The sequence below is a fragment of the Crocodylus siamensis genome, chromosome 6 (assembly GCF_052110815.1).
Source record: "Crocodylus siamensis isolate JL-2025a chromosome 6, ASM5211081v1, whole genome shotgun sequence".
In the NCBI taxonomy this organism is placed as follows: Eukaryota; Metazoa; Chordata; order Crocodylia; family Crocodylidae; genus Crocodylus; species Crocodylus siamensis.
Window position 1 is genome coordinate 43,471,002 of NC_143400.1, and position 219,806 is coordinate 43,690,807.

At 56.8% G+C, this 219,806-nt stretch overlaps 24 protein-coding genes and 1 pseudogene across 58 annotated transcripts; 11 read left to right on the forward strand and 14 right to left on the reverse strand.

Moving 5' to 3' along the window:
• Nucleotides 1-307: 307 nt before the first annotated feature.
• On the forward strand, nucleotides 308-7,829 carry LOC149862411 (mitochondrial inner membrane protein OXA1L-like). Of its 8 annotated transcripts, none has more exons than XM_090052177.1 (10): nucleotides 458-589; nucleotides 957-1,064; nucleotides 1,167-1,247; nucleotides 3,238-3,295; nucleotides 3,396-3,539; nucleotides 3,632-3,717; nucleotides 3,833-3,997; nucleotides 4,318-4,419; nucleotides 4,869-5,055; nucleotides 7,576-7,829. In XM_090052177.1, exons 1-10 carry the CDS (start codon nucleotides 461-463, stop codon nucleotides 7,812-7,814), a joined length of 1,299 nt encoding a protein of 432 aa, XP_089908303.1. In that variant the 5' UTR covers nucleotides 458-460; the 3' UTR covers nucleotides 7,815-7,829. The 8 variants fall into 8 exon arrangements, with proteins under 8 accessions (XP_089908305.1, XP_089908303.1, XP_089908304.1 ...); XM_090052178.1 differs by having other exon boundaries at nucleotides 3,238-3,253; XM_090052180.1 differs by lacking the exon at nucleotides 3,238-3,295 and having other exon boundaries at nucleotides 826-1,064; nucleotides 1,167-1,362.
• Nucleotides 7,830-11,344: 3,515 nt separating this feature from the next.
• LOC149862412 (mitochondrial inner membrane protein OXA1L-like) lies at nucleotides 11,345-17,271 on the forward strand. The gene is made up of 10 exons (XM_090052183.1): nucleotides 11,345-11,497; nucleotides 12,773-12,880; nucleotides 13,044-13,245; nucleotides 13,958-14,101; nucleotides 14,194-14,279; nucleotides 14,390-14,554; nucleotides 14,883-14,987; nucleotides 16,154-16,316; nucleotides 16,409-16,489; nucleotides 17,030-17,271. The coding sequence occupies exons 1-10, from the start codon at nucleotides 11,366-11,368 to the stop codon at nucleotides 17,140-17,142; spliced, it is 1,299 nt and encodes a 432-aa protein (XP_089908309.1). The 5' UTR covers nucleotides 11,345-11,365; the 3' UTR covers nucleotides 17,143-17,271.
• A 2,170-nt stretch (nucleotides 17,272-19,441) lies between these two features.
• Nucleotides 19,442-24,498, forward strand: LOC149862413 (mitochondrial inner membrane protein OXA1L-like). 4 transcript variants are annotated; one of them, XM_090054875.1, is made up of 11 exons: nucleotides 19,463-19,682; nucleotides 20,026-20,133; nucleotides 20,237-20,429; nucleotides 20,966-21,012; nucleotides 21,314-21,413; nucleotides 21,903-21,988; nucleotides 22,165-22,329; nucleotides 22,855-22,959; nucleotides 23,398-23,560; nucleotides 23,653-23,743; nucleotides 24,256-24,498. In XM_090054875.1, the coding sequence occupies exons 1-11, from the start codon at nucleotides 19,551-19,553 to the stop codon at nucleotides 24,311-24,313; spliced, it is 1,248 nt and encodes a 415-aa protein (XP_089911001.1). In that variant the 5' UTR covers nucleotides 19,463-19,550; the 3' UTR covers nucleotides 24,314-24,498. The 4 variants fall into 4 exon arrangements, with proteins under 4 accessions (XP_089911003.1, XP_089911001.1, XP_089911004.1 ...); XM_090054877.1 differs by lacking the exon at nucleotides 22,855-22,959 and having other exon boundaries at nucleotides 19,442-19,682; XM_090054876.1 differs by lacking the exon at nucleotides 20,966-21,012 and having other exon boundaries at nucleotides 19,475-19,682; nucleotides 21,270-21,413.
• A 427-nt stretch (nucleotides 24,499-24,925) lies between these two features.
• On the reverse strand, nucleotides 24,926-30,621 carry SLC7A7 (solute carrier family 7 member 7). 2 transcript variants are annotated; one of them, XM_090051212.1, is made up of 10 exons: nucleotides 30,596-30,621; nucleotides 28,952-29,524; nucleotides 28,219-28,344; nucleotides 27,903-28,047; nucleotides 27,597-27,720; nucleotides 27,211-27,314; nucleotides 27,022-27,118; nucleotides 26,330-26,479; nucleotides 25,642-25,825; nucleotides 24,926-25,178 (listed from the first exon to the last, which is right to left on the reverse strand). In XM_090051212.1, the coding sequence occupies exons 2-10, from the start codon at nucleotides 29,517-29,519 to the stop codon at nucleotides 25,093-25,095; spliced, it is 1,584 nt and encodes a 527-aa protein (XP_089907338.1). In that variant the 5' UTR covers nucleotides 29,520-29,524; nucleotides 30,596-30,621; the 3' UTR covers nucleotides 24,926-25,092. The 2 variants fall into 2 exon arrangements, with proteins under 2 accessions (XP_089907338.1, XP_089907339.1); XM_090051213.1 differs by having other exon boundaries at nucleotides 28,952-29,521; nucleotides 30,596-30,616.
• A 1,166-nt stretch (nucleotides 30,622-31,787) lies between these two features.
• On the forward strand, nucleotides 31,788-33,269 carry MRPL52 (mitochondrial ribosomal protein L52). Its single transcript, XM_090053919.1, has 5 exons — nucleotides 31,788-32,064; nucleotides 32,244-32,319; nucleotides 32,452-32,519; nucleotides 32,728-32,792; nucleotides 33,108-33,269. The coding sequence occupies exons 1-5, from the start codon at nucleotides 31,788-31,790 to the stop codon at nucleotides 33,261-33,263; spliced, it is 642 nt and encodes a 213-aa protein (XP_089910045.1). The 3' UTR covers nucleotides 33,264-33,269.
• A 3,335-nt stretch (nucleotides 33,270-36,604) lies between these two features.
• Nucleotides 36,605-48,714, reverse strand: MMP14 (matrix metallopeptidase 14). Its single transcript, XM_090054307.1, has 10 exons — nucleotides 48,493-48,714; nucleotides 45,241-45,389; nucleotides 44,230-44,352; nucleotides 43,785-44,092; nucleotides 42,745-42,906; nucleotides 42,210-42,370; nucleotides 41,926-42,064; nucleotides 41,650-41,800; nucleotides 41,425-41,540; nucleotides 36,605-39,781 (listed from the first exon to the last, which is right to left on the reverse strand). The coding sequence occupies exons 1-10, from the start codon at nucleotides 48,574-48,576 to the stop codon at nucleotides 39,462-39,464; spliced, it is 1,713 nt and encodes a 570-aa protein (XP_089910433.1). The 5' UTR covers nucleotides 48,577-48,714; the 3' UTR covers nucleotides 36,605-39,461.
• Nucleotides 48,715-55,549: 6,835 nt separating this feature from the next.
• LRP10 (LDL receptor related protein 10) lies at nucleotides 55,550-61,348 on the forward strand. The gene is made up of 5 exons (XM_090054306.1): nucleotides 55,550-55,871; nucleotides 56,560-56,744; nucleotides 57,607-58,395; nucleotides 58,836-58,965; nucleotides 59,054-61,348. The coding sequence occupies exons 1-5, from the start codon at nucleotides 55,638-55,640 to the stop codon at nucleotides 59,561-59,563; spliced, it is 1,848 nt and encodes a 615-aa protein (XP_089910432.1). The 5' UTR covers nucleotides 55,550-55,637; the 3' UTR covers nucleotides 59,564-61,348.
• A 154-nt stretch (nucleotides 61,349-61,502) lies between these two features.
• On the forward strand, nucleotides 61,503-72,357 carry REM2 (RRAD and GEM like GTPase 2). The gene is made up of 5 exons (XM_090054313.1): nucleotides 61,503-67,102; nucleotides 67,732-67,972; nucleotides 68,569-68,642; nucleotides 69,437-69,644; nucleotides 70,092-72,357. Exons 2-5 carry the CDS (start codon nucleotides 67,735-67,737, stop codon nucleotides 70,349-70,351), a joined length of 780 nt encoding a protein of 259 aa, XP_089910439.1. The 5' UTR covers nucleotides 61,503-67,102; nucleotides 67,732-67,734; the 3' UTR covers nucleotides 70,352-72,357.
• Nucleotides 72,358-72,775: 418 nt separating this feature from the next.
• Nucleotides 72,776-80,382, reverse strand: RBM23 (RNA binding motif protein 23). Of its 4 annotated transcripts, none has more exons than XM_090054311.1 (16): nucleotides 80,230-80,382; nucleotides 78,336-78,459; nucleotides 78,172-78,252; nucleotides 77,751-77,798; nucleotides 77,583-77,635; nucleotides 77,428-77,478; nucleotides 77,007-77,168; nucleotides 76,660-76,713; nucleotides 76,438-76,555; nucleotides 75,847-75,999; nucleotides 75,371-75,508; nucleotides 75,082-75,147; nucleotides 74,094-74,289; nucleotides 73,811-73,909; nucleotides 73,333-73,417; nucleotides 72,776-73,134 (listed from the first exon to the last, which is right to left on the reverse strand). In XM_090054311.1, exons 2-16 carry the CDS (start codon nucleotides 78,369-78,371, stop codon nucleotides 73,131-73,133), a joined length of 1,344 nt encoding a protein of 447 aa, XP_089910437.1. In that variant the 5' UTR covers nucleotides 78,372-78,459; nucleotides 80,230-80,382; the 3' UTR covers nucleotides 72,776-73,130. The 4 variants fall into 4 exon arrangements, with proteins under 4 accessions (XP_089910437.1, XP_089910434.1, XP_089910438.1 ...); XM_090054308.1 differs by having other exon boundaries at nucleotides 77,583-77,638; XM_090054312.1 differs by lacking the exon at nucleotides 72,776-73,134 and having other exon boundaries at nucleotides 73,329-73,417.
• A 1,198-nt stretch (nucleotides 80,383-81,580) lies between these two features.
• PRMT5 (protein arginine methyltransferase 5) lies at nucleotides 81,581-89,854 on the reverse strand. 4 transcript variants are annotated; one of them, XM_090053400.1, is made up of 17 exons: nucleotides 89,694-89,854; nucleotides 88,912-89,030; nucleotides 88,086-88,171; nucleotides 87,654-87,788; nucleotides 87,436-87,548; nucleotides 87,248-87,297; nucleotides 86,829-86,992; nucleotides 86,050-86,211; nucleotides 85,630-85,707; nucleotides 85,355-85,413; nucleotides 84,873-84,995; nucleotides 83,568-83,743; nucleotides 83,125-83,234; nucleotides 82,882-82,975; nucleotides 82,449-82,565; nucleotides 82,270-82,334; nucleotides 81,581-81,829 (listed from the first exon to the last, which is right to left on the reverse strand). In XM_090053400.1, exons 1-17 carry the CDS (start codon nucleotides 89,825-89,827, stop codon nucleotides 81,677-81,679), a joined length of 1,938 nt encoding a protein of 645 aa, XP_089909526.1. In that variant the 5' UTR covers nucleotides 89,828-89,854; the 3' UTR covers nucleotides 81,581-81,676. The 4 variants fall into 4 exon arrangements, with proteins under 4 accessions (XP_089909526.1, XP_089909524.1, XP_089909528.1 ...); XM_090053398.1 differs by having other exon boundaries at nucleotides 88,086-88,186; XM_090053402.1 differs by having other exon boundaries at nucleotides 88,086-88,186; nucleotides 89,614-89,851.
• A 1,818-nt stretch (nucleotides 89,855-91,672) lies between these two features.
• On the reverse strand, nucleotides 91,673-95,616 carry HAUS4 (HAUS augmin like complex subunit 4). Of its 5 annotated transcripts, none has more exons than XM_090051843.1 (10): nucleotides 95,470-95,608; nucleotides 94,673-94,743; nucleotides 94,449-94,594; nucleotides 94,248-94,364; nucleotides 93,793-93,933; nucleotides 93,614-93,710; nucleotides 92,901-93,046; nucleotides 92,682-92,812; nucleotides 91,965-92,033; nucleotides 91,673-91,883 (listed from the first exon to the last, which is right to left on the reverse strand). In XM_090051843.1, exons 2-10 carry the CDS (start codon nucleotides 94,728-94,730, stop codon nucleotides 91,697-91,699), a joined length of 1,092 nt encoding a protein of 363 aa, XP_089907969.1. In that variant the 5' UTR covers nucleotides 94,731-94,743; nucleotides 95,470-95,608; the 3' UTR covers nucleotides 91,673-91,696. The 5 variants fall into 5 exon arrangements, with proteins under 5 accessions (XP_089907969.1, XP_089907970.1, XP_089907971.1 ...); XM_090051844.1 differs by having other exon boundaries at nucleotides 95,458-95,476; XM_090051845.1 differs by lacking the exon at nucleotides 94,673-94,743 and having other exon boundaries at nucleotides 94,449-94,609; nucleotides 95,470-95,616.
• Nucleotides 95,617-96,551: 935 nt separating this feature from the next.
• On the reverse strand, nucleotides 96,552-102,334 carry C6H14orf93 (chromosome 6 C14orf93 homolog). 4 transcript variants are annotated; one of them, XM_090054419.1, is made up of 7 exons: nucleotides 102,088-102,334; nucleotides 99,077-99,724; nucleotides 98,568-98,831; nucleotides 98,423-98,484; nucleotides 98,059-98,162; nucleotides 97,785-97,897; nucleotides 96,552-97,676 (listed from the first exon to the last, which is right to left on the reverse strand). In XM_090054419.1, the coding sequence occupies exons 2-7, from the start codon at nucleotides 99,578-99,580 to the stop codon at nucleotides 97,269-97,271; spliced, it is 1,455 nt and encodes a 484-aa protein (XP_089910545.1). In that variant the 5' UTR covers nucleotides 99,581-99,724; nucleotides 102,088-102,334; the 3' UTR covers nucleotides 96,552-97,268. The 4 variants fall into 4 exon arrangements, with proteins under 4 accessions (XP_089910545.1, XP_089910546.1, XP_089910547.1 ...); XM_090054420.1 differs by lacking the exon at nucleotides 102,088-102,334 and adding an exon at nucleotides 100,297-101,935 and having other exon boundaries at nucleotides 99,077-99,772; XM_090054421.1 differs by lacking the exon at nucleotides 102,088-102,334 and adding an exon at nucleotides 101,863-101,900 and having other exon boundaries at nucleotides 99,077-99,772.
• A 978-nt stretch (nucleotides 102,335-103,312) lies between these two features.
• Nucleotides 103,313-105,788, reverse strand: PSMB5 (proteasome 20S subunit beta 5). Its single transcript, XM_090054448.1, has 3 exons — nucleotides 105,551-105,788; nucleotides 104,600-104,906; nucleotides 103,313-103,891 (listed from the first exon to the last, which is right to left on the reverse strand). Exons 1-3 carry the CDS (start codon nucleotides 105,752-105,754, stop codon nucleotides 103,593-103,595), a joined length of 810 nt encoding a protein of 269 aa, XP_089910574.1. The 5' UTR covers nucleotides 105,755-105,788; the 3' UTR covers nucleotides 103,313-103,592.
• Nucleotides 105,789-107,569: 1,781 nt separating this feature from the next.
• LOC149862424 (proteasome subunit beta type-5 pseudogene) lies at nucleotides 107,570-109,595 on the forward strand (annotated as a pseudogene).
• A 262-nt stretch (nucleotides 109,596-109,857) lies between these two features.
• CDH24 (cadherin 24) lies at nucleotides 109,858-118,005 on the reverse strand. Of its 2 annotated transcripts, none has more exons than XM_090055369.1 (12): nucleotides 117,847-118,005; nucleotides 116,384-116,652; nucleotides 115,889-116,183; nucleotides 115,658-115,768; nucleotides 114,862-115,029; nucleotides 114,511-114,698; nucleotides 113,967-114,220; nucleotides 113,675-113,811; nucleotides 112,438-112,559; nucleotides 112,228-112,333; nucleotides 111,905-112,147; nucleotides 109,858-111,471 (listed from the first exon to the last, which is right to left on the reverse strand). In XM_090055369.1, the coding sequence occupies exons 2-12, from the start codon at nucleotides 116,558-116,560 to the stop codon at nucleotides 110,975-110,977; spliced, it is 2,298 nt and encodes a 765-aa protein (XP_089911495.1). In that variant the 5' UTR covers nucleotides 116,561-116,652; nucleotides 117,847-118,005; the 3' UTR covers nucleotides 109,858-110,974. The 2 variants fall into 2 exon arrangements, with proteins under 2 accessions (XP_089911495.1, XP_089911494.1); XM_090055368.1 differs by having other exon boundaries at nucleotides 115,658-115,777; nucleotides 117,847-118,002.
• A 6,019-nt stretch (nucleotides 118,006-124,024) lies between these two features.
• On the reverse strand, nucleotides 124,025-145,921 carry ACIN1 (apoptotic chromatin condensation inducer 1). 5 transcript variants are annotated; one of them, XM_090055365.1, is made up of 18 exons: nucleotides 145,644-145,921; nucleotides 143,632-143,697; nucleotides 143,406-143,517; nucleotides 141,328-141,416; nucleotides 140,122-141,174; nucleotides 138,319-138,483; nucleotides 138,101-138,201; nucleotides 136,726-136,846; nucleotides 133,375-133,420; nucleotides 132,840-132,976; nucleotides 132,263-132,415; nucleotides 131,955-132,099; nucleotides 131,702-131,847; nucleotides 126,110-126,217; nucleotides 125,911-126,018; nucleotides 125,434-125,773; nucleotides 125,163-125,263; nucleotides 124,025-124,680 (listed from the first exon to the last, which is right to left on the reverse strand). In XM_090055365.1, the coding sequence occupies exons 1-18, from the start codon at nucleotides 145,779-145,781 to the stop codon at nucleotides 124,375-124,377; spliced, it is 3,435 nt and encodes a 1,144-aa protein (XP_089911491.1). In that variant the 5' UTR covers nucleotides 145,782-145,921; the 3' UTR covers nucleotides 124,025-124,374. The 5 variants fall into 5 exon arrangements, with proteins under 5 accessions (XP_089911491.1, XP_089911490.1, XP_089911489.1 ...); XM_090055364.1 differs by having other exon boundaries at nucleotides 125,422-125,773; nucleotides 136,726-136,843; nucleotides 145,644-145,920; XM_090055363.1 differs by having other exon boundaries at nucleotides 125,422-125,773; nucleotides 145,644-145,920.
• A 2,858-nt stretch (nucleotides 145,922-148,779) lies between these two features.
• CEBPE (CCAAT enhancer binding protein epsilon) lies at nucleotides 148,780-152,049 on the reverse strand. The gene is made up of 3 exons (XM_090053920.1): nucleotides 152,023-152,049; nucleotides 151,191-151,547; nucleotides 148,780-150,522 (listed from the first exon to the last, which is right to left on the reverse strand). The coding sequence occupies exons 1-3, from the start codon at nucleotides 152,047-152,049 to the stop codon at nucleotides 150,217-150,219; spliced, it is 690 nt and encodes a 229-aa protein (XP_089910046.1). The 3' UTR covers nucleotides 148,780-150,216.
• A 301-nt stretch (nucleotides 152,050-152,350) lies between these two features.
• On the reverse strand, nucleotides 152,351-165,317 carry SLC7A8 (solute carrier family 7 member 8). The gene is made up of 11 exons (XM_090055370.1): nucleotides 164,244-165,317; nucleotides 162,395-162,599; nucleotides 161,839-161,990; nucleotides 157,338-157,463; nucleotides 156,821-156,974; nucleotides 156,367-156,490; nucleotides 156,184-156,287; nucleotides 155,278-155,374; nucleotides 154,911-155,060; nucleotides 153,275-153,452; nucleotides 152,351-153,186 (listed from the first exon to the last, which is right to left on the reverse strand). Exons 1-11 carry the CDS (start codon nucleotides 164,368-164,370, stop codon nucleotides 153,056-153,058), a joined length of 1,548 nt encoding a protein of 515 aa, XP_089911496.1. The 5' UTR covers nucleotides 164,371-165,317; the 3' UTR covers nucleotides 152,351-153,055.
• Nucleotides 165,318-166,718: 1,401 nt separating this feature from the next.
• Nucleotides 166,719-177,253, forward strand: RNF212B (ring finger protein 212B). Its single transcript, XM_090055380.1, has 13 exons — nucleotides 166,719-168,866; nucleotides 169,990-170,042; nucleotides 171,167-171,241; nucleotides 173,409-173,524; nucleotides 174,047-174,107; nucleotides 174,244-174,272; nucleotides 174,382-174,428; nucleotides 175,155-175,197; nucleotides 175,270-175,327; nucleotides 175,426-175,459; nucleotides 175,771-175,810; nucleotides 175,889-176,013; nucleotides 176,163-177,253. Exons 1-13 carry the CDS (start codon nucleotides 168,767-168,769, stop codon nucleotides 176,234-176,236), a joined length of 855 nt encoding a protein of 284 aa, XP_089911506.1. The 5' UTR covers nucleotides 166,719-168,766; the 3' UTR covers nucleotides 176,237-177,253.
• Nucleotides 177,254-177,472: 219 nt separating this feature from the next.
• On the reverse strand, nucleotides 177,473-183,511 carry HOMEZ (homeobox and leucine zipper encoding). Of its 5 annotated transcripts, none has more exons than XM_090055373.1 (4): nucleotides 183,274-183,510; nucleotides 181,923-182,099; nucleotides 180,276-180,338; nucleotides 177,474-180,168 (listed from the first exon to the last, which is right to left on the reverse strand). In XM_090055373.1, exon 4 carries the CDS (start codon nucleotides 180,115-180,117, stop codon nucleotides 178,594-178,596), a length of 1,524 nt encoding a protein of 507 aa, XP_089911499.1. In that variant the 5' UTR covers nucleotides 180,118-180,168; nucleotides 180,276-180,338; nucleotides 181,923-182,099; nucleotides 183,274-183,510; the 3' UTR covers nucleotides 177,474-178,593. The 5 variants fall into 5 exon arrangements, with proteins under 5 accessions (XP_089911502.1, XP_089911499.1, XP_089911498.1 ...); XM_090055372.1 differs by having other exon boundaries at nucleotides 181,923-182,117; XM_090055374.1 differs by lacking the exon at nucleotides 183,274-183,510 and adding an exon at nucleotides 182,677-182,981.
• A 168-nt stretch (nucleotides 183,512-183,679) lies between these two features.
• On the reverse strand, nucleotides 183,680-189,555 carry PPP1R3E (protein phosphatase 1 regulatory subunit 3E). Its single transcript, XM_090055381.1, has 2 exons — nucleotides 185,617-189,555; nucleotides 183,680-185,192 (listed from the first exon to the last, which is right to left on the reverse strand). Exons 1-2 carry the CDS (start codon nucleotides 186,058-186,060, stop codon nucleotides 184,719-184,721), a joined length of 918 nt encoding a protein of 305 aa, XP_089911507.1. The 5' UTR covers nucleotides 186,061-189,555; the 3' UTR covers nucleotides 183,680-184,718.
• Nucleotides 189,556-189,779: 224 nt separating this feature from the next.
• PABPN1 (poly(A) binding protein nuclear 1) lies at nucleotides 189,780-195,467 on the forward strand. Its single transcript, XM_090055379.1, has 7 exons — nucleotides 189,780-189,938; nucleotides 190,268-190,382; nucleotides 190,967-191,034; nucleotides 191,122-191,228; nucleotides 191,383-191,470; nucleotides 193,930-194,078; nucleotides 194,575-195,467. The coding sequence occupies exons 1-7, from the start codon at nucleotides 189,834-189,836 to the stop codon at nucleotides 194,612-194,614; spliced, it is 672 nt and encodes a 223-aa protein (XP_089911505.1). The 5' UTR covers nucleotides 189,780-189,833; the 3' UTR covers nucleotides 194,615-195,467.
• On the reverse strand, nucleotides 194,648-207,459 carry EFS (embryonal Fyn-associated substrate). 2 transcript variants are annotated; one of them, XM_090055378.1, is made up of 7 exons: nucleotides 207,268-207,459; nucleotides 204,826-205,009; nucleotides 203,909-204,202; nucleotides 203,671-203,769; nucleotides 203,061-203,558; nucleotides 202,083-202,184; nucleotides 194,648-201,923 (listed from the first exon to the last, which is right to left on the reverse strand). In XM_090055378.1, the coding sequence occupies exons 2-7, from the start codon at nucleotides 204,829-204,831 to the stop codon at nucleotides 201,501-201,503; spliced, it is 1,422 nt and encodes a 473-aa protein (XP_089911504.1). In that variant the 5' UTR covers nucleotides 204,832-205,009; nucleotides 207,268-207,459; the 3' UTR covers nucleotides 194,648-201,500. The 2 variants fall into 2 exon arrangements, with proteins under 2 accessions (XP_089911504.1, XP_089911503.1); XM_090055377.1 differs by having other exon boundaries at nucleotides 202,083-202,187.
• Nucleotides 207,460-208,714: 1,255 nt separating this feature from the next.
• On the forward strand, nucleotides 208,715-210,979 carry IL25 (interleukin 25). The gene is made up of 4 exons (XM_090053652.1): nucleotides 208,715-209,043; nucleotides 209,129-209,204; nucleotides 210,035-210,279; nucleotides 210,530-210,979. Exons 2-4 carry the CDS (start codon nucleotides 209,196-209,198, stop codon nucleotides 210,759-210,761), a joined length of 486 nt encoding a protein of 161 aa, XP_089909778.1. The 5' UTR covers nucleotides 208,715-209,043; nucleotides 209,129-209,195; the 3' UTR covers nucleotides 210,762-210,979.
• A 778-nt stretch (nucleotides 210,980-211,757) lies between these two features.
• On the forward strand, nucleotides 211,758-216,001 carry CMTM5 (CKLF like MARVEL transmembrane domain containing 5). Its single transcript, XM_090053115.1, has 5 exons — nucleotides 211,758-211,871; nucleotides 213,999-214,151; nucleotides 214,483-214,578; nucleotides 215,008-215,092; nucleotides 215,525-216,001. Exons 1-5 carry the CDS (start codon nucleotides 211,758-211,760, stop codon nucleotides 215,548-215,550), a joined length of 474 nt encoding a protein of 157 aa, XP_089909241.1. The 3' UTR covers nucleotides 215,551-216,001.
• Nucleotides 216,002-219,806: the final 3,805 nt, after the last annotated feature.

Consider the following 219,806-nt stretch of genomic DNA (forward strand, 5'->3'; position numbering starts at 1 on the left):
GGTTGCCTCCCTGCTGGCCCAGTACGACCGAGCCGTATGGGATTCTAAAGGGCACCGGGGCCTGGTAAGCTGCAGGAGAGAATGGGAGCTGCTGGTCACACCCGGACCAGTCGCTCGAACAAACGCCTAACTCCCATCCGCGCGCCTCTGCTGCCACCGCGTGGCCCTTTGTAGCCATCTCAGCGCACCCCGCCGCCCGACACAAACATGGCCGCCGTGGCTACATTTCGCCCACTTCTATAGTCGGCTAACAGATGCGCATGCGCTGGCGATAGCGGTTCCGGTTCCAAACCTCACCAAGCGCGGTAGTATGATGAAACTAGCCCTCATCCTGTATGGCAGTTATGCTTCCTCTCAAAGGGGCGTTGCCCTCACGCAATATGGCGTCGAGCCATACTTAAGGTAATGGTCCCAATATGGCGTCTGCGGCTTCGAACGAGCGTCACTGTGGTGACCGCGCATGCCCGCCCGTGCGCCGGATTCCGGAGGCCTGGAGGGGCCCGCTGCAGCGATGGCGGCGGCGGGACGGAGCTGCCGACAACTGGGACTCGCGGGGCTCGGCCCGCTGCTCCGCGCCCTCCAGCGGCAGGTGCGGGTGACGTCACGTGGAGTCACGACCCTGGGCAGTCGGGAGGAACACACCGGTCACGTGGCTTCGTGTGTCCGTGACACTCAGCGGAGTCAGGGGTCGCCGGGAGGCGCTGCGCGGTCGCCCCCTGCGGAGAATGACCTCAGCGCAGGTCAAAGGTCGTGATGTCTCGGGGGGAGGGGGGTGTTCCTCGGTCACGTCATTAAAGCTCCGGGTGACGTCACATGTTCTTTAAGGTTGGGGGATCCAAGCCAGGGACTGCGACCCCAGTGAGGCACCAGGGTTGGTCACGCATGGACCCCCCGGAGAGGCCAGGGGTTAAAGGTCAGTGCCCATGACCTGCCGCTGACCCCTCCTGGCCCCCCAGACTCACAATGGCACTGTCCCCCCGACATGGCTCCATGGACGGACCCAGCGAGGGAACCCCCTGGCCCCGGGCTGCTGGACCCAGAGCACAGCCGCAGCTAGTGCACCGGTGAGCAGGTTGGGGAGGGGGCACCGGGGGTAGGGGCTGCGTGCTGGGAGTGAGGGGCACTGGGGTGGGGACAGGACTGAGGGCTCTCTCTGTTTCTACCAGGTGCTGCCTGCTGCCTCCCCACCTCTCCCCATGTCCTCCATCCCTGGGACAGAGCTGGCTGGGCCGGGGCCGGAGCTGGAGGTGAGCCTGTCCCAGCTAGGCCTAGCCAACTACACGCCCGTGGGGCTGATCCAGACCATGCTGGAGTGCCTGCACGTGCACCTGGGGCTGCCCTGGTGGGGTGCCATCGTGGCTGGTGAGAGCCATGCTGGAATACGGGGTGGGGGAGGGCTGGGCAGCAGCACTGTGAGCAGTGGGGCCTGTGGGCTCCCCCCAAGGGATCTCAGTCCTCAGCCCCATGGCCTTGTGGGTAATTCTCCATCCTTGCCAAGTGCAGGGCATTGTGGGTAATCCCCCCATCCCTACCGCTACCAGCCCAGTGCACTGTGGATAACAGCCTTGCTATAGTTCAGGCTTGTCCAACATATGGCCCGCGGGCTGCCATGCGGCCCACCGAGGCATCTTCTGAGGCCCACAGTGTTGCGACAGGAAATGAAATGAAATTAAACAGTTTACTTTTGTTCCCAGCCCTTGTCCCTCCCCCAGCCCCTCAGCAGCTTCCTAATGGCTGTTGAAGGGCTGGGGAAGGGACAAGGTTCCCACACTCACCACATCAGCTTGACATTGCCGACGCGGTGCGTGTGGGAAGAGTAGCCATGTGCCTCTTGGGACAGGATGAACCCGGCCAGAGCAGCAGGTGTGTTCCTCCCGACTGCCCAGGGTCGTGACTCCACGTGACCTGTGGCGGTCAGTCCCACACGGCTCTGCCGCCGCCACCTCTGCTGTCTGATGCCAACTCAGGCAGGTCTTTCCCATACAGAGCAGCATACAGCTGAAGTCAGCTTCCTACATGCTGCTGGGGACAGGAGGAGGCCAGCCAGGTTGGCACCAGCCAGCAGAAGTGTGGGGAGCTGACTTCAGCTGCATGCCGCTTTTCCTGGCCGGTGCTGACCCAGCTGGGTCTGTCCCATCTGGAGCAGCATGCGGCTGAAGCCGGCTTCCCACAAGCTGCTGGGGATGGGAGGAGCTCGGCCAGGTCAGCACCAGCCGGCAGAAGCAGTGGCAGAGCCGTGTGCTGCTTGGGATGGGACAGGACGGGACGGGACAAGCCCTGCCAGAGCGGCAGGGACTCAGCTGCATTTTCACCCTGCCTGCACTAGTCAGTCCTGAGGGACACATGGCTCCACCACCGCTTCTGCTGGGGGGGCCTCAGCAGGCAGGGTGAGGCAGTGGGAGCTGGTGTCTGCCAGACCCCGTGCTCCGGGCTCGCAGCACTGAGGCCACCGGGGCTGCATGCATGGGTGGCCAGGCGCCACAGTGAGCGGGGCCATGCGGGCAGGCAGGAGAGGGGCTGCAGTACAGCGGCCTCCTCACTCCAGCCCCTCTCAGGCAGCGCCAGCTCATGGGGCTGTGCTGCTCAGGGAATGAGGATGTGGAGCTATTTATTTCTCCCCTTCAGTCTCTGGGGCAGTAGCTGGCTGGATGCAGAATGGGTCCCTCGTGGCCCTGCCCACCAGCAGCTACCATGAACCCCGCAGTAACAGGCAGGTGCAGTAGGGCTACACAGGCAGGGTCTCTCTGGCCCAGGATAGAGGGTGTTTGAATATGGCTTGCCGGCCCACTGGGTGATAAAAAGTTCATGATCTGGCTCCACATTCAAAAAGGTTGGACATCCCTGATATGGTTCTTCTCTTCAGTCTAAGAAGCAGGTGTCTCCTCCAACCCCTGCCCAATGCAGTGCATCATGAGTAACAGCGGGTTCCTCTCAGTCCATTCTGAAAAATTATTTGGTTCCCCCACACACCCCCATGATGCATTGTGGGTAACTCACTCCCAGGCTCAGGCGGGGCAGGGGTTCTTCCCCAGCACAGTGCACAGGGGGTGATCCATGGCTTTACCTGCCACTTTGGTGCATTCTGGGGAATGATTTATTTTTTTCCCCCGGTGCATTGTGGGAAACATTACTCTGGCTCAGGGTGCTGGGGGCTGTTTTTCCTTCAGCATGGGGTATTATGAGTAAGGAGCTGCCTCCCCCATGCATCATGGGTAAGGGGCTGTCTTCCTTCCCCAGCTCTGGTGTTTTGCAGGTAAGGGGTTGTATCTGCCTTCTTCCCTCTGGTGCATTGTGGGTAAGGGGCTGTGTCTCCCCCCCCACCTCTTCCCTTATGCATGCTGGGGCTGGGGCTGGCCCTGCTCAGGTGCACAATGGGTAACATGCTCGCCCTGCAGGCACGGTGGTGGCACGCTGCCTGATCTTTCCACTCTGTGTGAGGGGGCAGCGGGAGGCAGTGAAGATCAGCAACCACTCGCCCCAGATCAGCCGGTTTGCAGAGCTCATCGGTGAAGCCAAGCGCTCTGGCGACCAGTTGCAGAGTGAGTGGAGTTGGGGCCAGGGATGGGGGCAGAGTGATGTCCCCCGAGTCCTGTCTCCTCTCTAATACCCCCTTTCCTCTGCCCCTCCCTAGTCAACCAGGCTTACTCCGACCTGATGATGTACCGGAAGGCCAATGACATCGACCCCCTGCGTAGCTTCTTGGTGCCCCTCATCCAGGTGAGCCCCACCCTCCCTGCAGGCCCCACCCTAGCCGTGCCGGTGCCCCTCACTCCTGGCCTGCGGCCCCTCTACCACTGCCCAGCTCTCACCCCCGTTTGTGTTCCTCCCCCAGGCCCCCATCTTCATCTCCTTCTTTATTGCCCTGCGGCAAATGGCTGACTTCCCAGTTCCCAGTATGCAAAGCGGTGGCCTGGCCTGGTTCCCTGACCTGACATTTGCAGACCCCTTCTACATCCTGCCTCTTGCTGTCACCGGCTCCATGATGCTTGTCCTGGAGGTGAGAGGCAGAACATGGCCAGCTGCCCTGGGGACATGGGGACTTGTGCCCTCCCCCCCTATATGCCTGCAGGGAGAGAGGAACAACATGACAGGGCCTACAGTAACCAGGAGGCTGCAGTGATCTCAGCTTGGGGCGGGGAGGAAGGACCCCTTTAGTAAGCAAGCTGGTGATTGGCCAAGGGTGGTGCTTGTGGTAGGGCTTGCTATAAACAAGAGGATGGTGAGGGGAGAAGGAGAGCAGGGATCCTATATGGGATTGGGGGAGTGAGGGGTGGGGCCTTGGTCCATCACTGGCTGTGCTTCTTCTACCCGCTGTAGCTGGGCACAGAGTCCAGGGTGGACATCTCCAGTCTCAAGATGAAGACAGTCTTCCGGCTGATTCCCCTGGCAATCCTGCCGTTCACCATCAGCTTCCCCACGGTTAGAGCCCTCACACGGGGAAGGGGGGCCCCTTACACAGGGAGAACTCATGGGAATGGGGGTATCTTGCATGGGAACACAGCCCTCGCACAGGGACAGGGGCTTCTTATGTGGGAAGAGTTCTTACCTGGGGGTGAAGGCCTTTCACATGGGAACAGAGCGCCTGCACAGGGGTGGGGAGCTTCTCACACAAGGAGGGGCCTTGCACAGACAGCTCTCACATGGGAATGGGAGTCTTTTGCACAGAAGCAGGGACCAGCACAGGGTCAAGAGGCATCTAACACGGGGAGAGGGGACCTCTCGCAGAGAAAGGGACCTTGCACAGGGATGGTCCTCTTGCACAGGCATGATGGGGTTCTAGCATGGGGAGAGCTGTTGCATGGGAATGGCAGCTTCTTGCGCAGACCGATTGCTGACTGTCTCTCTCTCTGTGCCTCTGCCCCACCTAGGCCGTGTTAATCTATTGGCTGACATCAAATGTGTTCACACTGGTGCAGGTGGGGCTGCTGCGCATCCCAGCCGTGTGCACCCAGCTTGGCATTCCTAAGCAAGTGAAGCACAAGCCCAAACTGGTGCCCAAGAATGAGGGCTTGTACAAGAGCCCCAAGACCGGTGAGCATCGCTGCAGGGCTGGGGGTAGGTGTAGGAGGTCCACGGTATGCACGGGGTTCATCCCCCTCTTTCCTTACCCTTCCACCTCCACCCCCCAGTGGAAGAACACAGAGGTCTTTTCAGCCACCAGAATTCTCCTTCCCAGTCCCAGCTGCCAGCCACCCTGAGGCTGAGCCTGTGGTGAAGCAGCTGCCACCATCTTGCTTCCTGGAAGCCTTGCCCTTTGTTTCTGTGGAAAAGCGTCAGAATAGAATCATAGAAAATGAGGGTTGGGAGGGACCTCAGGAGGTTACATCTAGTCCAACCCCCTGCTCAAACAAAACCAGCCCCAACTAGATCATCCCAGCTAAGGCTTTGTCTAGCCAGGTTTTGAAAACCCCAAGGATGGAGCTTTTACTACTTCTCTGAGTAGTCTGTTCCAGTATTTTACTGTTCTCCTAGTACGACAGTTCTTCCTAATATCTAACCTAAACTTCCCTTGCTGCAACTTGAGACCACTGTTCCTTGTTTTATCATCTGCCACCACTGAGAACAGTCCAGCTCCATCCTCTTTGCAACCACTCTGCAGGGAGTTGAAGGGTACTATCAAATCCCCTCTCAGCCTCTTCTCATACGTTATGTCCCCCAGCCCCTGAACCATTCTTGTTGCCCTCTGCTGGACTCTCTCCCATTTGTTCAGGTCCTTTCTGTAGTGGGGAGCCCAAAACTGGACACAGGACACCAGATGTGGCCTCACCAGTGCTGAATAGAGGGGAATAATCACTTCTCTTGACCTGCTGGCAACACTTCTACCAATGCAGCCCAGTATTCCATTAGCCTGCTTGGCAACAAGGACACTGCTGGCTCATATTCAGCTTATTGTCCACTCTAACCCCCAGGTCTTTTTCTGCAAAGCTGTTGCGCAGCCAGTCAGCCCCAAGCCTGTAACAGTGCCCGGGATTGTTCCGTCTGAAGTGCTGGACTTTGCACTTGTCCTTGTTGAACCTTGTGAGATTCCTTTTGGCCCAACCCTCCAATTTGTCTAGGTCACTCTGAATCCTAGCCCTACCCTCCAAGTTGCCTACTACTCCCCGCAGCTTAGCATCATCTGCAGACTTGCTGAGGGTACACTCTATGCCATCTTCCAGGTCATTGATGAAAATAGTGAACAAAACTGACCTCTGGGACACTCCACTTGATGCTGGCTGCCAACCAGACATCAAGCCATTGATTACTACTCTCTGAGCCCAGTGCTCCAGCCAGTTTTCTGTCCATCTTAGCCCATTCATCCAGCCTGTACTTCCTTAACTTGCATGCAAGAATGATGAGAAAGATTATCAAAAGCCTTGCTAAAATCTAAGTAAACCACACCCACTGGTCTTCCCATATCCACAGAGCCAGTCATCTCGCCATAGAAAGCAATCAGGTTGGTCAGACATGACTTGCCCCTGGTGAATCCATGCTGACTGTTCCTAATCACCTTCTCCAAGTGCTTAAGGATCATGATTTCCCAGGGACTGAGGTGAGGCTGAGTGGTCTGTAGTTCCCTGGATCCTCCTTCTTCCCTTTCTTACTTATGGGCACTTTTCTAATCATCCAGGATCATAGGATTGCTATGAGTTTCCAAAGACGATGACCAATGGCTCTGCAATCACATCAGCAAACTCCCTCAACACCCTTGGTTGTATCCCATCCAGCCCCATGGACTTGTACACATCCATCTTTTCTAAATAATTCCTAACCTGTTCTTTCAGTGCTGAGGGCTGCTTACCTCCTCCTCAAACTCTGCTGCCAGGTACAATAGCGTGGGAGCTGACCTTGCCTGTGAAGACTGAGGCAAAAAAGGCATTGAGTACTTCAGCTCTTTCTGCATCCTCTGTCACAAGGTTGCCTCCCCCGTTCAGTAAAGGGCCCACACTTTCCCTGATCCTCCTCTTGCTGCTGACATACTTGTAGAAACCCTTCTCGTTACCCTTCACGTCATTTGCTAGCTGAAATGCTAGTTGTGCTTTGGCCTCCCTGACTTCATCCCTGAATACCCAAGCAATGCTCTTATATTCTTCCCTAGTTATTTGTCCAGGTTTCCACTTCTTATAAGCTTCCTTTTTGTGATTTAGTTTACTAAAGAGTCCCCTGCTAAGTCAAGCTGATCTTCTCCCATACTTGCTAGTCTTCCTGCACATCAGGATGGTTTGCTCCTGCACTGTACGGTTTGTTCTTTGCTACGTTGAGCAAGGAAACTGCCCATTTCCTCGAGGTGGGAGAGGGACAGGGGTGCAGTGGCTATTTTCAGTGAGGGCATCATGCCTGTTTGGTCTGGGGGAAGCTATTTTGAATAAGGGCATTACCTGGTTGCCCAGGAAAGTGTGGCCATTTTGACTAAGGGCATTGCCCAGCTCCACGCCAGCAATGGCCACTGATGACAACATGCAGGCACAGGGCCCCCTTCACACTTCTACTTTGGGGGTCTTCATCCTCCCACGAAGGAGAGGTAATTTCCTGAGGGCCGCCAAAGGGATGCATTATCTCCTCTCTCTCATGCCTTTCATCTCTTGTCCCCACCAGGACCCCAGCACCAGACATTTACGCATAATCCTTTGAAGCCCCAAGACAGCCAGCCTGGCAGTAACACCCCTCACCAAATGCCCAAGGAGCCACTGGCAGGACCCATTGGGCTGAACACGCTCCCCAGCGCCAGCAAAGAGGATGAGGATCCCCCACGTGGGACACCAGAGCTGCCCCCATGCACACCCAGCACCAGGCTCAGGGGGGCAGGGGAGGTCAGGGCTGGGCCATGGCAATAAAGGACCCACAATGCCCCTGCTGTTGCCACCAGCCTCTGCTTGACCATGGGGGAGCAATTTGGGCTGTGGGGTCTGGGGGGTGGTTGTGGGAGCCCAGAGGCCCAGGTTTGCAAGAAGCAGGGTGGAGAGCTGGTTGGCAGGAGGTAAGAGCCTGGACACCTGGGTTCTTGGCCAGCTCTGGTGGGTTCAAAAGCAGAAAGCCACTCAGCAGCTGCTCACATCTGGGTATAAGTGGTCCGCATCTTTAAAAAAGAGAGGAGGGAGGACCCAGGCAACTATAGGCCCGTCAGTCTTACCTCAATCCTAGGGAAACTTCGAGAAGATCATCATGGAGCACAACTGTGATGGGCTGGTCTAATGGACAATGCTCAAGGGCAACCAACGCGGTTTCATTAGGGGCAAGTCATGTCAGACCAACCTGATGGCCTTTTATGATCAGGTCACAAAATCATTGGATGCAGGTATTGCTGTAGATGTACTCTTTCTGGACTTCAGCAAGGCCTTTGACACCATCTCCCACCCCATCCTCATTAAAAAATTGAGCGACTGTGGCATTGATGCCTACACAGTCAGATGGATTGCAGTCAGTCAGGTGGTGGTAGATGGATCATATTTGACCTGGGGAGAAGTGGGCAGCAGAGTCCCCCAGGGCTCTGTCCTTGGGCCCACACTGTTCAATATCAGCGATTTGGACGACGGGGTGAAAAGCAACCTGCTTATATTCACTGATGATACCAAAATTTGGGGTGAGGTGAGCACGCTAGTAGGAAGGGAAAGACTGCAGCAAGACCTGGATAGGTTACAGGGGTAGGCTAACAAAAACAGGATGCATTTCAGTACTGACAAGTGCAGGGTGCTGCACTTGGGCAGTAGTAACCAGCAGCACACTTATAAGCTAGGAAACTCACTTCTTGAGAGCACAGAGGCAGAAAGGGATCTTTATTGAGTCGTTATTGGAGTCATTATTGAGTCCAAGATGAACATGGGCTGACAATGTGGGGTCACGTTTGGCAGGGCTAACCGGAACTTGTGCATCCACAGGCGCATCTCAAGTAGGGCTAAGAAGGTGATCCTCCCCCTCTGCGCGACACTGGTCAGGCCACAGCTGGAGTATTGCGTCCAGTTCTGTGCGCCCCATTTCAGGAGAGATGTGGACAACATTGAGAGGGTCCAGAGGAGTGATCCAGGAACAACAGGGCAGACCCTACAATAAGAGACTGCAGGACCTGAACCTGTTCAAGCCTTCACAAGACAAGGCTGAAGGGGACCTGGTGACTGTCTATAAACTCACTAGTGGGGATGAGAAGGGTTTGGGAGAGGCCTTGTTTCCCCTAGCGCCCCCTGGCATAAAAAGGAATAACGGCCATAAATTGTTAGAGAGTCGGTTTAGATTAGACGTCTGTAAGAACTACTTCACTGTCAGGGCAGCTAGGATCTGGAACCAACTGCCACGGGAAGTGGTGCTGGCTCCTACCCTGGGGATCTTTAAGAGGAGGCTTGATGCCTACCTGGCTGGAATCATTTGATCCGTTTTTTTCTCCTGCCCAGGCGGGGGGTCAGACTTGAAGATCTACAAGGTCTCTTCTGACCCGACTTCTATGATTCTATGAGTCAGAGTGTCGCACCCTGATGACCGGTGCACCCTTGACCTGTGAGCCTGGGTCAGCACGACCGGCTTGGCGCAAGGGGGGATTTATGACCGGACAGGTGGGTGTTAACAGCGAGCAGGAGTCAGATGATTTAAAGCATACTGGTTACACAGAAAGTTTATTTTACTTACACTACTGATGTGATGCAGCGTAGGCAGAGTTGATTTATTCAGTTACAGCATGCAGATATCATGTTACCCAGCATTTACAGGGTGGGTAAGAGAGTTGCTTGTTACAGATTCGGAGTGATTCACATAAGCCGTTGCAGTCTGCAGATTACCGAGAGCTCTTGATAAGAAAGATAACGGGGAGATAATCGAGCCGGCAAGGACAGGGTTACGCCGAGATAAGGATCGAAGGTGGGAAGATGTTTGTAAGAGGCCACTTTACAAACTGTGTCTCCTGGGTGTGTGTGTGGAGAGTTCTCCGCTTTGGGCAAAAGTTCTTTCAAAGTTATACTTGGCCAGGTGACCAATTACTACACGCCAGGCATGAATAATTAACAAGTTGGCACTTGTGCTTTCTTTGCTCAAGTTTCATGCTGGCAGCCCATCCTTCAAGAGGGGGGGGGCCTTTCTTTTAGTTTAGGTGGTACTGAGCCTGTTTAGTCACAAGAGGGTAAGTATGACGCATTATTCTGATCTTACAGTTTCATTAAAGTCAGCTAATCTCGTTACTATAGGTACTTTATCTTTCATGCTGGGCTGTCAAGGTTAGTTTCTCTCTCGTATGGGAAGCTCAAGTGATTTGAAATGAGGCATAGACAGGGGTGTGTATATGCAGCACTGTTAATACAGAGGGATAGACTACAATTGCAAAGTTTGTTGTGTTAGCCTCTGACCTGTTTGCCTCTGACCTTTTGCCATCGGCATCTGAAATCAAAAGTTTTGATCTTTGACAGAGGAGGGGACACCAGGGTTGGCAAGTGGGGGAGATAGAAGCTGCCTTCTCAGGTGACCCCAAAACAGACATGTCATCCCCCCAGGCAGTGGAATGACCTGAATGACCCCAGTTGAGGGTTGTGGGGTGGTGTCACGTGTCCTGGGCAGCCCCAGTACCAGAGCCAGAGGCTGGAGTGCCATGTTCATTAGTGGTCTGGGAGCCAGGAGGGGAGTGAGGGCATGGTAATGCCAGGGAGAAGCACCGCCCGCCCTCCCGGTCCATCACTTGGTCTTGGACCCATCGTCCTTGACTGCCATCGCAATCACATGGGCATGACAGCTGCTGGAGCAGCAGAACACAGGTGGCGAGGATGGAGCACCACAGGAGAAGGAGCTGCAGCCAGTTCCAGCCCCAGAGCCTCAAGTACAGGGCAGGTGTCCCCTGGCCTAGAGGCACCTGTCCTGCCCCACTCTGTGCCAGGACAGGGTGCGGGTTCCTATCGCCCGTAGGCGAAGTTCAGGGCTGTCGGCAGGTCTAGCGGGCAGTGATGGGAGCCCGGCCCCATGGACCTGCAGCCCAGCACCTCCCTGGACACCTGGGTTCCCCCGCCGGGCTCTGCAGGTCACACCTGGACGGGTCGCTCGGACCCACGCCTGGGTCCCGTCCCCGCGCCTCTGCAGCCACCTCGTGGCCCTTTGAAGCCATGTCGGGATATCCGCTGGCCGACACAAACATTGCCGCCGTGGTTACGTTTCTCCCGCCTTCCCAATGACTTCCGCCCGTTTGAGCAAGCGGGCTTCTTGCCCTCACTTAACATGCCCACACCCCTGAAGCGCCGGCGGGGACGTTCCCAAACCTCGCCGGGCGCGGGCTTATGACGAACTTTGCCTTCATGCTGCCCGCCCCTTCAGAAGCGCGCTGCCTTTACTCAATATGGCGTCTGGCCAACATTAAGGTCATTATGCCAGTACTCAATATGGTGCCTGCAACTTCGAACGAGCCTCGTGGTAGTGACTGCGCATGTCCGCCCGTGCGCCGGCTTCCCGGGGCCTGGCGGGGCCAGCGACAGTGATGGCGGCGGCGGCGGGACGGGGCTGGCGGCAACTGGGGTCCGCGGGGCTCGGCCCGCTGCACCGCGCCCTCCAACGGCAGGTGCGGGTGACGTGTCGTGAGTCACGACGACTGGGCAGTCGGGGGGGGCGGGGGAGACGGACATCGGTCACGTGGCTTGGGGTGTCCGTAACACTCAAAAAGGTCAGAGGTCACCCGGGGGGCAGCGCGATCGCCCCCTGAAGAGAGTGACCTCAGCGCAGGTCAAAGGTTGTGCTGTCCCAGTGACATCATCAAAGGTACAGGTGACGTCACATGTAGTTCAAGGTTAGAGGGATCCAGGGTTACTATACTTCCAGGTCCAAAAACGAGGACACCTGGCCAGGAAGAGTGGGGTGATATGATGATGGGGGGGTAGTGACATGCCCCTGTCCAGCCCCTCTTGCCCCAAACAGCTGAGCCACCCCCACCCCCCCCGCCCAGCCTCATGGTACCCCTCACTCCCAACCCATTGACCCCAGCCCCGCAAGCGCGCCTCACGGCTAAACCGCAGCATCCTGCCCTCAGCTCTGCTGCTGCTCCTCTCTCCCGACCCGCAGCCCCTGCCCCCCAGCCCTGCCAGAGGGGCCACAGCTGTCCCTATCCTAACAGGGCCAGAGCACAGTGGCTCAATTCATGCAGGCAGCAGCAGAGCATGTGCGGCTCCAGCGCGGGCTGGAGGGAAGAGAAGGAGAGGCTAGTGAGGCACCTCCCCCCTCCCCGGGGCCAGACACATGGTTCCCTTTCCCATTCTTCCCCCCTCTCACCACACATCAGCATCTCCTGGCCACTCAGCCCCTGCGAGCATGGGCACCAGCCCCTGTCCTGCCGCCCAGTCACAGAGTTCCTCAAAGGGCCCTCCCTATCCCCTTTTCTTTCTGGAGGGGCAGGCAACCCCCTTGCCCTGCTGCAGGCCCAGCCCCCGCCCCTCCTGCCCTGACCAAATGTGCGGGTTTTTGCTTTGCTCTGGGGGTGGGAGCTGGAGGAGGTCGATCGGAGAGAGCAGAGAACATACATGGGTCTACATCACCTCTGCAGCTGCAGATAGGTCCATGTGCGCTCCCTGCTAGCACCCTCCTTTGCTCCCACCCATGGAGCAAAGTAAAATCCCAGATATTTGGTCAGATTTAAAAAACCTGTTCAGATGGTGATCAGTGGGCCCGAAAAGAGGACATGTCCAGAAAAACCTGGACGTATGGTAACCCTAGGGGGATCAGAGCCAGGGACTGCAACCCCAGTGCAGTTCCTAGGGTCAAGGGTCATGCCTGCACCCTCCAGAGATGCCAGGGGTCAAAGGTCAGTGCCTGAGACCTGCTGTTGACTCCTCCTGCCCCCCAGATTTACAGTGGCACCATCCCTCCGATGTGGTTCCATGGACAGACTCAGCAAGGGACCCCCCTGGCCCTGGGCTCCCGGGCCCAGAGCACGGCCGCGGCCAGTACCCCGGTGAGCAGTTTGGGAGTGAGGGGCACTGGGAGGGCAAGGGCTGCGGATCGGAAATGAGGGACACAGGTGCTTGGGGACGGGAGAGATGCGGGTCGGAAATAAGGGGCACCGCTAGGGCTGGGGGTTGTGGGTCAGGAGTGAAGCCTCTTCCTGTTCTTCCCAGGTGCTGTCCGCAGCCTCCCTGCTACCCCCCGTGACCCCCATCCCTGAGACAGAGCTGGCCATACCCGAGCTGGGGCAGGAGCTGGAGCTGAGCCTGTCTGAGCTGGGCCTGGGCTCCTACACGCCTGTGGGTCTGATCCAGACCATGCTGGAGTCACTGCACGTGCACCTGGGGCTGCCCTGGTGGGGTGCCATCGTAGCTGGTGAGGGGCATGCTGGGATACCAGGGGGGCTGAGCCAAGGCTGAGCCAAGCCCTCTGCAGCAGCACTGTGGGTAATGGGGCCTCTGGGCTTCTCCCAAAGGACCGCAGTCCTCTGCCTCGTGAGTAATTCCCCATCCTCACCAAGTGCAGGGCATTGTGGGTAATCCCCCCTCGCCCACCATTGCCAGCCCAGTGCACTGTGGGTAAGAGCCTTGCTATAGTGCCTCTCTTCAGACCAAGAGCCAGTGTCTCTCTCAATCCCTGCCCAGTGCAGTGCATCATGGGTAACAGAGGGTTCCCCTCAATGCATTTTGGGAAATGATTTGCTTCTTACCTCCCCCCCTCCACGCACCCATGATGCGTTGTGGGTAACTCGCTCCCAGGCTCGGACAAGGCAGAGGCTGTTCCCCAGCACAGCGCACCATGGCTTTCCCTGCTACTCTAGCGTATTTTGGGGGATGATTTATTTTTTTCCCCAGTGCATTATGGGAAACATTACTCTGGCCCAGTGTGCTGGGAGCTGTTTTTCCTTCAGCACAGGGTATTATGGGTAAGGAGTTGCCTCCCCCCAGTGCATCATGGGTAAGGGGCTGTCTTCCCCTGCTCTGGTGTGTTCGGAGTGAGGGGTTGTATCCACCTTCCCTCTGATGTATTGTCGTTAGGGGGCTGTGTTTCCCCCTTGTGCATTGTGGATAACAGGCTCCCCCCACAGGCACGGTAGTGGCTCGCTGTCTGGTCTTTCCATTTATTGTGAAGGGGCAGCGGGAGGCAGCAAAGCTCAACAACCACATGCCCCAGATCACACGGCTCACGAACATCATGAACGAGGCCAAGTGTTCCGGCAACCAGTTTCACTGTGAGTGGCGATGGGAGTGGGGCCATGGTGGGGGCAGTCACTGCCCCTGAGCTCCACCCCCTCTCTAATGCCCCCTTTTCTCTGCCCCCCAGTCAGCAAGGCCTACTCGGACCTGATAACATACCAGAAAGTCAATAACATTAATCCCATACGTAGCTTCCTGGTGCCTCTCGTTCAGGTGAGCCCTGTCCTCTCCACAGGCTCTGCCCCCACTGATGCCCCTCACTCCCAATCCACAGCCCCTCCACCACTGCCCAGCTCTCACACCCACCCCCATTTCTCCCCCAGACCCCTGTCTTCATCTCCTTCTTCATCGCCCTGCGGAAAATGACTGAACTCCCAGTTCCCAGCATGCAGAGTGGTGGCCTCGCCTGGTTTCCAGACCTGACCATAGCGGACCCCTTATACATCCTGCCTCTTGCTGTCACCGGCTCCGTGATGCTCGTGCTGCAGGTTAGGGGAAGAGTGTGGGTAGCTGCCCTGGGAACATGGGGCTTGTGCCCTCACCCCATGCGGCTGCAGGGAGACAGGAGTAATATGATAGGGCCCTACAATAACCAAGGGGCTGCGGTGGTCTCAGCTTGGGGACGACCCCTGCAGTAAGCAAGCACGTGATTGGCCAAGGAAGGTGTTTCTGGTAGGGACAGCTATAAACAAGGAGATGGTGAGGTTGAGAAGGAGAGCAGGGATTCGGTATGGGCCTGGGGGAGTGAGGGACGGGGCTTACATAAGGGGTGGGACCTTGATGCCTCATTGGCCATGCCCCTTCCACCCACCCTAGCTTGGCGCAGAGACCGGGGTGGACAACCCCAACCTCAAGATGATGAAGACAGTCTTCTGGGTGATTCCCCTACTGATCCTGCCACTCACCATCAAGTTCCCCACGGTGAGAGCCCTCACATGGGGATGGGGGGGCCCTCGTACAGGGAGTACTCACAGGCGTGGGAGCCTCTTGCACGGGGACAGACCCCTCACATGGAGACAAGGGCTTCTCACATGGGAAGGGCCCTTATTAGAGGTGCACTAATACAATGGTCCATATCAGATCAGCACCGATAAAAGGAAAATTAATGTGATAAGCAATCGGCTTTTTTGATAATGTTACCAATAAATGCCATGTATGTGAGCACAGCTGCAGCATATACGCAGCCAGGAATGCAACCAGGCAGCCTGGAGAGCAGTGTCTGGCCAGTAAGTCTGTTTGGGGGGGGTGGACTTGGGGGAGGGGGAGCACCACAGCACTGGGAGGGGTGACTACAGAGGCAGCTATGGGGAATTTTGGGGTACCCATAGCCTGCCTCATAGTCCCACCACCCAATGATGATGTCATCCACCCCTAGCACATCCCCAGCCCAGCCAGCCTGCCTGGAAAAGGCCAACACAGCCCCTGGCCCCAAGCCTGCAGCAAGCAGCCTGCCCTCACCCTGCGCACAAGTCTGGGGTGAACATGCCCCCCCCGGTACCCCCCAGATGAGATGCCCACAGGGTTGCATTCACTGCCCAAGCTTGGCAGCATCTGCCTGTGCCCCTGCCCCACTAACTCCGTCACCATGAGGACCTTGATCTGCACCCCGCCCCCACCTTTCTCCCCACAGACTTACTAGCTGGATGCTGCTCTCCACGCTGCCGGGTTACATATGGACGATTGGCTCAGCATGGGCCAATATGGCTCGTTAATAATTGGCCGTCGAAGAAAATCTTTATTAGTGCACCCCAGCACTTACATGGGGAGAGCTCTTAACTGGGGCTGGGGGCCTTTCACATGGGAATGAGGCCTTTGCATGGGGATGGGAGGCCTCTTGCACCAAGAGGGGCCTCACACAGGGAGCTCTTACACGGGAATGGGAGTCTTTTGCAAAAAAAGGGGTCTCACACGGAGCAGAGGGCCTCTCACATAGAGAGGGACCTTGTACAGGGATGGGCCTCCTGCATGGGGATGTGGGGCCTCTGGTATGGGGAGACCTATTGTATGGGGATGGTCTACAGGGATAGGGGCTTCTTGCACAGGCCAGTCACTAACTCTTTCTTTCTCTGGGCCTCTGTCCCACATAGGCTGTGTTCACCTACTGGCTGACATCGAACATGTTCTCGCTGGTGCAGGTGGGGCTGCTGCGCATCCCAGCCATGCGCACCTGGCTCCGCATTCCTGAGAGAGTGAAGCACAAACCTGAACAGCTGCCCAAGAACGAGGGCTTCTTCAAGAACCTCAAGACCGGTGAGCATTGCCCCAGAGCTAGGGGTGGAGGTAGGGAGTTCACAGTATGCATGGGTTTCACCCCCCTCTTTTCCCACCCTCCCCCTCCCCAGGGTGGAAGAATGCAGACCTGGCACAGAAGATGGAGGAGCGGGAGCGACGCATGAAAAACCACCTGGTGTTAGCAGCCAATGGTGCGTGAGGCCATTGCAGAAGGGGACGGGGCCTTTTGCCTACCAGTTGTCCTTCCCAGTTCTGGCTGCCAGCCACCTTGAGCTGGTGAAGCAGCTGCCACTATCTTCCTTCCTGGCAGCCTTGCCCTTTGTTTCTATGGAGAGGTGTAATGTTGAGCAAGGACGGGCATGAGGGCAGCTACCACTTCTGGGTGGGGTCCAGCCTGTTTCCTCAGGGGGCAGTGGCCATTTTGGGTGAAAGCACCTTGTCCATATCCTTGGGTAGCCACTATTTTGGGTGAGGGCACTGTGCCTGGTTGGGATGGTGGAAGCTGTTTTTACTAAGGACATTACCAGGTTGTAAGGCAGAGGAGGGAGGGGGTGGCCATTTTGACTAAGGGCACTGTATTCAGCTCTTTCCAGGCAATGGCCACTACTGACAGCATGTGGGCACAGGACCCCCTTCACACATTTGTGCTTGAAGATCTTTACTTCCTGAGGGCTGCCAAGGGGACACATTTTCTCCTGTCTCTCATGCCTTTCACCCCCTCTCTGCACCAGGACCCCTGCGCCAGACATTTAGCCATAATCCTTTGAAGCCCCAAGAAGGCCAGACTGGCAGTAACACCCCCACCAAGCGCCCAAAGAGACCCTGGGAGGACCTGTTGGGCTGAACACACTCCCCAGTGCCAGCAAAGAGGATGAGGATCCCCCACGTGGGACACCAGAGCTGCCCCCAGGACTGGGCTCGGAGGGGAATGGGGGGCAGGGCTGGTGCATGGCAATAAAGGACCCACAATGCCGCTGCTGGTACCACCAAGCTCTGCTTGACCATGGGGGAGTGATTTGGGCTGAGGGGGCCAGGTGTGGTTGCAGGAGCCCAGATACCTGGGTTTGCAAGGAGCAGGGTGAGCTGGATGGCAGGGGGTAGGAGCCCAGACATCTCAGCCAACTCCAGTGGGTTCAAAAGAGCACAAGGGGCACAGGCATCCCAGACACCTAGGTTCCCTCCCTCACTTGCAGCCACCCCACAGCAGCTCCAGCCTGGGTATGTGTCAGAGGAGGGGGCACTACAGGTGGCAAGTGGGGGAGATGGGAGCTGTCTTCTCAGGTGCCCCCAAAACAGACATACTCCCCCCCCCACATACACACACACCCTGGACAGTGGAAAAAGCTGAATGACCCCAGCTGGGGTGGTTTGGGGGGGACCTTTGTGGTACTGGGGAGTTTGGGGGGTCCCCAGTAGGGCTGTCCAAAATGGCACCATTCTATTTCAACTTGCATTTTGATGGAACAGTTTTGTGTTTTGAATTTTGTTTCAGTTCAAAACTGCTGTTTCTGTTTCATTTTGTCAAAACAATTTTGCTGTTTCAATGCGGTTTTGATGTTTCACCCATAGGCTATAATGGGGAAGCTCAAAATGGCCTATAACTTTATCATTTTTGGCCTAATTTGGATGAAACTTGCAGGAATAGTAGCCCCTTCTGAAGTCATGAAGCCTGCCAAGTTTCAAGGAGATAGGTGCATGGCTTTGGGGAAAACTGAACCTCAAACTGCTGACAATCAAAACTCATGACATAGGTGATACGCCTGTGCAAATAGGCAGCTATTTGATTCAGCTTCGGATCCGGCCACTTCTGATGCCAGGGATCTGATCCGGAGCTCCAGGTCAGTTTCCCACTTTGATTTGGCTGAAGTAGCCCTGAAGCTTTGGAGTCGCTTCAGAGATCTGGCTATAGGGTATAACGGGGAATCAATGAAATATCTATAACTTTGTTGTTTTTGTCTGATTTGGATGAAACTTGCAGAGCTGGTAGCCTCTGCTGAGAGCATGAAGCCTGCCAGGTTTCAAGAAGATTGGTGCAGGGATTTCGGAACTGTACCCCAAATTCTTGAAAGCAAAATTCATGTCCCAAGTAGGACAACAGACCAAGTACAGCACCAGTGGGGACCCAGTGAAGGCATCTGCGAAGTGCCCCGTATGTCCTGTGTGGGGTGGGAACAGGACAGCAGGGGGCTGCAGTTCAGGAGTGACAGGCACCAGCAAAACGGGGGCAGGGGCTGCAAAGGCTGCAGGTCAGGTGGGAAAGCTTTCACCCTGGCCAAGGCACACCAGCCAGGTACCCACTCAGTGCTGGCAGCACCAGGACATGGCGTAGGTGAGGATGTCCTGGACATGGATTCCCTACTGCACGTAGGCACAGTTCACAAAGGTCAGCAGGCCTAGTGGGCCCAGCACCTGATGGGAACACCTGAGTTCTCGCCTCTTCTAGGGGGCACTGGGAGTTGCTCTTCTGTCCTGGCTCTGGGAGGGTAGTGGGGTCTGGCAGGTTAATTCTGGGGGCTGAGAGCCAGGACTCCACGGTTCTCTCCCAGCCGGGTAGGGGGCGGGCGCTTGTGGGTTGGAGCCTGGGATGTCCTGGTTAACTTCCTTCTGGCCCCGGCCAAGCTCGCTGTGCCCCTGTCCCTGTTTCAATGTTTGTGCCAAGCACCCAGTGCCAGGGCTAGTATTGAAGTCCTTTCTTCAGCCGACCTGGCCGGGAAATGCCAACCCATGAAAAGGCCGGGGGCTTGGAGCCGCCTGTGGCTGAGAGCCCGTCGCCTCGGGTCCTTCCCAGCTCTGGGTGGGACCTAAGACCAGGGCGGAGCTACAGCACAGCTCCTGGGTCCCATCCCCGAGCCTCTGCCGCCACCTCGTGGCTTTTTGTAGCCATCTCAGGGCACCCCGGTGCCCGACTCAAACATGGCCGCCGTGGCTACACCTCGCCCGCTTCCCAGGTGGTGGCTGGCAGCTGCGCATGTGCTGCCCTCGTTCCCAATAACACCGACCCATGGAGGAAGCGGGTTTCTTGCCCTCACTCAACATGGTTCCCCCTTGAAGTGCTGGTGGTGACGTCCCCAAACCTAGCCGGCAGCGGATGTCTGGCGAACCTTGACCTCATCTTGTCGGGCGGTTGCCCTGCCTTTCGAAGCTGTGGTGCCCTCACTCAATATGGCGTCAGGCGTTACAGATAAAGGTCATGGGGCCAGTACCCAATATGGCGGCGGCCAGTTCGCTCGAGCGTCGCCCTGGTGACCACGCATGCCCGCCAGTGCGCCGGGTTCCCGAGGCCCGGAGGGGCCCGCGGCAGCGATGGCGGCGGCGCTGGGACGGGGCTGGCGGCAGCTGAGACCCGCGGGGCTCGGCCCCCTGCTCCGCGCCCTCCAACGGCAGGTGAGGGTGGTGTCATGTGGGGTCACGACCTCTGGGCAGTCGGGGGGAAACACACCGGGGTCGTGCTTTGGGGTGTCCGTGACACCCAGCGGAGTCTGAGGTTGCCAGGGGATGCAGCCCAGTCGCCCCCTGCGGAGAGTGACCTCAGCGCAGGTCAAAGGTCACGCTGTCTTGGTGACGTTATTAAAACCTCAGCTGACGTCACATGTTCTTTAAGGTTGGGGGGTTGGAGCCAGAGACTGCGACCCCAGTGACACACAAGGGTCAAGGTTCAAACTTGCACTCCCCAGAGATGCCAGGGGTCAGTGCCTGCAACCTGCCACTGACCTCTCCTGCCCCCCAGACTCACAGTGTTGCCATCCCCCCGGTGCAACGCCATGGACAGACCTGGCGAGGGACCCACCTACCCCCAGGCTGCCGGGCCCAGAGCACAGCTGCAGCCAGTGCACCGGTGAGCGGGTTGGGAGGAAGGGGCACTGGGGGCAGGGGCTGCGGGTCAGGAGTGAGGGGCACTGGGGTGGGGCAGGACTGAAGGCTCTCCCTGTTCCTGCCAGATGCTGCCCACTGCCTCCCCGCTGCTCCCCAACCCTGGGGCAGAGCTGGCTGTGCCTGGGCCAGGGCCGGAGCTGGAGCTGAGCCTGTCTGAGCTGGGCCTGGGCAACTACACGCCTGTGGGTCTGATCCAGACCATGCTGGAGTCACTGCACATGCACCTGGGGCTGCCCTGGTGGGGCGCCATCGTGGCTGGTGAGGGGCATGCTGGGATACTGGGGGGGGCTGGGCCTTCAGCAGCATTGTGGGCAATGCAGCCCACGGGCTCCCCACAAGGGACCTCAGTCCTCAGCCCCACAGCCTTGTGGGTAATTCCCCATCCTTGCCAAGTGCAGGGCATTGTGGGTAATCCCCCCTTCCCTACCACTGCCAGCCCACTGCACTGTGGGTAACAGCCTAGGTTTACTCCTTCTTCAGATCAACAGGTGTTTTCTCCCACCCCTACCTTAGTGCAGTGATTGTGGGTAACAGAGGGTCCCTCTCAATGCATTCTGGGATATGGTTTGCTTTCTCACACACACATAGATATGTACCCCCATGATGCATTATGGGTAACTCACTCCCAGGCTCAGGCAGAGCAGGGGTTCTTCCCCAGCACAGCACACAGGGGGCGACCCATGGCTTTACCTGCCAGTCTGGTCCATTCTTGGGGGGATGATTTTTTTTTTCCCCAGTGCATTCTGGGAAACACCCCCCTGGGTAAGGGTGCTAGGAGCTGTTTTTTCCTTCAGTGCAGTGTATTATGGGTAAGGAGCTGCTTCCTCCCAGTATATCATGGGTAAGGAGCTATCTTCCTTCCCCTGCTCTGGTGTTTTGGGGGTGAATGGTTATACCCGTCCTCTTCCCTCTGGTGCATTGTGGGTAACGGGCTGTTTCCCTCCCAGTGAATTGTGAGTAAGGGGCTGTGTTTCCATCCCAGTGCACTGTGGGTAAAGGGCTGTCTCCCTCCCCTCACCCATTTCCCTGCCCTGCCCCCACTGCATCATGGGTCAGGGGCTGCCCCAGTGCCGGGTGGGTAACAGGCTCCCCCCACAGCCACAGTGGTGGCACGCTTCCTGGTCTTTCCGCTCATCCTGAAGGGGCAGCGGGAAGAGACGAGGCTTAACAACCAGTTGCCTGAAATCACACGGTTCGCAACCCTTTTGAGCGAGGCCAGGCGCTCCGGCAACCATTTGCAGTGTAAGTGGGAGTGGGGGTCAGTCCTGGGCTGAGGCAGAGTCCTGTGGAAGGGGGTGGAGTCAGGGCTGGGGCCAGTGAGTGAAGTGGGGAGGGTTGGGGCAGAGGCTCTAGAGAGAGCAGATGGCAGGTACTGTGAGCAGAGCCATTGTATTGCAGCAGGGGTTGAAGGCAGAGTCAGCGGGATGCAGGAAGGAAGGGCACTGTCAGGGCAGGGAGGGAGCAGGGTTGGGTGGAGCCTCTGTGTGAGAGGCGGAGTCACAGCAGGGGGAGCACAGTCATAGGGGTTGCCAGGGGCAAGAATGAGGTAGAGGAGGTGCCATACAGCAGATGGGAGAGGCCCGGTGGGATAAAGGAGCTGAGTTAAGGGGTGTTAGAAGGCTCCATGGGTGGGGCCTGAGGGGAGAGGGGGCGGGGCTTGGTGAGTGGGATGACAGCCCCACCTATTCCAGTGCTTCCTTTTCTCTGTCCCCTCCCCCCTACCACCCCCAGTTGTCAAGGTCAACTCAGACCTCATGAGGTACCAGCAGGCCAATTATATCAACCCCCTGGCTATCTTTCTGGGGCCATTTGTTCAGGTGAGCCCCGCCCACCCCACAAGCTCCAACCCCCCTGCTTCCATCCCAAAACCACAGGCCCCTGGGTCCCCACCCCCGTGTCCCTGCTGATGCCCCTAACTCCCAACCCACAGCCCCTTCGTCACCACTCAGCACAGCACTCCTGTCTTCATCCCACTTCCCCATATCTCCCCCAGGCTCCTGTCTTCATCTCCTTCTTCATTGCTCTGCGGGAAATGACCATCCTCCCAGTTCCCAGCATGCGAAGCGGTGGTCTGGCTTGGTTCCCAGACCTGACTGTGGCGGACCCCTTCTACATCTTGCCTCTCGCAGTCGCTGGCTCCTCACTGCTCATAGTGCAGGTGAGAGACAGTGTCGCAGCTGCCTTAGGGACATGGGGCTTGTGCCCCCTCCCCCTCCCTATGTGGCTGCAGGGAGAGAGGAACAGTATGGCAGGGTCTGCAATAACCACGGGGCTGCAGTGGTCTCAGCTTTGGTGGGGTGTGGTTACTGGCACTAAGCAAGCTGGTGATAGGCCAAGGGTGGTGTTTCAGGTAGGACTTGCTATAAACAAGGGGTTGGTGAGGGAAGAAGGAGAGTGAGGATCACATGCGGCAGGGGTAGGCAAAATGTGGGCCATGGGCCGAATGCAACCCGCCAGGCCATTCTGTCCGGTCTGCAGGACCCCTAAAAAATTTAGAAAATTAATATTTATCTGCCTCCTGGCTGCCTGTCATGTGGCCCTCCATGGCTAGCCAAAACTTAGTAAGCAGCCCTCCACCCAAAATAATTGCCCGCCCCTGCCATATGGGCTTATAGTAGTGGGGCTTATGTAAGGGGCACAACCTCGGTGTTTCACTGGCACGCACCACTTCCACCCACCATAGCTCGGCGCAGAGTCCAGAGTTGACATCCCACACCTGAAGATTATTAAGACAGTTTCCTGGGTGATTCCTTTGGTAATCCTGCCGCTCACCATCACCTTCCCCACGGTGAGAACCCTTGCACGGGGATGGGGGGCCTCTCACACAGGGAAAGCTCTCACAGGTACAAGGGCCTCTTGTACAGGGACAGAGCCCACACACAGAGATGGGGGCTTCTCACATGGAGAGAGCTCATACCGGGGGGTGAGGGCCTTTCACATGGGAACAGGGCCCTTGCATGGGGGCAGGGGGAGTCTCGCACAGGGAGGGGCCTAGTACTGACAGCTCTCACATGGGAACAGGAGTCTTTTACACACAAGGAGGGATCTCATAGAGAGAGGCAGAGTCCTCACATAGAGAAGGACCTTGCACAGGGATGGGCCTCATACAGGAAGAGTGGGTTCTAGCATAGGGAGAGCTGTTGCCCAGAGACGGTTCTTGCACTGGGATGGTGGGCTTCTTGCCCAGGCCAGCTACTGATTCTGTCTGCACCTCTGCCATGTTCAGGCAATGTTCACCTATTGGCTGACATCCAACTTGCTCACGCTGGTGCAAATGGGGCTGCTGCGCATCCCAGCTGTGCGCACCCAGCTCCGTATCCCCGAGCGAGTGAAACACAAACGTGAACTGTTTCCCAATAACAAAGGCTTCTACCAGACTCTCACGGATGGTAAGCATCACCCCTGGGCTGGGAGTGGGCATGGGGGGGCTGTGATGTGCATGGAGTTCACCCCCTTCTGTCCCTGCCCTCCTCCTCCCCAGACTGGAAGAACCTATGGATACGTTGGCGCATGGAGGAGCTGTGCTTGAAGCAGATGGCAGAAGAGGAGCTACCTGGTGCTGGCAGCCAAGGGTGGGTGGTGCCTTTGCACAAGGGAGCCAGGCCTTTCTGGCCATCACCATTCTCTTTTGCAGTCCTGACTGCCAGCCAGCCTTAGGCTGAGCCCTTAGTGAAGCAGTAGCCACCATCTTGCTCCCTGGCATCCTTTGTTTCTATGGAGAGGCACAATGTTGAGCAAGGAAAATCACAAGGACAGCCACCGCTCTGGGTGGGGTCCTGTCTGTTTCCTTGGGAGTGGCAGTGGCCAGTTTGCATGAGGGCACCGTACCTGGTTGGGGTGGGAGAAGCTATTTTGACTAGTGGCATTACCAGGTTGCCCAGGATAGTGTGGCCATTTTGACTAAGGGCACTGTGCCCAACTCCTTGTGGGCAGTGGCAACAAATGACAGTATGTGGGCACAGAGCCCCCTTCACATTTGTCCTTCAAAGTCTTGGCCCTCCCATGAGGGAGTGGCAACTCCCTGAGGGCAGCCAAAGGGACGCATTTTCTCTTCTCTCATGCCTCTCACCCCCTCCCCCACCAGGACCCCTGCACCAGACATTCACCCACAATCCCTTGAAGCCCCAAAAAAGCCAGGCTGACAGTAACACCCCCACCAAGCACCATGGAGACTGTGGCAGGACCTGTGGGGCTGAACACACTCCCTAGTGCCAGCAAAGAGGATGAGGATGCTCTACGTGGGACACCAGAGCTGCCCCCATCCACCCCCACCTCTGGGCTTGGCGGGGCAGGACAGGGCCATGGCAATAAAGGACCTGCAATGCCCCGTCTGCTGCCACCAGCTCTGCTTGAACATGGGGGAGCAATTCAGGGTGTGGGGCCCAGGGGTGGTTGGGGGAGCCCAGATGCCTGGGCTCATGAGTAGGGTGGGGAGCTGGATGGCAGGAGGTGGGAGCCCAGACACCTGGGTTCTCAGCCAGCTCCAGCTCCAGCTCTGGTAGGTTCAGAAAAGTGAAGGGGCACAAGATTGCTTTCCTGGCTAGCAGCTGCCCCAGCATGAACATGGGTCAGCGGAGGGGACACTGAGGGTGGCAAATGGGGGAGATGGGAGCTGCCTTCTCAGGTGACCTCAAACCTGAGACTACCTGGAGCACAAGGGGGAGGGGTAGTGGAAAGACCTGAATGAGCCCAGCTGGGGAGTAGGGGGAGGCCTTCCCGTGTAGGAGGGGGATGCGGGTCTCCAGGACATGGAGCCAGGGGCCGAAGTGCCAAGTTTATTGCCAGTCTGGGAGCCAGCAGGGGAGTGAGAACAGGAAATAAGTTAAAGGCGGGTAAGGGGGGGTCCACATCCAGGGATGGGGGAAGGCAATGCAGGGGAGGGGCAAACCCTCCCCCAGAGCCTCCCCCAGGTCCTGCTCCATCACTTGGTCTTGGGCCCATCATCCTCGACATCCATCTCCGTCACAACGGCATGACACAGCAGCTGGGTGTAGTGGGACACAGAAGCTGTGGGGACAAAGGCGTGATGATCAGAAGTGAGGGGCACTGGTCAGACTTGAAGGGGCAGGGGACTGTGGGGCAAGGGGCAAGGGGCAGGAGTGAGGGGACCCCTCTCTTCCCTTTTTCCCATCTCACCCACAAAGGGAACCCAGGCAGCCTGGTCCCAAGCCCTGACCATAACCTCTGGTGACAGCTGCATGTGGGAGCTGGTGTCTGTGTTTGTTCTCAGGCAGGAAGTGGGGGTGGGGATCAGCTGACACCCAGGCGCTGAGATGACAAAAACCCACTGACTCGGCTCTGGGAACCAGCAGAGTCAGGCACCCTGGAGCTGGAGGCATGTGCACTGCCCTGGGCTGCTGGGGGACAGGGGACTGGCTCAGGAGTGAGAGGCACCAGCAGGGCCATGGTGGGCAAGGGGCTGTGTGTCAGGAGTGAGGGACACCCAGAGGGGTGGGGAAGGAGGACTTACCTGTGGCCCTCTGCAGCCAGCGTGGCCGGCGCTGGTGGGCTGGGCTGATCAGCAGGATATAGAAGGGCAGCCCTGAGAGAGCAATGCCGATGCCGATGAAGGCGTTGGCCGTGTCAGTGCACAGCGGGATGGCCACGAGGAAGATGGTGCAGAGGCAGAAGAACACTGGGAAGGCCAGGCTCAGCTGCAGGGCAGGGGAGAGCCAGCGTGAGCCCCATGGTATTGTGGGATACAAAGCCTGGGGGTCAGGCCTGGCCCCAAGACATCATGGGACACAGAGATGGGCCTGGCCCTGAGATATGGTGGCATACCAAGAACAAGTGTGGCTCCAGGGCATCATGGGAGACGGAGCTAGAACTAGGCCCAGTCCTAGAGCTTCACGGGAGACAGGAGACAGGCTTAGCCCCAGGGCATTGTGGGACACTGAGCAGGAGCAGGGCCATAGGGCATTATGGAACAGCCCTCCTGGACTCGCAACAGTGGGATACTGAAGCAGCAGGGATTATGGGATGCAAATGACCATGAGGCCCAGAGCATTGTGGGCCAGACTGACCCTCCCGCGACCCATCTACTCCCATTAGGCCTCCACAAGCCACTTAACGCAACCTCTGCCCCAAAGAACTATGGGCAACTCCCCCTTCCCCACCCTGACCACCCCAGTGAATTGTGGGCAGGGGATGAGGCCCACCTTAAGGGGTCGGGACCTGCGGGGCTCCTTCCAGCGAAGGTAGAGCTGCCCGGCAATGGACAGGCCCACAAAAAACCAGTAGCTGAAGCTGTAGTAGTTGATGAGCTGGAAGACGTCATCCACGCACAGGTAGACCAGCGCCATGGCCCCCTGCACCCAGGAGACAGGGCTTGGGATGCCTGTGTGACACCCCCTGGGGGCAGGGAATGGGCTGGCCTGCCAGAATCCACCCCCCATGAGATAGACTGAACCTATGGGAGCCCCTTCCCCACCCCCACAAGTGGCAGAGAAATGATCTGGCCCATGGAAACACCACCTGACACACAGATAAATGGATCATCCCCACCCCTCTCCCAAGACAGAATGGTCTCTCCCATGGCATAAGCAATGGCACTAACCATGACTCACCACCACCCCCGTGTCACAGGGCATGGTCTGTTCCATGGCCCCTCCCATCTCCTGCCCAGCCTGTGGTCCAGTCCATGGCACCAACCCCCACCACAGTCCTGTGGTCCAGCCTAAGGCACCAACCCTGCTCTTCACGGCCCCCATGGTGCACCCTCTGGTAGCAGCCCCCCATAGCCTCATTGCCTGTCCTGTGGCACCAACCACCCCCACCACAGTCCCATGGTCTGCCCTGTGGCACCAACCCCCACCCCGCAATAGCCCTGTGGTCCAGCCCATGTACTCACGTTGAAAAGCAGGGCAGGCACAGGCGTGAACCGCTCCACATGGATCATGCAGAGAAGGTCAGGGAGGTGCCCTTCACGGGAGCCCACAAAGAACAGCCTGGGACATGGGGCCACAGTGAGGGGCACAGGAAGGGGGCTGTGAGTTGGGAGTGAGGAGCACCACAGGGCTTGGGAGGGGGTCCCCGTTACCTGGAAGCAGCCAGTATGGAGGCATTGAGCCCCCCGAAGCAGGAAAGGGCAACGGCCACAGGGATCGTCCAGTTCATGACCCCGAAGACACGGTCGGCAAAGGTCTGTGGGGAGAGGAGGGGCAGGCAGTGAACCCGGATGCCTGGGTTCCCTCCCCAAATCCAAGTGAGGTCTGAGGAGTCCGGGTGAGAGTGTCCCGGACACCTGGGTCCCATCCCTGCTGTGGGAGGGGACCAGCATCTGACAGCAGGGTCAAAGCGGGGACAAGGGCGGGGAACAGGACACCAGACACCTAGGTTCTCCCCCAGAGGTAAGTGGCGTCTGAGGGGTCCGGATGGGGATGTCCTGGATGCCTGGGTTCTCCCCTGGAAGGGGTGGGGCCTCACCACTGCCACAGCATCGCTGGCCAGGATCTCGGGGGCGGTAAGCACAGCATAGTAGGCCACGTTGGTGAGGATGTAGATGGCCGTGACGATGGGCATGGAGATACTGATGGCCAGAGGCAGGTTCCTGGGGGGAAAGCAAGAATTTGGGATGATGGGGGGGGGGTGTTAGAGCCTCTGGAGACAAAGAAGTCCCAGCCTCAGTCCCACCCTCTGCTTGCTCCATCCTCCAACCCCAGCACTGGCCTCATGCAGACCCTTAACTCTGCCCCCTCTTCCCTCAGGGTCCTGACCCGCAGCCCCACCCACCTCTGGGGGTTCTTGATCTCCTCGGTGACGAAGTTGAGGGTGTCCCAGCCCGAGTAGGAGAACAAGGCTGAGTACAGCGCCAGCGCCAGGTCACCCGGGGCCAGTGAGGACCCCGCAAAGGCATCTACGAAGTGCCCAGTGTGTCCTGGGGGGTAGGAATTGGCATCAGGGGGCTGCAGGTCGGGAGTTAGGAACACCAGCGGGGCTGGTGGGGGGGTGTCAGGGCCTGCAGGTTGGGAGTGAAGGACACCAGCAGGGCAGATGGTAGGGGCTGCGGGTCAGGAGTGAGGGGCGCAAGGGGGAGGGGAGCTCTTACCCTGGCCAAGGTGCACCAGTCCAGCACCACTCACTGCCAGCAGTGCCAGGACCTTGGCGTAGGTGAAGATGTCCTGGACGCGGGTTCCCCACCGCACATAGGCGCAGTTCACGAAGGTCAGCAGGCCTAGCAGGCAGTGACACAGGGGTGAGCCCAGCCCCAGGGACCTGTAACAGCACAGCATGGTACCCCCGCCCAGGGCACAGCAACTGGTCTGGGCGGCTGGGTTCTCTCCCAGGTCTGGGGAGGGAGTGGGGTGGGACAGGGTAAGGGGTGACTGGGCAGGGGTAAGGAGGCCAGACACCAGGGTCCTACCACAGAACTGAGTGTGTCCCAGTGGTTTAGGAGCCCAGACACCTGGGTTCTAGCCCAGCTCTGGGAAGGCTGAGGGGACTGGTGATTCGCATGGGATTCTTCCCACTCCCAGGTGCCTCAGCTCCTGTCACCTTGATCTTTCCCCAGGTGTCACACCCACAACCAGGGCTGGGCCCTGGCAACTGACCAAGCCAGCAGGGTGGGGGAGGCCAGGGCAGGTTCTCAAAACTGAGCTTCCCCCCTGGGGATCCCTGCTTCCTGCCCCCGCCCCCCCCCCCCCCGACTCTGGCCCGGGGGATCAGCTGAGGGCACAGGAAGATGGTCAACAAAGCTGTAAATGTCTTTATCAGACCCAAAAACAGACAACGCCCCAATCCGGTGCCCCTTACTCCCAACCCACAGCCCCCAGGGCCCTCACAGATGCAGGTGGCGGCCAGGAGGCGCCCAGCGGCTGCTGGGGCACGGCAGGAGGGGAAGAGCGGCTGCAGCAGGTTGTCGGCCAGGGTGACGGCGATGACGGCCTGGCTGGTGGGCTCCACAATGAGGAGGGATGACCAGAGGCGGATGAAGGCAGCCAGGCTTCCAAAGGCCTCCAGGATGTAGGCATAGGAGGCACCTGACTTGGTGATGGTGGTGCCCAGCTCGGCATAGCACAGGGCACCAGCCACCGAGAAAACACCACCCATGCCCCACACAACCAGTGCCAACCCGAAGGAGCCTGCGTAGCGCAGCACCCCTTTGGGTGCCACGAAGATGCCCGACCCAATCATGTTGCCCACGATGAGGCAGACCCCATTCAGCAGCGACAGCTCCGGCCGCAGTTTCACTGGCCCCGTGGCCTCCAACTCCATGACCTCTGACCCTGATGGTGACCCTGCTGTTTCCGACACCAGCGTCGACCCTGCAACTTCTGACCCCAGTAGTGGTGGTGGTGGAGACTCCTGCGTTCCCTCCGGCGGCTGTGCATACCGCGGGGAGGGTGCCATGGCTGCTGCAGGGAGAGGGTGCAAGGAGGGGGTTAGGGGAACCTGGATGTCTGGATTCTTTACTCGCCAAATACAGGAGAAGCCATTGAGTCACAGCCGGTGGGAAATGGGAGCCCAGACACCTGGGTTCTTGACTAGCCAGAAGAGGGGGAAGCTTTGGGTTCAGAGTGGGTAGGAAATGCAAACCTGGACACCTGGGTTCTTAATCTGGAAGACTTGGGGGGGGAGGAAGATGGGAGTGAAGACATCTAGGTTCATGACCAAGAAGGAAGAAGTGGGGATGAGAGCCCAAACACCTGGGTTCTCGACCAGCTAGCAGAGGGGGAATCTTTGGGTTGGGGCAGGTGGGGAACGGGAACCCGGACACCTGGGTTCTTGATTAGACAAAGCAAAGGGAGTCACTTCATTGGGATGGATGGAGAAGGGAACCCAGATGCCTTGGTTCTTGACCAGGAAAGAGGAGGGGGATTGGAGTCAGGGCACCTGGGTTCTCGACCAGCAAAAAGAGGTGGCACTTATAAAGCTTGTTGGGAATGGGCGCCTGGATGCCTAGGTTTTCAACCTGGGAGGATCTGAGGGGGTTCACACTGGACAGGGATGGAGCTCAGATTCTTGGGTTCTCCACCAAGAAACCTGGGGTCTGAGCCAACAAGAAGGAGGTGAGGAGATCAGATAAGTGAGGACTGGTGGGGATGGGAAGCCGGATGCCTGGGTTTAGTCTTCTCTCTGTGAAGGGAGTGAAATCTTGTGATTGGAGCGGGCACGTGGCTGGGAGCCCAGACTCCTGGGTTCTCAAGCAGCAAGGAGTGGGGAACCGGGTGTGTGAGAGCTGGCAGGGACAGGAGCCTGGATGCCTGGGTTCTCAGCCAGGAAAGACAGAAGAATCTGGGTGTTCTGCACTATAAAGGGATGGACGCCTGGACTCCTGGGTTCTCCACCAGCAAGGAGGGGGAATGTGGGTCAGAGCCCTGATGCCTGGGGTTCTACATGGGTTCAAAAGTCTGTGTGTTCAGGGGTGGGAGGTGGTACAGGGGTCCCGGGCGCTTGGGTTCCCTCTCTAGCACGCAGCCACTCACCACTGCCCTGGCCTGAGTCTGTGTCCCTGCCGGAATAGAGAAAGAGGAAGAACACGCTGTGGCAGAGACTTTAGCTTAAGGAAGGGGGGTTGGGGCAGGAGGTATCAGGGGTTGGGCTGGGTCCAAGGTCCCGGACGGGGAGCGCTGAGCTCAGCAGTAACGGAGATAAAGGGCCCGGAGCTTCCCCCGTTGCAGTGCCCCCACCCTGACCTCACCTCTTCCTGCAGGGCCTGAGCTGTGGGAGAAACCAGGCATCTGGGATCCTCCCTGGACCTCACTCCCTTTCCTGCCTGGACAAGAACCCAGGTGTCCCACCGGGCTCCACCGTGGCCTGACTCTGATCATCAGCTTCCACGCCCAGAGCTCAGGGAGGCATCCCGAACCCCACACCCCTCCCTGAGCTAGGAGAGAAACTGGGCATGATTCCTTCCCTTCCTCCCACGCCCTGGCTCTAACCACTAGCCAATATTCCCTTTCCAGAGCTGAGAGGGAACCCAAGTGTCCGGGTCCCCCTGATTATTGGCTTTGTTAATAATTAGCTGATTGTTATAATCAAGGACTAAGCTGTTAATAGTGTGACCTATGCCCCGCCCCACTCTGAAGGGAGAGGGATGGGACACGGAAAGGACCCTGGCTGAGACCGGTAACAGCTCAGCTCATCTTTGGGAGACAGGGAGATGAAACAGCGCATGCGCTAATTGGATCCATTTGGCTTCCGTACAGCCAGGGCCAAAATGGCGGCCCCCATGCTTTAGGCCTTTACTGGACAACAATGGCAGCGCCCGTGACTAAGAATCCAAAAATAGCAGAACAAGCGCAAATCAAAGATGGAGGCGCCCATCGGTGCCACACTAAAGATGGCGGCAGCAAAGCGCCTCTTGGCAACGCCCTCGTCAATATGGCTGCCCCCGACTTCAAAATGTCGGCGACCACAGTGGAAGATCGAGAAGGAGTGTGGCTGCATATACGGGCAGCTCCGGAGTGAACAGGAACTAATGAAAACTCAGGGAACGTGTGTTTACTCCCACAAGTTGTGATATCACATATGATGTCCGTGACGAAGGTTCAAGAAAGGATCTAGTCATGGAGACCCATTGAGAATCCAAGATGGCGCTGCCCTGGACTCCGATATAAAATGGCGGCGAGCACGAGGCCTATCCAACATGGCGGTTACCGTCGTTCCCTTCCCAACATGGCCGCCCACTCGGAGGCCGTCACAAAAAACAACAAACAACTAGGCTGGTTTCTTTTCCAAGATGGTGGCGCCCACAGTGCACAACTGAGACCTTCCCAAAATGGCCGCGGCTACGCCATCGAGCTGTCACCCAATATGGTGCAGCCCCTTGCAAAACGGCGGCGCTCAGCGGGCAACGCCGAAACCTTCCCAAGACGGCTGCGGCCACGACTGCCATCCAAGATGGCGGCGCTCAGCACGTCCCCTTTCAAGATGGCGGCTCCCATGCTATTCCGTACGCTCCTTGAAATAGGCTCCCCCGTGTGTGTTCTACTTCCTGTCCCAGAATGGCACCCCCTAGGCTGCTGCGGCTGGGTAGGGATGGGGGAGTGGGAAGAAATCGGGAGGATGTGACATTAGTGGGGAGGTGAAAGGGGCAAGTGCCCCCATTACTGATGCCCCCTTTCCCCCCAGGTGCCCCCCTCGCAGCGGCCACGAGGTGGGTCCACGGCTGGGTACCCCGCGCCGGCGTCGGGGCGTGGCGGAAACGGTGAGGGGCCCCGGATCGGGCGTGAGGGGTGTTGGGGGGCAGGGGGTTGGGAGTGAGGGACGTCGGGGGGGCAGGGAGCACCGGGCCCCCCCCCCCCCTCACACCTTGTTCTGCCTTGCCTTCCCCTCCCAGGCAGGGCTTTGCCCCCAGCTCTGGAGGCTATGGCCCCCTCCGGGATCTGCCGGACTGGTCCTTTGTAGGTAAGAGCCCTGGGGCTCGGAGATGGAGGGCTGGCACCTGGGCTCCAGCTCCAGATCAGAGCGCTAGACTTTTGCCCCATGGGTTTAGGTGCCTAGATGCCTGGGTTCTGTCCTAGTTTAAGGAGGTGGGTGGGGGGTCTGTCTTGGGAGGGGGGTAGAGCCTGGGAGCCCGGACACTGGGTTCCCTGAGCCCTGGGTTCTGTTGCAGATGGGCGCCCAGCTCCACCATGGAAGGGGCAGCTCCGGCGTAAGCAGGAAAACGAGGACTTTGCAGTGAGCATGGTGCCCAGACACCTGGGTTTTTTCCCATCCTGGGAGCCGGAGGGGTGGTCTGAGCAGGGCACTGGGAGCCAGGATGCCTGGGTTCTCCCCCAGCTTTGGGAAGCAAGTGGAATTGGGGGAGGGGGAAGAGGAGGGTGCTGGGACCCCAGACACTGGAGTCCCCTTGGGGTCAGGTGGGCTATGTGTCCATATGCCTGGGTCCCTTTTAGGAGTGGGTGGGTGTTGGGAGCCCAGACACCTGGATCTCATGGGGGTGGGGAGTGGGCACCTAGGTCCTGAGCTCACTCCACCCCACCCCACCCCCAGCGGCGCGTGGTCCAGCTATCCACGGAGGTGTCCCAGGCCAAGCAGCGCTGGAAGGAGCAGCAGGAGGCGGCACAGGAGCAAAAACAGCAGCGGCTCCAGCTCCAGCTGCAGCCCAAAGGGAGAGCTCTGCATGGGGGGGGCAATAAAGTTTCCTGAGCCTTGGCCTCGTCTCAACTCTGCTTGGCAGGGGTGGGCACCGGGGTTCTCTGTGAGGAGGCTAAGAGCCTTCCCAGACACGCGGGCTCTCTCCCCCAACCCTCTGCAATGGGGGAAGGGGGAGCCTTCAGTGTCCGAGCAGGGCGGTGGGGACTAGGTGAGAGCAGGGGGAGCTGGGAGCCTGGATGCCTGGATTCTTCCCTGAAACCAGGGCAGGAGACAGGATGTGGCCAGAGGAAACAAGAGCAAGAGAGGCTGAGCCAGGGGGACGTCGGGCACTTCCTGTCCCATATCCTGGCCGGTGCCCCTCACTCCTGACTCACACCCCCCTGACCAATTGTGCCCAGTTGCTTTCAAGGACAGGCCTTTGGCTGGCCTCTGTCCCCCTCCTCCCCCCATCACTATCCCATGAGCCTCTGCTCCTGGCCAGCTCCTCTCATGTGACTTGGCCCTGATTTCAAGGGGGGGCTGGATCCAGCTGTGTTTGGATATTCCACCGCCCCCCCAACAGTTATAAATGGCTTCCAGATGTGCAGCCACGAAAGCAGGGATGACTTCACCGCCTGGGCACCAGGCCCGGCTCACGAGACCGCGGGGCATGGGCCAGACTCGAGGAAGGGGGAGAACTAGCCAGGTTTTCCCCCACACCAGGCTCCTTCTTCCCTTTCCCGCCTCCATCCCAGGCCTGAGGAACACCCCCCCCCCAGCATCCCCCCCACCAGCTCCCTGGCTTAATGTTGAGGGAACTTTAGTCTGTGGCCGGAGGTTGAATCAGGGGAAACCACAGTGAGGGCCCACGTCAGAGCGTCTGGGCCACAGGACGTGGCTGGCCTGACTCATTGCTTGGCCCTGCCGTGCCCCACGCTCATGACCTGCAGCCCCCTCTCGCCTCAGCCCTCTGGTGTCACTCATCCCCAACCCCATTACATGGTGAATTTCCCCCCAAAAATCCTTTAATTTCTTCATTAAGAAGAGAAAAAAATGACCCTCCACGCCATGTCCCTTTGGCCTGGGAGAGAAGCCTCTAAGAAACACCTAGGTGTGGAAAGCCTTAGCCTCCCTGGATGTCCTGTCTCCTCCAAGCCAGGCTAGTGGAGACCCAAGGAGGATGGATATTGAGCGCTGTCCCCTGGTGAACAAGAGGGTCCGTGCCCAGCAGCATTGCTTGGAAAATGCTGGTTTAATTTCTAATCTCCCCACAGTCCCTTCATCTGGTTTGAAGACAAAGCATCAAAATGCAGAGCCCGTCTTGGTGGTACTTACCCTGGGGTCTTAGTGATGCTAACCCCCACCCCTGCTTTATTTATACATTTTAACACCCCACTCTCTCCAAGAAATGGGCAGAGCAGGGTGGAAAATGCTCCAAACCCTGGATCTGTTTCCACGCCAGGACATGGAAGCTGGCTCCCTGCTGGAGATGGCAGCGAGAGCTATTTTGCAATGAATAAACCCACTGAATGCGCACATCGGGGGGGGGGTGGAACTGGCATGCTCTGCTTCTCTGGGCCGTTGCTGTTGGTATCAGGCATAAAAGCTGGGTCAGACCTAGGTCCATCTTGCCCTGTCTCCTGTGTCACATGAAGGCCAAAACAAGTGACTGGGATCCAGTTGTACCTTTTCCCCCTGCCCCTCTCCCCCAACCTGTTTCTTATTTGCAGCCTCCAGCATTTAAGGCCTAAAAAGTACTGATTCAGACTCTAATTGGAGCTGCCAGCTCAGCTTAATGATCGAGTTATCCAGAAATGAGCCCTAGAGTTTAAAGAAAATATATTAAACTCTTCTTCCTGGGTTTTGTTGTTAAGGGGGTGGTGTGTGGATAAGATAGTTTGTTGGCTTGCTTTTGCCTATGTTACTCTTTGATTTGATTTGATTTTTTTGCCTTCTTCCCAGCCAGCTCATAGGCTGGTGTCCCCAAAGAATCAATCCCAAATATTTCACTGTTATTAAAACACACACAAAAATCTATGAAAAACATGTAAAAAATATGGAAGTGCTAGAGTGCTATCATAGCAGTGATGATGGAGGTGGAGTAGAATTAGCTAAAGTTTGCATTCGAAAGCTTCTCACCCTACAAGACACAGAGGCTATTTAAGGTTTAATATGTGTGTATGTGTATATATTATAACTGATATATCGTAAGACATATAGATCTCTATATCAAACACATATATATTATAATATAAATATATTCTATATAACATTTTAATATATATATATATATGCATGTGTCTGTGCATGTATGTGTGTGTGTGCATGTGTCTGTGCACATGTAACATATATACATATATTTGTCTTTTCTACAATTTTCCTGCAAATTGATTCGTTACATCAATAACTCATGGAGGAAAAAAACATATATTTTATATCATTTATATATGTATTTATTTGTCTACACTCTTCTTACTGATTTCATTCACTTTGGTACTCTATTTCACGTTTTAATATATAGTTGTGCATATCTATGCACACACACATACACTTTTCCTGCAGATTGCCAATAGCTCATGAAATAAAACTTGTTTTCGCCCCAAAATATTTCAGTTTTATATAGTGTGTGCGTGTGCACACACGTTTTCTGAAGATACACCCATTATGATGATAACTCATGAGAAAAAACTTGCCTTTTTGTAAAGCAAAAGCCTCCATGTTACATCATGACCGTAAAGCATCTATTGGCTGATATCTTTTTTTTTTTTTTTTTTTTTTTGGGGGGGGGGGGGTGTCAGTACTTGCTGGAAACAAAGTAGTTGCTGATGGTCCCTGCATGGTTCTGAATGTTTCAGGATCACCTGGATCCATTTAGATAGATCACTTTAATGCACATTTACTATCATTTTAATACATTTCCTGTTGTTTAGTTAATTATGAGGTATTTTCATAACTATTTGATCATTTCTGGATAACTCGATCATTTCTGGACCACTCAGATCCATAAATAAACAGCATTTTTTAAATGCCCATTTCCTTTTTTAATACACATCTTCTGTTGTTTAGTTAATTATCAAAATGTGTCATAATAAATTTATCATTTCTGGATCATTTAGAGCCATTTAAAATACCATTTTTATACACATTTCTTATTTTTAATACACATTTCCTGTCTTTTGGTTAATTATGAGCAAACATCATCAAAATCCACCTGGGTTTTTCGGAGGTGTTTAAAAAAATAAAAATAACCTCCATACCTCCATATTTTATACATATTCCACCTGGTTCACACTAGCAGTGAAATGTCTGGAATAATTCAGGAACAAAGCTTTATTCTCCCAAGCAATTATGTTATTTCTCCTCAGTGCACATAAATACCAAATTAAATCCTTTAATAAATAGAGCCTCTTGAGTTATTTTACCTCATATAATGGAGCTTTAATAATACAGCACAACATCCCAAATAAAACCCAGTGAAATGATTGATGGACAATGAAAACTGTTCTGATTTGGGGTATATTTGACCCTTATATTCAGCAATAAAATCTAGCAAAGCAGACGCCCTGAAAGGCCAGATCTCTGTCATTTGTGGGTGGGAGGAGGACACTTATGCTTTTTTTTTTTAATGGCAGAAAAATGGGCAAATTCACCACTACTGTATGTATTCACATTTCATCTTCCTCTTATTCCTGAAAATTAGCCATTGGAAGCTGGGGGACATGTCTCAAACAAGGTAACCCATTCTGCCCCATTTGGTTAAAAATAGTTTCAGACGGTATTCCCAAATTAGGGTGCATGTCATGATGGCACCAGGGGTGGGGGAGCATAGCTATGGTAGTCACATTTTGTTCTACAGCAAAACAACCTAATTTTCTCTTCACCTAAAGAAAAAGACAAAACAATTTCAAAGCATTTTTCTTATCCTTCTCTCTCAGGTTTTTTTTTTTTGCCAAAATGAGTTGACCTGAATGGTTGACTACCCCAAAACATATATTCAACCATGACTTTCTCCCCTCCATGATACTCCCAGTATTTCTCCAGCAAGTTCAACAGCCAGATGAATTTCCCTTGGGAACTCATGTTCTTTCTCTTAAAACTGGGTTGTTTAGTAAAATAATTAAATGTAGTAATAGTGGTGGCGGTGATGATGATAATAGGTGTTTATTAATAAAAAGAGCAAGGTATTCATGAGATTTGCCTATAAATGCTTTTTTAACGGCAACTGTACTTATAGGGGACAAAATCTTCTAATATTCCCCATTCGTTGAGACGCCAAAGGAAAAGCCAGTATTCCTCTGTCTTCGTCTCATTGCCCATTCATAAATAGCAATTAAAAGCTCCCACAAGAGAAGGGGCAGGCCAACAGTGGGGAAGAAAGACGCAGGGGTCATGGGGTTCGATGGTCCCAGAAATGGGTGTGTGTTTTCCTTTTTATTCTCGATAGCAAAATAATTATCAAATAATAACAATAAATCGGGGTGGGGGAGCGGAAGAAAATTACTGAACGAAACAAATTCACTCCCTCCCCCACCCCCGCCCCCCAATAATAATAATAATAATAAAAAAACAGGTCATTTTTGGAAGCTCGTTGAGCACCGGACACTGTGACACCAGAAATGGAGGGAAATAGCTACCCCGAGCCCGGCCCGCAGGAAATGAGGTAACTTACCCCCTCGCCCCAATCCCACCCCCACCCCCACCCCATTAACGTGCCAACGTTAATTGCCTTTTTTTTTTATTCTATAGAATAATTAAGGATTCTTTTTCTTAAAAAAAATTATACCTTAAAAACTCCCCAAATATACCCCCCATCCAAATAAAAAAGACTATAAGAAACCCCAGGGGGAGAAAAGGAGCAGGGAATGGGACAAAAAGGATTAGGCGGGAATCTCCCGAAATACAGCCCTGCCTCCCTCTTTCCCCCCAAATGGAGCCTTCCCAGTCCCACCTCTCCTCTCTCCCAGTTTACCCCACCCCTCTGCCATACATTGAGCCTCAAGGGTTGGGGCAGTGAATAGTGGGGGTGATTTTAGATGGGACCAAATGAGGCCACCACCCCCTTTCCCCACTGTCTCACACTGTTGCTCTGCCCCCTTGGTACCCATGCCTCTTTCCCATCAGCCCTTTCTCCTGCCTCATCTGCATAGCCATGCCCAGTAGAAAGCCCATGTCCCTTTCTCCAAGGTGAGACCTCTCTCCCTGGAATGCAAATACCCTTCACCATCATTTGCATGGTCCCACCCACTGGAATGCATTTTCCCACCCCACCCGCCCCTTCCTCTCTGGCATAGTACTCCCCCAGTGTAAGGCAAAGCCCCCTCCGGCTCATCTGCATGGCCCCGCCCATTAGAATGCAAGCACTCCTTTATCTACATAGCCCCGCCCACTTGGAATGTATACACTCATCGTCTACAAAGCCCCACCCACTGGAATACAGAGACCCTTCCCCTTTCATCTGCATAGCCTCACCCCTTGGAGGAGACCCCACCCATTCTTCCAAAGTCACACCCTTTTCTTTTGATGGCTCCACCCTCTTTCCCCATGGCTTTGCCCCTGGATTGCAAGGGCCCTGCCTGGCTGGCAGTCACTCCTTCACCAACAGCCAATCAGGGGCCTCCGTTCCACAGATGGCCCCACCCCACTGGAGCAAGGGGACAAGTCAAGCAAGCTGATTGGTTGGAGCAGGAAGAGAGGAGAGGGTCAGATGACCAAGGTTGGGGCTGGGAGGATCCAACATGGTTTTGAACCCCTGACCCAGCCGGGGGCATGTCACATCGGGGCCTCCCTTTGGCGCCTTTGCCAAGGTCATTAGGCCACCAGGGGACCTGAACTTTGACCTTTCCCAGCGAGGTCAAAGTGGAGCTAGGCCCTGGGGGAGGGATGTGGGGTCAAGGCACGCTCAGCGTGTCTCCCATGGGGAGCAAGGCAGAGAGAAGCCCCTCCCTCCCCGAAGCCCTGGCCAACGGGGGGAGGTGGGGCCATGGTAAGCTCCGCCCCTCACACCTCCTCCACCTGGTGGAGCTCTAAGGAGAGCAGACTGGGGTAAAGTCCCACCCCCTCAAGCCTTGGCCAGCAGGGAGGGGGAGGAGCTGGGGGGGGACTAGCCCAAGCCCCACCCTCACATAGGATAGAAGGTAGAGAATAAGGGAAAGGGGCGGAGCAGCAGGGAGAGTGGGTGGAGCCATGGGGAGAAGAGGGAGTAGCCAGGGGGAAGCCCTGCCCCCTCCCTCCATGTCCTGCAGGGGGTGGGGCCGCTGGGAGCCCCGCCCCTCAGACCTTGTCCAGCAGGGAGCGCTGGCAGTAGAGCAAGCGCTTGGGCGTGCCATGGCGCTTGAAGAAGAGGACAGCCACCCCCACGGCCAGGACACAGACCAGCAGCAGCACAGGCAGGGCCACAGCTGTGGCCCCCACAGCCCCGCCGCCCGCCTCATCCACCTCGATGACGATGACCTCGGTCTCTTCATCAGGCCGGTCACCGCCAGGGCAGCCCATCCAGTCCCGCAGCACTGACTTGGGGTAGCCTGGCTCCACCTTCAGCTTCTGGTTGTTGAACTTCCAGTAGCGGTTGCCCTTATAGAAGTAGGTGTAGGCTGTAGATGAGCGAAGCAGGAAGACCCGGAGAGACAGGGAGAGGGACAGACAGACCAAGAAGGCACCCAAGCAAAAGGACAAGACATTAGGATGCATCAAAACCCACCTCACTAGGCTTCCCCCACCACAAAACCCCACTGCTTCCCACAGAGTCAACTACCTTGGCCAGTAGGTGCCTAATGAGTTTCTTTGGCCAACTTCAGACTTTTTTTTGCATCTAGACTTGAGTAATTTCAGCCCCGGCTCCCCAGAGACTGTGAAAGAGCAGACCTGGGGGAAGTCTCTCAGTTCTTATGGGGAAAAAATGAAGACTAAAACCAGGGGACGGATGGCTGTGGAGGTGAAATACTGAACAAGAAAGCTGGGAAGAAAGGCTGAGGGGGAATTCTCGACCCTGCTGTATTGAGCATCTGTAGCCTGGAAAGGAAGGACAAGATTTCACCATCAAAGTTGACAGAAGAAGACCAAGGCAGCAGGAAGTGGCTGGCAGTGAGGAAAGAAGTCAGCAAAACAGAAGGTTGGGTTTAGCCAACAGGGGATCAAGCATTTGAACATGAAAGAAAGCAAAGAAACCACAGCCTGGGCTGATGAGACAGGAAGTCGTGGTTCGGGAGAAGACTTGGCCTTTGGCCATGGGGGGGGGCAACTATGGCACACTATGGCCATGTGGGGCTCATATGACCCTGAGATGGACTTTGAAGGGGGCAGCAGGAAACATTGGCAGTGAATTTAATGATGGGAGGCCATCTAGCACCTATCCCCAGTTGACGGGCGCTTAAAGAAGAGCCATGGGATTGGCTGAAGGACTGGAGAGCCAGAAAACAAGAACAAATCCCACAGCTTCATCTCTTCAGCCAATTGGAGAGAGGGGGTCAGCTTGATCCTTGGCAATGAGAGGGAGGAACTGTGGCTCCCAGTGGGCAGGCAAGCCCCAGCTCGGACCTCCCAGCACGGCCAATGGCTTAACTCGACCTTGGGCTGAATGCCTTGGACTCTTCCTGATCCCTGGTATTGTGACCCTGGCAGCTCTGCCATTTAACCTCTGACCTCTCATGCCTGGGTCAGCCTGCAACACCCAGCCCTTCAGCCTAGGTGGTGACAGTTGAGTATCATCTCACAGTGGGATATCAAGGCCCACCAAGGCCCAATGAAACAGGTTCTCCAGACCCCTCCATTAACATCAAGCTAAGACCAGGCCTGTGGGTTACCAAGAGACCCACCCAGACTAAGCAGAAGGCAAACCCAGGGTCTGATCCATGCAGGGTTTGATCCACCCAGGCAAGATGAACTCTACCCCTGTCATACCCTAAGAAGCCCAACAAGGGAAGACTGGGGTCAAGTTGAAGGACATTGGCCCTCCAAGCGGATCACAATGTGGTAATGAGGAATGAGGCAGACGCAAAGGCTACTGCCGCCATGTCTGTCCCAATGATTGGGTCCCTCAGCTATGTCCTCAAGGCCACGACTTGCACTATGAAGCACTGGCATCTGCCATCTTGGCCCCTAGACACTTGGGGGCAAACAGGATCCCCCAGAACTCAGTGGAGCCGCAGTGTAGACTGTCCAAGGTGACCAGAGACAGGAGCATTTGGCACCTCGCTGGCCCCACGCCATGTACCTGCCCCCCTCCCTGGCCACTTACCCTCATCACTGCCCATGAAAGCCGCACGGGGAGCCTCAGGGATGCCCTCCCAGACATTGATGTTCTTGGGGTAGTCCGAATCCACTGACTGGCTCTCCTCGGTAAAGCGGTAATACCTGGGGACCAGGAGCAGTGGTGAGGAAGTCTTGAAGCTTAGGGCCCCGTGGCTCTGTGGGAGTCATCCCCGCTCCCCCCAGATGTCCACAAAGTGGTGCCAGGACTCACTTGTTGCCCCGGAAGAAGTAGGTTTTCCCGCTGGGCATCCAGAACAGGGCGGCGTCAATACGGTCCTTGGGCAGCCCCCGCCCCAGCTCCTTGAGGTGCTTGGGGTAGCCGGGCTCTAGGATGGCCTCGTCAAACACCCAGTGCTTGTCACCTGCAAGGGAGGAGGCACCAGTTTCCCTCATGCCCAACCCACAGCTCCCTGACACCCCCAGCCTTGCCACTGCCACTCAACTCCCGACCCACATCCCCCTGCCCCCCCAGCTCAGAGCCAGTTACCTTTAAAGAAGACAAATTTCCCATCTTTTCTCTCATAGGCCGTGTTGATAGTTGCCGGGAGACCAACCCAGAACTGCCCAATTGGGAGAGGGTACCCATCCATCACCCGATTATTTCGGACTCGCCAGAACCAGCGCTCCTGTGGCCATGGAAACGCATGCAGCTCTGTCGGTACCCTTCACTCCCAACCTGCAACCCTCTGTACCCCTAACCCAGTTGGTGCCCCTCACTCCTGACCTGAGGCACCCCCCCACCCCTGCTCTCGCAGCTGCCCCAGGCCCCACCTTGAAAACAAACATCTCCCCACGGAGCACAGCAATGGTGTCGAAGTTCCCATCACAGATCTTGGGGCCATAAGGTGGGTTGTGGGGCCGGTCAGGTGTACGGGGCCGAACCGTGGTGCGAGGCCCAGGAGGTGCCTTGCTGGGGCCCTTGGACTCACTCCCTGCGAAGGAGCAGAAGGGGTTAAGCTCAATGGTAGGGAAGGGGTCCCGGGGTGGAGGATTCTGGCACAGGCAGGTGCTGGGGGTAGGATGCAGGGGCAGGCAGGGCACAACCGGGGGTAGGGATACGATGGCTGCTTGGTGCTAACAGCTACTGCGTTCATGGTCCAGGTTGGAAGATGGGTGGGAATTGGTCAGAGATCATCCTGGGACTGGGTAGTGTCAAAGGGAGGGGTTGTGTTGGGGCTGGGTTAGGTCAGGGTTTAGAGATTGGTTAGGGGTCAAGAGTCATTATGGGATTGGGTAGGGTCAAGGCAAGGGACTGTGGTGGGGCTGGGGCAGGTCAGGAGTCAGAGATCTGGGGTCGGGGTCACACCATAGAGCTGCTGGATGCCCATGCGGTCATCATCAGGCAAGACAAAGTTCTCGGTGTCCATCCACTGGTAGAAGGGCGCCATAATGGCTGATGGGTCATTGGAGTGCTCCAGTCCCAGTGCATGGCCCAGCTCATGCACAGCCACCAGAAAGATGTCATTCCCTGCGGGAGGCAGCGTATTAGAGCCAGGGCTGGGAATGCAGGACCCACCATGGCCACTTGAGGACAGGGAGCCCATTGCATTTACCCTGAACAAGGACCTCTCCACTTCTGCCAGGAATGGGGAACCCACCGCATCTGCTGGGAACAGGGAATCCCCCACATTCACCCCAGAGAGAACCCACCACATCCACCTAGGAACAGGGAACCTGCCACAACTGCCATGTACAGAGAACCCATCATGCCTGCTTGGGGACGGGAGACCCACTGCATTTCCTAGGTATGGGGAACCCCTCAACATCCACTTGAAAAAGGGAAACCCACCAGGTCTGCCTGGAATGGGGCCCTCCCCATAGCTACCCAGTACAGAGAAACCGATACAGCCACCTGGGAATGAGGAATGAGAAACCCACCAGGTCCCCTGGGGGAGGGGGGTTCCTCATCCCCATGTTCTCCAGGAACAGGTAACCTGTTATGTTCACTTGGGGAACAAGGAACTCTCCTCTGTTGGCCAGAGACGGGAACCCCACCACGTCTGCTGGGAATGGAGAGCCCACCATGTCCTCCAAGGACAGAGAACCCATGACATCTACTGGGAATAGGGACAGGGAACCCCCCACATCCATCAACGATGGGCACATCACTACATCCACCCAAGAACAGGGTCATTGTGACACTGGCCAGAACATGTCTCCCTGGCCCTATGCAAGTACATCAGTGCGGGAGTCAGGCTGCAGGGAAGTAGTAATGGCACGGGGGAGAGTTCGGGGAATTCCGTGAGAAGTGGAAAGCAGAAGCAGCCCCGTGACATTGAGTCAGGCAGGGCTGGAGGGGAAAGGATGAGGGGGGTTATCCGTATCGTCTTTCCCTGCCATGCTCACCACTGAGGTCGTCATTGCGGGCAGTCCAGGGCTCAGCCAGGTCGAAGTGGGTATCACCACCGATGTGAGGCCCAGGGAAGTAGGCATGAGCCAGAAAGCCACCCTCGCCATCAAAGGGGGTGCTGTCACCATGGAAGCCCTCGGCAAAGAAGATCATGATGTCGGCCTGGGGCTCACGGCCCTCACGTACGTAGGCATAGGGCACCTCGCGGAAGCGCAGAGGCGTGGCTTTCTGCCACACCCGGAAGGCCCGTCGGATGGCCTCGAATGTCGCATGCTCCCCCACCTTGGGCGTGTAGTTCTGAATGCTGTGGAGCAGGAGGTGTCAGCCATGTCCTGCCCCACGGTCACCCAACAATGCCAGGTGGAGAGAGGGGGTCCTGTGGGGGTCATGGCCCTCCCCTTTCTCCATCTGATCCCCAGCGACACAGCCCAGGCCCCTCACCAGAAAGTGATGTCGTTGTGCTGCCATTTCAGGCCCTGGATGGCATAGCGCCGGCGCCGCACATTGGCCTTGATCTCAGCCCCAAACTTATCAGGGACACCACAGCGTGGTCTCTTCATGGCCCTGGTGAAGGTGGGGGAACATTAGCAGGGCAGGGAGGGGCAATTCTGCCATCCCCCTGCCCCCCAGCCGAGATCAAGGCCTCCTGTTACATCGGGCTGGGAAGAGACCCCAGGTGTCCGGCTGCTGAGCCTTGTTCCATCACGGGTTCCCAGGAGTGGGGGCATCCTCCTGAACCCAACCCCCACTGGCCACAAATGGGTCCAGAACATATCTAGAACCCAGTGCCCACTGGACCCCAGCAGTTCTAGAACCCCACTCCCTGCTGACCCCAAATGGGTCTGGAGCCTGATGTCCATTGAACATGTTGAGTCTAGGACCCAGTGCCCTTTGGAACGAATAAATTGAGAGCCCCAAGTTCATTGGACCCTGCTGCGTCTAGAACCCAGCCCCCTTTGGTCCTAACGGCTCTAGAAACCCAATAAAAGTGGGCTCTGATAACTTAAGAGCCCAACCCCTGCTGCACCTCCAATGGGTCTAGACCCCAACACCATTAGGCCCCAGGGAGTCCTCTGGGCATTGCTCCCACCATGGATCTAGAACCCAACTCCCTTTGCCCTACCCCGAGTGGGTCCTGATCCTCATGCTCATTACCCCTTGACAGGTCTAGAACCAAAACAGGAACAGACCCCCATGGGCTCTAGATCCAGCAGGCCCTTCATGGCTCCAGAACGAGCACAGCTGGAACCCAGTAGTTCCAGACCTGAGTCCCAATGGGCCCCAAATTGTTTAGGACCCAGTCAGACTGCAACTGGTCTAGAACCCAACCCAGCTGGGCTGCAACCAATCTGGAGCCCAACACTCCTGGGCTACAACTCAACCGCTTCTTGTCTCATGTCTCCAGAACCCCCAGCCCCCCAGATCTTAGCCCCATGGCCCATAAGGACTCACTTGACGGTCTCGAGGTCAGCGGTGCCTGTGACCTGGAGCCCATAGAAGCGCTGCATGGCAGCAATGGCAGCCGAGAGGGACTGGGGCGAGCGCTGCGTGTGGGTGCGGAGGTCGCCAGGCGGCAGGTACCCGTACTGCTGGAGCCAGGCCTGGCAGGGCCAAGACAGGGGCTGGGACTGCAGGTGGATAACACCTGCCCCAGTGCCCCCCCCAACACACTTCCCACAGGCTCCTGCCCCCTCCTCCTGGGCCCCCCACTCCCAACACCCCCACACCAGACTCTCCCCCCACTCTCAGCCCTGCCCTTACCCCGCCCCCAGGGGTGCTGGGAGCTGCAGTTTGAGAGTGAGAGACAAGGGCACAGCCAGGGTCGGGATGCAGGGGGTTGCAGTTTGGGAGAGAAGGGTGCTGGCAGGGCTGGGGGAGCGGAGCCTGGCACCTCTTCTGCATGGCACCAACCCTCCATCTTTGCTTCCTTCCTCCTGTTTTCCCTCCATCCCTCACTCCCACTTATTCTAAATTTGGCCCTGGACGCCCCCAGCTCTTCCGCCGAGGGGTCACACACCTTTAAATAGCCCCTTACCTCATCCCCTTCCAGCTGAAATTATCCCCTTTCGAGGGAACCGCTCACCCACGCACCCAGATGCCCCACCCCCCCTTCCTGCACCCGTCTGCTGCCTTGTTCTCTCCTTCCCCCCTCCACAGAGAAGAAAATCAGACTCTGCATTTGTTTATCCCAGGGCTGTCTCATTCTGCCTCTACAGTCATTCGCTCTGGGCCAATCCCATTCCAGCTCTGCATTCGTTTAGCCCAGAGCAGTGTGTTCTGCCTGCCTCTGCATTCATCATCTGCTCCAGACCTGTCCTGTTTCCTCTCTCTGAATTCATTTAGGCCAGGGCTGTCTCACTCTGTCTCTCTCTGCATTGTTCACTCCAGCCCAGCTTATCCCTCTGCATTAGTTTATCCCAGGCCTGTCTCATTCCGTCTCTCTGCTCATTTGCTTATCCTGGCTGGGCCTGTGCCATTCTGTTTCTCTCTGCAAGTTTTGTTTTGTCTGTCTCTGCATTCATTTATCCCAGGCCTGTCCCGTTCCCTCTATCTGTGCACTCATTTATCCTGGGGCCTGCCTCCCACTGTGTCTCTCTGCTCCATTGTTTATCCCTCAGCTGCTTTATTCTGCCTGTCTCTGCATTCATTCACTGCAGGGCCTGTCTCGCTCTGTCTCTCCACACATTCCTTCGCTCAGGGGGCCGTCTCATTCTGTCTGTCTCTGCATTCCTTTATTCCCCATGCTGTCTCATTCATTTTTCCCCACAGGAAACGGGAGGGGAACCTTCCTGCGCCTGCCTGGCCCTGTGCTGCTTGCTTCCTTCTCTCCCCACTCCTTCACCGCCACATTCTTTCTTTCCTGCAAAGTGGGGGGTCAGGTCACACAGGAGGAAACTGCGCTCCCCCCTTCTCCTTACACCCTGTCCCCTCTGCTTTGTTTTTTCTTTCCAAGAGGGGCCTTCCCTGCCTCATCCCCCCTGGGGCTGGGCCAATGCCCAGAGAAGAGAGGGAAGGAATAAGTTTGGTGGGGGGACAAGGGCGTTGGCAAGAGGAAGGAGAAAAACAACCAGGGGTTTGTAATTGTCTTTCCAGGAAGGATTGGGAAACCAGAGGGCGGGGGAGAAGGGGGGGAACCGAAGGACTGAAAGTGTATGGATGGAGGGAAAAGAGAAGGGGAGGGCTGGTGGGTCTAGCTGGATGGAGGAACTGTCTGGAAAAGAAAGAAAGAGGTGCAGGAGGGAGGAACAGACAGACAGACAGACTGTGGGTATGGATGAGGAAGGAAAGGAAGAAGGAAGAGACAGGCAGGATATACAAAGGTAGCTAGCTACCAGGACAGACAAATAGACAGACAGAGAAAGAATCTGGATGGATGAATATAGAAAGCTGGAAAGGACGAATGAAAGCAAGCAGCCAGCCAGCGCCCTGAGTCCCTGCCAAGTTTCCCCGGTGGCTCCTGCCCAGCTCCAGATGTGGGTCCCGCTCTGGGCCAGGAGTGGCATGGACCCAGCCTGGGGGATGGAGGAAAGGGGAAAATCCAGAGATAAATGAGAGTGCCGGGGGGGGACCCTCTCAGAGGATAGCGGGGAGCAGGAAGGAAGGAAGGGAATGAGGAAGGGGTGAAAATTTGCTGTGGGGTGAGCCAGCCACGAAGGGAACCCAAAGAAGAAGGAGGGATAGGGGAAGTCTGGGAAATGGAGCAGTGCAGTCCTGAACCCCCCCTTCTCCCCCCGCTCCACCTCGGAGAGTGGACTAAAGGCGGCTGCAGGAAAGAGATGGAAGTGGGGTGTGATTGCGAGAACAGGAAGAGAAAAGAAAAAGTGGTGAGAAAGGAACTGGAAGAAAGCAGAGGAGCAAGGGACGGTGCCAGGTCTGGCAGAAGGACAAGTGGGGGGAGGCCAGCCAGGCCAGCTCCTAAAGAAAGGAGAGTGGGAAAAACAAGACAGAGGACTGGAAGCCGGGAATGAGGGGAATGGGAAAGGCTGGAGAACAGAGGAGTGGGGCCGCTACGGCAAGAGGACACGTCCCCAGGGGGAAGCAAGGAGCAAGAAAACAGGAGAGGGGAGGAACTGGAGACAGCACGGGAAGAAACAAAGGAACGTGAAAGTTTGGCAAGCGGATGAGTGTGGGAGGAAGACTGGCACTGTGACCTGCCCCTGGCCATGAAAGAAAGGATCGTGGAAAATCCCAGATGGAGGGATGAAAGGAAAAACAAGGGATCATGGCACAGGAGGGCTGGGGGGGCAGCAGGGTGGGGGGAAGTGTGGAAGTTTGCCAACCAGAGGAGTGCCAAGGACAAGGGTTGGGGTTCATCTGGGAAGAAAGGACAGTAGGAGAAAGCACAAGACAGGGACAGAAGGGGAAGAAAGGGTCAAGGCCAGGAGCAAAGGAATGCAAAAGTTTGGCAGGGGGACAAGTGTGGGAGGGAAGTTAGCCACCAGCAAGGAAAGAAAAGATGAGGAAAGAAACCACTGTGGAGGGATAGAAGAGGGGGATGGGAAGGAAGGGGAAAAGTGTGGAGACAGACAAGAACCGCAGGCGGGAGCAGGGGGGCAGGGGAGGAAGAAGGGATAGCAGCAGAGTGGCCTGCAGAGGTGTGAAGCTGGGCTGACTCCGGCGAGCACTGGCCAACAACCCAACCCAAGAATTGGTCAACGACCCAACCCAACGGTTGGCCAATGGTGAAGGGGGCCCAGGACTCACCTCGGGGCTGAAGCCGGGGTCTCCCACTCCCAGGTGGAGCAAGGAGCCCAGCACCAGGCCAGCCGAGAGCAGAGAGGGGCCCATGCCTGCCTCTGTGTGTCCGTTCGTCTGTCCCCAGCACAAGGGACTCTGAGGAGGCTGGAAAGGAGAAAGGAAAATAACTCTGAGCAGGGCCAGCTGGCGGGGCCTGGAGCCACCTACCAGGGAGGGAGGGAGAGAAGAGAGGGCGGGAAGAGGGGTGGGAGGGAGGAAGGACCCATCTGGGAAGTAAGAGGGAGTGGAAAGAGAGAGGGAGGAACGACAGGAAGAGTGTTTGCAGAAGTGCAGACGGGAGAGGGGAGTGCAAGCAGACAGACAAACCCACAGGCTGGAGGCCTTCACACTTTATTAGCAGCATGTTAAGAGCCAAAGGGGCCCCATGGGGGGTGGCGGGGAGCACCAGTCCGGCTGGAGGGGAAAGAGAGAGCTGTGATGGGTAGAGAGATTGTTTACAGAATCATAGAAGTCGGGTTGGAAGGGACCTTGTAGATCTTCAAGTCCGACCCCCTGCCTGGGCGGGAGAAAAACTGGGCTCAGATGACTCCAGCCAGGTAGGCATCAAGCCTCTTCTTAAAGACCCCCAGGGTAGGAGCCAGCACCACTTCCCTTGGAAGTTGGTTCCAGGCCCTAGCCACCCTGACTGGAAGTAGTTCTTACGGATGTCTAATCTAAACCTACTCTCCAACAACTAGTGGCCATTATTCCTTCTTATGCCAGGGGGCGTAAGGGGAAACAAGGCCTCTCCCAAACCCTTCTGTTCCCCCCGTAGTGAGTTTATAGATGGTCACCAGGTCCCCCCCTCAGCCTTCTCTTGTGAAGGCTGAACAGGTTCAGGTCCTGCAGTCTCTCATTGTAGGGTCTGCCCTGTTGTCCCTGGATCACGCGGGTGTCCCTCCTCTGGACCCTATGTTGTCCACATCCCTCCTGAAATGGGGCACACAGAACTGGACACTACTCCAACTGCGGCCTGACCAGTGCCACAAAAAAGGGGGAGGATCACCTCCTTGTCCCTACTTGAGATGCACCTGTGGATGCATGACAAGGTACAGTTAGCCCTGCCAACCGTGACCTCGCATTGTCAGCCCATGTTCATCTTGGAGTCAATAATGACTCCAAGATCCCTTTCCGCCTCCGTGCTCTCAAGAAGGGAGTTTCCCAGCTTATAAGTGTGCTGCTGGTTACTACTGCCCAAGTGCAGCACCCTGCACTTGTCAGTATTGAAACACATCCTGTTTTTGTTAGCTCACCCCGGTAACCTCTCCAGGTCTTGCTGCAGTCTTTCCCTCCCTACTAGCGTGCTCACCTCATCCCAAATTTCGGTATCATCAGCAAATTTAAACAGGTTGCTTTTCACTCCATGGTCCAATCGCTGAATAAGAAATTGAAGAGTACGGGCCCAAGAACCGAGCCCTGGGGGACTTCGCTGCCCACTTCTCCCCACGTCGAATATGACCCATCCACCACCACCCTCTGAGTACATTACTTCTGCCAATCTGCAATCCATCTGACTGGACTGTGGAGGCATATGCCACAGTTGCCTAGTTTTTTAATGAGGAAGGGGTGGGAGATGGTGTCAAAGCCTTGCTGAAGTCCAGAAAGACTACATCCACAGCAACACCTGCATCCAATGCTTTTGTGACCTGATCATAAAAGGCAATCAGGTTGGTCTGACATGACCTGCACCTAATGAAACCGTGCTGGTTGCCCTTGAGCATCATCTCTGAGGCCGGCCCATCACAGATGTGCTCCTTGAGGATCTTCTCAAAGAGTTTCCCTAGGACTGAGGTAAGACTGACGGGCCTATAGTTGCCTGGGTCCTCCCTCCTCTCTTTTTTAAAGATGGGGACCACGTTGGCTATCTTCCAATCATCCGGCACCTGGTCCAAGCACCACAAGCGCTCGTAAAGCCATGCCAAGGGCCCTGCAATAACTCCTGCTAGCTCCCTCAACACCCTGGGGTGGAGAGCATCTGGACCGACTGATTTGAACACATCCAGCCCCTCCAGAAACTCTCTAACTCGGTCCTCCCCAACGTGAGGTCTGGAGGTGTTCCCCTCGAGTCCATCTTGCATCACAGTAGGGAAGTCCTGGTCCCTGCACAAGAAAATGGAGGTGAAGAATTGGTTAAAGAGGTCTGCTTCTGGCACAACCACCAGACTGCCCAGTGTATCTTGCAGGGGCCCCACGTTTCCCGGTGCTTTCTTCATCCTTCCTATATATTTGAAAAAGGACTTTTTATTATCTTTGATCTTGGATGCTAGTCCTAGCTCTATGTCCGCCTTAGCTTTCCTGACAGCCCCCCTACAGGCCCAAGCAGAGGAGGTATACTCCTCTTTGGAGATAGGACACCCCTTCCACCAGGCATACACCGCCTTTTTGGCAATCGGGCATTCCCAGGCACCCTTGGTGAGCCAGGGGGACTTTCAGGGACTCTTGCCCCCCTTGATTCTTGTTGGGATGGTCACCCCTTGGGCCCTGAGTATCGTCTCATTAGGGAATGACCACTCATCTTGGGCACTGAGTTTCCCTGCTCTCAAGAACCCCAATGCCTCTCCCACTAATCTCAACTTGTTGAAGTTGGCCCTCTTAAAGTCTAGGGCTACCACCTTGCTGCAGGCTCTTGACCCCCCAGCACTGGATGGTGAATTCCAGCAAGCAATGATCGCTATCCCCCAGGTGGTCAAGAACCTGGAGGCCCCTGACCAGGTCGTCACCTGTGGCCAGGACCAGGTCCAACAGGGCATTTCCTCTGGTGGGACTGTGCACCTTCTGAATTAAGTTGAGGTCCTCTATCTCGGCCACGAACCTCCTGGAATGGTCTGACCTGGCTGACTGTTCCTCCCAGCAGATGTCCGGGTAATTTAAATCACCCATGACAACTACATCCCTTGCCTTAAGTGCCTCTGTAAGCTGGCCCAAAAATTCCCGGTCTAGCTCCTCCCCTTGGCTGGGGGGTCTGTAGTAGACCCCCCACTGTTAAATCCCTCTCCCCACAGCCCCCTTGTATCTTGACCCAGAGCACTTCAGCCTGCCCCTCCTCTGACCCCATTCTGCTGGCAGAGGATGTATATTGCTCCTTGACATAGAGCGCCACACCCCCACCTTTCCTTCCTTCTCTATCCCGCCTGTAAAGCCTATAGCCCCTAATGCTAACTGCCCAGTCGTGGGACGAATCGCACAGCACAGAGGCAGAGAGGGATCTTGGAGTCAGGAGCGATTCCAGGATGGATACGAGTCGCCAATGCGACGAAGCAATAGGCAGAGCCAACCGCACCCTGTCATTCATCAACAGGGGCATCACTAACAGGTCCAGAGAGGTCTTGCTCCCCCTCTATGCGGTGCTGGTCAGGCCGCAGCTGGAGTACTGTGTCCAGTTCTGGGCGCCGCACTTCAAGAGGGATGTGGACAGCATGGAGAGGGTCCAGAGGAGGCCACTCGTATGGTTGAGGGCCTCCCTGGCCAGCCCTATGAGGAGAGGCTGAGGGACCTTAATCTCTTCAGTCTCTGCAAGAGGAGACTGAGGGGGGATCTTGTGGCTGCCTACAACCTTATCCGGGGCCACCAGCAGGGACTCAGGGAAAGTCTGTTCACCAGGGCCCCCCTTGGAGTCACCAGGAACAATGGCCACAGGCTGAGGGAGGATAGGTTTAGGTTGGATATTAGGAAGAACTACTTCACTGTAAGGATGGCCAGAGCCTGGAACAGGCTTCCTGGAGAGGTGGTGCTCTCACCTTCCCTGGAGATCTTCGAGAGGAGACTGGAAAGGCACCTGGCTGGAGTCTTAAGACCCCTGCCACCCCAGTGCTCCTTCCTACGCATGGCAGGGGGTCGGACTCGATGATCTGTCTAGGTCCCTCCCGACTCATTGATTCTATGGTTTGTTCCTCATACTACGAGGATTGGTATACAGGCATTTAAGGCCTTGCATAGCTGCATGTGCCACCCCCTGATTTGGGAGACTGTCTGGACCCGTTTCTTACCTGGGCACTCCTTGCATTTGTCAAGTGTCTTGCTTGGGTGGTGTCTCCTCATCTTCCTGCGGCCCCCTACCACAGCAAGGCTAATTCAAAGCTCGCCATACAAGATCAGCCAACCTGGAAGAGAAGACACACTTGCCTTTAGGAGAGAGGTGAAGCCCATCCCGCCCCTGCAAGTCCCCTGCCTAAAACCATGGGTCATTATCTAGGAACCCAAGGCCTATCTGGCAGCACCAACTGCAGAAGCGCCAGTTGACCTCACCAAGGCAGGCGTCGGGTCGCCATCCCTGCCTACTCACTGAAAGAAGAGAGGAGAATACCACCTGCACCCCCGTCTCCTTAAGCTTGTCCCCCAGAGGCTTGAAATCCTTCATAATGCGGTCAGGGTTGCCCCTGGCCGCATCATTCATTCCCACATGGATGACAACCATGGGGTACTGGTCTGCAGGTCAGATGTAGACTGGGATCCTTTCTGTGATGTCCCTAACCCAAGCCCCAGGCATGAAGCAGACCTGTCATGCCATGGGATCAGGCCGGCAGATGGGACCTTCCAGTCCTCATAGGATGGAGTCTCCAATGACGAGGACCTGGCGTTTCTTCCTGCTGGTGTTCGCTCTCTGCCCATTCCTTGTTTTGTGGGGAGTGGCATCGTCCCTGCCCGAGGCAATTTCTCTGTCTTTCTCTGTCACAGCTGCCAAGACGTCAAACCTGTTCCCCAGGTGAACCTGGGGAGCTTCCACCACTCTAGGCCTAGCAGCTGTGGATTTGGACACCTTCTGCCACTCCTGCACTGGATGCATCTCCTGTGGGGGCTGTACAGTGGGCGGCCGGGCCTGCAGAGAACAGAGATAGGCATCATTTTCATCCTCTGCATCTCTGATCCCCCTCATCCTGCTCACCTCAGCCTGGAGTTCCCTCACCTTCTCCTCCAGGGCCCTAAGTCATGCACAGGAGGGACAGGCAAGGGGACCACCAGGCCCCACACCGCCCCAGGACCTCACCAAGTCACCCCCCACAGACAGGGGGGCAAGGGGCCACCGACCGCGCCATGAACTCCATCTGGGTGGAGGCCTCAGAAGAGCCCATGGCAGGCGGCAGCGCCCAGGCAGGGCCCCTGGCAGCTGCACTCCACATCTGCACCACATCTGCAAAGCTGCGCCTACTGCTTTTGCTCACTGGAGATGCCGCTCTGGGCAACTTCCTTGCACCCGCCTTACGCGAATGCCAGCGCACCCTTACAGAGCGCGCTTGTTTGCGCACGCTGCCCATGCGCAGCTCCCTGTCGGGCGAGCCAAGAGGGCTCCAAAGGGCTTCCCCGCCGGATCCGCCTCAGCTGAGCTGTACCCTCTGCCCCATTTACCTTAGGGGGAATCAGCTGATTGCTGCCCCCGCCACTGTCTCTTCCGCAGCTGCTGCCTTCGCCACTGAGGTAAGGGGGTACATATGCGTGTGTGGCACACGTGCGCCCTGCTCCATCCACTCCTGCTCCCCAACTGCCCCCTTGTTCATCTTTATTAGCGAAAAGAGTGAGAAAGAGGGGATGGATGGAGAAAGACAGAAGATAGTTGAGAGGGTGGATGGAGTCTATGAGGATGGAAGGATGCGTGTGGGGTGGGTGGATGGATAAATGGATGGATGGAGTTATTGTGACAGATAGATACATAACTGTCTTTGTGAGAAGGGATGGAGGGGTAGATGGCTGGCTGGCTGGACTGGGGTTATGGCAATGGAGGGATAAAGGGGATATTTAGAGAGAGATGGAGGGGTGGATGACTGACTGTCATTCTGTCTGTGGGAGAAGGGAGGGAGGGTGGATGGCTGGAGAGCTGGGGGTGGATGGATGGATACGAGATTGGTAGGTGGAGACCTAGATGGATAAAGGGGTTGCCGGGAGGTGGGTGGATACACAGGTAAGTGGGTCTGCGCCCAGTCCCGCATCTGTGCCTGTGCGGGCTGTCCGGCAACGGAAGCCGACAACACTCCCCGGGCCAAGGAGTGCACCCAGGCCAGCAGGGGCCGGCAAGGACAGGTAGTGGCCTGCGAGGCAGGATGTGGCCCGGAGGTGGCTGAGTCAGCGGCCCCTCCAGGCTGAGCCAGGAGCAGGCAGGGAACCCCAGGCAGCCTGGCCCGTGGCCACCCCTCCCCCAGCACTGGGAAAGAACCCAGGCGAGCAGCGGCCCAGCAAACCGCACCGGCTCCCCACGTCTGAAGCAGAGCAGGGAGGGGGCGGGGCTACCCGCTGCCCGGCCCCCAATATCCCCGCATTCCTCACTGAACCACAAGGTGGCAGCAAAGACTGTGACGTGGAGGGTTGGGGGGGACAAGGCATTCTTAAAGTGACCGCGTCATTGTGGGGGACCTCCCCCACATGGGTTCTTAAAGGGGCGGCGCCCCAAATTCTATGACCTCCCCCTTCATTCTTAAAAAAAACAACGTCTATCTGGGACACCCCCAGGGTTCTTAAAGGGACACCACTCCAACTCTGAGATCCTCCCCCCGCCCCACACACGTACACACACTCTTAAAGGGACAACTTCCCGATTCTGCGACGCCCTCTGGCGTTCTTAATAGGGCAGGATCCCGATTCTGGAAACCCTCCACCGTGGGACTCTTCAAGGGGCAGAGCCTCGATTCCGAATTCCACCCCCCCCCACATATACTTTTAAAGGGGGAGCCCGTCGTTTCTGAACCACTCGCCCCCCCGATCCTCTTAAAATAGCAGCAACACATGTTTGGGGACAGCAGCCTCCCCCAGGCTCTATGGCATAATACCGGAAAATCCCACCCCCACCCGGGGTGTACTTAAACGGGTAGCAACACCAGTCTACAACACTATCCTCCGCACACGCTGTCTTTCGGGACTCTTAAAGGGCCAGTGCCCTCATGTGGGGAATTTCCACCCTCACACACAAAACACCCACCTACGCGCAGACGCAAGGACACAACACGCACATACCGGAAGCCTCTTAAAAAGGGCCGCACACCCCCTCCTCCCCGGGTGGACGTCACCACGATGGGCGTGGCGTGGGGGCGAGGGAGGAGTTACCAGGGGCGGGGCCGCGTGACCGCCCAGAGCCGGAAGTGGAGCTAGGGCCGGCGTCGGTCCCCGCAGCGGGGTCGGGGGCCGCGATGGCGGCGCTGGTGCTGCTTTTGCTCTTGCTGGTGCCAGGGCCGGGGCTAGCCGGGGCCGTGGCTGGCCGGGGCGGAGAAGGAGGCGAAGGTGGAGGGCGAGGCGTGGCGGGACAGCCCGGAGGTCCTGGTGGCGGCCCAGGGCCGGATCCACATCCCGCCCCACGGGCGCCCCCCGCCCCCCGTCTGTGCCTGGCTCATCCTGGCCGCGCCCGGCGACGTCGTCACGCTCCGGTGAGATCCTCGGAAATGGGGGTGCGGGCCCTTTAAGGGCTCCCAGGGGAGGACAAAGCCCCAGTTTGGGACACCGGCCCTTTAAGAATCCTGAGAGATAGACAGGGAGGGTCCCAGAATGGTGGTGTGGACGCTTTAAGAGCTTGCAGGGAGAGGCTGGGGTGTTGGGGCAGGAAAGGCCCCAAACAGAGGCATTGGCCTTCTAAGAGTCCTGAGGTGGTGGGTACCAGAATGACAGTGTGGGACCTTTAAGAGCTCACGGGGGCGGGGCACATCTTCAGGAAGTGTTGTGGAAGATCCCCAGTTTAGGGTATTGGCCCTTTAAGAGTCTCAAAAGACAGGGTGTCCCAGAATGGAAATGCATCTCCTTTAAAAACTCGTGGGGGAGGAGGGCTTAGGCCCAAAATTGGAGTACTGACCCTTGAAGAGTTCCCCGGGATCCCAGCATGGTGGTGCTTCCCCTATAAGGGCTCATGGGGTGGAGTGCACTGGCAGTAGATTAAGGCTCCAAATTGGGGAACTTTCCCTTTAAGAGCCCCAAGGGACAGGAAATAGACCAGAAATACCCCCTTCCCTGCATGGGAGTGAAACGTGTGTTACCCTCATTAGCCCCACGGGGATCGGGGCTGGGATCCAGGCCAGGATTGGGTCACCAGACTGTTCGAGAATACATCTGTGCCATCCATAGATTCCAGCGCCTGGAAGTGCCATGTGGGGTGGAGCTGTTGACCGTGCGGGCGCAAGGACAGCTCCCCCGGCCGCTGTGTGGAACCCACCCGCCACCCCCCCTGCACTACCGTGGCACCAGCATCACCCTGACCTACCCCAACGCCTACCATCCAGGCACCGGCTTCCAGCTCACCTACGACCGAGGTAGGGGACTTGTGTCCATCTTTCTGCCTCCCCAACCCTGTCTGGCCATCCCCCACACCTCCCTCCTTCTGCCCCCCAGCATGGCCCATCGTCTTTTTGTCCATCCCTTCCCTGCCACACACACTGCCCCTTGTGTCCATCTTACCCCCTCCATTCATGCCAGCCTTTGTCCATCCATCTCTCCCCCATCATCAACCACTGTCCATTCAGCTGTCCCCCTCTCCCAGGCCCTTTGCTCTGCCATGTCAGTCCATCCCAGTCACTCAGCCTGATCACACCAACCTCTGTCCATCTACCTGTCTGCCCTCACCAGGCCCATTCACGCTTCCCTCTGCCCATCTGTCCAACCCTTCCCAGCCCCATTCACACTGCCTTCCAGGCAGACGTCTGTCCAGAGCTCCCCCACCCCATTCATGCATCTGTCTGGTCAACCCTCCTCTAACCTGTTCCCACCTCCCTCTGTCTGTCTATCTGTCCAACTGTCCCCTGCCCCATTTGCACTGCCCTCTGTCCGTCTGTCTGTCTGTGCAGCCTTCCTCACCCCATTCACACGTCCCGTCTGTTTGTCTGTCCAACCCTCACCCTTGCTTCCATCCGTCTATCTAAACCCTTCTGCTCCCCATCCACACTGTCTTGTCCGTCCGTTTGTCTGACCTTTGCCCTTGCCATTCGTGCCATCCACTGTCCATTCATCCAATTCTCCCACTCCCCATGCCCATCTGTCCAACCCTCCCTTGCCCCCTTCTCACCTCCCTCCATCAGTCCAGCTCCCTCCCATTCCCCTCATACCTTCCTTCAGCTCCTGATCTCCCCCCATTGCCATCTGTCTGTCCATCCCTCTTACTCCTGCTACCCCCACCAGGCTGCCAGCCCCCCCGCCCTGCAACGTCACCCTGGACGACTTCTACGGCGTCTTTGGGCCACCGCCCACCCCTGCCTGCTGCCGCTGGGCCCTGGACCCCCACGCCAGCCGCCCGCTCACCGTAGCCTTCACCCAGCTGGAGCTAGCACCAGGCGATGCCCTGACAGTCTATGAGGGGCGCCCAGGGGTGCCAGCTCAGCCCCTGCGACACCTGGACTCCACCTCCAATGGGCGCCGGGTGACAGTGGAGGCAGCCTCCAGCCGGGCCTGGGTGTCCTGGACCGGCCTGGGTGCCTTCAATGCGACCTACCACGTGCGTGGCTTCTGTGTGCCCTGGACACGGCCCTGCGGTGATGGCGGCAGCTGCTACAGCGACGCTCAGCGCTGCGACGGCACCTGGGACTGTGCCGACGGTGCTGACGAGTCAGGCTGTCCTGGGTGCCCACATGGGCACTACCCCTGCAGTGGCACTGGTGGCGAGCCCTGCTACAGCCCCAGCGACCGCTGCAACTACCAGACGCTGTGCCCAGGTGGGGCGGACGAGCGGGGCTGCTGGCGCTGCCAGCCGGGGCACTTCCGCTGTGGTGATGGGCGCTGCGTGTATGAGGCCTGGCGCTGCGACGGGCAGCCCGACTGTGCGGATGCCTCTGATGAGGCCGCCTGCCCTGCCACCCCGCCCCGCAAGGTGGTGGCTGCTGCTGCCATCGGCAGCCTGGTCTGTGGCCTTCTGCTGGTCGTGGCACTTGGATGCACCTGTCGCCTTTATGCTGTCCGTGCTCGGGAGTACAGGTGCAAGTAGGCAGGGCCTGGGGAGGGGATTAGGGGTAGGGCTTGTGTATGGGGGGCAGGGGCTGCTCTGCTGTCTCCATGCTCTCTGGGACAAGGGGCAGAGGCTAGGGCAGGGCATATTATACAGGCTACATGCTCATTCCCCCTGATTTGTATGCCTGGGGATGACGTGGGGCAGTGGTTTGTGGGTGGGGCCCGGGAGCACAGGTGAGAGCAGGCTTGGAGGAGAAGGTGCGGAGCCCATGGGACTGGGGAGGAGCAAAGGGGTTTGAGAGGCAGGGCCTCGCTGTTGCCCTGGGCTGCCCCTGTTGCCTCTGTGCATCCAGGGCTGGGGCTAGGGGAAAATTAAGGCTTGTTTGGGGAGGGGGCCTAGGGTATGTGAGCGCGGTTAAGTGCTGAAGGTTAGGCCACTAACACCTGCTTCCGTCCCTCCCCGGCAGCCTGTTTGCGCCCCTGTCGCGGGGCGATGCGCGGCTGGTGCGGCAGGAGGCGCCTCCATCCTACGGGCAGCTTATAGCTCAGGGTGCCATCCCACCCCTTGACGACTTCCCCACTGACAGCCCTGGGCAGGTGAGACCTCCCACCACAGGGACCGCCTCATCCCTCTTTGGACCCCCTCAGCCCCCCTGACTCGCCTTTTTCCTTCCTCTCCCCACAGATGTCGCTGCTGGCCAACCTGCGCTCAGTGCTGCATGTGCTGCGCCAGGATGCTGTGGGCACTGGGGGCCGCCGTGCCCGCCGCCCGCCCCGTCCACTGCGCCGCCTCCTGCGCCGCCTCCGCCGCTGGGGGCTTCTGCCCCGCCCCAGCCCTGCTCCTCGGGCTCCTGCTGCTGCCCCCTCACCACCAGAGCGGGGTGGGACTACTGCAGATGCTGACACCACCACCACCAGCCAAGCTGAGGACCAGGCCCCACCCCTGCCACAGAAAGCACCGCCCCCTGGGGCCGAGTCAACAGCAGCTCCACCTCAGGCTCTGCCCTCAGCCCCACGGCCTTCTGGCGGGGTGCTGCGGGCTCTGCGGGGCCGGCTCTTCCCTGGCGGGGATGCCCCAGGCCCATTGCCTTCAGTGGAGGAAGAGGATGACGTGCTGCTGCTGCCCCTGGCTGAGCCCCAGTCCTGCCCCTCACTCCCCACCTCAGATGGTGATGATGAACCCCTTCTCACTTGACCAGCCCTGCCACAGGAATTTTTATATCTGCCCTGCCTCATTGCCTTTAAAAGCCCATCAGGGAGTGGCAAAGAAATGTTTATGTGGCAGTCAAAAAAAAGAAGCCCAGGCATTTCTTAAAGGGATTGGTATGGCATAGCTTTCCCTTTAAGGACCTAGTAGTGCTGGCAGAAAGGGAGGTTTATATAGCTGGCAATCTTAAAAGGATGGCACTGCCACATTTCCTTTAAGGATCTGTCTGTAGTACATGGGGAATATTGGTGTGGCTGTTAACAGTTGTTCTTAAAGGGTGTGTATATGTTTTGTAAAACTTAGCAGCCAATGGGGAAGCAGGATTGCGCCCACTGTGCCAATCCCACTCCTCCAGGCATTACCAGAGATGACCTTTAGCTTGGCATAAAAGAGATCTTTTGTATGGAAGTTGACAAAAAATTATTAAAGATGATGCATTAGTTGGCCATATATTTATAGCGGTGTAAAGGTACCAGGTTGAGATCACAGCAGAAAATAAATAATTGCATGATAGTCAAAAAGGCTCTTAAAAGCAAACGCCAGAGTTGTTCATCAGGTAAAGAAACCTTAAAGGCAGTGGCCCAATCAAAATTGTTTCTAGGGGCATTAAAATTATATTTTAGGGCAGTGACTTTGTTAGAGAGAGGAGGTGGAAGGAAGCCTCTTAAAGGCAATGGCTTGCCTGACAATATTTTTTTCTCTTTTGACTGATTTTTGTAAATAACTTATTTTTCCAATGGCAAGTGAGAGAAGCATTTTGCATTTCTTGCAGTGCCTGATGCAGACAAGCCTCTGCAGCCATTTTCTGCATGGAGGATTTTTATATGGTGGTCTCTTAAAGGTGAGACAAATAATATTTAAGAAAACCAAACATTTAGTTGCCCATTGGCCATGCTTAGGGCTTATTTGAATAAATAACACGCGCAAAATCTCTGTGCCTAGACAAGAATCTCTGTGCTGAATATCGGCAGGGCTGAGTCAGAAACCCAAGACAACTTTCTTAAAGCAATAGCTGCCTTATTTCCTCCTTGAGACTGTTGCAAAGGATTCTCATGCTTAAGGGCAAATTAGCAGGGGTGATTTTAATATATGTATTTGTACTTGCTTGGCAAGTTTTATTCTTGATAACAAAACCTATGTATGTTAGTTAAATAGAGAGAGATGTATATTCTTATAGGCAGTGGCCAAATCTAAAAGACTTAGCTATTTTTGGAGAAACTTTTAATATATGTGTGTGTATGTGTGTGCACACATGTGTACCTTTTGTTAAAAAAGAGAGAGTGATGTATGACTCACTGTATATCGGGAATTGGGTGGGAATTGGCCTCAAACATTTTGTGTTTTATGGTGTTTTAAAGGTACCTGGGAAATAAAACCTGAAGTACTAAAGTAATAAAAGTACTTATCCAGTTCTAAATAGAGGGGAGGTTATAATTATAGAAGGAAGGTGGAGGGTATAATTTTCTGGGTTTTATTTAAATATATAGGCACCATAAAATTGTACAAGTCAGGTGGAAAAGTGGGCCATAAGCTTAACCTAGAATATTTGCATGGCTTGCTTCCCCTGCCCCTTTTGGAAACCTCTTAAAGACGAAGGTGAGATGAAGAAAACATTCCCCAGCTTTTTCCTTTACTGTCATTTGGTAGTGTTTTCTTGTGGGTGGGGGAGATAGCTTTCCAAATGGAATTATCTCCCCCACCAAAAAATAATAGTGGGGGTGTGCAGCCTTGAATATTTGTCTGACAAAAATAATAAAAGGCTTTTCAAATCAAGGACCAAATGCTAAAATTCCTGTTCACACCACCAATCCCCACTTTACAGAAATCTTTCCTAATTATTTTTTTTAATGATATTGGTGATTCTTGATGGAAAAGAAGTACTTTTATGGTGATTAAAAATGTTCTTCAATGCAATGGCAGTTTTGAAACGTAATTGATAGTTATCTGTCAAGGAATCATTTTTAATTCCTTTAAGGTGCGAAGTAAGACATTGACATGATTTATCTGTCTACAAAACCAAGCCAGCATAAAACAACTCCAAAATAATTGTGGCAGTCAAAAAATAAATAAAAGCTTATTAAAGGCAACTTTTTTTATTGGAAAAATGTAACCAATTTGAAGGAGGTGGGGGGTGTTGGATATTTTGGGTTGTGTTTTGCTTTGAAAATGCTGAAAGGCAAGGTAGAAGAAGCAGGGGCAGCTACTTTAGACAAGGCTCAGAATATTTATGTGACTGTCAAAAACTCAGGTTCTTTAAAGGAAATGGCCAGGTGGAAAAATGGAACCAATGTTGGTTTTGAAAGTTGTTGGGGAGAGGGTTGATCTTTTAGTTTTTGGACGGCTCTTGAAGGCCACTGACAAGACCCTTGAGCAGTAACTTAAAGGAGCAAGATATATTAGCCTGGCTGTCAGAATAGCCTGAAAGGTTCTTAAAGGCAATGGCCAGGTGGAAGATTTTAGCTGCCTTTTACTGGTAAGGGGCATGTTTCACTGGGTGGCTTCTAGGCCAGGATATGGTAGTGGAGGGACATTTTGGGGTTTGCGGTGGCTCTTAGGTTCTCTGCTCTGTGACCTGTTTCCTTTCAAGTTTTTCATTGCCTCTTTGTCAAATTGACGCTAGAAATTAAAGCTTTTTTTTTTTTTCTTTTTAGGGACAAAAGGGCAGAAAATGGTGGGGGGGGGTTTCCTCCCCCCTCCACTTCTCCCCACCCTGACCCAACCTCAGAGGCCTGGGGTTGAGGGGGAAGGACAGCTCCCATGAGCCTTTGCGGTTCTGGTCCTGGTGGGCTTGGCCTTCCTTGGCTCCACCCATTACCCCCTGCCCCCCCCAAGGCTGGGGTGACACAGGTGAATCCACATTCTCCTGCTTTCCTGCCACCTACAGCCCCTGACCAAAGTGGGGGTCCTGTTGGGAGGGAGGGGGGGAAAGGTAATAGCTCTACTGTCCCTGCTAGCAGGACAGAGCCTCCCCCTGGGCAGTTCAGGGCAAGTGTGGGTTCAAGTCCTGTTCCTGGCAGGGACCGGGGGTGGGGGGCAGGAGCAGCTCCCTGGGCCTTGTCATCTCCCCTTCCCCCACCCTCTTCACCGCGGCAGGCAGTAATTACAGCCTGGAGCTGTGACTAATGGGATAATGGGCCCCTTGGCAGTGCCAGGCGGGTGACTTATTACCAGAGATGAGGGGGAAACCGCCCCATCCACCCCCCATCCTCACAGTCCCCATGCCTCAGTGCCTCAGCTGGGCTGGCTGGTCCCATGGCCCTTCCATCCACCCATCAATCTATCCTTCTCTGGACAATCCGTCTCTCCTTTTATCCTTCATCCATCCATCCCCACCCCCTTTATTCATGTTCACCATCCTATTCTCTGCTTTCTGTCTCCACGTCTCCTCTATCCCTCCCTCCCTCCATCCAACTCCCCAGCTCTCTACCTTCTCCCAACCTATTGCTTGCACTCTCCTTTCCTTCACCCATCCATCCAGCTGTCTGCACATTTTATCTATCTATCCTCACACACTTCCTCTCTATCCATTCTCAGATAAGCCCATTTCTTTCATCCATCCTCCACTCCCATACACCATCCATTTGTCCCACTGTTTATCCACATGTTCCTCCTCTGTCCATCCCACACCCCTTGAGCTCCCCATCTGCAGATAAACTATCTTGCTCTCTTATTTCTTTCTTCATCCATCTGTCCATCCATCCATCCACACCATCTTGACTAGCTCTGTCTTCACGTGCCCACCACTGTGGATGCCATGATGTCCAGCCACAGTTCCCACCTGTCCAGCCATCTCCATACCCTCTATTTACCCATCCATCCCTTCCTATCCTAGGACTGCTCCATAAATGGATTGATCTCTCCCCACCCCCTGCCCTCTCTCTCTCTCCACCCATTCTCAGATAGCCCATTTCTATTTCTCATGTTTTCTTTCTTCCCTCCATCCATCCCTGTCTCCCCATCCACCCCCTGTATCCATCCATCCAGCTCTGGGGTGCATGCGCATGTTCTTCCTCCATTCATCTTGTACCTCCTCTCCCCTAGCTATCTATGCCCAGAGCCCATCACCTTCTCATTTCTTTCTTTCTCCAGCCATCTGTACAGCTGCTGGAAACTACCACCATCCCTCTATTGCAGTCTCTAGCCTCAGTCCTCATCCATCCGGCTATCCTCACACTATCTATGCAGCTATCTATCCCCATATCCCTCCATCCATTCCCTCTTGCACAAGAAGGGTCCAAGGGAAAAATTGAAGAACTGGAGGGCCATTACCCTCCTGAACTTTGACTATAAGCTGCTGGCCATAGTCTTGGCCGAGCGATTTACATCTGTCCTAGGTGCCATCATCAGTGGGGACCAGTTGGGTGTAGAACCAGCATGACAAATCCACGGGCCCCTACTGCAACTGAGAGAGGTGCTCCAGCTGGAACAAGACAGTGGACAGAAGGTGGGGGTGCTGAACCTAGACCTGGAAAAAGCCTATAACAGACTGTCACACCGGTTTCTCTTCAAGACCCTGCAGCGGATGGGTGTCCCTCTGACTTTCACCATCTGGATAAGGACACTGTACATAGACATAAGCAGCAAGGTGCTGGTAAATAGTTTCTTGAGTGAGCAGCTTGTGTTAGTCAGGGGTCTGCCAGGGCTGCCTACTCTCCCCAATCTTCTTCATCTGCACAATCAAACCCCTGGCTCAGCACATCAAGCAGGACCCTAGGATGCATGGAGGCAAGATTGCCAAAAGGAAGTAAGGAACAAGCCAAGGTCCTGGCCTGCATGAACAACTTAAACATCCTGTGTAGGAATAAGTGTGCAGTAGAAAGAGTCCTGTGGCACACACACATTTATGAAGTGGCAGCAGGGGCAAAGCTCAATGTGAGCAAAAGCACCTGCCTGACCCTGGATGAGCTCAGGGACCTGGAGTCCCTGGTGGGGGTCTCAGTTCCCCGCAAAGGGGTCAAGAACCTTGGGGTGGAATTTCCCCAGAGCTGAGTGGAAGGAGGGCCTGGGAGAAGGAGGCCAAGGTGAAGCAGAGGTTGAGTATGTGGCACAGGCATCACTTCTCCATGGGTGGGCACATGGCACTCATACAGGCAGTGTTGCTTCTGTACACTGCACTGGCCTCCCCTCCCCCCCAAGTGTATCATCCACAGAGAGCCATGAGCGTTATCTTCTGGGGATTCTGAATGGAGAAGGTGGCAAGGAAGACCCTGTATAAAAAGAAATGGGATGGGGGCAGGGGGATGCCAGACATCCACCCGTGCCTGCAGGCATAGTACATGAGTTATATTTGCAAGCTGGTGACCAGGGCAGAGACCAAAATAGCCTGTCTAGTAAAGTTTGGGGGTTTTTTTGCAGGTAACTGCCTCAGATGGTGGGGGCTGTACGCACCAACCAATGGGAGACCGTGGACCATGGAGGAACCCTGGCTCTGCAGGGTCCTGAATGAGTTCCAGAGCGAGAATGGGCTACAGAAGGAAAGCCCAGTGACTATGTCCAACCACAAAAAGATACAGAAGGCAGTCGGGGACAAAGACAGACTATCAACCATGGACACACTCCCCAGTGAGGACTGCCAAGCCATCTGGAACCGGATTTTCCACAAGGACCACGGGGACTTGAGTTAGTTGATAGTGCACTGAGTACTCCCAGTGAGGGTGTGGAAGTACAGGGAGGGACGAGGGATTCAACCCAGTTGCCTCATGGAAACCTCCCAAGAAGAAACAGAAACCATTGACTACCTCCTATGGCACTGCCCATATGTCGAGTGTGTGTGGAGAAAGGTAAGCCAGCTCCTTGAAGGAGTTGGGTTGATGACAAGGAAGCCGGTGCTGTACGGACACCTGACTGAGCAGAAGGGGTCTAAGACAATGCGCTTCAACCAGTTTGTGTCCTGTGTCAGAAGTGCCCTGTGGCAGTGCAGGAACTCCCTGTTGTACAGGACACCGAGCTCAAGGACACAGACTGTGGTGGAACGTTTCTGAGTGAACTCTAGTCTTTCCACCGGACGTCGGTGAGTGAGGATGGAGAAGACGCAGCCAACCCTACCTGGAAAAGCAACACCTGGCACAGGTTGTTCAGAAACCCCGTGGGAGTGGAAATGGACAGGGAGAACAAAGAGGACAGAGATGCAACTGGACCTGGAGACAGCGAGGAGGACTACAACAGGATTGGCAGCAGCAGAAGTGACAGTAACATCAACAAGGACAGTGAATGAACTGAGAATGTCAACTCCAACCGGGGCTTGGACTAAGGTGCTGTGTTTGGGTTAGGGGAGGGTAGAGGGTGGGTGTGCAGGGGCATGGGTGCATTTATTGTAACAGGAATGCAGGCTTCTTAATGCAGTTTAAGCTGTGTGATGGAAAGTTTATAATAGAGGGTGTGTGTGTGTAAATAAATAAATCCATTTCCAGAGCAGCGCATCTCTCTCATACACATCTTTCATCCCTTCCTTCATCTCATTGTTCAACCACACCTTCCCTGTCCATCTATCCATCCCCACCAAACTATTTATTCACCTGTCTCTCTGTGCCTATGTGCCTGTCTGTCCCCACATCTCTATCTGTCCCCACATCCCACTCTCTCGCCGTGCAGTCTTGACTACTCCATCTGTCTCACATTTTCTTTCACTCATCCCTACACACTCTCTCCATCTATGTCTCCCTCATCCATCCAGTTGTCCCCCCACTTTATCCATCCATATCTCCCCACCTCCCCCACTCTCTCTTTCCATCCATTCCTAAGCCGCTCGCCCCTGTCTCACTTTCTCACACATTTTCTTTCATCCCATCCCTTCATCCCACTGCCCAGACACATTTCTGTCCATCTATCCCCCACGCCCACTATTAACCACCCCCCTTGCTCTGTCATGGGGGTCAGACTGTCTGTCTGTCTACCTGTCCATCTGTCTATTCCCTGCCCACCCCCCATTCCCAGACACCTCATCTCTCTCTATTTCTTTGTCTGTTTTGGGGGTCATGGCTATAGCCAGGTGCTCTCTCTCTCTTTTTCACATATGACCTATTTCTATATCAATCCATCCATCCCCACATTACCCCTCTGTCTGTCTCTCTGTCTTTCTGTCTATACATCTATCCATCCATCCCCACAGGACCCCTCTATTGTCTACCTATACATCTATCCAACTATCCATCCGCCCCCACATGATTGATCGGTCTATCTATCTCCACAATCTCATTCCCTCCGTTCTCCATCCATTCCCAGCCAGCCCCTCTCTCTCTCCCTCTCATTTTCTCCCATCCCTCCCTCCATCCTCACATCTTCCCTCCATCCCGTTGCATCCAGCCGCCCCCGTGTGTCTTCGCTACCAGGGGTTGGGGAGGGAGGGAACCCCCCGTGCCCCATCGTGACCTCATGGGGGTGTGGCCTCTCCCCCCCACACCCAAAGTGTGTGTGTTGGGGGGGATTTAAAGGGCGAGGCTTCGGGCTGTGGGGAGGCAGAGCTGGAGCCGGCGTGGAGGAGGCAGGAGCTGGAGGACACGCTGGGGGGTCCTTACCCCGCACCAGCAGGTGAGGGGGCTGATGGTGGGGTAGGGGGGATCTGAGAGGAGAGGAGAAGATGAGGGAAGGGGGCTGATGGAGGTGGGTGCAGGGCAGTGAGGCAGGGGTCCCAGGGAATGTGGGGGGGGGGGGCTGATAGGAGGTGGGGAAGATCTTGGGAGGAGGGGGCAGATGAGGGGAGGAGATATGGGGAGGGGGGCTGATGGGGGTGGGAGCAGGGCAGTGGGGTGGGGGTCGCAGGGAGGGGGGCTGATAGGGTGAGGGGAGGGCTCAAGGTGCATGGGCTGGGCTGGACTGGGAGGTCATGGGTCAAGGGATGGGGGCAGGGTTTGGGGGCACTGGGGTCCTGGCTCTCAGCCCCTGCCCCCACCTAGGCCATGGAGCTGGTGAAGGTGTAGGGGGGTGAGGCCAGGTTTCGGGGGGAATGAAGTTGGGGGGGGCTAGAGGGTGGGTCCATAAGGAATGGGGGGGCATAGGGCCTCAGGTCCCCAGCCTGATGATGATGGGGAGTATGCAGGGGACCAGTGTAGGGCTGAACTGTGGGGATGATGGAGGGGGCAGGGCCAGGAGATTGTGGGTGTCTTTAGGGCTTGCAGGGTGGTGTCTGACCCCAGCCCCCCCCCCCCCCCCGCCCCCAGGCAATGGCGCTGCCGCGGGGGCCGGGGGTACAGGGGCGCCGGGGAAGCCTGCCACTGCCCCCCAAGCCCCAGCTGCGGCGCGAGGCGGCAGTGGAGGAGCCAGATGCGGGGCCAGGCCCCAGGGACCGGGGGGAGCCCTACCGCCTGGTGCTGCTGGGGGAGCACGGTGTGGGCAAGACGGCACTGGCCACGGCTTTTGCAGGGACCCCACCTGGGCCCCACCCTGATGACGAGCCCCACGGTGAGTGACAGCCCTTGCCTCCCTCCCCTGGCCCAGGGAACAGGGGGCAATTTATGGTGGGATGGTTGGGGGGAAATTCCCCATCTTGTTCTATTTTAGGGGCTTTTTGGGAGGGGGGCTATTTTGGGTGGTTTATTTTTAGGGAGGCTTTGGGGAGGACTGTTTTGGGGGGCAACTATTGTGGGGTTGTGGGGAGAGCAGTTAAGTGGGGTTAACTGAGGGGCATTTGGGGGAGTAACTGTGGGGGGACAATTTTAGGGGAGCAAATAAGGGGTGGCAATTGTAGGGGCTGCTGCCTCTTAATAGGCCAGTGCTTTCCACATTGAGGGGGACATGGGGGCAATTCTTGGGCATGGTTGATGGGGGCAGGTCTGGGGATACGCCATGGTTGCCTAATGGGGTTGGAGGGCAAAAAAATGCAGTGGGGTGGAGAGTTTTTCCCCTATGGGTTTTGGACAGAGCATTAGTTAGAGTCACATTTGGAGGACACTGGGGGGGCGCTTCTTGGGCCCCATGATATTGGGGGGTCCCATCTGCTGCCCCAGGACACATGGGAGGATTCAGCACCACCCTAATGCTCCCTTTGCCCCCACCAGAGGACTCCTATGAGCGGCGCCTCTCAGTGGACGACGAGGAAGTGACCCTCATCCTCTATGACATTGGGGACCAGGTGGGTGGGGATAATGAACACAAATGAATGCAGAACATATATGAATAGACAGGGTCAGTGTTGGTGCAAGCAGGGAACCCATGGAGCAGCATGGAGGACATGGCATGCAGATTTATGCAAATGAAGGGGTGGGGTATGAAAATTAGAACCGCAGATAATAATTAACACATTAACTGTTGTGAGGTGGGAGGGACATGTTTCCTGGCCCCAGTGGGGTTAATCGCATGCAAATTTATGGAAATAGTTGTATGTTTATGGCACCCTGCTGGGAAACAGATTTTGTTGGGCAAAAAAAAAAAAAAAGGGGGAGTGGGTGATGGGGGGTGCTGCATTACGGGCACAACCATACTATGCAAATTTATGCAAATATGCAGGCAACTTATGCAAAGGTAAGTTGTATTGGCAAGTGCTTGCAAAAACGATGCAGATCTGGGGTGAAAAAAATTATGCGGGGAGAACTGCTGAGTGAATAATGTATGCAAATGCCTGCTGCAGAGGCGGGGGAACTTATGCAAATAAGTGCACATGAACCAGAGGATGCCAAGGTGCCTGACAACACTTGGCCTGGCCATAGAGGGGATTTTGTGGGGGTGGTAATGTCGTAGCACAGGGAACATCCCCATCCTGAAGTATGCAAGTATGTTGTGGGGGAGGGGGAAGAGACTGTATGCAAATGAGCATAAGGAGGGCAAGGTGCAATACTTGCTTGGCCATGTGGGACAAGTTTGGATCCAGGGGTGGGGCAGGGGAGGATTAATGTGCACCCTAATGTATGCAAATGTGTGCAAATACAGGGCGAGGCAGGCGGGTGGCTGCAGGAGTCCTGTGTGCGCACAGGTGATGCCTTCCTCCTCGTCTTCTCGGTAACCGACCGCGGCAGCTTCTCCCGCCTGGCGCCTGCCCTACGTCGTCTCCGCGCAGACAGCCCCCGGCCTGACCTGCCCATCATCCTCGTGGCCAACAAGAGTGACCTGGCCCGCGCCCGTGAGGTCTCCCTTGAGGGTGAGCCATGCCCCTACTCCCTTGCCCTCCTCCCTACAGAGGCTAGTGGGGCAGGAACTGTCCCTTTAAGAGCAAGGTGGGGCAAGCAGGAACTGGCCCTTTAAGAGCAGAGGGTGCAGATGGGTAAACAGGAACTGATCCTTTCAGAGAGAAGGTTGGGGAGTGCAGGAATTGCCCCTTTAAGACTGGTGGCAAGCCCCCTCTCCCCCCACACAGCCACACATGCTCCCATCACTCCCTTCTACTTCTACCCTGCCAAACCCACCCCGCCACCCTTACTCGCCTAAGACTGCCCCCCCCACACACACATTTCCTGAGGCCCATTAACTCTGCATCTACTAGTACTTCCCCTTTAAGAGACTCTTAAAGGCACAGGTGTGTTTTTTTTCCTGGGGGAGTTGGCAGGGGTTACTGACAGGGTTTTTGCTGCTCCCCCCTCCCCCACAGAGGGCCGGAGCCTGGCAGTGATGCTGAGCTGCAAGCACATTGAGACCTCGGCCGCGCTGCAGCACAACACGCAGGAGCTCTTTGAGGGCGCCGTGCGGCAGATCCGCCTCCGCCGTGGCCAGCCGGGGGGCAATGCAGCTGGAGGGCGCCGCGAGAGCCTCACCGAAAAGGCCAAGCGCTTCTTGTCCAGCCTAGTGCCTCGCAATGGGCGCTTCTTCAAGCAGCGCTCAAAGTCCTGCAATGACCTCTCTGTGCTGTGATGCTGGCCCTTTAAGCGCAAGCCAGCAGTTGCAGCCCCCTTTCAGAGAGAAGTGGGTGGGTGGGAGCCACTCCTTTAAGACAGGTGGATGGGCAGAAGCCACACCTCTGGAATGTCACTCCCTCAGGAGAGGAGTGGTCTGGGGGGAAGGCACTGTCCCTTTAAGAAGTGGTCTTGCCCCAAAACCCCTTTTGCTTCCACACCCCACCCTCCCCATGGGCACCTGCCAGCTGGTACTTGATTGTTGTCCTCCAGCGTGGTGTGCTTCACCTTCAACAGATCTTATGCACCGTGACTGCTGGATGTTTAAGACAGTACCGCGTGCTCTGTTCAGTGTCTGCCATACCCAAGTACTTCACCTTTAAGATGTTAAAGGCACCTGGTCAATCTGGTTTGCCAAGTAATCACAGCCTTGCATTCATTTTTTTTGTCCTCCAATACTACGCTTCTCTTGGAGAGACTTAATGGGGCTGTGATAGTTAGACACTCATGAAAATCTGGGTTCATTTAACTTACCTTTAAGGGGGTCTTAAATGAATCATGGTACTTAGGGAGCCAGTGCACTGGATTTGGATGTGGCCTCTGTAGGTATGCACTGCCCCCTTAAAGGGTCATAAAGGTATTGCATCAATCAGACACACTGGGAGGCCTTTTTTTGTCCTGGGTGTGTTTATTCTTAAGCTACCATTTCACCTTTTATGAGAATGTTAAAGGAAGGTGCCACATTACTACTCTTTTTCACTTTTGTATCCTTCCCCTTCAAGGGATTGCTGCTGTTTTTGTGCTGGATTAATATCCTCCTTCTGCCTTTTTAAAGGGTACCTTTTTTTGTACCCCTCATCTTTAAGAGGGTTTTAAAGACACAGGGCCTATTTCATATGGGTGTTTGCAACCCCTCAGCTTTGAGGGCTTTTGCACAGGACACTTGCAGCCAGCTCTGTGCCCCACACCTTTAAGAGGATTTATTCTTGTCCTCTGCACTCACGAAACTCCCTTTTAAGGGGCATTTAAAGGCACCAACTTCAGAATGTTTTTTGGGACACTGAAAGCTGTTTTAAACACTAGTTCTAACTTTACCTTGGACATTTGTGCATCTCTCCTTTAAGAGTCTTAAAGTCACTAACTTTGGTCTCCTTTATGAGGGAATTTATTACTTTTTAGCAGCCTCCAGGTATGTGCAACTTCCCTTTAAAGAACCCCTTAAAGGTGGATCCAGATGAGGGCCTTAAGTGCTATTTTCCAATAAAGGGAGAATGGTAGATTTGTTGTTTGTGGCCCTCCACTTTAAGACCATTCTTTAAAGGCACAAAGATGGGAAGAGATGGCCATGGATGACTTCCCGTTGGACTGTTTGTCTGTTAAACTTGTGACACTCCTTCCGAGAGACTCTTAAAGGCATCAAACGGGGATCATGTCCTTTGACTACTTCTGCATCATCTGTACTGGAAAACAGACCTGCCCTGCAGGAGCTCTTAAAGTCACAGACTCAAGGACAGGCAGCTGTGGAAGGAAAAAAAAGACTTTCTGCTAATTTTGGATCTAGCTGCCTGCTGTTTTGCACATCACCTTTAAGAGAGTCCTAAAAGGTGTGGACCTTGGTGGAGCTTTCCTCCCCAGCCGGAGCAGCTCTGTGCCATGCTCTTTTAAGGGGTAACTCCAGTGGGATATCCCAGCTTTCACTCAACTCCTCTTTAGAGACTCTTAAAATCACAGGCGCTTTTTTTCTACACGGTTCTCTGCTTTAATGTCTCACAGATGGTGGGAGCCAGGCCAGGGCTGGCTGGACACCCCAGCACCTTGGTGGGGACTTCGCTGCCCCTCACAGGCTACCATGGGACTGACAGCCTGCTCTTAATAAAAAGCCATTTTCTACAGGAATCCCCTGCCTTGCCTCTTCCTGGGGCTGGGGTGGGGGCACAGACTTGGGAAAAAGAGCGAGAGCATCCCATCACCATAGAAACAGCCTTGGAGCTGTGGTTTCCATGGAAACGGGAAGCACATCAGGCTGCCATAGCAACAGAACTGGTTCCAAAAGGGGGGTGGGGATGGGCTGCCTACAACAGGCGGGGGGGGGGGGAGGGGGGTGCCCTTTGGGAGCCCCAGGAGGCCAGTGGGACAGGGATGACTCAGGGTGACACAGGAAGATGCTCTTGGGGCTGAGGACACATAAAGGATGTGTCATTACTCAGGGGCAGGAGTGAGGGGCACTGGCAGAACAGGCAGGGTGGTGGGGGCTGTAGATTGAGAGTGAGGGGCCCCAGCAGGGCAGGAAGAGCCCAGGGGTGTGGGACATCAATGCCAGGTGTAATAAATAGAAATAAAGAAACCTGGGGATGCCATGGTCCCTACCCCCGCAGCAGTCCCGGCTCCCTGCCATCTAGTCGAGTCCATGCCCCACCCCCCACAGGAGACCCCAACATCCTGGTAGGTTTTTGTGACTTTTTTTTTTATTATTATTTGTTTCGATAAAGAAAAAAAACAAAAATAAATGAAGAAAAGATCAAAAGAAGAAAACAATTTGTTGGTGGGGGGAGGGGCACGGGGGAGGGCAGCCAGGCTGGGGTCCACACCAGCCCCTTACAGGGGAAGGTGGGGGCAGGACTAGGGTAGGCCTTGCCCCCTGAGGGGCAAGGCCATGACAGGCCCTGCCCCTGGCCCCCTTACCCCCCCCCCCCCCCGCTGGCCATACCCTTAAATTCTGTCCCCTGGAGGGGAGTGGGGGAGGGCAAGACCCCGGGCTGGGGAAGGGGCGTCTGTCCATCCGCAGGGGAGGGGCGGCCTTACCTGAAATGGAAGAAAGGGGTTAGAGGAGAGAGCCTGTCCCCACTCACTGCTCTGGACCCTCTCCTGCCCACCCCAACCCCACCCACCCTAACTCTGCTCCCACATAGCCCCACCCCACATAATGGGGTTCCACCCACCACTGCCTTGGCCCCTCCCCCATAGTCACTAGGCTCCGCCCCAGCCCCAACCCCCACTCACATGGTCTGGGGGGTGAAGAGCCCCGAGAGCTGGAAGCACTGGGAGGCCAGCGTCTGCGAGGCCAGGTTCAGTGCTGGGCTCAGGGCTGGAGCACAGAAGGGAGTAGTCAGACGGTCCCACAGGGACCCCCTATACCCTGTCACCACCCCCCAGGGCTCCCACAGCCTATAGATGACCCTTCCCCATACCTATAGGACCACCAGAGCTCCGAGACCCCCCCCGCAGAGCACCTATACAGAAGTGCCACAACCCTCTCTACACTCCCAATGGTCCCCCAGAGCCCCCTGCCCAACCCCACAGGGGACCCCTGCAGCCTGCTCCCCAGAGCCCCTACATGAAACCCTTGCTATAGCACCCATGGAACCCCCTCCTCCACAGCCCCAATACAACCCCTCTTTCCCCCACCATTGCCTCAACACCCCAGAGCTGGCCCTCCCCCACCAAACAAGGGGACTGACTTTATTCCCCTCCCCAGTACCTGTGAGAGCAGCAGGGTTCAAGGCCCCCAGGGGGATGGCGCCATTGAGTTGCAGGGCAGCCTGGGCAGCAGCTGTGCCAGGCAGCTGGAGCCCGGAGCCTACAGTGTTGGGGAAAGGAGAAAGAAACATCAGGGACCCTCTCAGCCTACCATCCATGCTGGGGAGCAGGGACAGGCCTACCAAGCTCCACCCCCATATGCTATTAGGAGGAACAGTTTTGCTGCTAGGTAAGGCTAATACTGCAAGTCCCGCCCTTACATGCTGGGGGTGACCAGGACTTACCCTCAGCGAGCTTGGCCATGAGCTGTAGGCGGCCAGAGGCACCAGCCGGGTCAGGCTCATCGGCACCATCAGGGAAGGCGACATCAGTGGTGCCGTCCAGCCGCTCTGTCACCTGCCCCACGCGCATCGGGCGTCCAGCCAACTCAAAGCCATGCAGCTGCTCCAGCGCCCGGCGTGCGCACTCTGCCTCTGCAAACTGGGGGGGGGGGGGCAGGGAGGAGAGGCTAGTGGGGATCAGCAGGGCTGGGGAGGGAGTCAGGAGGGCTGCAGGGACCTGTGGCTGGGAAGGGGGGACCCCACTGGCTCCCCTTGACTCCCTAAATGGCATGTTGATATGGCTGGAACCAGAACCATGTGAGGAACCCGCAGGCACTCAACCCGTGGGGACCCCTGGCCCTGGCGGGGCTGGGGTGAGAAGGCAGAGACCCATGGGCACCACCTGGTCCACAAATGGGGTAGTGGTACAGCTTAGTCCATATGGGGCCTGTTCGCAAGAGAGGGATGAGGGAGCTGCAAGAGACCCCAGGCCAAGAACCAGTGGGGTTGAGGGCTTAGTGGGGCTGGACCAGAAGAGGAGGGGGCCTGTGGGGCCCCAGGGTGGGGAAGGGTGAACCCCCAGTTACCCACTGACCCCCGAGTAGGATGCTGGTGGAGCTGAAGCCACATGAGGGCTCGTTTCATGGCATGAGTGCAGAAGTGTGACGTCACAGGCACCCCATGCCTGTCCCTAGATGGCAGGGCGGAGGACGGACCCTGTGAGCACTTCACTTGCGGTCTGGTCTGTTGGGAAGGCTAGGGCAGGCCACAGGACCTTGGCCTACAGATGGGCACTAGTGGTTCCACATGGGTTGTGGGGGCTGAGCGTCTGAGGGGGCAGGGAGAGATGTGGGGCCCCCACAGCTGCTTTGCCCAGCACCCAGAGTGTGGCCAGTACTTGGGGGTGCCATGGGGGGGGGGAGGGGGGACAGCCCTCAGGCATCTCATTTACCGTAATGAAACCGTAGCCCTTGGACTGGCCAGTGTCTGGGTCCCGCATCAGCACAATGCTGTCAATCTGGGAAGAAAAAAACCACCTGAGTCACACCAAGGCTAAGAGCTGCATATACCCCCAGTGTCAAAAAGGCTTGGAACCGTGACCAGAGGACCCCCACTACCCCACCCCTCAACAGCCCAACCTGTGAATGGTGATGACCCAGGTCGGTCCTGCCCATCCGAGGGATGAAGCCCCTTCCTAGCCCTCCCCAGCCAAGGTCAGGCCTTACCCCACCCCTGCCCACCTTGCCAAAGGGCTCAAAGATGCCCCGCAGCATCTCCTTGGTGATGTTGCAGTGCAGGGCGCCCACATAGAGACGCATCGGTCCCCCGCTGCCCTTCTGCAGGTTATTGGCCATGGCCGCCAGCCGGTTCTTCTCTGCCTGCCATGTTGGATGGGGCAAGAGCTTCAGCAGTAGCCCTCAGTGCCCCCCAGCTCCAAGCACCCCAAGGCCCAGCTCTCTACAATCCCCAGCCTCTATCATTCCAAGCCCCACACAGCCCCCAACCCCTATGACCCCACTGCTCCCCTGCCCCACAGATCCAAGAACTGAGGATATGGAGGCTCCCCTGAAAGGGGACCAAACAGCTGGGAGCCCCAGAGCTGCCCCACAAAACCCCGTGCCCCATCTCCTCCCTGGATAGAATCGAGTTGTGGATCAAGCGTTGCCCAAGTCATCCCCTCTTCTACCCAAATACCCCCTGGCAGGCCAGGGCTCACCTGGGAGGCCTGGACAATGATGGGCACCCCCAGCAGGCGTTGCCCTGTGAGCCCGATGGCCAGCGGCACAGCCTGGATGTCGCAGAACTCCACATAGGCAATGCCCTTGGAGCGGCGCGAGTTGCGGTCCGAGATGATGCGTACATCCCGCACCTGCAGGGCAAGGAGGTGGTGTGTGTGAGGAAGGGGCAGGGCCAGCATAGAAGAGGAAGAGTCAGCACCTGCCTCCCCCATGAGACTAGGGTTCCAGAAGGCAGAACCTGGACCAAAACAGCCCCTATTGGAGGAGAAGTGGAAAAGAGCCTAAAATCCCAGTATCTGGGTGACTGAGGGCAGGGCCTACTGCCCACAGCAAAGATATTTCCCAAGCCCAGAAAGCCAAAGGTGGTAGACTCATGTTGCATAGGGTGGAACCCTGGACAAGAAGCCACCATAGAAGCAATAGGGGTGAGGCCTGGGGAAAGGAAGCAAACCCAGGTAGGGAATTCAAAGCAGGTCCTAGGACAGTGGCCGGGCTAATCAAGGAGTGTGTGTGTGTGGGTGTGGGGGTAGCGAGGGTGGTGCCAACCTGAAGGCAGAGCCTGTGCTTACCTTGCCAACAGCGGAAAAGAAGTCCTCAAGGTCGCGGGGGCGGATGCGAGCGGCCAGCTGCATGCAGAAGACCGTGCGGGCGTCCCGCTCTTCAGGGCTCAGACTGCCCAGAGGCTCCCTGTGGGAGATGGAGGGGGTGTAACACACCCCCGGCCCCACCTCCTAAATCCTCTACCCACCTCCTAAGCTCCTAATGACTCTTAGCTTCCCCCTTCTACTCACCGCACGGGGCTCTTCTCCCGGTACAGCGGACTCTTGCTGTGGCCAAAGCGACGCCTGAGGGCAGACACAATGGGTCAGGGCCACGGGAGGGCTGGATGATATCCAAGAAGCACACAGTGGGCAGAGCGGGGGGGGGGGGGGGAACGGGTAACAGAAGGCACCCCGCGGGGCAGGCCTGGCTCAATCACACAGCAGCAGACAATGGGTAGGGACCTACAGTCAGGACACCCACCCCACCCCCCAGCATCCATGGTAGAAAAAGCCAGATCAGCCCAAGGAATAGGCCTAGCAAGTGGGTAGGGACTGAAGAGAGAGTGAAGCTTCTCCAGGGGGCAGGGCCAACTCACCCCGAGGGTGGAGGGCTGCGGTAGCGGGAGCGCTCCTCACGCCGGCGCTCGCGGCTTCGAGACCGGCTGCCCCCCCGCCGGCGCTCTCGGCTCCGGCTCCTGTGGCGGCTCCGGCGCTCCCGGCTCCGACTGCGGCGCCGCCGTTCCCTGTCTCGGTCCCGGCTCCGGTTGGGTGGGGGCGAGGGAGGGTGTCAGAGACCTGCTGAGTACCCCGACCCAACCTCCAATTCCAGCCAATCCCAGTTCCTGCTACACCCCCACCCCAGTCAATTTCAAGCCTCTTGCTCTGCCTAAGCACCCGACCCTGGCCAATCAAAACCTACCCCAGCCAATCCTAGCCTGCTGTCCTGCCCTAACCCCCGAAACTCCAGCCAAGTCCAGCCACTAACTGAACCACAACCAGTCAATCCCAGTCCCCTACCTGTGTCTGTGGTCACGGCTCCGGCTGCGGCTCCGACTCTTCTTCTTCTTGCTGAGGTAAACCAAGAGAAAAAGGCATCAGGACGAGGCCAACCCTGTCCCCCACCTGCCCCAATCCTACCTCCTTCCAGGCTGATTCCTGTCCGCACCAAATACCTGCTACTGGAGCTCTCCTTCTTGGCCTCCTTGCTTGGCTCCTCCGGAGGCTGCTGCTACCCAAGGAAGAGAAGGTACAGAGAAGATGGCAGAGACAAGTGAGTCCTGAACCCCACCACCCCAGTGTCCCCCCCCACACACACAAGTGCCTCCCTCCCCATAGGTTACCTGAGCTGCCGGGGGTTCAGCTGGTGCCTTTGAAGGTCCCGGCTGGGCCTGGGGGAAACAGGGACAGGGAAGTGGAAGGATCACCAACAGCAGCAGATGCTGCTCTCCAAAACTCTGATACACAAACTCTTCCAGGGAAGACTACACTGATCTACTGAACCTTTAAAAATTGCCAAACCCACCTGGGCCTCAAAAGACCTCAAACATCCACAATCAGCACAAAAATTACCCAAAATTCACCAAATCCCACCCAAAAGGGAGTTCAATCACAAGTTCACTGTGCTCTGTCAGCTAAAACCATCCCAGAGGTCCAGCTGATTCTACAAGCATCTCCTGCCTTGGAATTCAAGCCCCATCTCCCTTGCCATAGTTTGTTAATTAACATCCCTTGTTAACCAGCAGTTCCCCTACAAAGCCTCACCTCCTCTTTCTTGTAGGGAGCCTCCAGCATGGCCTCAATGACGATGTCAAAGTCATCTGATGACATGGCATCCACCTGGGCCTGCAAGGGGAGTAGTTGAGAGCCCTGACCATGGTCCCAGCTCCTGTCCCCCCCAAGCCTGGCAGAGAGAGGAATGCACTCACTGGGTCCTGCAGTGGGTTTGAGCCCCCCGGCTCCATGCTGGCCCAGCTGGGGGAGCCCCCAGAAGGGCGGGTGCTGGGTGCAAGCGGATTCCTGGCACCGACTTAACTGGGCTCCAAGTGTTTCCTGGCAAGGGAGAGAAACGGGAGAGCGTGAGACCACGGTTCTAGAGCATAGACCATGCTGTGTTCTAGAACCAGGCTGGGTCCCAGGTTCTCCCTGCAGCCACTGTGATTCTGGGCATCCAGCCAGGCTTCCGCAGGCACTGGGGACTCAAAAATCCCCCTCCTGGCCACCCTCCACTCCAGAAAGCTCAGGTCCCTCCAAATCAAAAGCCCGTACCATCACCAGATTGCAGACACGACCCTCTAATGTCTCCACCTCATGGCATGTACCAGACTAAGATCTAAAACACTAACTCATTCTAGAGCCTTCGTTCCCAAAGCAGTTGCAAAAAACAGTCAAGAACAAGCATGCATCCTCATTCCAGCCCTGGCCCCGAGCTTCAGTCCCATTCTGCTCTAGATGCTTAAAGATCTGCCTCACTTCCTGTTTGAAGTCTGTTCTAGAAGACAGCTGCCTCAGACCTGTTCTAGAACGATACAACAACCTGCCCCATCATGGAGTCGCCCCTATTAAAAACTATAGTGCTTCTAGGTCACACAAGGCCTCTCTGATCTAGAACCCACCATGCCCCTAGGGCAACCCAGAACTTGGCTCCAGACCCTTGTTTGCGACTGATGCAAACTGTGGAAGGTTCTGCTATAGAAGCCAGATAGATCCTCAGTTCTGGATAAATTGTTCTCAACCTTTTCTGTACCAGGATCCATCTATAAACATCACTGGCCAGTCATGGCCTAATGCCCCTCCTGACCTGCTGTCCCCCACGTGTGGGGCAGTGGTCAAGGGTGTGGGGCAAAGGAGACCCCAAGCAGCCCCTTGAAAGCTAGAACTCTTGCCACCTGGCAAGGGAAAAGCCACTGCTTCCCATATTTTTAAATACATTTTTAAAATTTGTTCACAACCCTTTCACACATCCTTGCAAGTTCTTTCATATACCACTCCTGCAGATACTGGCACATGGAGTACAAGGACAGAAAGAAGTACTAGAAGAACTGGAAACCCTCAGAGCAAGGGGATGGGAGCACTGATGGGGGGGAAATGCTACCTGTTCATTCAGATAGCTACTGATAGGCACCCAATGACAGTGATTGCAACCCACAGGTTGAGAAACACTGTTCTAGGTCACCCAAAGCCACCTTGCTCTAGAACCCAGGACCCCCCTGGGATAAACCGGAACCACCCCTTGGCTTTAGACCCTCATTCTTGACCCACAGAAAGCACCAGCCCCCTGCGCAGGGCTCCTTCTCTGGAACCAATCTAGAATCTAACAGTTCTAGGTTGCTCAAAGCATCCAGGCTCTAAAACCCACCAAACCAGAGCCCTCCTCCAGTACTAAGCTCTTGTTCTAGACCCATGTGGAGGCCTGCCCCAACCAACTACCACCGCTCTACCAAGGATCTAGAGCACCATGGGTTCTAGAACATTCAAAACCTGCCCAATCCAGAACCCACAGACACCCCCCAGGACCGAGCCCCATTAGCCCCCACCCACCCCAGGCCGGTTCTAGACTCCTGCTAGGGCTGCTCTAGAACACCCTGACCGGCCCCACCCCCAGACGCCCATTGGCCAACTCAAGCCCCGCCCCCGAGGGCAGCCTCCCACTCGTCCTGCCCGCTCCAAGCCCCGCCCACCCCCCAACGTTCTGTCTGGCCCCTGCCCCAAGCCCTGCGCGCCCCCCCCTCCGTTGACGTCACCAGTCGGGCTCCGTGATGGCCCCCCCCCCCCGCGCTGCTCTGACGTCACGGCTCAGGCCCGGGACAGGCCCGTTCTCACCCTTCCCCGCCGGCGGCGGCTCCGCGTGCGGCTTCGGGTCTCCCCGCGGCCGGACGCGGCGCTAAGATGGCGGCAGCCGCGGCTACCTCCAGAACCTTCCCCCTCCCCCTCCCGGCGGGGCCCACTACGCACGCGCGGGTGGGGGGCAAAGTCGTGTGCTTATTGGCCCAGCGGGCGGAAAGGGGTGGAGCGTCCGCAAAGATGCAGTGCTGAGTGGCGACGCGGGTTCAGGGGGAGGGGCTAGCCTTTCAGATCGGCGCTGGTTGGCGCAGAGGAAGGAAGGGCGGGATGTTTACGGCAGATCCGGCGCGGATTGGTGGAGAGTGCGGAAGAGGCGGGCTTTCGGTCCACCTCCTGCACTGATTGGGCCGGAGCCTGGCTGCGTCGAAGGCGATTTGCAGACATTCCAGGGAGGAGGCGGGCTTTTCCCGCAGGGGAACGACGCCCATTGGTCCACAACGCGGAACTGCGCTAGGCCTTGTTCACAGCAACGACCCCTATTGGGTGAAGACAGAGCGAGCAGCCGGCTCGCCGCTGCCGTTTGGTGGATGTTGACAGGGGAGGAGTAAGGCTGGCTAGAGACCCCTGGGATTGGTGGTAACGACCCAGAGGCTCGGTGAGATTGGCTGAAACCCCGGAAGAGGCAAACTCCCGTGGCTTGATTGGTCAAACGTGTTGCTATGGCGGGCGGGGGGTTCAAGGTTCACATGGAGGCCTCTGGCTCGGGCAAGCGGGGAGTGGTTACCATGACAACACGCGACCCGGGGCCTTCCAAGGTCCCGCCCATCCCGGGGCTAAGATGGCTCTTCTCACCCCCCAGCTGAGAGGGCCCTGCCTCAGGGCAAGCTGAGCACAGGCCTCACAGGGGTTTCACCCCACAGGCAGCCAAGATGCCCGCCAAGCTGAGAAATGGCTGCTCTCCCACCACAGTGGGCCACTACAGGTGCCCTCATATCCACCCCAGACTGGGGGCAAGCTGGTTATCCTCAGGCCAAACCAAAGGCTTCCAGTCACACCAATCCAGCCACCTCCCCTCCCCAAACCCACAGCCAAGATGGCCTCCCCTCACCCCCAACCCAGTTTAGCCCCTGGAGAACGTAGAGAGGTCCCTTAAATATCTAGGGGGATGATACATTCCACCATACCAGGATCCCTCAACCTATACCAAAATGGCTGCCCCTTGCCCACCTGGGCCAGGGGCTCTCTCCCTCACTCCCCCTATTGGGGTAGCAGTGGCAAAGGTGCCCCCCCCAGCCACAATATGTCCACATGCAGGGCGGAAGTGACTGGGGACACCCCTCCCTCTTCCCCACACATGTGGGCCCCCCAAAATGGGCCAGGGAAGCAGGGAAGCTGCTAAACTCCATTTTATTCAAATCCACAAACAGGAACAGGGAAGCCTGGGACAGGGCAGCTGGGGAGGGCGATCTCTGGCCCCCAAGAAGGCTCAGAGGCCGATGGTGTAGGAGCGCCCAGTCGGGTTGTGCAGGGCCGAACAGGCAGGCGCCGTCACGGCCCACTCGTACCAGACCTTCTTGGCATTGGTGCAGCGCCAGAAGGACACGCACACCCGCTCACCTGCCTGTACTGCCAACGGCTGCTGTAAGGAGACAGGGGCAGAGGACAGGTTAGCTCCAAGGACCCCAGATATACCCACACACTGCCCCCAGTGCCAGGGGCAGCAAGGGGAAGAGATGATGCCATGAACCAGCCCTGCCCCCAGACATCTCCCCACATCCCCCTGGAGCAGCATGGTCAGAATGGCCAGTGGCAGTGACCGCCAGGTCCATTACAAAACCTAGGCATCATAGGTATGTGATATGCCCCTCCATGATTCAGTAGGGACCCAGGCATCTTAAGTACTGGGATGTGCTCCCCCATGACTGAACAGGAACCCAGGCATCCTAGTTATGGGATATGCTCCCAAATGACTGAATGGAGAACTTCTGTGACTGAATGGGAACCCAGGTGTCCCATATATAGGAGTGACCCCTTTGCTAACAAGGGGTTGGGTGGAACCCAGGCATCCAGGAGCCTTACCTTGATGGGGAAGAAGATGGGGAACCAGGAGAACATGCCCGGGGAATGCGTCTCAGGGCGGATGCCTGCAGGAAGAAGGGAGAAGGGTAAGAGGCGTGTGGGGTCCCTGCCCCCCATCCATTCTCCCCCATGTCCCCTAACCAGCTGGCCTGACCCCCAGCCCTGCCCCTGGAACTGACTGAGCGTGATGTCGCCATAGAGGGTGGTCTCGAAGTAGCCAGCAAAGCCGTGTAGCACCGTGTTCACCTCCACGCTGAATTCCAGCATCCGGTACCGGCTGTTGTCCCGCTCTGCATCTGCCGGTGAAGCATAGTTGTGGGTATGGCCAATACAGGCCCTGCCCCCTTTTTTGTGCTGACCCAGCCTCCCAAGTCCCACCCCTTTTGCCACTGAGGAAGTGGCCTGCTCAAGCCCGGCTCACTCCAACACCCAAGCCAGGTGGTTGACTTGAGAAAGTGGAGCTAATATAGGCCCCACACACTATGCTGCAGGTAGGTGGGGCTAATCCAGGCCACACCCCTTCCCCACAGGAAGGGAACACTGCCCTGGGGAGGGGCAGGGCCAAACCAGGCCACACTCCCTTCCAGGAGGAGCAGGGCTGGGGGCACCTACCTGGGTTAGGGTGGCAAAAGGAAAAGCAGGGTTGAGGCGGTGCCAGCTGGTGGAAGTTGTGGAGCCGCACGACATAGGGCATCTCAAACTGTGCCTGCATGGACGGATGGGAAGAGGGACAAGGGACGGATCTGGTCAGCAATCCGGTCATCCCGCAGCGCCCCACGTGCACCCCAAGGTGGCTCCCCTAGGCCCAGGCCAGGGTGCGGTGGGTAAAGCCAGGTGGCAGCAGCTGAGGCTTACCTCAGGGTCACGGTCCTTCTCGCGGCAGGCCCGCACCTCATTGTAGAGCTTGGAGGAGCTGATGGGTGCCAGGAAGGACGTGTAGTCACAGGGGATGCTCACACCGTCCTCTGGAAGGGATCAGAAGGGGGTCAGATGAAGGGCAGGGGGCACCCCATGGCTGCTGCCCCCCCCCCCCCCCAGCCTCCCCCTCATACCTCTCAACCCTATGGACCCGCCATACCTAGCTCCCTCCGTGACCTCTGACCCAGTCAGCCCCAGCTATACCCCAACTGCCTCCCATATGCCACCCCCTTCTCAAGCTCTAACCCCTGACACCTGCTATAGCATTGCCCCACCATATCCCAACCTCCTCCCAAACCCTAAGTCCCCCAGGCCTCTGCTCTAGGCTCCCCAACCCCCAATGCCAAGCTCTGCCCCGCCTCAGGCCCCCTATGCTGCACCCTTGAGGCAGTGCTGGGCCCCGTCCAGGCACTCCGGCGACAGCTCGTTGTCGGCGAAGGAGCCCAGCAGCTCCGAGACCACCACGTCGGCCTGCTCGGGCGCCACCCATTCCCGCATGTCCCGCGATACCACTGTCACCTGCGAGCCCCACTCTTCATACTGCCAGCTTTCCAGCCTGTGGCACAGCATGTAAGAGGTTAACCCAGCAGCCCCATCAACTGGTAGCCCCACCCCCCCAGCTCGCAGTGTCCAAGGGGTTAACCTGGGGAACCTGCCCCCCTCCCTCAGCTTGCCAGCCCATGGAAGAGTAATCCCCGACAGCTCCCCAGCCCATGGCACACAAGGGGTTAATCATGCCCCCTCCACCCTACCACCAGGCATCAGGCCTATGGCACCCAAGGGGTTAATCCAAGAAGCCCCACTCCCTACCTGGTCTACAACCCATGGGGGTGGGGGGGATTAAACTGAAAGCCCTACCCCCCAACATCAGCCCATGGCACCCAGGGGGTTAACTCAGGGCTGAGGATACTAGCACAGGGAGTATGGAGACACTGGGAAGTACTGGGAGAACTGGGATACCTCAAGGCAGGGGGATGGGAGCACTGATAAGGGGGAAAACACTACCCGTTTATTCTAGTACCTGCTGATGGGTACCCAGTGACACTCCACCACAGAGCTGAGGGTTTTGGGGGAGAGTGTATCATCACTGGGATGTACTGGGAAAACTGGGCCACTCCAGGATATGGAGATAGGGATACTGATGGGAGGAAACCCACCCTCTGATCACTCTGGTCCCTACTGATGGATACTCAGCCAAACCCGGCCACCAGGCAGAGAATTCTGCACAAGGAGTATGGGGTCACTGAGACGTACTAGGACAACTGGGGTTACTCAGGGCATGAAGACAGGCACTGATGCAGGACCAACACTGTCCATATACTCTAGTTCCTACTGATGGACGCCTGGAAACACTCCCCCATGGGGCTGGGGATTCTGAGGCAGGGAACACTGGGATACTGGGATGTACTGGGAGAACCAGGGCACCCCAGGGTAGCAAGACAGAAACACCAATGGGGGAAAAGTAACTGCTCGTTCACTCTGCTCTCTACTAATGGACACTTGGTGACACTCCATCACAGGTCTGGGGATTCTGGGGCAGGAAGCTGGGGGTCACTGGCATGTACTGAAGCACCCCCGGGCAGTGGGAAAAGGGCACTGATGGGGGAAAGCCATGGCCTATTCATTCTGGCCCCTACTGATGGACACAAAAGGCAGAGAGCACAGAGTTTCCTGCAGGCACTCACGTGACAATGGCGTTGGGGTTCTTCTCAACAGCGTAGACACGGACCCGGCGAGCAGCCTGGCGCGAGGCTCGGAGTGTGGCATGCACCAGGGGCCCCCGCCCTGCTCCCAAAACCATCACCACCCTGTGGGCACATGGGGAGGCACCACTCAGGGACTGTGCAGAACGGGATGGCACTGGGGTCCCACAACAGGTGGATGTGGGCACAAGAGACATGTTCACTCTGTACCCTACTGATGAACCCTCAGCTAGACTCTGACTGAGATAGGGATACTGGAGCAGGGGGGGAAGTGGGAGGCACACTGGGGCTGGGAGAAGACAATGTCTGTTCACTCTGGTCCCTTCTGAGGGATGCTCGGCTGCTCTCTGCCCCAGGGCTGGGGATATGAGACAGGCAGCAGGGGAAAGGTAGGAAGATACTGGGAAAAGAAGGAAGAGGGCACTGGCAGAAGGAAGTGGGCAGGACTGGGATGAGGCACTCACTGCACGTTAGTGTCTTTCTCTTCCTCGGGGACCCGGTCCAGCAAGCACTTATAGATAGCCTGAGGAGCAGGAAGTGAGGGTGAGATGCAGCCCACAACTGAAGCCCCACCCCTTTTTAAAAGCCCCTCCTACCCCATACCTCCTATTCTGTCCTGGCCAATAGCAACCCCATCCCAGGCAGCTCCCCTATTCCTCAGGCCTCACCCAGCTTGTAAAGACTGGCTCCCTTTTTGCACCCACCCCTCCCTTGCCCCCTCCTTGCAGGCCCCACCCACCTGCTGGTACTGTGAGTACTTGATAGGGTCCTTCTCAAAGACCTCATAAGTCTGTGACTCCAGGTTGTCCATCAGGGGCTGGGGATAGAGCACAAAGTCAGCACGGCCCTGCCCCTTCCTCCCACCATTCACTCTGGTCCCTACTGATGGCTGTTGAGTTGCGATCTGGTCCAGAGCAAGAGCATCCAAAAGGGGGAGGGGAAGAGGAGCCCACAAGAGCACCCAGCACAGATCCAATTCATCCCCTCCTCCACCCCCCAGCCCAGCTGCCCCACTAAAAGCTCCCCAATTAAATCAAGACCCCCCCAGCTCCATGATACCCTTGCCTGCCACCCAACACCCCATCCAAGCCACAATGCCCCTCATCCCACCACCCAATGTCCCATTCCTGTCCCAAAGCCCCCCGGCTGCCCCCCTGACCTGGAGGGGAGACTGGAGGTAGTCCTCATAGCCCTTGGCAAAGAGCTCGTAGGCAGAGGGTGGGGGCCGATTCTGGCTCAGGTACTCCAAGTACTGCAGGTAGGAGCAAAACTCCTTCTCTGGGTGGTGGTGGGCCCCCCACACAATGAACTGCACCTCCAACTGGGGGAAGGGCCAAGAGGGAGGCTCAGCATTCCCCAGGCAGCCCCCACCTCCCTGGGGAAAGGGTGGGCAAGACCTTGGGGAAGAGGACAGGGCAGCTGGGCCCAGCTGGTGGGTGGTACTCAGTGGCAGTGGGCCAGGCCACAGGGAAATCAGGAGGCGGGGCCAAAATTAAGGGGCAGGACCAGGTTCTTGGGGATAGGCAGAGCCAGGGCCAGTGGGCAGAGCCTAGATGGGTCACCAGGGCTTCCAGACCTCAGGGCAGAGCCACAGCTAGGAGGCAGGACTTCAAGGCCTGTGGACAGGACCCTGGAGGCAGAGAGGAACTCCCAGGCCTGCAGGCAGAGCCAGGGGGAGTGGGCAGGGCTCCCAGGCCTGGGTGGAAGCCAGAGAGGGGGAAAGGCTCCTAGGCCTCTGGATGAAGCCAGGGGGAGTGCGAGGATCTCCTAGGCCTGTGGCCAGAGTCAAGGAGTGTGGGCACGGCTCCAAATCTATGGGTACAGAGCCAGAAAATAGATAAAGCTCCTGGGCCTGTATGTGAAGCCAGAGCATGGGGGCGGAGCTCCTGAGCCTGTGGGTGGAGCTAAAAGGGAGCAGGGCCGGAGGGAGGACCTCACCTTGAGGAGGCGGAAGATGAGGCGCTGGTGCCCCTTGGAGAGCACAGGGAAGCCCTTCTTGTTGGTGAGGAAGATGGAGGTCGGCAAGATGGCAGCCTTGACTGGCTCCCCCAGCCAGCGGTCAATGATGTGACTGGAGGGCAGGTCGGCCCCCACCTCCAGTGCTACAGGAGCAAGGGGTCAGTAGGGCTGCCAGCGTTTCCGAGAAGAGACTGCAGGGCCTACAAAGTTGCAGGCTTCTTGCAGCCGTGCCCCTGGCTGAGGGAGCAGGGCCAGTAGGGCTGTGAGCTTCTCCCAGCAGTGCCCCCAGGTGAAGGGGAGGGGCCTACCAGGCTGCAAGCTTCCCCCATCAATGCCCCCAGCTGAGTGGCTGGAGACTACAGCGTTGCAAGCTTCCCCAGCAGTGCCCCTGTACTCACCCACACCAATGCGCTTGTTGTAGTCACACAGGGTACGGAAGTTGTGCCACCTACCAAGAGATGAGGGGAGGGAGTGGTAAACCAAAGGGGCGGGGCTCTGGGATTGCTCCCCACCCCCAGACTCTGAAGCTCAGGTGGGGAATGGGGATACATGCTGTGAACTTTCTGCTGGCAGTGCCGCCCCTCACCAGGTCCAAGTTTTCTCCTCACCAGCCTCATTAGGCTGCTCACCGAGCGGCTCATTAGCGATGAGGTCATCCCGCAGGTCTTCGGGGGCCAATAGGGGCACCCGCATCCACACCTGGAGGAAGGGGGCAGAGATCAGCTTGGGGGAGGGGAGAGATGGAAGGACCCACCCTGGAGGGCCCGCCCGCAGCCATGACCTGCCCGTCCCCACTCCGTTCACCATGGCGCTGTGGTGCCCAGTGTGCAGGTGGGTGCTCAGCACCCGTGCCAGGTTGGGGTTCTCAGCCTGTGTCAGTGGCACCAGGAAGGCAGGAAGGCCCAGGTAGGCCCCGAAGGTCAGTTCCTGCAGCATTGCCTGGGAGGCAGGGAGGAGAGCAGGGTCAGCCTGACTTCTTGGGCCTGTCCACAGTTCTAGTTCATGCCCACAGCCCCAGGCCTTGGAACCTGGGCCCTGCCTAAGCTGGTAACTAGGCTCTGCCCCCACCCCATTCCAGGCCCCACTCCCAGCCCCTACCTGGGAACAGACCCCGCTCCCAGCCCCATTCTTGGGCTCCAGGCTCTGCCCATAGCCCCCTCCAACCCCCAATGCCCAGGGTCTGCCCCATCCTTTTGCCCCCACAGGAATGGCTGAGTCCCCCCTGCCTCCGCTCACCGCCTCTGAGTTGCGGCGGATGGTCTCCACCACGGAGTCAGGGCGGATCCAGGGTGAGAGCTTCCCAACGATCAGCGTGTTCCAGTCTGGGGGGTGCAGAGCTGGTGAGGGGGGAGGGGGCGTCCAGCAGCGGGTACTGTTGCCAAGGCAGAGAGGCCATTGGGGGTCGGAGGGTGGGGGGTCTGGCAGATGGCAGAGATGGGGGGTGGTGACGAGTTCAGGAAGGAGCAGCAGTGGGCAGGGGGCACGGTTTGGCAGCGGATCAGCAACAGCTGTGGACAGGCAGGCAGGCCATGCTGTGCCCAGGGCAGGAGGAGCGATGGTGGGACAAGGTGCTGAGGCAGGGGGCAGCAATGGGGCCAGGAGGTCCAGCAGAGAATAATCGTAGCAGTGGAGAGGAGGTCCAGCAGGCCCTGCAGTGCCCTGGGGGGGTGGCAATGTGATGGCGGTGGACACCTAGCAGGGAGTGCCATGTCCAGTGAAGGGGGCAGCAATGGTTGGGGGGGTTCAGTAGGGAATAGCCATGGAGGTGGGGTGGGGGTGCCCTAGGCAGGGGGCTGTGATGGGTGTAGGTTGGAGTGGGGACAGTAAGGGGCAGCCACTGCAGATGGGGCGGGGGGCGGTGGAGTGTCTAGCAGGCCACACTGGGCCAAAGGCAAGAGACAGCGAGGGGGGCTCAGTGGGGACAGCAATGGAAGAAGGGGCTAGTAGGGTACAGGGGGAGCAGTACAAGGGGTGGGGGTTTGGCAAGGGGCAGTCATGGTGTGCAGGTGGAGATGCAGGGGGTTGCCCCCAGGGGCAGCAGTGGGGGTGGGGCCCATCTCACCTCTCCCAGAGAGCAGTAGGTCAGAACGGGTCTGGGGCCCTGGGCGGCTCCGTGCTGGCTCTCGCGTGAACTCCCGTTTGTAGCGTGGGTGGAAGACAGGCATACAAAGGAAGTCGAATCTGCGGGATGGGGATGCAGGGCATAAGTGAGCTCCGCCCCATCACCTCTGACCCCTGGGAACCTTCTGTGGCACCCACCTGCCCCCTCCCCACCACCATTGGGAAGGGACAATCCTGCCTTTGCCACCAAGGTCAGAGGTTGTAGAGGGTGGTGCCACCCCCACCCGCCAGGGCAGTCAAGAGGCCACATGGGGTTGCAGGCCCAGCTGAAGTCATGGGCAAGGGGATTTTCTGGGACATCGCTGCCACTTGGCGGGGTCAGAGGTTAAAGGTCATTGGAGTAAGCATTAAGCATGATGGATGACCCGAGGGAGCTCCTGCTGGAATCAGAGATCAAGGCTAGGGTCAGAGTTCAAAGGTTACACACAAAGACCAGCTTCAAACTGGGCTCAAAGGTCGACTAGATGGGGCACCAGATCCCAGAGGAGCTGATCTCCTCGTTAGGGTCAGAGGTCACCACGGGGCGCTGGCCTCCACCAGCCCAGGCCCCGCTGTGGTCATCGATCAAAGAGCATGGAGGCCCCTCGCTAAGGGCACGTAGGTGGGGCCGACTCCCCGTCGCCAGAGGTGAAAGGTCACCCACGTGGTGCCGCCCGGCGGGGTCGGAGGTGGCCTGGGGACCAGACCGGGTGGCCCACGTGGGGCCGGGTTCCGCGACCTCACCCCTGCCGGGCCACGGCGCCCAGGGTCCCTGCCACCTCTGGCACGCAGCTCAGGTCGCGGCCGCTGGACACGCGCGCCACCCCCGCCGCGCCCGGCCCGGCAGCCGCCGCTGCCACTGCCGCCGCCGCCGCCATCGCCACCAGACCCGCCCCCAACTCCGCCCGCCAATCGCAGTGGAGCCCCGCACTCCGTCCGCCAATCGCTGCACACGTCTGGCCCCGGCGCTGCCCCTCTGGTCGGCTGCAGGAGAGGGCGGCCCCTTCTAGTAGCAAGCCAATCAGGTCGCGGGGGCGGGAAGAAGAGGCGTGAGGACGATGAGGACTCCAGTTCCCACCATGCCGCGCAGCGGTACTGCTACGGAGGCCGGGCAGCTGCTGTGAAGATGCGCGTGAGAGGCTGAGCGGTGGGGAATGAATATAACTGGTAAATGGTGAAGTGGCACCTGGGGAGTCAGATGTGTCATCAGTCCACTGTCTGGATAGGTTGTAGCTGTGTTAGGCTAAGGACATCGGGAGATAAGGGTTTTCGAGAAATCCAGTATTTTGTATTAGGAGATAGACCAACTTAAATAGATGGAAAACTAAATTTTAGCAAGCTTTTAGCTTGAAAAACTTTTCATCAGGTGGAAGAAGCCTCTACAGGTGGTGTGTGCTCTTCCTAGATGGAATGAACAGTAAAGAAGCTAGAGGCTAGACTGGTATGAATGCAAGACAGGCAGTCAGTGAAGTTGTAAACTGAGGAGTCCATGTAGTAGATTTAGTCCATAATTTTTTGCATTCAAGGGATTGATGAAATGAGGTTCAGAGGCTCACCTGCAAAAGGTGTTTTGTAAATTCCTGTTGGCTATTTGAACAGACAAACTGGAGGGAGTGGTATTCTTATGAGAAATGTGTCCCCACAGGGCAGACAGCCATGCCCTCCACTACCACGAAATTTGCACTAAGAACACCCGTGATCTCACCTCACCCATCTCAAAAGGGCTTTCACTCAACAAAGGACACTCCTCCAGGGAGATCGATCGCACTTTTGAAAAAAGTCACCCACCCAGCTACCACATGATTTGCCACAGTACAGAAGGAAGATGCCCATGAATGGCACACCACTGGTTATGACATTACTCCTCCCTCAAACAATTGCAACCCATAGTAGAAAACCCAGCATTCAGAGCTCATCCCAGAACCACCCATCCTCACCTTCAAATAAGCACCGAACCTCACCAACTTCAGGACCAGAAGCAAGCTTCCTGCAGCCCAAAACACCCTGACTGGATACAGACCATGCCAGGACAAGAAATGTAAAACCTGTCAACACAATCTGCACCACCCCCACAATCAACCTGACAAGGGGTATTTTATACCTGAAAGTTTGCAAAGAAGAGAGTTTTTCCAACTATTTCAGTTGTCCTAATAAAAAATATTGGATTTACCCAAAGAACTTTGCCTGCTTCTGTCCAACCTATAGCCCAGATCCTGCATATTCATTTATGCTGATGTCCAGGAAAAATCAATCTGATTCCCAAGCCATGCCGCCTAGGTCTCCTTACACAGGGGAGATCTAAGTTCTCTCCCACTAGCAGACTGGGTGGAGGGCAACCCCAGATGCTTGGGTTCCCCCTGCTCTGAGAAGGGACAGGTGCACAGCAGAGTTCCCTCACAGATCCAGGCAGAAGGGGGCTATAGGATTCCTAAACCCCTGGGTTCCTTCACAGCTCTAGGACCAGGGGAGAGCCTGGGCACCTGAGCTCCCTCCCCGCTCTAGGAACAGAGGCTGGGGACAAAGCCCTGGCACTCCAGTTGAGAAATAGGGAATCTGGACACCTGGGTTCCCTCCAAGCTCCCAGAAGCAGGAGGGCGTAGGGTGCCTAGAGTCCTGGATTCACAGCAGCAGGTGCCAAGTTCCTTCCTGGCTCTGGGCCATGGGGCACCCAGACACCTGGGTTCATAGCAGCAGCAAAGAAAAGGACGGAGAGATAGGATAGATGCAGTACAAAGGTCAAAGCAGATTTATTGTGGTGAGCCCCCCGCCAGCTCACGGAGGGCCCAGCGCCGGTTATCAGCCTGCGCCTGGAGCTCGGCATACTCCTCAGCCAGGGCAGCAAAGTCGGGGCCCAGCGTCTCGTAGGCAGCCAGCAGCTCCTGTGCCTGTGCCAGTTCCTGCTCCTGCTGCTCTATGGCCACCTCCAACTCTGTCCTGCAGGGAGGGAGGGATGAGGTTTAGGAGCAGGAGGGCACACAACTGCCCCTACTTCCACACACCAAGCAGCAGCCCTACCCAATGGCTCGGTGCACTTCCACCTTCTCTGCAGGGTAGGTATCCAGCAGTATGCTCAGCTCTTCCAGCCTGCAGATGTAGACACATCCAGTGACCTCTTACCCCAGAACCACCCAGCTCCATCCCTTACCCCAAGCCCTCCTATCCCGCTGGCAAAGGTGACCTAGGACTTCTATCCTGGTGACCTCTGAATCAGGTCCCCCTCCTCCGAGTTGCTGTGGATGCAGTGACCCGTGACCCTCCTTCAACTTGCTTGCCCACCTTGCTCTGACCTCTGGTCCATCCCTGGGGAGAGAGGTGGGGGCTTGCCCAGACACCCTGGTTCTCTCCAAGCTCTGGGAAGAGGGTGGTGTGAGGAGCCCGGGTGCCTGGGATGAGCAGGGACCCCTAGTCCATCCAAGCGACCTCTAACCTCTCCCACTCAGGGCAAGGACTAGAATAACTCAAGTGACCTCTGATTCCCCACCCTGACCTGCCACTATGGGCAGAGATGCCCACCCAGTACATCTCCTCCATGACCTTCATCCCTGTCTTATGACCTCTGAACTCTCCCCTCCTAGGGGTGGAAAAAACCCAATCCCCGTGCTCTTCTGTGACCTCAGACCTGTAGCTTCACAGGGGGGGTGGCATGACCAGAGAGCCCCCAACCACTGCTGCCTACCCCATGCCCCCACCCTGGGACTGGCATAATTGCCCCCAGCCCCTCCCCCTGCTCACCGGGCCTTGAGCAACATGGCGCTGCACTTGGTCTCCAGGTACTGGGCATTGCTTTGGTCCAGCTTGGCCTGGGTACCTAAGCGATACTCTTGCGCCAGCCGGCACAGCAGACCCCGGCACTGCTCCAGCGCCTGGTGAAGGGACACAGGGCAGGGATGAGTGGCACTACAGCTTCCCCCCCAACCCTCCCTCTACCCCACGCTCACGTCCTCACCGTACCTGGCCATAAGCTGCCCGCTGCCTCTCCAGCAGGCCAACGAGGTCCCGGCACCGGCCCCGTGCCTCCCGGAGACGTCGCTGCTCAGCAGCCAGTGCCTCGGCCAGCATCCCCAGCTGGGCTGCACGCTCTGCTGCTCCTGCCCCATCTGCTAGAGACGTGTCAGTGCTGTGCACCCCTGAACCCCCCACCTTGTCACCCCTACAACCCATCCCTCACGGATCTCCCTCAACTGTCCTCCATGATCCCTTGTGCCCATCCACCTGCCTCACCTCCCCCATCCATCCCTCATGACTCCATCATCCCATCACCCTCCACCCTCTCCTAGTCCACTTTATGATTCCCCCATTCCTTCACAACCTGCCCCCCAAAGTACCTCCCACAGGTCCCCCATCCACCCCCCCACACAAACCTTCCTCACTATCCATCCCCCATGATTCCCTACCTACCCACAGCCACCTGGGATCCCCCCAATCTCCAGCCTGCCCAATTCTCCCCTCCCCCAACCATCACCACTCTTGTGGCCTCCCTCCCATCCAGGTCTCCTCCTACCCCATCCCTTGCCCCCCACCACCAGACTTCCCCTTCTCCACTTCACAGCCCCCATGCCCTATAAAGCTTCTATCAATTCAGTGCTACCCACAGGTTCCACTCACTGAGTCCCTCAAGGGCCCCTTTACCCCTCCCTGGGCAACGGACAACTCCCAGATCTCACCGCTCTCTGGCCAGTAGTAGCTGAGCAAGGCCAGTGCCCTGTGCTGCAGCCGCTCCTCCAAGTCCAGTGGGAGGCACTCCCGCAGCAGTGCCAGGTCCTGGGGGGCATAGAGGGATGCGTCCCTGATGCCTGGGTTCCTTTCCACTTGCCCCCTCCCCCCATAAGGAAGTGGGGGTTACCTGGCTTGGGGGCAGCAGCTCCTGCAGGTCAGAGACCTCCAGGCCGAGCAGGGTGGGGCTGGCGGCACAGGGTGTAGGGCCGAGGCCCACGATAAGTCTCAGCTCCCCCAACCGCAAGCACCGCTCCAGGGTCTCCAGAAACTGGGCAGTGGGGGGAAGAAGAAATGATTGAGGGGATCATAAGGGAACAGGGGAGTGCAGTGACCTTTAACCTGACCCAACACCGCCCCCCCCCCCCCCCCCACACACACACACACACACACACACACTCAGGATCCCCAAACTGGTTTCCCTCTAGGAGGTGGCATAAGTCAAGTGACCCCCCCACCCTCCAGGATTCCCCTACCTGCCTTCCCTCTGAGGGCTGATGTGAGGGGGAACAACCTTGGACCTCGAGCCCCTCTGGTCTCCACTCCCACTTCTCCCCAGGGTTGATCTCAGAGCCCTGGTCTCACCTTCCTGTCCAGGGGGGCAGAACCAGTGTCTGTCTTCAAGAGCACCTCCTGCAGGAGCCGGTGTAGGACCTCCCAGCGCAGCCAGGCTGCCCGCTGCAGCTGTAGCTCCCTCTGCACCTGCAGGGGAAGGACCCATGGGGTCAGCACCCCTAGCTTTGCCCTTATCTTGGGCTCCCCTTCCCCCACATCCAACCCCCATACCTGCTGTAGTTGGCAGGCCAGGCCAGTGCTGAGTCCACTGGCATCCATGTGCCCAGCCAGACCCTGCAGCAGGGTGGCCAAGCTAGGGTTGGCCCTCAGGTCCTCCTCTGTTACCTGACATGGGGGCAAGGAGGCACCGCTTCTGCCTGCAGGGAGGGAGACTGTGACAGACAATAAGATGAGCTCCCTGCATATCCCACCCCCCTCAGCTCCCTTCCTGGTACCTTGTTGGGGCAGCTCAGATCCCAGGTCCCCCAAGGGCCCCCAGTCAGATGCCATCATTGCTGGATACAAGCTGGGGAGCACACAGACATGGGAGCTACAGCACCATTCTAAAGCAGGGTGGGGAGCTCGTGCCATCCCTGAGCCACCCATGGGGAAGGCATGCTGTATGTCACAGCCACAGGTGGGCACAAGAAGCACTTTTTTGGGGGTCATGCCAACTAGGGGGGCTATAGTCATCCTAAAAGGGCTGGTGTGAGAAGAGGGACCTTTGACCCCTCCCCCCCACAACTCACACCAACACAAGGCCAACATCTGCCATTTCTGGGGACCCCAGGGGGTGCCCAAGAGACAGGCACCCAATTCACAGCCTCCTAAGGGGTCCCAGCAAGACTCTTGCCAGGTGCCAGCCAGCTGCAGGAGGAGATGGGGGGGAATCCAGGGGTTGCCTCCCCTGTTCCTCAACAGGCATTGGGCACCAAACTTGTGACAATTTTAGTGAACCCCCTAGCTTATGGCACACTGAGGCCACCACCCTGCAACCAGCCATGCCAACCTGTGGGCAGCCTCCCCACTCATGCCAAGCTGAAGGTGACCCCCCAGCCATCTATGCCAAGCTGATGGCAATGCAGCCCTCATAAAGCTTGCACCAAGCTGAGATCAGCCCCCAGTCACTCATGCTAACCTGTGGATGCCCCCCACTCACACCACCCCCAGAGCCTCCCCAGGTGCCCAGATGCCATCTTGGTAGCATGCCCCCCATTCACCCCTCAGCCCAGACCCCTACCAGGGCACGCACCCAAGTCGTGGTGATCCAACACAACCAGACCCAACGAGCAGACCACCCCAGCAGACTGCTAAGAGAGGAACGCAGGTGACGTTAGCGCCACTTCCCGCCTTTTTCACTCCTAGGGAAGGTGGTGGGCGGAGGAGGGGCGGGGCCGGGAAGCTCGAAGAGCCAATGGAAGAGGGGAGGGGGCGGGCTTTGGGCCGGGCAAGCAATAAGAAACCACGAAGGGACAGGAGGGACAGGGATAGAAGGGAGAAAGGGCTGGGGGCGGGCAGCCAATGGGTAATTAAGAAAGGCGGGGCTAGGGCGGAGTGGGACAGAGGCAGAAGCTAGGAGGGAAAGTGGTGGGCGGAGGAAGGGCGGGGCCGGGAAGCGCGGAGAGCCAATGGGAGAGGGGAGGGGGCGGGCAGCCAATGGGCAAACAAAAAGGCGGAGCTAGGGGAATGGGTGGACCTGGGAGAAAAGAAAGGCGGGGCTGGTAGCTCAGAGCCAATAGGAGAGCTACGGGGCGGGGCTCAGTCAGCCACGGGGTGGAGCTGGGAGGGGCGCCTTTACTCACGGCTGTGGGCTTCTGTACCATGGCGTTCACCCTGACACCTAACGATGACACCCCGCTAAGCCAGCAGTTCCCAGCAGCCCCTAGGCCCCTTGTCCCCACAAAAATGGGGGCAAGTTCCAACCCAGATGGAATCAGGGCCTGGCATGGGCATATATGCAAATCCCCAATTTGTATATGCTAAATACATCCAACCATCAAGCACAGTTAGGAGGTTACCCCTGACAGCCCCATTTACCCTCCAGAAGTGGCCAGAGCAGCCATCAGGGTACAAGTCTGGGCTAGGCATGGTTCCCATGCCCGGGGCCAAGAGCAGAACTTGGGGATCTCACAGCCCCTGTACAAAACCCAATGGCCCCACAGCCCCTCTTCCCTGCTCTCCAGGCCCCCCTCCTGGACTGTATCCCCCTCCCTCTGGCTCCCAGTGTCTGTGCACTAGGCCCCGAGATCCCCCCCCAGGGGTCTGAACTGCCAGCCCCGCCCCCTGCTCTATATCCCACTGCTCTCCCCTAGGTGGGGAGATCCCAGACATCCAGAGGCACTGGCTTCGTTTCTGTGAGATGAAAATGAGGCACAAGACAGCAATGGTGAAAAACACCTTGTATTGTGGGGGATTGCCCCTTGCACTTTGTCCACTGCCCAGCTCTCCAGCCTCCCACCACCCCAGGGAATGGGGTACCCTATACCCCATCCTCCCCAAAGCTTCCCAGTGTTTTACACCTCATCTCAAAACTCCAATGGACCTGTTTTCTCTTCGTTTGCAGGGCAGCCATCTTTCATAGGAAGTGGCCATCATGGTTGGAGGGGGTCACCCTCGTGCCGAAGGAAGAAGCTAACAGGGGGCTGAAGTTCCTGCCCCCCCCCAGAGTCCCTAGGGTGAAATTCCCCATGGGGGCCATCTTGGCTACCAAGCCGCTATCTTGGTTCACTTGTCTTCCTCATCCAGTGTGAGGGCTGTGGTGGCCAGAAGGGGCCTTCTCTGTTCACACCACCCCTTGAACCACCTTGGAGGTGTGGTGGCCATATTGGTTCCACCTCGATCTCTGATCCTGAGCTGCGGGGTCGCTAATCCCATCTCCATCGCCCATGGCAGCCATCCTGGAAATGTAGCATCCATCTTTGGTGACCCATTTTTTTTTCCACCTCGGTCATGGGTGCAGTGGGGTAAGCCGCACACTGTTTTCCATCCCCCCTTTTCCCACGCCTCTCATGGGCCCTCTTAGCTGCGTGGATGCAGGGCAGCCTTCTTGGCTCACTCATCCTTCTCCACTTTGATCTCAATGAAGGAGCTGAGGTTGGGGCAGAAGGCCTTGTTGCTCGGGGTGTAGGGAGGGGTGCCTGTGTCCCCCTCCTCCTCATGCTCTTGGAAGTGAGGGTTGTAGAGGTGAGGGGGCAGCAGCTGGACCTCAGCCGAGGGCAGCCGCTCTGAGGGTGGCCCATACACCCTATTGGCCTTAGCACCATGCTTGGAGTTGATGTCCAGGCGGTAGCAGAGCTGGGTGAGGGGAGCAGCGCGGAAGCGGGGGGGCCGTGCCACCCACACCCCCGGTTCGCTGAGGCTGTCCTCCTCATCTGACATCAGCTCCTCCGTCACCCCCTCCCACAGCCGCTGCTCCTCTGGGCCCAGCAGCCGTGCCACCCCTGAGCGGTTGGCAAAGAGCTGGGGTTGAAGGAACATAAAAGAGCCAGTCAAACTAGTTACCCCCAGAATGTCATCCCACCCCCATCACCCCTACACTCTACTGGAGTATCAAGGGCACCCCCTTACTCGGTAGCGCCGGCTCCGTAACTTCTTCTCCTCCTTCTCCTTCAACCCCTTGAAAGGGTTCAGGGAGTTGCGGTATTCCCGCCGCTTGGTGAGGAAGTAGGCCACACAAGCACCTGGGGGGGGGCAGAGAAGGGTCAAAGGTCAATGCAGGATAGAGGTGCTACCTAGTAGGCACAGAGCGGGGTCAAAGGTCAGAGTGCAAGACAGGACCTCCACCGAGTAGGCACCTAGCAGGGCACCGAGGTCAAGATGCAGCCCACCAGAGGGTTCTCACCCTTCAGCTCCTTGTCAGTGTAGTTGTGCTGACTTGTCACCAGCTCCTGCCTCAGTTTCTCCAGCAGGAATTTCACCACCGCAATGTTCCAGGAGGACTTGATGCTGGGAGAAGACATGAGGATGGAAGTCATCCCAGAGCCCCAGTCCTACCAACACACCCCCATCATCAAGTGGCTTGAGCAGGAGGCAGGGAGCAGGGACACCTGGGTTCTTTCCCAGCTCTCAGAAGGGGAATAAGGTCTAGTGGGTTAGAGCAGAGGAGTCAGAAGCCAGGACTCCCGGGTTCTCTCCCCAGCTTCGGGAAAGAGGATGGAGTCCAGTGGATTAGCCCAGGACTCCTGGGTCCACGGGAGTGACCTCACCTCTCAGAGCCGTTGAATCTCTTCTCGTTGGTGATGTGGTTGTGAACATTATGGACAAGTTTCTGTGGGGACACAGAGACTGTGGTGACAGGATCCCCTGGCACCCATGCTCCACCTCCAACTGGCCTTGGAGGCCCCAGCTTACCGAGAGCACCAGGTCCCTCTTGCGCCGGGCGTTCTTGGGCCCATTGCCCCGGCTCCGGCAAGGGGCACTGGCAAAGCCCAGTGAAAACCGGGGTTCCCCCCGGCTGGCAGCCTCAAAGGCAGCACTGTGGGGCAGCTCCTCAGAGTAGGAGGGCGAGGGTGAGGGCTCCCCCATCAGCTGGGCAGGAGGGGAGGGGGCGATGGAGTAGGTTGACACCACTGCTCGCTGTGGGGGCACATCTGAAGGAGGCAGGTCATCCAGCACCTGGGAGAAAGAGAGGGAGAGATCAGCCCTGCTGACACCACTCAACCCTGTGCTATCCCAGCCCCCCCTGCCCCAACACCAAGCAGCCCCGGAGCCAAGCTGCAGTTGGCGTGACTCCCGGTATGGATCTCTGCTGTCCTGAGCAGCTCTTTGGCAGGGAGGCAAGAGCAGCCATCAAATATGCATGATCCATCTGCCCCTGGTCAGATGAGGCCAAGGTGGAGCTTCACTTTCCCCTCACTTACCCCACTGAGACTGCCATCTGCAGGCTGCGTGGGCGAGAAAGCCAGGCGTCCAGGTGGTCCTGCTGCTGCCCCCAGCTGCCTCAACTCCTCGATCACCACTTGGACGCCATTTCGCAGGCCTTCAGCCTCCTCTTCCTCCTCCTCATCCTCCAGGAGCTCCTCAGGGGCTGGTGTGGGGCTCGCTTTGACAGCAGCAGGGGCTCCCCTCCTTAGTGCCCCCACTTCCTCCTCTAGGCGCCTCAAGGTCTCATTATTGGTCTTGGCCAAAGCCAGGGCTGCCTCGGCCAGCCCCACTGCTTTATCCACGCGCTGGTAGATGACATGGAGGAGCTGCTCCGAGTTCTGCACTGCCAGGCCATGCCCGGAGACCGTGATGGGAGTGCAGGGGGGTGGTGCGCCCCCTGAGGCCGCCTCCACCCCTGGCTCCTTCTTGCAAGTGCAGCAACAGCACTTGGCCTCGTTGGCATTAGGAGGTGAGAACAAGATGGTGGCACTGAATGACATGACAGATTGGTGGGAGAGGCGCAAAGGAGCTCCTCAGCTAATGCACCACATGTGGGCAGACCTGCAGCCCTGGGCCTGGTGTCTCCTGGGAGAGGCCTCTGAAGAGAGACGGGAGGCCATGGCACTGCCAGAAGGAAGGTGGTACTGGGGTGTTTGAGAGGGGGTTAAGGAAAGCAAGGAGCTCCAGACAACCTGCAACAAAGGGGAAAACAGGACTGCAGGGCAGGTTGCGAAGGGACTGGAGCTGGCCAGATCCATGAGATGGCTGTCATGGCAGGCCAGGGGTCAGCCTATTTGAGGGGCAGTCATGAAGCAGGGCTGGCAAGATTCAGGGCTGAATAATCCTAGGGGACAGCACAACCCAGGGGTCACCGCCATGACCCAGGCCATTGTCAAGACCTGGGTGTGACCCAGCATTGCCTGGGATGGGATAGTGGTGGGCTCCAGCAGGGCCAGAGGGGGACTGCAAGGGGCCCAGGCCAAGGTGATCTGAAGATAGGCAGTTGTGCAGTAGCAGGGGGATGGATGGGACTGGCAACAGGACATTGGCGTGACCAAGACCACATGACCATAAGGCTTGATGTGAACCCAGAGTGGGAAAGTGTGTGTGTGTGTAGGGGGGGCTGTTAGTTGTTCCATAACACAGGGGCTGTGGCTATTAGTTTCCCATGGGTTTCATAGAAGCAAAGACCTCATTTGCATATATGCTAATATACCCAAGCGCCGGGAGGCTGCTTCGTGGGGGCCCAGCGGTTAGGAACCCTTCGCTCCCCAACGTTCCATGCCGCGTGTGCAGCTCCCGCCGTGGAGGGGAGGGGCTGCGGGCGCCGCGGCCGTGTACAAAGCACCCCGCCCGCTCTCCCCCCGCGTACCCATTGGCCAGCGCCTCAGCAGCCGGGGGAAGGCGATTGGCTGGAGCGGGCTGTTGCTCAGCGGGCCCTGGAGGGAGGGGGAGGAAGGAGTGGGGCGAGAGGAGGGAGAGGCGGGGCCCCTGCCAGGGGGGACGTCGAGAGCGGGCCTTTTTCACGGCCGTCTGGCAGCCATCTTGGATGGCTGGGCTGCCTGATGAGTCAGTGACCTCCAGGCCTGGCCTATATCAGCCCCCTGCCCTGGTTCAGTCAGGAGAGGACAAACCAACAGCATCTTGCCAACCTGTAGCCTGCTTTCCATCGTGCCCTGCCAGTCCCACACTACCAATCCTTCCCCCCCCCCCAGTATGGTGGCCAGCCTTTCCAGTCACACCAATAACCAGGCCACACTAGTCTGAACACAGCCACATGTTCCCATCGCACCTGCTCCTGTACCTCAGAGGCCCTCATGCTAGCATCTGCCATGCCCATGCCAGCCTGGCCCCCTCTTAGCGCTGACCTGCCCAGGTCATGCCAAATCCACTTGTTACCACCTTCCATTGTTTCCTCTTTACAGGCCAAACACACAATGCCTCGCTGCCCCTTTACTCCTAGCAACCCTCATGCTATCCTCTGCCGTGACCACACATCCTGGCCAATCTTGCCCCTGACATCCACAGGTTATGCCAACCCTACTCCTTGTTAACACCCTCCATGATCTCCTGTTAGCAGGCACAGCAGTCCAACCATGGCCACACACTCCTGCCATACTGACCCCTTTACCCCAGCGACCCTCATGCCAACTTCCACCATGACCGTGCCATCCTGGCCCACTCTTGCCCCCAGCCTCCCAGGGTCACACCAGCCAGATCTCAGCTGCCACATCTCTCCACCATGCCACTGTGTGAGGCTTATGGAAGATACAGCCCCACTGTGGACCAGTAGGCCTGGGGGGCGGGGAGTCATCACCCCCTGCCTGACTCAGTCATTTTTCACAGGCTCCAAAATAATCCCTCCTGCTGCTAAAGACCCATGCAAGGGAGCCAGAAAAATGCAGATCCTGGCCAGGATCATTTTAACTGTTGGTCCTATGGCACTCAATCTGCCCCACCGTCATCCATCTGTCCCAACTTACCTCTCAATCCATTCCCACACATTCCTTCATCCACCCACCCACTCCACCCATCCAAGGCCTCTTCCACATACTGGTGTATCCACCCAGCCCTATCCCCCATACGCAGCCTCCCTTCCCCATGCACCCATTCATCTATCCATCCACCTACACACTTCTCTGCTAATCCCTCTATATTTCCAGATGCATCCCTTCATCCATCCACACAGGTATCCCTCTCTCACAAGACATCCCTGCTTTCTTATCTCCATGTCCCTTCCGCACTCTGTCCATCCAAATACAACCCCTGTGTGTCCACATACATTTGCATCTTCCCATCCACTCATCCCTCAGAGGGTCTCCTTCCATCTCTGTTCATCCTCATGTCCATCTGTCTTCTATCCCTCCACCACACCCACACCCCCCACGCTCCCCCCCCTTGTTGTACACGCACCCCCCAACCTCTCTGTGGCCCCAGGCAGGGCAGAACTGTGGGGGCAGGGGCAGAAGGGGCCGCCCCCCACCCCCACGCCCTGGGTAAAGGATACGGGAAGGTCGCGCGGGTGCCTCTTTGTATTCGTGTGGCCGTGTGTGCACAAGGGGGGGGGGCTAGGCCCCCGCGCTCCGCCCCACCCCCGCCCGCTCCCATTGGCCGAGGCCGTGGCACGCGGGCACACACACGCAAGCACACGCCCCAGCTGCACACGCATTCCTGAGCAGGGCCCTGCCAGGGGGCCCTGCGTCAGGCCCACACCATAGCGCAACTTCTAACCAGGCTCCAGCCAGGGCCTTCCCCCTACCCCGCATGTCCAGCAAGGCCTGTTTTTGCCCAGTGCCCCCTGCTCCTCCCGTCCCACCCAAGCCCTGCTGCCCTTGTCCCACACCTGCTCCCCCACCCTTTTAAACTCTTAACCCCCACACATCTTCCCCAGACCCCATCTGCTGCCATAGACACGCCCCCAGGCCTGCCCTAGCCACCTGCCTCCTACTCAGATACCTACCCCCCGCATCCCGCCCCCACTCAGACAACCTGCACCTACCCCCAACCTGGCTCAGAACCCCACTAAGGCCCTTCCTTCCCCACCTCCTCACCAACACCCCCCAATCTAGCCCCAGCTCCCACAGCCCCCTCCAAAGTCTGCCCCCAGAACCCCCTCCATCTTCAGACACCTCCAAGGTCTCTGCTCTTCCTGCACTAGATCAATGTCATGGTCTGCCCCCCAGATAACCCTCTCCAAGGCTCACCCCAGCTCCTAGTACGCCCCTCCAAGGCCTGCCTCCACCCCAGATGTACATCCAAACCTGCCCCTGCCCCTCCTCCTGGCCAAGGCCGCAATCCCCTCCACACACCCCTGCTCAGACCCCATACATTGGTCCTTTGTCCCACCATGGGTGGTCAATGGGACCCAGGGAGAGACCAGGGTTATTCTGCACCAGGCGCAAGCCCCCACCCAATCCCACACAGGCAAGATGGAGTGGGGAAGCTACACCCTGCTGCTCCACTGGCACTCTGAAGGTAGCTGGGAGACACCAGAGTTGCACAGGTTGGAGGGGCCTGTAGGATGGGAATGATGGAAGCCCCTTAGCCAACACCTGCCAACCGGCACGGTGCACCTGCAGCCAGGAACTGTGCCCCATGGCCAGAGCTCACTCTTGTTCCACGGACCCACCATGCCTCTTGTTGGGGCTGCGGCAGGCAGAAATGGCCCCCCCTGCACCATTGCCCTATGGCCCCCCACAGCTCCCTCATGAAAGACAGGGAACAACCAGGAATCAGGAGACAAGATTTATATGTAACCCCCATGTAACCAGTGGCACCACAGCAGGCTGCCCCCTCCCCCTCCATAACATCCCCTACCGATCTGTAGCCCCAGACCTTCCCTTAGTTGGTAAGGTATTATCCTAGTAGCCCTAATGTCCCACCCCTGTGGCCAATACATGTCACTTAATCTCACCCACACCCCATGCCATTCCTGTCACCAGTTAAACCACATCCGCTTCCACACCAAGGCTACTCCCCGTCTTGGATAAGCCATGCCCACAGTCTGTGCCCTCAGGCAGGCATGCCCTCTGTGGTGCCGCAATATTGGTCATGCAGGTCAGCCACGTTGTCGCTGGAGACACGGACCCAGCCATCCTGGCGCACGTGGTAGAGGTTGACCACGCCCCCAGAGTAGGCATCACGGTATGTGGCCTGGTAGATGGCGCGTCGGGCCAGGTTGTAGGCCTCTTCGACCGTCATGTCGGGAGCATAGCCACGGTCCATCACCCCATAGGCATACACTGAGCCTGAGCCGACAGAGAAGGCTGTGCCTGAGATGCGGTTCCCCTCACTGTCTACATAGTAGAGGCCTGTGGGAGTGGTAAAAAAGCGGGGGTGTCATTGCCCTGGATGCCACCATATCCCCGTGGGCCCTCTTGCTTTCCACAGACAGGGCCTGCCACTGGATACCTGTCATCTCACCGTGGGGGAGATCACCCCTGAGGACCTGAGGCACCAGAGAGAAAGGTGGGAAGTGAGGGTGAATATGGGAGCACCAGATCTGGGGGGGGGGGGGGGGACGGGGAAGGGGTGAACTTGGGGGTGCCAGGAGTGAATGGTTTGGCCCATTCACTGTATAGTGGCTGGCTACCAGGTTGGGTGAGAGTCCCCACCCAACATCAGCCATTTTGGGGAGGGCAGCCAGGTTTAACCTCTTATCAGATGGCTGGTGCCTGGCTACCATATTAAGTGAGGGCACAGCTTGACTCATGGACCACAGCTACCATCTTGGAGATGGATTCACTTCCTATCGAATACGTAAGGGTCATTTGTCCTATTTAGTGATAGGAGCATGTGGAACCATTTGGCTTCTGTGCCATTGGGACTAATGGGGAATAGGCAGCCATGTTAGATGAGGGAAAATAGGTGGGGGCGAGCAGCTATATTGGAAAGGAGCAATCACCCATCAGGATGGTCTGCCCAAGTAAAGATTGTGTGACATATGCTTTGCTTCCTGCGTTGGGCATGAGAGGGTTTTGACCCCAGGTGGTAGAATGGGGTGAGGAGAAGGCACCTACCAGGCCCCCGCTTGTCCCAGCCGCAGATCATGGTGCCCATACTGAGCCCCATGCCCTTGTACTGGTAGACCATGTTAGCCAGAAGCTTGGAGGCAGCTGCCACCGAGATGCGCTCCTTGTTGCGGAGCTCATAGATGCGGCACTGTCGGGCCAGCAGACGCTCCCAGAAGCTGCAGTCAGCTGCACCACCTGCCATGGTGCCCAGCAGGTATGCGTTGATCTCAATCACCTTCTTCACCGTTTGTGAGGCCACGTACGAGCCAGCTGTGGCCCGCGAGTCCACAGCCACCACCACACCATGCTGGAACTGGAAGGGAACACAGATCATGTTAGAAGCAGCCTCAAAATGCAGCAGCCTCAGCCAGGCAGCCAGCCAACGGACCCTGGGCCAAGATGGCTGCTCAGACTGTGACACCAATTTCAGCTAATGGGCAGGCCCACAGATGTCAGGTCAAGGTGGCATCTCTTCCCAGTCTGGGAAGCTAAGGGACACCACCCATGATGGCTTCCCACCACCTGTACAAGAGACCGACCTCAGCCAGTCAGACACAACAATGGATGCCATACAAGACAGCTGCAATGCTAAAATATGTTACCCAGCATGGCCACCCAGAACGTGACAGAGACACCAAACTCAGCCAGAGACGCAGACCAGTGGACACAGGGCCAAAACAGCTGCCCAAGCCCTTGAGACAACAATTATGGCCCAGGGATTGCCAATTCAAGATGGTTACTCACACCACTTAGCAGTGATGCCAACCTCAGCCAGTGGGACAGACTAATAGACTGGGGCCAAGATGGACGACCAGGCTGAGGCATGAGTGATGCTAACCTCAACAGATCGGGGCCAAAGCAGCTGTCCACCCCTCAGTCCTGTCCTGCCCCACTGATTCCCTGAAGGGTTCCCTCATGACCCTGCTCCCCTGTGGACGAGGGTCTCCCCTCCCCCACCTTGAAGCCCAGCGTGGTGGTCCCGTGCAGCAGCTCGATCCCGGCATCTTCTGCGGCAGGCGGCCCGCAGGCGGCGGTGGCCAGGCCGGGCGGGCCCAGGGGCTCGCGGGGCGCCGGCACATGGATATCGCAGGCACCGCCGAGCCCGAAGAAGCCGGCCCGGTTGACGGGCAGCTCCGGCTGCAGCAGGCTGGCCAGCGCCATCTTGGGTGAGGGCGCCGGGCAGGGGGGGGCGGGGCTTCATCTCGCGTCATATGCGCCGGCCGCCACGTTGGGTGAGGGCCGAGCATGACTCGGCGGCCTCGAGACAGCCATTGTTGTGGGCAGCCGGGCTTCACTATCTACCGGGGGCTTTGAGGCCGGTCGCCATCTTACGTCAGGGCACAGCGTGCGGCTGGGGACGTGGTGGCCATATTGGTGACGGCAGAGAAGCACATATGGGTCAGTCGCCATATTTAGTATTGGCAGTGCTTTGTCGCTTCTTTCCCGTTAACATGAGCGGGGTTTGAACGGGCCATGTATACTGAGGGAGGAGGCAACTGTCCATGGGCACCGGGCCTCCATCTTTAGTAAGGGCAGGGTGCTGCTCCTCCCCTCGCAGTGAGTGCCCCATCGCCCTCTGGTGGGGAAGGTGAGAGAGTGCACGAGCCCCCACCCTGCTTTGTACGTGTGCAAAGCCTGTGTCATATACAACATTCCTCACATGCCAGCAAACGCCCTCACCTTGTAAAGCCCCTCACACACAGGCAAAGTCTCTCACACGTGTAAAGCCCCTCACATCCATGCAAAGCCCCTCGCACATGGTGTTCAAGCTTGCTTCAGTCTCCCCTTCACTCAGCCCTCCCTCATGTGAGTGTGTAACACACCTCACACATGCTGCCCGGCTGGTGTGAGCTCAGTGCAAAGAAGTTCCAGGGACTTTGGGGTCCATCCCCTCCTGCTACTTTGTGAATGTGCAGAGGCTTGTGAGATGGGTCTATGTGACACCCCTGGGCATCAGCACCTCCCTCCAGCAGGGTGCTAGGTACAGCCGCCTCACCTGTGCAAATTTCCCCCCTGCAAAAAATATGCAAGGGCCCCTTGTTCTCTGGGCTAGCTTCCCACCTGGCAGTGGTGCCAATCAGCCCCTGAGGTTGACACTTACCTTGTACACAGGGCACTGCGCTGCACTGTGTGCAGGCTTTACACATGGAAAAGCATCTCCCCCACAGTGCATGTCCATGACCAGCAGTTGTGCAAGGAGCCCAGTGACTGTGTGTAAGGAACTAGGCAATTCTGCAAGAGGCCAAGCAGGCTGAGCAGTGCTTGAAGGAGCCAAGCAGTCCTTTGAGGGACCCCAGCAGTCGTGCAAGGGACCTAGAAGCCATGCAATGAACTAGGCATTTGTGAGGAACCCAGCAGCTGTGCGAGGGGGTGAGCAATTGTGCAAGGAGCCTGGCAATCATGAAAGCAGCCCATGGGGTAAGCACTTGTGTAAGGAGCCCAGCAGTTATGGAATGGGCTACGGCATTCCTTTGAGACTCCTGGCAGCTGTGTGAGGGGGTGAGCAACTGTACAAGGAGCCCAGCAGCCATGCAAAGGGATGAGCATCATGCCAAGAGCCCACCAGTCATACGAGGAACTTGGCCCACCCATTCAGTGGGCTCAGGCATTTCTTCCAGGAGCCTGACACTTGTGCTAGGGTGGGGGCAATCATGTCAGGAGCCTGGCATCCATGCAAGGAGGTGAGCAGCCATACAAGGAGCCTAACAGTTGTGCAAGGAGCCTGGCACCTGTGCAAGGGGGTGAGTAATAGTGCTAGGAGCCCAGCAGCCACGCAAGGGGTCTGTGTACTCCCAAGGACCTGCTCTCAGCCCCGCTTCCCTTTCCCCTCCCCTGCCGCTTGGGGACGCGGCGTTGGGGCCTCGGCGAGTGCTGAAGGGTAACAGGTGCTGACACAGCCGCGTCCCTTGTGGTAAGGGAGGGGAGGAGCCATTCCTGTCTTATATGTCCCTTCTGTCCCCTCCCCACCCCATAGCCATGGCCCTTCAGGAGGTGGCAAGTACGCGGCCCCGCTCTCCGCCAGTGCCATGGCCCCCTCGGGCCCCCAGAGCACTGCAGGGCCCACCCTGCCCCCTGCCCCATGGCACCACCACGCTGGCTTTCTGCTGCCACCATGGAGTAGTGGCAGCCGCCGACAGCCGGGCCTCATGCAGCGGCTACGTGGCCAGCCCGAATGCCCGCAAGCTGCACCCAATCAGCACCCACCTGGTGGCCACGGCTTCTGGCACCTCGGCAGACATCAGGGCCTGGCTGCGGGGGCTGAGCTGCCAACTGGCCCTGCGGCGCCACAGCAATGGGCGGGAGCCCCGTGTGGCTGAGGCAGCAGTCATCCTGGCGGGCACACTGTGGCGTCGCCGGGGCGAGGGCCTGAGCCTGGGAGCTGCTTTGTGTGGCTGGGACCAGGGTGGCCCAGCCCTGTGGTATGTGGCGGATGATGGCACGCGGCTGCCCATGGCGGCTGTGGCCGTGGGCTCGGGCTCACCCTATGCCTATGGGGTGCTGGATGGGGCATACCGTGAGGACCTGGCACTTGGCCCTGCTGTGGCACTGGCCCGGCGTGCTGTGGCCCAGGCTGCACGGCGTGACGCCTACTCTGGTGGCACTGTGGATGTGGTGCATGTGGGGCCCTGTGGCTGGCGCTGGGTGGCCCATGCTGACCTGGCCCACCTGGCTTGGGGGCCAGGGATGCCTGAGGAACAGGAAGAAGAGAAGGAGGAAGGGACCGGCGATCAGAGCAGCGGGACAGGGACAAGCGGCACATAGAACTGAGCGCCAGCATGGACCAGTAGAAACCAGTATAGGCCAGCATTGAGCATAATTAACCAGCTTGGACCAATATAAATCAGCACAGAGCATGACTAACAAGCATGGACCAACAGAAACCAGTATAATTCAGCATGGAGCAGAACTAATCAACTTGGCCAGTACAGCCCAGCACAGAGCATGACTAACCAGCTTGGACCAATATAAACCAGTATAATTCAGCATGGATAACCAGCATGGACTGGTACAAACCAATATAGCCAGCAAGGAGCACTACTAACCGTAACTGTCTTAGTAATTAGCTTGGACTAGCAAAAAAACAGTATAACTCATCACGAAGTGTGACTAACCAACCTGGACCAGTATAATCTAGAACAGAGGACTAATTATCTCCATGGACCAGTACAAACCAGCATGGAGTATTGCTGACCAGTGTGGTCCTGTATAATCCAGCAGATAACATCAGCAGCCCAAGGTATCCAGTACAAACCAGTACAATCCAGTATGGAGCATGACTCACCAGCCTGTACCAGTACAAACCAGCAACTTACAGCACAGAGAATAACTAACCCCCTGAGACCAGTATAACCAGTGTGGAATGTCACCAGCTTCAACCAGCAAGAACCAATTTATCCAACATGGGATGTCACTGACCATCTTGGACAAGTACAAACCAGTATAATCCAGAATTCACCCTTACTGACCCACTTGGACTACTATAAACCAACAGAGAATTTTAACAACCAACTTGGACCAGTGTAAACCAGTACACACCAGTATGGAGAATCACTAACCAGCAGGGGCCAGGAAAAACCAGTAAGTACCAGTATGGAGCAGCAGTAACCAGTGTGTGCCAGTACAAATCATTGCACACCAGCGTGGAACATTGCTAACCAGCATGGACCAGTGCAATCCAGTACACACTGGCAGAGAAGTTTACAAGCCAACATGAACGAGTGCAGCCCAGCACCATCGCTAGATCTCAGCAGGCCACCCATGTCCCCCCTCATTGTCATTCCCGAGGCACCTTGGCCTGGTGGGGGGGAGCCAGGTCCCGCCTCTTTTCATTTGCATATAAATTACATTGGGAACAAAGACACCTCAGCCGGAAAAGTCATTACTGCCCTATCCACCCACCCCAAGGAACCCAGACATCCAGGGCTACCTGCCTCCCCAGATCCCACTTCTCTGCTGGAACTGAGGGGAGACCCCAGGAGTCCAGGCTCCCAGTCTCCCCAGCTCTAACCCACCCTGCTCCCAGGGCAGGTGTCCAGGCTCCCAGCACCCCCAGGCCCCACTGCCCTCCTAGTGCCCCGCCAAACCCCACCTCCCCTCTCCTCTCCAAGAACTGGGAGAGAAACCAGGAGTCTGGGCTCCCAGGGCCCATCACTTTCCCACTCCCCTCCTAGAGTGGGGAGACAGCCCAGGTGTCTGGGCGCTGAGCTCCTCAGCCCCCACCCCCTTCCCAGAGCAGGAGAGAACCTAGGCGTCCAGGCCCTGATTTACAAAATAAAGTGTTTATTACGAAATTATAACATGGTTCCGCCCCCCGCCCCCATGGATGGGAAGTCTCACCCCTTCTGGCCCCTCCCCCTACCCCCTGGGTCTGTTGGGGGAGGAGCAGAACCTGGAAAGGGGCATGACCTGTTTGGTGGAGCAGGGCCTGGATAGGGGGATGGCCCATGTGGCCAGGCCAGGAGGCAGAGCAGAGATTTCGGGTGCCTCGCTTCTCTCAGGTGATCTGTGCAAATGTGGCCAGGGAGGGGGCGTGGCCAGCAGGGCATGGCCTGTCCCATGTGGTCTGTGGGGGAGGTGTGGCCTGGGGGGTGGGACCTGGTGGCAGTATACCTTATGAGGGAGGAGCTTGGCCTGGGTGGGGGGCATGGCCTCAGTGAATGACAAGCTGTGGGGGGTCGGGGGTCTGTGGCATAGCTGTGGCTGTTTGGTGCAACCCTGGCCTGATAGGTGCAATCAGGAGATGGGTGGGACCTGTTGGATGTGGTCAGGTGATGCTGTGGCCTGGTTGAGTGTAGTCAGGTGGCATACTGACTGGCTTGGCCAGAAAATGTGTGTGGCCTTAGGAGCGCAGCCTTCAAGATAATGGATGTGGTACACTTCAGGTGACCAGATAGTAGGTGACCACATGGCCTTGTGGGCGTGCCCTGCCATGTGTGGCCTGATGGGCATGGCCTGCCAGATGTGGCCAGACAATGGGTGTGGCTTTATGTGCATGGCCTCTCCGGAGTAGCCAGGCAATGGGCATGTCCCAGTGGCTACAGCCTGCTCCCTGTGGGCAGATGCTGAACATGGCCCAGTGGACATGCCCTATTCAGTGTGGTCAGGCAGTGGGTGTGGCCTGAGGGGCATGGCCCATCTGGTGGGCCAGAGGATGGGCGTGGCCTGTCAATGGGCGTGGCCTTTAGGCATGGTCAGACAGTGCACGTGGCCTGGTGGGCGTGGCCTGTCTGAGGTGGCCAGGCAATGGGCGTGGCCTGACAGATGCAGTCAGACAATGGGCATGGCCTGTCTGAGGTGGCCAGACGATGGACATGACCTGGCAGTGGGCATGACCTGCTTGGTGTGGTCAGACGCTGGGTGTGGCCTGGCCCGTGGTGACCATTAGGGGCGGGCGCCCCCCTCATGGCTGCTGTAGAGTTCGGCCAGGGTGCGGAAGAGCGGCCCCCAGTCATCATCGGGATCATCGCCAGGGCCGCGGGCAGGGTCGTCACCAGGACTGTCGCCACAGGCCGAGCCCAGAGGGCTGAGGCTGCCACAGGGCGAGCCAGCACCCTCGTAGCCATATACCTGGATCGAGTCATAGGGTGGTGCCCAGGGGTCCGCATCCACCACACCCAGCCGCGCTGCCAGTGCCCCAGCCACATGGCGGGGGGCCGGACCAGGCCGAGGAGCAGGTGCGGGGCCGGGGGCTCGTGGCCGCACATCGCGCCGGCCCCCTGGCGGGTGCTGCAGGGCTGCCATATCGAAGGCTTCGGTGTCCTCCTCACCTCCACCTTCGTCATCATAGCTGATGATGTTCTCACGCACGTCCTCATCCTCTGGCACTGCCCGTGCCCCCGGCTTGCGCCGCCGCAGTGCCCCAAACAGCCCCACCAGGCCTGGGAGGGTGGGGCAGGGCGGGGCAGGACGGCAGCATCAGCACTGGCCATGTCCCCTCACAGGGCCCACTCCCACAGCACTGGCCCCACCCCCTTCATGTCTCCAGCCCGAGAGCAGTGGCCTTGCCCTAGCTCAAGCCATGTCCCCAACTTCCATAGCACTGATTCTGCCCCCTCTGATCTGCAAGCACCACGTCTGTCCAGGCCCCATCCCCCACTCAGGCCTCACCTCCTTCTGTCATGGCCCACCCCCTTGTGTCATCCCCAGCCCCACACCTCAAACCACAGCTCCCGCCCATACTCTGCCCTGCCCTGCCCTGCACTTAGGTCCCCCCTCCTCCTGGCAGTAGGTCTTCCCACAGACTGGCCCCACCCTCTTGTGCTGCCCCCAGCCCCTGCCCCAATGCACTGTCCCAGCCCGGTGGGCACTCACCCAGCAGTGCAGTGGCGGCAGCAAGGATGGCCAACAGGGCGGCGGTGCTGAGGCCAGGGGCAGCAGGTGTAGGGGGGGCGCAGGCACGGGGGAGCCCCCGGCAGCGGCACACACGCAGGGTGAGGGTGACTGAGCTCGTGTGGGGGGGGTGGCCACCGTCCGCCAGCTCCAGCCGCACCAGCAGGGGCCCCGACCCTGTGCGCCATAGGCCCCGTGCGCCCAGCACTAGCGCTGCCGTCCCATCTGCAGGGCGGAGACATGCACACTGTGAGCAGGTAGGGCCATGGGGTATGGCACAGGGGCATCAGGGGGCGGGGCCTCACCCCTGTTGTCCCGCACAGTGATGTCAGTGGAGCTGGGTACTGCCCGGATGGACACTCGCGTGGCCCCATCCTCATCTGGGTCCAGCGCACGGATGGTCTGGATCAGCTGCAGGAGGGAGGGGGAGTGGGAGAGGGTGAACCCAGGTGTCCGAGCTCCCCCTGCAGCCCCTGCATGGGACCCAGGCATCCAAGCCATCCCCTGGGGCAGACCTGTCCAGGCGCAGTGCTGGCACACACGAAGGGCTCATAGTTCGGGGCCAACTGCGGTGCGTTGTCATTCACGTCCAGAGCCTCGATGGCCACGGGCACTGGGGAGGCCTGCAACGGGCTGTCTGAGAGCAAGAGATGGGCACGGGCACGCCAGGCACACACCACCATTTGTCAGGCAAGTGCAAGGGACACACAACATGCCAGGCACATGCCACATACAAAGCACACCCACGTGTCACCACACATCAGACACACATGTAGTGACACACCAGGCACATGCCAGACACACAGCACATGTAATGATATGCCATCCATGTATAGCCACACATGCCGATATACAGCAGGCCAGTGCCCGTGATGGGCACCCAGGAGTGACATGTAGTCAACATACCACCCACCCCAGAGGTCCGCCAGTCCACGCATGGCCATGCCAACCACCAGGGGAACCAACATGGGTAGCACAGACCGGCCACCAAACATGACAGCAACATGGGATGAACATGCCAGTGTCGCAGACACCAGTGACAGGCAAAGAACATCATCACAATGAACATTCATAAACAGCATGGGATCAACACAGGACAAACACGTCCCCCAACAGGCAATGGACACACCATTACAACACCAACATGCAATAAACATGCCACCCACACACACAGGATGTATCAACAGCACACCGACAGGCAATGAGCATGCCACCCACCCACAATGGCCATACCAGCAGGCCCACAGCATGCAGTGAACATGCCACCAACAGCCAGACATGCCATCACCATGCAACAAACATGGCACCCACACACACACACCCAGACATGTCACCGACATTCAACATTCAATGTACACACCACACATGTGAGTGCATACCATGGACAGGCCACCACCGAGTGCATCATCCACCCACCACCATAATACAATGGCCACAACATGCCACCAACACACAACAGACACGCCACCAACACGCAGACATGGAAAGGGGAGGAAGGGCCGGTGAATATGGTGCCACCAAGTCAATGGGCCATGCCAGCCCCACTAGCCTTGCCCCACCTTGCCAGCCCCGTCCACTCCTCCCCAGCCCTGCCCCCTCTCTTCCTCTGCTTTGCGAGCTCTGCCCCCCATCAGCCTGACCCCTCTAGCCTGGTTTGCCCCCAGCCCTTGGTCCCTCCCCTCCCCTTTCCATCCCACTCCTTCCATCCCCAACCCTGCCCCTTTGTCCCTGCCCCCCCAGCCCCAGCCTTACCGAGCTGTGCAGCCAGCACAGTGAGGTTATGCCAGGCGCGCGCCTCACGGTCCAGCCCCCGCGCTGTGCGGATGGCACCATCCTGGGGGCCAATGTGGAAGAAGCCGTCGGGGTCCGAGTGTGGTGCGATTGAGTAGCTGCCCAGGGAGGAGGGGAGGAGTGGCAAGTGGTCCATGTCTGCTCCATGGTCCCCACCTGCCCCCTGGATTCCCCCATGCCCCCCACACTCCACATTCCTGCCTCACAGCCCCCCCCCCATGGCTCTAATGCCCCCCTCCAGCCAAGCAGTTACCGGATGGGGCTGCCAGGAACATCGGGGTCGGCAGCGCTGACCTGGCCCACCAAGGCGCCAGGGGGGCTGTCCTCAGGCAGGGCCAGGCGATAGGCTGGGCGGGCAAAGGCAGGTGGCTCGTCGGCATCTTCCACAGCCACACGCACTGTGGCCACATCCTTGAAAGGGCCGTGGCGCAGGTGCTGTGGGTCTAGCTGTGTGTTGCTGGCCTCCACCCGGAAGCTGTAGGAACGACGTGTCTCGAAGTCCAGGGGCTGCGGGACATGGGAGTCAGCCAGGGAGGGAGGGGACCCAGGCATCCGGGAGCAAAAGAGGGCCCAGGAATCCTGGGGCAGGGAAGGGTACTCAGGTGTCCAGGGACAGGGGGAACTCAGGAGTCAGGGGACAGGATAGAGATGCAGGTATCCAGGGTCAAATACAAGGGGAAAACGAACTCAGGCATCTGGGCAGCAGTGGGGATGGGAGCTATGTGGGTCCCTGGCATTCAGGCAGGGCTGGGGGTGGTATTTGCAGGACCCCAGTGGCCAGGTGGGGCTGGGGGCACCTGTGTGAGGGTGAGGACGCCATCCTGGCCACGGGCATCAGTGCGGATGGTGAAGGGCCCGGCAGCACCACCATCCAGCAGCCGATAGCTGAGCTGTGCATTGGGGCCCTCGTCAGGGTCCAGCGCCCGCACCCGCCCCACAGTTGCCCCCGGCACTGTCGTCTCAGGCACCAAGAACTCGTATGAGCCTGTAAAGTGGGGAGACATGGGTCAGGAACACCTGAGACCCTGACCCATAGTTTCATAGTTTCAACCAAATCCCACCCCAGAGTCCAAAGCCCTGCCCAATCCCCCAGCCCTGTCCCTGGACCCCAACAACCTTCGTGACCACCCCTGGGGCTGGGTACTCACTCTGTGGGAACCTAGGTGGATTATCGTTGACATCACTAAGGGTGACAGTGACGGTAACGCTCCCTGAGAGCCCACCCGCATGGCCGCCCATGTCCTTGGCCTGGATGACCACGCGCAGCTCGGGCTGGGCCTCCCGGTCCATGTTGGGCACGGCCGTGCGCACCACACCTGCAGGGTGGCGGGGGAGGGATAAACAGGCAATGAGCCAGGGGAGGTTGCAGGGACTGAGTGATGGATGGATGGATGGATGGAGCAAGCAATGGATGGATGGATGGATGTAAGGGAAGAGGGAGAAATGTATGCTGAGGATGAGTGGATGGCCCCTTACCCTGAGGAGAGAATGGGCACATTGTCGGCCCATCACACATGCCTGGCCTGCCCATCCATGAAGATGCTGGGGGCTGTCAAACCACCTGGAGTGACACATCAGACATAGGCGTGACACGCCAAAGCATCACCCATTCATGGCCACAACCACAGCCACCTACCCTACATGCAACAGCTGGTGACAAGAGGATGGATGGATCGATGGGATGGAGTGAGCACTGGTTAGGTGGACAGAGTGATGGACAGGGGGTGGGTGAATGGGTGGGTGCAATGGGCACTGTTTGGATGGACATTACTGATGTAGGCTGGACAGATGAACACCTGGAGGCTGCGAGCAGGTGGGGGTTGGGGGGACCCTGAGCTCATCAGCAACCCCTTGGGGAGGGGAGCCTCCCTGATGGGTACCCTGTGAGGCTCCCAGTCTGTGGCCCCCGCCCCCTGTTCCCAGCCCTTCCCTGCTTCCCCGCACCAGTCTGGGGGTCCACAGAGAAGAAGGGCAGCCCCTCAACCACTGTGTAGACCAGCTTGGCACTGTTCCCGTAGGTGGGATCATCGGCATCGTGCGCCGTCACCTGGATCACTGAAGTCCCTGCGGGAGAGGGGTGGCCATGAGGAGCTGTTCACCTCCCTTGTGGCAGTGCCCATGGGGGTAAGCAGGGAGCTGTAGATGGGGCCGGGGGAATGGGTGCAGGGCACTCACCCACATTGCTCATCTCGGGCACAGTGGCATGGTAGGGCCCCTGGGGGAAGACGGGCGGGTTGTCGTTGATGTCCTGCACTTTGATGATGAACTCAGAGGGTGGCTCGAGGGGGCGGCCGGAGGCACGGTCCAGGGCCTGGGCCAGCAGTGTGTACTGCGCCTTTTCCTCCCGGTCCAGCGTCTTGGTCACGTGGATGTTACCCGTGTGCTCGTCAATGACAAAGACAGTGCCGGCGCCCTCCCCCGACAGTACATACTTGATGCGGTTTTCACCCCGATCTGCGTCTGTGTGCAGCTGTGAGGGACCCCCACCATGGCTGGGACCCGGGCATCCAGGATGCAGCCCCCGCCCCAGTGTCCACCCAAGCATCTGGGTGCCCAGTTTCCCTGCTCTCACCCAGCAGCTTCCAGTCACCTCCCACAATGGGGAGAGAACCCAGATGTCTGGGCTCCCAGCCACACTGCTGTCCCCCGAGAGCCCTGCACCCAGCTCACCCTGCCGATGAGGACAGGCTCAGGGCCAGCGTACTCCTCAATGACGAAGAACTGGTTCCAAACCCAGCTGCGACGGGCGCGGGGCAGGGGGTGCTCAGCCCCCCAGGGTGATGCCAGCCGGCCAGCACAGCCCCAGCCACCCAGCCAGGCTAGCAGCAGCCCCAGCAACCCGGCCATGGCGTCCTCACAGCTTGGCTTGGCTCGGCACTGCCCCGGGGCCCTGCAGGGCCGTGCTGCCCATGGGCCCTGACGGCTACCCCATGGGCCACCTGCAGAGAGCAGGCGTCAGCAGCAGGATGGCCCCTCTGGTGCCCACCTGCACCTGGCAGGCACCATGTGCCCAGCTGCCCAGCCATCCATGCCTCCATCTGTCAATCCTTTCATCCACTTGCCTTCCACCCATCCATTTTCTCTTGAATTTCACCATCCACCCACCTCTCTCTCCATCCTTCTCTGCCTGCCTTTGAACCCATCTGTGATCCCTATTTCCCCATCCATCCATCCCCATAGCCTCCATCCATCCACCCATCCCCATAAACCCCATTCACCCATCCCCTAATTCTCAATCCAGCCCTACATCTACCCCTACATGCCCCCTCCATCTCCCCATGTACGTCCATCTCCACACTTCCCTCCTCCATAAGAACCCTTCATCCATTCCACCAGCCTCATCTTCCCTTTTTCCCTGCAATCCCTCCATCCATCCACTGCCCCCTGGCTGGAGGCTTCTCCACCATCTGTCTGCAGAACCATCCATCCCCACCACCCCGACGCACCCACCCACCCTTGCCATCCCCAGACACCTTCCATCTGTCTGCCCACATGCCTGTCCATCCATCCAACTCTACATGCCCCGTGCATCTGTCTGCCCGTTCATCCAGCCCCCCCAGCTGGAGACCTCTCCACCACCAGTCTGCTCCTCTATCCAGCTCCCCTTGCCTCATAGGCACCCTCCAGCCCTCACCCACACGTCCCTGGTCTGCCCGCCTGTCTCCACCCCATCTGTCTGTCCCCCCCACCCCACGCCCCATCTCTAAGAGGATTTGGGGGGATTAGTGTCTCAGACCCACGGGAAGGAGAAAAACCAACAGGCTGAGCCCAGTGGTTCAGGGGGGTGGGGAACGGGACGGGACACGACGTGACCCACCAGTGACATGAACCAGAGGGTCTCAGCAGGACGGGGCCCTGTGGGCTGGCAGTGAGGGGCAGCGCAGGGTTGGGGGGGTCGAGGGGGCTGCAGGGCGGGAGCGAGGGGCAGGGGGGATAGGGGTCAGGAGTGAGGGGCACCACAGGGGCAGGGGGGCTGCGGGTCGGTGGCGAGGGGCACCGCAGCCGCCCCCCGGGGCCGCGTGAGCGCAACCGCGGAGGAGCCGCCGCTTCCCGGGGCCAGACGGAGCCGCGACCTGCCCGGCCGCGCGATGGCCGCGCCGGCGGGCGGGCGGGCGCGGGGGGACGGGGCTCACCTGGGCCGGTCCCGCGGCGGCGCTGGCGGCGGCGGCAGCGACGCGGCGGCGGCTGGAGGGAGCCGGGTCCTTCTGCAGCGACGGGCGCCCCCCGCCCCTCCCGCCGCCGCTTCCGCGCCCCCTCCTGCCGCGGGGGGGGGATGCGGATGAGGGCAGCAGCCCCCCCGCCGGGCAGCCCGCCCCGCCCCCTGCCCCTCAGTCCCGACCCGCAGCCCCTGCCCCCTCGCCCGTCGCCGCGGGGTGGGGGTGGGGGATGGCGCGGGCCCCGCGGGTGTCGGAATCAATATTTAATGGCAGCTTAATTAGAGATGCACAAAGTTTCGCGGCTGTGAATAATTCAGGGCTCCGGTGGGGGGGTGGGGGCAGGGCCCTGGGGTTAGAGGGACATGGGGGGGTGCAGGCCAGGAGAGGCCCAGGTGACCCCCCCACCCCCACAAATCCCCTCCACCCCCCGCCTTTTAAATATTCAGCAGCTCTTTTTTTTTTTTAAACCCACAGTTAAGGATTCACAGGCGGTACCAACGGCAGCTGGGGGCGAGGGGCTGTGCGCGGGAGTGAAGGGCACTGGCAGGGCTGGGGGATAATTCAGGGCTGAGGGGCTGCTAGGGAACAGGCAGTTTGGGGCAATCTTGGCTTCATCATCCCCACCCCAGCCTTCCTCCTGGGGTGCTCATGTGGGGACACCCGTCATAGGATGACTGGGAGGGCTATGAGTAGGCCTCAGGGTGAGCAGGGCACTGGGGTCAGAGGTCAGCCTACAGGCAGGGTGGATTCAGGGGAAAGGTACGTTCACCCAGACCCCTGGGTTGCACCCCTGCCTCCGCCTCCAACTCCCCCTCCCTGCTGCCACTTGGGCCTCAGCATCATCAGCCCCTGCCCCCCGCCCCCATTGCACCCCCACCAGGGTGCTCCCTGGTGCCTCCTAAACCCCCTTCCCTCCTCCCTAGAGGGCTCAGTCAGGGTCAGGTCCCAGCCCCCCGCAGGATCAGGCCCTACTCCTTCCCCTTCTGGGCACCTTCACATTTACCCCAACACCCCCCGGGGATCCATGCAGGAGTCAGACCCCTCCTCCTACAATCCCCAAAGGACACAAAAGAGGGGACATCCTCCCCCCTCCAACCTGCTCATTTTGCTTAATTAGATTTGTTCATTACAATTAGTCCTAATGGGAGGGAAAAAAATGCCCCCAAATGACACCCCGTCATCCCCCCCACCCCCACCCCAGGCAGCACTACAGGCCTAATGGGCCTGCCGGGTCCCTCTTATTTAAACCACACGTTTGCATCTAATTCATATTCATACTTTGCCTCATTAGGATTTCAAATCCTTCTGCCCCAGAGAGGAATAAAGCCCTGGTTTCCCCACGGGGGGTAGGAGACCAACACAGTTGTGTCAGGTTTCGTTATGGTTGTGGGGGGAGAAAAAAGTGGGAAATATGCACCCCCCCCCATCTTGTCCAGATTTCCCCCCTTTTGGGAAGCTCTAGTCAAAATCCTAAGGAAATGTTGCATTTTCAGTTAATTCTTTGCCTGTTACTGACATTTTTAAGGGTTTTTCTAATCCTCAGATGAGGGAAACGAGGTTTTCACCTACATCATTTGCAGGTTTGAGGGATTCTTTTTTCCCCTCTTAAGGGGGGGAAGGAAAAAATCCATGAAAAGGGCAAGAGTCATCCCCTTTCTGGTGGCTCCTACAAACACAACACAAGTATTCACAGGCAGTGTAAATCATGCCTGGGATTGAGGGGTTGCAGGGGCAGCAGGTGGTGAGGGCACTATGATTATTTTTTAATAATGCACATTATGAATCGGTGCTTACATACACACACACACACACACACACACATTTTTTTCCAGTTTCCTCCTAAATTTTCCCCTGCAGAAGCACCTGGAAGGTGACAACTCCTCCCTTTCAATCCCCCTTGTCCCCTTACACAAGATGGAAAAAAAAATCCTACAGCTTGTTGGCAATTGTGGAAAACTGACAGTAACTTGACTTTTTTTTTTTTTTTTTTAACCTACCAAAAAGCCCTTAAAGTGTCAGGAACAAGCAAAGAGCAAATTAGAAAACATGACTTTTCCTCTGGAATCGGGTTATAGCTGCCCAAGATGGGGGGGGGGGGAAGGGGGACAGGGGGTGCACGCATGTGTGCATGTATAAGAGAATTAGGAGAAAAAACAGCAAAGTGCTCTTTGAGGGCTGTTTTTTGGACAGGACTTTTTGATTTGACTGGCTCTGCATCAAGCATTTAAGCTTCAGACAACATCCAGTGGTGCCACTGCCCCGTCACCTATGCCATCATGGTCCCTCTCACAGGGATGCAGGCAAGGCAGAGGGGACCCAGTGGATGCCCCCTGCTCCCCTCCCTACAGCTAAACACGTTGTCCCGTATCAGGTGCCCTTGCCCTCTCCACTCCAAATGGGCTGCAGGCAAGGGGCACAGAGCTCACTGCCTTAGCAGCAGCTCATGGCAGTGCCACGAAGGGCTCTTGCCAACTTGTAACCAATGTAGGCCTCAGCTACCCAGAGTCCACTAAGTGCCCCCATAACCACATCCCTCATACAGCCTGCTTCCTGATGACTGGACTCGGGGCCAATCCCTGGGCTCCAGCGCTCTCACCTGGTGCAAGGGTAGGCCAACAACCACATCTATATCCTCCCCAGGTCCCATGCCACATACCAAGCTACACCTCATTGACAAGCTGGTTCCACTGTAATTGCTCTGCTTCCTCACTGACATGCTGCTGGATCCAGAGAATATTGGTGGACAGAGCAGAACCTTCACCTCCCCCCAGCCTCGTGAGTCGCCTGACACGGGGAAGAGAATTTGCACCAGAGAGGGCTGGCTGGTGCCACCCATGATGCTGGCTCCTACCAACCCTATGAAAAAGCCTTGTTTTCCCCATGGGACCCATTCTGGACCCTCCCCTCATCAAACTACGTCCTCCCACTTATGCCAATGGTTTCTGGCTTGCTCACCTCCCCAGCATAGGGCCAGTTGGCTTGGCGAGAACCCACCACATAACAGTATCCCAGCTGGGTCCTGCATGACCTCCCAAACCCCTTCTCTGAGGCCCTATCTTCTGCCCTTGGATGGGCATTGCTCTTCACAGCTTGGGCACCAGGATGGCCCTGAACCCATAGGGACCCACCATGCTGGTACACAGTCACGGCCAACAGGTCTAAGGGCTGGACTGTCTTGTCCCAGAGAACTTCCTGCCAGGTTTCTAGTCACAATGAACAGCCACGGGTTGTGGTGGACCTCATGATAGGGGCAGCTCCCCCAGGGCGGGCCTGAGGCCATGAGCAAGTGTCGGGTAATGAAGTGGCTATGGGGCTCCAACAGAGGGAACCCCCAAGAGCTTCCTTCAAGGGCTGCGGGCACATGGGCATTGCCCACATAGGTGAGTACACATGGGCACCTCAGAGCACCCCAGCCCACGGCACATCATCTTTGGACTAAAACATTAAAAAAAATGGTTAAAAATAAAAGAGAAGTGTAACATGACATTATGGAGGATTTAAATATTTTTTTAACCCAGAGAAAGGGGGGAAAATTTCAAGAGGGAAGTAAAAGGTTTTTCCCACTTCTCCAACAGAAACGGGAATGACAATTCTCTCCTTGCCTCATTTATTGACTCCAGCTCGCTCCCCCCCCCCAGGTGAAACACAGAGGAAAATGAACTATTTTCCCTGCTGTGGGGCTTGTTCAACCAATTTAAGCTCTGAAAACAATTAGAGAACAAAACAAGGACCCATCAACCACTTCCAAGTGTTTGGATTTAAGAGGGGTGGGGGAGTGAACTTGTATTTTCTTTCTTTAAACTATTTCTTTAAAAAAAAAAAATCCTTCAGGAAAAACAGAAACCTTGGGAGGGGGGAAATGGAGAGAACTTTCACGATTTCCCCTTGTTTCCAACCCCCCTCCCTTCCCCCCCAAAAATTCAAAGTTAGTTAAAAATTAATGTAAATTCTGTTACAGGAAAAAGTAACTCCCAATTTCCATCCATGGGAGATCATAGAAAAGCAGGGCAGGATGGGACCCCCAGAGATCACATATAGTCCAACCTCTTGTCCTGTACAGAATCAGCCTAGTCAAGGGGCTGTGCAGCCCAGCAATTCTCAACTACCTGCCCAGGGATGCAAACACCTACATGTGATTCATGAGATCAACCTAGAGATGTCAAATCCCAAGTTGTACAGACTGTTTCTAACCTGCTGCAGCCACTCCGAGTTCAGTTGCTTTTCTGTAGTTGAGCACAAAGGAAAACCAAGGCCACAAGCACACTTTCATTTAAGGGCACCATGGGATCCAAGCCTGGATCCCAACCATAACACCTCCAGCGATTTGGGAAATCAGCTAGTTATTAGCCCTGGCCCCAGAGCAATTTCTGAGGTTCAATTTAAGGCACTGTAAAAGCTAGCCGTAGAATTTTTCTACATCACAAGTGGAACATTTTTATGGCTGGTTGGTCATTTTATGGCCCCTTCAGTTTGGGTGCATTTGCACCCTTGTCATTTATGCCATGATTAATACATTCATTGCCATATAAATATAAGGGGCAGATGGGCTTCAAAAGCTGGCATTTTTGGAGGGTCCAAGGTACCACTAGGCAAACCTGGTTTAAAAAGGTGCAAAGACAGAGATCACAGGTCTGTGTAGCCCATTCCTGCACAAAAGTTCTCTCTCATCTCCAACCTCAAATGTCCACCAGTGCAGAACAGAAAAAAATTCCTTTCAACTGATCATAGATTTTAAGGAAGGGAGGTGGGACAGAAAAAGGCCCCTTAAGTTTTGTTTTTTTGAAGCAGAAGCTGTAGGCAAAAAAGATAGCCCTTCTGGAAATCCCTGCTCCTGGGAAGGATTTTTTTTTGTTTGTTTAGGGGGTTTCATCCCAAAATTTTCATCCATTTTCAGGGTGCCTGGGTCTGCCCACATCCTCACTGCCTTCATAGATTTCAGATTTCATAGACATTAGGGCTGGAAGGGACCTTGGGAGATCGAGTCCAGCCCCCTGCCCAAAGGGCAGGAAGTCAGCTGGGGTCATAGGATCCCAGCAAGATAAGCATCCAATTTACTCTTGAAGGTGTTCAATGTAGGCGCTTGAACCACCTCCGATGGCAGACTGTTCCAGACCTTGGGGGCTCGGACAGTAAAGAAATTCTTCCTTATGTCCAGCCTGAAACGGTCTTGCAGGAGTTTGTGACCATTCGACCTTGTCATCCCTTGGGGCACTCTGGTGAACAGACGTTCCCCCAGATCCTGGTGGTCACCCCTGATAAACTTATAGGTGGCCATCAGATCACCCCTGAGCCTGCGCTTTTCCAGGCTAAAGAGTCCCGTGGCTCTCAGCCTGTCATCGTAAGATCTGTTTTCCTGACCTCTGATCATGTGCGTGGCTCTCCTCTGGACTCTCTCAAGCTTCTCCACATCCTTTTTGAATTGTGGAGCCCAAAACTGGACGCAGTACTCCAGCTGTGGCTTCACCAAGACCGAGTACAAGGGGAGAATAACGTCCCGGGATTTGCTTGAGAAGCATCTATGGATGCAAGCCAGCGTTTTGATCGCTTTACTAGCCGCAGCATCTCATTGCAGGCTCATGTTCATCTTGTGGTCAATGATGACCCCCAAGTCTCTTTCTTCTATAGTGCTAACCAACGTAGCACTGCCGAGCCTATAAGGGTGCTGCAGGTTTTTCCTCCCAAGGTGGAGAACCTTGCATTTTTCGGTGTTAAACACCATGAGGTTCTCATCCACCCATTTGCTGAGCTTGTCCAGGTCAGCCTGGATCACCCGCCTATCTTCTGGCGTGGATGCTTTGCCCCAAAGTTTGGTGTCATCGGCGAACTTGGCCAGTCCACTCCTGACTCCAATGTCCACATCGTTAATGAAGATGTTGAACAGTATAGGTCCCAGGACAGAGCCTTGAGGGACCCCACTGGTCACAGGGCACCATGATGAGTGACTGCCATCAATCACAACCCTCTGGGTCCGACCACAAAGCCAATTTCCCAGCCAGCGGATCGTGGTGGAGCCAAGGCCACAACTGTCCAGTTTGGCCAAGAGGTGATCATGGGATACCAGATCAAAAGCTTTTTTGAAGTCAAGATGTATGCTTGAGGCTTGAGATGGCATGCCCGGCCCCCCTGCAAAAAAATCACCCATACCCCCCCCACGTATGAAACTAACGCCAACTCTTTATTCATCTCATTTCCAGCGACAGCAGAATAAAAATAATAAAAAAAAAAACCAACCCCCCCAAAAAACCAAAAACATTTGTCTTTTCCCAAAATAAAATACAAATTAAGGTGGAGGGGAGCCCATGGCTACCCCCGAGATGGGGGAGGGGCAAATGGGGGGGAGGGGCTGCCCCAAGATGGGGCCGGTCCTGGGGCAAGATCTGGGGGTAGGGGAAGGCACAGGGCCGTCCACACCCAGCAGCCCGCGACTGAGTGAGGGGGCTAGGGCCACCCCCTCCCAGCTCCCCTTCCTGGGGCTAGGCATGGGGTTGAGCGTTTGGGGAGGTCTCAGCGGCGCCCCCCACGGTCCCGCACTGGGGTGCTGCGGCTGCGGCTACGACTGTGCCGCTTGGTGTCCCGCCGGTCCCGCTCGCGGGCGCTCCTCTCAGTGGCCCCCGCCCCACTTGGGGCACTTCGCTCCCCGCCAGCTCCCCGCTCCCGGCTGTGCTCTCGCCGCTTCTCGCGCTCTCGCTCCCGCTCCCGCTCAGCCTGGCGGCTGCGCTCTCGCTGCCGCTGCTCCTCCTCCTCCTGCTCCTTGCGGCGCCGCTCCCGTTCGCGTGCCCGTGCCGCCCGCTCTGCCTGCTTCTGCACAAACTGCAGAAGGAAGGGAGGGACATCTGTCAGGGAGGCACAGACCCATGGGGTTCCCCATGACCCCCAGCTGCGACCTTCCACCCAGCTCCACAGCTTTGGAAACTTGTCAGGCCCCAGCAAACATGAAATCACAGCGAGATCTGGCCCAAAGACCCCTCCCCACCTCAGACCAGGATCCCTCACTCAGCCCTGCATGAACTGGGGGGGGTGCACAGAGAGGTGAGGCCGAGGGCTGGCCTCACAGCCAGGCAGAGCCCCCAGCCAAGGCCCGGAACACCCCCCTCCCCAATCCCTTCACCATCCAAGCTAGGAAAGGGTGGGATGCACTGGGGGCCCAGGGAACCAGCCATACACCCCTCATAGACACTCCTTCCCACCCCTCAAAAGCCCTGGCCAGCCCCCTGCTCTGAGACAAGCTGTGGGCAAAAACCTAGAACTGCCTCCTCCTTCCCCCGACAAACTGAAGCAGGACCAGGGCTCACCTGGGTGTCGGTCAGGGGCAGCCAGTAGATACAGGGAGCTGCCTTGGTCTTGCGGAAAAGGTCGTCTAGCAGCTTGGCAGGAGGCTCCTCAGGGGGCTTCTCTGTAAGGAGGAGGGTGGGGGACATCAGTGGAGAGTGAGGTGGATCCCACCTCGGGAGTGTGTCTGCCCCTACTCCCACGCCATCTTACAGAACCCACCCCTTCTCAACCCAGGCCCTGCCCCCACTCAAGACCCCACCTACTGCTCCCAGGCCCTACCTCCCCCAGCACCTTTCTTCTCGCCCTTCTTCTCCTTGGACTTTGGGCGCTCCTTGCGACGGTGCTCACGGGACCGGGACCGGGAGCGTGGCCCCTCGCGCACCTTGTCGCGGTCCCACTCGCGTTCGGCCCGCGTGCGCTCCCGCCGCTCCATCTCTCGTTCCCGCTCTGCCCACTGCTCTCGCACTGCCCGCTCTGGCTCCTGTGGGGCTGAGCGCCGTGCTGAGGCTGTGCTCGTGCCTGTCCCAGGGGGCTCCCGTGCACCCCGGGGGGGCCCTGCCCCTGGCACCCCGGCCTCCTCTGCTTTGGCTTCTGCTGGCCGCTCTGCCAGCAGCCCCCGGTGGAAGTCCAGCTGGTGGTGGTGAAGAAATGGATTAGTCGTCTGCATCCTCCCCCTTAGCATAATGCCTTCTGTGCCAACCCCCAAAAATCCTGTTCCCCAGGCCCCACTGCCTGCAGGCTCCCCCAGTGTCCCTAATGGGCTCTCACCTCATCCTGTTCGGCAAAGTCAGCAGAGAGGAATTTGGGGTTGGACTGGGGCCACTTCACCCCATGGAGGGAGTTGCGGGTCAACATGGCCTCCTCCATGGTGGAGTACTGTGGGGAGAGATGCATGGACATCATGAGATGGATGGACAAATGAACAGCATGAGGCAGGGAGAGGCAGCCACATGGGGCAGAGACTCACCGTGACGTAGCAGTGTGACTTGATCTTGTCAATCCAGAACCCTTCTTCTACCAGTGTCCCTGTCCGGCTGAGGAGCTCTTTCAGCTGTCCCAGGGTGAAGGGACGCACCTGAGCGGAGGAAGTGGGCAGGGAGGTCACAGGGGTGACAGGAAACCCCATGCTGAGATGCCAGCATTGTGAAGCTATGACTGCTCACAGGCCCTGGGCAGGGGCCGAGTTCATGCAATAGCTGACTGGGATCATCAGCTTTTGATCTCCTCCTAGCTCCTGGGGTCAGCACCAGGGCAGTTCTAGACTGCACCCGACACCTCTCCTGTAGGCCGCTTCACGAGGCTCATCACAATTTTTCTGGGTTCAGCTTGGGGAGAACAAGGCAAAACCCACCAGCCTACAACATGTGGGAGAAGGCCAACAAGATGATCCTTAAATGGTCTCCAAAATGGACAACCTGTCCTAAACCACTGCAGTGTCCCTCAGGAACAGCTTTTCTATATCATGAGCCTCATCTGGACAGGCAGACAGGCCTTCCCTGGGTCTACAAGAAGTGAACCAGGAATGTCCCACCTCAGTGCTGAAAATTCACTTTGGCTGCCAAACTTAGGCCAAGAAAGAAAAATCTGTGGAGGTGGTTTCTAGATGAGTGATTTCAGGACAATCAGACCACCCTGATGTTTTACTGTGCAGTTCATAGAATTATAGAAAATGAGGGTTGGGAGGGACCTCAGGTGGTCACATCTAATCTAACCTCCTGCTCAAAGCAGGACCAGCCCCAAATACATCATTCCAGCCAAGGCTTTGTTTAGCTGGGCCTCACAACCTCTCTGAATAACCTGTTCTAGTGCTTTACCACTCTCCTAGTGAGAGAGTTTTTCCTAATGGTCAATATAAAATTCTGTTGCTGTAACTGGAGCCCATTGCTCCTTGTTCTGTCATCTGCCACCATGGAGAACAAGTCCAGCTCCATCCTCTTTCGAACCCCCCTTCAGAGGTAGTTGAAGACTGCTATTAAAATCCCACCTCAGTCTTCTCTTCTGCAGACTAAATAAACCCAATTCACTCAGCCTCTTCTCAGAAGTCATGTTCCCCAGCCCCCAAACCATTCTCACTGCCCTCTGCTGGACTCTCCAACTTACTCACATCCTTTTTACAGTATGAACCCAAAACTGGACACAGAGATGTCCTTCACCAGTGCAGAAGAGGGGAAAAAATCACTTTCTTCGAACTGCTGGCAATGTTCCTACTTATGCAGCCCAAAACACCATTAGCCTTCTTAGCAATAAGGGCACACTGTTGGCTCATATTCACCTTATCATCCAGTGTAACCCCCAAGGTCCTTTTTAGCAAAGCTGCTGCCCACCCAGTCAGTCCCCAGTCTATAACAGTGCATGGGATTGTTCTGTCTTCAGTGCAGGACTTTGCATTTATCTGTGATAAACCTCATGTGATAAGAAATGGATTTCTTGAGGATCTGTTCCACGATTTTTCTGGGGACTGGGGTGAGGCTGACTGGTCTGTAGTTCCCTGGATCCTCCTCCTTCCCTTTCTTAAAGATGGGCACTATATTCGCCCTTTTCCAATCATCTGGGACCTCCTCTAATCACACGTTTTCCAAGATGATGGGCCAGAGGCTCTGCAATCACATCAGCCAACTCCATCAGCTCCCCTGGATACAACCCATCCGGCACCATGGACCTGTATATATCCAGCTTTTCTAAAGAGCCCCCAACCTGTTCTTTCTGCACTGAGGACTGCTCATCTCCTCCCCAAACTGTGCTGCCCAGCACAGTAGACTGGGAGCTGACTTTGCCTATGAAGGCTGAGGTTAAAAAGGCATTGAGCACTTCAGCCTTGTCTGTATTCTGTCACTACATTGCCTCCCCCATTCAGTAAGGGACACACACTTTCCCTGATCCTCCTCTTGCTACCAACATACTTGTGGAAACCCTTCCTGTTACCCTTCACATCCCTTGCTAGCTGCAACTTCAATTGTGCTTTGGCCTTCCTGATTGTATCCCTTCATGCCCAAGCAATACTCTTATACTCCTCTCTAGTCATTTGTCCAAGCTTCCATTTCTTGTAAGCTTTTTGCGTTTAAGCTCACTGAAGAGTCCCCTGCTAAGCCAAGCTGGTCGCTTGGTATATTTGCTATATACCCATGTTAATATGCTTCTGTCCCACTATCCTTAACGTACAAATTATTAGCCAATTGTTTAATATGCTCTGAAGGGATAACGAAGTGATAAAATGCCAGCCAACAGGAATCTGTCAGAATCCAGGCCTGCTGAGACATTCTAGTTTCTCTCTCTAATGAGGTACCAAGCCTCAGGAAGGGGATAAAGGATGGATCTTGAGGCAATGGATCATCTCCTATGATGCTCATGAGAAATACAGCCTAGACAAATCCGCTGTAACAGGTGTCAGACACCACTCCCGGAGATCAGTTTGTTCTCAAAGCAGGACAACAGGTCAAACAGGCCCTAGGAGCTGACATATCTGGAACCCAGTGCTGGTCAATATACTCTCTGGTTGAAGCCCTGGAGGGTTCCCTAACGAGATCTGCAGGTGGCACCCAGAAGGGAAGTGTCGCAAATGCTCTAAAAGGCAGAACTGGAATTCACACTGGGCCCAATGTATTGGAAACAGCATCCAATGAAGCCAGGCAAAACATCCCCACGCCAGTACAACATGGGGAGTTAACAGCCAGACCACTATGTGGCTCTGAAAGAATTGGGAAGTTCCTAACAAACCATAGAGTGGGTGGGAGTCAGCAGTGCAGTATGGGTCACTTGTTAGTAGGGGCATCCCATGGAAGACCTGTCACAAACATCATTTTTTCTGCTCTGCTTGGCACTAGTGAGGCCTCAGTTAGGGTTCCAGGGCCAGCTTCAGACACTGTACTTGAGGAAGAACGTAGATTACTCCGGAAGAATGCAGCACAGAATGAGAAGATGGGAAAAAAAAGATCAATGAGGAGAAAAGGAAAGAATTGGGTTTGTTAAGCCCAGAAAAGAGCAAACATGGGAACACAACCTGATTTGTCCAATACACAAAAGAGGCTGGCATTACCAAGGGCTGCAATTAATTGTTGTTCATGGTAACAACACAGAAAGAGAAGAAATCAACCTAATTTGCAGTGGAAAAAGTTTTAGGTTGCAACTGAGAGAACACTGGGGCAGCTACTCTAGGAGGAGGAAGGATAATCTGTATCGGAGGTTTTCAAGAACAAGATTTCTACAACTGTTTACTGTTACGGATGATAAAGCAAGGGAAACATCATAGATTACAAAGCCACAGAAGTCAAACTTTAAACTTTGTGCAATTACGGTACAATTCAACATATACATTTAATTCCTAATCACCACTTTGTTTTTATTTAACAACATGCTTCTAATAGAACACAAAACATGAGCTGCAACTCTGATTTCTTACTGCCTGGCTATTACCTAGAGTTTTCAAATACAATAGTCAAAACCAGGATCGACCCAAAATGATGCGTTTCCATTGGTGTGAGCAGAAATCTCATCAAACCCCAAAGGAAACATGTCAATTCTGACCCTGCAACTGCCTCTTCAGTATTCCAGCTAGAAGCCTGCACATCACAACTGAAACAGAGCTTGGCTCGAGTCGAGCGAAATGATTTCCATCTTAACCTCAACAAAACCTCATCAAAAAACAAAGTGAGCCTCCAGGACATTTTTATTTCACCGGGCTGGCATTCTCTTAATGGATGTCCTCCTACCAGGCGGTAATCGAGAAGATCCTGGACCTCTCCAGCTGTGTTACCTCCAGCCCCTGCCTCATTCACCCTCAGCTCCACACTACCTTCCTTCCCAGTGTCCTAGGCAAGCCCTACTTTCCATTCTCCCTCCCCTCCTGGTTCTTTACAGTCCTGATTTACCAATGGGGGAGGACAGGAGAACAGGATTCTACTCCCCATTTTGCAGTTGGGGAAATGAAGGCAGGGTCAGAAGCTGGAGCTGAAGAAATTAGAATGGAGTTCTACTCCATTGGTAATCCAAACTATGAGTTTAGCCTCAATTTTACCCCAAAAGACCTGGCCAAAGCAACACATCTGGGACAAGGTTTCCCCTGCTTTGTTGCATCTGAATCATTTTGCTGCAGTTGATCCCAGTGACCTTCCATATGTTGGCTTCCAGGTTCAGTCAACAAGCAAACCCAAGTTATTACTGCACTGCTGTTACGGCCATGTGACTCTGGCAACAAACCTGGCAGAGGCCGAGGGTCTCAACCTTTTCAGAGTTGGGGAGCCCCCCTCAGAAAACGTCAGCTTGGAGATTTCACTCAGTTTTTGGGGTAACAGAAAAAGTCCTAGAGCAATCCTTCCACTGCCAACTCAGAATAGACCATAACGGAACAGACTATTTAGACTCCTGAGTCCTACTGAAAGTCTCTAGGTTTGTGTCTTGCAAATCACAAGTAGATGCCAGCACACCTAAGAGCACTGATATCACGTACTCTTAAAAAGGATCTCACGGTATCCATGCTGAGAAATGCTACTTTACAGCTGTACAAGATCACCTTGTTAATTTGATATCAGGTAATTCAAAGTACTGGATACTTCAAAGCCACTATTACTCCCTAGCCAAAAGGGTAAGTTGTATGATTTATGATACAGTACATTTAAAATATGGCTACTTTGAAATTTGAAGCCATTATCTGGTTCCTTGGACCATAGACCCTTGGAAACAGTTTTGCAGGGTCAAGGTTGGCAGGATGGTCAGTGGGGGTTGGCAGGACAGCTTGGCATTTAGATAGACCTAGCAAGAAAAAAAAAAGGGCCCCTATATCATTGCTGCTACTCCACATTAGGAATTCCTTGTGCCATCATGAAAGCTGCTTAATTAGTCATTAGGATAACTCCTCCACTTTGTTCTGATCTGTTCATAAGGTCTGTACATGGGTGAACTGCTTCTATATACCCTCAGTAATTTGGATAACTCAAACCCCTTTATTTCACAGTCAGTATTTTTTGGTCCTCCGTGTTTCAAATTAATGAGGTTTTCCTGCATTTCCCTGTATACCACATGCTCCCCCAAATAGGACCTAAACTGCAGGTGCACAGAGCGGGGACAAAGACTTCACATCATCTCCTCAGCCAAAAGTTGCTCTTAGCTTTTGGCTGAACAGCAAGGGGAGGATAAATGATGCTGACAAGTGAATTCCAGTCCTCCTGCATGTGGACAGAAGGGAGAAGACCCCCTGAACCATCCCACCACACCCCACTTCCATTCTGGTGTGGAAAGCAGAAAGATTCTCCTCGCCCCAATATTGGGATGCATGTGTTTGACAAGTAAGTATGGTACTCAGACACTCACAGGACAGAATTAAGGTTAAATGGTCTTGATCCAGGTAGGATACCTTCGTAGTCTTGCAATTGAGTTTTCAGCATGTCGTACCCTGTTTGTAAAAAAGACTGGGAAGTGCCAGCCTTGGGGTATCCTACATGGCCCTGCCTCACAAGCTGCCAGTTAGCAATTGTTAGGTCTTACGTTCTGCTCCAGGCAACAGAGAAGTGTCCCCTGCCCCACATCCCGAGATCCCACCCCTAGGACAGGTCTCACCCCTCCTCACCAGGTTACAGATGTGGACAATGTGGCTGGGCTTGGCACGGGGCGGCGAGGGGAGCTGAGCCGTGCGCACAGGATCGTCAATGGTGATAGAGACACCCAGGCGCTGCTGGCTGATGGAGCGACGGGTCAGTGTGTCGGTCAGTGTCACTGCAAGGACGGGAGGTTGGGGTGGGTTAAACAGCTGTGGATGGAGCCCCCTGCCCCAAACAGACCCAGTGAGACCCTCCCCACCATCCATCCTCCCCCCCACTCACCTTTTTTGACCTCATGCTCAACAGGTGGGGGCAGGGCCGACTCTACCGTAGCCTGCGGGGCCTCAACCTGTTCTTCCTCTGGCTCCTTCTCCTCTTCCTCTTCCTCCTCACCCTGCCCATTCTCCTGTCCCTCAGCTGGCACCACCTGTGGAGGAGGGAGAGGAGAGTACCTTGGACACAAGTGTCAGGGAGAAAATGCTAATGTGACCTGGATTCCAGGAAACTGGTCTAGGATCCCAACACATCTGGGACAGGAAGTGACCTGGAGGACAGCAGGACCAAGCTTCTGGGTCTACAGGCTGCCATACCTGCGTGACAGTGCGGCAGATCTTGAGGCCCTTGTCATGGGGGGCCGGTTCCCCATGACGGTCGCCTTCATCCTCTGAAATGTGGGAGTCATCGGCATGTAGATCCACCACAGCCTCCTGCCCTGCAGCTGGCTTCATCTCAGGGATAAGGCTCTGAAGATGGGGAGACAGGGATAGAACTCAGGTGTCCTTGAAGGGGTCAGCACTGAACAGCACCCCAAAGCTTTCAGATCCCCTAGGGAACCCCCTTGGCAGGGCAGTGGGAAAGGGAACCAGGCGTCTGAGGAACAGATGGGATAGAACCCAATTTTGGACAGGGAAGAATAGAACAAGAACCAGGTGTCTGGAGAAAAACCCTCCTCCAAATTCCCCATCACCGAGACAGGAAAGTGGAAAAAGTACCTAGGTGTCCAAGGAAAGGAGGAGCAACAAAGCTCAGGTGTCTGGGCATAACACCCTTGTGAATGTTCACAAGAAGAGCCTAGGAAAGAGCCCAGGGGCGACCCTTCCCCAGAGCTCCCCAACCCAGTGGACCCCAGTGTCCAAGGCTGTGCTGTGGCCACCGGGGGTGCTGTACCTTGAGCGACTCTGTGGTGATGCTGATGGACGGCTTCTTCTGGGTGCTGGCTGTGCTGGCCCCCCAGCGCCGCTTGCGCCCCCCAGGCTGGCCGCCCTCTGTGTCGCTGTTCCCTGATGCCGCCCCCTTGGCAGCCGCTGCAACCCAACAGCCAATCAGACTGAGGGATGGGGAGCTGAGGCCCCACCTCCTCAGTGGCTGCACTCATCCTTCACAGCCAATGGGGCACAGAGCACAGGCCACACCCATCATCAACAGCCAATCAGTGCCCAGAACAGGTCCCCCCTACCCCACCTCCACAACCAATCAGAGTATAGGACAAAAGCCACCCTGTCCTGGGAAGCCAATCAAAAATGGGAATGAGAACCTAGTCCCCTGTCACTAAGCAGGGGCACCTCTCCCACTTCACCTCCCAGCCAACCAGAGCAGAGAACAGGAATCTAGAACCCACCCTGGGGGGCTGCACCCACTCCCAGGCAGCTCAATGGGAGCCTTGGAAAGGTTCCGGGGCTGCAGAGGCACCCCCGTTACTTACAGACGACAGAGATCTTCCTCTTGAAGGCCTTGGGCTGGGCTGAGCTCTGTGGAGAGAGGGAACGAGGGCGGGACAGAGAGAGAGAGAGAGAGAGAGAGAGAGAGAGAGAAAGAAAGAGAGACACAGCCCCACATGGGGGGAGGAAAGTCAGCACAGCGCACCAGGCTGCACCTCCACACCCAGCAAGGAAGAGGAGCCCGCATGGGCCTGGGGGGCACAGGACAGGGGTTGTGGGGTGGGGAGAGAGCTAGGACAGTCCAGGAATAAAAAACAGGAGGCCTGGGCAGGGAACAGGCCATGGAAGGGGCAGCTAGTGGATGCAGGGAGGGGAGCAGTTGCGGCTCCTGCCACACAGCCCCCCAAAAACTCTGGCCCCGCACGCAGCCCCACCCCAAAACCCTAATCCCCGGGCAAAATCCTTGCTACACCTGTTACACTCACCTGCCCTTGAAGTACCAGCCCCCACGAGACCCAAGGCCCTTGAACACAGCTGGCTGCCCTCGGCAGCCCCCCTAGCCCCAACTGCTTTTTCCCAGGTGCCCCCCTAAATGTCTCTGTCCTATAGATTTCCAGTGCCCTGGCCCCCCTGTCTGCCTCCTTCTGGCCCCCAACCCCCAAAACTTATTCCTGGAAATGCCAAGCAGATCCTGATGCTCCAGGCCAGACACCTCTTAACCTGTTGCAGGCCAAGACACCCCTGCCCCTCTGCTTTCGAGTTAACACAAGCCAGTGCCCTCCCCGCACCCCCAAACCAGCAGAAAAATTAACCAAAACCTCTTCTTTAAAAAACAAAACAAAACAAAACAAAAAAACACTAAATAGAAAAAGAAAAAGAAAAAAAGAAAAAGTAATAAAGAACCAAAACAAATATGATGCCAGAGGCTCCAGGTACCATCTCACACCTGGGAGGGGGATCTTCGCTGCGGCCAATCGCACCGCAAGGGGCACCGTATCTAGGCAACGGCCGGTCCAATCGGAACGCGCCCTCCCACGGGAGGGGCGCGATGGTGCAGGGGTGGGGTGGTAAGAGAGGAGGTGGTGGTGGTGGTGGTGGTGGAGGAGGAACAACCTAGCCGTGGGCGAAGCCAGAGTGTCCTGGAGGAGAGAGGGCAAAGCCGGGACCCACCTCCCTCTTCCCCCGCCCCGGCAAGGGGGGGGGATGGGACACGTGGGGGTCCATGTGGTGGGTAGAGAGCGCAGGCCCCTGGGGAAGGGGTGAAGGTTCTTGCTGCCAGTCCCAGGGACAGAGAAGACACCCCCCGGTGGGGGCAAATGTCCTTGGGTGAATGTCCCATAAGCATCAGGGACCCCCAGAGGGGGCGGGGCAGAAAAAGCACCCCACATAGGCTAAGTTCTACAAGCCAGTCTCACAAGCGATGGAGATCCCCAGAGGACGGAGGATACCCCACGGGCTGGAGGAAACAGTAAGGAGCCTTCCAAAGCTAGTCCCGTCCAAGCTGGGCTAGAAACAAGCAGCAGCAGTAGGTGCCACGAGCAGAGACCCCCATTGCAGTGGAGGGCAGTTCTTCACTGAGAGCCCTGGGGCAGAGTTGACACTTGGCAGAAGCTGTGTTCCTTGTGGCTGGTCTTGTTAGAGCCTGGGTAGTTAACAAGGGTTCTTGAGATGGAGTCCAAGGGGCTCCAGACTGCAGAGGCCACATGGGCTCGGGCAAGGTCCTTCCAGCTGCTCCCCTAAGCTACAGAGACCCCTGGCAGCGACGATTCTCGAGCCAGTGGAGCTAGATCCTGTAAGTCATCCTGAAGGGCTGGACCGAAGTCCCACGAGGCACTCTAACAAGTGGGGAGTTTTGGAGCAGGTCTCATAAGCATCAGGGCCCTGCAGGGGCTGGTTCCACAAATGACAGAGGTCCTGGGAAGTGATAGGCCACAGCAGTGCAGATGCAGCCACAGGAGATCCCAGGCAGGCATAACAGTCCACCAGAGTCCAGGCAGTGGGGGTGGGTGACGGAGACCTCTGGAGTGGCATGAGTGTCCTTGGAAGTGGGGTACCCACGAACAGTAGAGACCCCAGGGCACAGAAGCCACAGAGCTCAGTCCAGTCCCACAAGCAACAGGGAAGCAAAGACCCTCATAGGATAAGTGTCCTCTAGGCTGGTGCCAGGAGCTGCAGGGGTGTGTACAGACAGGCAGAAGTGCCCCCTCAAAAACAGAGGCCTTCAGAGACAGTTCTGCAAGACCCCCATGGACATAGCGGACGCCAAGGGGGGGTTGAGATGCCAGAAGTGCAGCGAACCCCGGCCATGGGTCTCATTACAGCTGGGCGACTAACGAGGATCTGCAGCACAAGTCCCACCAGCGGTGGAGGACCCTATAGAGTGGGTAAAGGTCTTTGGAGCTGTCCCATGATCAGTGGAGAGCCCTGGGCTGTGGAGGGGCTCCCCTGACAGAGCTGTGGGGACCCAGGGCATTTCCTGGTGGACGAAGGGGTGGTGGCCCCCCAGTCCTGCTAGCTGGCTGCACATGGGCTCCAGACACGTTCCAGGCGCCGGAAACATTGAGGTCCCAGTTCTCAACTCAGCCACGAGGCAGTGGCGGCAGGCACCCGGGAGTATGGGCAGGCTGCCCGGACACCTGGGTTCACGCTGCCCTTCCCAGCCAGGCGGGGCCAGCCGGCCTGCACGCGCTCTCTCTCTCTCTCTCTCTGTGTCTCTCTCTTTCTCTGTGTCTCTCTCCCTCTCTTTTCGTGCGCCCGACGGGTCGGATGCTCTTTAAAAACGTGGATCAGAACAAAGGAGTCCAGAGGAGAACATCAAGGTTGGGGGGTGGGCAGGTGGGTGGGGAGGGGGCATATGGGGAGCCAGGGAGCAGCTCCAGGTGCCTGCGTGCGAGTGTGCCCCATCCTGGAGCGGGCAGGCAGCTCCGGCAGGGGGAGATGGACCTTGTGTGACCAGGCGACGTTCTCCACTGCAGAGCGGAGTCCCCCTCCCCCCAGAAGCCCCCCAAAACCCAGATCTAGTGCCCCCTGAACCAGGCCAGCACCCCAGGGCTGGCAGGGACCAGTGAGGGCTGCTCGGCTGGTGCTGGGGGCCCCCCCCATTCCCCCAGCCCAGCCTGATGCTTTAGGGGTGGGAACTCTGATCTTGGGGCATGTCTGCATGGGATCATTCACCCCCCCCCAACCCCACTTGCTTCCAGGAAGTAGGGGAACCCTGTGGGGCCTTAGAAAGTGAGCAGCACCCCCTATGCCTCAGGGACTTCGACAGGGGAAGGGACCCTGGAAAAGGAAATGAGGTACAGGCCCTAGTTCTGTCAGCAAAGCCATCCCGCCCCCCACCCCCCAGGAACCCCTCCCACCTGCCCCCCTCCAATGGGGGTGCCCCACCAGGCTACCTCTTTCTTCTCCTCATCCTCAGGGGCCCCATCAGGGCGGTCATCAGGGCCGGGGGGCTGGGCCGGGGGATGCTCCTCAGGGCTTGCTTCAGTCTCCATAGGCAGCCCCTGCTCCTCACTGCTAGGGGAGTCGGGGGATGAGTTGTGGGGGAACAGGGCAGGCCCTGCCAAACCCCCCACCCCAGGGACCGCCCCTCCACTCCCCAGCTGCAGAAGCCCGGCATGTTGGTAGGGGGCAAGGGGGGCAAAAAGAAGGGAAGGAAGCAGAGGAGAAAAGGAGAGAGACAAAGGGGGCTGGAAAGGGCATGGCGATCAGGCAGGGGGGAGAATGAATGAATGAATGAATGAAGAAGGGGCAAGCATGAGGCTGGGGGGCCGGGCGGACGGATGGAGTGGAGGGAGGGCTGGGTGCAGAGAAGGGGGGGCAATGCCGGGAGGGGGCTGCGACAGGCAGGGAGGTGGGGTGCACGGGCGGGCGGGGCTCACCCTTCCTTGCTCTCGGACAGCATGGCGGACCCCGGCGTCCGGGGCTGGGGGGAGGGCCGGCTCTATTGTAGCGGGCCAGGCAGGGGCAGCGCAGGGGAGCTGCGGGCAGGCGGGGGAGCCATCTTGCCGCTTACCCAGCAGCCCCTGGGAGGCAGGGGGGAGGGGAGGGGAGAGCAGCTGACTGGCTAGGAGGGGAAGTGGGGGGAGGGGGAGCTCCCCTCCCCAAGCAGCGGGGGAGGGGAGGCAGAAGGAGAGAAAGGACAGGGCCTGGGGGCTTGCAGACGCGGCCCCACCCCACCCGCCTGCCAGGCTCCCCCCCAAAGCTGGCTGTATCTTGGGGCTGGAGGCAACTGTGGGCAGATCCCACTTCCCCCCTATTGGTGTTTCCCCAGCAACCCCCAAGTCCTAAATGCAACTGGGGGTGGAGGGCAAAATCTCTAGATCACTGCTGTTTTGACCCCTCCACAACCTCAGGCCCACCGGACTGGGGACTCAGGCATCCAGGGGCAGCCTACCCCTGACACTCCAGCCCAAACTGGGGGCCCAGGTGTCCAACTGCACCTTGACCCCTCCATCCCCCCTACATCCCAACAGCCCGAGGTAGAGACACAGACATCTGAGTGAATGCTGCCCCAACACCATCCTGATCCCGCCCCCCACAAACCCCAGGAGCTGGGACGCAGGTGTCCGAGCTCATCCCACACAAGATGCTTCCACCCTGGCGTCAAAGGTCATTGCCGCCTACTGGTTTGCCCACCCCACCTCCAGCAGAAGAGAAGACTCAAGAGTCCCAGCTCTCCCCACCCCCACCTCCCCATAGCCCCCGAAGACATGGGGACACAGGTGTCTGGGCTAGAGCACAGTCCAGCTCTTGCCTCCAGGGACTTACTTCTCGTGCTGCCTCTGCTCTGACGGGTGCTCGGACCCCCCCCCGGGGCCGTCCCCAGTGGAGCCCCCCGGCCAAGAGGAGCTGGGTGTCCCCGGGCTGCCCTGGAGGGAGATGCAGAGGAAGGGTCTGTGTTAGAGGGGTCTGGGCCCTGCCTGAGCCCGTGGCCCGCAGAAGGGCCAGGCCCCTGTCCCCCTCCACCCCCCAAACTAGCCTCCTACCCTCTCTGAGTCCAGGCTGTGGTGCTGGGCCTGGCTGGGTGGTCCGTGGGGAGCCGGGCCCCCCTCCAGCCCAAGACTCCCCGACTTCTGGCTGTGCCCCAGCAGGGAGGGCTCTTTGGTGTGCGGGGAGCTGGTGCTGACCCTGGAAGCGACGGGGCTCTGGGACTGTGAGGACAGACAGACAGTTGCTGAGGTGCCTGACCCCAGGAGCCCGGGGGTCTACAGCATCCACCTAGACTATGCTCTCAGAGCAATGGAGAAGAGCTAAGACTGGGAACAAGGTGGATGCCAGTGCTGGGGCCAGGCACTGAGGACACCCCCTCAAGGACCTAGCAGGACATCTGGTGGGATCTAGAGTGGGATGAAGCTATAGAGCTGGTGATACTGAGCCAGGAGTCTACCTTTCAACCCCAACCCCCAAGAGTTTTGAGGCATGGCTTGGATCTCAGGATGCAGTCACAGGATGGAACAGGCAGCTGGGCCATGGTGGGATCTGTTGGCAATCTAGACCCTGTAGGCCATAATGGGTGGGAATCTGTTGACATGAAAACCACCAGGCCACAATGAGGAAATCTACTGAAAATCTAGAGCCTCTAGACTAGAAGGGGGGAAATCTGTTGGTACTAAAACCACCAGGTTGTGATTGGGGGGCAGGGGACTGTTGACACTAAAACCAGTAAGCTGTGATGGGGGCATCTCTTCACACTCTAAAGGCCCCAGGTCATGATGGTGGGCTGAGAGGGGTAGGAGGAAGGAGGGAAATCTGTTGACGATCTAGAGCAGTGCTTCCCAAACTTTTCTTCAGTGTGACCCCATTTATAGCCCCCATTTCCTCAGTGTCGCCCCTCAGACCCAACCCACGCTCCCCAGCATTTGGGGTTGTGACCCAGTTTAGGAACCGCTGAGCTACAGTAGCCTTCAGACTTCAATGGGGGAGGGCTCTGTTGACAACCTGGAGCCTTACTGGCAAGATCCAGAATGTCTAATGGGCTCAGAAATGAGTCAACAACTCCGGACAACTGGGGGGGGCGGTGGTGGAAATGTTGTCAGACCAGGTGACAGGATGGAAAAGGGCAATGAAGTCTAGGACACCGTAATCCAAGCTGAACCAGATGCTTCCAGACATGTAGACAGAGCAAAAGAGAAGAGAGGGTAGATCTCAGGGATGAGCTGCAATCCAGACCATCTTGCAAGAGGTGAGACTCCTGAGCACGCTAGAAGAATCATGGGCTCTAAGCCAACCAAGATCAGCCAGAACCCTATACTCCTGGCCCTCACCAATGGGGACGGGATCAGGATTCAGAGTAAGTTGATGCCGCAAGCAAGAGCCAATGGCAGGGAAGCAGAGACTGGGTGCAAACTTGAACTGGTGGGATCTAGAAGCACCTAGAACACGGGTGAGCAATTATTCTGGGTGGAAGGCTGCTTACTGAATTTTGGCAAGCCATCGAGGGCCACATGCCAGGCAGCCAGGGGCAGATATATATTAATTTTCAAATTTTTTTAGGGGCGCTGCAGGCCGGAGAGAATGGCCTGGTGGGCCATATTTGGCCCGTGGGCTGCATTTTGCCCACCCGACCCAGAACCTTGGAAGGGGTCTACAGCCTCCCAACAGGGTGAAAAGGGATTGGGGGGGTGGGTAGCCACAGTCTGGAGGTGGCAGCTCTAGAAAGGGGCCATGGTTTAGAACATGGCACAGAAGCAGCTCTGGAAAGGGTCCGTGGTCTAGAAGACAGTTAAGACACAAGACAAGCCTGGTCCCCCAGGGCATGTGTGTGGAGAAAGGCAGGCTCTGGCGCTCACCTTCCTGCTGCTGCTGGAGTGAGATCGGGACCGGGACTGAGAGCGAGACGCTGAGCTGGCCCGCGAGGAGGCGGAGTCTGAGGAGGATGAGGACTCTGAGCGGGTTCTCCGTCGGCGCCGGGGGGTCGGGGAAGGCGAGCCATCCCGGATGCCGGGGTTCCCCGATGGCCGTTCCTGAGTGGCAGGGGGCTCCTTGGTCAAAAGTGGGGGAGGGGGCTCTTCTTCCCCAGGGGTAGCCAGCTGTGATGCTCCTTCTGTGAGCCGGGGGGGTGATGGGGACCCTCTTGCCTCCAGCAAGAGGATGGGTGTGGATATGGGGGCAGGGATGGATGACCTTTCCGCTAGGTTTTCAGGGGGGCCCTCTAGGCCCTTTTCCTCAGGGACCTTCTTCCCATCCTGGAACCTGGCTTCCTTCACCACCTCACAGCCTGGGCTGGGGGCCATGACTGGCCCCACAGGGGAAGCCTGGGTCTGGGTCATCAGGGAACCAGCCACCTCCATCTCTTGGGGGCCTGGGGATGGGGGTGCCCCTGGCTCCTGGGGGGCTGGCACTGCTCTGCTCTCGGGGAGCTCAGGGGGACCAGGGCTGGTTACACCTGTGTCAGGCAGCCCTGCCAATGGGGTCCCCTCTGGTTCTGAAGCAACAGGCTGCCCCGTTTCCTGAAGCCCTGAGCTGAAAATAGCTGGTTCTAGGGGGGCAGGGATAGGAGAGGCAGCCCGGTCCAGCAACTGGGGCGATGCAGACAGGGCTGGGGCTGGCAGGTCCCCGGTCTCTGGGGGCACTCCCAGACTTGCCGCCCCACTTTGTTGCACAGGGGCCAGGGCCCTGGGCTGTTCCTTGACATCCTCCTCCTCTTCCTCCTCCTCTTCTTCTTCCTCCTCCTCCTCCTCCTCCTCATCGTCCTCCTCTTCCTCCTCCTCTTCCTCCTCCTCATCTTCCTCAGTGGCTGCCTTGACAGATGGTCGGGCTGCACCACGCCGACCCCTGGGGGGCGCCTCTCGCTCATCCCGGCCCCCGGCCTGGGCACCCTCTGGGGGCTTAGCAGCGCGGGCCTGAGAGCCAGAGGGAGAGAGAAAGAGAGAGATGGGAGGACACAGGCAAGAGGGCAGGCGCTGGCTGGAGCTCCAGTCCCCCATGTTAACCCTCTGCCCTGCTCCTACGGGCATTGTGCCCCACACTCCACCACCCTGGGATGGAGCACTCACCTGCCTCACCCGGGTGGAGCGACGTTCCTGGCGCCTGGCCCCGTCCTCGTCAGAGTCTTCTTTCTCATGGGAGATGGGACAGGCTTTACCTGCAGGAGTGAAACACAAGGGAGCTGTGAAGATGGGACTATCCAGGTTCTAGGCCAAACAACACCCCAAAGGTTCTAGGCCCTACAACAGGCCCTCTAAGTTCTAATCCACAAGTGGGCATCCTCGGATTCTAAACCGCCCAGGCAACAGGCACCCTCTGCCTTATAAACCCCATCCCAGGACCCCCCTTCCCTCAGCAACAGGAACCTTGGGTTCTAGACTCCCCAAAGCAGGCACCTGAGTCCTAGACCCCCAGAACAAGTGCCTTTAGGTTCTAGATTTCTCAAGTGTCCCCCTGGATTCTAGACCCCATGCAACAAGCACACCCTGGGCTGCAGACCTCACCCTACAATACCCCCTGGCTTCTAGATACCCCCCACAACAGCCCCCTTGGGCTGTAGATCACACAGGAGATATCCTCTGAGTTCTAGACACTCCCCACAAAACAGGGCTCACCCAAGGTTCTAGACTGCAATGGGGAGCCCTAGATTCTAGACCTAGCACCCAGAGCATGAAAAGGGGCAAGAATCAGGATTTTGCTTCCCTGTTCCTCCCCCCTTCAATCTGGAGTATCTGCACCTCTGCAGACACCACATTTCAATCTAAACCCAGGGAGAAGGTGCAACACGCAGCCTCTAGAAGGACATAGCTTGCTGCGAAACAACCCCTCTCCATTGCATAGAACCTATATTCTAGGACAGACAACCCCTTTTTCTGTGCTAGTGGCCCCAAAATCATCTGGGCAAAGGAAATGTCTGCTTTCCTGATATTAGCTGCAAAGGATCATGGGAATGGGGAAGGCAGCTGCAAAACCAGCTAACAGAGACAGAAGTCTGGATCTAAACTGACCCCCTGCATGAAGCTGCCCATGTTCTAGCTAAGCAGTGCTCATGTGTCAACAGGGAAGCCAGGGTGGGAGAGGGCTGATACCAGCTCCCTGGGGACCCAATCCCAGTGAACTGAGGATGGGGGGGAAGAGAAAGGAGCATTTGGATCCCACAATTGGGTGCTGGGGGGCAGAATACCGAGTCCCCCAGGACTCAATACCAGTACAAGGGGGAAGGCAAAATGGGGTGGTGCCTGGCTCCCAGGACCCAATGCTGACTTTTGGGGGGCAGGATGGAGCAGTACCAGTCCCTGGAACCCAATCCTAGGACGCAGGGGGGCAGTGCTAGTCCCCTGAGACCCAATCCTAGTGCATGGGGAGAAGGGAGGGCTATGCCAGGCCCTAGGGCCCAATCTGGCCCACAGAGCCCAAATGATGAGACCCCCCAGGTCTAGAACCACAGCACAAGTCCTGTTTCAGAACTAAAGAGCACTACACGTTTTAGGTATCTCAACCCAGGACCTCAACCACCAGGGAGGTTTCCATGTGTCCCAAGGCTCCAGACCCTGCTGCTGAGTTCCAAGTCATGCAAAGTTCCTCAGAGCAAATCCCACAGCGTGGTTTTAGACTGTTCATCCTCCCCTAGACAAGTCAACCCTTCCTCTTTCTGGATCCCTCCACTCTGAATGTCCTTCTAGGACCCATGACTGGGCTGCTACTTGACCTAAAGCCATGCCAGCGCTTTCCTCTTAGTCTAGCTGGCAATATCCACATCAGTGATTGGAAAAGCAAGGCTGGGAAGGGTCCAACGATGAAACCAAAAACCCAATGAATAGGTCTGGTGCCCAGTCAATCACAGGGCCCTGCTTTCCCTGCTGCCCTCTGGCATTGACTATAAAGAAACAAATATTCCCTCTGGTTAGGGCTCGGAGAGATTCCAGCCAATAGAAAATCTCCGTTTGTTTGGGAAGGGAGGAATGGAAACAATGGGGGAGGGGTTCTTTTGAAGACTCAGTCAATCAGAAGAACCTATTTCGCCTGCAGTCAGGCCCTGAAGAAGCCCAGCGCCCATTGGCTGAGCAGCTATGTGAGTCCCAGCCAACTGGAAGTACCCATTCCTCCTCCACCCCACAGCCAGGCTCTGCCCCAGCCCCACACTCACCCTCCAGCTCAGCTGCCTCCCTTGCCTCTCGCTCCAGCCGCTGTTGTAGCAGCTCCTGCTGCTTCTCCAGGTATTGTTTGATGAAACTGTTTTGGCTCATCTCCTCACCAATCTGCAGGGGGATGGGATGGGACAGGACGCGTGAGCAAGGCCGGACACCTGAGTTTCCCCCCCTCGGCTGGGGTCCCTGGCGGTTCGAGAGGCTGGGGGTGAGGGGGCCTCTCACCTGCGAGTTGGGCTGGAAGGTGGTGTGTGGTGTTGAATGCTTCTGGAGGTTCTCAAGCATCAGCGCCTGGGGCAGGGAAAGGACAGGGTCAGAGATGTGCCCACATGATGGTCCCTGTGCCTTCTTGTTCACATATGCCACCCGGGCTGTCCCTGCATGCCCAGAGCTGATCCACCCCCAAGTCTAACATGCCCGTCCCTTCACACCCAATGTGATGCAGCCGTATCCACCCAAACCTCCACCATCCAACACACCACCAGTATCTACCCCAACCCACGATCTGACTCACCCTGGATCCCAGCCCCAATACCCCCTGCTCTGACTTGCCCCCAAACCCACCCGTGTCCAATTCCTGCCCCAACACATGTGTCTCCACCCAATCTGACCCTCAGGCCACAAGACACTTAGAACGTAAATCCATCTCTACACCTTTCCCCATGTCTTAATCCAGCTGACCACATCTCCCCTGACTTGCCCTCCATGGCTCAATCCAACCCACCACTTGGAGCCATCCCGACCCCCATCATTCATCCCAGCCCAACCCCCCGATCCAAAGTTCCCTAAGGCAACCCCAACCCCCTTCTTCCCAAATCCAATCCAGCCTCAAGGCAACCCCAACCCTCCCACCAATCCATTCCACCCCACAGAAGCTATGACCCATTCCTCCACCCAGCCTAGTACACCCACAACCAGGTGAATGGCCACAGATCCTCTGTGCCCGATATATACCTCACCAGGCCCATCACCAAGCAGCCCTCACACCTTCCTCCCCCCTGCCCTCATCTGACTCCCTGCTCCTGCCCAGCCCCAGCCAATGCCCAAGCCCTCACCCCCAGAACCCCATCAGCTGAATACCAGAGCCTGCTGCCCCCCACCCTCAACTCCAGCTCTTCCTGATGCCCAGCTGAAGCCCCTGGACATTGCAGCCCTGTGTTCTACCGAACCATGCACCTGTGGACTCTGGCCTGGCACCTTCCAGCCAGCCCTCCATGGGGTCTGGCCACAACCAACTGGGGGAGCCAGGCCCCCCACCCCAACACCCCTTATGGGACCCCCAGCCCCACATGGCTCCTCCAAGCCTCCTTGGACCCTGCAGGCCCAGCCCCTGAACTTATGTACCCCCTTCAGTGCCCCCCCCCGACACCTTCAGTCTCCTCCCCATAGACCCCCCTCTAGAACCTTCAGGCTGAGGGTGGCCATCACAGAGGACATTCCAGTTTCCTGCTACTCTGTCCTCTATTGATATGAAATCCTATGCCTTTATGTCTTCTGTTTTTCTCTTCAACAGAAAAATAGAAGACATAAAGGTGCCCAGTTTTGTAACAACAGAGGACATCCAGGCTGTCTTCTATGATGGCCACCCTATTCAGGCCACCCAGTCCCCCAAGTCTGCAGGCAACCCCCATGGGCACATTCAGCACCCCTGCCCACACAGACTCCCAAAGTCCCAGCCCCCGCACAGACTTCCCCAGACCAGTCAGGCCCAAGCCCCCAACTCTGTAGGAACTCCTTTAGCCTCACTCAACCCCCACAGCCTTCTCCAGTCCTACAAACCCCCCCGGTTGCAGCCCCCACCACCTGGACTCTTCAGGCTACTCAGTCCCGCAACTGTACAGGAAATGCCCAGCCCCATAGATCCCTGCAGCCTCCCCAGCCCCACTCAACTGCAACACCCCTAGATCCCTGCACCCTTTTCCAGAACCCCAATGCATTCTGCAGGCTACAGCCCCCAACTCTATGAACCCCGCAGACCCCAGCAACACCTTCAGTTCCCCACGGCCCCTTACGATGCCTCAACCCCTCCCCCCGGCCCGGCAGGACTTGCGCATGCGCACTCGGCCCAGCGCCCTCCTACCCCTGGACCCCCTCATTCTATGGGGGAGCCCCGCGCATGCGCACTCGCCCCCGCCTGCCGCGCCCGGGCCCCCCACTCCAGCCGGTTGGGGGGGAAGGGCTTCTCCCGGGCGCATGCGCGCTGCGCCCCGTGCCGCCCCGCGCCGTCGCCGCCTCACCCCGCGCAGCCGCTTGACCAGCGCGCTCTTCTGGCCGCTCTTGGCCAGACCACGCTGCTCCAGAGCCGCCTTGAGGTCGGCGACGCGCAGCATGTGGAGCGGCCTCCCGTCCAGAGTCACCTCCTCCCCGTCCGCCATCTTGTGTGGCGCCGCTGCCTTCCCTCCGCCCGCTCCGGCGGCTTCCGGACCCGCTCGGCACCTTCCGCACTAGCCTCGGCAACTTCCGGACGCGCCTCGGGCCGCGGTCGGCTCACCACCGCCCAGTCTCGGCCCTTTCCGGCGTCCCTCGGCTGCCTCCGCCCACCCGGAAGTGCCCGCGTCGGATGTTTCCGCCCGCACCTCGGCTCCTCGGGGATTTCCGTGAGGCGCTCGGCCCCACACACCCGGAAGTGAGTTTCGGCAGTTTCCGGGGGCGACTCAGGGAAAAGGGAAAGGGGGGCGGAAGGAGCTCAGGCCAACCCGGAAGTGAGGGCCAAAAGCGCTCGGCTACTTCCGTCAGTGCTCTAGCGGCTTCGGGCCCTGCCGGAACGCTCCCATTGGTTCCCTTGGTGTGACTTCTTCGGGCATTTCCGGACGAGCTCGGGCCTGTCCGAAGCCAAGAGGGAGACCCCTACTTAGTAGGGCAGACCGGAAGTTGCCCCGTTTCCATGGGGCCAGCAGGAAGTTGCTGCCTTGTGTATGTAGGGCCTACAGGAAGTTCCCTGTTTATGTAGCGACTACAAGAAGGTGTCCTCTCTTTCCATGGGGCTAGCAGGAAGTTACCTCCTTGTTTGTGTAGGGCATAAAGGAAGTTTACTTGTTTACATGCAGCCAATAGGAAGCTGGGAGCTTGGGCAGCCAGAAGAGCCCACTCAGTGCCGCACTCAAACGCGTCACCACCCACGTCACAAGAGGGAGCCCCCTGTTTTCATCAAAGCTGCTTCTATTGAAGTAGGGGCTACAGGAAGTTGCATGTTGCTGCCTCCCATAGGAAGTTCGGAGCTTGGGGAACTAGGAGACTAATAACAAACCCCTGCTCTGGCCTTGGGGCCCAGGTGGTATCCTCATTCCATCAGAGCCAGCTGTATTTGCACGGGTGCTCTCTGTTGACATAGGGCCTGCAGGAAGTTGGCCTGCTTGGGACCAAGCATGGGTTGGCAGCTTAGGGGATCGATAGGAGCCCCCACCCTGGGTCTCAGGAAGAGCCTGGGGTCGTTCAAAGCCACTTGTATTTACAGAGATTCTACAGGAAGTCACTTTATTGATATGGGAACGGGCCTGTTTCTCTAGACCTGACAATAAGCAACCAAGAGCCCAGTAACACCCCTGCTGGGTCTCCAGCAGAGCCCTGGCTTCCCCAGAACCACTCATGTACATAGGGCCTGTAGGAAGTTGCCCTTCATTTATGTAGGACCCACCTTAATTCACCAGCCATGAGGCACCGGTGGGTCCGGGTCCTAAGGGATCTCCACCCTTTGGTATCTCCTTGATTCCACCTGAGTCCCCTGTTTACATAAGACCTACAGGAAGTGACTGAGCACTGAGTGGAGCGCATGGCCTAACCCCCACTTTGGGGTCCCCTGCAAAAGAAGGACCCCACTGAGGGACCCAAGTCCAAAGAGGTGAGGGAAAGGGGGCAGGAGTACATTGCCTTGGTTAGGAGTGACAAAGGGCCATGAATGGGTGCACAGCACCCCCATGTGGTCTTTTCTCAAGGCTGCAATGGGAGGGGATGCTGAGCGCCTGCATTCTCACATCAGCTAGGGGAGTGGAGTGGAATCAGTGTGTGTGTATGTGTGCATGGAGGTTGTGGGGTGCTGGGATGACTGGGTTCTTTCCCCCAGGTCTGGGAAAGGAGGGAGGCCTGCTGGCTTGGAGTGGGGGATGGGAGCAGAGCTAGCTCTCCTGGTTTCTCTCCTAGCTCTGTCCAAACCCAGGACTCAGAGGGGGAGGTGGGGCGGGGTAAAACAGAGACACTATGAACCCTAGGGTCTCTCCCTCCCCCAGAAGCTGTCTCCGCATCTCCCCCGCTATCCCTTCTGGCTGGGGGTGGGTCCCTATCCCTCTAGAGACTCCATGGGGGAGGGGCAAAGCCAGTCTTCCTCCCCCCTTCATCTGTGAGGTCTGACAATGTGGGGACCCCTACAATCGAGCCCAGCTTGGGGGACACCAGCCATGGGTGGGGAGCTGGGTGTGGGGCCTATTTAGACGTAGGGCCAAGGGGTCCTCAGGCCAGCAGACCATGGGGGGGCAGGGGCCCAGTGGTGCCCATGCCCATGCCTTGGGGGTGGGGGGGATTTCGCAAGCGCCTGGGGGGGCCCCGGTTACGCCATGGCCCCGGGGTAACGGCCTGTTTCTCAAGAGCCTGTAATCAGCTCCACTCACCTTGAGCTGCTTCCTGCCCCAGGGGGACACGGTTTGGGGGTTGGGGATGCCCTGTGGGGGGGCAGCTTGGAGTCCTGGGGGTAGAGAGGTGGGAGGGGGGCAAATATGGAGCTCCCTAGCTAGGGGTGCCCCAGCCTCCTTCCTTCCACCACACACCTTCCCCCACCGCCCTCCCCCGCACCGGGCCGGAGGTTGGGACACCGACCACGGGAAACCATCCGGCCTTACACAACCCCCTGGTTTTGGGAGGGAGGGTGGGGTGCAGTGAGCCCAGGCATACGTGACAGCTCTCTCACAGCGCACAGCCCAGCTTCTGAGCTTCTGCAGGACCCAGGCATCTGGGTCTGGTCTCATGCTCCAGGGAGGGAACCCCAGTGTCTGAGATACAATTGTTCCAAAGGGAAAAATAGAACCCAGGCATCTGGGCCAGGGTTGGTCACTAGTGCCAAGTCTGGGGGGCCAGGACTAAGCATATGGGACCCACCCTGCAGTGATGCCCTATCACAACAGTGAGCAACAGGGACATCCTTGCACGAGGAACAATAGTGAGCAGGCAACAGTAAACATGACAGAGGCACTTTGCTTAGGAAGCAGTCATGTCCTGAAAGCACGAGTAAGCAGCTTATGAGAGGCGTGAGTGCAGAGCGAGGGTGTCACGGAGCCACGGTGAACAAAAGTGAATAAGATGGGGCAATTGTGAACACAGAACAAACCATGAGGAAGCTGCAAATGCGTGCATCACAACAGTCACAAGTGCAGAAGAACATCAGCACCAACAGTTTTTATTATGGGATAATGATACAACACAACCATTGTGAATAGTGAGGAGTTCAGAATAAGAGTACCACACCACAATAGAGAAAAGCAAATATCTGGGGCATGGTTATGGTCACAGACTAACCATTCCAGACACAAGTGAACAGTAGATAAATGAAAGAGAACAATGGGGCCACTTGATAGTGAGCAGCAAGCACTGAGACACGGCAATAGCGATCACAGAATAATAATGCCACCCCACCTATAGTGAATGATGGGGACAGGACTGTGGTCAATTAACAGTGCCATAGCAGAGAAGCATGACACAACAGTGGTGCTCAAGAATAACATAGCCACGTAATAGCAAACAGCAAAAGCTAGGACATGTCAATGGTGATGACATAACAAGAGCACCACTCACCAATAGTGAACAGTCAATGATTGTGACCACAGCAGAAAAGCGAGACCCCATGATGGCGACTGGATAATGGGGCCACCCACTAGTGAACAATGACAGCTGGGACATGCCAACAGCAATGGGAGAATCACAGTGCCACACAAGAACACGCGCCAAGTCGCTGTTGTGCAGAATGGTTTCATCGTGGGATAATAGTGCAACGCAACAATAGTAAACGGTGAAGAATGGATGCAGCCGTGACGAGCCCAGAACAGCGATGGCATGCAGTAGTGAACAGGGGATCATTGTACAGTGGTGAACACAGTTTCATAATGCCACGTGATAGTGAACAGGGAGGTGGTGACACCATGATGGCAATCATGGCATAACTGTGCCGTGCAACGGTGAACAGGCAGGAAGCAGAGGCAGGATGGCACCTTGGAGGCTAACTGGCGCAGATCTGCATGAGCTTTCATAGGCCACAGAAAGTGAACAGTGCATGGGGAATGACATCACAACAGTGATCCCAGTGTGAAGGAGTCTGGGGCAGCAGAATCACAACAGTGACTGCAGCACAACAGCGCCACTCAGTAGTGACATCATGGGGGTGGCCACAGCGATGGTACCACACAAAAGTGAACAGGAAATGACGTCACACCAGTGATCCTAGCATGACAGTACCAACCAATAGCGAATGGGAAATGTGTGATGCAGTGGTGATCGCAGCACAGTCATGCCACTCCGTCTAGGCAGGGAACTCGTGACACCACAGCAACACTGTGCCACACAGTGGCGCACAGGGAATGACAACATGATGGTGGCCACAGCTTTACAGTCCCACATAATAGCAAGCAGGGAATCAGTGATGCCACCATGGCAATCATGGCATGATGGTGCCATGCACGCGTGAAGAGGGAGTGACATCACAGTAGTGATCACGGCATGATGGTGCCACACAAGGGGTGACATTGCAGCAGCGATTCTAGCACCATGCACTAGTGCCTGAGAAGTGACATCGCAGCGGCAACAGCAGCACGCTGGTGTCCCATGCCAGCATCAGGCCAGCCCTTTGGGCAGCCCGGCAGCCTCAGGCAGCTGACGGAAGAGGGCACGCAGCGTGTCAAGCTCCTGGCCCAGCTGGGCCACACGTGCCTGGAGCTGCTCATTCTCAGCAGCCAGCTCCAGCACACGGCGCTGTGTCTCCAGCACACGGCGCTTGGCCTTGTCGCGGCTCTTGCGCACGGCGATGTTGTTGCGCTCACGCCGCAGCCGGTATTCCAGGCTGTCCTTGTTCACTGCCTTCTTGCCCCGGGGACCTGGCACTGGGGCCGCGGAGGGCAGCAGGGCACTGCCGGGGGGGCCCTGCCAGGAAAAAAGGCATGGGGCATGGGAATAAGGGCTCAACATGGGCAATGGGGGGGGGGCAGGAGGGGGGCACCAGGTGGGGGAGACAGGCTGAGAGGCAAATCAAGGGCACCATGTGTGGGGGCACCATACAGTGCGGGGCGCTGCAGGAGCAGGTCAGGAGCACTGGTGGGGTGGAGCAGGCTATAGGGAGGCTAGGGAAAATGGGGAGGGGGATTGGGGTCCCATATGTGGGGAGGGGGAAAAGATCAAGGACAGGTCAGGGGTGAGTTAAGGGCACTGTTGTGGAGGGCAGGCCAGGGGTAGGCTAGGGTCATCATGGAGGTATGGGGGAGTAGGAGACCTACAGGGGGTTAGGCTGTATGGGGCAGGGGTACCATGGACAGGGTGGGACAGGGGCACACTGAGGGGGAAGAGTACCCATCGGGGGGGGCAGGAGACTCATGGGAGGGTGGGGCTGGGGCACTATGGTAGGGAGAGGCCAGGGATACAGTAAGAGGGGAGACACAGGAGGTCCATGAGGGTGACCAGGGCATCAAAAGGGGGGATGGGTCTGGGGCATGGTAAGGGGCCTTGGAGGCCCATAGAGGGGGCATGGGAGCCATGGGGAGGAACAAGACGGGTATTGTGGGGGTGGCAGAGCAGATGGGCACAGGGCCCCTTACCTTCAGGGCACGCAGGGCAGGCATGGGGCCAGCGGGTGGAAGGCTGAGAGCGCTGTGCCCGCAGGGTGGGGGGCCACGCCGGGGGGGCTCCTCCTTGCTAGGTGCGCTGTAGGGCCGGGCCCAGGCCTCGTAGGGGGCGAAGGAGGAACTTTTGGGGGCACGGGGCGGGGGTGCTTGCAGCAGCTCCGCCAGGAGCTGTTCGTCGCCCAGGTAGGCAGCCAGGTCCAGCGAGGCCTCATGCTCGGGCAGGCCGGGGTGTATGGGCAGGCGCGGGGGGGGCCCGGGGCCCGACTCTGGGGCCCCCCCCGCCCGCCGCTCACACTCATAGAAGCCGCCGTGCGCCAGGGCGCCCCCCGCCTGGACCCGCGGGCGCTGCCCTGCCCTGCCTCAGCCCTTGCTCCCTCCGGGTGCCCTGCCTCGCTCTGCCCTTCCTCTCTCCCTGTCTGCCCCATCCCCTACACTTGTTCCCTCCCCCCCAACCCCTTTTTCCTTCCTCTTTCTGCAGGGCTCCCGGGTGCCCCCTGCTGGCAGAGGCTGACCCCACATAGGCCCTGGGGCCCTCCAGGGCAGCTCCCTGGGTGGGGAGGGGCAGGGGGTGCAGCCATCCACACAGCAAGACCCCACAGGGGCCCTTCCCCACACCCACCATGGATCCTCCCCTTAACCCCCCCCAAAAAATGCAGCATCAGCCCCTCCCACCAAATAACTCCTCCCCTTGCCCTGCCAGTACTCCTCACCCCTGACCAGCTGCTCCTTGCCAAGCTGGTGCCTCTCACTCAGGACTCACAGCCCCCTGCTTCCTCTGGCCCAGTTACTGCCCCTCACTCCTAACCCACAGCTCCAACAGCCCTAGCCCCATCAATGCCCCTCATTCCTGTGACACAGGCCCTGCCCCTTCTGGCCCAGCCAGTGCCCTTCACTCCCAACCTGCAGCCCCAGGTCGGGGGGGGGGGGGGGGGGGGGGCGGTGTAGATGCAGCTGGTATCTGAAGCTACAGGCTGCATGGCCAATGGTGCTCACTAGGGGGCAAGGTTGGACTAATAATGGCATGTCAGGTCCCCAACTGGTGAGGTGAAGGGGCAGCCCAGGGGTCCTGCCCCTCCTCCTTCCCACCCTTGCACTCCCCAGGACTCTTCTGGGATTGCCCCATGGAAGCTGCCTGCAGATGCACCTTCGGTTCCATTTATTGTCATCCAAACACAGAGAAACATTGTGAAAAAGACAAGGCCATCAGAGCTAGGGGGGTGAAGACCCCCCCAAAATAACTGGGGGCCCCCAAAGATCTTCCCCCCTTGGGGATAAGGCAATTGCGATTCAGAGGGGGGCTCTCAGCCCCGCCAGCCCACGCCTAGGGTGCTTTGGGGCAGGAGAGCTGGCTGGTGGGGTAGATCCAGCTGCTCTAGCTAGCCCTAGCAGGTAACACTGGGTGGGGAGCTGTGGCACAAGAGCAATGGGCTGTTCCACCCCAGGCCTGGGTGCCATGAGGGCCATGAGGCAGAAACTGGGGCGGGGGGTAGTCTTGGCACCTTATTCCCAACAGGGGTACCTGTGGGTCAGGGGTGCTGGCTGGGGGGTAGACCCAGCTGCTCCAGCAGGTGCTGGGGGGCGGGCTGTGGGGCAGAAGCACTGTCCTGTCTATGGAGGGGGGGTAGATCCAGCTGTTCCAGCCCCAGGGGGGAGCACTGGGAAGGGTGTGGACAGGAGTGGTGGCTGGTGGGGGCACTGTGGAACTGGTTGGCAGGTGTTGCAGGGAGGCTCCCAGGGGCAGTGGGCTTTGGGGAGTCAGCTGTGGGGCAGGAGCTCTGGCTGAGGAAGGTAAATCCATCTGCTCTAGCCCCAACTGGGGGTGCAGTCCAGAGGGGTACTTAGTTCTGGGGAGCATCAGGGTCCCCGCCATGGCACATGGGCTCCTGTTGCTCCTGGCTCTCAGTGCTGCCCACATCCATCTGGGGGTACACCACCAGGCATAGCTTCTGGCTGGCACGTGTCAGGGCATCTGGGGGGGAGGGAATGGGGAGAATCAGCTGGAAGCAAAACCCTTCCCCAGTCCTGCCTCCAGCCCCAGTCCCACCCCTGGCACTCACCCACAAAGGCGTGAAAGGCGGGAGGCTTGTGCTGCCAGTGGACACCCAGGAAGTAGACAGGCACACCAGTGAGCATGATGGCCAGACCAATGCCACACACCACTGGCTCTGACCACAGGCTGAACACCAGCAGGAAGGCCCAGAACAGCAGGTACACCACCGGGAACAGCAGGCTCACCTGGTGGGGGTGCCAAGACAGAGTCAAGCTGCCACAGGGTGCCCTACCCACTACCCAATGTGGCACCCACCTAGTCAGGACAGTGGAGTTGGGCTGTAGGGGCATGGAAGCTGTGGCTGCACTGAGGAGGATGGGTTTGGGGAATGGAGGTGTTGGTCATGGGGTATGGGTGGGGGTAAGGGGTCTCACTATCATGGGGCACTGCCACAGGATGCCCCCTAACCCATCCAACATGGCACAAGCCTGGCCACAAAGGGGTAGCTGGATTGTAAGGGTGTGGTATGTAGCCCACATCTGAACTACAGAGGATAGAGTTAGTGTGTGGGGATACTGCTTGGGCTGTGGGGGGTACTGGGAAGGGTTGGGTGCTGGTGGGGCCATGGGAGCCCCCTGTTATAGGACACTGCCATAGGGTGCCCCCCACCCACTCACTGGCCTGGCCATGGTAAGGAGAGTTGGGCTATAGCAGTGTGGAGACTGCAGTGAACTGGAGAGGAGGTGATTGGGGAATGGGGTACTGGTGGTGGTGAGGTACTGGTGGGGGCACAGGGGCCCACTATCACGGGGTGCCCCCATCTACCAAACATGGCACCATGAGCCTGGCTGCAGGAGAGGTAGCTGGACTGTAGGGGTGTGGTTGAGGTGCATTAGGCCACAGTTGAACTGGAGAAGAGAGGGTTTGGGGAGTGGGGGTACTGGTGGGGGTACAGGGCCCTACCTGAATGGGTCAATGACTATGGGACACCCCCCCAAGTGGGATACAAGCAGTGACGCCATAAAAGGGATACTGGTATCTGTGTTGTAGAGGTCTGGAGGGGGGCATATTGGCCACAGTCAAACTGGGAGGACAGGGTTGGGCTGTGGGGAGTACTGGTAGGGGTGCAGGAGTCTGCTGCAATGGGGCAGTCCCCATAGGTGCTTCCCATCCAACATGGCACAACTAGCCTGGCTACAGTGGGGCAAATCTTCTCACAATGGATACCAGCAGTGAGCCACAGGGATGCTGCCAAGGGGGCGCTGTGTTGTGGGAATATTGTGCAGGGCACATGGAGCTGAAGGGATGCGTGTAGGTGGGGGTTGCTGGGGGGTGGAGGTACTGGTGTGCAGGCTATTGGTAGAGTGGTATAGGTGCTGGTGGGGTATACTGAGAGGTGTGGGGGTGTAAGTGCTGTTGGTAGGGACAACAGGCAGTGGCGTGGAGGTTTACTGGTTAGACTGGGGGCTACTGGTGATGGCAAGGTACTAGTGGGAGTGTAGAGTATACTGATGGAAGTTAGGCACTGGGGGTACTAGTGGTACTAGTAGGGTACTGGTTGGACTGGGAGGTACTGGTGATGAAAGTGGAGATACTGGTGGTGGTGGCACTAGCACTAGCATAGGGGGTGCTGGTGGGGGCAAGGAACAGGTGGCAGTCAGAAGCTGGTTGGGGTGTTAGTACTGGTGGGGGTAGGGCTGTACCTTGATGGGACGGGGCATGTTGGGTGCCTTCCAGCGCAGTACGACCTGCCCAGCTACTGTGACACCATAGAAGAGGTAGTTGATGAAGCCAACATAGTTGATTAGGGTGTAGATGTCACTCGTTACCAACATCAGCAGTGTGGACACACACTGCAACAGGGAAGAGGCAGGGTCATGAATGGGGAGGGGCAAAGCCAGGCCCCACCCCATTCCTCTGAGCCTGCCCCCCATCCCTGACAACAAGCTTCAGTCCCTCTGTCCCACCCAACCTCCTGCCTGGCTTCACTGCCCAATGCTGCAGGCCCCACCCACCTCCCAGAGGCTGTTCCTCCAGCCAGCAGGTCCCTCCCCCATGCCTGTGACTCACAGTGAAGAGTAGGGCAGGGATGGGGGTGCAGCGCCACACATGGATCATGGCCAGCAAGCTGGGCAGGTGCCCCTCACGGGCCCCCGCGAAGAACAGCCTGCACAGGAGGAGATGGATGTGACTGGGAGGGACCAGATGCTACTGCCCTCAGTAAGGTTCAGAGTGAACAGGATGGCTGGGAACCTGGCCCTTTAAACCAGGAGGATAGCATAGGAGTAAGGGGGAGGGACTTGGAAGAGCCTCTCATGTCTAAGGGTGTGACACTCCCAGAGGTGGGATCTGTAGGGGAAGGGGGTGAGGTCTCTTTGGGAGATGAAGAGGGGCCCACTGATGCCCCACAACATAGGTGGAGTCATGGTGGGGGTGTGGTCTCTGGAGCAAGAGGCGGGGCCTCACAGGGAAGTGGTATCCATTGACACCCTGCAGACAAATGCATCCAGGGCAAGGTGTGGCCTTTTGTAGAGGGGGTGTGGCCTAAAGGCAGGGGTGGGACATTTGGCAGGAGGAGGGGACTAGGATCCCAGGGCGGATAGGTGGAGGACAGGGGTGGGCAACGTACGGTCCAGGGGCCAGCTCTGGCCTGCAGTGGGTCCCTCATCCTTGTCCAATCCAGGCACTGGGGGCAGCCCAGGCTGTGGTGCATGTGGCCAGTCACAATGCCCCCAGGCATGTGACAGGGCTGGGACAGCACAGCAGCTGGACTCCACTTTGCAAGAGCCCCAGGAGTGGCAGATTCTTCCAGCTGCCACAGCTAGTGCCACCATTGGTACTGGGTGGTGACAGCACAGGGCATTTCTAAAGCGGCTCTCCAGCCAAAATAATTGCCCACTTGTGATTTAGGGTAAGGAGTGGCCTTTTCAGGAGGGGGTGTGGCCTGGAGGTAGGGGCAGGGACCAGGGCACTTACCGGGAAGAAGTGAAGAGGGACCCGTTGACACCCCCAAAGGTGGAGAGGGCCACAGAGATGGGCATGATCCAGGCCATGACGCCCAGCAGCTTCTCCCCAAAGGTCTGCGGGGAGGAGAGAGCGGGGTGAGCAGGGCGGGACCAACTGCTGCAGGCAGGGCCAGCCCTGGGAGCAGGGTCTCACCACAGCAACGGCGTTGGAGGCCAGCAGTTCCTGAGGCGACATGGCGGTGACATAGGCCACGTTAGCGAAGACATACACAAAGGTCACCAGCGGGATGGAGATGAAGATGGCACGGGGCAGGTTCCTGTGGGGAGGGGGGAGGAGGGTTAGTGCAGTGCTGTCCACCTGCCTCCCTGGACAGCCCATGACCCACCAGACTCCTGGGCTCCTTCCTACTCTCCCCCAATCAAAGTTGGATGCAGACCTGGGTTCCCCTCTCTACCTTAACTGGAAGCCTGTGGCTGCCCGGATACCTGGGTCCCTTCAGGAAACTGAGCTGGAGGCTTAAATGTCCAAGGGCAGACAACCTAGTATTATTCCAGCACGGGCAAGATTGGCAGCCCCAGATGCCAGAGTCCGGGGGGGGGGAAGGGGCGGGGTGCATTCCTTGATGCCCAGGACCTGTCCTGCTCACTTGTAGGGGTCAACGAGCTCCTCGGTGACATAGTTGAGGAAGTTCCAGCCTCCATAGGCGAAAGAGCCCTGCAGAAAGGCCAGTGCCACCAACCCCACATCAGGCGTCTGGAAGAACTCAAAGGCGTTGCGTGGCTCCAGCCAGAAGTACTCACCTGGGAAGGGCAGTGGGTCAGAACTGCCCCACACCAGGGCCCCCAGTCCCCCCCATCTACCCCCCCCAATCTGACCCCATTCTGCACAGCGTACCCCCCACCTCTGACCTTACCCCAGCTCAGTCCAGCCCCCTTCAGTTCTGCCCCTTCCCCCAACAGCCTCTTCACCTCTCCCCAGAAACTTGCCCCCTCACACATCTTTTCCCACCCCCTATTTACCTCCCTCCCCCCAGACCTGCCCCTCCTCCCCTTCCCAAGTAGGAACAGCTCTGGAAGATGCTGGTGGAACTGAGGGGGCAGGGTAATGATAGGGTAAGGCCTAGCCCAGGAGGCAGGGCCTGTGTTGAGAGGGTGGACACTCACCCCTGCAGATTTGAACGATGCCCATGACAATGATGAGCCCTAGGGCCAGGAGCTTCCCAGCTGTGAAGATGTCCTGAACTCGCGTGGCCCAGCGCACACTGGCACAATTCACCCAGGTGAGCAGCACTGCAGGGACACAGGGGGTGGGGTGTGAATACACCACCACAGGAGCCTCACACAGTGGGGCACTATTGTGGTGCAGCTGCCTGGACAACACCCCTTGGCAATGTTCAGGATTACTCCCTGTTATTCCCCAGCCATGAGTCCCCAGACTTCTGGGTCCTGCACTCCACCCCCAGAATCAGAGAGTGCTCGATTCCTTCCAGAAATGCGGCCCCGGATCCCTGGGTTCCATTCCCTTGCACAGGGACTAGAGGCACTCAGGAATCCTTTAAGCAGTGCCATCCAGGACTCCTGGTTCCCACTCCATCTCCTGGTGTTGCCCACAGGGCTGGAGTTATGGGGGGGGGGACAGGTCATGCCTTGGACTCCTGGGTTCCCATTTCAGTCTCCCTCGAGGGGCTGGAAACACTCAGCTGCCCCTAGAGGTCCCTCCCCTTGCCAGGGACATGCAGGGAGGAGAAAGGCAACAGCCATTCCAGCCCCCTTCTTCCTAGGAATGAAGGGAACAAACACAAGCGGAGGAGGAGGCAGCAGATCAGGCCTGACCTAGTTGGCTTTGGGCCTAACTGCACCAAAACATCCTGCCCCTGGCAAACTCCCCAAAACAGCACCCCCACAACACCCCTAGCAGCCCCATACCCCTCCCCCCCAACTGGTCTTTTGCCATCACAAGCTGATTGCACAAGCAGCCTAGCTGGGAACCTGACACGGCACAAACAACCTCCCCCCTTTCTAGGAACTCAACACCACAACAAACAGGTCACACCTCAGACACACAAACGTACAAGGAGTGAGGACAGGAAGCACAACTTGAATCAACACAGATCACTCCAGGCATGGCAGCTTGTGGGGTATAGCACCACATGTCCCACACAGACAGCCCACTATATCCTGCCACACACCCATGGCCACAGTTCTAGGTAGTACAATCTGCTACATGCAACAACACAGCCGTAGGGACAGCCTGTAGGCAGTAAAGCCAGCTACACACAGCAACAGTGTGTGGCAACACCCATACATGACAGTTGGCAACATGCACACAGGAGCACCCCCAGGCAATCCAGCAACACACATACCCCAGCACGCACACCGTAATTCACCCAGCACAGCCACACGTAACCCCCCCTGAACATACACCCAAGACAATGGTCTGTAAGACAGCTACAGCTGAAGTTCACATTATGTCATGCTAAGTAACACCTTACACACAAAATACAAGTACAGTTCACACCCAAAAAGCAACTTACACACGTGCAGAGTAAGAACTCTTAATACAACACACACCCAATGCAAGCACAATAACACACTAGGATGCAACATGTGCATACTAATATACAGAGATATCACACCCTGGCGCACACAGCTGCTCACAACACATCATACACACAGCAACACAGTCCTCACCACATATGGTAACAATACAGCAAACTTCCCCTGAAACAGTAACACAGCAACATATGGCATATGCCCAGTAACACACATAGGTATCACACCCAACTACAAACTGAGATCGTGATACACCTGGTAACACCCCCCCCAGAAATATACCCAATACAGCAACGTACCAAAGATTGCTATACCTGAAGTAACACACACAATAGGAACACACACACAATACAAGCACAGTAAAATACCCCCCACCCACACACAGAGTAAGAATACACAATAGTACAGCAATGGATCCCTGAAACAATCAGAGTAACCCAGATGCATAGCACTACATTTGTGACAAGTGCTCAGAAACACACCCAGTTATCACACTGGACTACACACTCTAACAGTTCATGATGCTGTGCATGCTGAGGGCTGGGTGTGGTCATGCATAACAAACCTGGCACAACAACCTACTACAGACAGTCAGAACACACACTGGCAGCAATACCCATGTCCAGCAACACACCCAGTTATCACAGCCTGATGAACAGCAGGCACTCTAACAGACTATGATACACATGGCAATACACAGCTCCCAACACCCATGCTGTCACATCTGATACAGCAACCTGCCCCCAACACAATCACGGTGACACACTCTGACAGCAACTCCCATGCCCAATCATACACCCAACATCCCTGTACATAGCGACACAGCTGGACACCCCAATTAACACATGCTCTGGCAGGCACAGAGCTACATGGGGGAAATCCCCTCTGTACCCCCCTCCTTTGCCTTGCAGTCCCACAGCCCAAGACAGACATATGCACGCATCTGTGTGTCCTCCAGTGCCCCCTGTCCTGTTGACGGTGCACAGCCGGGCTGAGTCAGCAACTCCCAGAGCAAAACAGGCTGTGAGTCAGCACCGGAGAAATGGGAAGCAGGCAGGGGAGGGGGTACAACTTCCCAGTCTGAGACATGGGAGAGGGATGGGGGTCTCTTCTGAGTGATTACCACCCATCCCGATCCTGGACAGGGTGTCCTCTCTAGGGAACTGTGCTCCCAGATCCTGGATGGGGGAGGGATGACTGACTCCCCACATACCAACGTGGGGGCTCCAAGGAGGGTTCCTACCAGGCTGTAGGGGAACTCAAGGGTCCCAGGTGGCCCTGCCTCCTCCCTCCTGAGGGTCAGAGCCTTTCTAAGGAAGCGTAAGGCAGTTCTCAGGACAGCTGGCGCCGGGCAGGGCCTGGCCATGACATTCCCCAGGCCCTTTCCAAGTGGGGGGGCACCAGCTGTGCTGTGGAACACGCTGTCCCCCGCCACCCCCAAAATAGCTCCTGGGTGAGGTCAGCAGGAGCACTGGCACTGCACTCGCCTGCTCCGCCTCCCCTGGGTAGGGAGCTGCCCACTCCCCTCCCCCACCTGCTCAGGCAACAGGCTCCCCAATTCTCCAAAGGTGGCAACTTCCCTTTCCTGTTCCCACCTCCTTAGCAACTGTCTCATATAGCTCCCTACTCCCCTCCCTCCCCCAACCCTCCTGGTGCCCTATACTCCTGATCCATAGCTCCCTACCCCCCAACACTGCCTGACCCACAGCCCCCTGCCTCCTCCAACTCTACCAGTGCCCCTCACTCCTGACTCGCAGCCTGTCACCCTGCCACTGCCCCTGACCTGCACCTCCTGCTACCTCCCCCACTTCCAACCTACAGCCAGTGCCCCTCACTTTGGATCCACAACCCCCTACCTCTCCTCAACGTAACCAGTGCCCCCCACTCCAGACCCACAGCCCCCAACCCCCTCAACACAACCAATGCCCTTCACTCCTGACCTGCAGTGCCCTTCACTCCTGACCTCTCTCAAAGGAACTGTGCCCTGGGTCTTCCCCCTTGGCAGGGGTATGGGGGTTGGAGACTGGAGGGAGGCAGAGTGTAACCCCTAGCACTAGATGTACAGTCTTCAGGGATATTCAGCTGCGGCCCTCCTGTGCACACACTTGTGGCCTCTGTCACACATGCTGTTCCCACAGTCTCTCGCACACACCCAGTCACAAAAACCCTCTCACACCCCACCATTCACAGACCTCCTCTATCAACTACACCAACATTCACAGACCCCCTGTGGTGTACACACTCCCCCATTCAGACCTCCTCTATCACCCCCCCATTCACAGACCCCCTCTATCACAACCCCCCACCCAGTTGGATGCCCCACCCATTCAGACCCATCACACCCTCACACCCACCTATTCAGTCTCCCTCCATTAATCACACTCTCCATTCACAAATGTCCTCCATCAATTACACACACCCACTCATAGACCTCCTCTATCACACCCCCCAACAGACCCCTTCTATCACACACACCCAACCTGTTCATAGAGGTCCCCATCACACTCCACCCTCACCCATTCACAGACCCTCCCCCATCAACTTCACACACACCTCCCATTCACAAACACCTACAATCAATTAAACACACACAATCGCAGACCCCCCATCAAATCACACCTCCCCACTCAGACCCTCTCTGTTACACTGACCCCACAATTTCACACACACCTCCCATTCAAACACCCTCAATCTATTACACACACAGGCACACACACACAGCCATTCAGACCCCCCATCAATCACACCTGCCCTTTCAGACCCTCTGTTACATATCCCCCATTCACAGACTCCACACCTGCTCTCAGTTACACAGACATACACACATTCACAGACCCCCATCACACACACAGAATTGCTCACTCACATACACACACACACAGAGCAGCAGCAGTTTTCCCTTCCTGTGCTCACACTCATGCTCATGCTCACTTTCCTGCTGACTCCGCACTGACACAACATGGCCAACCCACATCTGGGCTGGCACAAGGGTCTGGGCCAAACTTAGCCTGGCCTAGGCCACCCCCCAAGCCTGGATCCCCACCCCCACCCTTCCCAGTCTAGTCTCTGGGAGTAGGTGGATGTCCAGGACTGGCACAGGGGTGAGACTCACAGAGGCACACAGCAGCCAGGAGGCGCAGCCCAGTCTCGGGTGCTAGGCAAGTGGGGAAGAGCGGCTGCAGCACGTAGTTGGAAAAAGTCAACGCAATAACTGCCTGGTTGGTGGGGTAGATGACCAGCACTGCGATCCACAAGCGAAGGAACCTGTTGGGGGGGGGGGAGGGGAGCGTGAGGGGATTCTGGCCCCCCATCACCTCTGAAAGCCCTAATAGACCCCTTAACCCCCCCACATCCCCATGGTTCCTGCACCCCTACCACAGACCCCCAAGCATCCCAGTAACGGGAGGGAGGAGAGGGGGGCAGACTCCCACCCCCTGCAACCCACCACAATGGCTGCCACATCTGAGGGAATGGGGTAAGAAGAGAATCCCAGCACCTCCCCCACACACACAGTCCCTGCTCCCCGCCCCCCAATGCTCCCATAGGAGGTGGGGAGGGCCTGGGGAGGCAGAGTTGCCATTTCCCCCAAACATAGACCCCCTGATTACACCCCACAGATGCAGGGAGGGGTTGGGCGTGATGGGGGCATTCCTCCCCCACACACACACCCAGCCAGGCCTCCAAAGATGTCCTTGACATAGGAGTAGTCGCCCCCGGACTTGGGGATGGTGACACCCAGCTCGGCGTAGCACAGTGCCCCCACTGCGGTGATAAGCCCTGTGACAATCCAGACCACCAGGGCCAGCCCCACGGAGCCAGCATTCTCCAGCACGCCCTTGGGTGAGACGAAGATCCCCGAGCCAATGATATTACCTGTGGAGGCAAGGGAAGAGATGGGGATGAGAGGTAGCTTAGATTGGGGGGGTGGGCTGTCATCTGCTCCATGCATCTTAGGATGGTGATAACTCTGGAACCTAATGATGTTTGGCTGACTGTGACCTCGCATGCTCTCCTTCCATCCTCCTGCTCTCCGGCTTTTCTTGGAGGGTGACTTGGCCCTGGGGTTTCAATAGCAATTTAAAATGCTGCAGCAGCTGGTAGGAGCCAAGGCAGAAGGGGTGGAGAATGACTGGGACCTGGGGAGGCCTGTGTGGGTGGAGGGGCTGGGATGAGGGGTCCCTGTGTTAGGGGAAGCCCTAGAAAGGGAACCAGGCCCCTTGTTAGCAACCAGCCCCCTAGCTGTCACCACGGCAACCCAAGAAGCATAAGAACCAGGAGACAAGGGGATGCATGTCAGTCCTGACGTCTGCCCTGCTACACACAGGGCATAGATGGACTTGGCCTCATACCCTCCCCCACCCATAAGGGGAGATGGTGAGGGGGCTGGCACCCCCTAGAGGGTGCATCCCAGTGCAAGGGAGCTTGGCAAAGGGCCCTTTCCCTGCCATCTTATCAGAGTCACCATGTCTTCCTAATAAACAGGGCTCTGGAGAGGGACTCCGACCTCTGGGGCAAGAGGCATTGGGGTGGAGGGGCAGGAGGCTGCAGGTCAAGAGTGAGGGGGACTGGTAGGGTGTGAGGAGACAAGCCAGGAGTGAGGGGCACCAACAGGGTTGGGGGATAGGGCACTGCATGGCACCAAGGGAGGGAGCAGGGGGCTCTGCCTAGCTCTTGGTGGTCCCTGGCCCCCCCACCCACTGGTGTTCCCTGGCACCTGCTGAACGGGGCCATCTGGAGCTGGATTAAGGGAGCTGAGGTTCATTCATGCTCCAGGGCTCCGCTTGCATCCAAGCGGAAAACCCAGACACTCCATCTCAGCCTGCCTGGCTGTTTGAACAGGGACCCCTTGCCCCAGGGCTGAGATGCGGCTGACTCTGGGGTGCGGGTCAGGGGGAAAGAAGTGGTTATAGCAGGATCCTTGACCCTCCACTGAGATGCAGCCAACTCCAGTGTGAGATGCTTTGTGGGGTTGGTTAAACAGATGCTCTTTGGCCGGGGCTGAGATGCAGCTGGCTCTAGGGTGGAATGCAAAGGAGGACCCTATACCTGGGACCGAGATGCAACCAACTCTGGGGTGGGACACTTTGCGTGGCTGGTTGTACTGGGATGAGAGCAGGGGGAACCAAGATACAGCTGGCTCTGGGGTGGAGCACATGGCACAGTTACTTCTACAAGGCCAGGGAGGTCTCCAGTGCAGCTGGCTCTGGGGTGGGCTGCACTGGGGCTGTTCATACTGGTTGGGGTGAGGGGCATGGCGGCACTGGGACCATGTGGAGCAGTGGCAAGTGGGGGAGGGGGATCCAGCTCTAATCGGATCGGGGAAACCAAGGTGACAGCTTGGGGCTATTTATAGAGGCAGGCAAAGAGAGGGAACGAGGGAGGGGGAGAAGAAAGAGATGGAGGAAAAAGATGGAGGGAGAAGAGGAAAGGAGAGAAAAAGTGGGGAGAAGGGGAGAGGTCTAGCTGGGCAGGCGGATCCAGGGGCCCTTTTGTGGGTCCCCATGGCCCCCAACTCACCCACAATGATGCCACAGGCGCTGACCAGCCCAATCTCCTTTTTGAGGGCCACAGCATCCCCCGCAGGCTCCTCTGGCCCATCTGGGCCCTTCTCGGAACCACTCCGGCGCCGTGCCCCATCCTCCATGGCGGGTGGACCTGCACCACACTGGGGCCGAGCACTGCTGAGGCTTCTGGGACGCTGGGGCTGCTCCGGCTCGTTGGTTCTGGACTCAGGGGAAGGTTCTGGGCTCTGGGCCTCAGACCCTGGCAGGGCTCTACCTCTCGGGTCTCAGCACCGGGTCAATAGAATCAGTCCGGTTCAGGCTGGCTTGCACCCGTGAACCAATCCTTCTAGCCAGCCCCTGGGTCCTGGGTGCTCTGGTCCAATCCCCTGTTGCCCTGGTACTGAGCTGGCTGGTTCGGAGTCAGCCCCTTCTCCCTTCCTGGTCTCCAATCTGTACACTCGTCCCTCCAACTTGTTTACTCGTTCCCCTCTTCTGTGAAGTTGCCCCCAGCGGAGGAGGGGAGAGGGAACTGCGTCGAAACTCCAGACCGGTTTAATCTCGCTCCGTTTCCTCCTTTCCTTCCCTTGCTCTGCTCTCTGGCTCTGTGCTCCTCAGGCAGTCCCCTGCCCTGCACTCCTCCTTGTGGGATTTTCTTGTTCCCTTCTTCCAGCAGGGTATTTTCCCCAAGGGGAATTTTCTTTGCCTCACCCACACACACTCTCCCCCTTTGCTCCTACTTTCCCCCTCAGAGTTTTCTTGCTCTCCGTTCACTTAGGATTGTCACTCTCCTTCCTTGCAAGGGGGATCCTGGGATCAGGTGCCTTGCACTCGTCCCTCGTGGATTTTCTCTTTCCTCTGTTCCGGCTGAATGCTCTCTCTCCCCTCCGTGGTTTTCTTGTTCCCTCCTTCTGGCTCCTTCTGCTCGCTCCTACTGGCAGCCAGGCCAGCAGCCCACCCACAAGTCTGTGCCCAAGCGTGCCAACGGACAGACAGGCAGGCGTGGGTATCTTCTCTTCCTCTGTGCCCCTCTTTCTCACTCCCTCGCTCCCACTTAGCACACCGGCTCCCTCCCGTGAGGAGCTGGCAGACTCCTCCCCTACCCGGCCCACAGCCAGGAACATGGAGAAGAAAACAAGGAGATAGAGGAAAGAGAGGTGGAATGAACAGGACAGATGGACAGAGGGCAAGCCAGCCCCTCAGCTCCGGCTCACTGGCCAGATCTGGCAGTGTGGACTCTGTCCGCTTTGGGGGTGCAGGGCTGGCGGGTAACACTATGATCCTGGGTGCCACAGGCTAAATACATTGCATATTCATCCCCAGCCCCCCATTCATCCCCCCTCCATCTCTGGGGTCTAGGCTCAGGCTCTGGAGGAGCTGCTGGGCACCTGCTCGCCCATCCCCCTTCACTGCCTCCTTGGCCATCGGCCCTCCTTGGCTATCATCCCTCCTTCCCATCGGGACCTTCGCCCCCACTTCACCCTGCTCAGGAGCTGATAACGGGGCCCAGCCCGGACTTTCACCCCAGTGGGCGGAGGCCGATGTGCTGAGCAAGGGGAAGCGGGGACAGAGGCCTTGGGGATAGCGCAGAGCGGGGGAGGGAACAGATTGAGACAGGGACAGACAGACAGGTTGCTTGGATGTAGATGTCCAGACTGAAGAAGGAAAAGCTGGGTGTGCATGCTGAGGCGCAGAGTAGTCCCCATCCAATCTGAGGAAGTGAGGGGGGGCATTCCTTTGCCCACCCAGGCTGCTCACAGCCCCAGAGAAACAAGAGGAAATCACTGTCCTATCCGCCTCCCCCCTCCCCCCCCCAAGCTGGCTGAAAGTGGGAGACAGCTCTGAGGGAAGGAGGGTGCTGAGACCCCCTGCCTCCTAACTAGCGCTGTGCCACAGGCTAAGGCTCCAGCGATCCACAGGGGCATCCTGTGGGCACCTCCCTGCCCCCTCAAATCCCCCTGCCATGGGACAGCCGATTGCACCCAGCTTCCCTGCCCCAGCTCTTCCCTTTAACACTCTGACAAGTGCCCCAGACTGCTCCCTTCTCCCTACACTCGGACCTGCCCCCAGCCCCTTCCTTGCCCCAGAGCCTCTCCCTCCTGCCCCCAGCCTCTCCCCCTAGCTGCCCCATCCCCCTTCCTGCCTTTATCCTTGCCTTCGGCACCCGCACTACCTTGTCTGTCCCACACTCTCTCCCTTACCCCCATACTCTTTCCTACCCCTACTTCCTTCCCCTAACTACTGCAAGCCCATGCCCCCAGCTCCACCCCCTCACTACCCTGAAGCCTCTCCCCTCCTGCCCCAGCACTTCCCCCTAAACGCACCCCCTCCTGCCCAAACCCCTTTCCCCAACTGCCCCAGGCCCGCCCCATAACTCCCCCAAAGCCCCTCCCCTAACTGCCCCCAAACCCCTCCCTTTTACCCCCGCCCCTTCCCTTAATTACCCCATCCCTGCCCCAGCCCCTCCCGGCCCCACCCTCCACCACGGCTGTTGGCCCTTTCCCGCCCTTTTCCAACTGTTGCTCCCAGCCTCGTGTCCTGAGGTGCCAGGGTGGGGAAGGGGCCCCTCATTCCCACAGCTTATTAGCCCCCCTCCCATTAATTAACACGCACTGAGCCCAGGGAAGGAGCTGAGGGCTCCTTAGTAGCCAACAATTAAGCCCTAATTTAGTGCCCTGGAGTAGTTAATACACTGATAAATCATGGCGCATGAATAACCAGCTTCCTCCGATTAACTGCAGTACTAATGAGCATTAATATAAGAATGAGCAACTGGCCATGGAAAGGCAGCAGCCATTCCTAGTTACTATTTAATGCATCAAGTGCCCATCAATAACCTATCACCTCTAGTTAATACAATTAATCTCCTGACTACATATATTATTAATAAACAAGCTCTCAATAGCCAATCATTCCTAGTAAGAACGATTACCTTAACACCCTACCAATAACCCATGGATTAGTAAAATATACCTGAAAAAATGTCCCATCAATCCCTAACCACCTCAATTTATAGTTTATGGATAATTAATATAATGGCTAACAGTGACCTAGCATATAGATACTTAACCCATTATTGAATAATAGCACTTTCCTAGCCAGTCACCTATTTTTCAGAATATACTGAAACCGTACCTATTCTAATAATTATAACCTGTCAATACATGTTACTCTTCCATAACTAATATTATTTATATTCCATCCATGGTCATACATTTGCAAATTACATGTATAACCATGGACAGAATAACTTGTGGGGTTCAATTAATCTCTGATAACCTGTGAGGTTCAATTAACTGATGAATAATGTAAGTTACATGTAGTAAAAACGTATTTAATAATTGATAGTTATTACATTAGTGAATAAAAAGGGTCCTCACCCCTCTCCAATCAGTTCTAATTCATACAAATTAATCTCCCATCATTTCTATACATTTGAGATAACACTTGGTGTAATTAATATATGAATGGGTCAGAGATTTTGAATAACCTATGACTCCTAATGGAGTACATGATTTATAAGCCAGAGGTGGCTGATGCATATATGAAAATAATGGTCTACTAATGGCTAGTCATCTCCAATTACAAAATATTATTGATAAATTACCCAGAGTAAAATAAATAATAGGTCACTATTTATCAAGACTCCACAATTCTAATGTACTGATGCAATTCAGAGTTGATGATGATCAATTGACCCTTCCTAATCATTACAAGCTCATAAAAAAGTAACCTCATGAAAAAGCATGTTATTTAATAATTAGCCAATTTACCAGAGTTCATAGCTTCATAGTTTTGATGTTAGAGGCTAGAAGGGACCTTACGTATCATCAGAAATGGCCATAAATAAATAGCCCATGATTAAATGGCCTACAAATATTAAATAGATAGTGAATCAGTGCAGCATCACACCTGGTAAATAAGCAAAAACAATAAACTAGTAGTGGAGTATAATCAATATATAACCCCTAAGCTTTGCTAAATACGTAATAGGTGAAGCATAATGACAAACTAATACAAATCAGTCAAAAATTAATAAATAACCAATGCAACAAAATTAAACAGCAAAAATGAATTATCAATATAATTAATGGATAGCCATTGCTAACAATAATATTTAAAATAAAAACAGGAGTAACAGATTTTATTACCTAACCCTGGCTAAATCATATCTGCACCGTGGACCTATAAATAAGCTAACAAGTCATTAATAACATTTGCAGTGAATAGGCCACCATCAAGTCATGAACTGTAATGCATAAAAAGATAGCGAATATAAAACAGCAATGCTTATAATTAAATTAATACATAAGTAATATTTGATAATTGTATCCACTCATCTTCCGCATACAGACATATCCTGTCCACCGCCAAGTACATCTGAGTATAAATCTAGCCACTTCCCTCCATCTTACCATCCATCTCACTGAACATCCATCCTCCATCTCTAACAGTATCTCTGTCTCCTGGATTATCCATCTCTCACCCCCAACCTGGCCCTTGTGGCAGTAACTCCTCCTTTGTCCATCTCCTCACAGCATGGACTGGTTCCACTGCAACCAGTGTTTTCATCAGAATGGGGCAGACTTCTCCATCACCAGCTGCGGACACATTTTCTGCAGGAAGTGTGCTGGCTGTGGTGAGTGCAAGTTCATTTGGATACAGTTCCTAGCCTGAAGGCCTTGAGGAAGAGAGTAGGGCAGAGGTGGGCAAAATGTGGCCTGTGGGCCAGATGCAGCCCACCAGACCATTTTATCTGGCCCGTAGGGCCCCTAAAAATGTAGAAAATTAATATTTATCTGCCCCTGGCTGCCTGCCATGTGGCCCTCGATGGCTTGCCAAAACTCAGTAAGCAGCCCTCTGCTCAAAATAATTGCCCACCCCTGGAGTAGGGCATGGTGCTCCTCCATAGGACTCTAACAACACTTGGATCACTTGAAATATTTTCAAGGAAAAAAATCCTTCAAAAGCTAAATTATTTTGTCTAAAAAAAATCAGTTTTCAATAAGTCTAAAGGACAAAGAATCTTCCCTGGGACTTTTTTCCCTTTGAAAATTAACCTTTCCCTAAAGACTCTTCTAATGAATTTAGAGGAGAATATTTTTTACAATCTTAATTTAGAAATGGGTGGTGGAGGACAAAATCCCATTTTCTTTCAGTGTTTTTCTTCTTCTACTATTTTCCTGTTAGAAAAAGGAAGGACATTATTAAAAAGAAAGCTAAAGTGAGGGGGGAAAATACCATTTTGCCCATGCTAACTTTATCTTCTGAATAAAAAGTGACAGAAAATAGAGGAAATACACCTCTTTACATTTTTTACTGTGTTTATTTATTTTAACTTTTCACACTGGGAGACTATGGTGGTGGGGAAGGTGCAGAGTCTGCAAAAGTACATTTTTCTAGTGGAAAGCAGTGAAAATAGCTTTTAAAATGCTAAAATACAAGTTTTTTTCCATGTTTTCACCATATCCTCTTCAGTGTTTTTATTGGAAACATATAATGGAAGTGAGGGAAATCAATATATTAAACTAATTTTTTTTCCAGGGAGGACAAAAAGAAAATGAGGCAGAGAGATTTTTTTCTCCTTTGATTTCTATCTCTTTCAGCCTCTTTTTTATTACAAAGCAAGGGAGAAGAGAAGTCTAAAGGAGCGTGTTCCTACATACAGAAACTGCTTTAAATATCCCCACATAACATCCTCTGATGGAGACATAATATTTATAGCAAACATTATTACTAAAAAATTGTTTTAACTCTTCCAGATAAGTGCCCTGTTTGCAGAGCGACCTGTAAATACCTGTCCCTCTCCGATAATGTGAGTTTCTCTCCTTTTGTACCATCCCTCCTTCCTCCTTTCTTTGACACCAGTGCCAAGCAGTACTAGTTTGACTGGAGGCATGATGTTAACCCAATCTTGTTCAGATAGGACTGTCTAGATGCTCCACATTTGGTTAGCAGGAGGATCTTCACGGGAGCTGAAGGTTTTGCTGTGAATAATGTTGCTTCTGGGAGTCCTGGAAGCACAATCAACTGTCCTGGATTTCCAAAATTAATTGTTGATATCGACTCAGGCCACAAGATGTTCCTTGGGAATGGAACCTATCCTAAGTGGAATCTGAGATACCAGCCTGTGCTCTCAGGGGATGCCACAGATATCCCTTAATCCCCCATTAAAATTTTCCACCGTGCTGCAAACAATAAAAGCAGTGCAAGAGGGTCTGACAGATCTGCCCAAGACCCTGTTTTTAAGAAGGAGACATCCATCCATTCTTGATGTAAAGACTCCAAACCAAAACCTAAACACCCACAAATTGATGCTGATTTCACCACCTCCTTCTGTTTTAAATCACTAGGCTTATATTGTCTTTGAAAATTTCAGGCTCCAGGAGTCCTGTGATTCTGGAAGAATCTTTCACTGCTTAAAAACAAATAGGTTTCTAGTCTTCGCAGCACCATTAAATCCAAAAATCAATCAATCAAATCACATGGCAAGCCCCCAAACAACCATAACATTAACTTACAAAGCATTAGAGAGAGAATTTCCACATCTTTCATGCTTACGAATCTTTAGGATTTGCATCTTCAAGCCCAACTTAGGAAGTACTCTACAACCCAAGGACTTGATTTATTTTAATATAAATAGAAGGTGGATTCTTCCAGAATCATGGGACTCCAGGAGCTAGCAATAAGAGGAAAAAAAATAGTGAAAATTGTGAAGTCTGGGGTAAAATGGCCAGTGCTTTTTAAAACTGGTGATGTTATTAAAATAGTGGAAAAATTGAGCCCAGCCAAGTTTGTCTCATTGTTCATTCAGTGACAGCTCAGGGCTATATGCTCCCCTCTGAGGCAGCTGCCTAGCTATTTTGGGTAGAGGATAGGGGCATTATCCAGGATTGGTGTGGCCACCATTTTTCTCTCCCTGCTTCTTTCCATCCATAGATGAAACCACAAGAAAAGATGTTTTTCAAGAAACCGGTGGAAGTTGCCCTCAAGCATTTTGCCCACATTTCCCAGGTAAAGCACCATATACCCATTTCCCAGCACCCCATGAATGGGAAAAGCCCCATATGCCCATATTCCTGACCCCACTAAGCAACCCATCTCCTTTCCATAGGACCACATCAGAGCCAACTCCTCACTCAAGTGGAAAAGCCTATAACTACAGGCTGTTTAACTTGGATTAAATAATAGTGAAGCTGATATGAGATTCAATTAGTAAGAATTAGAAGGTTAGGACTATGATTCATGCTAGTCAATGACAGTTTTAGGTCTTGCCAAACACACCTAATTCCATTCTTTGGAGATCACAGGTTTGCTTGATAACAGCTACATCTGTACAACACTCTGGCTTTCATAAGGTGTTTGATTTAGCACCACATGATGTTCTGATTAAGAACCTGGCACCCTGCAGATGTCAGCAAAAATCACTCTTAAATGGGTTAACAGGCTGATGAATGGAGCTCCACAATGGTTCTTGAGGAAAGATGGTCCTCAAATGGGGATGTTTCCTGAAGGAATCAACAGAGATTGCTCGCAGATCTGCCACTGCTCAACATTTTTCACAATGACCCAGACCCAAATATGAAATTGCTGCTGATAAAATTTGTAGCTGACGCAAAGGCTGGCAAATGGGTAAATAGCAGTGAGGTCAAGGCAGTCACCCAGGACTGGTAGGTCGGCTGCACCTACTCAGACTCTTGCTTTGGAGTCAGAAATGAGGTAACAACAGGTTTCTTATTTTAATGGCTCAATCAGTGGGAGGAAAAACTAGATTTGGCTCAAAATAAAACTGAAATATTGGGGTTTTCCAGTGAATACCTATTCCCCCAAGATTCTTGTAAATCTGAAAGTGGATCTTTTCTTAAGAAATCCTGTCCCCCTCCCACTGTGTCAAAATCTAAACCTTTGCTTCAAAAACACCCCAGCCTAAACATGAAAACATTGTCTTTTGAAATGGTCCTTATATTGCCACTTTCAAAAATCACCCCCCCTTTTTTTTCCTGGGGGGAGGGGGGGGCTGAGGTTATTTGCCAAATTCAGCCCAAATTTCCCTTCCAAAACTCAATTTTTTTGGAGGGGGAGAATTAATCATTTATCAAAAAAAGCAAAACAGAATAAAACAACAAGAATCATGGCTTGATTATGGTCAGGTAGGTATGAAGAAGGAAGGCAGGCTGAGAACAGGGGTCTCTATTTGGAAAAGCAGCAACTTCAGGAGAAATCTCAGGGCCTCTCCATGTTGTCTGCTTAATACCTCCAGTGAGACCAGTGCCACAAGCCTGTGTCCCATATCCTCATTTCCCAAAGGATGTTAGAGAACTGTGGGGGAGAGATGCCCAAATGATTCAAGACCACGACAAGATGTCCACCAGGAAGAGCAGAAGCTTTATGGAAAGACAACTCTGATACTTCAGGTGGTGGAGAGAGATCAACAAGGAACCAGAAGCCCAACCCTGACAGGAAATAAAGCCACCCCCAAGGTTGTGTGAGCCTTCAGCTCCCAATGCCTTTGTATCCGAACCAGACACCTCTCTGGACATTAGCCAAAACTTTGGAGCAGCAGAGAGGGAAATGGACCTGCAATATAGAAGAGGTCAAGTGCTGTTTCCATGTCCTAACTGGCATTAAGATCCATGAATCTCCATCTCCATCCTACTCCCTGAGATGTGACTGCTAGGCTGGATCCCCCTGGAGAGGAAAGAGTTAGTGTTAGGGCTAGGGTTAATTCATATCCCCACCTCTTGAGCCAGCCTGTGTCCCCACCCTGGGGCTGGCACTGCTGGGATAAAATCTAACTCCCATGTTGCCCCCCAACAGGGCAGCTTGGAGCAGGGAGTTGCCCAAGGTCAAGGGGGTGGAGGAAGTCTCAATAATAACCAAGTGGGAGCGGGGAGGGTAGTTAATAATCACAGCAAATAGCTCAGCAGGAGCCCCTTCTCCACCCCTCCTCACCAGGGCTAATTAACAGCATGGAGAAAGCCAGATAAGAGGGAAGAGATAAGGGGGACAAGTTAATCATCTCAGGGAATTTCAGCCCAGTCAGCAGGAACCTTCATAATGCCAGAGGCTCCTGTGCTCTGGATCCCAAATCCCATGCCACCAGCCAGCTAGTACCCTGCCCAGTGCCCCTGGATAGGCCTGGTACTGCTGCCTGACCCGTGCTCTCTCTCTCTGAGTCCAGGTGTGGCGGTTCCAACAGAATCAGAGTGAGCTCTGGCTCTCCTTCTATAAGCACAAGGCATCCCAGGCAGAGAGGACCCTGCAAGAGGTGCGCCAGAAACTCACCACCTGTGACAGGTGGGTACTTGGTTGCAGGGGTGGAGATCCCAGCCCCTCCACACTCTCCCATGTACATGCTGGCTCTCACATGCTTGTGCACCCACTCCCTGAAACTCTCATGCTCATTGCACATCTAGGCTTTTGCACACCTGCCAGCCCTTACTGGCACACTCCTCCTTGCCATCACCCTTGTGCAGCCCAGGTTACCCCTTTGCACATTTCCCATCACAAGTGCATATTTTGGCACACACTCCCTTACACACTTGGGTCCCAGCCTGCTGCACATGTATTGTCAGTCACCTGCCTCATGGTATGCTCATCATCATGTTCCTCCTGCTGTGCTCCCTGCTCACCATCACATGCAGGCCTCACACACCTCCTGCAAACATCCCTCACACACTCACGTCCATGTAATATTCATCCTGGAACATTATCCCTGCTTTACTTGTGAGGGTCAGGGGGGATACTATAGGGGGGCAGTGCAGAGAGATTGGGGCACTCACACTCTTCCTGACCCCCACCCCCTGCTTTCTGTCACAGAGAGCTAGAGCTGCTGAGGCAGGAGAACCGAGAGCTGAAGAAATACCTGAATGTCCTCAAGGCAAGTGCTGTCCATCCTTCATCCATGATGTGCCCCAGCCCTCTGGCTGTTTCTGCTGTCCCCTTCCTTGTCATTGCTTTGCTCCCTCTCCCCTCACCCCCTTTGCAGATGATAACTCTACTTTCTCTCCCTGCAGGCCTCCCCCAGCCGATGTCAGGGCAGCAGGTCAGCAGGGGGAGGGAGGAGCAGAAGAAAACGTGGGGGCATTCAGGGGTGGTGGAGGCAAAAGATACCCTCAAGCATCTTGTAACCTTATCTGAGTCCCTTTATGCAGAAACAACACACCCCGACCAGTGGGCATCACCTCCCCATCACAGACAGGTAAAGAGAGTGCCTGGCACAGCTCTCAAGCAAATGTGTAGGGGCTGGGGGGGAGGGGGAGGTGGGAAGGCAGGGGGTGTGTAAGGACTGGGGCAGCACAGTGGTTGTGACAGTGCAATGAGGTCAACTGGGGCGCATGCCAACGGTGCAAAGCCACATACACGTTTTCACTGGTACAAATGAAACTATGAAATGTGTGCTTGAGAGTCTGAGCATGCGATGGTGCATTAGTGTCTACCCCTGAAAAGCCTAGCATGTGTACTGTACAACTGTGCATGCACACAAGTGTGTGGAAACCCACGCATGCGCATCTCCATGCCCCAATGTGCACGCGTGAACAGGAAGCTGCAAACAAGATTTTGAGGCCTCACGCAAATGTGCATCACACACGCCCTTGTGCAAAGGGTTAGAATGTAATAACATGCTCACCAGTGTGTCATAGTACAGACCTGCACACGTTGATGCACATGCATCTTGTGGCCTACGGCACAAGCATGGGCCCTCATGTGAGGCACGTGGCTGTTCAAGGGGCTGTGTGCAAATGCACCCACCCCCCGTCAATGTGCCCACACCCAAGCCTACCTGGCAACACATGCCGCAGCCCCAATGCAATTGCACGCGAGGCACACGACTGTCCTCATGCACCTGTGAGGGTCCCCATGCTAATGTGCCATGTGTGAAACGCTGCATGATTCCGTGTAACTAACCTGCTGCCTTCCCTTGCAGTCACCCCGCGGTTGGGTCCCCAGCACTGCAGCCAGGTGGTTAGGTAAGAGCAGGTGTGTGTGGCCCAGCAGTGACCTGTGACAGGTGCATAATGGATCCCATTTCCTCCCAACAGCCGCTTCTCCTCACTGGACTCTCTCCCCTACCGGACTGCTGGCACCTCCAGCTGGCAGGTCAGGACCCCCTTACCCTGATCCCTGCCCCCTTCCAGATGGATTTGGGGCACTGCCCTGTGGAACCCCTACCTCGAACTCACCGTGTGTCCTGGCAGGCTGCAGGCAGGACCCCAGCAGACTCCAGCAATGGTGAGAACCCTGGAGCATGTGGCACTCTCAAGTCCTATGCCATGGTCACAGCCTCAGAGCCCCAGGCATATGGGGGGTAGGACCCCAGGACAGAATTGTGCCCATAAGAATGGCCCCTCCTTTACTGTGAGCCTCCTCACCCACCCACCCATTACCCCGAACCTAGTCCTCTGGGGCAATAGCCTCTCTCCACCCCCACCCTGGGGTGACATGGCCTCCCCACTGCCCATGCCTCACACTGAGCCCAGGAGTGGATTCTGCCCCCACCCCATTTCCGTGCTTTCCCTTACCGTTTGCTATCTGTCTTGCAGCCACCCCATCACCAGCTTCCACCCACAGCCAGTCTTACAGGTGAGTCTGGAGATGGGGAGCAGGGGTCTTTCTATCACAGCTCCCTCTCCCTCACCAATCCCTTTCTTGCCCCTGCAGGACTTCCTCCTCCTCATCCCAGACCCCTGGCCTGGGCATCTTCTTCCCACACCCTTTGGCAGGAAGGGAAGTTGACAGGGGATTAGGTCATGCCACCCCCACTCTCACACTAGGCATCTTCTCAGGTGAGCTGGACCCCAAATCTCTGCCGCTCCCCCAGCATTCAGGCAGGACAAGTTTCCCCCTCACCCACCAGCAGCTTCTTTCAGGGGGTCCCAGTGTGGCCCAAATTCTGCCTCCGCTCACTGTCCCTCCTCCTTGTTCTAATCTGCAGATGGGGGAGAGGAGAGCACCCCCACAGAGAACCAGCACCTGATGAGACAGCGGCAGGTAAGGAGGGTTGAGTAAGCACCCTAGCCCATACAAGCAGGAAAAGAGGACCAGCCCCAATCCTGGGGCAGGGCATCAGTTCCTACAAGCAGGGCTAGGGGTGCAGGGCTGACTTGGGGACAAGGCAAGTTCCAGTGGAAGGGGTATGCAGTGGCAAGGAGCAGATCGCAGGGTAGGAGGATCCCAAGGCCAGTGCCTTACATGTCACTTGTTCTCTTCCCAGCTGCAGTTCATCCCTCCCTCAGCCTCCTCGCAGCAGGGCAAGTAAGATCAGACTAGGAAGGCCTCAGGGCAGGGCTGCTGAAATGCAAGGTTCTCTCTCTTCTAAGTATCTCCCCTCTCCCAGCACTGGCAGGAATGCTCAACTGTATTGTATTGTAGGCTGAGGCACAGACGGTACTGGACCCTGCTCCCAGGACAGCTCCTGCCTGCTGGGTATTAGGCTACAGGCAGGCTGGGGCCAGGGGATATGTAGGGGCCCCTACATCTCTCCCCACTAGTCATACCCTCCTCCCTAGAGTCATCTTGTCTGATAGCCTCCCTCTCACAAGCAGGCACAAATAATGTCTTGTGCCAGCTAGTCACATCACAAGCAGATGCCCTTGTACCCCAACACCTCTGGCATATAGCTGGACCCTCCTACAATTGTTCACTCTCCCAGTCACACCTTAACAAAACATGACCCTTGCAGTCAGCCCCCGCCCCCCAAAATCACTCCTCAATAGTCTGACGCCACCTGCGGATGCACCCCCATACGGTCAGTTGCACGCAAGCATCCTACAGTTGAGACATGCTCAGCCTCTGTCACTCAGACACCCCCACCCCCACTGTAGTTAGACCCTAAAAGGACCTCCTCTGTACGACAGTTATACACAAACTCTCCAACAGTCGCACCCTGTCAGTCACCCCCTACATTTATCCCTGCTTCCCTTCACAGCCGCACCACTGTGGCCAATCTGACATTATCACCCCTCCACCCACCACTCAGAGGGACCCTCAACCTTCTATCTACTTGCCAAGCCAGTAGGACACCCTTTCCCCAGAAGTACCCTGCATTGGATACAAGCAGCTCAGCCCTGAGTGGACACGAGCTCCCCTTCCTTCCAGCTGTGACTGAAGGCATTTGGGGGCCAACCCCCCCCAGCTCCAGCTCCCCCATAGCAACACAGAGAAATCAGCGTGATACTCCTCCTTCTGGAGCCGGGTGTAGATACAGGAACTGAGAGGTGTGATCCCCGATACACCCAGACCCAAGGCAATTTGTGCAGCGAAGTTTTATTTGGTTTGAGGGGGGTGGAAGGCTGTTTTTGTTTGTTTTATTTTTGGAGAGGGATGGAAATCAACACACCTCAAACCTGAGCCATGCATGACTCAGTCAGTACAGTTGTTGGGAAAATGCAACAAAGGAAGGAAGAATAAAAAGAACAAGTGACGAGGGAAAACAAAATCAACCAAACAAGAAAGGAGGGAGAACGAGTGAAAAAGGAACAAGGAGAAAAATATGAAGGGACAAGAAAGGAGAGACGAGAAAAGCCAAAAGAGTGGAGGAAACAAACAAAGGAGGAAAGAAAAAGAATGAAGATAAATCAGAGGGATAAGAGAAAGGAGAATCCCTCCCTAGCCCCCCCCCCGCAATCGTATGTTGCTTGCAGTGCCACAGCATTCACCTTCGAATTAAAGACCTGAACATAACAACCAACAACTGGAAGACGCTGTGCCTCCTTCACTCTCTTCTGTCCACCCCTCTCACCCTTGCCCCAGCTGGGGTGTTGGGGGAAGGAGGCCTGGTTTGTAAAACCAAACCTGAAGGACCTTGCCCTCCATCAAATAAATTCACAGGCCTTTCCCCATCCCACCCCTCTGTGTCTCAGAGGTTTTAGACCTCAGCCTGGTTATTAAAGCCGTTTCAAAGCGTGGAGGGGGCTGGCTCTAGAGAGGCACGTCGAAGAGGGTGGAACAGGGGACGTCTGGAGAGGGGAACGTACCTGAGTCCAGACGGAGGGGAGGAGGAAGCTGGGGTCTGGAACAAGAGGGAGAAAAAGGCCAGGGGCTCTAGAAGATGGAAGACCGCAGAGTGGGGTCTCCCCCTCTAGACCTCACGGTGAGGAGCCAGGACCTTGGAGTGCCAGAGGGGAAGCTGAAGGGAGCAGCTGAGATCTGGATCCCAGGAGAGAGAGAGGGGCAAGGAGACAGGATCTAGAACCAGAGATGAGGCATGGAAGAAGGTAACAGGCCTAGGTACCTGATCACGGAACTGGCGGAGCTCCAGGGTCCAGAGCATGAGAAACTGGGCTGAACAGGATGTGAGCTCTGGAGATGCCCCAGGCCCCCTACGCCACTCTCCCTCCAGCAATGGTCTCTGGAGCCGATGCTCCTCATTCCTGGAGGACCAGGTCATCTTCTTCGTCATCATCCTCGTCATCGTCCTCCTCCTCCTCTTCCTCCTCTTCGTCGGGTGCCATCACCTCCTCCTCCTCCTCCTCCTCGCCACCATCCTCCTCACCCAAGCACACCTCCACCTCTGCCGGTTCAGGGGAGCGCGAGTAGAACCAGTTCAGCACCTCTTCTCTCCCCATCCCCGACTGCTGGCACAGCGCTGGCACGTCCACCTCCCGCAGCTGCCAGTGGGCAGCCCAGTAGCTCTCTAGTGGGGCTGTGTCTGGCTGCAGCTTGGGGCTATGGGCCAGAGGCCCGGTGGCCTGGGCCGAGGGCTCAGCCCCTTGGGCTGTGGGCCCGGAGCCAGGCATAGTGTTGTCCCAGAACCACTTCAGCTGCCCATGCTTGAGGGCATAGCGGGTGTCCCCAAACCACTGGATGATCTCAGTTCGCGGCAGCCCTGTGACCTGCTCCAGCCACAAGTAATCCTCTCGCTGCGCCCACTGGCATCGCAGGAAGAAGGACTTGAGCATGGCTAGCTGCTCCTTTGTCTTCCGCTTGATCTTCCGGGGCTGCTGCTGCTGCTGTTGGGCTTCTGGGCTTGGGTGCTGGCCCCACAACTTGGCCCCATTAGCTGGTGGCACAGCTGGGCCTTGTGAGGACACTGGGGAAGAGGATGTTGGCACCGCTTCTGACTGCCCCCCACCATCAGGGGCCCCGAGCCGGGAGGGCTTGCTGAGGTCCCAGGGGGCTGTGCCCACACCCTGTGGAGGGAGATCAAGGCTGGAGGTGGCAGGGAAATCCATCCAGGCGCGGTAGGCGGGTGGTGGCGTGGGATATAGGCTGGGCGGTGGCACAGCTGGTGCTTCCACCCTGGGCTGGAGGGAAGGCCCTGTTGGTAGCTTGCTCTCAGGGGCTCTGTGCCGGGACCCAGTGGGGGTCGGGACAGGAGATACCACCTGGATCTCCTGGGCTTGATAAGGTGAGATGATGGAGGCTGCCCCAGGGGCCTGGACGGGAGAGGTCACCTGGATCTCATGGGCTTGGTAGGGGGAGACCATGGAAGCTGCCCCCGGGGTCTGGACCACTGAGGTCACCCAGCTCTCCTGGGCTTTGCTGGGGGTAGGCACAGAAGCCCCTTGGCTCTTGCCAGCCTGCACCAGGGGGTCCCTGGTGGCAAGTAGTGCCCTGAAGGGCATCTGGTCCCAGTGGACAGCCAGGCGGACTCGGGTGGCCTCGATCTCCTCAGGGCTCCAGCTGATACCGCAGCGCAGACGCTGGGCCATGAACCAGGCCTTCACTTTCTCCATCTTGAGACTGTGCCGGAGACACAGCAGTGCCATGTCGGCCAGGCTGGGATAGGGGAAGCGGCTGAAGGCCTGCAGCAGTGGTTGGTGGGCATCCAGGTCACTGGTCTGTGAAGCCTCCGTCCACACCACCAACAGGTCCTCAGAGACAGGCGGCAGGCAGATGAGGGAGCTCGGCGCCCCCGCATGGCCTGGGGAGGCCTTGTTGGGTGGCATGGCTGGGCCCACCACTAAGGATGGCCGGGGTCCTCTGGTGCTGGGAAGTCACTGTGAGAAAAAAAAGGAGAGAAGGCTCAGGGCAGGATGTAGAGAGGTGCCCTGATCTTGAGGGAGATGGGAAACATGGGAAACGGTAAAGACTGGGGGGCTCTTACCTGCAGTATTGGGGTCCTAAGCGCAAGAGTTTTAGCCCCACGTCTTTCTGGGGACACCAAGACCTGCAGAGAGATGGGGTGGAGACAACATGTGGAGGTGAACGGGATGGGATAGGACCCAGGTATCTGGCTTGTACCCACCAGACCCCATTCTCCTTCCAGAGCTGGAGGATCCAGGAGTCCTGGCTGCCAGCACCCTCTGTTATCATCCACCAGACACTATTCTCTTCCCTGGTGTTTGCTGTAACCCACCATTCCCAAAATTACAGACAGACAGAACCCAGGAGTCCTGGCTGCCAGCCCTACCCACTAGATCCTACACCTCTCCCAGAACTTGGACAGAACCCAGGTGTCCCAGCTGTCCTAAAAAGGTCCTATTTAGCAAAAAATAAAGGCAAGAAATACCTACTAATTAACCATTTTTTAAAAGAGAGGCCAATAAGTTGACCAGAGCCTAATTAGAGACAGCCATTACTCTGGATGCTAATTAGCTTGAGAAATAAAACCAGTAGCCCTGGATTTGTTTATCCCTAATCAGAGACAATTAAAGAAATGACTGAGAAGTGATGGCTCATACATTCTGACCCCCTAACACAAAAATTGAGCTGGTAATTGAATTATTTGCCAAAAGCAGCTCCTAAAGACCTATTACCAAGCTGGTTGATTGTCCAAGAATGGCCTGTTTAATTAAAAGGGGTGGTAATGCCAGAGGAACCTGGGGGCCAGGAGGTTTGGGCACCTCCTTGCTCATGTTTGGGACATCAGACGAGCTGTTCATACTGAGGGAACTGGCCTGTGGGAAACCTGGGCACCAGTGGTGATGGAGTTGGTGGGCACAGCTTGGTCTCTTCAGCCCATCAGTGAGGGACAGACTCAATCCCAACTCAACAAGGGGAAAACAACCAAGGTTCCTTCAAGATCCAGCCATCGTCAAGGCTTGATCTCTTCCGCTGGATCTCTTTGGCCCATTAACCAAGATCAAGGGATTGACTCAATCTTGACCCAATGTGGGGAAGTGCCAAGGTTCCTTCAAGATCCAACCAAGGTCTGATGGACGACAGCTAGACGTGGGCACTAACTGCTGGAGGATAACACCAAGTGAGGGACCCTCAGACGTTGTTCCACTGCCTCCCTGGGAGAAAACCCCAGCAACCATCACTACCTCCTGGCCTTCATCCCCCAATGAAGACATTAAGCAACATTCAGTTGCTGTTGGCAACATCCTAGGTTTGCCAACTTGGTTCTCCTCATGGTCATAGGTGAGGCTGACCACCTACTACCATCTGACCCTTGCCAATCCCTATGGTTGGGCAACATCTCTCCCCACCGCTCGTTCCCTATAGCACAGCTTCTGTCTGATGAATGTTGCTGCTGTCACCACTGCCATCTTGTGGCTGCCTCTGGCACTCAAGAAGCCACGTTGGGATCCAGCTCCTATCTTGGCAGCAGTCCCTATGAAGATGGCTCCCTCTTGAGCAAGGAACGGGACAGGAGGTAATAGGCATATATTCCCTTTAGAAGTCTCAGCCAGACCAATCACCCCTTGGCCTTCACCTCCCCGCCCCCTCCAAAACAAAGCTATTGAGCAACGTCTAACCACCATTGACAGCATCCTATGGACATCGATACAGGTTTCCTTGTGCTCACCAGACAAGCGAAGCTGGTCCATCACCACCATCCAACCCCTCTGTCTACCCCCACGGTTGGGTTCAGTGATGCCTCTGTCCCGCGACGCTCTCCGTCACTGCTTGGTTGCCATCTTGTGGCTGCTCCCAGTGCTCAAGAGGCCATCTTGGGAGCCGGCCACCATCTTGGAAATGATTCCTGTGAAGACGGCTCCCTCTTGAGCAAGGAATGGGACAGGAAATAACGGGCATGCAGTGATGGGACATGGCCTTCGGAAGGCCTGGCCACCCAGACTGTCCATGCAGACAGGTCAGCTGGCCCCAATGAGTTTGACCCCCTGCTCTAGGCTAATACAAGTCCTCCAGCTCTCCTAGAAAGGAGTGGGAAGCCCACAATACACTAAAGAACCACGTTCCTGTCTTCTTCCCATTCCCAATACTTATTAGCTTAACTGGGAACACTGAAAAGCTGCTCAAACAGAGGCCTTCATGAGAAGAAAACATAGAGGACTCTGGCCTCCAAGAACTGACCCCAAGACCAATTGTGGAGGGTAACTTGGCCATGCCATGCTCCAGATTGGTCAGTGGCAGAGGCTCCCAAGGGTTGAAGGGTGCCAACCCAAAGAGCTGGACGGCTTAGCTCCTCCACCATGAGGGCCAAGGATCTGGTGGATCCCTTCCTAAGCAAACAAAGCCACAGGATTCAATTCTGCTCTAGGCTAATTCTCTGTCTTGCCAGTCAACCCAGTGATGGCTCCTCTTGGTGCCAGACCCACCTGAGGGAGCCATGGGGAAAGAGATGCTGGACATGGGCACTGCCCCTCCTGTGGGGAAGGTGCCTGCCCTGCTGCCACCCCTAAGAGACCAGAGTTGCGGGTGACCTGAGTTGGTCTGGCCCACTGGGTCCCCAACATCCCACAGTCAAGCCCCCAGCAGGGAAGGAATCCAGGCATCTGGGCTCCCAGCAACCCCCAAACAGGGAGAGAACCCAGGCATCCGGGCTCCCAGCATCCCCCACCTCCTCCTCCTCCTCCTTCCTCAAACAGAAAGGGAACCCAGGTGTCCCGGCTACCAGCAAACCCTGCCCTCCCCCCAAACTGAGAGAGAACCAGGTGTCCAGACTCCCAGCAACTACACCCCTGCAAATTGGGAGAGAACCTGGGTGCCCAGGCTCCCAGCCCACTCCTCCCTCCCCTCCCCAAACACAGAGGGGACCCAGGTGTCCAGGCTCTCCCCCCGCCAGGACGAGAAGAGAACCCAGGCGTCCGGGCCCCCCCGCATCAGCCCCTCCTCCCCCGATCCAAACCAGGAGCACGCCCCCCACCCCCAGGGACCCCCAAACACGACCCCGCCCCTGACCCTCCCCCACTCACCGGCCCCCTCCTCCGACCCCAGTTTCCCCCCAAGTTTGGGACTTTCCGCCCGATGCAGCCTGGGAAATGGACGCGCGGGGGCGGGGCCAGCCCGGCGCTGGCCCTTTAAGGGACCCCGGACGCCAGGTTCCCGCTGGAGCGGCTCGGAGGTGTGGGTTCCTCCCTACAGCCTCTAGGGGCGCGGGGGGGATCGGGACGCCCGGGGGCTTTTCCAGCTGGGGAGGGGGCTCGGGCGCCTGAGTCCTCTCCCAGCTCCGACACACAAAGGGGGGGAGGGGGCGGCGGCCATTGGCTGGGCCAGAGCTCGAGCCACCCCGGATGTCCCCGCGTGGGGGAGGGGAGGCGGCCTGAACGCCTGGGTTCCCGTGGGGGGGCGGGGAGCGGGGTCTGGGAGGTGAAAGGGCGGGGGGAGGGGCTAGGAACCCGAGCGCCAGGGTTCCCTTCATCCCTCCCCCTTTTGTTTTCTGCAGCTGTGCCCTGGTTTCCTGGTGGGGGAGGGAGCAAGGGGGTGGGGGGAGCTGCAGGTCGGGAGTGAGGGGCACCAGTAGGGCTAGGGGGGTAACAGCCTCAAGACCTCCATTTCCCTTTGCCCCTTGCTCGGGTGCCCCCCCCACCGAGTTCTAGGGTCATGTGGGGAAACAGAGGCAGGGCAATAGCCATGTCTGGAGGTGGGGCAGGGGTCTATCATGCATCACCCCTTGCACCCCCGCCTCTCTGGCTGTGGCTGGGAGCCCTGATGCCTGGGTTCTCTCCCCACCCCCAGGGGTCCCAGAGACACCCCAGGCAGCCCCGCACTGTGGTTGGACAGATGAACACTGGGGACGCCAGCTCAGCCAGTCTAGACTTCATTGGCTTTATTGTCAGGCAGTGTGGCCTCCGTGGCAGTGGTGCACCCATGCCTAGCATCCTCCATGCTGGGGTGCCTCTCCTCTGGTGGGAGGAGCCTCTGGTGGCTATACCCCCCCAGGTGTAACTAGCCTTGCCCCCAGGGCCAGAGGGGGAGTCCTGCCCCCCATCAGACCATAGCTAGGGGTGTGTGTGGGGGATGCCTCTAGGCAGAGTGCATCTTGGGACATCTTGTAGTGCAGCTGGGGGGCCTGGCTGGGGCTGCAGGGGTCCTGGTTGGGGACAGGGTCCTGCCTGGGATTGTGGGTCCTGGCTGGGGCCTGAGATCCTAGGGCCAAGGCTGGTATTCCTGGCTGGCGGAGTGGGGTGTAGTGCAGGGGTCACAGGCCTCATGGGATCATGGGGAGGGGGTCCCACGTGGGGTGTGCTGGGATGTGCAGGGCTGTGGCTGGAGGCTGGGTCCAGGGTCCCCCCTGAGGCTGTGGGCCTGCAGGAAGAGGGGTGTGGAGGATGCAGGGTAAGGGTTGCGGGGCCAAAGACCAGTGGTCTGGGTGAGGGACATGAGCTGGGTGGAGGTCCTGATGGGGACTGGGGCAGTGCTAGGTGAAACGGCTCCAGTCAGGAAGGGGCAGGGGACTAGGGGGCAGCTCACGGGGGGAGCCAGCAAGTGGCATGGCGGGACGCAGGGAGTAGTTGTGGCCCTCATTGTTGTCCCAGAACTCGGCACCAGCAGTACGGTAGCGCAGGGCAAACTCCAGGGTGGCACCAGGCGGCGGTAGTGGCAGGCGGAAGGCAAAACGGTCAACACCAGGCGCAGCGGATGGGCAGGCACCGGGAGGGGGTGGCGTGGGGCCAGCATAGGCAGCTGGGGCCTCGCACTGGCTGGCCCAGCCATCCCATGTGTAGCGCACGCTCACCTGCTTTTCATAGGCCAGGTCCAGCACATGCAGTGTCCCCGCCACGCCCACCCCCTCTGCCCGTGCCCCTTCCAGTGCCACCGCCTGCGCTGCCAGCCGTGCCCCCATCTCTGCTTCCGTTGCTGCCCATGCCCATGGCACTGCCACACTGCTTGCCTGCCGGGGAGAGAGACAGTAGTCAGCGGTGATGGGTGGCCATACACTGCCCCTACCTTCTGTAGCCACACACTTCATCCCCCATGGCCCTGCCCCCACAGCCTGTAGGCCCACCGCGCAGTTGCCTCATAGCCCCATCCCCAGCACCCTTATAGTCCTTCCCCCAGCCTATAGGTCCACCCCACCAGCATCCTATAGCTCGCCCCATAGCCTGTAGCCACAGGCCCCCCTATAGCCCTGCTCTAACACACTTGCAGCTCCATCCCCAGCCTTTAGGCCCACCTCCCAGCCTGTAGCCCCACCCCTAGTATCCCATAGCCCCTGCTCCCAGCCCCCACAGCCTCTAGCCCCAGCCCCCTGCCATCCCCCTACTTCTCCAGTCTGTAGCCCCACCCCCAAGCAATCCCATAGCTCCACCCCTCACCTTGATGTAGGGCAGGCAGGGTGGGAAGTGGCTGAGGGAGTCCCGCCGTAGCTGGGCCTGGACACGCTCAGGCACCTGGGGCAGCTGGGCTGGCCAGAACTGCCGCACACTGGCCAGCTCCAGCCCCAGTGCATCGGCGAATCGTACCCGCTTGCGTGCCCCGGGGCTGCGTGCCCGCCCTGAGCCCCCCCCATGCCCCGCCCCTGGCCCTGGTGGGGCAGAGTGAGCCCGACGGGTCTGGCGGGTGCGGGTCCGGCGGGCACGGAGCCGGGGGGCACGGGGCCGGGCAGAGCGGCGTGAGCGGCCCTCGGCCTCCGAGTCCTCCGAGTCGTCCGCCAGGCTGGGCCGTGCGATGCGGTAGTAGGCGCGTTCGTACAGCCCTGCAATGTAGCTTAGGTTGCGCGGGATGTCACCCCGTGGCGGTGGCGAGGGGGTGCCTGCCATGGCCCCCTTTCTCTGTCACTGGCTGGGCACCCTCCTTCCTTTTTGCGCTCACTCTGCTGGGCGTTGTGTCTTTCTCCTCCTTCGTCACAGGCCTGCCACCTTCCCTCCTTCCGAGTCTTGCTCTGCCAGGCCGTGCCCCTCTATCCCTCTGTCACCGGCTTCCCTGTTCTCTTCTTCCGAACCTGTCACTCCACCAGGTTCCGTGCGCTCCTGTCTCTGGCCTGCCACGTTGTCTCCCAAACCTCTCACTCCATCAGGCTCTGTGCACTCCTATTCATCTGTCACAGCCTGCCACATTCCCTCCTTCCAAACCTTCTCGCCCCAGGCCCCACGTCCTTCTGTTCCTCCGTCCCTGGCCAGACACACTCTCTTCTTCTGAAGGTCTTGTTTCGGCAGGCTCTGTGTCCTATCTTTCCATCACCAACCTGGCATGTTCCCTCCTTCCCAGCCCTTCACTCCACCTGGGCTCCGTGTCCTCCCACACTCGCTCTTTCCAGCCAGCCCAGCCTTAGCCCTCCATCAGAGCCCTGTCCTGCGCGCGTTCTCTCCGTCACACTGCCTTCTGCACTCCCTTCTTCAGGTTCTCTCTGTACCTGGGGCCTGTCTTGTTTTCTCCAGCTTCACAAAAGCTGTTTCTCCGTCATGCAATCTTCCACCTTCCGGTGTGCCAGGGTCTACCCCTCTGGCTGGGTCTGTCTTGTCTCTCTCAGTCAGTCAGTTGTCCACATTTCTTTCTTCCCCTGAGCTACTCGTTACTTTCCCTATTCCTCCATTATGTGGTCTTCCACATTCCCTGCCTCCCCAGAGCCCAGTGCTGTCCCTTCAGCAAGGCTCTGCCTCATATCTCTCCATCAGATGGTCTTTCACCTTCCTTCCTTCCAGTGGGTTCGACTCCGTTCCTTTGTCTGGGCCTGTCTCTTCGTCGCACTGTCTTCCTCCTGGTCTCTGTCCTTCTGAGCGCTGCCTGGTTCTGTCTCCGTCCCTCCGCCCTCTGCCTTCTCAGATGCCAGGGCTCCCGTCTCTTGTCTCTCCCTACATGTGATGTATTGCTCCGCCTGGCCCTGAATCTTGATCTCCCTTTCCACCAACAGGCTTTCTCCTTTCCTCTCTCTTCTGCCTGTTCTGACCGATTTGTGCCAGCTCCTCCCTCCCACCTTTATTCTCTTTCTCCTCCTGCCTTTCTTTCAACATCCATCCATCCCAGCAGCCTGCAAATCTACTTGGGGATCACCTCCCCACCCTCAGCCCTGATCAGCCCTGTGGGGGAATGGGGAGAGAGCAGAAGGCAGCAGGGAGCTCCCCCAGAGCATGAAGGGTTAAGGCAGAAGGGACCCAGGCCTCCAGGCAAGCCTGGAACAGCAAGTTCCTGCCAGGCAAAAGGCCAGCAACCAGGATCAATAATAAAGGAGGCGAAATAGCTAATGGAAGCCCAGAACCAGCCCGGGACTGCCATGCCCCCCCAACAAACCTGGGCTGTGGCTCAGGTGTGCGGGGTACCAGGGGGGGCAGAGGGCTGCAGGCTGGGACTGAGGGACACCCATAGGCTGCTATTCAGGAGTGAAGGGCAGCAGCAGGCCTGTGGGCTAGGAGTGAGGGGCACCATGTAGATACAGTACCCACATCATTAGGGGCCGGCCAGGTTAAGAGGCTAACGAGTTTCTGGAGTCATTAATCATGCAAAGAAGATGCTGGCATATGAATAATGAATGAGATGCCCAGGCTGCAGTCTTCTCCTGCTACCCCATCCCCCTCACTTGGGGGTAGGGCAGCGCCCGCTCACACCAAGGGCAGTCATGTTGGTCCCCTGGCTGTGCCTATGGCAACCATGTTGCCTCCATGCAGCGGTAAGGCAGCAGGGCCCTGCCCCTCAAGCCATCATACCAATGCTGTTGCCAATGGGTGGCCATGTTGGGTTGATGCCAATGGGTTGGCCTCCTGTCAGCAGGGTGAGCCTCTTGGCCTACCATGTCCATTGCCTTGGGGCTGAGAATGGTGCCCCCAATATGGCCCCTCCCCCTTCAAGGGGCAAGTGGGAGGGCAGTCATGTTGCTGAGGGAGGATGCAGGGCTCCAAGAGGTGGGAGCCCCAACCTCTCTGTGGCCTCTGGGCCTCGGCCTTCAATGGGTCATACTGAGGGCAGCCATGTTTGTCCCCTCTTCCACTGAGGCAGCCCCAGAGGGGTCACATGACCCTGGCAGGCATCTTGTGGCACTGAGGGCAGTTGGAGCCTCAGTTTTCCCTTGTAACACTAATGAATCCCCCTACAAGGCCCTCCCTTAGGGCACGGCAGCCCCCCCCCCCGATTTGGGGAAGGGGAAACTGAGGCAAGAAGCGCCAGGTCCTGGCCTTGGTGCCCAACACTGGGGCAGGGGCGCAAACCCAGGTGTCCGAGGGGAGGGGGAGATGTGATGTAACGGGGATGTAGGGTCAAATGCCAAGGATGAATCCAGGCTGAGATGGGAGGTGAAAGGGTCAAAGATGAGGGCAGGCAGATACTAAGGGATCAGCTAGGAGGGACTTCGCCAATTTTCCTCCTCGGCCGGCAGCCAATCTGCTACTGGCATTGGGTTTCCCCGTTGACCATCCATCAATAGGGACTCGGGAACACAGGCGCCTTAGCCAATCAGACGCCTCTCCCCGCCCACCAGCGAATCAGCGGTCTGAGCCCCGTTTGACCGACAGCGGCGCCTGCCACTGGCATGGGAGGGACTGAAGCGGCCTTGACCAATCAGGAGGTAGCGCTAAGATTGCTCTGTCCAGCCAAGGCAGAGGAGAAGAGGCAATTTGGCCAATTGGGAGCGAGGGTCTGTGACTGCCACCTGCTTGCATGTGACTGACAGGAACACTGACCAACCACATTGGGCCGGGGGGCGGGTACAGAGAGGCCTGGTCACCGGGATTTTTGATCGGCAGCCGGGACGCCGAATCGGATCGGAGTGATGGCGGCCGCTGCGCCCCCCCGTCCACCGTTTTACAAAAAAGAACCAATCAACTACCGAGACTGGCTTGACTGGCAGCTGCCTCAACCTCAGGCGCCCGCCCCTTCTGAATACCTCCTGCCCCCTCCCCGACCCCTCCCGGGCTCTCGCTGCCAGGCCGTTCGCTACCAACCCCCCGCTCCCCTAGGCAGCCAATCCTCCCGCGGCACTCTCCGAGTGGCGGCACCACCTTCCAATGGACGCTCAGCTGAGGGAACAGAAAGCCTCCTTTTCCCTCCCTATTTTTTACCTCAGTCCACCAATCCCCTACCCCCTTCCCCTCCGCCAGCCAATGGGAGCGTCTTCTCTTCAGAGCGACGGCTCCGCCCTCCCACGGAGCTCCGCGGGGGCGGGATAGGAAGGAGCAGGCCGCTTTCCCCGCCCCCTCGCTCATCCTCCAGCCAATGGTAGCGGCGGCTCTTCAGAGCGACGGGAGCGCTGCCCAATGGGACCGCGAGCGGAAGGGGCGGGGCGCAGCCGGCGGGCAGGCGGCGCGGCGCGGCGAGCGGGCGGGCGACCATGGCGTCCGCACGGGGACGGGCGGCGGCGGGCCCAGGGGGGGAGGCGGCGGCGGCGGGCGGGGCGGGGGAGCCTGCGGCCTTCGGCAACGGGCCCGGCGGGGCGGAGGCGGTGGCGGCGGCGGCGGCGGCGGCCGGGGCGGGCGGCGGCCGCGGCGCCGAGGACGACGACGAGGACGAGGACGAGGAGCTGCTGCTGGCGGCGGCGGCCGGGGGGGGCGGCGCGGGGGGGGGCCGGGGCGGGGGAGCGCGGGGCGGCGCCGGGGGCGGCCCGGTTATGGCTTCCACTGGGCACCCGCGCCCGCACGGTCCCGGCGAGGAGCTGGAAGAGGAGGCGGGGCTGGGCGAGGGTGACGCGGGGGACTCCGCCATCGAGGACCCGGTGAGACGTCACGTGGGGCGCGAGGGGGAGGGGCGCTGGGCTGGAGTGGCCAATAAGGGAGGGTTGTGCTGCGGTGGGGGGGGGGGGGGGGGGGGGGGGGGGGGGGGGGGGAGGGTGTAAAGGACCAGGTCGCAGTGCATGGGTCATGGTGGGGTGAGGAAGGGCATCACATGGGGCAGTATGGGGGTCATGTGGGAGTGAGGGGGGCATCGTGGCCAATCAGAGGGTGGTGGGGAGCAGGGTTAAGAGGATCCCATGGGTCAGGGTTGGGGATCCAGGGTAGGCAGAAGGGGAGGGGGGACTAGACCAACCCTGGCACCTCCCTGCAGGAACTAGAAGCTATCAAGGCCCGGGTCCGAGAAATGGAGGAGGAGGCTGAGAAGCTGAAAGAGCTGCAGAATGAAGTGGAGAAGCAGATGAACATGAGCCCCCCACCGGGCAACGGTAAGCGTGCCAGTCCCACTTCCCCAAGTGCTGCTGTTTGAGCATTGGGACCTGCCAGCCCAGGGTAGCTCAGCAATCAGTCTGGTGCCATCGTGTTGACCCTTTACCTCCTCCTGTCTACTGCTCTGTTTTCTGATCCGTGCTCCATCCCCTGCCCTGCTTTCTATTTCCAGCCCCATCAGCCTGTCTCTGCTTTCCAATCCCTGCCTTGTGCTCCTTTGGTCACTCTTCCTTCTGGTTCCTGCCCCACACCCTTTGACTGCTCTGCTCTGCCTTCTGTTCCCTGCCCTCCCTGTCACTGCACTGCCTGTCTCTTTTGTGCCCTGCCCTGACTCGCGTGGCTTCTCATGTCCCTTTTGGCACGTGCTCACCCCTGGCACGAGTCTCATATCAGCCCCATTGCATTCTTGTAGGTTTTGCACCAACTCCCTGTTGTTTGCCTTGTCCTGGTTTCTTTTGAGCCAGCTGCCTTGGAAACTGCAGGGTTGGTGACGGATTGGGGGAGAACATGCGTCTTGCAAGGGAAATCTGGCTCATGATACCCCCTGTTGCTAACTCCCTGCTTTGTGCCTTCCCTCCCTCAGCTGGTCCGGTCATCATGTCTTTGGAGGAAAAAATGGAGGCTGATGCCCGGTCCATATACGTGGGCAATGTAAGCATGGGGCTATGTGCGGAGGAGAGTGTCGGTGGACCCTGGGCCCAGTTTCTCAACCTCATACCCCCTCCACTCTTCCCACAGGTAGATTATGGGGCAACTGCTGAAGAATTAGAAGCCCATTTCCATGGCTGCGGCTCTGTCAACCGTGTCACCATTCTGTGTGACAAGTACAGCGGGCACCCCAAGGGGTGAGTAGGGATTGCTCTGGGGGTTGGGTGACCCTGGGAGGTGCTGGAAAGGAGCCCTGCCCTATGTAACCCAAGGCCAGATGTTTTTTTGAAGGGTGTAATATCTAGGACCATGCCTCCCCCTCTGAATACTTATGTTTTCCCTATCTCACAGGTTTGCCTACATCGAGTTCTCTGACAAGGAGTCTGTACGGACATCAATGGCGCTGGATGAATCCCTGTTCAGAGGCAGACAGATCAAGGTGAGCCTCTGATCCCTGCTATCTAGGACTCACCAGGTCCTTGGCATCTATAATCCATGTCCCCCAGAGCTAAGATCTTCTGAGAGGATGAACTGCCATTTGTGGGGTCTGATTGTATGTCAGCTGAGCCCTATGTTGTGTTTCATGCCGTTCGAGGGGCACTGGTGCTGGCTAATGGCCTCCATTTGGTCTTCCCCCTTTTTACCGTATTTACCCAAATCTAAGATGACCTGAATTTAAAATGACCTTTTAATTGGATTCTGTATATGGAAATTTTATGAATTTATTGTAATTTTCCCAGTAGAGAATCTAATTATTGGAGGGTTGTTTTTCAGTTTGTTCCATGTCACTGATACAGCAGGGAAAGCAGTGGCTTGGGTTCAGAACAAGGAGCAATTAGTCTCAAAATGCAGGAAGGACAGTTTAGGTTGGATATTAGGAAAAACTTTCTCACCAGCAGCATAGTAAAGCAGGCGGGGGAATAGGTTACCTACAGCGGTGGTGGAATCTCCGTCCTTGGAGGTTTTTAGAGACCTGGGTAGACAAAGCCTTGGGTGGCATGATCTAGTTGGGCTGGTCTTGTTTTGAGCAGGGGATTGGACTATGTGACTTTTGTAGTTTCTTTCAGCCCTCATTTTCTATGATTTAGGTGGTCTGTTCCCCTTCCCCATCCCCCTCCTTTGCTGTCAGGTGCTGCTTAGGCTCTGTTTCCTCCCAGTGCTGTTGACTTGCCAGGCAGGGGACAGCGTTTCCATGGGCTCTGCCTAGGAAGGAAACTAGCCAGAGCTGAGCTGTGCCTCACAGTGTGTTGTGCAAGGGTGCAGAAGCTGCTGAGGGAGGGACAGATAGTTGCTGTGGGTCAGAGTCAGAACTGCGGCAGCCACCTGTACCCATCCCATCCTGTCTGCCTCCCGTCCATCCACCCCACCCCCATCTTTGTATGCAAATCTAAGATGGGCTTTTCTCCCCATGCTATTGGGGAGGGAAGGGGGAGTAAATACAGTAACTTGGGACCTGAACTCCCATCACTGGTTCTCTTGTTTCTTGTCCTTCATTTATTAGGTTGTTATAGGCCTTTTAATGACAAACCAGGGGGGCTTGTCACTTCTCAGCACCAACACAGCAAAAGCCCTATGTAGATAAGCAGGCAAAGGTGTGATAGGATCTGATGTGTAATCCCCACAGTCACACTTCTTGCTGGCATACTGCACTTGTGTGATAGGAGGTGTGATGGTTGAACTGAGGATCATATTCTATCATGCTCTACTGATGCAGGGAGAGCCTGAAGTTGTGATGCTGGGAGCCCTGTCAGCTGATTATAACCTAACCCCAAGGCTCCTGCCCCAAGGCTGGGAGCCCTGTCAGCTGACCCAGGTTCCCATGGTGCATCCATGTGTCTGAAGTTTTCCCCATAGCTGAGAGAACAAGTCAGTTGATCAGACTCCCAGCCTCAGAGGTGTGCTCTGGGGCATGGGGTCTCAGCTCTGCTGCACGTTCAGTTCATGTCATGATAGGAACCAGCCCCAAAGTTATTGCACATTTTTTGTGGAATAACATTGTGGTTTATTCCTCATTTTACCTTGTCATTTAATTGCATTCATTTGTGGACAAGTATCAACTTAAGTGATTAATGTAACGTGTGCCAGGGGCTGAGTAGACCTATCTCACACAGCAACCAAGAGTAGATGGGGGGAGACTGAACAGGGCATGTCCCCCTCCCTGCTCCTCTTCTTCCTGCACCTGCCCCAATCTACTGTTTAACACCAGCTGATGGACCTTTTATTTGAGGATTAGTCCGGTCCCCTTTTTGAGCTGGGTTAAACTCGCAGCCTTCCCTTACCTCTCATGGCAAGAACTTCCCTGGCTGAGTTGCTCACAGTGTGAAAAATAATTCTCTCTGGCTAGTTTTAAATCTGCTACCCAATAGCATCCCATGCACCAGTGCAGGCTGGGGACTGACTAGCCAATCAGCAGCTCTGCAGAAAGGGACTCGGGAGTGACTGTGGACACTAAGATAAATATGAGCCAACAGAAGACTGAGAGGGGATTTAATAGTAGCCTTCAACTACCTGAAGGGGTGTTCAAAAGAGGATCAAACTGTACTGTTTTTAGAGATGGGAGATGACAGAGCAACAGTTTCAAGTTGCAGCATGGGAGGTTGAGGTAGGATATTAAGAAAAACTTTCTCACCAGGAGGGTGGTGAAGCACTGGAACAGGTCACCCAGAATCTCCATCCTTGGAGGTTTTTAAGGCCCGACTCAACAGAGCCCTGGCTGGGCTGATGTAGTTGGGGCTGGTCCTGCTTTGAGCAGAGGTTTGGAGTAGATGCAACCTCCTCAGGTCACCTCCAGCCCTCATTTTCTATAATTCTATGATGCTTTAGGATATGAGCTGATATTAGGCTTCAATTTGCTGTCCCCTGCCTCGATTCCTCTGATCTCTTCTTTCTGACATCCAGGTGATCCCCAAAAGAACCAACCGCCCTGGCATCAGCACAACAGACCGTGGCTTCCCCCGGACCCGGTACCGAGGCCGTGGCTCTGGCTACAGTAGCTCCCGGGCCCGGTTCTACAGCGGCTACAGCAGACCCCGCGGGCGCGCGTACAGGTCCGGCAGGGCAAGCCAGGGGGGCCCAGCCCACTTGGGCTTTCTCTCTAGCTCTGGGAGGGTAGTGGGGGAGGGGATGGGTGCCAGGACCCCTGGGTTCCTGTCTGACTGTGGGAGAGGAGTGAGGTTGAACTGGGAGCCAGGATTCTTGGGTTCTATCCCAGCTGCAGGAAGGGCATGTGGGAGTGGCAAGTTAGAAACATCCCAGGGAGGCTGGGACCTAGGACTCCTGGGTTCTGGCCCAACACAGGGAAGGCAGAGGGCCGGGCTGGGTTAGAGTAAGAGAGGCCAGCACCCTGGACACCTGGGTTGCATCCCAGCTTCGCAAGGGAAGTGGGCGTTGTGGGGAGCCTGGTTCTAGAAGCACCTGCTCTGTGAAAGGAAGGGCCCATTGCTGGAAGTCGGGGCTCCTGCCTTCTCTGGCACATTCTTGTCTCTTCCCATTCTCTGTTTTCTACTCCTCTGTTAACCCGTTCCCTTGTTCTTCTCTTCGCAGGGGCCGGGCTAGAGCGACCTCATGGTATTCCCCTTACTAAAAAAAAAAAAAAATAGAGGTGTTCTTTAGGAAGGACAGAAAAAAAAAAAGGAAAAAAAAAAAGAAGAATGTGACAATGATGGAAAAAAAAAAAATACTGTGGGGAGGGCACAGCTGTCTGCATTGAGCCAGGGCTGCGCTCACGGGCCTGGGGCGGGGGGCATGGCCGCCCGCGCGCTTCACTCCTCTTCTCTGCCCTCCCTAGACACCCCCCTCTGTCTCTTGCCCCCTACTTCCCTGCGGGCTGAGAAATTGGGAGGGTAGCTCCCGCTGCCTGCAGGGTTTTTCCTTCCCCCCCCGCCACCTCAGCAGCCTGCATGTCTTGATGCCTCCCCACCACACACGTCTTTCTCTTCCTGTTCTTCCAGTTCTCTGGGGGTCCCACAGAGTGTGTGGAGGGGTGGGGGCTGGGGGGGAGAAGGGCCTGGCTGTCCCCTGACACCGGCTCTGTCGCTTCCCATATGTTCTTTCTTTAACCCTCTCCCTGCCAGCACAGGGAGGGTCTCAACTCCTTTCTCTCCTGTTTGTCATTTGCTTTCCCCCCTCCCCCAGCCCCATCAGGCTGGGTGGGACAGTGGCATACAGCCACCCCTCCCTCACTGACTTGTTCATTCCCTCCCCTTTTCCCCTCATGCCCTGACTGAAGAGGGTGGCACCTGCCCCATGTCCCCCTGCACTCTCCTTCCGCTCCTCCCCACCCTTTACTGCTGCATTCCCTCTTTCCCTGGGGTGGGCTGTGTTACATGCTGTATTTGAGTGTCTTTATCTTTGCAGGTGTCTTTAGCCTTGAAGGAATCTTCAAGCGCCAGGAAGCTCTTGAGACCAGATTAAAATATTTTTTTCAGAGGGGGGGGAGTAGGGCGGGAGTCTGTGGGAGAAGAATAATTTTGGGGGTGCTGCTTTTTTTTTTCCCCTCCCCCCTCCCTGACTTATTTTTATTTCCAGGCTGGGGGAGGGGAAGGGCTGGGGGGGAAGAGGGAGGAAGAAAATAGAAATTAAAAAAAAATGTTAAGAGGGCAGGAAAAAAAAATAAAAGATGTTTTTGGAAGAAAGACTAGTGCCCAGACGTGTAGATTTGGATGCTTTGGTGTCTTGGTCAAGGCTGGGTGGCAGCACTTATGGGTTTTCGGTAATGGCTATAAACAGCTCTGCAACAGGTACTTGCATCTCAGCCTGGGGTGGGAGGAAGCTCTGAGAAATAAAGGCAGCAAAGGAACTTGGTTTGGATTTGAGATGGGGCTCAAATGTGGAAGCAACAAAAAACGACTTGAGGCAAAACATGAATGCCCTTAAGGAGATTCCCAGCCTGAGCAAGAGGGAAATGCTGACCTAGTGCAGCTGATTGAAACTTCAAGCAGGCTGTTCAGGAGTGAGCAGTGGGTCTACATGGACAACAAGAGATCACCAGCAAGGAGGGAGCCCTTCTGCGGTTAAGGAGCAGGCCTGAGCCTTGCTTAGGAACTTGATCAAAAAATCCTTTGGGTGATTAAGCAAGAACCAGGAGGGCAGAAGTGAGGCCCTGTACGCTGAAGACGGCATGGAGATGGATGGTAACTTGGACATGGTCCCAGAGGTGAACATGTCCTTTTCCTCTTTCAATAGGGATGAAGAGGTAGCTGAGGAGCTAGGTGATTTGAGGGCATGAATTACAGAAATTGCAAATTAATCAAAGGTGGGAGCAAAAGGCTTCCAGAGTGCTGCCTGTGGGGGCTGTGGTGGGAAGGAAGGTGCTGTACCTTCTGTTCATTCAAAGGCATATATGGTCCTGTTTACATGCAAGAGTTATTCTTGACTACTGGGTGCAGTTCTGGTCTCCACATCTCTGAAAGGATGTAGTAAAATTAGAAAAGGTCTGGAGAAGGACAACCAAAATGATCAAGGCCCTGGAGCAGTTCCCATACCAGGAGAAACAAAGTAGGCTTGGACTCTAGTTTGGAAAGAAGGCTGAGGAGAGGGCCTATAAAATCAGGAAAGTTGTGGACCAAGTGAACAGGTAACTTGTTCAAGTGACAAGATACCACTGCAATGAGTAGAGGACAGGTTTAAAACCTAAAAAGGGGGTTTTTTTTGTTTGCTTGTTTTTACACAATGCCTAGTTAACCTGTGTAATTCATTGCTGCAGGATGTGGTTGAAGCAGATAGCAGAGCCAGGTTCAAAAAAGGACTAAACTAACTGAAGGTAGATAAACATGTTAGTTGGAGATGTTTCTTGTATCTAAGCCAATAATGGAGGGCATGAACAGTCCTATCTTGTTCAGTGCCCTTCAACCTTCAGTTCTGTTGGAGACTGGATGCTGGGCTGTATGAACTGTTGGATTTCCGTTCCAGAATAGTGATAGAGCAGTGACTCCTTTAGCACTGGGTAGTTTTCCTTTCGGGGCAAAAGCGAACATAGCATCTTTCTTTGTTTTTGTGGGAAGGGAAGTGCCAAGGTTTTGATTCTGAGTTTTTTGCTGAAACCATTGACCAAAAATGGCAGGGATGGGGGAATTTAATCCTAGAGGTACTCCAGCAGGTGACATGGAAAGTTGTTAGGTAGAGGATGGTCACCAGCATGTTCCTTGGAGATCTAGGGATCTCTATTGTAGAGCACAATTCCTAGTTTGGAGGCCTTAAACTTCAAGAATAGCCAGATTAGGAAGTCCAGCACAGTGTGTTAAAAATGATTTAATGGACCTGAAAAGTAAGACTGAGGAAAGCTTGTAAGGGTTAGGGTGATTTAGTCAGGAGAAGAGGCAATGGGAGGTTTGATAAATCTTCAGATACCTGATGGGTGATTACAGAGATGATCTTTTCTCTATGGCTGTAGGGCACAGAACTGGGAGCATTGGCCTCAGTTGTCCCTGTTGCACTTGGAGGTTGCAGACAAGAAAGTTTATGATAATGAGGGTGGTCATGATGAGAGGGGGTGGGATCTCCATCCCTAGAAATGTTCAAGAGCAGGTTAGAGATTCTGTTGCAATGGTTGAGTCAGGGATGAACCTGTCTTGAGCAGAAGGCTGGACTAGATAATGCAAGTGTCACATGGGGTCATACCAGTGGTCCATCTAGGCCAATAGCCTGTTTCCAGCAATGGCAGAAGTGGATGCTATATTGAACTGGATATCTCTATAGTGTGATCTGTGCCCTTTTCAGTACCCTTCCTGGTGATTTTCAGAAGGTGTCTTGATGCCCACCTTGCTGGGATCATCTGACCCCAGTGGTCTTTTCTGCCTAAATCCAGGGGGACTGGACCTGATCTGTAAGGTCTCTTCCAGCCCCTAACAACTATGAAACTGAAAGATTCTGGAGGAAGTGTCTCTAACCATTCTGTACAGTAGCTGCTGATTGATCCACCATCCATGGTCCAGTCCCTAGTTGAACCTGACTCTGCTCTCTGCCTCCACCCCTTCCTGTGGCAACAAATTCCAGAAGTTAACTATCTGTTGCATAAAAAGACTTTCTCTTGCTAATTTTAAACCTCGCTCCTCCGCATGTCAACGGGTGCCCCTTGGTTTTAGTGTTCTGGGACTCAGTGAACAAATTTCCCATTCACTTGGTCCACACCCTTCGTGATACTATAGAATCATGATATTTTTATAGATGACCTTGCAAGGTCCCATCCAGCTGTCCTTTTCCATGATCCTGTGATGTTTTTAACAGTGAGCTTGGCCTTTGAACTAAGTATGTTCTTGTGATGATCTCACAAGGTCTCTTCCAGCCCTAAACTGTAAGTCTGTGAATCTGAAATGTGAGACCACAAGAAGACTGCAGTTGTCACACAGGAAGGTTTACAACCTGGCTGTAGGAGGAGAGCAGAGTTCAATTTGAAGTCATGCCCTTGGGGACCAGTAACGGGGATTTCTGAGGAAGAGAGGGACCATAGGATGACTGTGAGCCACGAATATTAAGCAGCCCACCCCACCCATTGGGCATGTCAAGTCGGGTGTATTCAGTACTGCCAAAGTGATACTTCATAGCCATTAGCCATTGACAAGGTGCTATGAGCTGTTCTGTTTTTCCATATTTTTTTAAAAAAAAAATTGAACTGGGGCAAATACAAAGAAAGGCCCCAGAGATGGCAAAGGGAAGGGAGATCTCTCCTTATCAAACAGCTTTGGAGGGACTCTGACACCAGATGAATTGGCAACAGGTACATTTGCTACGGGAAACAAGGCTTTTTGGTACAACATGGAAATGGGGCCTTCCAAAGCCCAGCAATAGTGGTAATGAGATTGAAGTGTTTCTAGGTTTACCTGAATGGGTTTAGAGAAGGGATGGTTTGCTTGCACAGGGACTTCAGGCTTAATGTCTATGAGACAGATTTGTTTTCCCTGGGTTTGGTTGTAGCTTGGTGGATGTCTGGTTATCCGTGGGTTCAGGCCATTAGTTGGTTACCAGTTCCGGTTCAGAAGGAATTTCCTCCCTACCCTCAATGGTGCTTAGACTCATAGAAAATAAGGGTTGGAAGGGACTTCAGGAGCTAGCACCTAGTCTAACCCCCTGCCGAAGGCAATTCTTGAAGAAGGGCCTTCTGTCTCCCAAAGCTTGAAACATTTCTCCCAACTTATTGCTCCAGTCTAGCGCCAAGAATCCCTTCATCTTCTTAGTTCTTGGACCACTGGTGCCAACGTCACTCCAAGCGTACCACTGACTTGGGAGCTTTGCCATGCCCAATGTTGGGGGTTTCATCTTGTTTGGCGCTGAGGTTCCTGACCATTTAAACCCCACCCCTCCAAAAACCAACAAAACCCACTACTTCCTGTCTTGAGGACACTTTGGGGTCAGTGTGATGGCCGTATTTGGGGGTTGGGAACAGCATAGTGGTATTTTTGCATTCTGTAGATCAGGGTATGCTCCTTTGAAAATTGCTAGTAAGTTATCTGCACGGGTAGGTAGCAGGACCCTTGTCTTGACCTGTTGCTGGTGGGTGTGTTGGGTCATTTGGAGGGATTTAGTTTTGGGCAGTCCTTGGATTAGAGGTGGTTGGTGGCCTCCAGGCATAGCCTTGATGACTGTGGAGATGCCCCACAAACCTACTGTCATGCTGTGCCACTTACACTCCAGATCCCTCCCAAGGCCTCCCCATGACAGTCCCCCTGGCACTGGGTGGCTTGTGATGGGGAATTAAAGGCATGGGGAGGGGTGGATGCTACCTCCACCTCATGGGAACATCTCTGGGATGGACTCCTCTGGTCTCCCTTGCTGCCTCCATCCTGCTAATGACCAGACTGCCCCTTCCCCAAATCCTGGGTCCCCCCACCAAGCCCCATCCTTCAATCTGGTCCCCTCATATGCTCTCAGCTTCTTGGGGGTGGCTGGGAGGGTCCCCCAGGCTCTCAATCCAAACTTGGGGTCATTTCTTTTAATTAATTTATTATTTACAAACCTAGAAAAAATATTTCCTGAGAGAAAGGAGGAGGGGTTGAGACAAACCTTTGGGGGCAATGAATTTCCTGCTGTCAGCTGTGGGGGCAGCCAGGAGTTTTCCACAATCCTCTTGCATCCCCCCAGAAGCCTCTGGGCCTCCCCTGATTCCTCCCCCAACATTAGCCCCTTCCCTGGGTTGTTCTTGTCTCCTGTTTTTCTATGATCCTCTGCTCCCTGCTGAAAACACCATCCTCTCATGGTCCTTTGCATCTTCTTGGCATTGGCTCCCCCCTCCCCCTCCCACGATCCTTTGCTGCTTCTTGCCATTGGTTGTTTTACTATAGCATTCTGGTTTCTCCTGGCCTTGGCCAATGTCCCATGAACCCCTACTTCCTCTTGGCATTGGCCATTCTCCCATGATCCCTTGCTTCTTTCTCATATCTCAATTCTTTGGTATTGCCCTGACACCCCAAATTCTAGGAGGGTCCCTAGCTTGGGAGGGTCCATCAATAGGGGTCCAGAGCTTTCAGTATAGAAAGTATGGTGCTCATGACCCTACAAGTAGGGTCAGTGATTTCTGAGAGCAGAGGTCACAGGGCTCTTTGGTTTGGAGCACAGCAGGTGAGCATGTGGGAGGGGCTGCTGGAGATGGTGATGGGGCGGGGTGGGGGTCACTGATTCAGGTGCAGAGGGGAATGGTCAAATACTTTTGTGGGTCAAAGGACCTACATTAGGGGTCAGTGATCAGAGCAGGGATCAGAGGTTACAGTTAGGTTGGAACACTGGATATGAGGCAGGGGTCAGAGGTCACTTGGTAGAGTTTGAGATCCCATGAGCATCTTTTTCTTTGGGAATGCCTGGGGGGTGGGGGGAATCGGAGGTCACAGGGCAGTGATGATTGGGGAGTTCAGGAAGGGCTCAGCTCTCAAGTGGAGGTGAGTGTCCTGGCTTTTGGGGCATGGAGATGTCACTAGAGGTCAAAGGGCGGAGGTCAGGCAAGCACCATTGTCCATCAAGGCACTGGCCAGCACTGGAGATCACAAGGCAGGGGTCAAAGTGTGTCAGAGAAGGTCATATGTCCTGGGTACTGGGATGGCTCCAGAGGGCAGGCTGCAGGGGGCACTGAGATGACCTCAGTGCTTAGATTTCAGGGTCCAGAGGTCAGGCCGTGAGGCAATGCAGATCAAAGGTCAGAGCTTTGCAGGGGGTGGGAACTGATTTCACATCAGGGGTCAGAGTTCAAGGCAGCAGGACCTCTAGGGGGGTATGGATGTGATGCCCATGGTCAGAGGCCAAGTGAGTGGTGTTGCCCACAGGCACCTAAATGGAGTTGAAGGTCAGAGGCCAGAGATCCAGCACACTGGGGTCAGAAGTCAGGCCAGCGGCACCTTTCAGCGGAGACAGATGTGATACCAGAGGTCCAGCACGCTGAGCTCATACCAAGGGTCAGAGGTCAGAAGTCAGGTCAGTGGCCCTGGTTGAGCCAGAGGTCAAAGACAAAGTGAACTGATGCCACTGGAAGTTAAAGGTCAGCAGGGTCAGGAGGGCGCCAGTGCCCCCAGCAGGCTGGTGAAGGCCAGGGCACGGCGGGCCAGCTCGGCCACACGCTGGCGGAGCAGGCGGGCGGCAGAGGCAGAGGGGTAGCTCAAGGCAGCCCCCTTGACAGCCAGCACAGCCTCACGTAGCGCTTGGCACAGTGACCCGGCTGCGGCACCCACGTGGGCTCGCACTGGTGCAGAGGAGGCCAGGCGGGCCAGCGTGTCTCCTACAAACACCAGCTTGTGCGCTGTGACGATGACGCGTTTGCCATGTGGCACAAAGGCACTGGGCGGTTCCTGGGCCTCGGCACTGGTCAGCAGGGCTGCCATGGCTGCCTGCAGCGCTGTGTAGTGGCCCTGGCACTGCCCTGCGTAGAACTGCAGCAGCTGCACGTCCTCGGGGCCAGGGCGCGGCACCTCCTCCTGCAGGGGTGGGGAGGGGATCAGGCCCACTCACATGCAACCCAGATGTCTGGAAGGTCCCTCACCCACTCAGCTGGGAGTGGGACCCAGGTATCCAGGAGGTTACCATGCATCTTGTCCACAAATGGGACCCAGGTGTCTGGGGAGGGCATCTCCTACCTCCTCCTTCGGTAGTGGGGGGGTCTCAGGTTTGATCCCAGGTCCCGGCAAGTCCTTGGGGGTGGGTTGGTCCATATTCAGGGGCTGGGATCTGTTTGTACCCTGCTGGGATGAGAAATGGGGTGGAAAATCCTGGTCAGAGGTTGGGGACATAGACTATGAGAATGAGGGGTCACACTGGGACAGGGTAAAGGTCATAGGACAGGGCAAAAGTTAGTGTAGGTCATAGTGCAAAGGTAGTAGGGCAGACCACAAAGCTGGGTTAGTGGCCAGAGGTCAGGTTGGCAGTCAGACTTAGAGGTAGGGGGTGCATCTCAGGCCCAGGTTGGCCTGAGGGTCAGAGGTGAAGGGTCATGTAACCACAGTCAGAGTGGTGGGAGGGTCAAAGGTCCCAGGCTGTGTGGGTTGGAGGTCAGTGGTCACGCACTTGGGACCAGATTACCTTGAGGGTTGGGAGTCAGAGATTGCAGGCCCAAATTGCTGTGATGGTTGGAGGTCAGGGGACATGAGCTTAGGTTGGTACAAGGGTCAGAGGTCATGGAGCCAGGTCTGGATTGGCATGAGGGTCGAAGGTAAGGGGACATTGGCCCAGGTTGGTATGAGGGGCGGAGGTGAGCAGTCATGTAACCATGTATATGTTGTTCAGAGGTTAAAAGACCAGATGTAATAGGCATGGGGTCATGAACACAGGCCTAAGTTGGCTTGAGGGTCAGAAGCCAGGGCCAAGACTGGCATGAGGAGCAAAGGTCAGAGGTCACAGCTCCAAGTTGGAGCGCAGGTCAGAAGCTAGGCATCCATGCCCCAGGATGGTGTGCTGGTTAGAGGTCAAGCCCCAAGTTGGCATGAGGGTCATGGGTACCAGGCTCAGCTTGGAGTGCAGGTCAGAAGATGGGGGTCACAGCCCTAAGTTGGCATGGGGGGTCAGAGGGCAAGGGTCATGACTCTAGGTGGGAGGTTGCAGGCCGTGGCCCCACTCACCTTGAGATGCACGTAGTCGTACTCGTCGGGCAGCCGGATACCCTCATACTCGTTGGGCCCATCACCCTCAGCCAGTCCTAGTGGGGTTAGTGGTGCAGCTGGGGCCGGGGGTGGGGGCAGGGGCCGGGCCTGTATGCTGCCAGAGCGCCGCGGGGCGCCAGGCGAGGGCAGGGCAGGCAGAGGCCGACGTGACAGGCTCTCAGCTGAGGGCAGCCGTGGCCTCCCCCCCTCGCCTAGTCCCAGCGCCCCCAGTGCCCGCTCTAGGGGTGGGGCTGGGGCAGGCACCGGGGGGGGCCCAGGCAGGTCATAGACACCCCCCTCGCCCCCCAGCACATCCTCAGGGGCTTCATACAGGTCGGGCAGGGCTGGGGCACGGCGCAGGGTGCCTGGGGGCGCCGCATAGGTCTCATCCTGCTCCCCCTCCTGCCCTTCAGGGCCCTCGCGGGTCGGGGGGAGGTCGTAGGGGGCCGAGGGCAGCGAGGAAGGCACGGCATACACCTGAGGGGTGAGGGGGTGGGTCAGCAGGTGAGGGGTGGGGCCATGCCCCCCTTCTGACTCCGCCTCCTCCCAGCACCCCTTCTTTCCCTCCTGTAACCCCCACAATTCTCACCTCCCCGGGGTCCCCATCCCGCCGGGCACCGCGGGGCACATTGTAGATGGCATCCAGGGGCAAGGGGCAGGGCCGGGCTGGTGGGGGCACCACGTACACCTGCAAGAGGCAGAGGTTAGTCAAAGGCCTGGACACTTGGGTCCCCTCAGTCCGGGTCTGGGGACAAGACATAGGGAGACCCTGGACACCTGGGTTCCCAGGCTGGGCTGGGGGCCCTCCTGGACACCTAGGTCCTCACCCCCTGCTCCTCCTCCTCCTTCTTGTCTTCCGGCGGTTCATGGTTGCGTCTCCCATGCCCCTCATGGAGGCTGGCACCGGCTGGGCTGGAGCTGGGGTCCAGGGGCCCAGGCTCGGGCAGCAGGCGAACGCGGTTGGCAGGCACAATGCCAGGCTGGCCGTGCAGGGCACAGAGGTGCCAGCCAGCTGGGCCTGGTGCTGCGGGCTGCAGCAGCACCAACAGGTCCCCCCGGCGGAAGGACAGCTCCTCGGGGCACTCAGCCACATTGTCATACAGCGCACGCGCCAGCCGGGCCTGCAGGGCAGGGGGTGTCACGGGGAGGGGGCAGGTTGGGTGAAGCTTTCCAGGGACCACAGAGATAGAGACAGGGATGCATGGAGGAGACCCCCCACCCCTCCCACATATGCACACACGAGTGCACACACACAACTCAGGAGTGCAGGCCTTAGACACACACCCACCCACACACAACTCAGGAGTCTGGGTGTACACCCACACACTCAGCACTTCCCCCAGCAGCCCAGGCTTCAGACACACATGCGTGCACACCCACTCCCACCAGGAGTGGGAGTCTTAAACATGCACACAACCCGGGAATTCATGTCTCACTCACTTCCTTAACACCAAGCTGTCCAGGTCTCTCTCTCTCATGCACACTCTCATGTTCACACTCTCTCACCCACGCATACCCAACTTGGGAGTCTGAGTCTTTCACGTGCACACATACAAAACTCAGGAATCTGGGTGTCTGTGTGTGTCTCTCTTCTCACGCCCCCTTCCCCCCCCCAGCATCCAGGACCCCCCTATCCCAGCCATGTACCCCCCAAATTCCAGCTCACACTCCCCCCTTCCCACCCGCTCAGGGCCCTGTCCCTGACCGTTACTCCCCGGCTCCCAGCCAGCAGCGTGGTACTTACACACATGCTGTCCTCCGCAGATCCAGCACTGGCAAGGAGCAGAAGAGCGGGGAACGAATGAATGAAAGGAGCAGAGGAAGGTAACGGCTTCCCCGTTACCTCCCTGTCAAGGCCTCTATTATTGCCCAGCCGGCGGGATGGTTCCGTCCTTCCTGCCACGGAGAGAAAGGAGGAGGAAGAAAGCCTGAAAGAAGGAGAAAGACAGAAATGGAGTGACGTAGAGGAGAAGAAAGCACCCAGTCTTCTGCAGGACGTCAAGGCCTCCCTTGATCCGAGCCGTTGGCTCATTGCCTTTGTGAGGGGCCCTGGGCATCCAGCTCCTCTCCTCTAAAAGCATTTGAATGCTAGGAGAAAATTCCTTCTTCCCAGGAGATTTGCCAAGAATATAAGATTTTTGGCCCGATGGACAACCCCAAAACCCAACAGCTCCCCCAAAAAACTTTCTTGGATTTACAATTTCCTCTGACATTGGGAAGGCAAAATCCCTGTAATTGTTCCACATTTTTTCCAGTGTGAAAACAGCCTGTCACCCACCCCTTCTTCCCCGAGCCAGGGGGACAGGCCCAAAGGCCAGGGAGGTCTGTGGAGAGGACTCAACACGTTTGAACAAGGCCGTGTTTTGCAATTGCATTTGCAAAGCAATTGCAAGGAGTTTGCAATCTTTCCTCCTCAAATACCAGCCGGGCTGGAGTCTACCCATGGACCCAACCCAGAGCAACGCCCAAGCCTTGAGGAGAAAGAACTGAGGACACAGGGGGAGGGCTGGAAAAGTCTTCCAACTTTTCCTTCCCCACCCCAGCTCCAACAAGTCAATCCAGAGCCTCCGAATCCAGCTATGCTCCAATAACTCAATGTTTGCCCTCTAATCCAGCTGCCGATGGGTCCTTGAAACAAATGGAAATGTCCAGAGGTTCTCCTAAAATAACCCGAGGTGTTTGCAAACTCCTTACACGGCTGGGGAAACTCTTGTTGTCGGGGGAAAAAAGCCAGAAGTTTGTGCAAAAACTAAACACTGAGTTGTGGGTGGGTTTTTTTCTTTTTTTTTTTTTTTGAGGGGGGGGCAGGGGTGGGGGTCAGTTACCGTCCCAAAACTGCAAGGTTTCTAAGCTGGAAGCAGGCCCTGCAGTCGGCCTATGGAAGGGGACGTGGAGAACTGTGGGTGGAGAAACACACCCTGGATTCTGGAGATGAAGAGGGGGGAGGGGTTTGTGTCCTGAAATTCAGGGTTTTTAATCAGTACAGGGAAGAGAAGAATTTACCAGTGTTGATGTCTGGCAGAGGAGCAAGTACAGAGAGCTCAAGAACTGAAGAGGTGATGGCAGCCACCGATAAGACCTGGGATTAATTGTCCAGTGGCCACACAATTCCAGGGTTCTCTGTTGGCCTGGGTGCTGTGGGGCCAGCCCTAGAGCTGGGCTCCCGATGGGGCCAGCCAACCCCTGGCACCAGAGGCGGATGAGCCCCAGCTTTGGGAACTGAGTCGGGGCACGGAGTTGAAGCTGGGGACACTTGTACACACGAGACTGACCCTGGGTAGAGAGGGAGGTAGCGAGGGAGAGTGTGGGGGATGGACAGGGGGATGTGGAGAGAGGGATGGATGGATGGATGGGGCTATGGGGGTGGGTGGATGGATGGATGAAAAGTGTGTGGGGATGGATGGGTTCATGGAGGGCATGTGGGGAAGGAAAAACATGGGCGCTACATGGGGATGGATGAGTGCATGGCAGCATGTAGGAAAGGAAGAATGGAAGGAAGGACATGGCTACATGGGGATGGATGGATAGGTGGGTGGGCTGATGGATGGTGGGGATGGACAGCTGGGAGCTATGGGGATGGATAGATGGTGTAAGTGGGGCTAGACAGACAGGCAGCAGTGTGCACGTGTGCGTGTGCACTTGCGCATGTGCAGAAAGACAAACAGGTGTGCACAGACAGCCCTTTGGATCTCTAACAGCTCAGCAGCACCCCCAAGGGGGACTGATGGATCCATTCGTAGGGAACCCTAGTGTCCCCAGCTCTTGTGACCAGCCATGTCTTGGGGTATCTCTCTTGGGGCACTTGCTCACCCCCTCACACCTGCTCACCCCCAGCCCGGGGCCAGGATCAAGGGGGGCAGATTCTAGGTTCTCCTTCATTTCCCTGTTCCTGCTTCCCCGCCTCAGCACCCAGTCCTGCAGCGTCCTCAGGCTGTCCTTTTTCCTTCTCCCTTCTTTGCTGTCCCCTTCACACTTCTTCCTTCTCTCCACCCCTTCAACGTGGCCAAAGTTTCTCTACTGCCTTCCTGCCGCCCTCCTGCCAGGCCCTGTCACTTTCTCCTCCTTTCCCTCCTTCCTTTCCTCCCCCCACCCCCAGACTCATCCTCCCTGTCTTTTTCACCCCCTCTGTCCCCACACTCCTCCCCTCCGCGCCTTGCATGCTCCCCGTCTTTCTTCGCCAACTTGCCTGGACTTTGTCTTCTCTTTCCCTCTTGGTTGGGTTGGGCTGCAGGGGGGGTTGGGTTTCTCTCCTCCTTTGTGTCTTTCCCGTTCTGTCTTTCCAGGGGCCTCCAATGTGCCAGAAAATCAAGTCCTTTCTTTCCTTCTTTTCTGTGTCTTTCTTTCTTTTCTTTCCCAGCCCTCTGGCAGGGGAGGAGGGAAGGGAGGAGAAGGGTGAGAAGGGATAGAATTACAGCCTGGTCTCATCCCACTCCCAGCCCTGGGTCCTAGCGACGCGGGCTGGGCTGTGCGGGGCAGGGGATGGAGAAAGCCCCTTGCTATGCTCTATGGGCCCAGGGGTGTTGGAAGCCCGGGTCAGCAGGGGACCCTGGGAGCCCCAGCCTGGAGACGTGGATCCCCAGAGGCAGCTTCCTCAAAAGAACCCAGGCATCCGAGCTCCCAGCTGCCTAGGAGACCTCCGTCCCATCCCAGAACTGGGACCCCCACCAACCCCGAGTGGGGAGAGAGCCCATATGTCTGGCCCTCCTGCTCTTACACCACCCCACTGCCTCCAGACCTCATGCCCCCCTCCCACCACCGGAGTGGAACCCAGGAGTCCAAGGCCCAGGCCGCCAGCCCTGCGTTGACCCCGCACACCCCAGGGATTTCTCAGAATGGGAAGAGGACCTAGGTGTCTGGCTCTAGCCCTATCCCTGCCTGGAGCTGGGAAAATCCTGGGTCTGGGCCAGGGTTTTTTTAGTAAGTACAGGTCACCAGAGCTGGGCAGTGACACTATTAATGAACTGGTAATTAAATCAGTCCTGATGATGAGTCACTGCCCCTTCCTGCTGAGTCAGCAAAACTCCCCGACATCCCCGTACTCCTACCACCCACCTGCCAGTGCCCCTCACTCCCAACCCACAGTCCCCTACACCCCTGGCTCTACTGGTGCCCGTCACTTCCAAACTGCCGCCCCCCCCGTCACTCCCAACCCGCAACCCCTGCTACTCCCCCAACCCCAACTTTTCCAGGCCAGGGCTCCCCTTGTTTAGTTGCCATGGTGACTGGCCTGTTGTGCTTGCCTGTCCCTGACCGCTATGGGTGACTCCTCATGCAAATCATCCAGGTCGGAAAAGCCTGTGGGAGTCAGCTTCCCCGGAAACACCTAGATACGGCTCCCCCACCCTGGGCTGAGCTTGCCCACCAGACTGGTCCTGCTCTTGCATCCGGTGCCCACTGCTGGCTGCTTGCCTGTGCCCAGGGGCTCCCTGGTGGGGCCTGGGTGGGGAGGCCGCTTGGGGCAGGAAGGGGACAGAGGGGAAATCCAGCTGGGAGCAGGGTACCTGGGGACTCCTGGGTTCTCTCCCAGCCCTGGGAGGGGCATGGTGGGTGGGGTGGGGCAGTGGGTTCTGGACACCTGGGTTCTTTCTCAGCTCTGGGATAGCTGTAGAGGGGGATATAGGTGGTCCTGGGGAGCCTGGATACCTGGGACCCCCCCCACCACCACCTGGGAGGGGGAGGGTACTGGGATTCATGGTGGGGTCTCTTGCTTCCAAAACCACAGGCCCAGGGAGAGAGGCTGAGGGAGCCCAGGACTCCAGGAGGTGGTGATTTATGAAACCTGCATGTTCACCTGTTCCTGACCTTGCTGGCACCCCTCACTCCCAATCCACAGCCCTCTGACCCTACTGGTGCCCCTCACTCTGGACCTGCAGCCCCCTGCTCCACTCAGGGCCAGCTGGAGCCCCTCACTCCCAAGATCTGTGATGGCCTGGCATGTTGTGGCTGCTTGGAAAATCTCCAGGTCAGCACTGAGTGTCCAGGAAAAAGCGGTTGTGGGAAGTTTGCATTTTGATGATAAGATGGAAATATGTTGTCCATAAAACCAGGGCTCCCAGCTCCAGCATGATCAGAGCACCAGACACACCACTCCGTGCTAGGACCTGACCCTCAGGGATGAAGCTGGTAAGTCCCAGGACCCTTGGGCCCTCTCCCTGGCTCTGGGAGTGGGGTGGGGTGGACTGGGGTAAAGAGGCTGGGGCCAGGACACCTGGGTTGTACTTGATTCGAAGCCTTGCTGGTGCTCCTCATTCCTGACCCACAACCTCCCAGGCCTTCCAGTTGCCCCTCACTCCCAACCTGCACCCCCTGCACTCCCCAGACCCTGCTGGTCCTCAATCTGGACTTGCAGCCCCATCCTCTCCTGGCCCTTCCGGTGCCCTTCAGTTCTGAACTGCAGCCCCCTGCCATCACCCCCACCCCAGCTCTGCTGGTGCCCTGGCTCTAGGCAGAGAGTGGGGGTCTGGTGGGTTAGAGGGGCAGGGGGCTGGTAGGCAGGACGCCTGGGTTCTTGCTTTGTCTGGGATGGGGAAGGAGAAGATCCAGGACTCCTGGGTTCTCTGCAGGCCTCTGAGAGGGGAGAGGGGTCTGGTGGAGAGCCCAGATGCCTGAGTTCTCTCCCTGCTGTGGGTGGGGGCCGGGGGGCCAGATGCCTGGGTTCTCTTGTCTGCAAGGGCTGCATTGGATGGGGGAGGGGAGCACCCTGTATGCCTGAGGTCTCTCCCAGCCCCTGCCTCACTGGGCCCCCGGTTAGGCAGACCTGTCCTGGGTTGCCCAGTTCCCTCCTTCCGGGCTGTGGACACTGGGGTCCTGATGCCATGGGGCAAGTGCATCAGAGTAGCCACCAGCCCCTGCCCCCATCCATGCATCCACCTTTTTAGTCCCCATTGCCCCCATCTAACCCCCAGCCTTTGTGCACCACCCATCCCCAACCCGCACCGCTCTCTGTCCTGCAGGCCGCTATCGTGGTGCTACAGGCCGTGGCTGTGGCTCAGCACTGCCTCAGCCCCTCACACTGCTGTGGCCAAGTCGAGGTGGATAAGACAGGTGCCCAGCTCAGCTATGGGCACCCCCAGGCCCCACGGCCCCCGTCCTGCAATACCCTGACTACCCCTGGCTCAGGGCTCAGCTTAGAAAGTCACTGCCATGCCAACCGTAACGGCCCACTCAATGCACGGGCCATCGCCCCCTGGGACTTCTGGTGAGTGCCTGCCCCCCGGCCCAACCCATGGCTCCCTGGGGGCACTGGGGTCCCCACAGTGGGATGGGTGGACTGGATGCGGGGCCTTGCAGCGGTTCTTGTGGGGGAGGAGGACACCCAGCTGCCCTGGACTGGAACAAAGGGGTCTTGTCCCTAGTGCGGGCATGGCCAGGGGCCCTTGGGGCTCTCTGAGCTCTGATGTGGCCCCCAGGGGCTCCCCAGCTCATAACAGCCCCCTTTGTGCCCCCAGGGAAGACTGTGACCCCGCGCGCTTCCCCCAGCGCCTGCTGCAGGCACGCTGCCGCTGTCGCCATTGTCTCTCGCTGCAGAAGCCCCGGCACCTGGGGGGCAACTCCATGCCCGTGAATGTCAGCCTCACTGTCTACTACCGAAAGCCCTGTCCCAGCCACAACGGCGCCTTCTACCTTGAGCCACGGCCCTACCAGGTGGTTGTGGCCTGTGTCTGCCTCCTGGCCAGATGAGCCCCCCTGGGCAGGGGACAGGATCAGAACCCCCTGCAAGATAGGGCCCCTGCATCAGGCTGCACCCTGGACTGGGGTCCCCTCAGATTGATCCCCACAGGATTGATGCCTGTTTCTGCCACTCCCAATAACCCCAAGGATAGGATGCCCCAGGATCAGGTCCTCTCAGGATCTCCCCCTCACTCCTCTAGGATCAGCCCTCACAGGGCTCTGCCTGGAGTCTGGTGCCCCCTGGTGGCTGCAGGTGCCAACATGGGGGCATTATAGCACTGAGGTTTGGGGGGTTCTCAGGTCTGATTGGGGGGGGGGGCGTGCAGTAGGTCCAGGCAGGGGCAGGACCCTGGGTGCCTGGCTCTGGGCTCAGCCTTTGGGAGGGCAGATTTGGGGGTGCCCCTTGGGGGGGGGGGGTTAGGTGCACATCCTCCTAGCACTGAGTTTTGGGGTCCTGATAGGCTGGGTCTAAGGGGCAGGGGGTGGTCTTGGCACTGACCTGGGATAGGGATAAAGGGGGTCCAGGTCTGGGGCTGTTTTTTTGTGGGGGGGTCTCTCCCAGTCCTGGTGGCCCCCCTGGACTTTAGTGTGGGAGGAGGTGAGATTTCCCCTGCTTCTGCCAGGGGCTATGTTGAGGGGGGTCTGCCTTTCCCACACATCTCAGGATCTGGAATCCCCAGATGCAGGTCAATAAAGTTATCACTGTGACTGATGGGCACGGGACTGAGCTGGTTTCTTTCACCCCCAACCTCCGTGGGAGCTGCCCACTGGGCAGGGCTGGGCCCAGGCACCCCCTGCGGGACCCTGGAGGCAGGGCAAGGCTGAGGCGCCCCCTGCTGGCTGCACCACGCCAAGGTGCTGGCTGCCTGCCCCAGCACCCGGCGCTTCTCCATGCCAGCCCAGGGGACAAGGCCTCTTTGTCCCAGCCTTGGGGGCAGCTGGGTGCCCGCCTCCCCCCCTCCCCCTCTCCATGGTGCCAGCCAGTGTCGGAGCTCAGTGTCCTGCATGACTGCAGGGATGGGGGAGCAGGCACCGGGCGCCCCGGGGGAGCCACGCGGCTTTGAGCTGGACAAGGAGTTTCTGGCATCACCCAAGGGACTGCTGATGCTTGGCGAGCTGGTAACGGGGCTGGGACCCCCACGCTCCATGGGGGACCATGGGACCCACCAGAGACCCCCAGACTGAACCAGGGACCCCCCAGGCGTCACCAGACCCAACCAAGGGACCCCCATGCAACTCAGAAGAACTCAGACCCCCGCCCTGATCCCAACCCAGGGGCAGACCCAGAGGCCTTCCCAGATCCCAACCCAGAGACCCACACAATCCAGACCCAGGGACCCCCCAACCAGGCCCCAACCCAGTGACCCCCCAGGCTCCTCCACCCCCTCTTGCCGAGCCAATCCAGAGGCCCCCAACCTCACAGATCCAACCCATGGACCCCCCCACCCCAAATCTCCCCACCCTCAGATCCCAGCACAGGGGCACCAGACCCCCTCTGCCCATCCAGGTCCAAACCAGGGATCTCCCGAGACCCCCCCTCCACCCTCTCAAATCCAAACCTGAGGCCTCCTGAAGCCCCAGTCTAGGTACTCCTGAGATCTCCCAACCCCCAGACCCCAACACAGGACCGTGAGACCCCCCTCCACCTCCCAGTTCCAACCCAGAGTCCTCCAGATCCCACAGATCCAATTTAACCCCCCCAGACCTCCCACACCTCATATCCCAAAGCAGGTACCCCCCAGACCCCCTCCACCCTCTGATCCAACCTAGAGTCTCCCCAAACCCCAGATCCCATCCAGCCCCCCAATCCCTTAGCTCCCCATACCAAGTACCTCAGACCCTCTCCTACTCCTCCAGGTTCAGTCCAGAGGCCCTACCAACCACCCAAATCCAATCCAGGGTACCCCCAAATGTCCTATCCCCACCATAATCCAACCAAGGGACCTGTAGACACTGTCACTCCCCAGGACCCAACCCAATGACTCCCTGACCCCCCCCCCCCGATATCCAATCCCCCAGGTCTAACCCAGATGCCCCCAATCACCCCCCACCCCAATGCAATCCAGGGACCCCCTGATTTTCCATCCCCAAATCCCAAATCAGGGACCCCCTAGATCCTCTCTACCTCCCCCAGATCCAACCCAGGGATCCCTAGACCCCTCAAATCCACAGATCCTGTACCAGGGACCCCCCTTTCACATCCAGACCCAAATGAGAGACCCCTCAACCTCCAGAACTAATCCAGGTACTCCTGAGACCTCCCAACCCCCTAAAACCCAATCCAGCCCGCCAGGCGCCCCAGATCTAACTCAGAGGCCCCCAGATTTCCCAGATCCAATCCAGACCCCCAAACATCCCACCTGCCCCGATCCCAAACCTGGGACCCCCAAGATCCAACTCAGGGACCCCCCAGATCCCCTTCATCCCCACAGAGCCATCCTAGAAGCCCCTCAGACCCCAGCATTAGCCCACACCCCCAGACCTTGCAACCTCCTAGATCCCAAACCAGGGGCCCCAGACCCCTCCACCCTGCAGATCCAACCTAGGGCCCCTTTGGCCACCCAGATCCATCCCATTGATAGCCCAGAGCTCCCAACCTCCTGATCCCAAACCAGAGACCCCTAGACTCTCCTCCCTTCACCCCCAGGCCCACCCCAGAAGGCCCCAGGCCCTCCCAGATCCAACCCAGGTACTCCTGACACCTCTCTTCCCTCAGACCCCAAACCCAGATCAGAAACCATGGACCTGCCAGACCACCCCACAGGTCCAACCCAGAGGCTCCCAGGCCTCCCAGATCCAACCCGTGGAGCCCCCAAATCTCCAGACCCCCAGATCCCACTCCAGGGACCCCCGACCCCTTCAGATCCAACCTCCCAGCCTCCCAGGTCCAGTCCAGGGGCTCAGACCTAGAGTCTCCCACCTTTGTTCCTCCAGATCCCAAACTGGTGACTCCCTCAACTCCCAGCCCTGGACCCCAAGCCCGCCCCCGCAGACTCTCCTTGGCCCTCCAAGCCCTGAGCTCTCTCCAGGCTCCTCTCATCTCTCCTGGGCTCGCCCCTTCCCCCCAGCTTTCTGCCCTCCCCCCCAGGGTCTGGGAGGGACTAGGAGGTCCAGCCCTACCCCAGGGTGGGGAGTTGGGGGGTTCCTCATGGGGGGAGGGAAAAGCAGGGGGGATGCTGATGGTGGGAGGCTCTGGTAGGGGATGGATGGGAGGTCTGGGGGCTGTGACCCACCCTGTCCCCACAGGCGCTGAGCCTGCTCGTCTTCGCCCTGCTTACGGCCTCGGTGTCGGCCTACATGGGTGCTGCACTGCTGGAGACCCTGCTCACAGCTGCAGTTCTGGGCCTGCGTGGCACCCGTGCCCACCACCGCCTGCCCGCCCTGCACTGGCCCTGCCTGGTGCGTGCACCCCTTCCCCCCCTGCCCAGGGACCCCCTGGGACCCCGCCAGTCCCACTCCAGTGCCCTGGGACTCCCAAGGACACTTCTGGCCCAGCCCCTGTCCCCCTGGGATCCCCCTAACTACTGGCACCTTCAGGCCTAGTCTCCAACCCCATGTCCCCCATCCTCCCTTGCACCCCTGAACCCCCACCCCACTGCCCTAACGCCCCTCCCTGCCCCCAGGACCCTCCAGCCCAGGGAACCTGGGACCCCACTTCCATGCCCCACCCCTGGGTCCTCCCCACCCTGTGGTGACCCTGAGTGACCCCGTGTGTCCCCACTGCCCCCAGGACCTGCTACGCTGTGGCAGCGCCGCTCTCATCTTTCTCGTTGTGGCGGTCGCTGCTGTTGCCGCCAGCCGTGAAGGGGCAGCTGTGAGCGCTGGGGTGAGTGTGCGGCACCCTCTCCCCCGTACCCTAGCACCCTGCATTGTGGCACCCTGAGACTCCCCAGTACACTGCAAGCCTAGGACTCTGAGACCCTGAGACCCCCCTACTGCAATACCCTGGAACCCCAGACCCCGATACCCCAAGACCTCACATGCCCTCATACTGCGGCACCCCAAGACCTCCCAGTGCTCCACACCTGAGCACCCTGAAACCCCAGTACTCCAATACTCCTGGGACCCTGAGCCCCCAATGATCCTGGCACCCTGAGACCCCCAAGACCCCATATCTCCTAGCACCCCAGGACCTTAAGACCCTACACTGTAGCACCCTGACACCCCAATATCCCTCAACACCCAACGCCGCAGCACTGTGCTACCCCAATACCTCGATACCCCTGCCCCTCCCTGACACTCTGTCTCCCGACAGACTTTTGGGTTGGTCCTGGCAGGGGTCTTTGCTTATGATGGTGTCCGGACCTACCGGCTCCAGCATGCTGCTGGGCCTGGACAAGGTGAGCCTTGGATGCCTGTATTCCCTAGGGTGGGGGGGAAGGTTGGAGGTGGTGAGGGGAGGGGCATCAGGCTGCTTGGGCCCCCCAGCAGTCGGGGTGGTGGGGCTAGAGGGGATGGCGTATCACTGGGTAGGAATGGTGTCTGCAGTGCCTGGACGCCAGGCTCCGTGGTATTGGGGTAGAGGTAGGGGGCTGTGGGGGGAGCCCCAGGCTGCCAGGACTCCTGGGTTCCTGCCAGGGGGTGCTAAGCTGCATTAGTAAGTATGTGGGGGCCTGGGAAGGAATTATGTTCTGGGACTGCCTGGACACTGCGGTTCCTTGGCACAGGGCACTGTGACACTGGGTGAGGGGAGGGGGGCCTGGAGCTGCCCAGATACCTGGGCTCCCCAGCAGGGGGAGCTGCAAGACCCTAAATCATCCTTTTTTGACCAGATTCCAGGGTGGAAGCAGAAGAGTGATCCTGACCCACAGCCCTCTTCCCCTCCCTAATGTCCTTCACTCCCTGCCCCCTTCCAGCCCTGCCAGTGCCCCTCACTCCCAACCTGCAGCCCCTGACCCATAAGTCCTGCTAGCCCAACTTGCAGCCCCCTCCCTGCCTTTGCCCCCTAGGTTTTAGTGGGGGCTTAGTGGGAAATGAGTGCTGATTCTGCACTTGGCCTCTCCAAGCTTTCAAGTACAGGCAACCCCCCTACCAGGACCAGCGTGCATCAGTCAACGTATCCATTTGTCCTGTCCCGTCCCCTCTCCTCCCCTCTCCTCTGCCGTGCTCCCTGGTGCACAAGTCTTCGGCGTTTCTGTACAAGGAATCTCATGAGGACCTGCTGCCTGGAGGACCCAGCACCAGTGTCCTTGTGTGTGTCTGTGGCTTGCATGTGATTCCATAAACAGGCGGGCATGTGGCCCTCACATTTGTGCATGCATGTAGTCCCTGTGGTGTCTCTCCATGCTTGCATGAGGGCACAAGTCAGTCCTGGAGGGGCCCCCCTTTCCCAGGGTGCATTCACTAGTGTTTTCACAAGGGCATGTCACTAGCAAGTGTTTTGTTCTAGCCTCTTCACATGCTGGTAAGCATCACACAAGAGCGTGCAAGGTTTCCTAGTCCTTGCACAAGAGTATACCCCCTGGTGCACAGCTGCTGGCTCAGAGAGGCCTATTTAGGCATGGGCATGTCTCCCTGTGCCCACGTGAGTGTGCAAAACCAGCCTCTTGTGTAAATGATGCAGGATTTCCCATGTACATGTGATAGAGTACTGAGTGCACTTGTTGGAGGGGAAGAGGCTGTCTGAGAAGCAACCTGCAGGTGTGGGAAGGGCCAATTAGAGTCATCTGACCAGAAGGGGTGGCTTGATGCATATAAACCTAGGGCCTGGAGATGGGGGGGGGTCTGTCTGTGTCTGGTTAACACTGAAAGCTCTGGAGGTTTGTAGATAGAGTGTACCTGGAGGAGGTCTCAGCAGGCTGGTGAATGGAGGGGTCTGGGATTAAGGGCTGGTGAGCCCATAACCCAGAGCAGAAGCAGGCCTGGGAATAGAGAGGCCTGAGAGAGAGCTTGTAGGTCAGAGAGGGGGCAGGAGACAGCGGAAAGCCAGAAAGCAAGAAGGGCAGGGTGCCCATGGTCTCAACCAGCCTAGAAGCAGGCTCAGGGTTTAGGGTAGGAGTCAGCAACATTTTGGGGCAACACCCGCAACCTTGACTTATAAGATGTCGGCATGCCGGAACGTATGGCGGGGGAGCTGTGTGGGGCCTGATTCTAGTAGCAGTGCAGCCCTGGTCCCTTCCCTGCTGTCTGCCCTGAGGCAGATGTGCCAAGAAATGTGCCTTTGAGGGCCACACTCTGGCACCTGTGCTGGGAGTTGCCTACCCCTAGTCTAGGGAGACCAAAAGTCAGGGCCCTTTGCTGGAGACCAAGGGGGTCAGAGGACCTGTAGCCCAGAGAAGGTCATAGACAGGGCAAGGGAGCCCAGAAACTGGGGCCAAGGGCCTGAAGCTCAGGAGGAGGGGAGATAGGAGCCCAAGTGGGCAGGATATGGAGCCTGGGAGTAACCTGCAGAGGTGAAGTGCCAGGGCAGGGAGGCCTGGTCACAGGGACTGAGGTAACGGTCTGGGGGTGGGGTTGATGATGGACATGACTGATGATAACATCTGCAAGGCCTGGGCATGGTGTAAAGGGGTGGTTGTAGCCACATAATAGGCCTTTAAGGTGCTGCGTAGTGAGACCTGAGCTCAGGGTGGATGAGGTCTTGCTCAGGGATCCCAAGGGCAGTCTCCCTTCCCAAAATACATATTTCCTTCCCTTCCCGAATGACTACCAAGAGGCATCATGGCTACCCTAGGGTCCTTGCCTGTTGCGTTGGACCTCTGGGGATTTGCATGAGCATGTGCCCTAGGGCACAGCCTCTTCATGAGCGTGTGTCTTGGGGCACAGCCTCTTCATGAGTCTGTGAGGCCTCACCAGCTATTTTGTAGGAGTGCTCACATTAAACCCCCACCCTGGGCAAACACTCTGGAAGTGTCTGGCCCTCCCAGTCGTGGGGCGTCTGGCTCCCCTCAGTCATGGGGGAGTCCTGTTCTTCAGACTTGGTCTCAGGGCTTAGAGAGTCTCATATATTCCCCCAGTGTTGGTGCCCTATAGAAAGAGGCAGCTCCTCTTTTGTATCCAGAACATGATTCGCTACCAGAGCTCTGCTAGCTATGGAAAGGACCCCCCACCCTGAAAAAATATTTGGAACCTGCAGTAATCCAGGCTCCCTAAGAATCTCAGCCAGGGTGACCCCAGGAAGCTGAAGCAGCCTGGAAAGAATGGGTCCAAGCCATTTGTCCCACTCCCCTCAAATTCATAAGGGAATCACTCCTATCTTCATGGCTCTGGGGAGTCCACAAGGAAAGTTGGGGGTTCCCACCTCAGAAAAGTCAAGGGTTGGGATCACCCCCTAAATCCCTAGTATATTGCCCCCCAGATTTTAGAGCTGGTTTGATGTCACATGTCACAAAATGATGGACCCCACAATGTCACAGCATGGGTCACCCATCTGACTCTGGACCCCCTTGGGAGCAAAACCCAAGATGGGCAAGAATTACCCTCCCACTCCAAATTTTCAGCAGGGTTTGGTGGAAAGCTGTTGGGAAGATTCAGCACCCAAATCTGTCCCCAGTGTTCCTCCAACTATCAGTATAGTCATAGTCATAGAGAAGTGGGGCTGGAAAGGACCTCCACAGGTTGCATCTAGCCCACTCCCTGTTTGAGGCAGGATCATCCTGGCTACATCCATCATCTAAATGCTTTGTAAAACCCTGACACAACACCAGATATCACACCTGAACCCGCTGCCACATCTAAAGCAGGGGGACCACAGTGGCCAAGGTCCTGCTTCCATACAAGATTGTTAATATAGGCTCAAGAGATCACAGGCACTCTTGCCCCTCTACAGAGGAAGGCAAACCCCCCTCCCCCGGTCCATGCCAACATGACCATGGGGTAAAATTTCTTCTTGATCGCAAATGCAGCATCGGTCTGACCCCAAGCAGAGGGGCAAGACCCTCTGGCCAGGAACCTCTGTCTTTGGTCTCAGCAGGAGTATTGGCACAGCCCAGTCACCATCCCTGGCTTTGGCTGCAGCCAACAATCAATGCCTCCTAGGAAGGCTTAAAACCCACCTAAGACACGTAGCAGAAAGGGGTGGGAGGAACCAACAAAGCCTGGGAAACACCTATTGTGGAACACGGGCATCGCTGTGTTTAGATCATCCCCAGCCAGTAGCTGTCCAGCCTCTTCTTGAACCCCTCCAGTGATAGGGACTCCATGGCTCCCCTAGGCCTCTGTCTCCCTGTTCTAACAGGGAAGAAATTTTACCCAAAGCAGGTAAGAATCCCTGCCCCCCCGGCCCTCTGTGCTCAGAGGCATGTCCCCTGCTTTCCCCCATGCACCCCAGTCACCTGTCCAGCTCAGTTGGAGAAGGCAGGCATGCTAACTTTAACCATAATCCTAACCCCAAATACCATATTTTATAGGCTACAACATGTTCTAGAATAAGACACATGCTTTGTTTTTGAAGGGCTGAATGAAGAAGAAAAGATCTTGCCTTATAGTAAGTCATTGAGCAGCAGCAGAGAGGGTGCCCAGCATGCTCACTCTGCTCCCGATGGATTGGTGCAGCATTTATTTTAGCTTTGGCCCAGTAAACAGCAGCAACTGCTTTTACCATATTTATCTCGTATAATGTGCACTCAAATATCCAAGAGTTGGCTTTTTGTGGGGAAAAAGGTGCGTGTTGTATGCAAGACAATATGGCAACTAGCCAACCTTAACATAAATCGCTGTCAAATTGCAGCTCCAGTCACTCCTGATTTCACTGCAAAAATTCCCCCAGTTGCACAACATTCACCCCAAAATTCAGCCCACTTTCCTAGCAGGGTTTTGCCCTTGAAAATCCTGATTCCCACCCCCCTGCAAAAAGGAGGCTGCACCTTGATATTTTAGCTACTCCATAACCCAGTTTCACATCAAACTTCAACCTCAACAGCTTCCAAAAGGCCAGGATTCACCCAAAAGTTTCCCAGTAGCGTTTTCTTTCCTTAGAGGATAGAAATAAGGGAGGGGGGCATGTTGAACCCTGTGTGTTTTGGGGTTCTTTGCAAACCTCTACTGAGCCCCCAATTTGGTGCTGGTCTGGGAGGGGCATGTCTACGTTTCTGAGCAGGGATGGGGGGTGCCATG

Bases quoted from the DNA above. Each gene is read 5' to 3' on its own strand.
- LOC149862411 (XM_090052174.1), top strand. From the start codon at position 461: ATGCCCGCCCGTGCGCCGGATTCCGGAGGCCTGGAGGGGCCCGCTGCA. The intron at 590-956 runs GTGCGGGTGACG...CTGGCCCCCCAG, and splicing joins TCCGCGCCCTCCAGCGGCAG to ACTCACAATGGCACTGTCCC. The intron at 3,718-3,832 runs GTGAGCCCCACC...TTCCTCCCCCAG, and splicing joins TCTTGGTGCCCCTCATCCAG to GCCCCCATCTTCATCTCCTT.
- LOC149862412 (XM_090052183.1), top strand. From the start codon at position 11,366: ATGTCCGCCCGTGCGCCGGCTTCCCGGGGCCTGGCGGGGCCAGCGACA. The intron at 14,102-14,193 runs GTGAGTGGCGAT...TCTGCCCCCCAG, and splicing joins TTCCGGCAACCAGTTTCACT to TCAGCAAGGCCTACTCGGAC. The intron at 16,317-16,408 runs GTGAGCATTGCC...CCCCCTCCCCAG, and splicing joins CTTCAAGAACCTCAAGACCG to GGTGGAAGAATGCAGACCTG.
- LOC149862413 (XM_090054875.1), top strand. From the start codon at position 19,551: ATGCCCGCCAGTGCGCCGGGTTCCCGAGGCCCGGAGGGGCCCGCGGCA. The intron at 21,013-21,313 runs GTAAGGAGCTAT...CTCATCCTGAAG, and splicing joins TTCCTCCCAGTATATCATGG to GGGCAGCGGGAAGAGACGAG. The intron at 22,960-23,397 runs GTGAGAACCCTT...TGCCATGTTCAG, and splicing joins TCACCATCACCTTCCCCACG to GCAATGTTCACCTATTGGCT.
- SLC7A7 (XM_090051212.1), bottom strand. From the start codon at position 29,519: ATGGCACCCTCCCCGCGGTATGCACAGCCGCCGGAGGGAACGCAGGAG. The intron at 28,048-28,218 runs GTAAGAGCTCCC...CCTACCCCCCAG, and splicing joins ACTGGTGCACCTTGGCCAGG to GACACACTGGGCACTTCGTA. The intron at 26,480-27,021 runs GTGAGTACATGG...TCCTGGGTGCAG, and splicing joins TGCCTGCCCTGCTTTTCAAC to GGGGCCATGGCGCTGGTCTA.
- MRPL52 (XM_090053919.1), top strand. From the start codon at position 31,788: ATGGCCGCCCACTCGGAGGCCGTCACAAAAAACAACAAACAACTAGGC. The intron at 32,065-32,243 runs GTACGCTCCTTG...CTTTCCCCCCAG, and splicing joins GGCGGCTCCCATGCTATTCC to GTGCCCCCCTCGCAGCGGCC. The intron at 32,320-32,451 runs GTGAGGGGCCCC...TTCCCCTCCCAG, and splicing joins GTCGGGGCGTGGCGGAAACG to GCAGGGCTTTGCCCCCAGCT.
- MMP14 (XM_090054307.1), bottom strand. From the start codon at position 48,576: ATGGGCCCCTCTCTGCTCTCGGCTGGCCTGGTGCTGGGCTCCTTGCTC. The intron at 44,093-44,229 runs GTGAGGGGCCTG...CCTGCTCCACAG, and splicing joins CACAACGACATCACTTTCTG to CATTCAGAACTACACGCCCA. The intron at 42,371-42,744 runs GTGTGACCCCGA...GCTCCTTCGCAG, and splicing joins GGGCATCCAGCAGCTCTATG to GGAGTGAGTCCAAGGGCCCC.
- LRP10 (XM_090054306.1), top strand. From the start codon at position 55,638: ATGGCGGCGCTGGTGCTGCTTTTGCTCTTGCTGGTGCCAGGGCCGGGG. The intron at 56,745-57,606 runs GTAGGGGACTTG...TACCCCCACCAG, and splicing joins CCAGCTCACCTACGACCGAG to GCTGCCAGCCCCCCCGCCCT. The intron at 58,966-59,053 runs GTGAGACCTCCC...CTCTCCCCACAG, and splicing joins CCACTGACAGCCCTGGGCAG to ATGTCGCTGCTGGCCAACCT.
- REM2 (XM_090054313.1), top strand. From the start codon at position 67,735: ATGGCGCTGCCGCGGGGGCCGGGGGTACAGGGGCGCCGGGGAAGCCTG. The intron at 67,973-68,568 runs GTGAGTGACAGC...TGCCCCCACCAG, and splicing joins CCCTGATGACGAGCCCCACG to AGGACTCCTATGAGCGGCGC. The intron at 68,643-69,436 runs GTGGGTGGGGAT...GTGCAAATACAG, and splicing joins TCTATGACATTGGGGACCAG to GGCGAGGCAGGCGGGTGGCT.
- RBM23 (XM_090054308.1), bottom strand. From the start codon at position 78,371: ATGGAGCCGGGGGGCTCAAACCCACTGCAGGACCCA. The intron at 78,253-78,335 runs GTGAGTGCATTC...CTCCCCTTGCAG, and splicing joins CAAACCCACTGCAGGACCCA to GCCCAGGTGGATGCCATGTC. The intron at 75,509-75,846 runs GTGAGCCCTGGC...CCAACATGGCAG, and splicing joins TCATTGTCCAGGCCTCCCAG to GCAGAGAAGAACCGGCTGGC.
- PRMT5 (XM_090053398.1), bottom strand. From the start codon at position 89,827: ATGGCGGCGGCGGCGGCAGTGGCAGCGGCGGCTGCCGGGCCGGGCGCG. The intron at 83,744-84,872 runs GTGAGTGCCTGC...GCTGTGCCACAG, and splicing joins AACCCCAACGCCATTGTCAC to GCTGGAAAGCTGGCAGTATG. The intron at 82,335-82,448 runs GTCAGTTCCAGG...TTCTTCCTGCAG, and splicing joins CTATGGCGACATCACGCTCA to GCATCCGCCCTGAGACGCAT.
- HAUS4 (XM_090051842.1), bottom strand. From the start codon at position 94,985: ATGTTGGCCTTGTGTTGGTGTGAGTTGTGGGGGGGAGGGGTCAAAGGT. The intron at 93,934-94,247 runs GTGAGACCAGGG...CCCACTGCCCAG, and splicing joins CTGCCCCCCTGGACAGGAAG to TTTCTGGAGACCCTGGAGCG. The intron at 93,711-93,792 runs GTAACCCCCACT...TATGCCCCCCAG, and splicing joins AGCTGCTGCCCCCAAGCCAG to GACCTGGCACTGCTGCGGGA.
- C6H14orf93 (XM_090054419.1), bottom strand. From the start codon at position 99,580: ATGTCATTCAGTGCCACCATCTTGTTCTCACCTCCTAATGCCAACGAG. The intron at 98,485-98,567 runs GTAAGCTGGGGC...GTGTCCCCACAG, and splicing joins AGAGGGACCTGGTGCTCTCG to AAACTTGTCCATAATGTTCA. The intron at 97,677-97,784 runs GTAAGGGGGTGC...CTTCAACCCCAG, and splicing joins TACGGAGCCGGCGCTACCGA to CTCTTTGCCAACCGCTCAGG.
- PSMB5 (XM_090054448.1), bottom strand. From the start codon at position 105,754: ATGGCGCTGGCCAGCCTGCTGCAGCCGGAGCTGCCCGTCAACCGGGCC. The intron at 104,907-105,550 runs GTGGGGGAGGGG...GTTCCCTTCCAG, and splicing joins CCACCACGCTGGGCTTCAAG to TTCCAGCATGGTGTGGTGGT. The intron at 103,892-104,599 runs GTAGGTGCCTTC...CCACTCCCACAG, and splicing joins CTGGGACAAGCGGGGGCCTG to GCCTCTACTATGTAGACAGT.
- CDH24 (XM_090055368.1), bottom strand. From the start codon at position 116,560: ATGGCCGGGTTGCTGGGGCTGCTGCTAGCCTGGCTGGGTGGCTGGGGC. The intron at 115,778-115,888 runs GTGAGTGCCCTG...CCTCTCCCGCAG, and splicing joins GCCCGAGATGAGCAATGTGG to GGACTTCAGTGATCCAGGTG. The intron at 112,148-112,227 runs GTGAGGCCCCGC...TCCGCCCTGCAG, and splicing joins CACTGTGCGGGACAACAGGG to ATGGGACGGCAGCGCTAGTG.
- ACIN1 (XM_090055363.1), bottom strand. From the start codon at position 145,781: ATGGCGGACGGGGAGGAGGTGACTCTGGACGGGAGGCCGCTCCACATG. The intron at 141,175-141,327 runs GTGAGTGCTCCA...TCTGGCTCTCAG, and splicing joins GCTCCACCCGGGTGAGGCAG to GCCCGCGCTGCTAAGCCCCC. The intron at 132,416-132,839 runs GTACAGCACCCC...CCCCATCTTCAG, and splicing joins TCACCACAGAGTCGCTCAAG to AGCCTTATCCCTGAGATGAA.
- CEBPE (XM_090053920.1), bottom strand. From the start codon at position 152,049: ATGGGGCTAGGGCTGTTGGAGCTGTGG. The intron at 151,548-152,022 runs GTTAGGAGTGAG...CCGCGGGTCCAG, and splicing joins TAGGGCTGTTGGAGCTGTGG to GCGGGGGGCGCCCTGGCGCA. The intron at 150,523-151,190 runs GTAAGGGGCCCT...TTTTCCTGGCAG, and splicing joins CTGCCCTGCGTGCCCTGAAG to GGCCCCCCCGGCAGTGCCCT.
- SLC7A8 (XM_090055370.1), bottom strand. From the start codon at position 164,370: ATGGAGGATGGGGCACGGCGCCGGAGTGGTTCCGAGAAGGGCCCAGAT. The intron at 162,600-164,243 runs GTGAGTTGGGGG...TTGCCTCCACAG, and splicing joins CGCCTGTGGCATCATTGTGG to GTAATATCATTGGCTCGGGG. The intron at 153,453-154,910 runs GTACAGCCCTAC...CACCCCCACCAG, and splicing joins ACATGCCCCGTCCCATCAAG to GTGAGCCTGCTGTTCCCGGT.
- RNF212B (XM_090055380.1), top strand. From the start codon at position 168,767: ATGGACTGGTTCCACTGCAACCAGTGTTTTCATCAGAATGGGGCAGAC. The intron at 174,273-174,381 runs GTCAGCAGGGGG...CCCTTTATGCAG, and splicing joins AGCCGATGTCAGGGCAGCAG to AAACAACACACCCCGACCAG. The intron at 175,811-175,888 runs GTGAGTCTGGAG...TTGCCCCTGCAG, and splicing joins ACCCACAGCCAGTCTTACAG to GACTTCCTCCTCCTCATCCC.
- HOMEZ (XM_090055376.1), bottom strand. From the start codon at position 180,117: ATGCCACCCAACAAGGCCTCCCCAGGCCATGCGGGGGCGCCGAGCTCC.
- PPP1R3E (XM_090055381.1), bottom strand. From the start codon at position 186,060: ATGGCAGGCACCCCCTCGCCACCGCCACGGGGTGACATCCCGCGCAAC. The intron at 185,193-185,616 runs GTGAGGGGTGGA...TCTCCCCGGCAG, and splicing joins CCTGCCTGCCCTACATCAAG to GCAAGCAGTGTGGCAGTGCC.
- PABPN1 (XM_090055379.1), top strand. From the start codon at position 189,834: ATGGCTTCCACTGGGCACCCGCGCCCGCACGGTCCCGGCGAGGAGCTG. The intron at 190,383-190,966 runs GTAAGCGTGCCA...TCCCTCCCTCAG, and splicing joins GAGCCCCCCACCGGGCAACG to CTGGTCCGGTCATCATGTCT. The intron at 191,471-193,929 runs GTGAGCCTCTGA...TCTGACATCCAG, and splicing joins TCAGAGGCAGACAGATCAAG to GTGATCCCCAAAAGAACCAA.
- EFS (XM_090055377.1), bottom strand. The intron at 203,770-203,908 runs GTGAGGACCTAG...TGCCTCTTGCAG, and splicing joins AGGAGGAGGAGGAGCAGGGG to GTGTACGTGGTGCCCCCACC. The intron at 202,188-203,060 runs GTGAGTGGGGCC...TTCTCATCCCAG, and splicing joins ACGACTACGTGCATCTCAAG to CAGGGTACAAACAGATCCCA.
- IL25 (XM_090053652.1), top strand. The intron at 210,280-210,529 runs GTGAGTGCCTGC...TTGTGCCCCCAG, and splicing joins ATCGCCCCCTGGGACTTCTG to GGAAGACTGTGACCCCGCGC.
- CMTM5 (XM_090053115.1), top strand. From the start codon at position 211,758: ATGACTGCAGGGATGGGGGAGCAGGCACCGGGCGCCCCGGGGGAGCCA. The intron at 211,872-213,998 runs GTAACGGGGCTG...CTGTCCCCACAG, and splicing joins TGCTGATGCTTGGCGAGCTG to GCGCTGAGCCTGCTCGTCTT. The intron at 214,579-215,007 runs GTGAGTGTGCGG...GTCTCCCGACAG, and splicing joins GGGCAGCTGTGAGCGCTGGG to ACTTTTGGGTTGGTCCTGGC.